The following is a 288,358-nucleotide window of genomic DNA, read 5'->3' as shown; positions in this document are numbered from 1 at the left end:
CTGAGAGGGTGGTGGAGGCAGATTCAATCGTGGCTTTCAAAAGGGAATTGGATAAGCACCTGAAGGAAAAGAAATTGCAGGGCTACGGGGAAAGGGCGGGGGAGTGGGACTAGCTGAAATGTTCTTAGAGAGCCGGCACGGGCTCGACGGGCCGAATGGCCTCCTTCTGTGCTGTAACCATTCTATGATTCTATAAGAAGCAATGATCATATCTCTTCAAATGGAAGAGACCAGAAAGATGACGAGGGGAGGGAGGAGGTGGGATGAGAAGAGAGGTTGCATTTTAAAGCTAGATTGACCATTAGTTGATCAGCTTTATCTTGTTTCCTGTCCAGAAGTGCAAGAGGTGCTTGAAAAGCCCACTCTGATGGGATCAATATTCAAATATTCGTCAGACTTGGGCTTTATAGAGATTCAAAAGCAAGTGTTTGTTACAAAGCAGTTTGAGAAATTTACAGTTTAAGAAGTAACTGAAATGGAGCAGTACAAATGCGCACCAAGGGATAGGGATCAAGTAGAATTGAGGTACAGATCAGCCATGATCTAATTGAATGGCGGAGCAGGCTCGAGGGGCTGAATGGCCTACCTCTGCTCCTAATGTTCTTAAATGGACATCGGAAGAAAGCAGAGATCAAATCTGAATGATTTAGTTTGTTTGCTCTTTGTGTTAACTATTGAAATGGCATCATTTTTCTTTCCTTTCTGATGGCTAGATGCGAGAATACTGTTGGCGTCTAAGAAAGCTGGTCAAAAAGGGGTCGTCTGAGGAGGAACTCTTGGCTGAAAAGGATAATATGATTGAGGAGGTGAGCTTTTTGTTAATAAATGTTGGTAATTCAATATATTTTAGAATTTGCAGTGAATTTAGAGCCCTGTATCCAAGAGCCCAGCATTACAATTAATGTGGCCTTGCTGCTTTAGGCCTGACCTGCAGCAAGCAACATTGCACACCATCCAACGTGCTCGATGCTCTACGGACTGCAGCGGTTCAAGAAGGCGGCTCACCACCACCTTCCCGAGGGCAATTGGGGATGGGCAATAAATGCCGGCCTTGCCAGCGACACCCACGTTCCCGTGAAATAATTTTTAAAAAAAATGACATTCCCCAGCTGAAGGCTCTGTTGTCCACTGCATGCTCCAATTCTGCCACTCCCACAATCCCACCAGTCTCCTTCTCCAGAACTTAATGTCGCGAGAGAGAGAGAGTCAGTTACTTACTAATGGTGGCAGAGCTTACCCATACTGCTAAGTGATTGTGAAACTGCTCTCTAATTTATTAGGACTACTGCGCCACTCGAGATGTACATGAGTAAACTGTATCTAAACATCACATATCCTCAACTACCTATGATATACCTATCTCTTATTTCTGTACCTCTTTAACTGTGCATTTCATCATCTCAATAAAGCACAATAGTAGGTGCATGTCAGTGGGCTGTCAGGTGTTGATTATCTAGCATCTGCAGTTGTCTCTTCTAGCTTTACTTGGGTAATACATGTGGCACTCAATGTAAAATTATGACTTCTTTTCGTGCACACTATAAATGAATAGCTATTTTTCCTAAGAGCATGGGTAAGCATCACCTTTTATCCTAATGTACTGTAGCTCTCCAGTTCATGCCCTGTAACCTACCTTCTGCCCAGTCCTGCTCAGACTTTCCCTTGCTGGCTGTCTTCAGAGAAACTTGAAGGGAATCCGCTGTTTCTTTCTCCAGGACTGTACAATACAATAGTACAATTTGTGTTGTTGTTTGCACTTTTTTTTACCCTGGTCTGTTGTGTGCCCAGTTTGTTGTGTGCAAGTTGGCTGGATTGTGTATCGAACCATGTGAGTAATAAGCAGAAACCTCGGGGGTGAAATTGGATAGCGCTGGCCTCCTGATACAAACTGGGTGTTGGACACGATCCATGCATCGGAGCGGGTAGGCCCGAGGCACATTCAGTACTGGGTATCAAAGTACACTTCCCCCATTTGCTCCCATTTGGGGGGGAAAAAAATCCAATCCACCCTAACAAATGACTTGATGTAGAGAGTTTATAAAACATTCTCACCGTAATATCTCTTTCATCTGATTCCAAAGGTAGATCCAGAGTAATGCTTACTCACTTATTCACATTGGAGCCATTTGATAAACAGAAACTTAATTGTGCTTGACCTAATATGGAATTTTCTGGTACATTCCTGACTGCAATAAGTACAATAATGCTCTGAAGTCAGAACCATTCTTACTTTTCCCTATCAGGACTCCTGGGTCAATATAGTCATATATTAACAGTTTCAGGTAGAAGACCGTGGGTCCATCTAGCCCACCTATCCACAGTATTCCCTCGGTGCGCTTCTGATAACCCTGCATCCCATTGACAAAGACCTGTCTAGTTCCTTCTTGGAAACCCATTAAGGTTTCTTGTTCAACCACCTGTGACCTGTTCCACATATTTACCACCCATTTAGTTTTAAGTTCTTCCTGCATTTCCTACTTTATTTTGTTTTCCTTATTACATAGAATTATATAGAAATGATGACAATGCAGCAACAGGCCATTCGGCCCAACTGATTTATGCTCCACATGAGCCTCCTCCCACCCGGGTTCATCTAAACCTAATAACATATCCTTCTACTCCTTTCTCCCTCATGTACTTACTAGCTTCCCCTTCAGTGTATCTACGCTATTTGCCTCCACTGGTCCCTGTGGTAGTAAGTTCCATATTCTCACCACTCTCTGGGTAAAGAAGTTTCTCCTGAATTCCTCCTTAGATTTATTCGTGGTGTGGAGATGCCGGTGTTGGACTGGGGTGGACAAATGTAAGAAGCCACACAACACCAGGTTATAGTCCAACAGCTTTATTTGAAATCACAAGCTTTCGGAGCGCTGCTCCTTCGTCAGGTGACTTCACCTGATGAAGGAGCAGCGCTCCGAAAGCTTGTGATTTCAAATAAAGCTGTTGGACTATAACCTGGTGTTGTGTGACTTCTTAGATTTATTCGTAACTATCTTGTATTTATGGCCCGCACTTTTGGATTACCCCCCACAAGCAAATGAAATGCGCAAAGTTGAGCTCATTTCTAACTGACCTAATTGGCTGTGCAAAATGCTGCATAATTCTAGATGATTTAATAATGGGAACCTTATAAGGTTGGGGGAAGTGTTATTTTGGGGGAAGCGTGTACTTTCCTTCTCTCGCTGGATCTTTTTGCAAGTTATATTGCACGGTTTTCAGTCAGTCCAAAGTGGTTCTGGCTTTGTGTGGAGACAGAGTGCAGTGTAATCCAGGTGTGAAATCACTCAACACAGACTTGTAGTTTACAATGACTGAGGATGAGCTACTGTACTGGATATGAATTTAGAGCACACAGCCAGCTGAGAACGTAAACACAATCTGGTGACAAATTTGAATAGATGGTACATTTGAGAATAAAACTAGAGTTGATTCAATTAAGTTAGTTATTCTGTACAGACCTGATTTTATAAAACAATCTATTGAGGATTTAAGTATAAAAGTAAAGACGTCTTACTGCAATTATATAGGGCCCTGGTGAGACCACACCTGGAGTATTGTGTACAGTTTTGGTCTCCTTACCTAAGGAAGGATATACTTACCATAGAGGGAGTGCAACAAAGGTTCACCAGACTGGTTCCTGGGATGGGGGGATTGTTCTATGAGGAGAGATTGAGTAGACTAGGCCTATATTCTCTCGAGTTTAGAAGAATTGAGAGGTGATCTCACTGAAACGTACAAAATTCTTACAGGACCTGACAGGGTAGATGCAGGGAGGTTGTTTCCCCTGGCTGGGGAGTCTAGAACCAGGGGTCACAGTCTCAGAATAAGGGTTCGGCCATTTAGGACTGAGATGAGGAGAAATTTCTTCACTCAGAGGGTGGTGAATCTTTGGAATTCTCTACCCCAGAGGGCTGTGGAGGCTCAGTCGTTGAGTATATTCAAGACAGAGATCGATAGATTTTTGGATATTAAGGGAATCAAGTGATATGGGGATAGTGCAGGAAGGTGGAGTTGAGGTAGAAGATCAGCCATGATCTTATTGAATGGCGGAGCAGGCTCGAGGGGCCGAATGACCTACTCCTGCTCCAATTTCTTATGTTCTTAAACAGGTAGTGATCAGCTTTATCTGCTGTAGTTTTCAGAACTAACCAGTAGGGGGCACAGTGAGATTGTGTTCAGTATTACAGATAGTGTACAACCATAGTGAAAGTCTAAATGTGAGACTTCTTATAGGAATGGGGGAAAATATCGTGTAATTATTAGCCCTCTTTCCTGAGTTGTACATCAAGGGTTTTGAGGGATATGGAGCTAAGGTGGGTAAATGGCCTTTAGGTGCAGATCAGCCGTGATTTAATTGAATGGTGGAGAAAGCTCAAGGGGCTGAATGGCCGACTCCTGTTCCTACATCTACATTTTTAACTCCTAGCAGTTCTCTTGGGAAGCTACCCCAGCCTGATATTTACCGTATTGGTGTTATTTGCTGCATCTTGCAAAGCAAATGAGGTCCAACAAGATGAGTGGAAAAAGAATATCGGCCTTGTTGCAGTCAGAATGACCCCTGAAATAACCTGGAATGCCGGAAACACTCAGCAGGTCAGGCAGCATCGAGGAGAGAGAAACAGAGTCGACGTTTCGGGTCGACCTGAAACGTTGTCTCTGTTTCTCTCTCCGCGATGCTGCCTGACCTGCTGAGTGTTTCCAGCATTGTCTGTTGTTAGTTCAGATTTCCAGCATCTGTGGTATTTTGCTATTGTAACCTGGAATCATGGTGGAGTTCTATTGTGCTGAAAGGGAATGGTCAGGACTTCAAAGCAATATAGTGCATGTTTGGGGTTTGCACCTGTACAACTTCATGACCTGCCATGTGTAGCAAAGACTGGCGGAATTCATGTACAGTAGTATGAATGCGTCAACTGAGGTTTATTGGCCCAGATCACTTCCACTGAATGGAATGTTTATATTGTGGTAGCAGTCCACATAATCACGGTTCTCTCCTCCCTTCCATACATCTTACGGATTGAGTTCCAAGTGCTGTTCGTAGTAAACGCCGCTCGGCTGTCTGTTATTTCACCAGTTCTCAGACAGCCCATTACATCGGCATTTTACTATTGGCGGAAAAGTCAGACAGCCTTGACCACCAATCAGTTCTCCTCCAGTGGTTTCATGGAGCAACATTGGCACTAAGGGGGGGGCCTGTGTGCCTCGATGCTTCTATTTTAAACTAAAGGTCCATCATCCAGTAGCAGTTTTGTGTAAAAGATGGGAAACGTAAAAGAAAGGAATTTTGGGGAGCGGGGGGGGGCGGGAAGTGAGTAAAATTTCATCTTGGTGAGAGAATACAACGCCATGGTGGTGTTTGTGGGATATGGTAGCGTAGTGGTTACAGTACTGGACTAGCACCTCAAAGGTCTCCAGTCCAGATCCAAGGTCGTCCCATCCTCTGTCATCAAACTACAGTATGCAGATGACGCTTGCATCTGTGCTCACTCGGAGGTCGAACTCCAAATCATCGTCAACACCTTCACCGAAGCGTATGTGTGCATAGGCCTTACACTGAACATCCGTAAGACAAAGGTCCTCTACCAACCTGCCCCTACCACACGGTGCTGCCCCCCGATTATCAAAATCCACAATGAGGCCTTGGACAACGTGGACCACTTTCCATACCTCGGGAGCCTACTGTCAACAAGGGCGGACGTCGACGACTAAGTCCAACACCGCCTTCAGTGTGCCAGTGCAGCCTTCGGTCGCCTGAGGAAGAGAGTGTTTGAAGACCAGGACCTCAAACCCGGCACTAAGCTCATGGTCTACAGAGCAGCAGTGATACCCGCCCTGCTGTATGCCTCAGAGACATGGACCATGTACAGCAGGTACCTCAAAGCACTGGAGAGGTACCACCAACGCTGCCTCCGCAAGATGCTGCAAATCCATTGGCAGGATAGGCGCACCAACGTCAGTGTTCTTGCTCAGGCCAACATCCCCAGCATCGAAGCTTTGACCACGCTCAATCAGCTCCGATGGACGGGTCACATTGTCCGCATGCCCGATACGAGACCCCCAAAACAAGCGCTCTACTCGGAGCTCCGGCACGGCAAGAGAGCCCCAGGTGGGCAGAGGAAATGCTTCAAGGACACCCTCAAAGCCTCCTTGAAAAAGTGCAACATCCCCACCGACACCTGGGAATCCCTGGCCCAAGACCACACAAAGTGGAGGAGAAGCATCCGGGAAGGCACCGAACACCTCGAGTCACTTCGCCGGGAGCAAGCGGAAGCCAAGCGCAGGCAGCGCAAGGAACGCACGTCAACCCAAGCACCCCACCCACCCGCCCCTTCAACCACCATCTGCCCCACCTGTGACAGAGACTGTAGGTCGCGCATTGGACTCATCAGTCACCTGAGAACTTTTTAATGTGGAAGGAAGTCACCCTTGGTTCCGAGGGACTGCCCAAGAAGAGAAGAGCACCTCAAAGGTCACAAGTTCAAATCCCACCATGGCAAATGTGCAATTAAATTCAATACAGCTGATAATTTTGTGCACTATGAAAGTTGTCATTAAAAATTCAACTGATTCTCTAATACCTGATTTCACCTAATTGTGACCCCAGTCCCGCATGCCATGGTCGACTCTTAATGCTCTCCGAAGTAACCTAATACAGGAAACTTTCGATTTACCGGCATCTAAATAACCGGAAATCTCGGTTAACTGTCAAAATTCAGAAGTAGGTTTTACTTCATATTACTTGCCTTCCTCCATCTGTTGCTGTGCAAGGGTGTGGCTGCAGCTGTTGCTAAGCTACAGAGACGCTTGGAACTTGTGGCCATTGTTCTGCACTTGTTGCTAAGCAACAGGGTTTGTTGCTTTATACGGAGCTCTCAGCTCTCCGTATCTTTTACTATAGCGTTCGGTTATCCGGAATTTTTGATGAACCAGCACCAGGTCGGTCCCGTCGGTGCCGGATTAAAAAAAACTTTCCTGTAAGCTATTCAGTTGTTAAAACAAGCTCACTGCCTTCTCCGGGAAACTGGGAATAGGCTGTGGCAATGTCACCTGCATCCCATGAACAAATAAAGTAAAAGAAAAACAGATGTAAGCTATAATAACTATTAGTGAAGTATTTTGTGCATTACCCAGAGACTGGTGGCAAATATATTTATAGCAATGCATTGATGTGTGAAATTAGTAAATGGCAAATTACAAAAATAAAACTTTAAGCAGACAGAGAATTTCCAAATGACAATGATTGAGCTCCACCTCTGCTGTGTCTTGGGGAGAATGGAAGAAACCTGACACGCTCCATTTAAACCCAAGTGCTGTGCTATTCTGGTTTACGTTTAGTACCCAAAAAAAACAGCTGGTGCTCGGTTTGTTAAAATCCTTTGAATTTTTCTGCTGCATAAAACGCACAGTGACATGAACCTGAAAATAGTAGCACAGGCCCATAGGATGCAGCTCCTTGGCATCACGTTACTCCATGGGGTTGGGGGTAACACACTAGCATGGATAGAGGATTGGCTAACGAACAGAAAACAGAGAGTCTGGGTAAATGGCTCATTTGCTGCAGTTGTACAGGGCCTTGGTGAGACCGCACCTTGAGTATTGTGTGCAATTTTGGTCGCCTTATCTGAGGAAGGATGTTCTTGCCATGGAAGGAGTGCAGCGAAGATTCACCAGGCTGATACCTGGGATGGCAGGGATGACGTATGAGGAGAGATTGGGTCGATTGGGCTTACACTCGCTGGAGTTTAGAAGAATGAGAGGGGATCTCATTGAAACTTATAAAATTCTAACAGGACTAGACAGACTAGATGCAGGAAGGATGTTCCCGATGGCAGGGGAGTCCAGAACCAGGGGTCACAGCCTAAGGATAAGGGGTAAGCCATTTAGGACAGAGATGAGGAGGAATTTCTTCACCCAGAGAGTGGTGAACCTGTGGAATTCTCTACCACAGAAGGCAGTTGAGGCCAATTCATTAAATATATTCAAGAAGGAGTTAGATATATTTCTTAAGGCTAAAGGGATCAAGGGATATGGGAGAAGGCAGGGACAGGGTACTGAATTTGGATGATCAGCCATGATCTCATTGAATGGCGGAGCAGGCTCGAGGGGCCGAATGGCCTACTCCTGCTCCTATCTTCTATGTTTCTATATTTTCCGGTTGGCAGCCGGTAACTAGTGGGGTGCCACAGGGATCAGTGCTAGGGCCTCAACTATTTACGATCTATGTTAATGACTTGGATGGAGGGACCGTGTGTACTGTAGCCAAATTTGCTGACCATACAAAGCTAGGTGGGAAAGCAAGTTGTGAGGAGGATACAAAGGGCAGGATTTTCATTCAGGAGTCGGGTTGGAGGCGGGGCTACAACTTTCGGGGTTGTAGTCCCGCCTCCATCAAGATGCGGCCAATCCACGCGATTTTAACTTGATTGACCTTGTTGAGCCCGCCCAGCGGGCTCAGCAGGCCAATTAAGGGGTTTGACAGATGAAATATCAGTGTTTCACAGCTGTTTGAAGCTGTCAAACACTGACCGTCTTACTTCTAACCTGAGTCCTTCTCCACAGACTCAGTTAGAAATCTCACCGGCACAGAAAGCTGCAGGCTTTCACTTTTGACAGTTCGCAGCCATTCTGCTTTCTGTGTCGGTGAGATGAGGGACTCCCGAGACCTAAAGGAAGGAAGGCTGAAAAGGTATGTAGAACTTATTTAATCACTTTAGACACACCAAACACACTTACCTTTGCACTCATGCACACATCACTCACCTGAACACCGACATCTCGACCCCTCCAAGTCCTTCAACCCGACGGCCCGCCTCCTCTAACTTGGCGTGGTTTGCAGCCATCAGGAATCCCACACTTCAACCTTAAAAATAGGGATTAGGCTAAAAACTGTCTGTTAACTACCTGTTAACAGGCAGTTAATTGGCACTAATCCCTCCCCGCCTCGGGTAGGCGGGTCCCAGTGCGGGGCGGGTACCCGCCTCCTTTGAAACTGACATGGAGGCGAGTTTGGGTGTGGGATGGGGTCGGGACCTCTGATTTTGGGATTTTAACCCCCCCGCACGCCTCCAATCCCGACTCCACGGCCCAATGAAAATCCTGCCCACAGAGTCTGCAAAGGGATATCGATAGGTTAAGTGAGTGGGCAAAAATTTGGCAGATGGAGTATAATGTGGGAAAATGTGAGGTTATCTACTTTGGTAGGAAGAATAAAAAAGCAAATTATTATTTAAATGGAGAGAGAGCAGCACGGTGGCATAGTGGTTAGCACTGTTGCCTCACAGCGCCAGGGACCCGGGTTCGAATCCGGCCTCGGGCGACTGTCTGTGTGGAGTTTGCACATTCTCCCCGTGTTTGCGTGGGTTTTCTCCGGGTGCTCCGGTTTCCTCCCACAGTCCAAAGATGTGCGGGTTAGGTTGATTGGCTATGATAAATTGACCCTTAGTGTTAGGGGGATTAAATACATGGGGGGATAGGGTGGGATATGTGTTGGTGTAGGAGTTATGGGGATCGGGTGGGATATGTGTTGGTGCAGGCTCGATGGACTGAAATGGCCTCTATCTGCACTGTGGGGTTTCTGTGATTCTGTGAATACTGCGGTACAGAGGGATCTGGGAGTCTTCGTACATGAAACACAAAAAGTTAGCATGCAGGTACAGCAAGTAATTAGGAAGGCAAATGGAATGTTGGCCCTTATTGCAAGGGGGATGGAGTATAAAAGTAGGGAAGTCCTGTTATAACTGTACAGTGCGTTGGTGAGACCACACCTGGAGTACTGCGTACAGTTTTGGCCTCCTTATTTAAGGAGGGATATACTTGCATTGGAGGCAGTTCAGAGAAGGTTCGCTAGGTTCCTGAGATGAAGGGGTTGTCTTATGAAGAAAGGTTGAGCAGGCTGGGCCTATACTCATTGGAGTTTAGAAGAATGAGAGGTGATCTTATTGAAACATATAAGATTCTGAGGGGGCTTGACAGGGTAGATGCAGGGAGGGTGTTTCCCCTCCTGGGGGAATCTAGAACTAGGGAGCATAGTTTCAGAATAAGGGGTCTCCCATATAAAACTGAGATGAGGAGGAATTTTTTTTAAATTCGTTTATGGGATGTGGGCGTCGTTGGCAAGACCAGCATTTATTGCCCATCCCTAATTGCCCTTGAGAAGGTGGTGGTGAGCCGCATTCTTGAACCGCTGCAGTCCGTGTGATGAAGGTACTCCCACAGTGCTATTATGGAGGGAGTTCCAGGATTTTGACCCAGTGACGATGAAGGATCGGCGAAATATTTCTAAGTCAGGATGGTGTGTGACTTGGAGGGGATCTTGGAGGTGGTGGTGTTCCCATGCGCCTGCTACCCTTGTTCTTCTAGGTGGAAGAGGTGCTGCCGAAGAAGCCTTGGTGAGTTGCTCTGAGGGTCGTGAATCTTTGGAATTCTCTACCCCAGCGAGCTGTGGAGGTGGAGTCAGTGAATATATTCAAGGCGGAGATTGACAGATATTTGAGCTACAGGGGGGTCAAGGGTTATGGGGAACAGGCAGGAAAGTGGAGTTGAGGCCGAGATCAGATCAGCCATGATCTTATTGAATGGCGGAGCAGGCTCGAGGGGACAAATGGCCGACTCCTGCTCCTGTTTCTTATGTTCTTATGTTGAGTTCACCTCGCACTTGCTGGCCAATTTATTGTAGGCAGGGAAAACATTCTTTTTTATGACGGAACACTTTATAATATAATTTACGGTGTAATGTGATAACATATTGGGGTGAATGAAGCAGCAGCTTTTGCCTTGGAGACCAGACTTGGAACCCAGTTTAGACGGATGGGATGAAAGACTGCTTTTCTATCGTAGTTCTTAAAAAAAAAAAAAAAAAAAAAATTTAAAAAAAAACAACCCAAGTCGAAAGGGCTTTGAATGGGAAATCCAGCACAAAACCACCCATAATTTGACACTAATTGGCCAAGTTTATTCAGAGGGATTTCTACAGATGGCTGGTGTGAGCAGTGGCTGATGCAGCAGGCAGGCAGGCTCCTGTTAATCTGAAATAATGAAAGGCATTTCAGCTTTCAAAATGCTGAGTACTCCATCCTACAGAGTCAGTCGTTTCTTCCACTTTTAACTGATAACTGGAGATGTGTACAGAGCCAAAACATTGCATTATATTTATGGAATAAACCTGAAAAATTATAACCTTTTTTGGCTTTTTTTTGACATTGAAGAAATGTTACTGCAGATGATTAAAGGATTAAATTTGTGTTATTGGTACAGTGCTTTGAACTGTGCTTAACCATGGTTAGTGTACGTTTGATGCTGGCACGATGTGTTATGGTTTGGGCTTTTTCGAACGGCGTCCAGTGACCGTTACCGTAAGCAAACCATTGGCCTCCTTCTATACTGTATCATTCTATGATTCGATGTCTCTTAACTCTAAGATCTGCATCTCTTATTCTCTGCCCTAAGGAGTTAGTGCAGCTCAGGCCTAACGCTTAAATCCAATTCCTCTAAATTGCCTCCTTCAGTTCACTGTGAAAACTTTTGCATGCATTCACCCACTTTGTACAGGCTAAAATCTATTGAGCAAGTTGAATCAATTAGATGATTTACAAATGCAAAGATATAGACTAAATACTGCATAACACAAGCAGTAATTTTCAAAGCTGCAACTCTAAGAATCCGTGGCTCTCCCCATTCCTCTGGCAAACCTTTGAAATGACAGTCTCTTGTAATATGTACATAATTTACTTACAGAATGCTGTGCACTCCTGAATGTGTCGAATGCTAGAATGACTGACCACTGACAAAATTCCTATGTTTTAAGGGAACTTTCCTCCTTGAAGTTGAAAGCAATTTCTCTTAAGATTGACCTTGGTAAACAAGAGTCTTAGCAATGTAACATCTTGGTGGAAGTTGAATAATGGCCTGGGTTCGTCTCATCTCTCGCCTGCAGTTTTCAGGCATCTCAGCCAGAATACTCGCACATGACAGCAATTGGAAATTGCATTAAGGCCATTGTAAAAGTAGCTAGAGGGGGTGCTGGTCTTTTTTTAAATTCGTTTTTATGGGATGTGGGTGTCGCTGGCCAGGCCAGCATTTATTGCCCATCCCTAATTGCCCTTGAGAAGGTTGGTGGTGAGTCGCCTTCTTGAACCGCTGCAGTCCGTGTGGTGAAGGTACTCCCACAGTGCTGTTAGGTAGGGATTTTGATCCATTGCCACATTGAGTACAACCCCAGTATAAACTTGCTGGATTTACTAAGACTGGGCACTGCGAAGACTTGTCTTTACTGTCGTTATACCCGGAGGAATGCATATACAACACTGCAGTCTGTTACTAAACCTTTAAGCTTTCTATGAACAAACCATTAGCTATGATGGGATTCAAAATCTCACACTGCTGAGGGCAATTTATTAATTCATGAGGAGAGTTAACTAATTATGTGAATTTAGTGTTCGGGATCCTTTAAAACACAAACAACCAATCTGTGGAATACTGCAAGAATTTTCTTCATACGTTCGCAATAAGGTAGGGTACATTTCCCAATTTGTGACTGATGAAAGAGACCTCTGAAAAAAATGTTGCCTAAAGACTAGGTTAATGCTGGCCTCCTTTTGAACGGAACAGCCATAGTATGCCATAAACCTGAACATTATGCATGTGTATTATAGTTAGGAAAGTGGTGTTTTAAGTGGAGTTTTATATTGTCTGCTTTTTGGATACTAAGGGATATGGGGATAGCACGGGAAGGTGGAGTTGAGGTAGAAGATCAGCCATGACCTTGCTGAATGGAGGAGCAGACTCGAGGGGCCGACTGGCCTATTCCTGCTCCTGTTTCTTGTATTCTTTATCCAGAGAAGTATTAATAAATCATGGAATGTTCTGGGAAAAAAAATCTACATTTCCACAATCCTTGGGGGCAGTCATTAAACTGCTCAGATGATATCAGTTGGCAGTGGTCAAAGAGGATGTGTGCCAAAGTGAGTTTGCTGGTCATTAGTGCTTGATGGTGGTCATGAACTTTATTTGGCTATATTCTCTTAGTGGCCATTCAAATTGTTGCACATTAAACCTTATCGTTTTTTGGGTCATTTGCACAAAGACAGTCAGGAGCTGCTTTCTATGCCCCTCCCCCAACACTATTAATGCTTCAGAATAGATAGTGGCAGCTATGGTGAGGCAGTCCCCATGGTTACAGCTATGTGCTCGCTGACGGTGAAAAGGAACATATAGCCAATTTATTTTTAACTGCTTATGGAACACATTTGTGAACGGATTGTTATCCATCTTTTGGATGAAACATTGCGCCTGCCCTCTCGGGCGGACATAAAAAACCCCATGGCACTATTCTAAGAGCAAGGGAGTTATCCCCGATGTCTTAGAAACATAGAAGATAGGAGCAGGAGTAGGCCATTCGGCCCCTCGAGCCCGCTCCGCCATTCAATGAGATCATGGCTGATCATCCAAATTCAGTACCCTGTCCCTGCTTTCTCCCCATATCCCTTGATCCCTTTAGCCTTAAGAAATATATCTAACGCCTTCTTGAATATATTTAATGGATTGGCCTGAACTGCATTTTGTGGTAGAGAATTCCACAGGTTCACCACAGGTGAAGAAATTCCTCCTCATCTCTGTCCTAAATGGCTTACCCCTTATCTTTAGACTGTGACCCCTGGTTCTGGACTCCCCTGCCATCGGGAACATCCTTCCTGCATCTAGTCTGTCTAGTCCTGTTAGAATTTTATAAGTTTCAATGAGATCCCCTCTGATTCTTCTAAACTCCAGCGAATGGCAGCACGGTGGCATAGTGGTTAGCACTGTTGCCTCACAGCGCCAGGGACCCGGGTTCGAATCTGGCCTCGGGTGACTGTCTGTGTGGAGTTTGCACATTCTCCCCGTGTTTGCGTGGGTTTCCTCCGGGTGCTCCGGTTTCCTCCCACAGTCCAAAGATGTGCGGGTTAGGTTGATTGGCTATGATAAATTGACCCTTAGTGTTAGGGGGATTAAATACGTGGGGTTACGGGGATAGGGTGGGATATGTGTTGGTGTAGGGGTTACGGGGATCGGGTGGGATATGTGTCGGTGCAGGCTCGATGGGCCGAAATGGCCTCTATCTGCACTGTGAGGTTTCTGTGATTCTGTGAATATAAGCCCAATCGACCCAATCTCTTCTCATACGTCATTCCTGCCATCCCAGGTATCTTGGCCAATATTTATCCTTCAACCAACATCACTAAAACAGACTATCTGGTAATTATCGCATTGCTGTTTGTGGGAAGTTTCTGTGTATAAATTGGCTGCTGCGTTTCCTACATTACAACAGTGACTTCACTTTGAAAGTACTTTGTTGGCTATAAAGTGCTTTGGGACATCCTGAGGTTGTGAAAGGTGCTATAGGAATGTAAGTCTTTCTTTGTTACTATTTCTTATATCACATACATGTATTATATTATTAAGAAGGAAACAATCTCTCCCAGTCAGTATTACCGCTTCAGTAAGTTGATCCATTATAGGAAGGCTAATCCTTTTGCAGTTTTGAATTACAGTAAAACTATGAGGTGATTCCCACTTAATTATTTTTAAATGAGCACATGTTGGATATTAATAAGTTTCCCATTGTCAATTGCTGAACACAAAAGCAAAATACTGCGGATGCTGGAAATCTGAAATAAAAACAGAAAATGCTGGAAATACTCAGCAGGTCAGGCAGCATCTGTGGAGAGAGAGACAGAGTTAACGTTTCAGGTCGATGACCTTTCGTTAGAACTGGAAAAAGTTAGAGATGCAACAGGTTTTAAGCAAGTACAGGGGCAGGGAAAGGGGGGAGAGGAGGAAAGAACAAAGGGGAAGGTCTGTGACAGGATGGAAGGCAGGAGAGATTAGATGAGAAAAGGGATGATAGTAAAAGGTAAACCGAGATGGTAATGGGACAAGTTAAAGAAACAAATGATGGGTCTAGAATTGGTGTAAATGGGTATAGCAGAATCATCAACAGCTACCATCTGAAAAAATAGGGGCAGAGGTTATGGTCTGAAATTGTTGAACTCGATGTCAAGTCCAGAAGGCTGTAAAGTGCCTAATAGAAAGATGAGGTGCTGTTTCTCGAGCTTACGATGAGCTTCGTTGGAACAGTGTAAGAGGCCGAGGACGAAGCGATCAGAGTGGGAGTGGAGTGGAGAATTAGTGACGGGACTGGAAGCTCGGAGTCACGCTTGCAGACTGAATGGAGGTGTTCCGCAAAGCGGTCACCCAATCTGCGTTTGGTCTCCCCACTGTAGAGGAGACCGCATCGTGAGTAGTGAATACAGTATACTAAATTGCAAGAAGTACAAGTAAATCGCTGTTTTACCTGGAAGGGGTGTTTGGGGCCCTGGACGGTGGGAAGGGAGGAGGTAAAAGGGCAGGCGTTGCATCTCCTGCGCTTGCATGGGAAGGTGTCGTGGGGAGGGGAGGGGGTGTTTGGGGTGATAGAGGAGTGGACCAGGGTGTCGTGGAGGGAGTGGTCCCTTCGGAATGCTGGGAGGGGAAGAAGCGTTTGGTGGTGGGATCATGCTGGAGGTGGAGGAAATGGCGGGGGATGATCCGTTGAATGTGGAGGCTGGTGGGGTGAAGGGTGAGGACAAGGGGAACCCTATCATGGTTCTGGGAGGGAGGCGATGGGGTGAGAGCAGAAGTGCGGGAAATGGAACGGACACAGTCAAGGGCCGTGTCAACCACGGTAGAGGGGAATCCTCAGTTGAAGAAAGAGGAAGACATATCGGAAGCACTAGTATGGAAGGTGGCATCGTCAGAACAGATGCGATGGGAGAATGGAATTGAGTCCTTACAGGAAGTGGGGTAGTCCAGGTAGCTGTGGCAATCAGTGGACTTATAGTGGATGTTTGTCGATAGCCTATTCCCAGAAATGGAGACCGAGAAGTCGAGGAAGGGAAGAATCGGAGATGGACCATATGAAGGTGAGAGAAGGGTGGAAATTGGAAGCGAAGTGAATTAAATTTTCTAGTTCAGGGCGAGAGCAGGAAACCGCACCAATACAGTCATCAATGTATCGGAAAAAGAGGTGAGGGAGGGGACCCGAGTAGGACTGGAACAAAGAATGTTCCACATATCCCACGAAAGGGCAGGCATAGCTAGGGCTCATGTGGGTTCCCATAGCAACATCTTTAATTTGGAAGAAGTGAGTGGGATCAAAGGAGAAGTTATTTAATGTGAGAACAAGCTCAGCCAAGTGAAGGAGGGTGGTGGTGGATGGGGACTGGACGGGCCTCTGTTCAAGGAAGAAGCCGAGCGCCCTCAGGCCGCCCTGGTGGGGGATGGAGGTGTAGAGGGATTGGACGTCCATAGTGAAAAGGAGACAGTTGGGGCCAGGAAACTGTTAAAGTGGCGGAGGGTGTCGGAAGATTCCCGGATGTAGGTGGGAAGAGACTGGAGAAGAAGCAAAAATAGAGTCGAGATAAGAAGAAATCAGTTCCGTGGGGCAAGAACAGGCTGAAACAATGGGTCTACCAGGGCAGTCCTTTCAGTGGATCTTGGGAAGGAGGTGGAAACGGGGTTGGTGGCCATGGAGGAAAGATTGCCAGAGGCGATGAGGTCAGTGACAGTCTTGGAAACAGTGGCTTGATGTTCGGTAGTGGTGTCTTGAGAGAGTTGGCGTTCAGCCTCCGCTAGGTAGAGGTCGGTTTGCCAAACGGCAACAGCGCCACCCTTGTCAGCAGGTTTAATGGCAATGTTGGGGTTGGATCTGAGAGAATGGAGTGCTGCAAGTTCAAAGAGAGGTAGGTTGGAGTGACTGATGGGAGCAGAGAAATTGAGACGGCTGATGTCACGTCGGCAGTTCGCAATGAAAAAATCTAGAGAGGGTAAGAGGCCAGAAGGAGGGGTCCAGGTAGAATGAGAAATCTGAAAACAGGAGAAAGGGTCCGATATGGCGGGGGGAGAGGAGTCTGTTTATTTATAAGATAAGATGGCAACAAGGTTGGGATAGACTCCCAAGTCTTGCTCCACAGCACCATCTATTGGCCAGGGCCTGCAGCTACATTGTGACAGGCAACTGTTTATTGGCAGAATTTCCCATTGTAAATGTTCACATAGCCAGATCAAGTTATGATTATCAGAGCGTGAGCAAGTATTATGACAACACAGTAGGAGCGTGCACAAAATTTGCATATGTGAGTGTGAGTGTGAGTGTGAGTGTTAACCTGGCTCAGAGAAAAAAGCAAATGGTGCAGTTCTCCGTGACAACATTCATTCCAAATCTACAACCAGATACTGGCAAGACTTCTTGTATCCAGAGTAGATTTTTCTTTTGTATCTTTAAATCATTCAAGATGCTATGTTGGGAAGATCTATAGGTCTCCATGGGCTAAATGGGCCGAATGGCCTTCCTCATTGTGGTCTTGTGGGAGGTAAATAAAAAAAATAAAAAAAGAATTTGCGTATATTGAACGACCTCCCAACCTCCCAAAGCACTTTAAACTAATGAGTACTTTTTGAAGTGTAGTCACTGTTGTAGGAAATGTGGCAGCCATTTTGAGCACAGCAAGGTCCCAGAGACAGTAATGTGAGAATGACCAGATAATCTGCTTTAGGTGTTGGTTAAGTGCTAAATATTGGCCAGGACACCGAGAGGACTACCCTGCTCCTCTTCGAATAGTGCCGTGGGATCTTTCCCCTCCACTTGAGAGGACAAACGTGGCCTCGGTTTAACATCTCATCCGAGAGACGGCACCTCTGACGGTGCAGCACTCCCTCAGCACTGCACTGGAGTGTCAGCCTAGAATTTTTTTTTTTGTGCACAAGTCCCTGGAGTGGGACTTGAACCCACAGCCTTCTGACTCTGAAGCGAGGGTGCTACCCACTGAGCCACGGCTGACACATGGTTTAAAAAAAAAAACTTTGTACTTTTTCTTATTATTTTCCATGTGGAATTCATGCATAGCTTAATTAGCAAATAACTGCTAGTAGGAAAATATTACAGCAGTACAACTACAAGCTGCTAGCAATTTGCTGGTGGTCGGGGTTAGTTTCTAGGGGTTAATTGACCATTCCATTTGAGATGGTCTCCAGTAACCATGTTGGGGATGTTTAATTAGGGCTGATGCTTTGAGTAGATGGCGGTGAAAGGGGAATGTTTCCATTGTTAGGAGTGAAAAACTAAACCTAAACGGGGAAAATAAAACCCTGCAGGTTGTGATTTCTTTGCGGATGACCTGCAAGCTGTCAGTGTTTGAACAGTGAACTCAGTAAGCACAGCTGGGCTGCAGCTGTCATAGGCATTTGAAATAAAACATCAGAACTTTGTGCTTATGTGGTCCCTTGCATCTTCCTGCTGTGTTCAAGCACTGGCACCTGTGCCCTTCCGAATGTACTTTTGGACTCGCGCACTCTGTACATAGTCTTAAAGTGGGTTTGCACACTAGCCTTTCATCCCAGGGACATGGTTTACAATCCAGTCTGGGACGGCTGGGATGAAAGCTTCTTTGTTTATTGTAAGAGTCCTAAGCAGAATGAGTTTGTTAGTTTCAATTCCGTTTGAGTACAGTTGCGGCCACAGCATAAAGCTGGCTCAAATTGGCAGTTTCACCTCGAGGCGACTGGATGACTAGAGTGGAAAGTGAAAAAGGTCCACCGGTGCAATGGGTCCATGAATGGGAGGTCTTGCCAATCTAATTTACTGGTTTTCTTTACGAGTGTGTCAAAAGAGCTTGATAGTGGTAAGGCAGTGGATGTGGTGTCCTTGGATATCTGTGGAGGCCTTTGATACAGTCCCTCTGGAAAGGTTGGTGCTGAAAATTTAAAAAAACTGATGGAACCCAGAGGGTGGTGGTACAGGATTTGGCATCCGCCTGGGAGAATGTTTCCAGTGGAGTCCACAGAAGTCTGTCTTGGGACCTCTGTTGAGATTCACGTATCTCTGGTAAACAGGATCAAGTACAAACCAATATGGTGGGTATATTGTGTTTAATCAGAGTTTAGGACGGAATATAACACACTAGTTGTCATAAATTGCAACTTCTACAAGAAGTACTACTGAACGGCCAGCTGAGGGCGCCGCCTGAGGAGTATAAATACTCGGGCGTGGGCCCACCTTGGCCAGAGACAGTCTGGAAACAGGAAGCTAGTGACTACTAACTAGACCTCCATGTTTTGTTACAAGTCGATTAAAGCCTTGCTTTACGTACAACCAAGTGCGAAGTGAGTCTTTATTACGTCACTAGTAATACAGCAAAAACATACGACCGTGACAAGCAGCTTGTACCGGACCCGATCAGACAGACGGCTGGCATGCGTGAACATTTCTCTGGCTTCTGGTCTCTCTCTCTTTCTCTCTCTCTCGGGCCTTCGATGGTGAGTATGGGATCACTCTTAAAAGAGCGTTTGACCAGCTGTTCGGCTCTCCCTTCCGCAGTCTGTGTGCAAGCCCTTGGGGTGTCACTTTTTATTTTTTTAGGGGTGGGCCTGAGGCCAAGTTATTGACAAGACCATTTAACCTATAGAGGTTTCTCCAAAACTTCATCAACCAATGACAGCTTAAGTTCTTTGTCTTGGTGTTTGGATGAAAGCCCTCTCCAAAAGAAGGTCTCATTACTTCATCCAATTTATCTTTCTTGTTTTTACATTTTGAAGGTTCCTCCATTGGAATCCATCTTACCTCTTTTTACTCTCTTCCCCCTTTTTCCCAGCAAGTACAAGGCCCGGCCCTGTCCCTCTTAATCATGGCCCCAGCCAGAGCTGTCGCACATTAACCAGTCGCTATCTCACCTTCATCTAGCAAATGGCCCATTCTAAGATGGATATCTTATCCTCTTCAAATTCCTTTCCTTCTATGTCTTTTCCTAATTAACTTTTAATTATCTTCGCAAGCAGTTCTGCTAAACAAACGCCAAATTCTATCTGTGGAGATTATAATATGGAAGAAACATAGGCTGGGCCTTCTCTGGCCAAATTAAAGATACATTAACAAAGTCAAAACCCTAACTTACAAACAACAGATAACTAGCCTGGCAGGACCATCCTATGGGCCCCCGTGTGGAATGTTTATGTTTCACCTAATCTAACTGATTAAAAAGACTGTCTCAAATTCTAATGCAAGCTTCCCAGGAAAACGAAACTTATCATTTAAAAGCCATATACATTTTTAGGCACCCCTAGTTTCTAACACCTCTTTGTTTAATATCATCATAAATGATCTGGGGCTAGGAGTCACGAGCACAGTGGGCTGAACTTGCAGCTGATACAAAGCTAATGAAGGTGGTGGACTGCAAAGCTGAACAGGATAAGCTACAGGAGGATTTGAATATACTTGGGAATTGGGCAGACAGGTGGCAGGTGAAATTCAATGTCCGGAAACACAAAGTGCTTCACATGGGGACAAAACTCCAGAAAGAGACTATTGCTTAAATGGAAAGAAAATAATTAGTATGGAAAATGGAAGAGATATAGGCGACTTGATTGACCATAAGTTGAAGCTATCACCACAGTGCCTGGTGACAGTGAGTAAAGCAAATCAGATGTTGGGACATATTAAAAGGTCAACATTGAGCCGAAATAGTGAGATCGTCCTGCCACTTTATAAATCATTGGTGCATCTGCACTTAGAATACTGGCCGCCACATTACAACAAGGATATTGCAGCTATTGAAAGGATACAGAATGATGGAGGGATTGGATTATGAGGAGCTCTTGTATATGGGCATGTTCTCACTGGAAAAGACAAGGTTGAGAGGTGATATGATCGCTGTTTTTAGGATTATAAAGAGACTAGATAACGTAGATCACGATGAGCTGTTTCACTTTGTCTAGAACAGTAGAACCAGGGGACACAGCCTGCGCTTGAAGCGGGGGGTGGGGGGGTAAATTCAAATCTAATCTGCGGAAGCATTATTTTTGTGAGCGGGTGCTAAATCTATGGAACAGGCTCCCTTGGGAGATGGTGGAAGCAGAGAATGTTAATTCATTCAAATGCAAATTTAGATTTCTTTCAGAAAATAATCCTTTGGAATCCAGCATATGAGCAATTTGAGACATGACATATGGTAAGTGCAGAATGAACCTATGGCTCCCAAAGCTTTCCACCACTGGGGGTTTTCCTTGCCTCCTGTATGGATCGGTGTAGAGTGAATCGATAGATTGTTTACAATGATTTAGTCAACAACTCCATTATTGTTGCTTCATGCGACTACCAGGGTGGTAGAAGGCCAATTAGATGGACTGTGTTCTTTTTTCGTCTATTAATCCCTGTGTAGTAGGTGGGCTGAGGTACGCTCTTGAGGTACATTAGCGGGAAATTTATTCCACACTGGTTCCTGAAGTAGGAAAATGTCCCAGCACCAACGTCAGTCACCTTGATGAGCACAAAATTCAACAAAACAGTCAAGATTTTAGAAATGTGGTTAACTTTAGACAGAATAATCATTATTTGGCTGTAAGAAAACATCTGTTTGGTGTATGATTCCTACTCAGCGAGACCTAATTTGGGCATACCAGCAACATAAGGATATCATGATCAATAGATGGATATAATAGATAAGATCGATAGATAAATAAACAACAGCTGGCACTTTTATAGTGGCTTTAAGAACATAAGAACATAAGAACATAAGAAATAGGAGCAGGAGTAGGCCAATCGGCCCCTCGAGCCTGCTCCACCATTCAATAAGATCATGGCTGATCTGATCCTAACCTCAAATCTTCTATCACTCTGCATCCACCCGAACCCATGTGATCTCCCGGGAGAGGCGAAAAACCAGATAAAGACCCAATCTTTGGCCAATTTGGGAGAAAAAAATCTGGGAAATTCCTCTCCGACCCATCTAGGCGATCGAAATTCTTCCAGGAGATCACTCTGTCCCTATATTTTCTACAGTACTTACCTTCTGTAAAGGCGATCTCCACCCCAGCCAGGAACAGGAATAAAACCATCTCCTGAAATCTAACAGAATTAGAACACAGTAGGAGCAGAACAAGGCTACACGGCCCCTGGGCCCGCTCCACTACCCACAGGGCCATGACCATTCCGAACCCAGACTCATGTCCAATTTCCTGCCCGCTCCCCGTAACCCTTTATTCCCTTTACTTCTAGGAAACTATCTATTTCTGTTTTAAATTTATTTAATGATGTAGCTTCCACAGCTTTCTGGGGCAGCAAATTCCACAAACCTACCACCCTCTGAGTGAAGAAGTTTCTCCTCATCTCAGTTTTGAATGAGCAGCCCCTTATTTTAAGATTATGCCCCCTAGTTCTAGTTTCACCCATCATTGGGAACATCCTCACCGCATCCACCCGATCAAGCCCCTTCACAATCTTATATGTTTCAATAAGATCGCCTCTCATTCTTCTGAACTCCAATGAGTAGAGTCCCAATCTACTCAACCTCTCCTCATATGACCACCCCCTCATCCCCGGGATTAACCGAGTGAACCTTCTTTGTACTGACTCGAGAGCAAGTATGTCTTTTCTTAAGTATGGACACCAAAACTGTATGCAGTATTCCAGGTGCGGCCTCACCAATACCTTGTACAACTGCAGCAATACCTCCCTGTTTTTATATTCCAACCCCCTAGCAATAAAAGCCAACATTCCATTGGCCTTCTTAATCACTTGCTGCACCTGCATACTAACTTTTTGAGTTTCGTGCACCAGGACCCCCAGATCCCTTTGTACTACAGTACTTTCCAGTTTCTTGCCATTAAGATATTAACTTGCTCTATGATTTTTCCTGCCAAAGTGCATAACCTCACACTTTCCAGTATTGTATTCCATCTGCCAAATCTCTGCCCACTTACTTAGCCTGTCTATGTCCCTTTGCAGGTTTTTTATGTCCTCCTCACTCACTACTTTCCCTCCCATCTTTGTATCATCTGCAAACTTTGATATGTTACACTCGGTCCCCTCCTCCAAATCGTTAATATAGATTGTAAAGAGTTGGGGACCCAGCACTGACCCCTGCGGAACACCACTAGTTACTGGTTGCCAATCTGAGAACGAACCATTTATCCCAACTCTCTGCTTTCTGTTAGAGAGCCAATCCTCCACCCACGCCAGAATATTACCCCCAATCCCGTGATTTTTTATCTTGAGCAATAATCTTTTGTGTGGCACCTTGTCAAATGCCTTTTGGAAGTCTAAATACACTACGTCCACTGGTTCCCCTTTATCCACCCTGTATGTTACTTCCTCAAAAAACTCAAGCAAATTTGTTAAACATGACTTCCCCTTCATGAAACCATGCTGAGTTTGCCCTATTAAATTATGTTTATCCAAATGTCCCGTTACTGTCTCCTTTAATAATGGACTCTAACATTTTACCAACCACAGATGTTAGGCTAACAGGTCTATAGTTTCCAGCCTTCTGCCTACTACCCTTTTTAAATAAGGGTGTTACATTAGCAGTTTTCCAATCTGCCGGGACCTTTGCTGAGTCCAGTGAGTTTTGGAAAATTATTACCAATGCATCCACAATCCCTACCGTTACTTCCCTCAAGACCCTGGGATGCAAGCCATCAGGTCCAGGGGATTTATCCGCCTTGAGTCCCATTATTTTACCAAGTACCACTTCCTTAGTGATTTTAATCGTATTTAGTTCCTCCCCCCCTAGAGCCCCCTGTTTGTCCAGTGTTGGGATATTCTTAGTGTCCTCTACTGTAAAGACTGATACAAAATAATTGTTCAGTGTTTTTGCCATCTCCATGTTTCCCACCATTAATTTCCCGGTCTCATCCTCTAAGGGACCAACATTTACTTTAGCCACCCTTTTTCTTTTTATATAACTATAGAAACTTTTACTGTCTGTTTTTATATTTTTTGCTAATTTACTTTCATAATCTATCTTCCCTTTCTTAATCAATCTTTTTGTTATTTTTTGCTGTCTTTTAAAGACTTCCCAATCTTCCATCCTCCCACTAGATTTGGCTACCTTATATGCCCTTGTTTTTAGTCGGATACTATCCTTAATTACTTTACTTAGCCACGGATGGCTATCTTTTCTTTTACACCCTTTTTTCCTCAGTGGAATATATTTTTTTTGGAAGTTGTAAAGTAACTCCTTAAATGTACACCACTGGTCATGTACCGTCTTACCCTTTAATCTATTTTCCCAGTCCACTCTAATTAATTCCGCTCTCATACCTTCATAGTCTCCTTTATTCAAGCTCAGCACGCTTGTTTGAGATCCAACCTTCTCACCCTCTAATTGAATATGGAACTCAACCATGTTATGGTCACTCATTCCAAGGGGATCCTTTACTAGGACATTTTTAATTAATCCTGTCTCATTACACAGGACCAAATCTAAGGTTGCTTGCCCCCTGGTCGGTTCAGTTACATACTGCTCAAGAAACCCATCCCTAATACACTCAATGAACTCTTCCTCAAGGCTGCTCTGCCCAATTTGATTTGTCCAGTTAATATGATAATTAAAATCCCCCATAATTATAGCTGTTCCCTTATTACAAGCCTCAACTATTTCCTGATTAATACTCCGTCCAACAGAGTTGCAACTGTTCGGAGGCCTATAGACTACACCCACTAGTGTTTTTTTCCCCTTATTATTCCTTACCTCCACCCAAACTGTTTCACTATCCTGCTCCTTTGACCCAATATCATTTCTCTGTATTATAGTGATTCCTTCCTTTATTAACATAGCCACCCACCTCCTCTCCCTTCCTGCCTGTCCTTCCTGATTGTTAAATAACCTGGTATGTTTAATTCCCAGTCATGGTCACCCTGCAGCCATGTTTCTGTAATGGCCACAAGATCATACCCATATGTCATTATTTGTGCCGTTAACTCATTCATTTTGTTACGAATGCTACGTGCATTCAGATAAAGAACTTTCAAATATGTTTTGTAACACTTAGTTCCTGTTTTTTCCCTTTTTAGTACTTTACTTTTTACTCCATACCTTCTGTCCCTTCCTGACACATTCTGTTTTTTAATTCCCCCACTGCTACCTAAGTCTATGACCTTCTCTGTTGTCATTTCTATTATTTGCTCTCTAGAAACCTCCCCCCCACTAATTAGTTTAAAGCCCTCTCTACAGCCCTAGTTATATGATTCGCCAGGACTCTAGTCCCAGCACTGGCCAAGTGGAGTCCGTCCCAACAGAACAGCTCCCTCCTGTCCCAGTACTGGTGCCAGTGTCCCAAGAAGCAAAACCCATTTCTCCCACACCAGTCTTTGAGCCACGCATTTAACTCTTTAATTTTATTTATCCTAGCCAAATTCGCTCGTGGCTCAGGTAATAACCCAGAGATTATTACCCTTGAGGTTCTGTTTTTTAATTTGACCCCTAGCTGCTCATACTCCTTTAACAGAACCGTCTTCCTTGTCCTATCTACGTCGTTTGTACCAACATGGACCACGACAACTGGATCCTCCCCCTCCCACTGCAAGTTTCTTTCCAGCCCAGAAGAGATGTCCTTAACCCTGGCACCAGGCAGGCAACACAGCCTTCGGGACTCCCGCTCTTGACTGCAGAGAACCCTATCTATCCCCCTAATGATACTATCCCCTACCACTACAACATTTCTTTTTACTCCCTCCACTTGAATGGCCCCCTGTACCACGGTGCTGTGGCCAGGTTGCTCATCCTCCCTGCAGTCCCCGCTCCCGCCCTCACAGGGAGTAAGAACCTCGATCCTGCTGGACAAGAACAAGGGCTGCGTCTCCTTCAACACTACATCCTGGATCCCTGTACCTTCCTCACTCGTAGTCACACCGTCCTGTCCCTGACCACGGACTACATCTGCAGTAATTAACTTCATAGGTGTGACCATCTCCTGAAACATAGAGTCCAGGAACTTCTCCCCCTCCCTGATGTGTCGCAGTGTCCGAAGCTCGGTCTCAAGCTCCATAACATGGAACTTGAGTTCCTCTAGCAGCAAACACTTGTCGCAGATGTAATCACCATTAGCCTCAATGGGGTTCACCGGCTCCCACATCTCGCAACAGTAACACATCACCTGCTCCATTCTATATAATTAATTAAATTTCTTATTATTAGTTATGAAGACCCTGCCCGGATATATATGATAATATCACACCACTATTCAATAGGACTTACCAACTTAAAGGTATGAAAGAGAAGAGAAGGAAGAAAACCAACCAACCAATTCAGAGAAACAGAAGTGTGGGGAAAACGGAGGCTGAGCCAAACGAGCGGAGATTAGAAAGGGTGAGCAAAAACTCAGCCTGAAAAACCAACGGCCGGCACCTTGGCCACTCCATTGATGCCCAGTGGCTGTCTGATGCAATATTCAGACGGAGCTGTAAATGGGGGAGCAGTCCACACGCCTGAAATGGGCGTACGGCTGTTTAGATATGTGAGTCGGGCTCCTAATTGGGCCCTGATTGCAAAATTTCAGGTACAGGTGGGCGGAGTGCGCATCGTGCATGCTCCACCTTGGGCCAGGCAATGAAGAGGAAAAGCTAAGTGAAAAATTATTTTTGTGCATGTGTCTTCTTCTTGGGCAGTCCCTCGGAACCGAGGATGACTTGCTTCCACATTAAAAATGAGTTCTCAGGTGACTGATGAGTCCAATGCGCGACCTACAGTCTCTGTCACAGGTGGGGCAGACGGTGGTTGAAGGGGCGGGTGGGTGGGGTGCTTGGGTTGACTTGCGCTGCTTGCGCTTGGCTTCCGCTTGCTCCCGGTGAAGAGACTCGAGGTGTTTGGCGCCTTCCCGGATGCTTCTCCTCCACTTTGTGCGGTCTTGGGCCAGGGATTCCCAGGGGTCGGTGGGGATGTTGTACCTTTTCAAGGAGGCTTTGAGGGTGTCCTTGAAGCATTTCCTCTGCCCACCTAGGGCTCTCTTGCCGTGTCTGAGCTCCGAGTAGAGCGCTTGTTTTGGGAGTCTCGTATTGGGCAAGCGTATAGTGCATGTGTATGACTATAATGACTTGAACATCCGTTCAACAGGAGTTACAAAGTTTCTGATTCTACATTATTCTTGCAATTAAATGCCTTTTATTGTCTCTTAAAACTGGAGATGGGAAACGCTACATTTAAAAAGTGATTTTATAATGAATGGACCAAGTAATTTACACTTGAGGAAATGATTAGCCAGAAGGTTAAACCTACTCCGTTGTTCTTCAAAAGCAACGTGTTGAAGATTAGTTGTGTGATGCCATAGAGGCCCTTCAGTGGAACAATCCATCCGCTAAAATTTTGGAATATATGCATGCATTTTCAGTCTACCCAGAATCATTATATATTCAAAGTCACGTACGTAAAGGATATTACAGGAAACTTTTGTTTAACCGGAGGTTAAATGTCCGGAAAGCTCTATCTACCGGCAAAATTCAGGAGCCGTTTCCTATCAGTTTTTTTACTTCTCGTTGCTTTTTTTTCCCAGTCAGGTTCTGCAAGGTCTAGCTGAAGCTGTTGCTTAGCTACAGAGACGCTTTTAAGCTGCGGCCGACTGTTTTGAAGCTGTTGCTAAGCAACAGGGTTTGTTGACTCACACGGAGCTCAAAAGCTCCGTATGTTTTAACATTAGCGCTGGTTTCTGCGGCAGTTTTGATGGTACGGCACCAGCTCGGTCCCGTCAGTGCCGGATACCAGAAAGTTTCCTGTAATTGAAATGTCAATGGCTGGTAATTTGAACTTTTTGTGTATTGATAAACAACCGGTTCTGGCTAACTTTTTTTTTTTCAGTGACTTTTTTTAAAATCAAGTCTTGCAGAGCCAGTAATTAAAAAGCAGGTTTTCTGCTGCTTGAATAAATATTTTTGTTCTGAATTTTAAATGCAGAATGACCTCTGAAAAATAAGATAGTAACTATATTCAAAAATCATTTGGAATTCTAAAGTATTATACTTTATAAAATATCTATCCAGTTTACTCAGTACGAAAGCAGCCAACATTTTTGCAGCAAATACTGTTAACGAAGCTTTTTGAGCCTGGAATACACGGTGAGTGAAAACGACTGACGTTGGAAGCCATGTTTCCAGCTGTATTTGACTACCTCTGAACTGAAGAAAAAGCTGAAAAACTTCCAACATTCTCTTGTTCTTGCACATTATTGCTGAAGATGTTTTAGGCTGCATTTACACTACAGCTGCGGAATCGGTATGAAACTTCACACTAATGTTACAGTTGTGGTGTAAATGCATTTTGGAAGTTTTCTTCCATACATTTATACTTGCAGAGGGCCAATGGGATAAGTTTGACCCATTCTTTAAATGTTTTGTAACTATATAACATAACGTATAAGTGCCTTGCGTTTAATGCAAGGGTACAAGGATTACACGAAAGCAGTGGCCAATCTATGGCGGACTTAAAACCGTTTTTAAATGATGCATTTACATGACAAATGTATCATTCATGTGAAGCAGTTTCACTTCACACCGATGTGCAAATGCAGATAGAACTCGGTACCTGGGCTTAACCTGAACAAGCTGCTTTTGGTTTGGAGTTGGTTCAGGTCTTCACACCCACTTTACACATCCCAGGTTGAGCACCTATGCAAAGCCAAAACTTCTTCACACTGATGCTAAACTTGTACAGGAAACTTTTTTTTTTATCTGGCACCGACAGGACCAGCGTGGTGCCGGTTTATCAAAAAGTCCAGATTACAGAGAGGTATAGTAAAAGGTGCGAGAGCTCCGTACACAGCAACAAATCCAGGCTTCCCTGTTGCTTAGCAACAAGTGCAGGAACCCCGGCTGCAGACCAAGCGTCCCTGTTGCTTAGCAACAAGTGCAGGAGCCCCAGTTACACAGCCACAGAGCCAGGAACGGCCACTAATATGAAGTAAAACTTACCTGAACCTATTCCTGAATTTTGCCGGTTAACAGAGATTTCCGGTTATTTAGGTGCCGGTAAATCGAGAGTTTCCTGTATTTGAATACATGGTAAAACAGGCAAATTTGGAGGTTTGTATAATAACTTAGAGATAAAATAGCCTACTGCACACGATGAGGTACAGAGAGACTCCTTCGAGGTGCTAATTACATTACAAATATCCAAAGTTTTTTTCGAGAGCCACTGTGACTTTCTAATTAGGAATTAATTTGCAATGGCTATCGTAAACAGCTTAATTAATATTACACCTCCCTTTTCAAATTACAGATAGGCACTGAAACTACATGTAAGTGGAACTAAAATGTTACACACCTAAAGTCATGCACGTAGGGTTACAATCCTATAAAACGAATCTACAAGATGTGTTAAATCCAGAAAAATACTGGAAATCTACAGCAGATACATTAATAGGCACAATATGAATTTAGCTTTACTTTTTCCAGTTGGTGATTGACCTAGTTTTTGTTTCAAGCATTTTGTTTGTTTTTCATATTTCCATAGTTGGTAATTTTTTTCCCCCTCTTTCGACCAACAAAATGGGTCTGTTGAATAAAACTCAAAATATAACAATCGACACTTATGTTCATTTAAAGTAGCTTAGTCTAACTGGTCTCATTAGCCCAGTCAGCATCTGTGGAGAGAACAGACAAGTTAATATTTAGGATGCAGTCCATTCTTCAGAACTGTGTTGAAGAAAGGTCCTTATTTAAAACATAAACTCAGTGGCCTAGAAATTGGGTTGGGGCACCAAAGTGGCGCAGAAGTCGGCGGAGCGCAGGATTTAGCGCAGCGATCGGAGTGATACCGATCGCCAGAAATTCAGTTTCAGTGCCCCTCGAGGGACACGGGGCGAGGCTCGAGGCGCTCCGCGTCCCTCTTAGGGCGCTGATACTGATTATCGCAGCGCAATGTGCCGCAGCGCCACATGCTGCGGCACGGCACGCTGCGGTACTGCAGGCCTTCCTCCCACTGTTAAGGGGGAGGTGCCTGCAACAGCACGATCCCCGATCGCGAGTGCCGGCAAATGAGCCCGGCACCAAGGAGAAGTGCCGGGCTCTCGGGAAACAGCCGGCAATGCCGCGGGGGGGGGGGGGGGGGGTTAGGAGGCCGGGGACGGAGGTGCTGGCAGGCGGCCGCCAAAAAAGCGGCCGCTCCGCACCTCCACCTTAACTTGCGCCGCTGCCGGCACAGTAAGGCCCCGTGAACCGGGCGCGGGTAGCGAACGGCGCAACTGCGGCGTTCGCTACCAAATATCGCGAACGGGGCGCTGCGCACATCGATGACGTCATCGGTGGCGGCGCAGCGCAAATGCCTAACGCCACCATTAGCGCCCCTACTGAATATCGCCGGAGACGCAGCCAGTGGCGCTACAGCCACTGACTGCCTCTTTAGACGCTAACAGGTGGCGCTACTCACCCAATTTCTCCCCCAGTCTGTTCTTTAGACACACTAAGGGTTTCTGCTATTTTTGTTTCAGATTTCTAGCATCTGCAGAATTTTGCTTTTTATTGGTTTCCTTATTGTATTGATCTAGTTACCGTAACTCAGACAATCACATCTGCTCTGTACAGTACTAGTCAGACACACCACCCTTTTTGCATGTGTTCTATGATTTTACTGTAATACAATACTGAATGAAGACTGTTACATTCGTTCCTTTTTTTTCTATGTTTGCACAACTGAACTGACAGTAAATGTTGACATTTGACGCAAGCACGGCACGGTCCTATTACTTTCATGATCAGAAGATGAATCTGAGCTCCCCAGTTTATACAATGAGTAACTGAAGTGCACAGGCCAGGAAATTAACGGGATTTATCCCTGGGTTGTGCTGAGTCAGCTGGTCCCAGTCAGATGGTGCTGGCATGCTACAATTGGCCTCTGTAAGAGCGAGATTGATCGCTGCTGGAAATGTGCAGATATTGAGTGAAAACAGGGATCGGTCCTGGTCGTGATGTCCATTGTGATAGAATACTCCCCGTCACGACTTGCATGAAAAATGGACACTTGTGCGAGATGCTGGTGGGGCACCCTAACGAGCTGGGGGGAGAGAAAAATTGAAATAAAAACAGAAAATGCTGGAAATACTCAGCAGGTCAAGGCAGCATCTGTGGAGAGAGAAACAGAGTTAACGTTTCAGGTCGATGACCCTTCGTCAGAACTGGAAAAAGTTGGAGATGTAACAGGTTTTTAAGCAAGTGCGGGGGGAGGGGAGGAAAGAACAAAAGGGAAGGTCTGTGATAGGATGGAAGGCAGGAGAAATTAAGAGACAAAAGGGATGATGGTGCAAGGCAAAAGGAGATGGTAATGGGACAAGTTAAGAAGCAAAAGATGACCCTAAATGAAGTGTAAAAGGGAATGGCTGAATGATCGACAGCTGCCATGTGAGAGAGAGGAAAAAAAATGATAAGGGCAGAGGTTATGGTCTGAAATTATTGAACTCGATGTTAAGTCCAGAAGGCTGTAAAGTGCCTAATAGAAAGATGAGGTGTTGTTCCTCGAGCTTACGTTGAACTTCGTTGGAACAGTGTAAGAGGCCGAGGGCGGAGAGATCAGAGGAAGTGGAGCGGAGAATTAAAGTGACAGGCGACCGGAAGCGCGGGGTCACCCTTATGGACTGAATGGAGGTGTTCCACAAAGCGGTCACCCAATCTACATTTGATCTCCCCATCGTGAGCAGCGAATACAGTATACTGAATTGCAAGAAGTACAAGTAAATCGCTGTTTTACCTGGAAGGAGCCCTGGACAGTGGGAAGGGAGGAGATATAGCACCTCAAGCTTTTCACAGCCAATAAAGTGTTTTTGAAGTGTAGTCGCTGTTGTGTATCAACAATCGTTTAGTCCCTCTACAATGTACTGGTACTAGAATGATTCCCCAGTTTAACTCGCTGTCCGTAAGTGACTCTTAAGCTTCACACGACAGCGCTAAATATTCTTAACCATTTATGTTGCACGCTTGATCCTGGCAGCTTATGCCAGACTTGTCTAAATGATGAGACAAATGTGAACTTTATACTGATGAATACTGGGACATAAAACTGAAACTTGAGAATTTAAGTGAAATTAGCTCAACATTTTAACCAGCAGCCACCTCTGGAGAACACTTGTCTGGCACGTGTGCATTCTGAATTTTTGCACTGATAACTATTCTTGTTTTATAAACTATGCACTCCTAATAATTTGATAAGAATGATCGTGCAATTATTTGTGTACCAGTTATAAACTTGAGTATATATAAAAAAGAGTGTAGGTATACTCTGCCAGCCTTAAATCTTTTCACAAGAATAAAGATGTACAGTAGCATAGCTTCTACCTATTACATCATTTTTCTGACTCAAAGGGTTTTCACAAACGAAGCCTGCAGTACAGTTACTGCTATAAGAAAAAGCTCCGTCAGTGCATGTCCAGCGTACGTTTGAACCAAAGCGTTCTTCATCTTTAGCAGCAGGGGCAGCATGGTGGCATAGTGGTTAGCACTGTTGCCTCACAGCGCCAGGGACCCGGGCTCGAATCCGGCCTCGGGTGACTGTCTGTGTAGAGTTTGCACATTCTCCCCGTGTTTGCGTGGGTTTCCTCCGGGTGCTCCGGTTTCCTCCCACAGTCCAAAGATGTGCGGGTTAGGTTGATTGGCTATGATAAAAATTGACCCTTAGTGTTAGGGGGATTAAATATGTGGGGTTACCGGGATAGGGTGGGATAGGTGTAGGGGTTACGGGGATCGGGTGGGATATGTGTCGGTGCAGGCTCGATGAGCCGAAATGGCCTCTATCTGCATTGTGGGGTTTCTGTGATTTCTGTGAGAAGGAAAAACAGAATTCATTAATAAAATATTCAGCAGCTGTACTCTAGGCACTTGATATGGAACAGCCAAGATATTGACTGTTGAGTTGGCCCACTACCTTGGTCACTGCTTGGCCTCACCTACCTAACAATGTAACTCCGTATGCATCGGTTTTGACTTAGTTAGATTACATCTGCCTAATTATTTAAACATGTTTTCTACCAATGAGTTGGTTGTTGTTAAATTCCCATTTTTTTTTTAATCCACCCCCAATTCATGTTGGGGTAAAGTTCCTTGGGTGCCCTGGCACCTCGCTCAAGTTTCCATTCTTCGTTCAAATTTGAGGCTGGGCATGTTATTCAGCTTTGAGGATGTATGACAGCTGAGCCCGATCCTCCCCTCATTCAATGTCCATACGTGTGCATTCTCCAGCAGCAGTCACTGGACACCGACCAGGTGCAGGAAAGCAGACTGGACTTCCTCACCCAACCCCCCTCCCCAATCACATTGCTCAGGCCATTCGTAGCGCCACTCGGGGCAAGATCAGCTCACTTGACACGGCCCGTGGATTTCGAAGAAGGGTTCTGCATCCGACATAATAACTGGTCTGTTCTCTTCACAGCCGCTGACCTGCCGAGTGTTTCTGCATTTTCTGTGTCTTTTTTTGTTGTTGTGGATCACGGTTCACACTCTGACCTTTCCTAGTTTGTGCAGCTCAGTTCTTCACTAAACTGCATAGTTACTGACTGGGGCCATTGGGGCAGCTCGCCCACCTGTGAGCTTATGTGAATTGGAGCCTTCGCCCATCATCTCAAAAATGTGAAGAGTTTATAAGACTAAAGCCAGTGACGATGCCTTGGGTCTGAATGACCTGTTGTATATCCACTTTTATAGCTGTTGTCATTTCGTAGTCGATGTTTTCCATGCAGAGCCAAAATCGAATTTTTAATCTCACGTACAATTAGATCTCCCTGGATTTGTAATAAATAAAACGAAAGCAGTGAATATTTGAGGATTAAAACGATTAGATTTTGAGTCCGTATTTACGTGGGTGTAAAATGAGTGGGATCAGTGATTTCATGTCAGTATTGGGAATGACATAAACTATTCCAGAGGGTATTCTGGTATCAATTAAACTACTGTATACTTTTCTAAATAGGTTGATGCCATTTGTCAAAACAAGGTTTAGGATGACATTAACAAGACATTAGTTGTTTCGTGTCTCTGGCTGTGCACTCAGACATGAAAGGAGAAGCAGATTTAGCAGTGGATGCTTTTTAAACCTGCGTAACTAGAATGCAGTGGCACAGATTGATAACTAGACAAAGTACAGGTAATCATTATACCTCTTTTTGAAGCATTTTCACAGACTTGTTTTGAATGCATTCTGTACTCCAGTGTTCAACTTTTCTCCGCCGTTGCCTTTAAAGTAAATCTGCAGTTTTCAATCTGCCTATTAGTTATAAACTAGCAGCAAATACTTTATCCACTGCTGTGCAAACTTCAATTCTATTTTTCTGACTTTGTTTTTATTATTCTGATTGTGCCATGCATCTGCCATTGGACGTGCTGACATGAATCAGTCATTCATGAAAGAAAGACTTATGAAATAATACTGAGCGGCCTACGGGTGGCGCTGTCCAGGGAGAGTATAAATACTCGGGCACGGGCCCAGCTTGCGCAGGACATTCTTAACAGGAACTAGTGAAGGACACAACTAGACCTCCATGTTGTAAAACAGTTGATTAAAGCTTTGTTTAACGCTTAGACCAAGTGCCTAGTAGTTTTCTTAACGTCACACGCTATCATCTTCAAAGTGCCATCCCTATGCCAGGTAGCTGAATGGCAAAAGATCACTCGTAACGATGGCACCTCCAGTTTCACAGGTTACAATAGCTGGCGCTAAGTCCAATTTATGTAGTGAGACTTAGGTTTGTGATAATACCGCCAATTGTATCCTCTACTTACAAATGCGGTGAACTGGTTTGTTTTGCCAGACATATTAGCACAATCGGAATCCTCCTGTAAAATTCAGTAGTATATTTTATTTTAAGACAAAGATAAACTCATTTTAATTGCATGTAAAACCAGTTGGAAAGCAGTCCATTGACCCCCTCGATAACTCAAGTGTGTAGTTGAGGCATACAGGAAAGTCGCAGGTTCGATCCTCGATCCTCAATTCTCATCTGGGCCAATGATAAGGGTGCTACAATTGGCCTCTGCACATCTGCTTAGGATGGGTAAAATCGACCAGGCTCCTTGCTCCTGATTCTTATCAGATGATTCTTGCTGGAGCTGTATCTATATGGACAGATTTTTTTTTTTTTAATTCGTTCGTGGAATGTGGGTGTTGCTGGCAAGGCCAGCATTTATTGCTCATCCCTAATACACATAATGTAATCAAAAGTTGGAATAGGTTGCTAGGGTGAGAGGTTGAAGTTGGGGCATTGGACTCAGGATGGTAATCTGGAAGGACGAAATTAAATGGGCTGAAGGATTTTTTTTTCATCTGACCCTATCTTGTGCGGTTTGGTACATACTCACAGAATCACAGAAACCCCACAGTGCAGATAGAGGCCATTTTGGCCCATCGAGCCCGCACCGACACATATCCCACCCGATCCCTGTAACCCCTACACCAACACATATCCCACCCTATCCCCATAACCCCATGTATTTAATCCCCCCAACACTAAGGGTCAATTTATCATAGCCAATCAACCTAACCCGCACATATTGGGGTGGAAGTTTGACTGAACCTGGTTTCAAAAATGAATTTTAGGCCACTTGCCCCTCCGACAGCTGCCCTCGGGTAAATGCCGGGAGGGGGTAGTGTTGAGGACAGTAGTACAGGATCGCCAAAAAAAAAAATTCAGCCTGGACACCTGAAAAATGGCCCGACCGAATATTGTGTCGGATGTTTTTCAAGCCTCCTTAGAGCGCAGGGCGCTGTCCTGCGAAATTGGTCGTTTTTTTGCCCCCATTTTCCATCCAGAAAACTGCCGCCACGGTGACCAATTTCTACCCCATTAAATTCGTACAGGTATAATTTAGATATGTCCCTTCTCTTGCAGCAGAGATTTGAAAACATCATTTATATGGTAGGTAGTGAAATATGATATGATGGCATAAAATACCCAGATAGGATTCCAGTGTGGTAACTGGAAACGTCAAATAAAATCCTTCAAGTTCCCCTTTTGCGTAAGTGAAGGATACTTAAAAACATTGCTTGGTGCCCTTGAGTATCAGAAATGCATATTTGGCTGGTGTCACCTGATGGCATTTACTTCAAGAACAAGCACATTCCTTATTCAACAACTTTGTGCCATTTAATACAAAAACACCACATTTGGCTTGTGCAACTTCATAGCATTTTCCTTAAGAGGGAGCGCATTCCTTCTTCTGTAATTTAAACAAGGAGGTACTGTTCATTAGATATTGTTACTAGGAAATTGCTGCTTTTATTCCTCTATACCACAAGTTCAAAGTTTGAAGCCGTGTAAAGCAGTTACCTTTCCGCAAGCGATGAGAATTGTCAGTTATCCCATTGGGCTTCACGTGAATGACTGGACCAAGTTGGTGACTCGTTATAAATGAAAGACTACAGGGGGAATTTTCCCAGCCCTGGGGAGGCAGGTATGGAGGCAGGACTGCCGGGAAAATGGCAGAAACTGGGAGCGGGTACCGACCCCGCTCCTATCCCACCTCCGTGCCATCTTTCCGGGAGGCGGGTCCCCGAGTTGCGCAGGGACCCATCTCCTCGAGGCGGGAAGAGGATTAGAGCTAATTAACAGGTAGTTAACAGGCAGTTTTGAGGCTTTCCCCCCATTTTACGCCTGCAATTGCGGGCTTCCCGCCGGCTGCGAACCTCGCCAGGGTCAGCGAGATGAGCAGTGGGTCTGTGGGGGTGAGAGGGACTTAAATGTCAGCTGTAGAGGTGAGTAATGGGTGCAAGTGTGGATAGGTAAGTATGAGAGGTGGGTGAAAAGTGATGGAAAAAGTTTCCTTACCGTTGCTTCTTTCTGCAGGCTTCAACCCTTGGGGATCCGGAGGTGCCTCATCTCAAGGGCAGCGATGACAGAATGGCTGCTGCAATCTCAGATGCAGCAGCCATCTGCTTTCTGCTGAGGAGAGAGGTCTTGGTGAGCCTTTATGCAAGGGCTCACCTTAGAACAGAGATCGTCAGTGTTTGACAGCTTCTCAAAGCTGTCAAACGCTGACAATTCATCTGTCAAAAATTTTTCAACAGATGAAGCGTCATACGCTGGCGTCATCTGTCACCGGCTTTCCCTTAATTGGCCGGTAAGCCTGCAGGGTGGGCTTAATGAGGCCAATCAAGGGAAAGTAGCGTGGGTTGGTCAGATGTCGCTGGGGGGCGGGACTGAAACCCGGAAACCAGAAGTCCCGCCTCCAGCACGACGCCATTGACAAAATCCAGCCCTACAAGTCAATGCCAAATCATCAAGCTCAGAGTGGAATTGAGCCATACAGCAAAGGAAGGCCCCTGGTTCAAATCTCAAACAGCGTGAAGCAGGGGCACAACTCGCTGCTCCTGGGCTAGGTGCAAGGAAATAAAATTCAGCCCGCGTTTTCAGTTGACCGCTGCTGGAAAGTGCATGTGGATGAATATCCAATGAGAACACAAATGGGTTGAGCTGTGAACACGTGAAAAGTGATCACTTGGGCAAGGACAGCTTCTTGTTTTAATAGAGGGTTTTCATTAATAAAAGCTGTGATAGCCGAACTTTTATTACAAGAAGGAGAAAACCCTTTCAAATTCTACAGCAGGCAAGAAAAGAGATACTTGGGTGCCCCCTGAGGCTCCAGTGATGGGCATTGTTTGACACTTTCCTCCACGTTTTATGATTTTGGAGTGAGTGACCTCGGGCATGCAGCTTTCAACTAAAAATCCCACATCTACAGTTTGTCCATCTAGTAAAGATGGAACATGGTGCCTAGCAGAGGTCTAAATGTTCCGCATTGACTTTGAGTATTTATGAAGCAATTTAACATTTGAAAATCTACGCCTATAGAAACGATCTTGTTTCAAGCTGCAAAAGTAAAATGCCAGTTATTGAGGATCATTGAGTTTTTTGGATAATTATTCCAACAAAGTTGCTCAAACACCTGAGAACTGTGGAAAGTGTCTCAATGACTTGCACTGGACAAAATATTTTAAAAAGAAAATGTTTCCCAACAGAGGACTTCTCTAGAGCAATTGCATTGTATGCCCTCATATTTATTAATTTTTTTGATTAAAATTAATCCTTTCCTGTCCCTAATGTTTTCCCACCCTCCTTGAACCTCTTCACAGAAATCTCAAGGGGAAGATTCCTAGTTCAAACCAGCTGAAGATCACAGGTCCAAGAACATTGGACCAGATTACATTTAAAAGCCTGTGATAGCAGCTTAATGCGGTAGGCTTTGGGGCCTGGGAGTGCTTTTCTTGCAATCTCCCGAGAAGCCCTTGAGCTATTAAAGACTGGGGTGAAGCTTTCCAAAGATTCACACAACTAACGGGGCCTCGCACGCGGCGGGTGACTATTCGGAGAGTCACTGCAGCATTGCCCACGATTTTCTCTTCAATGTAAAAGCAGCACCCACAATTTTCTGCGAAGTCACCTGCTACGTGTGAGGTCCTGCCAATCCTGCGGAGCCTCAGAAAGCTTCGCCCACCTAAGCTGCTGGAAGGTGATGCTATTGCAGTTCTATGAATTTACAAGAATCTTCCCTCGGCGAATAAGTCTGTAACGTAAAGTATTCCAGCTATATGCCAAGGCTGCAGTTCAAGTGCATTAGATGATTATTGTTAATTGCAACTTCCTGTGAGGGGATTTTTTTTTTATTACCTGTAATTTGCTATGACTTGCGGAATCCCTAGTGGGTTGCTTTGAAGACTGATATCATAAAGCAACCGTGGCAGCGATTCCCTATGCAAAAAGTTTAAAGACCTGGTAAAGAACTGTCTGCTCCTTCTCAGTCTTAAAATGTTAAGTCTAATTGTAGAAAAATGATCTTTATCTCGGGAGATTAGAATAGAAATACTAGAGAGTATCATCTTACCTAAATGCTGTTCACTTGGTTCCAAAGGTACTTGAGAAGACTGATCTATTATAAAATTACTTTCCATTGCTGAGATCGAATCACCCAAGCTATATTGGGCAGTTTATGGGCAATAGCTGAGGCGATTGAAAAGTTAGGGTAGTATAGGATAACAAACTCTTTCTACATCCCCTGTATTCTGAGACTGGCCCCATAGTAGGGAAATTCATTCTTAAAAGGTCATCACTGTTTGTGGGTCCTTGCTGCGTGCTGCCGCGTTTCCTACATGACAACAGTGGCTACGCTTCAAAAGTACTCCATTGGCTGTAAAGCGCTTTGGGACGTCCCGCGGACATGAAAGGCGCTATATAAATACATGTTCTTTCTACGATGACAGTGAAAATGCTCGTCTTTCTACAGAACTATGTATTTAAAAAAAAAAAAAAAAGAGGCGCTTCTGTTTTCATTTTGTCTGCTGAGTTGGGTTAGTTGTTGTTTCGTATGACGGGGAAAGCTTATAATGGGACATAACAACAGAAAATGCTGGAAAAACTCAGCAGGTCAGGCAACATCTGTGGAGAGAAATTGGAGTTGACGTTTCGGGTCGAACCCTTCAAAACTGGAAAGAACAGAAACTAGATCGAAGGCAGGGCTGCGATCGGACAAAAGAATAAAAGAAACAAAAGAAGTAAAAGAGATTAGAAGCTAGACGAGATGGTAATAGGCTGAGATTAGGTGTAAAGTGTACTGGCAGGGCAAAAGATAGCTGCCAGGTGTGAGAGAGAAACAAAAGGAAAGGGGGGGGGGCAGCTATCTTTTGCCCTGCCAGTACACTTTACACCTAATCTCAGCCTATTACCATCTCGTCTAGCTTCTAATCTCTTTTTTACTTCTTTTGTTTCTTTTATTCTTTTGTCCGATCGCAGCCCTGCCTTCGATCTAGTTTCTGTTCTTTCCAGTTTTGAAGAAGGGTTCGACCCGAAACGTCAACTCCAATTTCTCTCCACGGATGTTGCCTGACCTGAGTTTTTCCAGCATTTTCTGTTGTTATTTCGGATTTCCAACATCTGCAGTATTTTGCTATCTTATAATGGGATGTCTGGTTTGGCTATCCATTCGATGGCCTCCTGAGATGCCAAGTGGAGAAACGAGGTGCCTCCTGCGACAGATCTCAGTGGGCAGGCTGATGTGATATGTTCCACTCAGGGACTCATGGCCACAGTCACAGTTCGAGTTGTCCCTCATCTCCCACTGGTGGACTGTCCATGCCCTGTGTGGATTGGGTTGAGCGCTGTCCATGGTCTGCGAGGGAGGTCGAAGCCAGGGACCTCTGCTGTTGGGTTAGTGAAAGAAACCAATAGAGGCAGAGGTCGATGGAGGGTAATCAAATATTATTGTAGGACGTTAGCAGACATCAAGTTGCCTGATGCAGCTGGCCCAGATTTACTGAACACTGCGGGTGAGCGCACTGAGAAAACCAGCACGATCCACTTAACTGCGGTATATTCTAAAAATTATAGGGGAAATTTTTTTTAATTCTTCATCGTACGGGAGTGTTGATTTAGTAATGTTTTGTATCTTGTACCTTAACTAAATTTTGCAGTTGTTGCTGTTTCCTGTGCCGGCATTATTTCAATTCTCCTAGCTTTCCAAAAAGACCAAATTTATTTGCAGGTAAAATACTCGTTCTCAAGTTAATTTTTAAACTTTTCAGTAATTGAAAAACACTGGCTGAACTGTAAGGATAATACTTTCAATTTTTAAGTTATTTAAATTATACTTTCTTTTAGTAGGCTGGATGTATAATGCCCATTGGTTTTACAAAACCGCGCTCTGAGGCAATATAACGAAGGAAGCACAGTGAATCATCTTGTGGGTGGCTTTGTTCCAGAGGTGGAAGACTGCTAAACATAAGAGGTTACCATTACCAGCACTGGACAGGCAGGCAGGTCGGGGGGGGGGGGGGGAATGGTTTTGTTCCAACCAGGAGCCTACCTGTACAATGCAATTTTCACACTACTGGTAGGCACAGATCCTACCCCAACATTGGGAAGGGTATGTGACCAGAATCGTAAAATATAAATGACCTCGGCGCAACCACACGTGCAAATTATCACCTGGTGTTGCTGTAGAGAATCCGATGCATTAGTGAGAGACCCAGTGTCACTGTTAACACTTCAAAATGGAATTGTGAGATTGACCTATCTTTTATTTTTCTAATAAAGGAATCATTATGATTTTTTTTTTTAATTAAATGATTGCGCTCCTATTCCAATTTTTATTTGATTTTTATTTTCTCTATGAATGTGGGCGAAGCTGGTTAAACTGCATTCATTATCCATCTTTACTTGCCTTGAGAAGGTGGTGATGGTGGGATTTCTCACTGAACCACTGCAGTGCTGACTGACGGTGTTCCCATGATAATTGTGAAGCAGAACATCCATAAACGATTACACAATGGAAGCAATTTGAAATGTCTCCAGTGTTTGGTAGTAGTTTGGATACTAAAGCAGCCTTGTTTGTGATGGATCCTGACACTTTTTGTAATCTTACTTCATCTATTTTATAGTTGCAGAATCTGCTTTAGCAGTTGCTGCCAAAGGAAATAGTTCCATTATCTGCCATTGAAGTCGGTGTTTGCTGTCTCTTGTAGGTCTTCAGAATAGTTAATATTTGTCTGGGCACCCCTCCTAAAACTTTTACCTGGGAATTCAGAGACAAAGAAAAGAAGTACCAGAAGATTGGGCCACTAACACCTCTTCAGTTTTACACAGAACATGTGAAGCCACTTTTCAACATGGAAGACAAGGTAGGAGAGGAACTGTGGAGTTGTTGCCGAGAAGTGACATCCTTACTGTTAATGGCTTTACTTTTGCAATATCTTCTCCTGTCAGTGACAGTTGAATACCCAACTCGGTTCTTGACCTACCAGAGCTGATGTTCTGTATTACATAGAATTTACAGCACAGAAACAGGCCATTCGGCCGATCTGGTCTACGCCGGTGTTTATGCTCCACACGAGCCTCCTCCCACCTTACTTCATCTAACTCGGTCAGGATATCCTTCTATTCCTTTCTCCCTCATGTACATATCTAGCTTTTTTCTGTGTTGGATCTGACCAGAAGTAAAATCATTTTAATACGTATTGATTTTCCATTTTCCAAAAATAAGAGATTAAGGAGTAAAAGAGATATACCATGGCAATTCCTGAGCCTTTGGATCTGGTCAGATGAACCACATTGCTATGTTCCTGCTATGATGTGCTTTCAGTGGTGGAATTCTTGCTGCAAATACAATAATGTAAAGAAATACCAGAAAAGGCCAAAAGGCATCTAGTGACAGATATTTAAAATGGCTTTCAACGTTGCCCAAAGCTCCTTAATGCTGACTAATGTTAACCTAAAAAAGATAAAGTTTAATAGTGTTAATGATACCAGGGGTAAATAAGCTAATTTGAAGATGCAGTTTGCGGTCAAAAAGAAACAATCAGTTATGATTGAGATAGTTGCTGTGCTTAATTTACAAGATTTGATTGATTTTGGTGGCAAAATAGTTCTCCAGTACTGACCACCTTACTTAAGAAGGATTTTTGATGTTTGTTTTGGTAGGTGTGCCTGGTTAACGATCCCAGATCCTTCAACCCCTATGGAAAGCTGTACACAGTAGATTTCCTGAATAATATGTTGAAGGCGAGGAAGACTTTATACATCAACCAGCCAATTGAGGTGTTAAAGCAAATGGCCGCTGCTTCCATCAAGGATGGAGAGGTTTGCGTATTCTAAAATTTACCCTTCTTTAATTACAGTTTGTAATGAAATTAATACATTCACCAAAGTACAATGCGGCCCACTTGTGTGTAAATCTATGGGAGCAAACAGCTGGTAGCCAACAGGCAAGCAACTACAAAGTCTGAATTTGCTTCTTAATAATGGTTATAAGGAAATTTTATTATAAGAGAAAATCCCGACGATTGTGCCTCAGTTGCCTATTTGTATTGCACTAATAACTTTCAGGCATGCTGTTCCGAAGAGGCCTTGAGTAGAGACCTGGGACTTTGCGTTTCCGCCCCACACCTCCTGGAGGGGGAGGAAAGGTATAATCATTGGACTGCTCTTGTACCCCTTGTAGTGACTTTCTATGACATGGGCCTCCTCTGGGTGCAGGTCTTCAGCCTGTCCTCTTGACTGCAATAAGTGTACAAGTCAGACTCGAGGTGAGGAGGAGGAGCAGAAGATAAAACTAACAAAAATTAAAAATTCTTCTATATCCAAGTCGATGCTGGAATGATGTCCCATTTGCTTGAAGGTTTATAGCACAAATGAGTCATTGCTTTTTTTTTAAAGAGAAACTGACATCCAAAAATGCGATTTATTTATTTATTTATTTATTTTCCTTTCCTGAAATATTAACCAATAGTTCTGGTGTACACAATGCAAGTGATTTACTGAGAGTGCTGGAGTAAAAGGAGGTCTGTCATTTTTTTACCGGGGATAGGGAATTCATCATGGTTTTGCGGGTGGAAAGGGGGAGGAGCCTGCAGCAGTAGAGACCCAGGTTTTTCCATGCGAGGCCCCGAGGAGGACTCCTGGCCAATGTCCCTGTTGAGCCGCGTGGCCGCGCAGCGATCTGACGGTCCTGTGCCGGACGCTCAACGGCTTTATAATGTAAAAAAACCTCGCACGCGCGATAATTTGAATGGGCCTCGCAGCCCCTTTAAAGGGGCCACGCACCCACAGAAGATTAGTGGGAACATTGCTCCTGGCCGCATAAGTTTAAAACTTAACTTTTTCAGGCTTCTGCTTTTTCCCCGACATCCTTTTACTTGGTCCCTCTTTCCCGCAACTCCATGTGTGAAAATCTCTCATCAGTTGCAACAGCACTGAAACCGCTCTAATCAAAGTCACAAGTGACATCCATAGGAACAGGAGGAGCCCATTGAGCCCCTCGAGCCTGTTCCACCATTCAATGAGATCATGGCTGATCTGCGACCTAACTTCGTATACCCGCCTTGGCCCCATATCCCTTAATACCATTGGTTAACAATAAGCTATCAACCTTAGATTTAAAATTTACAATTGATCTAGCATCAACTGCCGTTTGCAGAAGAGAGTTCCAAACTTCTACCGCCCTCTCTGTGTAGAAGTGTTTCCTAATTTCACTCCTGAAAGGTCTGGCTCTAATTTTTAAACTATGCCCGCTCGTCCTAGAATCCCAAACCAACGGAAATAGTTTCTCTCTATCTACCCTATCTGTTCCCCTTAATATCTTAAAAATTTCAATCAAATCACCCCTTAACCTGCTAGATTCCAGGGAATACAACCCAAATTGTGTAATCTCTCCTCGTAACTTAACCCTTGAAGTCCGGGTATCATTCTGGTAAACCTACGCTGCACTCCCTCCAAGGCCAATATATCCTTCCTAAGGTGTGGTGCCCAGAACTGCTCACAGTACTCCAGGTGTGGTCTAACCAGGGTTTTGTACAGCTGCAGCATAACTTCTACCCCCTTGTATTCTAGTCCTCTCGATATAAGGACCAGCACTCCATTAGCCTTTCTGATTATTTTCTGTACCTGTCCATGACATTTTAATGATCTATGTACCTGGAACCCCCGAGTCTCTTTGGACCTCCACTGTTTTTAGCTTTTCACCATTTAGAAAGTACCCTGTTCGATCCTTTTTAGGTCCAAAGTGGATGACCTCACATTTGCTTACATTGAACTCCATTTGCCACAGTTTTGCCCATTCACTTAATGTATCAAGATCCCTTTGTAATTTTATGCTTTCATCTACACTGCCTACAATGCCGCCTATCTTTGTGTCATCGGCAAATTTGGATACATTACTTTTTATGCCATTATCTAAGTCGTTAATAAATATTATGAATAGTTGAGGCCCCCACACCGATCCCTGCGGGACACCACTAGTCACATCCTGCCAATTAGAGTACCTGCCCATTATCCCTACTGCCTGTCTCCTGCCGCTCAGCCAATTTCCTAACCAGGTCAATAATTTTCCCTTAATTCCATGGGCTTCTACCTTAGATAACGGTCTGTTATGTGGGACTTTATCAAATGCCTTCTGGAAGTCCATATAAATAACATCCATAAACATTCCCCTGTCCACTACTTTAGTCACCTCTTCAAAAAATTCAATCAGGTTTGTCAGGTATGACCTACCTTTCACAAATCCACGCTGGCTCTCTCTGATCAACTGAAAAATTTCAAGCTGTTCAGTCACCCTATCCTTAATTATAGACTCTAGTAATTTCCTGACAACAGATGTTAGGCTAACTGGTCTACAATTCCCTGGTTTCCCCCTCTCGCCATTCTTAAATAGCGGAGTGACATGCGCTATTTCCCAATCTAAAGGAACGGTTCCTGAATCTAGAGAACTTTGGAAGATTTATAATTAGGGCATCTGCAATGTGCTCACCTACTTCCTTTAAAACCCTGGGATGGAAACCATCTGGTCCTGGGGATTTGTCACTCTTTAGTGTCATTATTTTCTTCATTACTGTTATTTTACTTATGTTAATTTTATTGACTCCCTGTCCCCGATTCAATATTAGTTTCCCTGGAATTTTCAGCATGCTATCCTCTTCCTCTACTGTAAATACTAACGCAAAGTAATTATTCAACATGTCCGCCATTTTCCCGTTGTCATTGACAATATCACCACTTTCAGTTTTTAAGGGGCCAACATTGCTCCTGACCACCCATTTTTCCTAATGTAACTAAAAATTCTTCGTATTGATTTTGATATCCCTTGCAGGTTTCTTTTCATACTCCTTTTGTAGCTCTTACCATTTGTTTTGTGACCCTTTGCTGTTCTTTGTATCTTTCCCATTCGCCAGGATCTGTGCTATTTTTTTGTATTTTTGTGTGCTTTTTCTTTTAGTTTTATGCTGTCCCTTACCTCTTTCGTTGTCCATGGCTTTTTTTGGCAAGTTGAGCTCTTGCCCCTCTGACTGCGACCGTGGTGCACTATCCCCCCCTTGTCCTTTCTGCAGTCTTTTACAAGGTCAATCGCACCATCCTCATCTAGTCCCTCCTCTGTTATTATTAACTCAGTGGATAGTTTAACTTACCAATCTGATTGTACCCAGAACATCTCCATCAATGACTTCTCTTCCCAGCCCCACACCATTACCTCAAGTCTCTCCAAAGGAACAATCCTTGGCTCCCTCCTCTCAAATCTACATGCTGCCCCATAGTGACATCCTCCAAAGACGTGGGATTTATCTCTTTAAACCACTATCCCCACCACCACCCGAGAGCACTGGAGCAGTGACAGGCCAGGTTAAGCACTGCTCCATCTTAACAGCTAAACATCACAATCCTACTCCAAGTGCTAGAGTATCTGTGAACAATGCCACATTTCAAGTATGACTAAGCTTCCACTCTTTAGAGTACAAGTTACATGTGAAAACTTGACATCACTCTGAACATATTGTTTTACCATTTCCAAACAACTAGTTCATTTCCCACGGTGTTGCTCAGGGACAGTTTTTTTAAAACAAGTAACTGACCTCATTGTAACCTAACAAAAATTGTGGTAAATTAATTACGGAGTTGCCTTCTGCTCTCACATAACTCGCCAAATCTTAGGGCTCGATTTTGTCATGGGGCGGGCTGGGGTCGTGTCATCTGCTTTTCATGTTATCCACCCGATTCCAAATCGATGTGGGAGAATGATGCGATTTTCACCTAATTGGGCAATTGAGTTCCAGTGTGTGGGAACCCATGGCCCAATTAGATTTTTCAGTCTGAAACTCGCCTCCGATGACGTCATCATTGCTGCTGCATTTAAGGTCTGCAAGAAGCCTTGCTTCTTCTGCAGACTGCCAACCTTTTGGCCTTTGCTGTGCGAGGGACCTGGAGGCAATATGAGCAGCGGGAGGCCTAAGTCTGCTCCCAGATTTGATGACGTTGCCCTGCAAGCTTTGGTGGAGGGAGCAAGAGCTAATAAGGAGGTGCTCTTCCCTTCAGGGAGGAAGAAGCCTCCCCAACAGACGAAGGCTGTGTGGATCCAGGTGGCCCAGGAGGTCAACTCGTTGTCGCTGATCCGGAGAACCTGGCTTCTGTGCATGAAGAGGTTTCATGACCTGCGCACTGGAAAAGTGAGTATGACTTTCCCATCACCCTCAATCTGATCCCCATTGCCTCTCCTCACCAGCACTCAGCTTTAGCAACCTCTTCCTCCACATCCCACTTGACACTGACATCCCTGCACCCTTACCCATTCCCTCTCACTCTATGGACACATTCACCTAACTATTCGACTATGCAGCCCTCACACTCCCTATCACTGTGATGCTATGAAAACAACTTACAAAACACAGGGAGGGCCCTTGGTCTTGCCACCTCACTCCATCTTTGTCTCCTTCTAAGCATCTATGCTATGGATTCTCTACACTCACTCCTTCATTCTCACTCAAACTTGTCTCCCTCATTGCAGGAAAAGAGAGCTCACAATAAGAGGGAAAGAGCGAGGACAGGAGGAGGGCCACCCTCAGTAGGGTCACCCTTGGGAGGAGGCGGTCCTGGAGATCGTGGGACTCGGACAATGCGCAAGTGGGGGACGGACAGACGGGTGCATCAGAGAAAGCTGGTGACAGAATAGTTTTTCATCTCTCATTGACATTTCATAAGTTGCTGATAATGATTCTGAAGCTCTAACAGATGGACTTATGATCATCTGCAATATGCAATGTGCATGTAACCTTGGCCTCACATCTCTGACTCTTTCCTTTACTCTCCCACAGGACCATCGCAAGCACTCGTCCCCACTATCCAGGAGGAACAGCCTGAGCCTCCAGACTCCTCAGAGAAAGCTGCAACCTCTGAGGGCGCAGCGTCAGCAGAATTCAGCCAACCCAGCACCAGCGCAGACACTCACACCTCGGTGGGACCATCGCGAGATAGAGTAGTGTTGTCAGCTGGTGTATTACAGCTCACAAGTGAGCATCAGCAGATTGTGGAGACCGGGACAGCAGTGGAGAGTCCTAGTCGGAGGGCGCAGGACTCTTCCCAGCTCGGCTCAGCTGCATGTCAACCCTCTACCTCTGGGTCCATCCATAAGAACAGCGGTGCTGGAACTCCAGGAACAGCTGCAGGAGTCTCTGGCAGGTTTTGTCTCCAGGGTCGCTGCGAGTGTGGAGCGAATGGAGGAGTCCATAGCGAACATGAGCAGAGCCTTTGTGGAGTCATTGGCGCATGAACGCAGCACCACGGAAAGGATGGCAACCTCCGTGGAAAGGATGGCTACAGTAGACGAGAGGATGGCTAAGGCCATGGAGGAGCTAAGTCGACAGAGTGTTGAAAACATGGTGAGTGTTCATCTCTGGAGAAGCGATGGTCAGCTATTGAACAGAGAAACCAGACCTTCATGGAAGTCCTTCTGAATAGGACTGCCAGTGCAGATACGGATCCCCATGGCCCCCCTGATGTGCAGCAAGGTGCTCTCAAGCCACTTGCAAGCGCTGAGGTGGACCTGACCCATGAGAGGGATGTTGGTGGCAGAGAGCAAGGGAGTGGGGGCTCCTCTCCAAGCGCTCTCACTTCCATGCCACTGCCATGTCCTCGGTCAGAGCCCCACCAGAGTCCCCACCCAACTGAGATCGGTGTCTCAACCCCTGCACAGCTGCAGGAGCAGCAGACTGATGCCGAGCCCTCACAGGTTCGCAATCCCAGAGGACGTCTGCCAAAGGTGTCGAGACACGAGCAGCAAGAAAGTGAGCAAGGGGCCTCCACATCTGCTGATGCCAAGGGGGAACCATCGTGTAGGAGCAGGCGTAAGAGAAAGATACTGCACAAATAGTCACAAGGGTAGTCACTTGGGTGAAATGTGGTGATTAATGTTGAAAAGCCAAAAGTTGGTTATTGTGAATAAAAATTCTGATGGCAACTGTTGCAGTTGTGGCGTGTGTCATTTCGCTAATGGGACTTCCACATTGAAGGCTTAGGATTACTTGCAATTGTCAGTGTGGTGGTCAGAGTGCTAGGAATCTGCAGGTTCTTGGCCATTGTCGATGGTCTGATAAGAAGGTGGGAGACAAAATTGTTTGTGCAGGCTAAGCAAATCTGGCCAAAATGAGTGCGTCCCTTGCATCCCGGGCAGCAACGTGGTCGCGCGCTGGCGCCTTCTGGCCTGTGCAGCTTCAGGTGGGTGAGCAGCAGCTTGGCACTTCTGTTGTTGTTGCTGCTGTTGTTTATGGTTTTGCTGCTGCCACGGCTGGTCTTCGTCCGAATCTGATGTCCAGGAGGAAAGGAAATAAATGGTTCCCATGCTTCTGGTATATACCTCAGTTGAGGAAGCGCTCAGTTAATGTGGCGAGAGGGGTTTCCCAGGAGGTCACACTGGAGATGGGTGTCAGGCTCCAAACTTCCACAGCTATGGTTATGCCTGCTAAAAGTTCCCCCAGACCCGAGATAACAAAGTGCAGCCACCTGCAAATGATGACCGATCAAATCTCCTATTTAATGGTGGAGCTGCAGCTGATAGTCAGCAATCCAGTTGTGCTCCCGCCAGGTTTCACCGTTGTGTTTCAGAGGAGGCGTGCATCACGTTGGAAAAGTGTTAAAATCAGAAAGGCCTCTCAAAATGGGATTATAGAGGCAATTCAGTGGTTGTTAAGGGCCTTTCGTTTAATTGCAAAAAGGCTTCCACGCTGCTTCTCTGTAATGACTGCAATGGGATTTCAGCAGCAAAGTCCATTTTTTTTTCCCCCAAGGAACACTTTTTCTAAAAAAAAGTTTCTTTGGTTCCATGTCGTTTTCTCCGTGTTCACAGTGCCATTGTAGATTCTATATTTTATCTTTTTTTTTAAATTACTTTATTTCCTGTTTATCCTCTGGGTGCTGGGCCCTGCGGTTCTCATTCCCGGCGTTCTCCCTGTCCAGCTCAGTCTATTTGCAGGTGTGCAGACCCGAAGCTGTGGCTCCTGTTCTGGCCCTGACTCGGACCACGACTGTTGTTGTACAGACTGAACTTTTTCTGGACCTACTATGAGTAAAGTCTCTGGCGCAGGGGCAGGGCAGGACCCTGATAACTCTGAGAGATACCATCAGGAGGCCTGCTCCCTGCTAATCCTGTGACTTGATGCCTATAAACAAACTGAATTTTTTTTTCATCAGTATAATAAATTAGTAATGGATCTCTCTCAATACTACAGGAAACTCTTTTTTATCCGGGACCGGTGTGGTGCCGGTTTATCAAAGTCCGGATTACAGAGAGGTCTAGTTAAAAGGTACGAGAGCTCCGTACACAGCAACAAATCCAGGCTTCCCTGTTGCTTAGCAACAGGTGCAAGAAGCCCGGCCACAGATCAAGCGTTCCTGTTGCTTAGCAACAAGTGCAGAAACCCCCGATTACGCAGCCAAGAATCAAGAAACCGCCACTAATATGAAGAAAAACTTAACTGAACCTACTCCTGAATTTTGCCAGTTAACCGAGATTTCCGGTTGTTTGGGTGCCGGTAAATCGAGAGTTTCCTGTAATAGGTGTCCGCCTTGGCTCAGTAGGGAGGGTAGCACTCTCGCCTCTGCGTCACAAAGGTTGTGGGTTAAAGTCTTACTCCAGAGACTTCAGCACAATGTCTAAGCTGACACATCAGTGCAGTACTGAGGGAATAGTGCACTATCGGAAATGCCATCTTTCAGATGAGCTGTTAAACTAAGGCCCCGTCTGCCCTCTCAGGTGGACGTAAAAGATCCCATGACACTATTTCAAAGAAGAGCAGGGGAATTCTCCCTGGTGTCCTGGCCAATATTTATCCCTCATCCAACATCACTAAAACAGATTATCTTATTCTCATATTGCTGTTCGTGGGACCTTGCTGTCCCTGTCCCTAACCCTAACCCTAAATTGACTGCCGTGTTTCCTACATTACAAGAGTGACTTCACTTGAAAAGTACCTCATTGGCTGTAATGCCCTTTGGGATGTCCTGAGGTCATTATGAAAGGCGTTATATAAATGCAATTTCTTTGTTTCTTTCTAATATTGTCCATTATCTTTACCTTTTTAGGCAGTCTGGTTTGGCTGTGATGTAGGGAAACAATTTTACAGCAAGCTGGGAATCAATGATCCCAAAGTGTAAGTACAAAACCATGAAGCAAATGAAGTTGTGGTGTATAGATTCAAAGTAGCACAAACCAATATTTGACGTTACGTTGTCTGGACAATTGGCCTATTTAACACATACCCATTTCAGTTGTCCTAATTCTATGTTGTGCATTTTACTGTTTGCTTTATTGAACAATGAAAGCTTTTGAAATATTTTCGCTTTCTTCATTGGACACCCTCAAGTGAAAAGTGGTTTTACTACAAATTCCTATTGGCCCAGAAATTCGGGTCGGGGGCTTCCCGCGGGTGCAAGCCCCCGATCTGCACTTAGCTTGCGCGCCGGCCGTTGCGCTCTGGGCCCCTGTGGAATTCCGATCCAGGGCCTGGTCCAGCTGCCGGCGCGCAGTGCTTGCTTATCCCAGGGGCGCAGTTAGTTCGATGCGTCTCCTGGGATCACGTGGGCCATGGGGAGCCAATCGGAGCAGGGAATGCTCCATTCACAAGTCTGACAGGAAGTGCTGTCAAGACTTGTAAATACTACGGCCCCAAAATAGCACTAAATCTTCAAATACATTTTTTTTAAATCACTTTTTAAATAAACTATAAATTACATGAAATAACTATTTTAAACAATAATTTAAATTTTTGAAAAAAATAATTTTATTTTCTAAGGGCTTAAAAAAAACTTACCTTGCTTTAAAGTATTTAAAAATAATAAACCTGTGGAAAAATTTTTTAATTTTAATTAATTCACCACTTACCTTGTAAAAAGCAGGCCTTACGCCTGCTTTTTACATTTCTAAATTCTGCAGGCTTACCTTCCCGGGAAAACCTGTATAAATTTTTTTTTTAAAAACCGAAGTTCGATGCGTACGTGCAGCCTCTCCCGCGCACGCGTTCGACCTCTGAACCTCTTTGTTCAGAGGAACGGAAGTGCCGGTTTCCCGCGCATGCAGGAAACTGGCATTTCCATTGGGCCTACGGGTGAGTACCCCGTGCGTACTCGCCCGTGGAGACCCGAATTCCTGGGCCATTATGAATTTTAGACGGTAAATTCGGAGAGATGTGCAACCATAGAATGTTCTGGGCACCAATGTTCCCCGTAAAAAATGTTTGCCGGCTGCGCAGCTTAAAGGGAACTTTGCTGGGTGCCCTACGACCTCTGGGTTTTGGTGCTCCTGTACAGGGGCAGACTCGGCCATCGGGAAACGAGGCAACATGTCGGGCACTGGCTGAGGAGGAGGGGTGGCAAACAATGAGAAGTATGAATGCTTTGAGTGGCGTTCCCTGTTCCATATCCCCTTTCGCCATCATCCCTCTCCTGGGCCAGCGCCACATCACTCCTCTTCTTCTTAGACAGTCCCTCGGAACCGAGGATGACTTGCTTCCACATTAAAAATGAGTTCGCAGGTGACTGAGGAGTCCAATGCGGGATCTACAGTCTCTGTCACAGGTGGGGCAGACGGTGGTTGAAGGGGCGGGTGGGTGGGGTGCTTGGGTTGACGTGCGCTCCTTCCGCTGCCTGCTCTCGGCTTCCGCTTGCTCCCGGCGAAGAGACTCGAGGTGTTCGGCGCCTTCCCGGATGCTTCTCCTCCACTTTGTGCGGTCTTGGGCCAGGGATTCCCAGGTGTCGATGGGGATGTTGCACTTTTTCAAGGAGGCTTTGAGGGTGTCCTTGAAGCATTTCTTCTGCCCACCTGGGGCTCTCTTGCCAAGCCGGAGCTCCGAGTAGCGTGCTTGTCATCACTCCTACCACCCTGCTGGGGAGCAGCTCGGTGGAGATCAGTGACGGGTTGTAAAGCCACGGATAAGGTATCTGTCATCCTGCATGGCTTGCACGCACTCATTTGAGAGCCATGCTTGAAGCTCCACGGAGGTGACCACTGTCTCCATGGCAAGCATTCTCACCATTACCTGTGACACCAATCCACTAATGTTGGAGCTGGACTCCTCCATCCTCTCCGCTATTGTGGAGCGTGTGCATGGCACGTCTGCCAGTACCTTTGAAAATTTGCTGCTGTCCCTCTTATCATTCTCCTTTTCAGCGATGGCCCCCGGGTTCAGCATCTGTGTCCAGCTGAGCAGAACTTGGAGAGGATTGCGCCCTCTCCCCCGACACGGACTCTCCACAGCTGTCTCTGCCACCATAGTCTGCTCGTGCTCACTTGCCAGTTTTGAAAACCCAACTGTCTAACTAGACCCACCGAAGAGCGAGTATTTGCACTGGTGCATGGCTGTACCTCGTAGCTCCCTCAGAAGGAATGAGGTCCTCTGAGGAATCGTCATCAGGCATGTCCACAGACTGTTGCTCTATGCGTGAAGGCCCTGAAAGACAAGAATCGGAGAAGAATTAGTCCTGGCAAAGTAACAATCTTGACAGCATACTCGGGCTTCTCGTAGTTTAGTTGTTGATGAAATAAAGTCAACATGTGTGTCGGAGAGATATTTTTAATTCTGTCACCAGGCATCTGTGAGTTCCCAGTCTCTCCTCCTCTGATTATCAGGGACGCAGAGGTGCCACTTATTCCATGGCCGCCTCCTCAGCATCTGTCAGCTGCACCATTTGTGGTGATCAGCCTCCACTCCTCTCCCTCTCCCATGCATTTTGCGCTCTCTGCTCCTACAAGGGGTGAAAGAGCAGACCCATGAGTGACTGTAAGTCACGTATTCACCTGATGGATGCTGTGCCTTTGGCGAGGGTGACTAAGACAGATGCATCACATTGCATAAGGATTGGGGTGAGTGGCAGTGGCGGAATAAAAAATGGGGAGGTGAGGAAGTGCAGAAAAGGGGAACCCCTCGCTCCTCCAAATTCCCCTTTTCTGCACTTCCTCACCTCCCCATTTTTTATTCCGCCACTGCCACTCACCCCAATCCTTATGCAATGTGATGCATCTGTCTTAGTCACCCTCGCCCACTCAAAACCCGCCTCCGCTTTATTATCCAGGCCAATCTCTCTCGCCATGTTCGGAGCTGCTTCTGCTCTAAATAGAGCTGCAGTGGATTGCACAAAATTGAGGTTTTAGAACACGTGACAAAAGAGAGTGGGTGCTCTCGAAACTTAACTGGGTGTGAGGAATGATGACGTGTCCTTGGCAAGACAGAGTGAGAGGTGGCTTGTTGCACACCACAGGATGTAGGTGAAGCAGCAACGGTACTCCCTTTTCCTGACCTGATTAGGTCATTAAGCTGCTTCCTGCACTGGATCCAAGATTGGGGCACAATGCCACTGCGACTCACCTCCTCAGCCACCGCCAACCACACCTTCTCGGTGAGAACAGGTTTCTTCCTCCCGTTGCTGGGGAAAATTATGTCTCTCCTGCTCCTGCCTGCACCCATCAGGCACTCGAGGGAAACGTCGTTAAATTTTGCTGCCGCCCTCGCTCGTCCTGAATCCATCTTCAATAACTCTCACCGTCTCCTCCCAAACTCCCCCCTCACTCCTCCAGATTCCATTTTGTTGCATTGGCCCTTTAAATAGTTGGAGTTTGGATTGCGTCATTCACGTGCGCATCACACCCGCTCTCGGAGACGCGAGACCCGGAAGTAAAATTCTAATTAGACAGCCATGTTGAAATCGGACATTCCGACCCATTAAAAGTTTCTTCCAGGTTCTGCGCACGCATTTCCATCTTCAATAACTCTCGCCGTCTCCTCCCAAACTCCCCTCGCTCCTCCAAATTCCCCTTTTCTACACTTCCTCACCTCCCCATTTTTTATTCCGCCACTGCCACTCACCCCAATCCTTATGCAATCTGTCTTAGTCACCCTCCCCCCCGCTCAAAACCCGCCTCCGCTTTATTATCCAGGCCAATCTCTCTTGCCATGTTCGGAGCTACTTCTGCTCTAAATAGAGGTGCAGTGGATTGCACAAAATTGAGGTTTTAGAACACGTGACAAAAGAGAGGATTTAATTTTAATCAGGCAAGATCACAGTAATTTTATTTCTTATCAGTATCGTGACTTCTTAAAATCTTTTTTCGATGCAAGCATTTCTGTGGGCACGCACTTTCCCTTTTTTGTAACACCAGTCAAAGGAAGGTTCACGGCTCCCTGCAGATGCAGTATTCACTGCAAAAAGAGGCTGATTTTAAGATTAAGCACTGTGCGTTCCATTCAGGACAAAGGTGCAGTAGATGTATAGTTGTGAGTGGCTAGGTACGGAGAGGATAGATACCTGAATAAATGAGTTGGGGAAATTTTGGCACTGGGAGATGTAAACTACACGGATACAATTGTCTGGTGTATACTATCAGATAAATTCAGTGATCCTTGACTCCCACCATGGAGTGCACTCAAGATAGGGCTACAATACGGCCGCACCAATTCTCCAACCTATGCTTGCTTCAAGCAAGGCACCTTGCTGGGGAGCAGGGGAGATTACTGAAATAACCCTGATTTAGAAAAGACTATATGAAATTCTGTCGCCTGACATGGATTGCCATTATCATAGAGAATCTAAGAAGTAAATCTGATCCTTAGTGCACTTTGATGCGTATCAATAAGTTATAATCTAGTGCCTTGTTATTGGAAGTGCGCATTCAGTACTAGCAAGGAAAATATGGACTGTATAATTTCAAAAGAGACTGTATACACCTGTAATAATTTGAAGGCAGCAAAGTTGGTTTGGTTTAAAGTTATGGTTAGTGTCATTTTTGTGAAATATTAGTAGGCATAAGATTTGGTCGTGTGACTAATATACCAGATTCTAACCACTGTGCACCAGATCTTCGGTCTTCATGTAGAGCACTACTCCATACAGCTGCTAAGAACGCTTGTATTAAACATTTTTGGTCACTGATGTAAGTTCTGATGTGGACTAACACTCCTACCTGTTAGCAGACTGAGCATAAGCAAATAGTTAGATAGCAAAATACTGCAGATGTTGGAAATCCGAAATAACAACAGAAAATGCTGGAAAAACTCAGCAGGTCAGGCAACATCCGTGGAGAGAAATTTGAGTTGACGTTTCGGGTTGGACCCTTCTTCAAAACTGGAAAGAAAAGAAACTAGATCGGAGGCAGGGCTGCGATCGGACAAAAGAATAAAAGAAACAAAAGAAGTAAAAGAGATTAGAAGCTAGACGAGATGGTAATAGGCTAGGATTAGGTGTAAAGTGTACTGGCAGGGCAAAAGATAGCTGCCAGGTGTGAGAGAGAAACAAAAGGAAGGGGGGGGGGGGAAAAGGAGTGGAACAATTACAAGAGAAAATGAAATGGGGGCCGAGCTTATGATCTGAAATTGTTGAACTCGATATTGAGTCCGGAAGGCTGCAGACTGCCTAATCGGAAGATGAGGTGCTGTTCCTCGAGTTTACGTTGAGCTTCCGTGGAACAATACAAGAGGCCAAGGACGGTGAGGTCCGAGTGGGAATGGAGCGGTGAATTAAAATGACAGGCGACCGGAAGCTCGGGGTCACCCTTACGGACTGAACGGAGGTGTTCCGCAAAGCGGTCACCCAATCTGCGTTTGGTCTCCCCAATGTAGAGGAGACCGCATCGTGAGCAGCGAATACAGTATACTAGATTGCGAGAAGTACAAGTAAATCGCTGTTTCACCTGGAAGGGGTGTTTGGGGCCCTGGACAGTGGGAAGGGGGGAGGTATAGGGGCAGGTGTTACATCTCCTCCGCTTGCACGGGAAGCAAATAGTTATTGTTTATTTTTGCGTGGGCTGCACAAGAGTATCTTGTTACAGAGAATGGGGACAAAGGTGCATGGCTACTAAAAGAAAACAAGTAATAGAAACGAGAAATAACAACAGAAAATGCTGGAAAAACTCAGCAGGCCAGGCAACATCCGTGGAGAGAAATTAAGAGTCGACGTTTCGGGTGAACCCTTTTTCAAAATGAGACCCAATGATGGCAAAAGTAAATACTTAAAAAAATAAAAAAATGACTGGCAATTCACAAAAGTTTGTATTTGTTGCAGACTTAACCGAGAGCTGCTGTTTGGAGTTTCTCTGCAGAACTTGGGCAAGGCAGAAAGGCTGATGTACGGCGAATCACAGATGACGCATGCTATGGTTCTGACTGGCTTCTCTGAAAAGGTAACTCGCACTCAGCATTCCCCACCTCCCCCAGGCTTTGTTTACGCAGGTGACTGGATCTGTCCAGAGCCATTTGATTTGTAGTGATATTTTCCAGAGAAAGAGGGAAACAGTGTTGGGCCACTGTTTCATACACAATAGTGCGCATTGTTCTACCAAAAGCTAATACATTGGTTTAGAAGTCTGGACTCGTACACATCTCGGCTGTGTACTTTCAGCTTCACGGAAGGAGGTGCGGTGTCGTGAACTTACAAGCTTTGAATCTGCCCACAGTAAAACTGCATAAACAACAGGCTTACAATTGAACATTCCTCTTTAAATTTAGAGTCTTCTGCTTTTTAAGTTTTACCAGTGTGTAAAAAATTCCTCAACATGTCAGTGTAATTTGCACTTTTTAGTTGTTCGGTTCATTGCCCATTTGTGCTAATTGAATTCAATGCATTTGAAAGCAATAATTTGACCGAATTTTTTTTTTTAATGGACCTCGTTTGCCCCTTTACTATTGTTTACACAAACCAGACGAACTGAGAAGAAACCTTTTGAATCTGTAAACCCCTTAATGCAATATTTAATATTACTCGCTGATGTAAGAATACGCCGCCAAACGGCCGGGATGTAAAGCTCATGCAACCTGGCTCTTGGCAACAGCATTGGAGAGAGGCGAGCAAAGCAGAAACATAAAAGTGTTTTTAAAATAGAAGACCCAGTGAGTCAACAAAATGGCAAATTAAAAAAAGATACTGCTTTCCATTAAATCACTAACATAATTATGAGTACAATAAACTTCAAAGGCCATTCGTAAACCAGACTCAATTAGGAAATTTCAATTTACCATTTGAATAATGGTGGGTATAAAATGCAACTAATGTCCATTTCAATAAGATTTCTTAAAACCCATTGCAAGGTGTGGGGAGTCTGTTGTGCATGTTTGCATTGACGTCTTTCAAACCTTCCTTTATATGGTCTTGGGATGACTTCAGAACTTGAGAATCTGCCTCCTGTTCTCTTCTACAGGTTTTCAACACAAAGTAAAATATTTGCTCCATGTTCCCCACCCAAGCCAATTGCATTGATTTAGATTTTAATTTTGCACTTTTTTTTTCCAAATATCCCCTGATCCTTAATTTTTCTGGAATGATTGAAAACTGGGAGCTGGCTGAACTGATGAGAGCACAAAGCCCACCTTATTTTCAAACTACGTTGCAAACACCACAGCACTTGAAATTGGTTCCTAACTCGTGTGACCGAGTAGAGTCCAGTTTCTTTTCTTCATCTGATGTAGCCACAACTCTCCTTCTTAGGCAGTCTCTCGGAACCGAGGATGACTTGCTTCCACATTAAAAATGAGTTCTCAGGTGGCTGATGAGTCCAATGCGGGACCTACAGTCTCTGTCACAGGTGGGGCAGATGGTGGTTGAAGGGGCGGGTGGGTGGAATGCTTGGATTGACGTGCGCTGCCTGCGCTTGGCTTCCGCTTGCTCCCGGCGAAGAGACTCGAGGTGTTCGGCGCCTTCCCGGGTGCTTCTCCTCCACTTTGTGCGGTCTTTGGCCAGGGATTCCCAGGTGTCGGTGGGGATGTTACACTTTTTCAAGGAGGCTTTGAGGGTGTCCTTGAAGCGTTTCCTCTGCCCACCTGCGGCTCTCTTGCTGTGTCGGAGCTCTGAGTAGAGCGCTTGTTTTGAGAGTCTCGTATCGGGCATGCGGACAATGTGACCTGCCCATCGAAGCTGATCGAGCGTGGTCAGAGCTTCGATGCTAGGGATGTTGGCCTGAGCGAGAACACTGACGTTGGTACGCCTATCCTGCCAATGGATTTGCAGGATCTTGTGGATAAGCCACAACTTAAAAGTACAAATGCACCCAAGCCTTTTCACACCAAACCTGGAGTTGATTTAAGGAGATCCTTGGGTCGAATTGCCTCATCATTGAGTCATCTGTAGGCTCCATTGCAAATGCTTTATAAAAGCACCTTCATGTTTGACACTTCTGTAGATCAGGTTCCAGGAGGATGTCATTCTATGTACTACCTTCCTGTGTTTACATTGCTAAAAACAGGTCTCTATCTCAACGGCAGAATTGTTGACACAGATTTTCATGGATCTGCAGTACTAAAGGGATAAGTGCGTTCCGCTTGTTCACACTTGTATGAGTGCAGCTAACTGAATGAAATCACGTCTGCCCTCCTTCAGTTGCACTATGCGGAAAAGTGCCATAAAAAGTGACACTCCCGCCTGACAGCAGGATCTTGGGAAAAGAACGTGATATTGAAAAGTATATTCAAGTCAATATTTCAGCTCAAGTAGCCAATTCAAAGAAAGAAAGACTTGCATTTATATAGCGCCTTTCACGACCACCGGACGTCCCAAAGCTCTTTACAGTCAATTAAGTACTTTTTGAAGTGGAGTCACTGTTGTAATGTGGGAAACGCGGCAGCCAATTTGCGCACAGCAAGCTCCCACAAACAGCAATGTAATAATGACAAGATAATCTGTTTTTGTTATGTTGGTTGAGGGATAAATATTGGCCAGGATTTCTTCGAAATGGTGCTATGGGATCTTTTACGTCCACCTGTGAGAGCAGACGGGGCCTCAGTTTAACGCCTCATCCGAAAGACAGCATCTCCAACAGTGCAGCACTCCCTCAGCACTGCACTGGAGTGTCAGCCTAGCTTTATGTGCTCAAGTCCCTGGAGTGGGACTTGAACCCACAACCTTCTGACTCAGAGGCGAGACTGCTACCCACTGAGCCACAGCTGACCCAGATATATAAAGATATAAAATAGTTATTCTCACCAGTTTTTTATATCACGAATCAGTGACCAACCAGCTTGTTGTACAGTAAAACCCACACATAGATCGAATGCAGGCCCAGAACATAGAACTGCTTACTTTATTACGTGTATTCTGTTCAGTGACCTTTTAGTATTTGCAGATAGTATCATCATTAATCACATCTCCTTGCGGATTTAGTAGAGAGTGCTAATAGTGGTTACATCACTACAGATCACCGCATGAGATTAGACAACAAAAAAAGCACTTCATGTGAGTAATTAAATAGCGCAATAGATTATGCACTGAAATTTCTGGGCCCTGGCTTCGAATCTGGCCTACACTGATGGGATGAAACTCTGTCTGCTGGCTTTAATGTGAAATGAGTTTGGCAGTCCTAGTCCGCTTCCCAGTGGATCTGGGCCTGCAGCTCAAAAGTGAGGAGAGATTGAGTAGACTAGGCCTATGTTCTCCAGAGTTTAGAAGAATGAAAGGTGACCTCATTGAAACATACTAAATTCTTACAGGGCTTGACAGGGTAGATGCAGGGAGGATGTTTCCCCAGGCTGGGGAGTCTAGAACCAGGGGTCACAGTCTCAGAATAAGGGGTCGGCCATTTAGGACTGAGATGAGGAGAAATTTCTTCACTCAGAGGGTGTTGAATCTTTGGAAATCTCTACCCCAGAGGGCTGTGGAGGCTCAGTGGTTGAGTGTACTCAATACAGAGGTCGATAGATTTTTGAATATTAAGGGAATCGAGGAATATGGGGATAGTGCAGGAAAGTGGAGATGAGGTAGAAGATCAGCCATCTGGGAGTGCTTGATGCTGATACTGGGTGCCTGAAATGAGCAGAGATCCATTTCCTCAGCACTAACACCCCTCACCTTGATGAACGCAAACATTTTAAAATATATATTTTAAAATTACCATTCAATGTAGAGGTGACTGAAGCTATTCTGAATTTGAAGCCTAACTTGTAAAAGTGCAGAATTTTAAAAACTCGGAAGAAATTTGCGCGAACAAAGCAAAGCAGTTCAATTGGGGCGGCCTGTCGTGGCCATCATGTTCCATCTAAAATGGAATTAAACTGATAACAGATAAACATATCCAATTAAAGGGAAGCTGCTTCTTTAATCTTAAGAGTCTGACAGAGCTCTGTCCAAACATTGTTATAAACCATATGAATGGTATCAGAAACTAAATAGATTACATGACCCACTACTGTTAATACTAGTTGAAACTAAAGTTGGTGACTGACTTCCTGAAATTATTTTTCTCTTTAATCACCGTTTGATAACCTTTCATTTGCGTCTGCAGTAAAGAAAGCTGATGTGGCCGTGAGACTTTCTTTTAAAAGAAAGCCCATTTAATAATGATAAATAACTGCTAGGGATTATAGATACTGTGCTTCAGCTGTCGGTGCTCGAGTATGAGCCAGATTTGGATCATTGCTGGATTTCTGTCTGTTTTTCCCCACACTGTGCACCTTGACCTCTAGTTGAGGAACAATTCCGCCATTTTGGTGGGAAATTTTCATTTCCCATCCTCTCTCGCCTCGATCTTTCCACAGTTCATGTTGAGAAACTAGGTGCCAAGTTCATGGGAACAGTATTTTTTTGGACCTGTGTCCAGTGGTCATAGGACCACAAGATAAATCTTGAAGGCCAGGTGACTCTCTCGACTCATCTATAAAACTGATGGATAAGGCTATTGGGATAAATTTTTAATCAGTTTTAAATTTGGATTACAAATGCAAAATACTGCGGATGCTGGAAATCTGAAATAAAAGCAGAAAATGCTGGAAATACTCAGCAGGTCAGGCAGCATCTGTGGAGCGAGAGACAGAGTTAACGTTTCAGGTCGATGACCCTTCGTCAGAACTGGAAAAAGCTGGAGATGGAACAGGTTTTTAAGCAAGTGTAGGGGCAGGGAAAGTGGGGAGAGGAGGAAAGAACAAACGGGAAGGTCTGTGATAGGATGGAAGGCAGGAGAGATTAAATGAAAAAAGGGACGATGGTGCAAGGCAAAAGGAGATGGTAATGGGACAAGTTAAGAAACAAAAGATGGCTCTGGATAGAAACATAGAAGATAGGAGCAGGAGTAGGCCATTCGGCCCCTCGAGCCTGTTCCGCCATTTAATGAGATCATGGCTGATCATCCAAATTCAGTACCCTGTCCCTGCTTTCTCCCCATATCCCTTGATGAAGTGTAAATGGCAATGGCTGAATCATCAACAGCTGCCAAGTGAGAGAGAGAGGAGTAAAAAAGATAGGGACAGAGGTTATGGTCTGAAATTGTTGAACTCGATGTTGAGTCCAGAAGGTTGTAAAGCGCCTAATCGGAAGATGAGGTGCTGTTCCTTGAGCTTCATTGGAACAATGCAAGAGGCTGAGGATGGTGAGATCAGAGTGGGAGTGGAGCGGAGAATTAAAGTGACCCAACGGACTGAACGGAGGTGTTCCGCAAAGCGGTCACCCAATCTGCGTTTGGTCTCCCCAATGTAGAGGAGACCGCATCGTGAGCAGCGAATTCAGTATACTAGATTGCAAGAAGTACAAGTAAATCGCTGTTTCACCTGGAAGGAGTGTTTGGGACCCTGGACAGTGGGAAGGGAGGAGGTAAAAGGGCAGGTGTTGCATCTCCTCCGCTTGCACGGGAAGGTGCCGGGCGAAGGGGAAGGGATGTTGGGGGTGATAAAGGAGTGGACCAGGGTGTCGCGGAGGGAGTGGTCCCTTCTGCTGAAAGGGGAGGTGAGGGGAAGATGTGTTTGGTGGTGGGATCACGCTGGAGGTGGCGGAAATGGCAGAGGAATTTGGAATGTTTTTCTTTAAAGGAGCAGCGTGTCTTGGGTTGCACTTACACACCAACGTTAGAGTTGCAGCAAAGCGATCTTTGCTTCACTGCGACACAACAGTTGGGGTGTAAACCAAGATTCTCATTGACGATTGGACTACAGATCGTACTGAAACATGGGAATTGAGTCCCCCAGAACTGCACATCCCAGACTGCAGTGCAAATGTGGCCACCTGAAGTTTAGGTTCAAAAGTGTACAGTACTTACTGGGAGCATCCATAAAATATTGACATAATGAAGCCAGAACGCCACAAACTGTCTAGACTTTGGCCTTCCACTCGCCACAATACTTCTGCACATCTTCCAGCCACATCTTCGTCTCCACCTTTGAAGCCTTTGTCCCCATTAAAACCCTTACTCTCTCCCACCCTGGCCGTTCCCCTCGGTACGGCCCCCATATTTGCTCCCTTAAGTCCAAGAAATGCAGATTTGAAATTTTATGGCGCACAACTGGTTTAGCCATTCACCGCCAGATCTGGCTGGACCACATTAAGCACTATCGGGTCCTGTTGTCCTCTGTCAAAACTGCCCACTACTCCAGGATCATCCTGGAATACAAAGATAACCCACAGCTTCTTTGCTGCACCATCAACTGTCTTCTGAAGCCCCTCTCCCCTGCCCGCTCCACCCTCGCCTCCAAAAACAAGTGCGACACTAAGATTTGGACTATCCATTCATCTCCCCCTGCTGCATCGCTCCCTTCCCCTTAGCCCACCAAACCTAACATCCCCTCCCCCACACTGGCCCTGAACCCACATCTTTCTCTAGTTTCTCTCCATCTCCCTCCTCGTGCCCCCTCTAAGCTCACCTTGTCCGTGAGACCCACCTCCTGCTCTCCTGATACTATTCCCACTAAACTGCTGTCCGCCCAACTTCTCTTCCGGGTCCCCATACGAGCTAACCACAGTGCTTTAGAAATTACACATGTGTACTAGTGCAGTTTTATGGCGAATGCTCTAGATCTTGCGATTTATATATTCAGCTTGAATGTTCATTAAGTTGTAAAAGTGTCTCTTCAAACCGAAATGGAGTTGCTCCTCCAGTTACGCTGATATTAAGCGACTTCAGGTCCTGTTGTGCCTATATTTTGGGGGGTAAATCTACACCAGCACATTACTAGTGTAAATGCAGGAACCTTGCGCGAGCTGATTTTTCTTTTACACACTGTGGGGGTGGAGCTCTCTACATGAATTTCAGAGGCTTTTGGCAGATGTATCGTGGATGCAGTGGAATTTGCACGTGGCAACGTTTCAGCGTAAAGCCAGTGTAGCTCAGTTAAGCACGAATTTCCTTGGAATAAATGGTGCAACTTGCATAGTTACGCCAACAAGTTCCAGGAAATTCTGGTCCTACATGTCCCTACAACCTCCAGACCCATTCCAACATGGAGTTAATGCAGTTCTTTTATTAGAACGTTAGTTGATACAGCATCAACTGACACTATCAAATCTGTGCGGTAAACGTTTTATAAACAGAACACTAGGGGGGGCGATTTTGCCAGCCCTGGGGATGCGGGTTTGGAGGCGGGACTGCCGGGAAAATAGCAGAATTTGGTGGTGGGTGCCCGACCCACCCCAACCCGCCTCCATGCCATCTTCCTAGGAGGTGGGTAGCCGTCCTGCACCGGGTCCCGTCTCCTTGGAGGCGAGGAGGGATTAAAGCCTATTAACTGCCTGTTAACAGGCAAAAAATAGGATTATCCCGTTTTTGCCCTCACAAGTGCAGGCTTCCCGAAGGCTCCGAAACCCGCCAGGTCAGCGAGGCGAGTACTGGGTCTGCGGAGGTCGGGGGGTGCAAAAGTGTGCTGTGAAGGTAAGTGATGGGTGCAAGAGTGCAGAGGTGAGTATCTGAGGTAAGTGCAAAGTGTTTTTAAAAGTATACTTACCTTTGTTTCTTCCTGCAGGCTTCAGTCAGTTTGTATGCGGAGAGTCTCTGACCTCTGCGTTGGAGATGAGAGATGGCTGTTGCATCCTCAGATGCAACAACCATCTTAAGAAGGTTGATGAGGTCTTGAATGCAAGACCTCATCAAACTGCAGAGAATGTCACTGTTTGACAGCTTCACAAGCTCCCGTACGGGCCACGCAAGTTCCGGGTTTAGGCATCCGAAGCGCGTGCGCTGAAACACTGCACTTGCGATTTGTCAAGAATCCTCTTCACAGATCCTCTGCATCCCCGGGAAAAGGGCCTCTGCGGGTGGAGAGTTGCGCTATTTGCCCAACTTCTGCTCGCTGAAAGGCCGTGAAATTCTTATGTCTGGTAAAAGCAGGTGTAAGGCTTGCTTTTACCAGCATAAGAGCTTTTTTAAAAATAGAAAAATAAAATGTTTTCACTCATTTATACATTAAAAACCCTGTCCAATAAGGTAAGTTTATTTTTAGCCCCGTTAAAACATATACTTTTTCTTTCAAAAATTTAAATTTTTGTTTAAAATATTTAATTAAATGGCATTTTAATTCATTTAAAATATGTAATTAAAAAAAAAAATTATTTAATGTGTTCATGTTTTTAAGTGATCCCCATTCATACTTATAGGAGTTCTGTACGTACGGAACTCCCATAAGTATGAATGGGGATTCTCTTCTTTTATTGGTTGGGCTGGCCCACGTGATCCCAGGGGCGCTTGTGAACCGCCTGCGCCCCCGGGATACGTGGGCCTCTGCCCGCGCGGACCCGGAGAGGCCCAGGATCGCAAGCCTCCGTATCTCCCGGGCCCCCAGGTAAATGCGTAGATATTTTACAGGTCGGAGGCATCCGCCCACAGGAAGCCTCCGATCGCAAATACTGGGCCAATGTGATCTGAAAGGAAAATGATGCTGATATTAAAATAGCGATTTGGGGGGGGAAATCACAATTTTGAGGTGAACATAAATCATACAAAACTAGGTTTGTTTTTAATGCACGGAAACCAAAATCTAAAAAGGTTTTGAAACTCATTCACTCCTGAAATCAAGTTTGATGTCATTGCAGGTGCAGTCGCAGACACCAGATGGTATCAACCCAGAGTAAATGTGGATTGTAGTCATACGGGATTGAATTATACTGCAAAATTCACGCAGTTGAGAGAAATGCACCCCAGAATCTGTTTCCACACGTACAATATCTATGTGTACGTGCGGTGTTGTTTCTGACGGAGCATACTCCACAACTTGTATGCGAGACGACTGCATCACACTATTCCAAAGCTACTTCTTCATTAAATCAATTCACATCGAATAACGTAACTAAAATCTTGTTGATGTTTTGTTCTTGTGTACTTTGGCACACAGGCTGAAAATGAAGCTGAATTTGAAAAGTGGAGAGTGGAAAATTCATGGGGAGAGGAAAGTGGGAACAAAGGTAAGTTTTCAACAAAAAATATATATATATTATATATAAAATTGACTCTCCTCACACAGTTTGAAAGCTGATGAAAGTATAACTATTAAAAGAAATGTTGTGCTTGGATCAGGGTAATCAGAACAAAAACAAAGATTTTGTGCAATTTCGAGAGATTGGAAAGCTATGCTGTAATCAGGAATGTGGTTCTGTAGACTGTTACGTGAAAAGTTTTCAAATTGTTGTTTTTGTGGAATTTATACAGCCATCTCCACAAACCAGATCATGAGCAACGGAAGCAAAGTTCAACAGTGCAAATTAAATCAAGACTCTTGTTTCCATATTGATCTCTTGGAAATTATTATTTTTCCTTAACATAGGAACAGGAGTAGGCCATTCAGCCCCTCGAGCCTGTTCCGCCATTCAGTTAGAACATGGCTGATCTGTATCTTAACTCCATGTACGTGTCCTGGTTCCGTAACCCTTAATACCCATGCCGAACAAAAATCTATCAATCTCAGTTTTGAAATTATCAATTGACCCCCAGCCTCAACAGCCTTTTGGGGGGGTGTTCCAGATTTTCACTACCCTTTGTGTGAAGAAGTGCCTCCTGACATCACCCCTGAATGACCAGCTCTAATTTTAAGCTGGTGTCCCCCTTGTTCTGGACTCCCCCCACCAGAAGAAATATATTCTCTCTATCTACCCTATCAGCGCCTTTAATCATCTTAAACTTCTCAATTAGATAACCCCTTAACCTTCTCTACTCAAGGTCTCATCAGATGGTTTGGCACACATTCAGCATGCAAATCGTAGCTCAATATTTAATTTCTTTCTAAGATTGTTTTGAATTATAGCTAACATTTTGTGGAGATAAATATACATCATGAGCATTTCCAAATGGGATAAGAAATAATTCGGAGTTTTCTGAACAGCTTGAGTTTTGGGATTGTGAGTACAGAATAGTAAGACTTGGAAAATTAATGGTTTAGTTCCATTATATGAAGTTATTAAAATTTGCTTTCATATCCAGTGCTGTCGTACATGACTCCAATATGACACACCTGACTATGGGAGATTGAAACCAAGTCAATCTTCTGTAATCTGATATCTGAGCCAGGGAGATCCGCTGTGCTCCAGGGCACAGTTGATGATTGACCAGCCAGCCTTTATCATTGATGGGACCTCGAGAGGTAACTCAGTCACCGGGGAGGCTGGGATTCTTCATATTCTGGTCCAGATAATCCTGAAAACCAATCCCCTAATGAATAGAGAGGTACTAGTTGAGCAAGTAATGGGAAGCTTACCACTGTTTTGTATTTCAATATGACCCTTGCCCTCCTGGTTAGCACTGTCTGTGAGTTTAACTGATAGGCAACATGTATTCAGCGCTCTGTGCTGGTGAGCTTTGCATTTTGACTAGTACAACTCCAACTGTACTCCTACGTGCATTTAGTGAGTGTAGTTGGGCCCCAAGCCTGGCCGAAAGGAAGTATAATGTGTCTCTACAGGGAGGGAGTGTGCACTATACATCAGGCAAGCTGAAACTCTGGTTATACGGATCTCTTGGTTTAAGCATGTTTTGCACGTGTCAGATACCCAGCTGAACGACAAAAAAAGGTAAGGGCACAATAACCATTGTAAGTTTGTGTAATCATTTTGGGAGAAATTGGATTCATGCTCTGCATCCATTTCAACAACGACGAAAAATGTTAAATGAGTTGTTTGATGGCACTGTGCCTCGAATGATCTGGACTCATCAGGCTTGGCATGATGAAACCCATTAACTAGCAATTTGTTCCGCAATGGCAATTACTGGTGCTCCCTATATAACAGTCTCAATGTACCCATTTGCTCTGCAAATATGCCATGCTGACAGCTTCTCCAACTACCATCAAAGAAAAGGAAGAAACACTTTGTATTTATATAGCACCTTTCACAACCTCAGAACATCCTGAAGTGCTTTGGGTAGGCAACCAATTTGCACACAGCAAGGTCCCACAAACAGCAATGAGATAATGACCGGATAATCTGTTTTAGTGATGTTGGTTGAGGGATAAATATTGGCCAGAACACCGGGGAGAACTCCCCTGCTCTTCTTCGAATAGTGCCGTGGGATCATTAACGTCCAGCTGAGAGGGTAGACGGGGCCATCTGTTTAATGTCTCACCTGAAAGATGGAACCACCGACCGTGCAGAGTTCCCTCAGTACTGCACCGCAGTACTAGCCTAGAATTTGTGCTCAAGTCACTGGAGTGGGACTTGAACCCACAACCTTCTGACTCTGAAGTGAGAGTGCTAACACTGGTGTAATGAGCATGAGATGAAGTAACAAAATTGGGAGCCAGCGGGGGTAATTTATGATATTTGCATAGCTCTTTACTGATGTTAGATATAGAAAAATAAGAGCATTGTTCTGTGGGTGGATACAGCTGGCAGTTCTGGAAGCCTCATTCTTAAGTGTACAGGAAATATGAACAAAGTTGTAAATAAACTGACTGCTCCAGATAAAAATTCCCCTGGTGAATTTAATAAATATTTTCACAAATATCCTTGAATAAATCAAACTTTAGTAAATTGCACCACCACTGTGCTTAGGATTGAAAGGAATAATGGGCAATCCCTGTGTCTAGAACTTCGGGTTTTCCGACATTCAGTTCAAATCAACGGACTGTAGTGGGGATCCCCTTGTGCGAGCTGCTGTGACGTCAACAGGCTGCCTAAGCAGCCAATGAAAATGCAGAATTCTCACAGACAGCGAACAAGGAAGTGAGTAAGCTCTTTAACATTTTAAAAAGTTAGAATTTTGAGAGAACAAAACAAAGATTGGGGCTCTCACGTGGGGAAAAGACATGAAATAAAGATGGACAAACTTTTTTGAAAAAAATAATTTAAATTTTTATTAAAATGGACAAATTTCACACTGCACAAAATTTAAATTAGTTTGCCAGGCCCTTAACATGTGTTTAGCGGTAATAATGCAGTAAAAAACCCCAGTTACACCTAATCCCTTTGGGCCTGAGTTTTAGTGGGGAATTTAACAGCGTGATTACTGCGGAAGAGACAAAGGGCTCGATTTTCCAAGCCCCGAGGAGGCGGGCATGGAGGCGGGACAGCACGTAAAATCGGAGAAATTGGGGGCGGGTGGCAAACCCGCCTCCGTGCCCTTTTGCCAGGAGGCGGGAAGATGTGTAGCTTCGGGTCCCGTCTCCTGGAGGCGGGAAAGGCTTTTAATCCTTTTAACTGCCTGTTAACAGGTAGTTAACAGGCAGAAAAGGGGATTAGTGCCATTTTACCTTCACAGGTGAAGGCTTCCCGACCTCGGAGAACCCCGCCAGGTTGGAGGAGATGTGAAGGAGGTCTGCGGCGGTCGGAGGCACCTGGAAGTAAGGTGTAGAGGTGAGTGATGGGTGCAAGTGTGGAGTGGTAAGTATGCAAGGTGAGTGATAAGTTTAAAAAAGTGTTCACTTACCTTTTTTTACTTCTATAGCCTTTAGCCGTGCTGGATCGGGAGAGCGGACATCCACCTTGTCAATTTCAGGTAATGACTGATGGACCCTCCGATCCATCAGACATCTGAAATTTACTTTTTTACAATGTTTTTTCAGTCCTCGCCACTAAAATGAATCAAACTCAAGAGAATGTCAGTGTTTAACAGCTTCACAGAGCTGTCAAACGCTGTCATTTCTTCTTTCAAGAAGTCTTGACAGATAGCACGTCCGACGTTGACGTGATCTGTAAGTGACTTCTTTCCTAATTGGCTTGCTGAGCTCGCCGGGCGGGCTTAACGAGCTCAATCAGGGGAAATTCCCTCTGAATGGTCAGGCGAGGATGGAGGCGGAACATTGACACGACAAGCAGTAGTCCCGCCTCCAACTCGCCTCCATTGACAAAATCCAGCCCAAAATTTTTGTCAGTTTCCCTGCTTGCACAGATTGCTAGCTCTGTCGGGGGGCGGGGGAGCGGTTGGTGGGGGGCACAGCGTAGCCTGTTTGAGAGCTGTCAAACTCAGACCGCAGCTTCAGGATTTTCGCATGCGCCAAATCCCGAAGTTGCGTTCAGTTTCAAAGGCGGAATGACAGCGAACGCTGCCAGTTCACCATCATCCCGACCGCAAATTCCGGGCCATTATATTTAACATAATTGGATTTACAATTGCTACTTTAAAAGGCGAATGGCTGGGCATATGATTAAAAAATGGTTTTACCTTTTAATTATTTTGACTTGTATTCCTGTTGCCAAATGCTGTGTAGAAAGTAGATTTGTGACCGTGTTAAACAAAAAACCTCTCAAACTGGTAATTTGTGTCTTAATGTGCGCCCTTTCATGTAAAACATCAGCTTTATTTATTTAGTTCCATGGCTTTAATTGCATCTCCTTTGCCTTTATAGAGCAGCACTGGGATTAATGAACTGTGTGTGCACCACATTGCCTTTCACCTACAGTGGTGCATTTTTCCACTGAGTACTTGCTTACACATGAATAAATTTGTACTAATCGCAGGGAGCAACAGGTTTCACCTGAATTGAAACTGTCATTAGATAACCCGAACTATTTGACTAGCTAGAAAAGGGAGCATTATTGTTCAGTATTGGCTTCGGAACAAAATTGGTTTCAGAGTTGCTATGTATTTCTGTTAGCTAATCTGCACACTTGTAGTAATAATAACAAGCGGCATAATTAAGAGGACAAGAACCTTCTGCGTATTACTTTCAAGGTTTGCCAAAAAATTTAAAAAGATAATAACTCGGTCCAGCCTGTGCGAATCAGTTTAATGGAGACATTCTTGCAGGATTTTCCACATCTGAGATCAGCTTTTTTGAGAGTTTATTGCTAATGAAAAGAATGTCTGAATAACAGAACAAAATGGGTTCAAGAATTCTTGCATAAAGTTTTAAAAATCTCTAGATTTTATTTTGTAAAAGAGATATTGGCCCAAAATTTGCTGCCGAGCGAGGGAAGTGGAGATCAATACTCCAGTAATGTTGGGATCGTAGGAAGAATGAAGAGAGGCAATATAAACTCAAGGGTACAATTCTAAAGGGGGTGCAGGAACAGAGAGACCTGGAGGTATATGTGCACAAATCATTGAAGGGGGCGGGGCAGGTTGAGAAAGCATACGGGATACTGGGCTTTATAAATAGAGGCACAGGGCTCGATTTTCCAAGCCCCGAGGAGGCAGGTTTGGAGACGGGAGTGGTGGGAAAATTGCAGAATCGGGGGGCAGGAACCCATCCCGCCCCAACCCACCTCCGTGCCAATGTCCCAGGAGGCGGGTATCCGACCTGTGCTGGGAGCCGCCTCCCCGAGGCGGAAAGGGGATTAGTGCCAATTAACTGCCTGTTAACAGTTTTTTGCCTAATCCCTATTTTTAAGCCCTGAAGTGTGGGCTGCCCGACGGCTCCGAACCACGCCAAGTTAGCGAGGCGGACCGTCGGTCTGCAGGGGTTGGAGGGGTCGAGATGTCCATTATGCAGGTGAGTGATGGGTGCATGTGTGCAGAGGTAAGTGTGTGAGGTAAGTGTAAAGTGTTTTAATAAGTTTTACTTACCTTTACTTTCTCCTGCAGGCTTTCTTCCTTCAGGTCTCGGGAGTCCCTCATCTCACCGGCACAGAAAGCAGAATGGCCGCTGAAATGTCAAAAGCTGCAGCCTCTGCTTTCTGGTCTGGAGAGCTCGCTAACTGAGTCTGAGTAGAAGGACTCAAGTTAGAAGACAGATTGTCCGTGTTTGACAGCTTCACAGAGCTGATTTTTCATCTGTCAAAAGTTCTTGACCGATGAAATGTCAATCGCTGACGTCACCAGTAACCAGGTGTCCCTTAATTGGCCTGCTGAGCCCGCTGGGCGGGCTTAACAAGGTCAATCAAGGGAAAATAGCGTGGGTTGGCCACAAGTCGATGGAGGCGGGACTACAACCCAAAAAGTGTGAGTCCAGCCTCCAAAAGCTCCCCATTGACAAAATCGAGCCCATAGAGTACAAAAGCAAGGAAGTTATGACGAACCTTTATAAAACATTGGTTGAGCTTCAACTGGAGTACTGTGTCCAATTCTGGGCACCGCAGTTTAGGAAGGATGTGAGGCCTTTGAGAGGGTGCAGAAAAGATTTACAAAATGGTTCCAGGGATGAGGGATTTCAGTTACGTGGATAGACTGGAGAAGCTGGAGTTGTTCCCCTTGGAGCAGAGAAGGTTGCGAGGAGATTTGATAGAAGTGTTCAAAATCCTGAGGGGTCTAGACAGAGTAGATAGAGAGAAACTGTTCCCATTGGCGGAAGGGTCGAGAACCCGAGGACACAGATTTAAAGTGGCTGGCAGAAGAACCAAAGGCAACATGAGGGAAAACTTTTTAACGCAGCGAGTAGTTATGATCTGGAATGTATTGCCCGAGAAGGTGGTGGAGGCAGATTCAATCGTAGCTTTCAAAAGGGAATTGGATAAGTACCTGAAGGAAAAAGATTTGTTTGGCTACGGGGAAGGGCACGGAAGTGGGACCAGCTGACGTGCTCTTGCAGAGAGCCAGCATGGGCTCAATGGGCCGAATGGCCTCCTTCTGTGCTGTAACCATTTTATGATTCTATGAGTAAATTGTGGTCAACGTTATTTATGCAGAAATGCCACGGCAACTTTAGGCGATGGGCAAATGCACGATTAAATGCAGAAATCGAAAAGTTGCCATCGGAGATGCGCCACTCCACTGTTAGCTTCACAAAAACGGTATCTTGCTGTCTGGCTCCCCATTCAAATGCATTCAGTGGCGAGAAGTTCCTGGACTTGCATGGCAGGTACGAAGTAAACTCGCACAGAAAGTTAAGTCAAGTCTAAATACCCTTTTAATAACATAAGTGTTAATTACTGGCAGTGAACCTCTCCGGCACTGGAAATTAACTATTACAAGTGTGGAGTCTCATTCTCTCAGGTTTCCATTGTTGTTGGAGATTTGTTAAAAAAATTTTTTTTTTTAATTATTTTACCTTTCTGTCTCTTTTCTCTCTCTCATAATCAAATCTTTCTGTACCTGATTTGACATTGAATTCACCCTCTCTAACTTACACTTCCTTCTCAGTCCATGCGCGCTTAATTTCACAATCCTTCAATCTGATTGGTTAAGGAGATGCACAGTTGCTTGTCCTGTTCATTTAGATCCCAGATGCCCTGTAGAGGGAGCTGCGCTGTTTCCATCTCGCCCCTCCCAGCAACTTGCCACGCAAAATATTGTTGACATTAAACGGGTAAGGGTAGGCCTAACTAACAGAGGGCGTCGTTTGTTGCCCTACCACAGCAAATTTTGGGCCGTTAAAGATTATTTAGGAAAATTAAGTACTGCTTTAATTCATGTTAAACGTTTGGAGTTTTTTTTCCTTCTTCCCTCCCACATGGCAGCTGTCCTTCATTCTGCCAGTGCAATTCACACCCCATCTAGAGCCATCCTTTGTTCCTTAACCTGTCCCATTACCGCCTCCTCTCGCCTTGAGTATCTCTCAATGTCTCTTAATCTCTCCTGCTTTCTATCCTATCACTGACCTTCCCTTTCGTTCTTTCATCCCCCTCCCCCTTTTCCCAGCCCCTAAACTTGCTTTCCATTTCCTGCTTTTTTCCAGTTCTGACGAAAGGCCATCGACCTGAAACGTTAACTCTGTTTCTCTCTCCACGGATGCTGCCCTGGCCTGCTGAGTTTTTCCAGCGTGTTCTGTTGTTATTTTGGAGTTTTTAGGGCTGTTTACTCTCAACAGTCAAACCTGGCTCTGTAAGGGCACTTCGTTGATCCAGAAGCCATACTTTTCAATGCTCTGCCCTCACAGAGCTGCATACGGAAAGATCTAAAATGACACCAGTTGCCGCAATCAACATGGAGTTAACATGGACTTGTGCAACACTACCAAATTCTCTTTCAATCGGCACATATTACCACATAAACCAGGATTTTGCAAACTAAAGCAAATAATATAAATAACATGAAACCCAATAATTGGTACAGTACATGACAAAGTCTGTAACGGGTCAATTAGTCTTTTTAGAGTCATAGAGTCATAGAGTAATACAGCACAGATAGAGGCCCTTCGGCCCATCGTGTCCATGCCGGCCATCAAGCCCTGTCTAATCTAATCCCATATTCCAGCATTTGGCCCGTAGCCTTGTATGCTATGGCATTTCAAATGCTCATCCAAATGCTTCTTAAATGTTGTGAGGGTTTCTGCCTCCACAACCCTTTCAGGCAGTGAGTTCCAGACTCCAACCACCCTCTGGGTGAAAAAGTTCTTTCTCAAATCCCCTCTAAACCTCCCTCCCTTTACCTTGAATCTATGCCCCCTAGTTATTGACCCCTCTACTAAGGGGAAAAGCTCCTCAGCATCCATCCTATCTATGCCCCTCACAATTTTGTACACCTCAATCATGTCCCCCCTCAGCCTCCTCTGCTCCAAGGAAAACAAACCCAATCTGCCCAGTCTCTCTTCATAGCTGAAGCGCTCCAGCCCTGGTAACATCCTGGTGAACCTCCTCTGCACCCTCTCTAACGCGATCACATCTTTCCTGTAGTGTGGCGACCAGAACTGCACACAGTATTCCAGCTGTGGCCTAACCAGTGTTTTATACAGCTCCATCATAACCTCCTTGCTCTTATATTCTATGCCTCGGCTAATGAAGGCAAGTATCCCATATGCCTTTTTTACCACCTTATCCACCTGTTCCGCCGCCTTCAGGGATCTGTGTACCTGCACACCCAGATCCCTCTGACCCTCCGTCTTGCCTAGGGTCTTACCATTCATTGTGTATTCCCTTGCCTTGTTAGACCCCCCAAAGTGCATCACCTCGCACTTTTCCGGGTTAAATTCCATTTGCCACTGTTCCGCCCATCTGACCAACCCATCTATATCGTTCTGCAGACTGAGGCTACCCTCCTCGCTATTTACCACCCTACCAATTTTAGTATCATCCGCGAATTTACTGATCATACCCTTTACATTCATATCCAAGTCATTAATGTAGACCACAAACAGCAAGGGACCCAGCACCGATCCCTGTGGTACCCCACTGGCCACAGGTTTCCAGTCACAAAAACAACCTTCGACCATCACCCTCTGCCTTCTGCCACTAAGCCAGTTTTGTATCCAATGTGCCAAGGCACCCTGGATTCCATGGGCTCTTACCTTCTTGACCAGTCTCCTGTGCGGGACTTTATCGAAGGCCTTACTGAAATCCATGTATACCACATCCACTGCGTTACCCTCATCCACACACCTAGTCACCCCCTCAAAAAATTCAATCAAATTAGTCAGACATGATCTTCCCTTGACAAAGCCATGTTGACTATCCCTGATTAATCCTTGCCTCTCCAAGTGGAGACAAATTTTGTCCCTCAGGATTTTTTCCAGTAATTTTCCTACCACTGATGTTAGGCTCACTGGCCTGTAGTTCCCCGGTTTTTCCCTACTACCCTTCTTGAATAATGGTACTACATTAGCGGTTCTCCAGTCCTCTGGCACATCCCCTGTGGCCAGAGAGGTCCTGAATATATGTGTTAGAGCCCCCGCAATCTCCTCCTTTGCCTCACACAGCAGCCTGGGGTACATTTCATCGGGGCCTGGGGATTTATCCATTTTTAGGCCAGCTAAAACCGCCAATACCTCCTCCCTCTCGATGTTAATATGTTCGAGCATATCACAGTCCCCCCGCCCTATTTCTATGTCTACATCGTCCTTCTCCATAGTGAAAACAGATGCAAAAAATTCATTTAGAACCCCTCCTACATCTTCCGGCTCCACACACAGATTGCCACTTTTGTCCCTAATGGGCCCTATTTTTTCCCTAGTTATCCTTTTACCCTTAATATACTTATAAAACATCTTCGGATTTTCCTTTATTTTGCTCGCCAGCTACTTTTAAGAGTAGCTTCTGGTTGAGTCTTTTGTAAATTGGATGAACTAAGTTCTTGGTTCCATATGGCAAATTCAACCCACTTCATCTTCTCAAAAACCACCTGTACGAGTTCAGCCGTCAAATCTGAACAGGAAATATGAACAAAGTTGTAAATAAACTTGACTGCTCCAGATAAAAATCGCTGGTGAATTTAATCAATATTTTCACAAACATCCTTGAATAAATCAAACTTTAGCCAATTGCACCACCACTGTGCATAGGATTGAAAGGAATAATAGGTTCGGGAAACTTTAATCCTCTTCAGTGATCTGATATACCTTCAAATTTAGGCACAATAGATCCTGGAGGTGCTCATTTTCTGTGGAATGAGTCAAAGATAAAAACATCTTTTCGATATCATTTCTGTAGAATGCACTACAGTAACTAGTGTCTTTGCCACCAACATTTGAGTTTGTGTCTTGAGAGTTTAACACACTCCAAATCCAAAATTATAACATATCCAAATACAGGAAACTTTGTGATATCCGGCACTGATGGGACCGGCGGGTTGCCGATCTATCAAAACTGCCGGACATACAAAGTTAATGTTGAAGCATACGGAGGTTTTCATCTCCGTATCTGACAACAAACACTGTTGCTTAGCAACAGCTTCTAAAGAGTCGGCTGCAGCTGCAAGCGTCTTTAGCTGAAGCTGTTGCTATAGCTACAGACCTTGCAGTGCCTGACTGGGGAAAAAAAAAAGAACGAGAACTAAAAAAAACTTATAGAAAACGGCTCCTGATTTTTGCCATTAGATCGAGTATTCTGGACATACAACCTCTGGATAAACCAAAGTTTCCTGTATTTATTATCAACGACTATAAAAAATTCAGGACATGTGAAGAATTGGTACAAAACCAAATTGGAAGGAGGGAAGTGTTCGGGATGCAAGGTTTTGCTCACTCTGTAAGCTAGAGGTTCAGCTCATGGCCATCTTTAAAAGGATAGTGCAGGAGGGTGAAAAGCGATCCCTGTGTCAAGAACTTTGGGTTTTCCGACATTCAGTTCAAATTAATGGACTGTAGTGGGGATCCCCTTGACAAGCTACTGTGACGTTAACAGCCTGCCTAAGCAGCCAATGAAAATGTAGAATTCTCACAGACCGCGAACAAGGAAGCTCTTAAAATTCTAACTTTTTATAAATGTTGGAGAGAGCAAAACAAAGATTGGGGCTCTCATATGGGGAAAAGGCAAACCTGAAATAAAGATGGACAAACTTTTTTTTAAATGTGGATGCAGGAAATCTGAAATAAAAGCAGAAAATGCTGGAAACACCCTGCAGGTCAGGCAGCATCTGTAGTGAGAGAGGAACAGAGTTAACGTTTCCGGTCGAACGTTAATTCTGTTTCTCTCTCCACAGATGCTGCCTGACCTGCTGAGTGTTTCCAGCATTTTCTGTTTTTACAACAATACTTCATACATGTTCCAAATCTGTTTTTACAACAATACTTCATACATGTTCCAATTACCAAACAGGAACAGATGTCACAAATACAGCGGTGACTGTCCAGGAAAATAGGGAGACTTTGCAGATCTATGCCAACCGTAACCAATCTTCACAATGGAACACACCTGTTCTTGCAGTTGATGGATTAGTGCTAATTAAATCGAGGAAATGAACTAATCCAAACAACCATTTCACACATGCCCGGGTGTCCCTGGAGCACGCGGTGTCCCCCGGCACGCTTGAGGCCTTCCGCGACCGGTGGGCACCGCAGGGACTGGAGTGCATCTTCGCCCCCCCCCCGGCCGGGTTTAGCATTTTAACCTCATTTGTTAAGGTTCCTTTAAACTTTTTTGTTAAGTTACCGTTTTTTATTGGTAGTACCCCTTTAAAAAGGGGGCACATGCTTGACTTTGAATAGGCCTGTAACAAGAAGAGTCCACCATTTCACACTCGGCTATTATAGAATCCTCTTTAATGCATCAGTTCATTAACTGCCTTCATTAATTGCCATGACTCCTTCAATTGCTGTGTACATAAGTGAAGCTTTGGACCATTGTATAAATTGACTTAACCTTTTTACTAAATAGGTTGTAACTAAGCACCTTTTGTGTACTCTCCTGGCACTGGACATTATTGTTGCCTTTTACACTGAAGAAAAATCCTTTGGCATTGAAAAATGTGCTTCCAGCATTTAACCAGCCCCCCTGGTTTCCTGCAAGAAAGACACAGGCTGTTGTGGCTGTAGCACACATTAATTGCAAATGGTATTTTTATCCCGACCAAGAAAGCAAGTGCTTGGATCACCATCTGGGCAAGATTCCCTTTGCCTCAAAATACCACCTGCAATGTAGATTTTTGCTTTAATCTTGGGTAGCTCTCCGTGGCTCAGCAAGCTTACCCAGTCAGTAACAGAGCTGTACAGACCAAACAGTTCCCCAGTTTGTGTTAAATTAGCTTATCTTGACAGAAGTGGCTGTAAGAGTGTTACTGTTGCCCCACCCCCCCCCCCACAGTCCCTGGATTATTGAGGAGGAAACCAGGCGGATTTTCTGATCTCGATAACTTAACCCTGATCACTGCTGGATGTCCACACGTGTGGATTGAACAGGATTGAATTTGGCTGTGAACCCTCTGAAGTCGAACAGTCTGCCGATGTTTGACGCCAAGACTTGGGTGTGAATCATAACCGGTTGGGCAGGGTACCAAAGAGTGACTGTCACGAAGGGAACTGAACCCAAGCAAGGAATCTGTCTTCAGGAGAGGGAAGCAAGGGGAGAAAACTGACAGAGCAAAAAAAATCAATCTAGAGCCTACACAAGTAAAAAGAAATATGATGTGGCAGTTCCAGATGGCGACAAGTGTGTTTGCTTTCCTCGTCTGAATAACACCTATTTGCAGTTAATTTGTTCTGTAGTCACAACAGATTAAAACCTTCTTGAAGGAAATCAGAAGTTCAATGGCTTGTTATCAGTGAGCTGGTAGAATGTTGCAAGAACACATATTCAGTGTGAAAGTCTTGGTGTGTTGATCCTGTTTCCTTGATATTGCCTTTTAAAACCAAAATTCATCTGCCAATTAACTATTTTAAACTCAGATGTCGATTTATTTAGAGAGAGATAGATGCTGGGCTTTCTTGCTGAAGAGTAAGAAAGGGGAAGTAAAGGTACAGAGAATGGATAAACCCAGAATGGGGAGGAATACTTGTATAGTACCTTATCATGACAAATTATCCCAGAGGTCTTCCTGCAATGAGTTGCTTTTTTGCTTTGAGTGGTAAATTGTTGTGAAGGTGAAGACAGTCATTATTCCATGGCAGCAACATCCCACAAGCAGCTACCAGATGAATAATCCGTTTCGTACGTTAGTATTACCAACGTACGAAATTGACCAGCAGGAAGAGACAGCTGGTTCATCAAACCTGCCCCACACCATGCCTTACCTGCCACCCACCCCCATGCCCTGTAGACATGTAGGGCATGGATTATAATAACGGAGGCGGGTTGAGGGCGGGCCCGCTGCTCGGCAGCTTTCGGACCCACACCTGGCTGCCGCCTCCCAGCACTTCCGATTTTTGCTTCATTGGCCTCGTTACGGCCGACGTGCGGGTCCCTCCGGGCAATTGCTTGGAGGATGTCAGTTTCTCACGCCTGATGACGTGTTGTTTGTTTGAAAATTTATACGGGCCATGTCCCCTTTGCATACAAATGTCATTGGGATGGCGCTGTGCTTTATTATCTTAAAAGGGGAGTTGACCGCATCTGTTCTGAGCAAAATTTAATGAATGATATTGCTGGTCATATTATTCCAGAACGAGATTCATGATTTTTTGATATGACTTTATTATCTGACTGAAATGAAAAAGATGCCAGATGTGTTCCAATCATTGGCTTAGTAATATTTAATGCTTTTTTCTCTGAAAGGTGCTGGGAGCTGTAGGAGTGGCAGCCCCAATAACTAAGGCTGCAGCCAGGTTCAATGAGGGCTCCCTCCATGCTCTTGTTGAGGGAGTTAGAGGACGTCAGGAGGTCCTCTTCCCTGGAAACGGAAGGAGGAGGCCTCCTCAGCAAACCAAGGCAGCTTGGCTGCAAATTGCTGAGGAGGTGAGCTTGAGATCTGTGTGCAGGTGCACATGGGTTCAGTGTGGGAAAAGGTTTAATGATCTGCTGCGATCACCTAAAGTGTGGCCTCGTGTTCTGGGAAATGGAAGTTCAAGAGTGAGGGCTCGGGGTTATTTACATGTAGAATGTTGCTGGTGACACTGAGCGCAAACCACCGTTTATTGGACAGATGATGCCTGGGGTTTGAGACTGTCGGACTTATATTCATCTACATGTGCCAGCCACCTGTGGTTGAAGCGTAAGCTTATGCGAATCTGGCATGGCTGAGTGCATCCCTTGCCTGACTGCCATCAATGTGGTTGCCTGCTGCTGGATTGGCCGCATCCGGCCCCGCAAGGCGTCACTCCCCGTCCTCCTACTCATCCTCCTCCTCGTCCTCTTCATCTTCCTCCAAGGAGACTGTGTGCCGAGCCACTTGTTCATCCGGCAGCACTAAGCCGCGCTGCTCTTCCTCCAAATCTGGCGACCAGGATGAGAGGATGTAAATGGTTCCCATCCCATTGTTATAGATTTCAGTTGAGGCAAGAAGCTTGCAAGCGCACACTCAAAGTGGCCTGAAATTATTCCAGTCAGTTCAAACAGCAGACGTGTGTCAGCTTGACCAGTCACAAGGTCAGTAGATTTGCAGAATCTTATCCCAAACATCCAACAACAAAGTTGTTGCATTCGAATGCCAGCCACGTTACAGGAGCGCTTTTAATGTGCTGCACCAATAATGACTACAGATCATGTCCTCCACCAACCCGTCTCCTTGCTGCTGGACTGTTTCTGACAAGACGGGAAACAGGAGCCAGAGGCACGAAAATGGGAAACCTCTGTCAAAATAGGATTATCAAGGCAGTTCACAGGCTCTTAACTACCTGTCCCACCGGTTGGAGTCGGGTCAGTTTGGAAGCAGCTGACCCGACACTCTCAAAAATCACGTGGGGGCGGGATGGAGGCGGGTAGGGTGTCTGAAGCCATTTCTTCCGATTTTCACATCTGACCCGCCTCTTTGGGGCTATTAAAATCGAGCCCCTGATCTCCTTGGAGAGGCAAAAACAGAGATAAAACCCAGGGCCAATAAGGGGAAAAATACTTTCAAAATTTCCTCTCCGACCCCCCTCAGACGATTGTAACCAGTTCAAGAGATCACATGAACTAAGTGTTGTCTATAAAGACACTTGCCTTCTATATGATGAGATCTCTGCCCCAGTCAAGAACCGGTCCAGCTCCCTCTTGAAGGCAGACAGAGAGTCAGCACCCACCGCACCAGCCGGCGGTCAATATATTCCAGGGGCTCAGTTGGTTTAAGGGGAATGTTGGCCACGATACCAGAAAATCTCCCTGCTCTTTAAATAGTGCAATAGGATCTTTAACAACCACCTGACCCATTGGTATAGGCAGATGGACCTTGGTTTAACGTCTCACCTGAAGGACAGTACCTCCCGACAATATAGCATTCTCTCTCATTACTGCACTGGATTATCGGCCCAGCTTGTGTTCCCGAGTTCTGACCCAGAGGCAAGAGTACTACCAACTGAGCAAGGCTTTGACCAGTGACGGAGGAGAAAAAACACAGGTGGTAGAGATATATATATATCTATATATATATATCAAAACAAAGATAGCTTTGTTACCACAAAACATGTCTGTGAATTTGTATGTTTTTTGTTATAATTTCTATGACTTTTGACATTTATGCCATGGCTATCCAGAATTTCCTAGTAATTGATCATGAAATTACAGCTGTTCAGTATCCTCAGGATTTAGGTTAGAGGGAGGATGGACAGCCAATTAAATGCAGCTCTTTCCCCAACCTCCCCCCTCCATGTGCATCTTTAATCCCCCTCCCCTTCTACCTTTGACTCCATGGAGCAGCACAGGCAGCAGCAGTGGAGAGTAACAATGCTGGTGGCATCAAGGTGAATTTCATAAAATATATTGGCTCCTGTAACATATTCTCCCTTGTTGTGGCAATTCTATCTAGCACTAGCCCTAAAACCAATCCGAAGCCTCAGTTAACCAAACTGGGAGCATGGCCATTTGGAGTTTCAGCAAAGCAGGAGTGTTTGGCAGCAAGGTCAATAGGGACAGGAAAAACTTCTTACGTTTTACATAGGATGTACCGCACAGATACAGGCCATTCGGCCCAAACTGGTCCGTGCCGGTGTGTATGCTCCACACGAGCCTCCTCCCACCCTTCTTCCTCTAACATTGACAGGGTAGATGCTGAGAGGTTGTTTCCCCTGGCTGGAGTGTCTAGAACTAGGGGGGCATAGTCTCAGGATAAGGGGTCGGCCATTTTAAGATCTAGATGAGGAGGAATTTCTTCACTCAGAGGGTTGTGAATCTTTGGAATTCTCTGCCCCAGAGGGCTGTGGATGCTGAGTCTTTGGGCTCGATTTTCCAAGCCCCGTGGAGGCGGGAGTGGTGGGAAAATTGCAGAATCGGGGGGCAGGAACCCATCCTGCCCCCAACCCGCCTCCGTGCCAATGTCCCAGGAAGCGGGTACCCGACCTGTGCTGGGAGCCGCCTCCCCGAGGCGGGAAGGGGATTAGTGCCAATTAACTGCCTGTTAACAGGTAATTAACAGGCAGTTTTTTGCCTAATCCCTATTTTTAGCCCTGAAGTGTGGGCTTCCCGACTGCTCCGAACCACGCCAAGTTAGCGAGGCGGACCGTGGGTCTGCAGGGGTTGGAGGAGTCGAGATGTCCGTTGTGCAGGTGAGTGATGGGTGCATGTGTGCAGAGGTAAGCGTGTGAGGTAAGTGTAAAGTGTTTTAATAAGTTTTACTTACCTTCACTTTCTCCTGCAGGCTTCCTTCCTTCAGTTCTCGGCAGTCCCTCAGCTCACCGGCACAGAAAGCAGAATGGCCGCTGAACTGTCAAAAGCTGCAGCCTCTGCTTTCTGGTCTGGAGAGCTCGCTAACTGAGTCTGAGTAGAAGGACTCAAGTTAGAAGACAGATTGTCTGTGTTTGACAGCTTCACAGAGCTGTCAAACGCTGATTTTTCATCTATCAAAAGCTCTTGACAGATGAAATGTCAATCGCTGACGTCACCAGTAACCAGGTGTCCCTTAATTGGCCTGCTGAGCCAGCTGGGCGGACTTAACAAGATCAATCAAGGGAAAATAGCGTGGAATGGCCACAAGTCGATGGAGGCGGGACCACAACTCAAAAAAGTGGGAGTCCCGCCTCCAAAAGCTCCCCATTGACAAAATCCAGTCCATAGAGTATATTCGAGGCTGAGATAGATAGACTTTTGGACTCTAGGGGAATCAACGGATATGGAGATTGGGCTGGAAAGTGGAGTTGAGGTCGATGATCAGCCATGATCTTATTGAATGGCGGAGCAGGCTTGAGGGGCCGTATGGCCTACTCCTGCTCCTATTTCTTATGTTCTTAACCCTATTGCTTGCTGATCATTTAAAAAAAAATGCAGAGGAGGACCATACTCCCCCTGCCCTCCCTCTCCTCCCCACCCCCCCCCCCCCCACTCCCACCCCCAAGACAAACCGGCAAAATAAATATGTTTCACGGTGCCGGCTGGTATCACGGTACCAGTAGTCCAGTAAACTAAATAGTGAAAAGAAAGAGGAGATTTTCAGTCCCCCCCTCCGACCCCACAGCTCTTTACTCATATTTATTTAGGTTAAAGAGATAAACCTACTTGCACTAGTAATGGGAAATGACTAGCCTGACAGTAAGTCCGAAGAATCGAGAATGAAACTGACACCGTCTTTTCCTAAATGTGCAAATTGCAATGGGCAATTATAAAAAGCCAACTTTGTCTCACTGGGTACTTATGAGTACTGTAAATACTCTGAGAGATACACTGAAATGCCTTGCATCATCCTGGCCTACTTTACCCTCACTTGAACAGCAAGAGGTAACCCATCTCTGGACAATATGTGCTCACAGCTGGCAAGCTAAAAACTCAGCCAGTCACTTACACTGGTTTAGAAACAGGATAGATTGACAAAGAATATCAACTGATCAATCCTTTCTTGCATTGGTGCAATCTTTTTATTATTTTGAAGCTTTTCTTTTTAAACCAGGAGTTTTAAACTCGACTGGAAATGGCTTGGTCCAAGAAATGTCAGAGATTGGGAGTTGGATGTGGTGTTTAATCATGACTCTGCCAGACTCTAAAATAGTTTAAGTGTACACAGTCCACTCAGTAGTTATGGCGCACACATCTGCCCTCGACTCCAAAAGATTAGACATTCCTGCCTTAATTCGGCACTAATTGGCAGTCTTACTTAGAAAAGACACAAAGATGCCTGTCTTGGGAGATGGAAATCTTAATTCCACTTCTTAAGTAAACTTTAAAAAAAAGTCATTTTCTCTGGTGCCTCATTGCAGAAAATGTAAGTTGTTTGAAATTTGCAAAAACTATGTAGTACCCAAAGGATTCATTAAAATTAAACAATGGCAAAATACTAATTACAATCATAATGAAGACATTAACTAGTTTATGTCTTCGAGTGGAGAGATGAATTTGGTACGAGCAGCTTAAATGTGACCAACTGTAATTTCTACCCTATATAGACCAGCATTAAGGGATAGCAAAGAGTGGCAAATACAACTGATATAACATGAAACGGCCTCATGCTGAGTTCCTAAAAGCTACTTTAGGCAAGAGAGAAGTAATGGAAATGATCTAGAACAGCATTAGTAATCACTGAATTGCCTTGAAGTGGTTATTCTGCGGGTGGTGAATAGGATTCTGTTTGAGGCATTCCTACCCTCATTGTTCTGGAGTGCACTTGTGACTTCTGTTTGGTCCAATTGATAGCTCATGCCTCTCAAATCAAAAACTTGTGCAATCAAGTCCCATTCCAGGATTTGAGAATGTCATTTAGGCTGAAGCTTCAGTACAGCACTAAGGGGGTGCTGCATAGAGCTGCTGTCATTTTATGAGACCTTGAACCGACATTCCATCTGCCTATTCTAGTTCGATAGCAAAATACTGCCGATGCTGGAAATCCGAAATAACAACAGAAAATGCTGGAAAAACTCAGCAGGCCAGGCAACATCCGTGGAGAGAAAATAGAGTCAACGTTTCGGGTGAACCGTTTTGAAAAAGGGTTCGACCCGAAACGTCGACTCTTTTTTCTCTCCACGGATGTTGCCTGGCCTGCTGAGTTTTTCCAGCATTTTCTGTTGTTATGCCTGTTCTAGTTGTCTGGCTGGATCTTATCGGGTTCCGATGCTACTATTCAATGAGAAACACTGAGTCCTCCTGATGTTTAGCCAATATTTTCCCTCATATTATTTCAACACCTTCTCAATCACGTCGTATTGGTGAGTGAATCATAGAATCTTATAACACAGAAGGAGTGCATTCAGCCTGTCGTGCCTATGCCGGCTCTTTGAACGAGCTGTCCAATTTAGTCCCACACCCCAGCTTCTTCCCCATAACCCTGCAAATTCGTCCTCTTCAAGTACATTACCAATTGCCTTTTGAAAGGTCTTATGAAATCTGATACCACCAACCTTTCAGGTAGTGCATTCCAGATCTTAACAACCCTCTGTGAAGAAATATCTCCTCACTTACCTTCTAGTTCTCTTGCCAATTATTTTGAATCTATGATTCTGGTTACCTTCCCACTTGCCAGAGGAAACAGTTTCTTCCTACTTACTCTATCAAAACCCCTCATCATTTTGAATACCTCTATTAGGCCTCCCCTTAACCTTCTCTGCTCTAAGGAGAACAATCCCAACTTCTCCAATCTCTCGACATAACTGAAGTTCCTCGTCGCTGGTATCATCCTGGTAAACCTCCTCTGTACCCTCTCCAATGCCTCGACATCCTTCCTAAAGTGTGATTCCCAGAATTGTACACAATACTCCAACTGAGGCCTAACCAGTGATTTGTAGAGGTTTAAAATGACTTCCTTGTTTTTGTAGTCAATGCCCCTATTTACAAAGCCAAGTATCCCATTAAGCTGTCATAATCGGTTAATAATTAGGTTGCAGTAACATGATTTGTGATTGATAATAGAACTTGTTTCCAGATAGTTAGGAAGAAAAATTGAGTTGCGGCCGAAATTCATCGGTACCGCCCCAAGAGAGAAGGAGGGCGCTACTGGAAGCGCTCTGCTTCCCTCTTGGGGCGCTGCGTGTGAATATCGCGGCGCTACGTGCCGCGGTAATGCAGGCCTTCCTCCCCTTCTTAAAGGGGCGGGGCCTTGCGCAGAGCGACCCGGGGCCCAGCTGGACCACCAGGAATTGGAACGCCGACAAAAAGCCCGGTGCGCAAGAGAAGGGCCGGGCTCACAGAGCGCAGCCGGCACTCCGCGGAGGGGGGGCTGGTCAGGAGGCCAGGGACGGCAACAGTGGCAGGAGCTGGCAGGCGACCAGCAACAAAAATGACCGCCCAGCACCTCGCCTTTAATTAGTGCCGCCCTAGCCGCAGGTAGACCCCCCTGACCCCGTCGGACATAGCGTCCGGCGGTAAGTCGGGGGGGCGCTACAGAAGATCGCGGCCGGGGCGCTGCGCACGGCGATGACGTCATCTCCGGCGACGCAGCGCCGCGGGAGGCTTAACGGTTACCACTGCCACTAACCTCCCGCTGAATTTCGCGGGAGGCGTTGGCGGCGCCGCACCCGGGCACTAGTTGCTTTGCATCCCGTTAGCGCCCTCTTAGGGCAAACCAAACGAATTTTTCCCCCTTAATATTTTGAAAGATAAAGAATGGATTGTTTCAGATTGGGGCATCGTACAAAGTTCAAAGTTCACCCATTCATAGCAATGGGCAGAAAAATCTAGGCCTTTAATTTAGGCATCAGCAAATTCAACTGATTCTATCAGACGAATTTTTAAAGAGTAGAAATATGTACTGCCTATGGTTTGTTACTCGTTAATGTAGCTCCAGCCCTTTGGGACCAGGAAAAGAGGCGCCTGTCTCCCCATTGGTGGTTTAATTGCAATTTTGGAATCTATTCCTTGTTTCAGTTCCAAAACTGCCTGATTGCTCGCTGGCATCCTGTTTTTTAGGAAAAGGAGGGCATAAGTTCCGCTTAGAAATATAAACATAAAATAGTAAATAACCTTGTAAGCTAAAGGACTTCCTTTTCAGGCCTCGGGACATTTCATGTTGGCAGAACTAGGAGAAAGCCCATCAATCACAATCACTGGCTGGCAGATGCTGGGTTTGGGAGCGCTTCTGTGTCCATTAAGCTTGTGGAGACTAGCGTGCAAGTAGATCTTTATGTTGCATTATGAAACATCTGGATACATCATTTGGAACCTGTTCAAATATGTGTCATGCCACAGGACGATTCAACAGTCTAAAAAAAACAATTGATTGTAATTTTCCAATATAATCAGTTGCCGTTCTGATGGAGCCTAGGGCCTCGAGTGCCCCCCGTCCCACCCTGCCCTTTAAAGCTGTAAGACTTACCAGACCTGCGACTCCCACATGCCACTTGGCCTTCATTGATGGAGCTCTTGGCTGTGGGATATTATCAGAGCTGGAACTCTGCATTGTTTCTCTCTCTTTCTCTTTCTCTCTCTCTCTCTCCGAATATCCAATGCAAGAAAGAAAAGGAATGCTTTTAAGATCTGGGGTTATTTTAGCATCTGAATGGGCTGTATGAAAATTTACAAGACCTATAGTTTTAACTGCCTGTTAACAGGCAGAAAATAGGATTATCCCCTTTTTGCCCTCACAAATGCGGGCTTCCCAAAGGCTCCGAAACCCGCCAGCTCAGCTCAGCGAGTACTGGGTCTGCGGAGGTCGGGGGGTGCAAAAGTGCGCTGTGAAGGTAAGTGATGGGTGCAAGAGTGTAGAGGTGAGTATCTGAAGTAAGTGCAAAGTCTTATTAAAAGTGTACTTACCTTTGTTTCTTCCTGCAGGCTTCAGTTGGTTTGTATGCGGAGAGTCTCGGACCTCCGCGTTGGGATTGACAGGTGGCCGTTGCATTCACAGATGCAACAACCATCTCATTTCTGTAAAAGAAAGAAGTTTGATGGGGTCTTGTATTCTAGACCTCATCAAACTGCAGAGAATATCAGTGTTTGACAGCTTCACAGAGCTGTCAAACGATGACAATTCATCTGTCAAAAGTTTCTGACAGCTGAAACGTCATACATTGACGTGCTCTGCAATCGGCTTTCCCTTAAGTCAATCAAGGGAAAATAGCGTGGGTTGGCCAGAAGTTGATGGAGGCGGGACTGAAACCTGACAAGTGGGAGTCCCGCCTCAAAGCCCCCCATTGGCAAAATCACCCCCACTGTGTCTGTACAAGTACTGGCTCATGTCTCATTACTCCTTGACATAATGTTAGAGCATTCCTGAAAGTGGCTCTTGAGAAAGATGAGTTTTGGTTTGTGGATCTAAAATGTCAGTGAAACACGCTGATCTACCGAGTTAACGTTTTGTCATATTGAAATATTGCAATAGTGAATTTGCATTGTAACTTGTTAACAGAATCTGACAAAATCCTGAGACCCAAGGTACATTCAATTTGGCACGATCAGTAGGGACTAGTTTGTCATTTAATTCCAGCTGGCAATAATGTTGTAACATATATAGTAGGTGCACATGCACAATGAGGAAGGAGACCGAGATCTAGCTCATAATATTGCAGTGTTTTGTAAGAATGTGAAATTTTTGCGTTACCTAACCGCATGGTCTTCAGCCAGTTTTATTGGCCCACCGCTTTTAAGCTGAATATCTCTGAAGATTTACACAGCCCAATGCAATTTGTCCAAATCCCACAGATCTTAATGGAATTGGTTGAGTTTTGCCCCATTGGTGAAGTTTCTTAAAAGAGAGCTTCTTGCCATTGTGCACTGTTTGTAGAGGAGTGGGCAATTACAGTTGCATCACCATTTGTTTTCTTGTACATTTATTAAGAAAAATCAAAATCTATAAACTGTGTAGGAAAAGTTTGCATTGCAGCACATCCTGCTATACCGCAAAAGTATCTCTGTGGCCGATTGTTAGCATCTGATAAATGTTTTTAAAGCAGTTTTGCTGGCTATTCCAGGAATTAAACTTATTCGAAAGCCCCAAGATGCTACATATACTTTTGTTTCAGTCCAGGACTTAGCTTTACTCTCTAATATGCCAGTCAAAAGTCTCTAATGAAAAATAATTAAACAAGTCAACGGAACCCAACATATTTAAACCATGCCTATATCACAGCTAGCCTAACCGGCATGGTGCAAATTTCTTTCATTTATTACTTTCAGTAAAAGGTATTAAATAGCTAGCAAAGTCCTTGCCCACTGTCAACAGTGCAATATGCCATGCTTTGCAGGATGCTAAGTAAATAGGTGTCTGTAACTGGTAGGGGAGATTGAGTTCTGTTTGGGTCACTAATGTTTGGACATTCACTGAATTTGATTTCTGGTATAAACTTGTATTGCAACCACTCTGATTGAAAGTTGTCTTTCACGTGAAGAAGTCAAAGTCTTGTTGTGGCCATGTGGGAAGAGAGTAGGGCCTCGGTTCACACAGCTGGGTAGCTGTTTATCCCTTTACATGAATGCACAGGGGGATCTGAAACCAGTTGGCGGTGGAGATGGCAGGACAATGACATTACTTGGAACGAGCACGATTCAGAACCACTTCACAATGTAGAGCAGTTAAACAAGCCGATTCTCATTTAAGGGTGTGTTTATAATTAACTTTTCGAGTGGTAACAGTTCTTTAAAAGTACAAATGATTTTGGATGCTTTTTCAAATATTTACCATTCTGTAAAATCTCAGATTACCCGTGTGAGCCCTGCTCGTGCGGTACTATAGAAAATTTCACACTAAGACTATAGAATGTTGAACTACATAGCCAAAACAGTAGAATACAAGTCAAAGGAGGTCGTGATCAAACTGAACAGCACTCCGGTTAGACTGAACCGTGAGTACTGTGTGAAGTTCTGGTCACTGAGAAACAAGGAAGATATTCAAGTGCTGGCAGCATTTCGGAGAAGAACCATAAGGCTGATCCCTAATATTAGGGGTCTGAGTTATAAGGGAAAAACAGGAGAGACATGGGCTTTTCACCCTGGATAGTAAGAGTCTGGGAGGTGATCTTGTAGAGGTATATAACAGTAAATACTTTTTTTAAGTTTTTTTATTCGTTTATAGGATGTGGGCATTGCTGGCAAGGCCAGCATTTATTGCCCATCCCTAATTGCCCTTGAGAAGGTGGTGGTGAGTCGCCGCCTTGAACCACAGCAGTCTGTGTGGTGAAGGTACTCCCACAGTGCTGTTAGGGAGGGAGTTCCAGGATTTTGACCCAACGACGATAAAGGATCGATTAAACCGTGGGAGTAAGACAAAGGGACACAGAATCAAACTAGTAACGGTAACTTTAGGACGGATATCAGGAAGCTCTTCATTGTGCAGAGTCAGCCCTTGAAATGGACTTCTGGGCAAAGTGTTAGGGACAAATATCCTAGGATCAGTTAAACAATTAAATGCAGCAATGGGAAGTATATAGGTTCATTATCGGCAGCTGAATTAGGATGAGCCAAATGGCCTTACTCATCCATAAGTATCTTGTGATTTTTGTGAAGGCTAGTCAATCTGCCGTGGCATTGTGCATGGCGATTCAGGACCAAGTGTAGTCTTCAGGTGATAAGAGATTAGAGGGTGGGGATAATTGGGCCAGGGTATGCAGTCATAATTCACTCCCCATTTTAGAGTTACACCTTGTGTCTTTATTATTGTTATATTTCCATTATAAATTACAATGTCCACATTTGTTAACTTGTTGTGCTATAATTTACACCTTCTGCCTTTGGTGGCACTGTAATGCTTCCAATGACAGAGGGTATAATTACAGCATGACAAGTTTACATAGCTAGTTTACATTATAAATATGGACATAGGAATTTATAACGGGAAGTGCATGCAGACATAAAAATTTTAATATACCACTAGTCAGTCTCTCATGGCATTGCGTATCAGGAGTCAGGACCAAGTGCAGTCTTCAGGTAAAGTGGAAAGTGAAGGCGGGGCATTATTAGACCTGGGTGTTCAGACACAATTTAGTTCCCCTTTTAAAGTCATAGGGGGAGAAATTCAGTTGTTAGTGCCAGCCGTTAGCGCCTTAAGAGGGCGATAAGTGGGGCGTGAAGCGGCTAGCGCCCGGGCGCGGCGAGACCTGCGCCTCTCGCGAAATTGAGTGGACATTTAGCGGCGGCGCAAAACCACAACGCCCACTCAGCTGCGCGCGCAGATCCTGACGTCATTTCATGGTGCAACGCCCTTGGGGCGCCCCGAACCGGAACTTCAGTGGCGCCCCCCCTTTCCGTCTGGCGCTCCCAGCGACTGGTTGACTGGAACGGTTCCCAGTCGCTGTGGGGCTGGGGGGGCGTTATTTAAAGGGGGCTCTTCCTGGCTTCTTAGTGGTAGCCATTTTGGACCACTCCTTCTGTGAGAGAGAGAGAGATTTGCAGAGAGACAAAGGGAGAGAGCTTTCTGCATTGAGTCAGCGCTCGCACAGGTACTTCTGGCTTCAGCCCAGAACTTTGCAGTTGGATTGATTTTTCAGTGCCATAGCCTTGAGTAGCCACATATTATGGGGGCTGCAATGGGTGGAAACGTCGGGTTTCTCCATTGCATTGAGAGGGCTCAGAGACGCCGAGAGAGTGCCAATCATGGCCAGACGGAGGAGGGCCAACAGGCGTCGGCACAGGAGACCTTACCCTCCCAGGGTATTCCGCCAGCAGTTCTCCTACCGCAACATGTCTGAGGAGCAGTGTATTCGGAGGCTTCGATTCAGCAGGGAGGTGGTCACCTGAGCTCTGCCACCTGCTTCAGACAGATCTGCAGCCTCAGCTGAGGAGCAGGATGTCTCTGTCGGTGGCAGTGAAGATGACAGTGGCTCTCAACTTCTATGCCACCGGCTCCTTCCAATCCGCTACTGGGGACATTGCCAATGTCTCCCAGTTTGCGGTGCATTGCTGCATCCGCCAAGTCACGAATGCCCTCTTCAAAAGGTGACGTCCGTACATTTCCTTTCCCATGACCCTGGACAAGCAGCAAGAACGCGCAATGGGATTTGCAAGAATAGCGGGCTTCCCCATGGTCCAGGGCGCCATTGACTGCACGCATGTGGCTTTGCGGGCGCCTCGAGAATGCCGAGGATTACCGCAACCGGAAGGGGTTCCATTCGTTGAACGTGCAGTTGGTGTGTGACCACAGACAACTGATACTAGCTGTCAATGCCCGCTTTCCAGGCAGCAGCCACGACGCCTTCATCCTGCGCCAGACTTCTGTGGCAGACCTTTTCGAAGCCCCAGCTCACCCAGGAGGCTGGCTTCTCGGGGACAAGGGCTATCCTCTGTGCACCTGGCTGATGACCCCGCTCCATGCGCCCAGCACCCCTGCTGAAGAACGATACAATGACAGCCATCAAGCGACCAGGAACATCATTGAGCACACAATCAGCGTGCTAAAGCAATGGTTCCGCTGTCTGGACCATTCCGGGGGAGCCCTTTAGTACTCGCCTGAGCGAGTCTCCCATTTCGTTGTAGTGTGCTGCATGCTGCATAACCTGGCTATCCTCAGGACTCAGCCACTGCCAGCAGACATTGGAGCACCAGCAGAGGAGGAGGAGGAGGAGGAGCACCAAGACGGGAGGGAGGCACAAAGTGCAAGGGCCGTCCGTCGGCGGATTATTGCAAGTCAGTTCTAGGCCCCCTCTGAGGGAATGGCTTGTGCCATTGAAAGAACATGAATGGAACCGTTCCGCAAACCCTGAGCCAGTCAAGGCAACAAATAGTTCAAAGAGCAATCATGCACAATCTGAATAAAGACAATTATTTATTTAACAAACTGTGTGCCCTTCCCGCATGACAAAGTAATACAGAGAAACCCCAAAAAAAGCAGTCAGGCACATAACTGGCTCTCACAACCTGGAGACAATGAACAAAAGAGTTAACAAAAAATGACCACGATCCTCGGCCTTCACTAAAAAAATTAACAGCATTTTGCCACACCTCCTACTTTTGGCCTGCGAGGGTGATCTGCTTCGCTTGCGAGATTGGCCCCTTCCCACCCTGCAGCTCCTCCGCAATGGGACCCCAGTGGCTGCAGGAAGGCTGCTGAGTGCCAGAAACTGAGTCGGCAGATGCCCTTGGGGGACGGCCTGGACCAGCTCTGGGCCTGGAGGGCCCGGCTGCTGACTGTTCCAACTCTGCATGGGCGGCAGCAGTCTGTCCTACGGGTGGTGGCAGCTGCAGTGGAGGAGTGACAGTGTTGGCAGCAGGAATGCTGCCATCCTGACACAGGACAGGCACTCCCTGGTCGGACGACACACTGGCACTCCCACGGGGCAGCACTGCAGCATGCGGAGCAATCTGCTGAAGCACAGACTGCTGGCCTTCTGCGGCGTGGCGAGGGCCCCGGCGATTCGTGCCTGATGCAGCGAGGGTGGCAGCAGTCAGTGCTCGTGTGGCCTCAATCTGTGTCTGCATCAGACCAGCCACTGACTGCATGGCACGACTAAGCACTTGCGTGGAAGCCGCCTGTGCTGCACCGAAGTCCTGCAGACTCCTTGCCAGTGCTGCACCGAAGTCCTGGACACTGCTTGCCAGTGACTCAATGGAGTCGGGCATCCTTGCCACTGCAGCCATGAGCTCAGCGTGCCTCTGCTCCGCCTGGACGCCCATTTCAGTAAGGAGCCGCACTTCTTCTGCGCTCACTGTAGCAGGACTGGAGGCCAGAGAAGGTCCCCGCGTTGCTGCAGCCCGCTGGGCCCCGGAGCTTCACCCTCCTCAGACCCTTCCCTTCCCCCCCGCCCCCCCCCGCTCCCCTCCAGGGAAGACGTGTCCCCATTATGGCCATGGGCTGCCTCAGCTGAGGGTGGCACTGATGGTCCGGCTTCCTCTTCCTTCTCGCCTTCCTCTTCCTTCTCGCTTTCAGAATCACTCACAGTGGCAGCTTGAGGGCCCACCTCCTCACCTGGCGATTCACCATCTGAAAGCAGGGAGGTACAAGAGTTGCTTTAGCGTGAGGACAGGGCGGCGGTGAGGGAGGCATGAGTGCTGCAATGCACTGTATTGGTTCGATAGTGGCAAAGGATGCTGGTGTGAGGCACAAGTGGAAGGAGAGAGGTGAAAAGGTGATGACCTTACCATTGCTGTCCAGAACGGGGTCGGCATCTCCAGTGGCGACGGGGCCAATCAGCCGGCCTGCCATAATGCGCTGGACTCGCTGCTCCAGATCGCTGAGGTCTTTAAGGTGAGGCCGGCCACCCCCGGTCCGTTGCTGCTGCCTCCTATTGTGGGCCAGCTTGCCCTGCAAGAGAAAGGACGGGCTCTGAGTACAGTGTGAAGCCCTGATCTTGGCTGCACTGCCTCCCATGGTTGAATAGCCCTTAGTGTGTAAAGTGGTGAATGTGCATGTGAGTTTCATGAAAGCCCCATAAGTGTTGGATGAGGGCTTTCAGGACCCTTTGGCCATAAAGTGAGGTGCACATGCAGGGATGAAGAGGATACTGAAAAGGGTACTCACCCTGACAACCCGAGTGAGGTCGTTGAACTTCTTCCTGCATTGTCCTAGGTACCATGCTGCTGGAGGTCACTCTGTGAGCCACCTCCCTCCAAGCTTTGCGGTAGTCGGTGGGCAGCGGCCTCCTGCTACTGTCTGGAAACAGGATAGATCGCCTGCACTCCACTGCGCCAACCAGAACCTGCAGGGCCCCCTCACTGAACCGCTGTGCTCGCTCCCTGGCCCTCTCCATGGTCCTAGGCGTTAGAATGTGGCAGCAGGTCTGTCCAGGCCGAGAATCAGGGCTCCAATGTGCAGGGCGTGGCTGCAATCCAAATCAACCCTCCCCCTTTAAGAGCTGACCGGCGCCAGCGTGTCTGCCTGCAATCGCTAACTGGCCGCGCCTGCAATCGCTAACTGGCCGCACCTGCACTGTACCTGCCCTCGGTGGTAGCGCCTCGCTTCTCCGGCTTAGCGCCTTAGGACAGTCTTGCAGCGCCTGCTTTAGTGCTCCAAGCACCTCTTGGGGCAAAGCAGGTCAATTTCGCTGAAGGTAGTGATAATTTGCGCCGGGCGCTAAATTTCGCGCCCGCTCGACTATAACGCCCCAAACGTGGCGATACTGAATTTCTAGGCCATAGATTTTGTATGCTTATTATAAAACCTCATGGTCACATTTATAATAGAAACCGCCATGTAAACGTGTCACATAATGATGCCCATCCACCAGTGGTGCTTCTGCAGCACTGAGGGGAGGGTAGAATTGCAGTGTGACAAGTTTAAACAGGCAGTCTCCATTATAAACTAACAACACAAAATGCTGAAAAGTTAACTCTGTTTCTCTCTCCATGGATGTTGCCTGACCTGCTGAGTGTTTCCAGCATTTTCTGTTGTTATTTCAGATTTTCAGCATCTGCAGTATTTTGCTATTGTATTAGTCTCCATTATAAAATGTAGACATAGGAATTCATAATGGTAAAAGTTGTGTGTGCAGATGTAAGATATTGAATATAATATATATATAGATATGTTGCAACTTTCAGGTTGTGCGATGTAATTTTATGACTGGAGATAGGCCAATTGTTTGAATTAGGTGTTAACCGAACAAACGTTTCTCAGAATTCTGGTTTCCTTCTCCTCCTTTTGACAGCAGAAACCTTTTGAGTTCTCGATGATTAAGTGGGTATAAAGATTCCTTTGTAGTACAGGGCTTGCCAAGTACTATATTGGATCTTTATCAAGTTCTCAAACTTGTGAGCAGAATAGTTGCTGGCAAGTGGGGAGGACCAGGGGAACTCATTTGATTTAACGACATAAACCTAGGTCACTGATGTAAGAAAACTACTAGGCACTTGGTCTAAGCGTTAAACAAAGCTTTAATCAACTGTTTTACAACATGGAGGTCTAGTTGTGTCCTTCACTAGTTCCTGTTAAAGAATGTCCTGCACAAGCTGGGCCCATGCCCGAGTATTTATACTCTCCCTGGACAGCGCCACCAGCAGGCCACCCAGTATTACTTCCACATAAATGACAAGATTCATGTCAGTTACAGCGTACTTTTGTGTTAGCAACAAAAAAAATTCAGGTTACATTATACTTCAGTGCTAGTGCATTGCAATCCATGATGGGAAGGTGATGGCTGCCCATGGGATGGAAAGTTTAAAGGGTCTTGTTCAACGGCAAAATAAAAATTCTTCCTCAAATGTTCAGTCATCTTGTGTTAATGAATAAAGAACTTCAGCATCCATAAGAACATAAGAAATAGGAGCAGGAGTCGGCCATTCGGCCCTTCGAGCCTACTCCACCATTCAATAAGATCATGGCTGATCTTTTACCCTATCCACTTTCCTACACTATCCCCATATCCCTTGATTCCCTTAATATTCAAAAATCTATCGATCTCTCGGTCTTGAATATACTCAACGACTGAGCCTCCATAGCCCTCTGGAGTAGAGAATTCTAAAGATTCACCACCCTCGGAGTGAAGAAATTTCTCCTCCTCTCAGTCCTAAATGGCTGACCCTTTATTCTGAAACTAACCCATTGTAGATAAAACTAAGGACTATCCCCAATTCGGACAGTTGTTGGCTTCATCTACCTAAGATGTTGTTATCAAATCCATCAATTAATAGTATTAAGCCAACTATTTATTAGAATGTATCAGTCTGTAAGGGGGACCCCGAGCTTCCGGTCACCTGTCACTTTAATTCACCGCCCCATTCCCACTCAGACCTCGCCGTCCTCGGCCTCTTGCATTGTTCCACGGAAGCTCAGCGTAAGCTCGAGGAACAGCACCTCATCTTTAAATTAGGCACTCTACAGCCCTCTGGACTCAACATAGAGTTCAACAATTTCAGATCATAACCTCGGCCCCTATCACTTTTTTTATCCACATTTTTTGTTTGTGCTTTTTTTTCCCCACATGGCAGCTGTCTTTCACTCTGCCAGTGCAATTCACACAAAACCTAGAGCCATCCTTTGTTTCTTAACCTGTCCCATTACCATCTCCTCTTGCCTTGAATATCTCTTAATGCCTCTTTTCTTCTCCTGCTTTCTATACTATCACAGACCTTCCCTTTTGTTCTTTCATCCCCTCCCCCTTTTCCCAGCCCCTAAACTTGCTTTAAAATCTGTTCCATTTCCTGCTTTTGTCCAGTTCTGACGAAGGGTCTTCGACCTGAAACGTTAACTCTGTTTCTCTCTCCACGGATGCTGCCCTGGCCTGCTGAGTTTTTCCAGCGTTTTCTGTTGTTATATATTAGAATGTGTTTTATTAGATTAATTTTTAGCTGGTTTCTGCTCTATCATCATGGTAATAAAGCAATGCTCACTCTTGTGTTTTAGTTACTTTTTGGGCCTGCACACTAAACAATGCCCTAGACTGTCTACAGTGTAGCACATAAAGTAGCCTACAAGCTTTTACAGAACTATAATATACATCACAGTTGGTAGCACTCTCGCCTCTGAGTCAGAAGGTTGTGGGTTCAAGTCCCACTCCAGGGACTTGAGCACAAAAATCTAGGTTGACACACCAGTGCAGTGCTGAGGCAATGCTGCACTGTCGGAGGTGCCGTCTTTCAGATGAGACGTTAAACCGCGGCCCCGTCTGCGCTCTCAGGCAGACGTAAAAGATCCCATGGCGCTATTGCGAAGAAGAGCAGGAGAGTTATCCCCGGTGTACTGGTCAATATTTATCCCTCAACCAACATCACTAAAAAACAGATTATCTGGTCATTATCACATTGCTGTTTGTGGGAGTTTGCTGTGTGCAAATTGGCTGCTGTGCTTCCTACATTACAACAGTGACTACACTTCAAAAAGTACTTCATTGGCTGTAAAGTATTTTGGAATGTCTGGTGGTCGTGAAAGGCGCTATATAAATGCAAGTCTTTTTTCTTTATTTGACAATGCAAGCTTTTCTAGCTTTGGTACTTCATGTTGGTCACTTTATTATTGAAGCTTCCAACCTCTCTTTGTTGTACTCCTGTGACCATATTAATTTTATATTGGGAGAGAAAATGAATGAATGTAGTTCTGTTGCCGCACACAATTCTCACCCCTCTCGGATATATCTCTAACCTATTGTAATTTACTTATTAATTACAACAATATGACTCCTGTATGACACGTAACTCTTAAAAGGTTCCCCTTCTTTGCCCCATTGTATTTTGGATGATGATATAATCGTTCCTATTATCATTCCTATGTGGAGGCTCAACTACATTCAACCCTTGAGGAAGATCAGTCCATCGTTGATGAACTAATATCCAAAAGTCTTTTTTTTCTGAAAATATCAGAAGTAGTAACAGTGAAAGCTTTTCCTCACTGGCATTGAAGGTATACAAGTTAAACTAACAGGAACCCCTCTAGTTTATCTGTGCAGTGGGACATGGTGGTATTGGCAGCAATGGATGGCGCCACCACGCCAGAGAAAACCATGTTGGTAGCGTCTCTAGTAATGCACTAACACTGTTCCCACTACCCCACACTGGCCTGCGGCAAAGAAAATCTCCAACCCATTATAAGAAAGGTTGAAATATGCCATGCGGTTTGTGTACCCCAAGTTGCTTTGATGTCCAAAATTTTTGCATCACCCCTTAACTGCATAAGCACCCTGATACAATTGTCTACGGTAATGTCATACTGAAAGTAGCAGAACAAATCACAGTTGCGAATTATAAACTAATTTGTCATAGGCTGATGATTTCTTGTTCATTAATTTGCCACATAACAAAGAAGCAAGATCCTAACCAGTGGATAGTCAGATGTTTAGTTTGAGGATTCGTTTATTTGTATGTTGGGGGTACATTGGACAGTAGATAAATGGTTTTACATTAAGATATCTCATTTCAATATGGAGGAAATCCAAATACTGTGGAATTTGTGTAAGAACTCAGCATTCCATAAATACATTTGACAGGATCCTGGTTCAAACTGGAAGCAAAGGAGAAAGTCGAACAGCTATTTCCATCAAGTCTTAGAATTAAATTTGCAGCATGACTTAAAATAGCAACAACCAAATATTTTGTTCCAAGCTATTTCACAAGTTTGAAAGAATATTATAAAATTTCTCGAATATGTGGAAAGTGTCTTAATTGGACACTTTAAACTGAGTGCAGTGGCACTGTAAAGGTAAACAAAGCACAGCTTTTCTCATCCCTTTTGGCATTAGAATATTACAGTATTATGGCTGAGAGTCACTTAAGTGGGGGCAATTTTTTACCCGACTCGCTCAGCAGAAACCGGGTGGGTGGGCAGTTAAAGTCGCCCTGGCTCTTACCTGTCCGAAAGCCGCCATGGTCGCAACATCTGCAATTTTAACCTGCTCTCCTGAGCAGGCAGCAGGGACACGCGCCCGGAGCCAACAGGGTCCTTCTTTACATGTGCATGTTGCGGCCCGATGACCTGATTGAGACCCGACTGTAATTTTAACTCGGGGGGGGGGGCCCGAGCGGGGATGCCACCTGAAGTTAAAATCGGAGCCAGTGTGATACTTCAGGTAACTTTTCCATTTAAAAGGATGCGCTTTTTCTGCTCAAACCTCACGTTTCACCAGTGACAAAAGGCTATTTCATTCATGAAGACCTCTCCATCATATGCCTGATTATTCTACCATGGACTCCCCACATGCATGACCTATTAATCCCCTATTTTAGAGTATACTCCTTTCCTTCTCCAAGTTCCCCTCAATAGATATCAGTCCAGCTCCTTTTCAAAGGTGCCGATTGTTCCTCAATTAACTACCTTCTTCAGGAGTCTATTCTGGATATCCAGGATCCTGTGGGGAGTTTGTTTTCTACCACTCTCTAACCTTGCTCAAGACTGGGTGGGTTCTGAACTATTTTTCACCCCAACAAAATCACAAGCATAAAATGAATGAAAAAGAAATAAGTGACATAATTGAGAAATATGGTTTTACAGTTTTATACAGAGAAGTTATTGTAAAAAATGTTTGAATTAATTAGCAATAAAGGATATATTGAAGCAGATTCTCACCAGGTGCTGTAACAAAGTGTTGAAAATGTATCATCTTGGAAAAGATTCCCTTTGCAGTCAAGTGTATTTCAAATTAACAAAAAAATAGCAAAATACACAAATGTAATTACAGTAATTAAATGGAGTGTGCTGCACAAGCATCATTGAGACTGTTCTGGACACCTTTTGTGGTCCAGTAGTAGCTATGTGTGAATAAACTTGAACGTACTTTCACTTATGACTCAGCTGGAAGGTTTTATTTAACAATATACAATGCATTTTGTTCACATTGCACTGTAAAAGCTGACACCTATTGTCTAATAAGTGTGTGCCGTTTACATAGCTGGAGGATTAATCTGAGGGAACAGATGCAGGAATGCTGGCTTCAGAATCATTATCACAACTTGTCCTGCTTTCAATTCTTGGCAAACATACATAGAAATTGACAATGAAGGCCAACTCCAGATGAAAACTATTTAACTTTTTTTTTAAAAACTCACAAAATGAATTACATTTTCTCTGTAGTGTAGAAATATTGACCCTGCCCTAGTACTAAAATAACAAACAATTAGTCACAGAATGGACTGCAAATATGTTGTGATGTAGACTGTGATAAAAACAATTTTCCTATTTTAAAATGGCTGCTCAGCTAATCATTTGTTTGAATTGATTTTAGAGATATCTCTGCAGAATTGAAAATTATTTTGTTAATTAATAGAAGCTCCTTTTATCAAAATTTTATGTTGTGCACACTTCTGTCAAAATCTGCTAGATTATTTGCTCTAACTTTATGCTTGAGGTACTGAATAAATTATGTAATGTATCTCTGATGTCACACACTATTGTTTATACTTGGGGTTCCTTGTGTCTATTTTTACTGATCAGTTGTGTTGTGTTTTTAGTGGTTTCTGAGTGAGACTTTGAGTTTGAATTTTAGCAATACTTCCAGTGACACTGTTTGTCCTCAAATCCCTGACTGTACCTCATTTGCTGGTGCTGGCATCCCCCTCCTAGTGATGGACCTCTAACTTTACTCACAATCCACCACCTTTAACAGTGTGGCTAACAATTACTGTGCTAAGACACAGTCATCATCCTGCCCCTTTGGATTTAATTTTGTTCCTGCTTAAGTTTAAAAAAAAAGTGTCAATATGCAATTGACAAGTGGCGTGTCAGCTGAAAAAATATATAAATCAAGAAAAAGAATCGGCAATCTGGCAGCAGGAGGCAACGGTAAATGAAAGATTAAAATCCCCCCCCACTATTTTGAAGATTTCAATGCCTTATACATTAAAAAAGAAGAATCAGAATGCAAATTTGTTAAATTTCCTGTCAAATTTATTCATTGCTTAAATGAAGGGAATTGATTATAATTCTAGTTTTATAATCTTACAAGAAAAAAACAGATGGGCTTTATAGTGGTGAAAAATAAATGGAGCTTTGGACTCAGAGTGGATTAATGAACAATCACGATGGTCTACATTTTGAAAAATGCTATCTGGAAAAGGAATGACAGATTTTTCAAGAATCCGCTATAGTCTTTGTTTTTCCATGGCTGTTTCCACAACAGTATTAAAGTCTCAGTTCTTTACTCCTGACAGAGGATTCATTCATTTTTCTTTTTTTTTTTTTAAAAGGTTACCTGGTTTTATCAGATGATTGGTTTGCTGACTATGTCTTTGAAGTGGTTGTGGATAAGAAGTATGTACCAGCGGAGATTCTGCAAGTAATGGAGCAGGAACCCAAAGTGCTACCAGCTTGGGATCCGATGGGCGCCCTGGCATAAACAGTCAAGACTGTCTTCATTTTACAAGGATGGTTTACATTCTACATGCTAGTCTTTTAGTTACAAATAAAAATATATTCATTCTTACATTTAGCTGGAACTTTTTTCTCACTGTTGAACTGCCATTGTAAGATACAAAATTGTGGACTTTTGAAGAGAGAAGTATTCCTGTTTGGTTGCCCTACTGTAGTCAGTCTTTTAGCATCTTTGAAAAGACCCAGCTACTATGCAACCTCTACTAGTTTTCAATGAGTGTACATCAAGTATATTTTTTGCTCATATATGGGTCTGTTATGTTCCTCAAGCCAAAGAATAGGAATGTTACAGAATAAAACACCCTGCATCCAGTGACTGCATGAAGTAATAAAGTCATAGAGTTATACAGCACGGATAGAGGCCCTTCGGCCCATCGTGTCCGCGCCGGCCGTCAAGCCCTGTCTAATCTAATCCCATATTCCAGCATTTGGTCCGTAGCCTTGTATGCTATGGCATTTCAAGTGCTCATCCAAATGCTTCTTAAATGTTGTGAGGGTTCCTGCCTCCACAACCCTTTCAGGCAGTGAGTTCCAGACTCCAACCACCCTCTGGGTGAAAAAGTTCTTTCTCAAATCCCCTCTAAACCTCCCGCCCTTTACCTTGAATCTATGCCCCCTAGTTATTGACCCTTCTACTAAGGGAAAAAGCTCCTCAGCATCCATCCTATCTATGCCCCTCATAATTTTGTACACCTCAATCATGTCCCCCCTCAGCCTCCTCTGCTCCAAGGAAAACAAACCCAATCTGCCCAGTCTCTCTTCATAGCTGAAGCGCTCCAGCCCTGGTAACATCCTGGTGAACCTCCTCTGCACCCTCTCCAACGCGATCACATCCTTCCTGTAGTGTGGCGACCAGAACTGCACACAGTATTCCAGCTGTGGCCTAACCAGTGTTTTATACAGCTCCATCATAACCTCCTTGCTCTTATATTCAATGCCTCGGCTAATGAAGGCAAGTATCCCATATGCCTTTTTTACCACCTTATCCACCTGTTCCGCCGCCTTCAGGGATCTGTGTACTTGCACACCCAGATCCCTCTGACCCTCCGTCTTGCCTAGGGTCTTACCATTCATTGTGTACTCCCTTGCCTTGTTAGTCCCCCCAAAGTGCATCACCTCGCACTTTTCCGGGTTAAATTCCATTTGCCACTGTTCCGCCCATCTGACCAACCCATCTATATCGTCCTGCAGACTGAGGCTACCCTCCTCGCTATTTACCACCCTACCAATTTTTGTATCATCCGCGAACTTACTGATCATACCTTTTACATTCATATCCAAGTCATTAATGTAGACCACAAACAGCAAGGGACCCAGCACCGATCCCTGTGGTACCCCACTGGCCACAGGCTTCCAGTCACAAAAACAACCTTCGACCATCACCTTCTGCCACTAAGCCAGTTTTGTATCCAATGTGCCAAGGCACCCTGGATTCCATGGGCTCTTACCTTCTTGACCAGTCTCCTGTGCGGGACTTTATCGAAGGCCTTACTGAAATCCATGTATACCACATCCACTGCGTTACCCTCATCCACACACCTAGTCAACCCCTCAAAAAAATTCAATCAAATTAGTCAGACATGATCTTCCCTTGACAAAGCCATGTTGACTATCCATGATTAATCCTTGCCTCTCCAAGTGAAGACAAATTTTGTCCCTCAGAATTTTTTCCAATAATTTTCCTACCACTGATGTTAGGCTCACTGGCCTGTAGTTCCCCGGTTTTTCCCTACTTCCCTTCTTGAATAATGGTACTACATTCGCGGTTCTCCAGTCCTCTGGCACATCCCCTGTGGCCAGAGAGGTCCTGAATATATGTGTTAGAGCCCCCGCAATCTCTTCCTTTGCCTCACACAGCAGCCTGGGATACATTTCATCCAGGCCTGGGGATTTATCCATTTTTAGGCCAGCTAAAACCGCCAATACCTCCTCCCTCTCGATGTTAATATGTTCGAGCATATCACAGTCCCCCCACCCTATTTCTATGTCTACATCGTCCTTCTCCATAGTGAAAACAGATGCAAAAAATTCATTTAGAACCCCTCCTACATCTTCCGGCTCCACACACACATTGCCACTTTTGTCCCTAATGGGCCCTATTTTTTCCCTAGTTATCCTCTTACCCTTAATATACTTATAAAACATCTTAGGATTTTCCTTTATTTTGCTCGCCAGTGTTATTTCATGGCCCCTCCTTGATCTCCTAATTTCTTTTTTAAGTATCCCCCTGCACTTTTTGTACTCCTCTAGGGCTTCCTCCGTCTTTAGCCTTTTGTATCTGCCAAAAGCCCTCCTTTTTTTCCTAATCCATTCTCGTATATCCCCTGACATCCAAGGTTCCCTGTGGTTTTTGGAACCACCCTTGACCTTTACGGGAACATGTTGCCATTGTATGATCTCAATCTCCCTTCTGAAAGCCTCCCATTGCTCCGATGCGGATTTTCCTACAAGTAGCTGATCCCAGTCCATTTTGGCCAGATCCTGCCTTATCCTATTAAAATCGGCCTTCCCCCAATTTAGAACCTTTATTTCCGGCCCATCCCTGTCCTTTTCCATGACCACCTTAAATCTCACCATATTATGGTCACTGTCACCAAAGTGCTCACCTACTAGCACTTTTTCCACTTGGCCGGCCACATTCCCTAGAATTAGGTCCAGTACCGCCCCCTCTCTTGTAGGACTTTCTACATGCTGGCTCAAAAAGCTCTCCTGGATGCACTTTAAGAATTCTACACCCTCTGAGCCTTTCACACTCTGACTATCCCAGTTAATATTGGGGAAGTTGAAATCCCCCATTATTATTACCCTATTATTTGCACATTTCTCTGAGATTTGCCTACATATCTGTTCCTCTATCTCCCCCTGACTGTTTGGAGGCCTATAGTACACTCCCAGCAAAGTGCTTGCCCCCTTTTTGTTTTTAAGCTCCACCCATATGGCCTCATTAGAGGAACCTGCTAATATATCATCCCTCCTTACTGCAGTAATTGACTCCTTAATTAATATTGCGACACCCCCTCCTCTTATACCTCCCCCTCTGTCTCGCCTGAAGATTCTGTACCCCGGAATATTGAGCTGCCAGTCTTGCCCCTCCCTCAACCATGTCTCCGTGATAGCAACAATATCATACTCCCATGTGTTTATCAACACCTTCAGTTCATCCACCTTATTTGCAAGACTCCTTGCATTAAAATAGATGCCATCCAGCCTTGCCCTTATATGTTTGCCCTGTCTACCAAGCTGACTTGTTTTTTTCCTCTATAATTGGCAGCACATCACCCCCTATTTCAGCTCCCCTCTGTATCCCATCCCCCTGCCAAGTTAGTTTAAACCCCCCCCAACCGTGCTAGCAAACGTCCCCGCAAGGATATTTGTCCCGCTCTGGTTCAGGTGCAACCCGTCCGACTTGTACAAGTCCCACCTTTCCCAGAAGCAGGCCCAGTTTAGTGTGAGACAGATGCAGTGAGCAACTGCCTCTGTAGGCGGCAGTATGGATCTAAATTATATTCTTTCTACTCTAACCCTTGAGAGAAGTCTACTGAAGGTTAGGTAATGACAACCTGAAATAGTTTCACGCATTCTCCAACTATCAGAGAGGAGACATCTATCCTATTTGCATTAACTGCATTCTAGCACAGATTCCCAGAAGGGAATGTAAGCTCTTTTTCCAACCCACAGCCCATTCAAATTTGTCCCCACTCCCTTAACTCCTGATAGAAGAATTTGTTCAAAGCCCATTAATCAAAAATAAAAAACACCATTTTCTTCCTATTTTCACTGTTCCCTTCACCATGCTTTGTTATTTTTCTCCTCTCTTTCGATCTCCAAGGCCCATACAGCAGTTCCCAACTGCGAGGGAGGGCGGGAGATCTCTTTCCAGCCCTCTGCTAATGCCACAACAAAGCCAGTTACTAACATGTGCACAAATGACCGCGAGTGATGCACCTTTAAATTTCTTACTTGCCTCGACTTGGCATCCTCTTTTTATGGGCGCAACAGGGGCCTGGAACTCACAATGTGGAAATTGCCATGTCCTTTCCATTCACAGCTTAGATTATTTGTTGGCCCAGCGCATTGAGCAACGTCATTCTCTATTTACTTTTAACTAGATTGAAATGAAAGTCAGTTCTGAGAAACTGAACTTGGGAAAACAGGATAGTAAATCAGACAACCAGATTGCTACACTAGCAGGCCTACACTATGCATGCTTGTGTAAATGTTGGTGCAGGCTCTGTGCCCCATTATCTAATCGAATGTGTACAGAACGAGCAGAGAAACATTAAGTCACTGTTGAGGTACTAGAATAAAGATGAATGCAAAGCATTGTAACTTTTTTCTGTTTTTATTGGGGTATTTTGTTACCACCATTTAAACTAGCATGACGTTTTCTAAAACGTTAACTATTCATGAGGGATTTATTTTAATCACCTCTCTTTGCCTTGAACACTGTAAAATGAGGCGTGGAACATAAAATATTATTTCTTCCAATATTCTTCCCACATATTAAGATCATTCAAATGTTTATCAACTGGGGGGAAGGCAAGAATCGCCGGGGATGTAACATTTATCGACCAATGAGGAGACAAGAGCGGAGAACAGACCCACCAGGTCTGAAAAATTCAAATCGTCATTATTAGCCTAACAAACACCAAAGGTGAGTGCTGAGTATTCCGTCACACTCCTGACTTGAGCCTTGTAGGAGTCAGGAGGTTGAGCCACTCATCACATAGTACCAAGCCTCTGCCCTGTTCCTGTAGCTGCTGTGGTGATATGGCTGGTTCAGAAAACTGCGTCAGTGGTGACTTCCAGGATGCTAATATTAGGGGACTCGGCGCACTGTGGCTGCAGCATGTACAATCTACAGGTTTCACTGCAGCAACACACCATAGTTCCGTCCTTCCCTGTGACCTCTACCACAGAGAACTCCAAGAGCAACAATGTCATGGGAATACCGTCCCCTCCAAGTCACACACCATCATAACTGCAACAAATATGGCTGTTGCTTCATCATCTTCTAGGTCAATATCCTGGAATTCCCTACCTAACACCATTGTGGAGCACCATCACCACAAGCACAGCTGTGGTTCAAGAAGAAGGTCTACCACCAACCTCTTATAACCGTTACAGAGAGACAGTAAATACATTCTTGCCAGTGCCACCTACATCCTGAGAATCAATATCTTTTGTAAAAGGAGGAAGGGATCTGTTGGGCCATGAGGTTACAGATTATGATGACAATAGAGATGACCAAACCTGCCCAATTGACTGTTCCAACAAAATTTGATATTCCCTCCCCCTACTATCACACCGTGTGATTATTTTTTAATCCATCTATTGTCTCAAGTGTTTTGTCACTAAATATTTGAGTCTAGGATTGGTGCAACAGCTCCCATTCTACTTGAAAACCACAGATGAAGATGTGACAGTGTCTCAGGATAATCTAATTTAACAGAATAGAATCAATCTCCTCACTGGCGGCCCTTTTTTCAGACAACATGCTAGCATTTCAGCCCTTACGAGTGCTAACAGATAACAGGGAATTTGTCATAAGAACGTAAGAAATAGGAGCAGGAGTCGGCCATTTGGCCCTTCGAGCCTGCTCTGCCATTCAATAAGATCATGGTTGATCTTTTACCTCAACTCCACTTTCCCGCACTATCCCCATATCCCATGATTCCCTTAATATCCAAAAATCTATCGATCTCTGTCTTGAATATACTCAACGACTGAGCCTCCACAGCCCTCTGGGGTAGAGAATTCCAAAGATTCACCACCCTCTGAGTGAAGAAATTTCTCCTCCTCTCAGTCCTAAATGGCCGACCCCTTATTCTGAGACTGTGACCCCTGGTTCTAGGCTCCCCAGCCAGGGGAAACATCTGCCCTGCACCTACCCTGTCAAGCCCAGTAAGAATTTTGTATGTTTCAATGAGATCACCTCTCATTCTTCTAAGCTCTAGAGAATATAGGCCTAGTCTACTCCATCTCTCCTCATGGACAATCCCCCCATCCCAGGAATCAGTCTGGTGAACCTTCGTTGCACTCCCTCTATGGCAAATATATCCTTCCTTAGGTAAGGAGACCAAAACTGTACACAATACTCTGGGTGTGGTCTCACCAGGGCCCTATATAATTGCAGTAAGACGTCTTTACTCTTATACTCAAATCCTCTTGTAATAAGGCCAACATACCATTTGCTTCCCTAATTGCTTGCTGTATCTGTATGTTAACTTTCAGTGATTCGTGTACAGGGACACCCAGGTCCCTCTGAACACCAATATTTCCCAATCTCTTAACATTTAAAAAATACTCTGCTTTTCTATTTTTCCTACCAAAGTGGATAACTTTTCACATTCTCCACATTATATTCCATTTGCCATGTGATATACCTATCAATTCGTCCAATAAAAAGCGACGAGTTAGGAACGTAACTAAAGGTTTTTATTGACTAAATAACAGAGCCCACCCTCGTGGGTGATCGGGTCCAACAAGGAGGAATACCAGCCAGTCGACTACCTTTATACCTGGGCAGGTAGGTGGAGCCATGGGCGGAGTCGGAGGTGGTCAGCCCAGGTATAACAGCGCGACAAGAGGCGACCTCGTATAGTGATACAACAGTGAGAACAGTGATAACAATACAACAGTGATAACTATAGTGTAACGATAGTGAACGATAAAAGTGGTTTACCACATTCACCCCTTGTTTAGATTTAAGTCCGGCGGGGTGAAGTGTACTACCAGTTCTGGTATGTCAGTCTGTCCGGAGGCCTCGTAAGCCTCTCCGATCGTCGCAGCGGCGGTGCTGCATTATCCGGTGTTAATGCTGGTGTCTGCGTGGTCGGCGAAGGCTCGTGGGGTTCCGGCATGCCGTCTACCTGGGCTGGAATTGGGGGGGTGGTGGGGGGGGGTAAAGGTGGTGTCTCCGGAGTGCCTGTGGTAAACCACTGTAGTACACTGTGTTCACTTGTTGTTGTTGTTGTTGTCGTTCACTCTTGTTTAACTGTTATGTCTGACTATGCCTCAGCTGACTCCGCCCTCGGCTACCGAGTATAAGGACGGCCGCATGGCAGCTCCAGGCATTCGGTCATCCACTAGAGGCATAGTCCTGATCTGTCTGAAGTGCAATTCAGTAGTTAATAAAAGCCTGTCGTTCTGAACTCTGCTCAGCCTCTCATTAGAATTGATAGCGCATCAGTGCCCGAGGGTGCGAGGTCTCGTAAGGAGACAGTTTCCTCCCGCCCGTCTGGGTAAGCCACGTAGGCGTACTGGGGGTTGGCGTGCAGGAGGTTCACCCTCTCGACCAGGGGGTCCGTTTTATGGGCCCTCACGTGCTTTCGCAGCAAGACGGGCCCCGGAGAGGTCAGCCAGGTTGGTAGAGTGGTTCCCGTAGTCGACTTCCTGGGGAAAACAAACATTCGTTCATGGGGGGTGGCGTTAACGGCAGTGCAAAGTAGTGACCGGATGGAGTGCAGCGCTGTCGGGAGGACTTCCTGCCAGCGGGAGGTTGGGAGGCCCTTAGACTTTAAGGCTAAGAGGACGGCCTTCCATACCGTCGCGTTCTCTCTTTCCACCTGGCCGTTCCCTCGGGGGTTGTAGCTGGTGGTCCTACTTGCTGCAATACCTCTCGCTAGTAGGAACTGGCGGAGTTCCTCGCTCATGAAGGAGGAGCCCCGGTCACTATGTATATAGTTCGGGAACCCGAACAAGGCGAAGAGGTCGTTCAGGCACTTGATGACCGTGGTACTGGTCATGTCTGGGCAGGGGAAGGCAAAAGGGAAACGGGAGTACTCATCAACGATGTTGAGGAAGTACACATTGCGGTCAGATGACGGTAGAGGCCCCTTAAAGTCGATGCTCAGGCGCTCGAAGGGGCGGGTGGCCTTGATCAGGCTTGCTCTGTCCGGCCTATAGAAGTGCGGTTTGCACTCGGCGCAGGTCTGGCAGTTCCTGGTCATGGTCCTGACCTCCTCGATGGAGTAGGTCAGGTTGCGGGCCTTAATGAAATGGTAAAGTCTGGTGACCCCGGGGTGGCAGAGGTCGTTGTGGAGGGTCTGAAGTCTATCAATATGCGCGCTGGCGCATGTAATTCGTGAAAGAGCATCAGGGGGTTCGTTCAGCTTACCTGGCCGGTACAAGATATCATAATCGTAGGTGGATAGCTCGATTCTCCACCTCAAGATCTTGTCATTCTTGATTTTGCCCCTCAGCTTGTTATTAAACATGAAAGCAACCGAACGTTGGTCGGTGAGGAGGGTAAATCGTTTGCCTGCCAGGTAATGCCTCCAGCGCCGTACCGCCTCCACAATTGCCTGGGCTTCCTTCTCGACCGACGAGTGTCGGATCTCGGGGCCCTGTAGGGTCCTTGAGAAGAAGGCCACCGGCCTCCCCTCCTGGTTAAGGGTAGCGGCTAGGGCGAAGTCGGATGCATCGCTCTCCACTTGGAAGGGGATGGACTCATCCACTGCGTGCATTGTGGCCTTGGCTATGTCTCCCTTGATGAGGGAGAAGGCCGCGCACGCTTCCTCCGTGAGGGGGAAGGATGTGGACTTCATGAGGGGTCTGGCTTTGTCCGCATAATTGGGCACCCATTGGGCATAGTAGGCGAAGAGCCCCAGGGTTCTCTTAAGTGCCTTAGGGCAGTGGGGGAGGGGTAGCTCCATGAGGGGGCGCATTCTTTCGGGGTCGGGGCCGATGAGTCCGTTCTCTACTACACAGCCAAGGATGGCAAGGCGCGAGGTGTTAAACACACATTTCTCCTTATTGTAGGTGAGGTTCAGCCGTTGGGCCGTACGGAGGAATTTCTCCAGATTCACGTCATGGTCCTGCCGGTCGCGGCCGCAGATGGTGACGTTATCTAGATAGGGGAATGTGGCCTGCAGTCCGTTCTGGTCAACCATCCGGTCCATCTCCCTTTGGAAGACCGAGACCCCGTTGGTGACACCGAAGGGGACCCTAAGGAAGTGGTATAGGCGCCCATTCGCCTCGAAGGCGGTGTACTGGCGGTCCTCGGGGTGGATAGGGAGTTGGTGGTAGGCCGACTTAAGGTCGATGGTCGAGAATACGCGGTATTGTGCAATCTGATTGACCATGTCAGATATGCGGGGAAGAGGGTATGCGTCCAGCTGGGTGTATCTGTTTATGGTCTGGCTGTAGTCGATGACCAGGCGATTTTTATCGCCGGTCTTAACGACCACGACCTGGGCACGCCAGGGGCTGTTGCTCCCCTCGATAATGCCCTCTTTCAGGAGGCGCCGCACCTCAGAGCTAATGAAGGCTCTGTCCCCAGCGCTGTACCGCCTGCTCTTGGTAGCGACGGGTTTGCAGTCGGGGGTGAGGTTAGCGAACAGGGGAGGTGGCGGCACCTTGAGGGTGGATAGGCTGCAGGTGTTACGCGGTGGGCGGTTTAACATTCGCTGGTTGTCGACTGTGAGTGGGGGGAGGGGTCCACCGTATGCTAGGGTTACACTTTGGAGGTGGGATTGGAAGTCCAGCCCTAGTAGGACGGCAGCGCAGAGCTGGGGGAGGACGAGGAGTTTAAAATTTTTATACTCCGTACCCTTAACCGACAAGGTCACAACACAGTAGCCGCTAATGTCCGTGGCGTGGGACCTCGATGCCATCGAGATTCGGTTGCGCGTTGGCAGGACAGGGAGGGAGTAGTGGCTCACTGTGTCTGGGTGGATGAAGCTCTCCGTGCTTCCGCTGTCGAACAGGCAGGTCGTGGCGTGGCCGTTTACTTTGATGTCCATCATCGACTTGGACAGGTGGTGTGGGCGGGCTTGATCCAGAGTGACGGAGGCTAGTGTGTAGGTAAGCGAGTCGTTGTCGTCTGCGGGCGAGGCGGTCGTCGGGTCCGGGGGCCCGGTGGCAGTCGGGCGTGGTGGGTAAAATGGCGTCTCCCACGAGGTAGGACAAAATGGCGGAGAAGATGGCTGCCCCCATAACTCACATGAGGCACTATTGGGGTCGGTTGCCTTGATCAAAGATGGCCACCCCCATGACTCACGTGTGGGGATGCTGGCCTCAGTTGCCTTGAAAGAAGATGGCCGCCCCCACAGTTCGCATGAGGCACTGCTGGCCTCTGAAGATCCGCTCCTGCAGGCCTTAGAGAAGTGGCCTTTCTTCCTGCAGGTTGAGCAGGTAGAGTTCCTGGCTGGGCAGCGCGACCTCGGGTGCTTCTCCTGGCCGCAAAAGAAGCAGCCGGCGGCCCGATCGCGGGTGCCCGATGTCGGAGCCGGTACCGGGGGTGGCGGTCCCGGTCGGGTCCGGGACGCCGACGCTGAGGTAGGTCCCGGGGGTGGCGCTGCGAAGGGTATTGCGGTAGGGGTCGGGCCCGAGTCCCAGGGTCGCGAGCAGTACCTGGAAAACGCCTCCTGGTCCTGATGGGCCACCTCTAGGGAGAGAGCGAGGGCTTCAGCTTTGTCCAGGTCGAGGTCTTTAGCTTCAAGCAGTCTTTGCCGTGAGTAGTCGGACCGTAGGCCTTTCACAAAGGCATCGCGGATATCATCTTCCGTATTTTCAACAGCCGTCACCGCTTTAAAGTCACAGTTCCTGCCGAGTGCTCTTAGCGCCCGTAAAAATTCAGCTACAGACTCTCCTGGCTGTTGCGGGCGGGATCTTAGGAGGTGCCTGGTGTACATGTAATTTACTGGGCTCCGGTACTGCTGTTTCAGTAGGTTGATAGCGGCCTCGTATGTAGTCGTGTCCTGGATGAGTGCGTATACTCTCGGGCTCGCTTGGGCGTTCAGAACTCTTAGTTTGGATCTCTGAGGGACGCCGGATTCTTCCAGGTAGGATTCGAAGCAGTCCAGCCAGTGTTTGAAGTTGAGGGCTGAGTTTGCTGCCTGTGGGTTTAGATCCAGGTACGGTGGTTTGAGGGCTTGCAGCCAAGCCGGCTGGTGTGGCTGGTGTGGCCCGGTGTCTGAAAGCTGCTGTGGCTGTGCTTCTGGGAGGGCTTCTGGCTGGCCAGTAGTAGACATCTTTAAAATTTAGTCAATAAAATTGATATACCTATCAATTCGTCCAATAAAAAGCGACGAGTTAGGAACGTAACTAAAGGTTTTTATTGACTAAATAACAGAGCCCACCCTCGTGGGTGATCGGGTCCAACAAGGAGGAATACCAGCCAGTCGACTACCTTTATACCTGGGCAGGTAGGTGGAGCCATGGGCGGAGTCGGAGGTGGTCAGCCCAGGTATAACAGCGCGACAAGAGGCGACCTCGTATAGTGATACAACAGTGAGAACAGTGAGAACAATACAACAGTGATAACTATAGTGTAACGATAGTGAACGATAAAAGTGGTTTACCACACCATGTTCTTGCCTTAGTTTGTCTATATCCCCTTGAAGTCGCTTTGCATCCTCCTCACAACTTACATTCCCACCTTGTATCATCAGCAAACCTGCATATATTACATTTGGTCCACTCATCCAAATCATTGATGTAGATTGTGAATAGCTGAGGCCCAAGCACTGATCCTTGTGGTACCCCACTAGTTACAGCCTGCCAACTCAAAAATGGCCCGTTTATTCCTACTTTCTGTTTTCTGTTTGTTAACCAATCCTCAATCCATGCTAGTATATTACCCCCAATCCCATGAGCCCTAATTTTGTTTAATAACCTCTTGTATGGCACCTTATCGAATGCCTATTGAAAATCCAAATACACCACATCCACTGGTTCCCCCTTATCTATTCTGGTAGCTACAACCTCAAAAAACTCTAACAGATACATCAAACATGATTTCCCTTTCATAAATCCGTGTTGACTCTGTCCACTTCTATTATTATTTTCTAAGTGCCCTGTTACCATGTCCTTAATAATAGATTCTGGCATTTTCCCTACTACTGATGTCAGGCTAACTGATCTGTCGTTTCCCATTTTCTCTCTCACTCCTTTCTTAAATAGTGGGGTTACATTTGCTACCTTCCAATCCACGGGAACCGCTCTAGAATCTATGGAATTTTGGGAAATGATGACCAATTATTGGAGTCAGTCACAAGGTGCCTGATATGTTAACACAAGACAGGCTTTGTTCTAATCAGATTCTGGTGAAGAATCAGGTTGCTTTACAAACATCTTTCAGTTTGATGAAATGAACCTACTTGAGATTCTTTTGCTTAAGCTGCTTAAACTGATTAATTGCAGGTTGGTTAACTTAAGTTTAGAAATGAAGAAATTATCTTTGAAAAGTGATATTAGAACTAACTGCTGTAGGGAAAGGCAATTTTAAAACCCCAAATTAACTAGGTATGTAGGGGAGGTCAACAATGTACATAATCAAATTCCTCAGTTTAAAAAAAATACTACACCTTACCAGGTAAAAGACTATCAAGTAAAAGAATAATACAGCTCACATTTTTGAGTTACTACCTTTGGATGAGATGTTAAACCAATGTCTGCTTTCTCAGGTGGACGTAAAAGATCCCATGGCACTATTTTGAAGAGCAGGGGTGTTATCCCCGGTGTCCTGGGGCCAATATTTATCCCTCAACTAACATCACTAAAACAGATTATCTGGTCATTATCACATTGCTGTTTGTGGGAGCTTGCTGTGCGCAAATTGGCTGCCGCGTTTCCTACATCACAACAGTAACTACACTTCAAAAGTACATCATTGGCTGTAAAGCGCTTTGGGACGTCCTGAGGTTGTGAAAGGTGCTATATAAATGCAAGCCTTTTTTTTTCTTTTTTAATAGTTGGAGGTTGCCAGCTTGCCATGCTTGGAATAAAGGACAACTCCACCCCGCCTATCCATGCCAATATTAAGTCACTTTCGCAGAACCCTCCTGTCAGGAATGAGCTGAGCAAGCACTCCACACAATGTTCAAGACAAGCAGTCAAACTTCAAACTCTTATTTTCTTTACATTTAGAGAAAAAACAAGCAACAATTTGGTTGCTCTTTAAAGTGGCCAATCTGAGTCAAAGCAATAAAAATACAATCTTTGCACTTGTTATTGATCTGCTTTGCTTTTGCACCATGGTACAGGCAGGTACGGTCTGCTGGTGGTTTACAAGCCCGTAAAAAAGGTTGTAAAAACAAAATGAAGAGGCACCCCTTTGTCAAAGAGCTCATTCTCAAAACATTCTTTTCTGCATTGGGGCAGCATGAATGGGAAAAAATGGGAAACTGCTTAAGTGTATTTATTAAAAGCTTGGAAAATCTAGGAATGTTGTTTTTCTTAAATGTTAGGGAAGTGGTTCTTGCCTTTTTCTCTTTACCCTCAATCAAATAGGATATTGTTTACAAGTTGTGTTGGCAAGAAATAGTCATATATATATAGATGTGCATATGGAAAATAATGATTAAGACTTGTTGCTTGTCACACATATTTCCTGCTATCAAGCTTTAGTAACACATCTGTGACATTTTAATACAGGTAATGTCTAAAGTGTAACAGTAACGTCTCCTGCTATTACTTCCAATAGGTAACACTGACACCTGCTTGCCAGTCCTCCCACCATTGATGGCATGATGGCTCGAGTCACCCAGGTTTCTTTTAATTCGTTTATGGGATGTGGACGTCACTGGCAAGGCCAGCATTTATTGCCCATCCCTAATTGCCCTCGAGAAGGTGGTGGTGAGCCACCTTCTTGAACCGCTGCAGTCCGTGTGGTGAGGGTACTCCCACATTGCAGTTAGGGAAGGAGTTCCAGGATTTTGACCCAGCGACAATGAAGGATCGGCGATATATTTCCAAGTCAGGATGGTGTGTGACTTGGAGGGGGACTTGGAGGTGGTGGTGTTCCCTACGCCTGCTGCCCTTGTCCTTTTAGGTGGAAGAGGTCGCGGGTTTGGGAGGTGCTGCCGAAGAAACCTTGGCGAGTTGCTGCAGTGCATCTTGTAGATGGTACACACTGCAGCCACGGTACGCCGGTGGTGGAGCGAGTGAATGTTTAAGGTGGTGGAACGGGTGCTAATCAAACGGGCTGCTTTGTCCTGGATGGTGTCGAGCTTCTTGAGTGTTGTTGGAGCTGCACTCATCCAGGCAAGTGGAGAGTATTCCATCACACTCCTAACTTGTGATTCATCCACTATTTTGACCTGTTACAACAAACTGCTTAAAAAATATGCCATTTCTTCCAACTAGTTGTGTGCAAGGCCATGGGTGATTCATAGATAGATGATATAAATAATATTAAAATATTTTCTAAAGCTGGATCCATAAAGAAAGGATTAATAAAATGTTGTGAGTTTTCTCTTGGTTATAGAAGAGACTTCAACAGGGGATGAATCCAAGGTACGATATGCCAGTTTGTGTAAAACTGATTGCCTTTCATTCCAGTAAATAACAACAGATCTCAGATATGAAAATTAATAAGTTTAAGAAGCTGTTACAAAGCACTTTTATAAAATTTTGCCAAAAACTGTAAATTATAACTCTACCTCTATAGAACTCTTTATAAGATGCAATACTACTTTTCTTTATATCAGTTTTATTTTTATTTCTTTTGTTCTTTGACACCAAATTAAATGAAAAGAGTTATTAAACTCTGAGGTACAGGTTGGTCTACTGCCTTTTCCTCAAAGTCACCATAGCCCAAACATGTCCCTTCCACCATCCACATACGCCCAAGTTGCCTGCCAGCAAGATAAGAACAGACCAACATAGATCAAAGCCACAAGCTAACAAGAATATCCTTCCCTTTGATTGGGATCCTAAAGCATTTTAAATTTGACCTTTTTAAAATCTCCAACAACAATTCAAACCTGAATGAGACTCTACACATGTAAGAGTTAATTTTCAGAGCCAGAGAGGTTGATTGACAGTAATTAAAGTTATCACGTCGTTAAAGGGGTACTTATATAAACATAGAAAACATAGAAGATAGGAGCAGGAGTAGGCCATTCGGCCCCTTGAGCCTGCTCCGCCATTTAATGAGATCATGGCTGATCATCCAAATTCAGTACCCTGTCCCTGCACTCTCCCCATATCCCTTGATCCCTTTAGCCTCAAGAAATATATCCAACTCCTTCTTGAATATATTTAATGAGTTGGCCTCAACAGCCTTCTGTGGTAGAGAATTCTACAGGTTCACCACTCTCTGGGTGAAGAAATTCCTCCTCATCTCAGTCCTAAATGGCTTACCCCTTATTCTTAGACTGTGATCCCTGGTTCTGGACTCCCCTGCCATCAGGAACATCCTTCCTGCATCTGGTTTGTCTAGTCCTGTTAGAATTTTATAAGTTTCAATGAGATCCCCTCTCATTCTTCTAAATTCTAGCTTGAAATGACAAGACTTAACTTTCTGTGGCCAGATAAGTTCATATCTATCACACAAATACAGCAATTTCACACCATTCAATGCATTTCAATGGTGAGACAGACAGCGAAATGCCATTTTTCACAAAGCTAATGGCAGAATGGCGCAACTCAGACAGCAACCTTTGGGTATTGGTAATAAACCGCGCACCTGCCCCTTGCCTGAAGTTTCTGTACCATTTACACTTAAATAACAATGCGTGCCATTAGCCTCACCCTTATTTTAACAGAAAAATCTGGACCATTGTGCCGTGAAATGGTAGCACATGGTTTCTTACATGTGTTTCTCTACTTGGATGTACCATCAAGGGAGATAGCAAATGGAGGCCAGATGCTGCTCTTCCAGAGAGATAGGGAATTTCCAAAAGAGAGGTTGCATAAGAACATAAGAAATAGGAGCAGGAGTAGGCCATTCGGCCCCTCGAACCTGCTCCGCCATTCAATAATATCATGGCTGATCATCGACCTCAACTCCACTTTCCTGCACTATTCCCATATCCCTTGATTCCCTTAATATCCAAAAATCTATCGATCTCTGTCTTGAATATACTCAACAATTGAGCCTACACAGTCCTCTGGGGTAGAGAATAACAAAGATTCACCATCCTCTGAATGAAGAAATTTCTCCTCACTTCAGTCCTAAATGGCCAACCCCTTAAGTTTTGAAAAGTTTGAGAATTAGCGCCAGGTGCTAATGTTTCAGACTGCATGCAAAATTCAGTCTCATTGCACAAAGAAAGGACTGGAGCACTAAATCAAGCGCTAATGGCCTAGCTCAGTGGTGTTAAACTCAAAGTGCTGACCAATATCAGGTGCAGTCTAATCACAAGTCATCATTGCCACCGGCTCTTTCCAGTTCTTTAAGGGGAGGTTCATTGATGCTGCAGAACCTCATTCTCATCATTGCTAGCTGTGCAGCCATCTCAGCCAACAGCAGCAGGTCAAGGAGAAGGAGCCAGACGACTGAAACAGCTGTAATGAAGGCAGACCCATGCCCCAGGGAGAGAGCCCAGATTCTGCAACCATGCATTGGAAACATTGGTCTTCACAGTGGAAAGATGGAGGGTGGTGCTCTACCCGCCAAGTGGCAGGAGGCCCACGCCGCAAGTCTTCCGCACCATGTGGCGGGAGATAGCCCAGCATGTCTCGGGCAGCACTGTCATCGTCAGGACCCACACACAGTGCAGGAAGAAATTTAACGACCTCACTCAGATGGTCAGGGTAAGACACTGCTTCAACAAATGCTACATGCCACCATCTGAACCACAGTCTACAAACATTGCCCAAAGCACCACACCCCCAGCAATCACCCACCAACAATCTCTACCTACCAACACTCACACCCACAACTCACAGCTTGACAGCTATTCAACTACGGCAGGCACATCACCCAAACACTTTGCTCCACACTCACTCACACACTTTCCTTTCACTTGCAGGCCAAGGCGGCTCACAACAGGAGGGAGCAGGAGCGCCCAGCAGAGGACAAGCTGACACCCAACCTCTGTCTGCGCTAGAAACTCGAGTGCTGCAGATTATTGGGTGCCAGGTGGTGGGTCCCTTGGGGATAACAACGGTATGTTCATCCCTACTCCTTCTTCTCACATCCCACTTCCCCCTCACCCCACAACCATTTCGCACTTTCCAGCTAATCATGCTGTATGCATGCATTTCTCCCTTCCTACCCCCCTCCCCTCACCTTAACCCGAATCTTCTGCCTTTATGCTTTCAGATAATGAGCAAGCACCTGAGCAGTCTGTCCATGAGGGTACCGTTGAGAGCGAGGCGGGAGAAGAGGAGGAGGAAGAAAACACTGTGTCACTGCATGTTAACTTTTTAATTAGAATTTTCAGACCAGTGCCAAATGATACAAAATCAAAGACAGACTTATAACTGCAAGTTTCACTTGGTGAAATGTAACAGGAAAGAAATGTGCATAAGGCAACAGAATTAGGGAGTTGTGCTGATCTCTCAATGGAACAAGAGCTGGTCAGCGAGGAAAGCAGTTTATTAACTGAGTATTGATAAGGTATAGGTTCTAAATAGTTTCTCTTTATATGGAGTTGTTGTTACCATTTGCTGTGACTGTGTAATGGGAAAACGTGCTAATTGTTACTTGGAAGTGGTAAGAGAGAAATGTAAGTGACAAATTGTAAAGAGAATTAGGAATTGAAGGATTTGCTCAATATGAATATTGTGTTCAGAACTATTAGCGTCCCCAACCATCTGGTGTGCTTGTATGAAGTACTTTAAGTGTATACTTGTGGTGATTATTCCTTGATTAGTAAAAGTATTGTGATTCGTTGTTTGTTAACTGCTTTGGGATATGTGTTGTAATCTCATTGGTAGTTGATGATCACATGATGTGTTGTGGCTACCTTAAATTCAGTCCTTTTCTAGCTTTAGTTGGGACTGGATGTGGAAAGATATGCTGCTGATTTTAAAGTTAATAAAGCCTAGCTTTGGAAGGCCACTCTATTCTTTATTTCAATTTATTAACTTTATGTTAGAATGGAGCGATATCTTCAACCAGAACGATTCAAGGCTGACCCCAATTCTGCTGGAGTGGATGATAAATGGAAACATTGGTATTGTACATTTAAAAACTTTTTGGGCGTGTTGGATCAAGAGGCTCTAAATAAGCTGAATATGCTGATCAACTACATTGACCCGGATGTATATAAATATATTTTGCACTGTAAAACTTATGAAGAGGCTATTTCTACATTGGAAAAGATTTTTGTTAAACCAAAGAATGAGGTATTTGCACGTCATCTTCTATCTGCCCGTAGGCAGCAGGTGGGAGAATCTTTGGATACTTATTTACAAGCACTTCGGTGCCTTAGTGTTGACTGTAATTATAAGGCTGTGACGGCTGAAGAATATAAGGACGAATCGGTACGGGATGCTTTTATTAATGGATTACTGTCTAGATCAATTCATCAGCGGTTGTTAGAAAATAAGACTCTGGATCTTAAAAGTGCTTTTGAGCAAGCTTCTACATTGGATGTGGCTCAGAGAAGTTCGGATTCTTATGCTCTTTTTAATCGGCCTGCGACTATGGTTTCAGCAGTTTCGGATGAAAAGGAATTATGTGGACTTAATGGGAGTGGTTTACTAGATTTTGAAACAGTTTCTACTTCGACGGCCGTTGCCTCTAGGATTCAGAAGTGTTATTTTTGTGGGAATATCCGGCACCCTCGTCTGAAGTGTCCTGCTCGGGAGGCTGTGTGTAGTAAATGCGGCAAGAAAGGTCATTATGCGCGTGTGTGCAAATCATCAGGTTCAATTACCTTCCCTTCTCCTGGTGTGGGAGGGTCTTCCTCCACTACCTCTTCTGTGACTATTCAGCCTTTAGATAGGGCATTTATTGCATCAATTTCTGCTGCATTTGCTCATGGCCTAAACAAAGCTATAGTTACAGCTCAAGTTAATGGGTTGGAAGTGAAGGCCCTTATAGATACGGGCAGTACTGAGAGTTTTATAAGTCTTCAGTTTGCGAAGGAGAAGCATTTGAAAATTTTGCCTGTTACGTATCAGGTGTGTATGGCTCAGACGACCCTTACTTCACAAATAGCTGGTTGTTGCTTTGTGAAAATGGTTCTTCTAGGTAATACGTATACTGATATACGCCTATCTGTTTTGCCTAATCTCTGTGCGGATATTTTGATTGGACATGATGTGCTTCAGTTACACGAGTCTCTTAGTCTTTCATTTGGAGGGACTAAGCCACCTTTATCTATTTGTGGATTAACCTCTTTATCTATTCCTCCATTATCACTTTTTTCCAATTTGATGTCGGATTGTAAGCCAATTGCTACCAAGCCAAGAAGATATAGTAGTCAGGATAGAGAATTTATTAATTCTGAAGTTCAACGTCTCTTATTGGAAGGAATCATTGAACCTAGTTGTTCGCCTTGGCGAGCACAGGTAGTTGTCACGACTAATGAGAGACACAAGAAACGAATGGTGATAGACTATTCCCAAACTATTAATAGGTATACTCAATTAGACGCGTACCCTTTGCCTAAGATTGATGAGCTTATCAATAAAGTATCTCAGTATAAAGTTTTTAGCACTATTGATTTAAAGAGTGCTTATCATCAGATTCCTATTGTTAAGAAGGATCAACCATATACGGCCTTTGAGGCTGGTGGAAAGCTGTATCAGTTTTGCCGAATACCATTTGGTGTTACTAATGGTGTTGCTTGTTTTCAACGGGCAATGGATGCTTTTATAAGTGATAACTCCCTCTCTGACACCTTTTCATACTTAGATGACATCACAGTGTGTGGCAAATCAAGGGTGGAGCATGATTCTAATTTAAAAAGATTCCTTCAAGCTGCGGAAAAAGTTGGTTTAACTTTTAACAAAGAGAAATGTATCTTTTCGACTACTGAGGTAAATCTATTGGGGTATATTATTTCGGGAAATAAGATTAAACCAGATCCAGAACATCTGCGACCATTGATCGATTTACCTTGTCCTACTAATTCTAAGGCTTTGCAACGAGTTGTTGGACTGTTTTCTTATTATTCTAATTGGATTGCAAATTTTTCACGGAAGATCCGGCCTCTTATTCGGGTTACGACATATCCTCTATCATGGGAGGCCAGGACATGTTTTGAGAATTTTAAAAAGGATATTTTAGGAGCAGTTGTGCATTCCATTGATGAGCAGGTTCCCTTTGTGATTGAGACGGATGCTTCGGATTTTGCAATTGGGGCTACTTTGAACCAAAATGGAAGACCTGTGGCCTTTTTCTCACGTACTTTGAATAATAGTGAAAAAAGACATTCCTCAATAGAAAAAGAGGCATATGCAATAGTAGAAGCATTGCGTAAATGGAGACATTATTTATCGGGGCGACATTTCACGTTGGTAACTGATCAAAAATCTGTGTCCTTTATGTTTGATGTTAAACATTTTGGAAAGATTAAAAATGATAAAATAATGAGATGGAGGATTGAGTTGGCATGTTACCATTTTGACATAGTTTATCGTCCGGGGAAGGATAATGTTGCTGCTGATGCACTGTCGAGGGCTTATTGTTCTGTGATTCACGGAGATACGCTTATTAATCTTCACAATGCCTTATGTCATCCTGGGGTTACGAGGATGATACACTTTGTACGCAGTAAGAACTTGCCTTTTTCAGTTGAAGACGTCAAGCGGATGACTTCATCATGTTCTATCTGTGCTCGGTGTAAACTGAATTTCTTTAAGCCTCAACGAGCTCATCTTATAAAGGCTACTTCTCCTTTTGAACGTTTGAGTGTCGATTTTAAGGGACCTCTTCCTTCAACTACTCAAAACCGATATATATTTACTGTTGTGGATGAGTTTTCAAGGTTCCCTTTTGCTTTTCCTTGTGCAGATGTATCAGCTGCTACAGTTATTAAATGTTTGACTCAACTTTTTGTCATCTTTGGGATGCCTGCGTATATCCATTCAGATCAGGGAAGTTCTTTTATGTCTTCCCAGTTGAAGGAATACCTTCAGAGTCGGGGAATTTCTACTAGTAGAACTACCCCGTATAATCCCCAGGGTAATGGACAGTGTGAACGATACAATGGGGTGATCTGGAAGGCAGTTATGTTGGCGTTGACATCCCGGAACCTTAAGAATACACAGTGGGAAATGGTGCTGCCTGATGCCCTGCATTCCATTAGATCATTGCTTTCAACGGCTACTAATGTGACCCCCCATGAAAGGCTCTTTAACTATCCGCGGAGATCTACTACGGGATATTCGGTACCTTCATGGCTTACTATGCAGGGACCTGTGTTGCTTCGACGCCATGTTAGATTGTCAAAATATGACCCCTTGGTGGAGGAGGTGGAGCTGTTGGAGGCAAATTCCCAATATGCTCATATTCGATTCCAAGATGGGAAAGAAAGTACTGTTTCAATTAAAGACTTGGCTCCTTGTGGGGGCCAGCCCTCTTCTGAGGATATTAATAATGATCATGATTCGGATAATGTGGATGCTGTTACAGATACTATGAATATTTCCAATCCGATTGCAGATAATCATACTTCTATTAGTCAGCCTTTGATAGATGTTTATGACCGTCCCAGTTCATCTTCTGATGGGATTTCTAATCCGGAAACCGTTGAGAATCGGGATATGGATAGCCTTCCTGTTGAAGATACTTCTGTGCCTTCTGGCGTGGGAGGGCAAGGAATTTCACCAAGGTTAAGAAGGTCGACACGAACAAGATATCCGGTCGACCGATTGAAAATGGACTTTTAAATTGATAGTAATGTTTTAAAAATTGTTGAAATATTATAGTATATTGTTTTAGTTGAGAGATACTTAATACTTATGCGTAATGTTATTATTTGTTGTTGTTCATTTAGTATTGTGTTATGTAAATAGTTTTATTCTCGTGCATAGTTTAGTTGTAAATAATTAATTGTAAATTGTAAAAGTTATTAGGTTGGAGTATATTTTAAAAGGAGGGGTGAATGTGGTGATTATTCCTTGATTAGTAAAAGTATTGTGATTCGTTGTTTGTTAACTGCCTTGGGATATGTGTTGTAATCTCATTGGTAGTTGATGATCACATGATGTGTTGTGGCTACCTTAAATTCAGTCCTTTTCTAGCTTTAGTTGGGACTGGATGTGGAAAGATATGCTGCTGATTTTAAAGTTAATAAAGCCTAGCTTTGGAAGGCCACTCTATTCTTTATTTCAATACTTCAGTACTATTGCATGTACTATATACTTAATAAATCTATGAATGCTTGACTTCAATGTTTCCAGAACCTTATTAATTCTGAGGAATAGAAAGAACATCTAATCATAATAGAAAAATCATCCTCTAACAAATTGTTTTTAGAATTTAAATTACCCCGCTCTGTTTTCACACTAAACTAAAGCCATAACACAACAAACCTATTTTTTCTCATAACTCTAATTTGATTATTAATCGTTATTGTTTCAATCGGTTATGAGTAAATTGATGTACATGTACCTCAAAAACATTTCAAGCCCATCTACTCAGAGGAATATCAGCAAGTCTTGGATCTCACTGTACCTGTATCTCGCTGCATGTCCCGTTAGTTAGAATTTTTCCCTGACCCATCAGCTCAAAATGTTTTTTGCCCTGGAAGTTACTGGAAGTGCGAGCTAATAATGGCACAATGAGGGCAATGGGGCATCTGTGACCTTGGCGAATGACGGGGCCAACAGCCTATCTCCTACCCAGTGAGATTTAAGGATTGAGAAAGAAACAGAGGAACAACGGAGAAGGAAATAGGGTGAATTAGAGTCAAATCAGTTACAAAAAGAGATATAAGAGATGGAAAGAAAGATTGGATTACGAGAGAGAGAAAAAAAGAGGCAGAAAGGAAAAGTAAGAAAACAAATTAGAAAATTTAAAATTTCAATTTTTTAAAATATCTCACAACAATTTACTACCTGCGGGAAGGAGACTCCACAGTTTCAATTGTTCCTTTTCTGGGCTGGAGAAGTTCAGTGGCATTGCAGGAACATAAATTTTGTCATTAATTAGGTACTTACACTGTTAGGAACAGGAGTAGGCCATTCAGCCCCTCGAGCCCATCCGCCATTCAATGAGATCATGGCTGATCTGTGACCTAACTCCATAATCCCGCCTTTGGCCCATATCCCTTAATACCTTTGGTTAACAAAAAGCTATCAATCTCAGATTTAAAATTAACAATTGACCCAGCATCAATTGCTATTTGTGGAAGAGAGTTCCAAATTTCTACCACCCTTTGTGTGTAGAAGTGTTTCCTAATTTCACTCCTGAAAGGTCTGACTCTAATTTTTAGACTCTGCCCCCTAGTCCTAGAATCCCCAACCAGCGGAAATAGTTTCTCTCTATCGACCCTATCAGTTCCCCTTAATATCTTAAAAACTTCGATCAGATCACCCCTTAACCTTCTAAATTCTAGGGAATACAACCCTAATTTGTGTAATCTCTCCTCATAACTTAACCCTTGAAGTCCGGGTATCATTCTGGTAAACCTACGCTGCACTCCCTCCAAGGCCAATATCTCCTTCCTAAGGTGTGGTGCCCAGAACTGCTCACAGTGCTCCAGGTGTGGTCTAACCTGGGTTTTGTACAGCTGCAGCATAACTTCTACCCCCTTGTACTCTAGTCCTCGAGATATAAAGGCCAGCGTTCCATTAGCCTTTTTGATTATTTTCTGTACCTGTTCATGTCATTTTAATGATCTATTTACCTGAACCCACAAGTCTCTTTGGACCTCCACTGTTTTTAACTTTTCACCATTTAGAAAGTACCCTGTTCTATCCTTTTTAGGTCCAAAGTGGATGACCTCACATTTGCTTATTGCTGTTAAGTACTAGCCCTCACTTTCTGCGGCAATTAATGTGCAAATGCAGCAATTTCTTGAAACTCACGGGGAAGTTGAAGGCGAGCTGCCGTTTTCGTGAGGCTAATGGAGGAGCGGTGCAAATCATCCAGCAACTTGTGGCGATTCGCAATTCACGGGGTATCTCTTCCCTCGCCCCACCTCCATTCAAGGAAATCCACCCGCAGCTCCAGATGGCGAATGTGCCATCACTTCAGCTCTTGGATGGGGGCTGAGTGCCTGATTCGCCGTTGTGCTCGCTGGACGTATTCTAGTTGGAAAACCAGCGGAATTGGAAGCAAGTTAGCAACAGTGAGATCGGTGGGCTAGACGGCGAGATTTACGGTGCACGTCGCTAATCTCGTCGTTGTGGGAAATTCTGGGCCAATATTGCAATGCTACATCTATATTTAATGAGGTAAAGCCAAGCCTACATAGAATTTACAGCATAGGAACTGGCCATTTGGCCCAACTGATCTATTCTGGTGTATATGCTCCACATGAGCCACCTCCCACCTTACTTCATCTCATCCTATTAACATATCCTTCTATTCCTTTCTCCCTCATGTACTTATCTAACTTCCCCTTAAATGCCTCTATGCTATTCGGCTCAACTACTCCATGTCAAATCAAATCAAATCAACTTTTATTGTCATTGTTAGTGCACAAGTGCAGTACAACGAAATGTAGGCTTGCGGCTCCCGAGAGTGTACAATTTGGATTAGGACACTTAAACATTTCAACATACATTTGTACATATATATTAGCATAAATATGACCATAATAAAGTGCATCGGCAGATGTGCAGGCTTTAGTGTTTATTTGTGGAGTTCAGTAGGATGACAGCCCTGGGAAAGAAGCTGTTCCTAAATCTGGTCGTACGGGTGCGAATGCATCTGTAGCGTCTTCCAGATGGTAGGAGGGCGAACAGACTGTGGCTGGGGTGGGTAGGGTCTTTGATGATGGACCGTGCCCTCCGTAGGCAGCGTTTCTGATATATATGTTCTATGGTCGGTAGCCGGGTGCCGGTAATGCGTTGGGCAGTTTTGACTACCCGCTGCAGGGCTTTCCGGTCATGGGAGCTACAGCTGGTTCCACTTTCTAACCACACTCTGGATAAAGAACTTTCCTCTGAATTCCCTACTGGATTTATTGGTCACTATCTTATATTTATGGCCCCTAGTTTTGGACTCCCCACAAGTGGAAACATCTTCTCTACATCTACCCTATTGAACCCCTTCATAATTTTAAAGACTTCTATCAGGTCACCTCTCAGTCTTCTTGTTTCTCGAGCTTCTTATAGCACTGTTCAAGAATATAAAAAGATCCACTTGAAACAGTATTTTCCTTTGTCCCTTTAATGCATCAACTGTGGCTTGTAAAACTGGGCTTCCAAGCCTTTAAAACCGCTACTAAGAACTAAAGACTAGAAGTGCCGTGGTGTCAAGTATGTATCCAATATTTTGCTTTCTATTCCCCCCACCCCCCTTCCTCCTCACCTCTCCATGGCGACTTACTTGGCCTCTACTAACTGCATCCCAAAATGACACTGCTGGGATGAGGATGAATGTGGGGATTCATTGACACAAGTACTTAGATTTTATAATACCAACCAAATAAAAAGGCAGCAAGAAAGCAGAATACCAAAAAAAATGATCTGCTTGCCTATTATTTCTACTGGCAGAAGAATGACTATGCTGAATGTAACAAACAAGCAGACTTTTAGCATCACATTAACGGCAACTTTTTGCCCTGATCAAATAAGATACTGCTGTTTAATTTTGAGAACAGTTTGGATGCAGTTAAGAGCTACATCGTTGTTCAAATGGAGTTGAAAATTGAGGTTTGACATGCACAAAGAGCTATCCCAAGAATGTTCTTGACTATTTTATGGTCAAGTATTACACACATAGCCATCTGGCAGTTGGTTTATCCACCTAAGAATGATTTCCTGTAAAGAAAATTGAAAGCAAAAATGTGTTTATCTGTGGCAACGTGAAGGCTTTGCTAAAGCTCTGCACTACCAGAGCGGATTCATTTGATCTCAGTACGACAAGGCACTAGATTACGGCCTTCAGTTTTTAAAACATTTTTTAAACACAAGTTTGCCTAAAAACATGTTAGATCAGACTTCATGGGAGAGGGGCCGGGACACACACCTGCTGAGATCTTGAAGAAAGTATCAAAGTCCAACGGGGAGTCGGGGACTGCACAATGGCCCGGAATTTGCGGTCGGGATGATGGTGAACTGGCAGCGTTCGCTGTCATTCCGCCTTTGAAACTGACCGCAACTTCGGGATTTGGCGCATGCGGAAATCCTGAAGTTGTGGTCTGTCATTGACAGCTCCGAAACAGGCTGCTCTGTGCACCTCATCCTCCTCTCCACAAAGCCGACAATCGGTGTAATCAGCCAAAAAATTGAAACTGATGAAAACTTTGGCTCTTCCGCAGTAATACCGCTGTTAAATTCCCTATTAATGGTTAGACCCAAAGGGATTAGGTGTAACTGGGGGTTTGACAGCGTTATTACTGCTCAACAAATGTTAAGGGCCTGGGAAACTAATTTTAATTTTGTGCAGTGTGGAATGTGTCCATTTTAATAAAAATTTAAATTTTTAAGAAAGTTTAAAAAATGTTTTAAATTTTTTTGAAGTATTTCCATCTTTATTTCAGGTTTGCCCTTTCCCCGTGTGAGAGTCCCAATCTTTGTTTTGCTCCCTCCAACATTTTTAAAAAGTTAGAATTTTAAGAGATTACTCCCTTCCTTGTTCGCTGTCTGTGAGAATTCTGCATTTTGATTGGCTGCTCGGACAGCTTGTTGACGTCACAGCAGCTCGCACATGGGGCTCCCCACTATACTCCATTGATTTGAATTGAATGTCAAAAAACCCGAGATTCTCGACACTGAGATCGTGAGATCCTTGTGCCAAGCGTACTTCGGGGGCCAGCGGTGAACGCCTTCGCTTCGCTGCTGACTGCAAATGCTGGGCCAATGTGTCTATTTTTTAAAAGGTCTGGATCGCCCTTGAGCCAGCAAGCTGCAACTTTATTATAGTCTTTTGTTAGTGAAAAATTTTTATTGTTCCTAAGTATGCCTTGTTTAAAAAATCTACACTTCATGGCGAAACCGTTCATGTTGGAGTTGTGGGAGATAAAGAATAAAACGTGAGTTCTAAGCACTTGAGCCTTTTCAAATATCCTATCAAAGTTACGTACCAAGACTCTGAACCTGTGGGGTATTATCAAGCATAAAAGCCTAACCTAGCCCATTTCTGATCAAGGGCACCAACCGTTTCTTTCATTCCACACAGCTTTTTGATGGAAATGCCTCCCCTGAACTTCAAATGCAATCTTGGCTTTTTAACTCAGCAATGACATGCATCAGTGGAAGGAATAGCTTGAAAGCTGAAGGTGGCTTATAAAACTGTCTTTCATTGGATGACAGGCCTGATATAACTGAACGTCAACTTTAACATCTTCATTTCTGACCACAAATTTGTTGCCTGTGTTAAAATTCAATTCTGGATGTTTTAAAGCATTTATTTCACTACAAGAATCATTCTTTACATCTTAGAAAAACATTTGTAATGCACTTGCACCGAAAATGGATTGAAAAAGATTCTAAGGAACAGTATTAAACAAAATTCCCAGGCAGTTGAAGAGGTTAAATTAGAATTATACAATTCCATTGTAATCAAGGGAAAAACAGAATTTAACCTAAATTTGGAAGATCTGGAAACTGTTAGTACTTACGAGGCATACTTTTGGAAAGTATTATGAGTGCACTGTATATGGAAAGATAAATAACCACAAATAGAGCCATGATCGCAATCTGTGGCAATGTGCTGAATTCAGTCATGTGTATTGTACAATATTGACTCTGGAGTTTGGTGTATGTTTGACAAATTTGTAACTTGTTATACTGTAGCATTTCTTTGCTTGCTTAGTTCATTCATCAGCAAAAAAAAAATCATAGTTTTAAGCACATTGTGTAAGATAGTGTATCATGAAATATAGTCTAGAAATTGCTGTTCACGATAATAGCGTACAAATGCTTGATGCATTTAAATGACATTCCACTGTCTGCTATTTTAACAGAGTTGTCAATCCATTTACAGGAAACTTTCTTTTATCCGGCATGGACGGGACCGACGTGGTGCTGGTTCATCAAAAATTCCGGATAACCGAACGCTATAGTAAAAGATACGGAGCTGAGAGCTCCATATAAAGCAACAAACCCTGTTCAGCTTCAGAACAATGGGCACAAGTTGCAAGCGCCTCTGTAGCTTAGCAACAGCTGCAGCCACACCCTTGCACAGCAACAAATGGAGTAAAAAAAATAATAAAAGTTACCTGAACCTACTCCTGAATTTTGCCGGTTAACCGAGATTTCTGGTTATTTAGGTACTGGTAAATCGAAAGTTTCCTGTATATCGAATCTAAATGCAGCCATTCTAGTAGCCCACAGAGGATCACCATGTGAACATGTAATGGCTGACCCATTATTCTTGCCAACTTTAATTTCTAGCCTTAGATGTGAACAAAATCATAACCCTGAGCTGGGGAACTGTGGAGTGTTGCTCAAGGAACTTCAAATTTCAAGCATCCATGAAACTAGATCAATGTAAGTCATTTGGTCCCTATTTTGTTTTCTCCATTGAATGACTATGTTAGGAGTGGAATTTTGTTAGCATGCTAATTAGCATCAGTCACTTTCAGGCCAAGTATAACTTCAGACAGGTGCAAAGGAATGCCTGAGAGGGTCAGAGAGGAATTTTCTAAAGTGTTTTTTTCCCTTATTGGCCCTGGGTTTTTCGCCTTATTTTTGCCTCTCCCAGGAGGTTACATGGCTTTGAGGGGTGGGGTTAGGAAGTGACTAGTCATGATGCTCCAGCCATCATGGGCAGGATTTTCATTGGGCCGTGGAGGTGGGATTGGAGGCGTGCGGGGGGTTAAAATTGCAAAAACTGGCGGGCGGGCCCAAGTCCGCCTCCATCCCGCCGCCAAGCAATTTTCATTAATTTGTGTCTAGTGGTCCCGTCTCCGTCCCGCCTCCAAGAGGCGGGATAGGCCGTTAAGGCCCTTAACAAGCACTAAATTGCCTCTATAATGCCATTTTTAAAGGCCTTTGTGATTTTAACCCTTTTCCCACATGAAACACGCCTGTTCTGAAACACGACAGTGAAACCTGGCGGGAGCACAATTGGATTGCTGACTATCAGCTGCAGCTCAACCATTAAATAGGAGATTTGATCAGTCATCATTTGCAGGTGGCAGGTTTTTTTTTGTCTCAGGTCTGGGGGAACTTTTAGAAGGCATAACCACAGCTGTGGAAGTTTGGAGCCTGACACCCATCTCCAGTGTGACCTCCTGGGAAACCCCTCTCGCCACCTTCACTGAGCGCTTCCTCAACTGAGGTATATACCAGAAGCATGGGAGGCATTTATTTCCTTCCCTTCTGGGCATTAGATGAGGACGAAGACCAGCCGCAGCACCAGCAGAACCAGGAACAACAGCAGCAGCACCAGCAGGAGCGCCAAGCTGCTGCTCACCCACCTGAAGCTGCACAGGCCAGCGCATGGAAGCCCGTCGGCATAGGAGATACCCCCCAAACAGGGTCTACAGACACAGGGTCAGCTACCTCAACATGTCTGAGCAGCAGTGCCAAAGGCAGCTCTGACTTTCGCGAGAGGTAGTGGGTGACATCTGCGCAATGCTGCAACAATACCTGCAGCCCAGAGGACCAGGTGGACAACCCTTACCAGTGGCCGTCAAAGTCACCACCGCACTCAACTTTTTTGCCTCAGGCTCCTTCCAGGGATCAGCAGCAGACATCAGCGGCATCTCCCAGGCGGCCGCACACAAATGCATTACGCAGGTAACCAATGCCCTCTTTGCCATCGCGCACAATCACATCCATTTCACCAAGGCTCAAGCAAGTGTCACAGCGCGTGCGGTTGGATTAGCTAATCTGGCAGGCTTTCCAAGGGTGCAGGGTGTTGTTGACTGCACACATGTGGCCCTTAAGGCACCCCATCATAATCCAGGTATTTTTGTCATCCGCAAGGGCTTCCACTCCCTCAACATACAGCTGGTGTGTAACCACAAGAAGGAAATTTTGCATGTTTGCGCCAAGTACCCTGGCAGTTGCCATGACTCGTTCATCCTGCGGCAGTCTAGTGTGCCTCCACTCTTCAGTCCACCAGACTGACTTAACGGATGGCTACTTGGAGACAAGGGCTATCCCCTGAGGACGTGGCTAATGACGCCGTTGAGGAGGCCATCCAATGAAGCTGAGGAGCGCTACAACTCCAGCCACATTTCGACCAGATCCATTATCGAGCAAAGCATCAGTTTGCTGAAGATGCGCTTCAGATGCCTGGATAGATCAGGTGGAGCCGTGCAGTACTCAGCAGCCAGGGTCTCCAGAATTGTCATGGTTTGCTTTGCACTTCACAACATGGCACAGCGTCGTGGCATGCAGATTCCTGAGGACCAAGTGGCTCCTCACATATCCTCCTCAGATGAGGAGGAGGAGAGCGAAAACAAACATCTTGCAGAGGCCTATCAACCAGCGGCAGCAGTACGTGAGAACATAGCTGCCCGGGATGCAAGGAACGCACTCATCTTGGCCAGATTTGCTTAGCCTAGCCACTCAAGCACTTTTGCCTCGCATCTTCTTACCTGAGCATCGACAATGGCCAAGAACCAGCTGACTCCTAGCAATTTGACCACCATACTGACAATTGCAAGTAATCCTAAGCCCTCAATGTGAAAGTCCCATTGGCAAAATGACACACGCCACAACTACAGCAGTAGCCATCAGATTTTTTATTTACATTATTCATCTGATGGCTTTTCCACATAAAACGTCAAATTTCACCCAAGTGACTACCCTTGTGACTATTTGTGCAGTATCTTTCTCTTACGCGTGCTCCTACATGGTGCTTCCCCTGTGGCTTCAGCAGATGTGGAGGCCCCTTGCTCACTTTCCTGCTGCTCCTGTCTCGACACCTTTGGCGGGCGTCCTCTGGGGTTGCAAACCTGTGAAGGCTCGTCAACAGTCTGCTGCTCCTGTGGCTGTGCAGGGGTTGAGACACCGATCTCAGTTGGGTGTGGACTCTGGTGGGGCTCTGACTGAGGGCTCTGCAGTGGCATGGAGAGGAGCCCCCACTTCCTTGATATCTGCCATCAACTTCCCTCTCATGGGTCAGGTCCCCCTCAGTGCTTGCAAGTGGCTGGAGAGCACCTTGCTGCACATCAGGGGGGCCATGGGGACCCGTATCTGCACTGGCACTCCTACTCAGAAGGACTTCCATGAAGGTCTGGTTTCTCTGTTCAATAGATGACCATCACTCCTCCAGAGATGTCATTCTATTTTGAACACTCACCATGTTTTCTGCACTCTGGCGACTTATCACCTCCATGGAGGTTGCCAACCTTTCCATGGTGATGCGTTCATGCGCCAATGACTCCACAAAGGCTCTGCTCATGTTCGCTATGAATTCTTCCATTCGCTCCACACTCGCAGTGACCCTGGAGACAAAACCTGCCAGAGACTCCTGCATCTGTTCCTGGAGTTCCAGCACCGCTGATCTTATGGATGGACCCAGAGGCAAAGGGTCGACATGCAGCTGAGCCAAGCTGGCAGAGTCCTGCACCCTCTGACTAGGACTCTCCACTGCTGTCCCTGTCTCCACAATCTGCTGATGCTCACTTGTGAGCTGTGATACACCAGGTGACAACACTACTCTATGTCCCGAAGGTCCCACCGAGGTGTGAGTATCTGCGCTGGTGTTGGGTGCGCTGAATTCTGCTGACGCTGCGCCCTCAGAGGTTGCAGCTTCCTCTGAGGAGTCTTGATGTTCAGGCTCTTCCTCCTGGCTAGTGGGGACGGGTGCTGTCGATGGTCCTGTGGGGGAGTAAAGGAAAGAGTCAGAGATGTGATGCCAAGGTTACATGCACATTGCATATTGCAGATGATCATAAATCCATCTGTTAGAGCTTCAGAATCATTATCAGTGACTCATGCAATGTCAATGCGAGAGATGTAAAACTATTCTGTCACCAGCTTGCTGTGATGCACCCGTCTGTCCGTCCCCCACTTGCGCATCTTCCTCCACTCCGACGATCTCCAGGACGGCCTCCTCCCAGGGGGTGAGGTGGGCTACTGAGGGTGGCCCTCCTCCTGTCCTCGCTCTTTCTCGCTTATTGTGAGCTCTCTTTTCCTGCAATGAGGGAGACAAGTGGAGGCTAAGTGAGAATGAAGGAGTGAGTGTAGAGAATCCGTAGCATAGATGCTTAGAAGGAGACAAAGATGGAGTGAGGTGGCAAGACCAAGGGCCCTCTCTGTGTGTTGTCAGTTGTTTTCATAGCATCACAGTGATAGCAAGTGTGAGGGCTGCATAGTCGAATAGTTAGGTGAATGTGAACATAGAGAGAGAGGGAATGGGTAAGGGTGCATGGATGTCAGTGTCAAGTGGGATGTGGAGGAAGAGATTGCTGAAGCTGAGTGCTGGTGAGGAAAGGCAATGGGCATCAGATTGAGGGTAATGGGAAATTCATACTCACTTTTCCAGTGCGCAGAAGGTCATGAAATCTTTTCCTGCACTGAATCCATGTTCTGCGGGTTACCGATAAGGAATTGACCTCCTCTGCCATTTGCAGCCACACAGCCTTGGTCTGCTGGGGAGGCTTCTTCCTCCCTGAAGAAGGGAAGAGCACCTCCTTATGAGCTCTTGCTCCCTCAACCAGAGCCTGCAGGGCAACGTCGTCAAATCTTGGGGCAGACCTAAGTCTTCCACTGGCCATTCTGCCTCCAGGTCCCTGTAGCATTAAAGACCAAAAGGTTGGCAGCCTGCAGAAGAAGCAAGGCTTGTTGCAGACCTTAAATGCAGCAGCAATGATGGCATCATCAGATGCGACTTTCAGACTGGAAAAACTCATTGGCCATGGGTTCCCACACGTTGGAACTCAATTGGACAATTAAGTTAAAATCGCATCAATCTCCCACATCGATTTAGATACGTGTGGATAACACAAAATGCGGATTACACAACCCCAACCCGCCCCTGAATTAAAATCCAGCCCCATGAGTGTGGGGCAGGCTTGATGGAACAGCTGATCTTTTCCTGCCCATCATTTTCGTAGGTTGATAATTGTTCATCTGCACTGGCTAAATGTTCATCAGCATTGTCCTCAGAATCCATATGCATTCTCTATATATGGATCGTAAATTTATACAGCATTACAGAAATATTCAGAACTTTCAGGACAGGCTATTATCTCTCACAGATGTAACTACTGACAATCCTGGAATAAAAAATAACTATAAATTGTTCTTAAAGGACCATGTAGGGGCACTGCTATCATTTTCTGTTGGGTTTGGTTAGGTCGCTCTATATTTTAAGCAGTGGAAAGCTCCTACAGGCGGGTCTTAGATTTTAAAAATACTTGCATTCATTTAGCCCCTTATTATGTCAAAATGTCTTAAAGTGTGTCACACAATGAATGTCTTTGGCAACAAGTACTACTCAATTAAAGGAAGATCATTTCGGTAACAGTTTACTGTTCTCCATGCATTGATGTCTGTCAGATACTATTGACTGAATTTAAATATTTACCCTAAGATACACCATTTTCCTGATCAGGAACTTCAAATGCCACTCTGAGAATTGGCTAGCTAATAAAAAGTTTACCACGCGAAGGTGGAACATATCTTCATGTCCTCATCCAGCTTATCTGCTTTGGCGGTAATGGCAACTTGCAGCTAAAATTGACTAAAATGATAAACCAACTAAAAATAAAACACCAAACATGTGGCAATTATGACCTTAGTCTATATCCAACATTTTATTTGTCCCTTATAAGGAATACTAAGTGTGTAGGAATCTACGGATTCCTATCTAAATCACTGAGGTCGAGTCAGTTCAGTAAATTAACCGAATTTAATTAAACTGATGAACAAAACAAAATATGCAGGAGAAATCACAAACAGGCCTGTACAGTAGCTAGTTCCACGAGGACTGAACTTAGAACCGCCCACCTCTGACGTCATGACGTCATCACGTTTCCCGCCACTCGGGGCACCACGTGACCAATGTGATGACGTTGTGTTGGGGAAACACTGTGTGTATGTAGATAAACCTGTATAATCCCCTTTTAACTGCTGTATTCCCCTCCCCCCGCAAGACAGTTGCAAGCTGAGAGGAATAAGGCACGTTCAGACTTGCCTGCTGCTGAGAGAAGGAAAACCAATCAGGTTCCAGCAGGTGACCAATCCGTGAGTCATCACAGGTTCGCGGGCTTCACGAATTCAGTACTGTATTGTGAGAGTTGGGGTAAAGACCTATTTCTTGTAGCTCGCTGTGTTGCCTATTTCTTTACGCGGGAGACCGTAGTCCCCCACAACGTCATCGCGTTATTTCAGGGTTTTTACAGAAAACTTGTTTACTCTCAGCAAACGGACCTAGGTGCTGTAACATTGCTTTAAAGACAGTTATTCACTTGTACAGGAGTTCCTTGGTGGTTTTACCACAAGTGCACATTTTTCTGTGTGACAGGGTCGACTGAAATGCTCTCAAGTAACATGTTGCTATCTGGGACTGGCACCCCAACTACCAGTCAAAGGCCCAGATCAAGAACCTCATTTTGATTAATGCAGCGTGCCTCATCCCATCCATGCAGCTATGTGTTGGCATGGGTTCGTGGCCCTGGTTTAACGAAAGGTGCACTTCACAACTGGCAGGGTATGGCCCCGTGTGCTATGTCTGAATATGAGGAGACACTATAATCCGATCGCCAGGGGTACAAGTCTGAGAGTAACTACACACTTTCAGACAGGTTCCAAGGGCTAGTGGAAGATTAGTTAAATCAGGCTCCACTATCCTATTTGTTAAAAAGGATGGCGCTAAATGTTAAAATCCAGAAAAAAAAAATTCTATTAACCAATCTATTTTTCAAACTTTCTAAAGATTAAAATTTCTTATGTCTAGTGTGTATCTGTCACATCGCAACTTTCAAATGTGTCACACTTCAAGGTATCAAACTTGAATGTGTCTCACAGAATCACCAGTGCAGATAGAGGCCATTTTGGCCCACTGAGCCTGCACCGACACATATCCCACCCTATCCCTGTAACCCCACGTATTTAATCCCCTAACACTAAGGGTCAATTTATCATAGCCAAATCAACCTAACCTGCACATCTTTGGACTGTGGGAGAAAACCGGAGCAAACCCACGCAGACACAGGGAGAATGTGCAAACTCCACACAGACAGTCGCCCAAGGCCAGATTTGAACCCGGGTCCCTGGCACTGTGAGGCAACAGTGCCAACCACTATGCCACTGTGCCCCCCTCTGTAAGGCAAAAAACAGTGATTGCTAATTTAACAGATCAGTCCTCAACACACAAATATCCAACTGGCTAAACATGACTTAAGAAAAAGCAGTTCAATTCAGTCATGTGATTTATTATTTACAGTCCATAAGAAAACAGCATCTAAACTAACTCATTATCATCTTAACTACCAACCAAACCAGACCCACTTTTTTCACTTACAGGAATATGTTATGGAGTTGAATTTACACAGAGGTCGGGCCGATCGCCCACCATAACTTCGGCGGAAGATCTGTGGCAACCCCCAGAGAAACTGCCCTCCTGTAAACTTTCCCTCCATATAAACTCAGCTACGCATGTTCATGGACACCCCTTTCACCGTGCCATCTCACGCGTCCTCTCCAATCCCGTGGTCTCGATCACAGCCAAGGCCATCTTTGACCACTTCCATGTATCCCTCACCACCCACATCCCCTACCTCCTTCCAATTCACTTCCCGGTCCCCAATATTCAGCGTAAACTTTGCAGAAATGTATTTACAGCAACTAATGCCTAAATTAAAGATATAAAGGATCTGAGCATTTCAGGTCACAACTGTTTCTTTTTAATGTCTTCAGAGGGAAAGGAATTCTCCTCAATCTTACTTATGCAGTAGTTGCAAATGTAAGACCATTCGGTAGCCATTAACCGTTATTTACTGCTCATGTTGGTCTTTCATTTACTCAGCTCCAACTTTTTTCAATTACTACTACATCTCCCATGGCATTGCTCATGGTATGTCAGTGAATATAATATTCAGAGGAGCTACAGCACCACTTAGTAGCCCCAGCCTTCAGCTATAGCGCCATCAGGATCAGTTTACATAGCAAATTCCTGTTAAAGGAGGGTGGTAGGTAGTGATTAGCAGGGGGGTTTTCCTTGGCCTTGTTTGACCTGAAGCCATGACGCTCCATGGGGTCCTGAATCAATGTTGAGGACTTCCAAAGAGAGGTCCACCCAACTGTAGACTGATGCATATGGCGGTGGGACAGGACATACTCAGGAATGGTGATACAAAAGTCTGGGATCTTGGCTGCTCCATATGACTCTGTAAGTAGGACTCTGTTGGACTGTTGCTTGACTAGTCTGTAAGACTACCCTCCCAACTTGGGTACCAATCACCTGGTGGATTATGCAGGGTCGAGTCTGCTTGGATGGCGTGAGTCTTATCCTGATCTGTTCTGATGCCTGGTTCATTGCTAATTGTGTTTTGTAGTAGTATTTTCAGAGGGCATTAAGAGTCTACCATGTAGTGTAGGACTGGAGTCACATGTAGGCCAGAGCATTCAGGGTAGCAGGTTCTCTTCCCTATAAGGCATTAGTGAATCAGCTAGATTTAAACTCACAACCATTAAGTTGCTGGTCCAGTACTTTAACCATTGGTGGTACCATACCCAATAATGGCCTTATCAAGCAAAAGATAAACATACTGTTTAAACTCACTTTTCACTAATGTTAATCCATTGTTGAAAACATCTTCAGATCAGTACTGAAGCTGCATGAATTGCTCATACAACCAACATTCCACTCACTCCTTTTTACTCACATACACTTTTTTTTAACTAAAATTAGCAAGGAGAAGGAAATACATTAGCTGGTCAGCAATGGACTGCCATCTATATTTTATATTCATTCATGGGATGTGGGCGTCGCTGGCAAGGCCAGCATTTATTGCCCATCCCTAATTGCCCTTGAGAAGGTGGTGGTGAGCCACCTCCTTGAACCGCTGCAGTCCGTGTGGTGAAGGTACTCCCACAGTGATGTTAAGGAGGGAGTTCCAGGATTTTGACCCAGCGACGATGAAGGAACAGCGATCTTTTTCCAAGTCAGGATGGTGTATGACTTAGAGGGGAACTTGGAGGTGGTGGTGTTCCCATGCGCCTGCTGCCCTTGTCCTTCTAGGTGGAAGAGGTCGCGGGTTTGGGAGGTGCTGCCGAAGAAGCCTTGGTGAGTTGCTGTGGTGCACCTTGTAGATGGTACACACTGCAGCCATGGTACGCTGGTGGTGGAGGGAGTGAATGTTTAAGGTGGTGGATGGGGTGCCGATCAAGTGGGCTGCTTTGTCCTGGATGGTGTCGAGTGTTGTTGGAGCTGCACTCATCCAGGCAAGTGGAGAGTATTCCATCACACTCCTTACTTGTGCCTTGTAGGTGGTGGAAAGGCTTTGGGGAGTCAGGAGGTGAGTCACTTGCCGCAGAATACCTCGCCTCTGACCCGCTCTTGTAGCCACTGTATTTATGTCCTTTAGTTTGATAGGTTGATTTCTTTTGCCCAGGAAATCAGTTTAAATTTAATCAGAATAAAAATTTAATTTACTCTCATGCTGTATGTCTTTAAATGAGATCATAACCTTAAGTTTATTTACTTGTAAGAGATAAATAGGCAATCAAATATTGTACAGAAACTGTCAGATTAGTTATCTATTTATATTAAATGCAGAGATTCTGTATATTTCAAATAGGATGTTAATGGTTAAAAGATGAGGATACAGTGGTCTATCATTGCCCGAGATTCATAATAAACCTTCCACCTGATTTATCAGAGACCAGCTAGCTAACTTGAAAGAGTGCTCAGACTTGTTTAACAATTAAATTACTCATATTTAATACCCAATACGGAGAACTGAGAGCCATAATATAAAAACAAATAGAGGATATTGGATGTCTGGCAGGGGATTACACAGTAATACCAAGTTGTTGGGTTTGGACAATGTTACAAACCACAAGAGAAAAGCTTGAATGTTTTTTTTTCTACAGCTGAACAGCAAGATTAGATTACTGCCTGTGGCCCTCTGTTCGAGACCTAATGCGGTTTAGATTATATGGAATTAAAAAATAATAATGGTAGCTGATTTTTTTTTGATATTGCAGGCAAGTACCGAGCGACAAAGGACATCCCAGGGTATTTGGCTAATTTGGATGATGGAATACCAGAGAATTCACTACCTTCCACATATTTTATTTATAGTCAGTACAAACCTCAACTATGCAACTTTAGAAAGTCATTTTATTTGAAATTGCTGTGTGAATCTATTGGATGTCATTTGATATTCCAGGGTGGACCACAGTGATGTATTAAAGTCAGGATAATTTATTCATTGTAAAGTTTAATTCAAAGTTATGTGGATGCCTTACTCTTGCACGTTATCCTAAGAAGTTACTGATTAGTTCAACATTGTAGGTTTAAAGAGACTATGGTATCCAACAGATAGCAGAGGTCCTGAGGAGGAGATGAAAAGGTAAGTTTGTGTTTATCATTGCGGGGCCGGGAGCAGCAGGAGTGCACAAAACCACTCTCAGCTGCTGCCGTTCTGGGTCCTCCATTGCAACCACAGCCAATAAGAAAGAAAGACTTGTGCCTTTCACAACCTCAGGATGTCTCAAAACACGTTACAGCCAATGAAGTATTTTGGAAGCGTAGTCATTGCTGTGATGTAGGAAACGCAGCAGCCAATTTGAACACAGCTTCTTCTTCTTCTTCTTAGGCAGTCCCTTGGAGCCGAGGATGACTTGCTTCCACACTAAAAATGAGTTCTCAGGTGACTGATGAGTCCAATGCGGGACCTACAGTCTCTCTCACAGGTGGGGCAGACGGTGGTTGAAGGGGCGGGTGGGTGGGGTGCTTGGGTTGACGTGCGCTCCTTGCGCTGCCTGCGCTTGGCTTCCGCTTGCTCCCGGCGAAGAGACTCGAGGTGTTTGGCGCCTTCCCGGGTGCTTCTCCTCCACTTTGTGCGGTCATGGGCCAGGGATTCCCAGGTGTCGGTGGGGATGTTGCACTTTTTCAAGGAGGCTTTGAGGGTGTCCTTGAAGTGTTTCCTCTGCCCACCTGGGGCTCTCTTGCTGTGTTGAAGCTCCAAGTAGAGCGCTTGTTTTGGGAGTCTCGTATTGGGCATGCGGACGATGTGACCCATCCATCGGAGCTGATCGAGCGTGGTCAGAGCTTCAATGCTGAAGCTCCCACAAACAGCAATGAGATAATGTCCAGGCAGTCTATTTTTTTTTTAGTGATGTTGCCAGAGGCATAAATGTTGGCCAGGACACTGGGGAGAACTCTTCTTCAAAATAGTGTCTCTGCGATCATTTACATCCATCTGAGAGAGCAGATGGAGCCTTGGTTTGAAGTACTCATCCGAAAGACAGCGCCCACTCAGTGCTATAATGGAGTGTAAGCCTAGATTTTGTGTTGAAGTCTCTGGAGTGGGATTTTGAACACACAACCTTGTGGCTCTGAGGCACAAGTGCTACCACTGAGCCACAGCTGACACCTAATAACGGAACAAGTGCAGTAACAGAGGTGATTGGATGAACTGACAATTTGTAAAGGGATTTATAAATTTAATCTCATCCCTTAGTAGGACCACTTTTCTTATCCTGCTTTGAAGGCTTCTGCATATGATTATATATGAGGGATTTCAGATAATAATTTCAGCCTGATAAGCCTGCTTCTCCAGAGCAGCAAGAGCTGTGGAATCGTATGCAGCACGATTTATGCCATTAATTCTTATGCGGTTAGACCATGTATGCCACAACATTGAAATGACCTTGACTTCAGTGGTCAGAACTGTGCAACAAAGCCTCAAGAAAAATGTCAGTGGTTATACTTATGATAAACTGGGTATCGGATAAACTATTGACTTTATATATTTTTGCACATGTGCATCCCATCAAAGGCATGATGACTGGAACACTCATCTCAACGGGCCTGAGATTGAGTGTATGAGGTAGGCTTGTGCACCTTAAAGGCCAGTTAAAACACACATTTTGTATCAAATGAAGCAGTTGCACAAATTAAACTTAGTCAGGCAGTGGAAAACTACCTCAAGGGGATAGTCCCACACAACTTCGGCTCCATATCCGTAACTGACTCAAAATTTCAGTAAGTTCTCGGAAGTCCAACCGAATGCCTAGGGGCCTAGGAATTTTCAAAACATCATTTTTCATTTTTTGAATGTTAGCAGAGAGCTGAATACCTCATCACTTCTTTGTTAATATTAAAATATAACTGCCATTTACAAACTAGTGAACACAAACTGGTCCAAACATGGACAAATGAGCTGAATTGCAGAGATGATGCGCGAGTGACTGCCCTTGACATCAAAACAGAATTTGATCGAGTGTGGCACCAAGGAGCCCTAGTGAAGCTGAAGTCAATGGGGCTCAAGGGGCAATATTCTCGAGTGGTTAGAGTCATACCTGGCACAAAGGAAGATGGTTGTGGTCGTTGGAGGCCGATCATCTCAGCCCCAGGACATCGCTGCAGGAGTTCCTCAGGGCAGTGTCCTAGGCCCAACCATCTTCAGCTGCTTCATCAATTACCTTCCCTCCATCATAAGGTCAGAGTGGGGATGTTCGCTGATGGCTGCACAGTGTTTATATCCATTTGCAGTTTCTCAGGTAATGAAGCAGTCCATGCCCGCATGCAGCAAGACCTGGACAGCGTCCAGGCTTGAGCTGATAAGTGGCACATAATGTTTGTGGCACACAAGTATCAGGCAATTACCCTCTCCAATAAGAGAGAGAGAGATAATAACAACTTCCCCATGACATTCAATAGCATGACCATCACCAAGCCCTCCACTATCAACATCCTGTAAATCATTATTGAACAGAAACTGAACTGGACCAGCCACGTACATATCTTGGCTACTAGAGTAGGTCAAAGGCTGGGTATTCTGCAGTGAATGGCTCACCTCCTGACTCCCCAAAGTCTCTATTCACAAGTCAGGTGTGTGATGGCATCTCATCCAATGACTTAAACATTCACTCCCTCCACCACCGGCGCACCGTGGCTGCAGTGTGTACCAGCTACAGGGTGCACTGCAGCAACTCGCCAAGGCTTCTTCAGCAGCACCTCCCAAACCCGCAGCCTCTACCACCTAGAAGGACAAGGGCAGCAGGCGCATGGGAACACTATCACCTCCAAATTCCCCTCCAAGTCACACACCATCCTGACTTGGACATATATCGACATTCCTTCACTGTTTGCTGGGTCAAAGTCCTGGAACTCCCTACCTAACAGCACTGTGGGAGCACCTTCACTAAACATACTGCAGCGGTCCAAGAAGGCCCATCACCACCTTCTCAAGGGCAGCTAGCGATGAACAATAAAGGCCAGCCTTTCCAGTGGTACCCACATCCTGAGAATGAATTATAAACATAGGCAAAGTGATTTTTGTTTTTTAAGCAACGCTTTGAATAGGCCATATTTAATCCAAATATACAACAACAACAACTTGTATTTATATAGCGCCTTTAACATAGTAAAACGTCCCAAGGCGCTTCACAGCAGTATTATAAGACAAAAAAATCCAAATATATATTCTGACACCTGTGCTACCATTATATTTAAAGAGAGGCCACAACCTTGTGGTTTCCAAGAATGTTCCCACTGCTCCCTTAGGCAGCTTTAACACATTGGGAGTGCTGCCTACTCCAATTGTACATTCAACTTTCCTGGGGCGCATTGAGGTTCAACACGTGCAAATCATTTGAACAAGTGCTGCAAAACGAAGGCATCTGTTTTGTCCAAAGTTCATTCGAAGGTCAAATTCGCAGAAAACACACACACACACATGGATAAATATATAAACGTTGTATTGCACCCCCACCAATGGTTTGAACGCTTTCTCCGGCCGTGGCATCGCGGAAAGGTTTCATATGAAAGCGCAGTCGTTTCAAGTGTTTGTAATACCCTCAATCTCTAAAGGGTGGCGCCACTTGTACAGTAAATAATTGAAGGACTGACTAACAGAGTGATCGTGCCATTGACAAGTTTCACATTCCGGGAACTACAGCACATTTTAAATGAATTGTCATCGTGTCACTCCCTCGGTATCCGGTGCAGATATTCAGACTGGAGTAATATTTGAGAACTCTTTAGTTAAAATTCCTATTGAAAACTAAATTGTGCTGCATATCTCGCTGCCCAATTGTTCCATAAAGAAAGACTTGCATTTCTATAGCGCCTTTCACGACCACCGGACGTCTCAAAGCGCTTTACAGCCAATGAAGTCATTTTTGAAGTTGTAATGTGGGGAACGTGGCAGCTAATTTTTGCACAGCAAGCTCCCACAAACAGCAATGTGAGAATGCCCAGATAATCTGTTTTTGTTATGTTAGTTGAAGGATAAATATTGGCCAGGACACCAGGGATAACTCCCCTGCTCTTCTTCGAAATAGTGCCATGGGATCTGTTATGTCCACCTGAGAGGGCAGACGGGGTTTCGGTTTAACGTCTCATCCCAAAGACGGCACCTCCGACAGTGCAGCACTCCCTCAGCGCAGCACTGCACTGTCTGCAAAGCTACATAGAAACCGCTGTTCACTTAAATATTGTTCAGTGAATAGAGAGCGGGTGTTGGATGTTGCATGGTTGATGTATAAGAAGTAATCTATTATGAACTGGCATTGCCCCTGCTTTATTAACAGTTAAATAGAGAAGTCCAACTAAAGCCATTCACAATCACAACTCAGTTATGTCTATGCAGGCTTCGCCAAACCGTCAAATCTTTATGTGATTCAGAACATGCAGACACGTTTTGTTAAAATATGTTTGTATTACAGCACTCCCTGTGTAAACATATCGATCAGTGGCCAATTTTAATCTTAACTTCACTGCTGGTTTGTAAGCCAAAGGCTCGCTGTTGGCTGGCGGCAGATAAGCATGGATTCCCTCTTATCCAATTCACAGAGAGAGAGAAACAAATCAACGACCGTCCTCGTTTGCCAAAGTGTGGAGTACCGGGTGTAAAACATAAATTTTGCCTGAGCTAATGTGACGTGAATAACGCGCTAAAGAGCTCTTTGGCAGCCAGATTATCTGAACATCAAACCATGTGAGAGAGCTTGTCTACAAAAAGCGCTGAAATATATTGGATTACCCATATTTCCTGGGAGGTGTTGACTGACCGAAGTCAGGTTACCAACAGCCTGAAAACGGCACAACGCCGGGAGCAAGTTTCCACTGTCATTCACACCCAGTGACCAGCGAGCCGGTGAGAGGTAATGTGCTCGAGGTTAGGGGGGGGAAACAGGAACAGGCTCTGCTATTTGAACGGCGCTTTGCCAGGTGCTTTGAAAAGCGTAGTAAATAACAAGTCTGCTGCTTACTATTAATGCAACAGAGAGAGAGAGCGCGGGTCCTGTTACTGTGTCATTGAAGGGGAGCCTGTTACAAGTGGAAGGAGGCGAGTCTTCACAGTAAAGGTGGCCTCGCTGCAAATATAATGCATGCTGCTTGTCTTTTGCTTAACAGTGGAATGTTTTTGAGGTGAGTGCGTTACTTTAAGTGCAAGGCAATAGAAAGCTGCTTTCTTTTTGCATGCAACGCTGGGTGACTGTCGTTCAATGCAATATAGTTAATGGAGTGCATTAAATAAATGCAATTCAAAGGAGGATGTGTTGCTACTTTACAACAGTGATTATACTTCAAAAAGTACTTCGTTGGCTGTAAAGTGCTCAGAGACGTCCAGACTGAGGTGGTGGAAGGCGCTATATATTTTATATATATGTAAATCAAGTATTTCTTTAAAATATATATAAATCAAGTATTTCTTTAAAATGTAACTGATGGCAGCTGTCCTGGGTGAGTGAGAATGCAAAGTTCACCGCCAGTGACTTGAGATGGTTCTAATAATCAACTCAAGTACAACAGGAAGCCAACGCGGTGCTTTCGAAGCGGAATGAAGAGCTAAGGCTGTTTTATTTAAACTTTTCTTACGTGCAATGGGTAAGCAGGGTACTAACACCATATAAACCAGGTGATTATCGACTGCAGTAACTGAGGAATATTACTCTCCCCTTTTAGTTTTGAAGGGAGCTGACTGGAGCCACTTGTTACATTTTCGGGTCAGTTTATCAGCAAGTTTTTGTTAAACCTTATTCCATGACGCGTCGCCAAAGTGGAAACCCCAATTTTAAAACACAGCCGCGGCTGTACCTGAGTTTACAGTGCCCGTGAGATTATCGTTGACGTCTTTGCGTTTCTAATTTCACTTTTTGTTGATGGCATATTGAAAGGGAAAGTTTGTTTAATCGCCCTTTGCAATGTCTCGTGTTTGTTTTAAAACGCTTTGTTTCCACTCTGACTCCCGTAGTTTATGTACATTGTTAAGAAATCCGCATTAAAGCTGAATACTTTTTTTTAAAGCACGATTATTGTATCTGAGCTAACAAGTTAGAGAGAGAGAGTTCTGTTTATTACAATCTGCAACTCCCGTAATTTGATAATATTTCACGAGTAGGTTCCAGGACACAACACAGATTCATCTTGTAACCTATGATTTCACTTTAATACATTTATAATAAGCGTTTGTAAGAGACTAGCCAACAAGAGAGGAGGGGAGGGGTGGGGTTAATGTTAGGTCATTGTCTCTATAATCCAAATCTAACCCAGACACATATTATTTAAAACCTCTCGCAATCGACCTAAATGAATGGACCCGAGCCGCCAATACATTCGCCGAGTATTGTTTTAAGATTATAGGAGCGGTCTTGTAAACAAGGAATATACTTTAAGGTTCGCCCAGTGCTATCTGCACTTGCCTTGGTATGAAGTATCGCACAGGGCAATGGTGCCACTGTACATTTAGGACCCACAGGTTGACAACGATTACATTTCCAAACAGTCGGGTGTTTGTCGAGTTTGCAGTTGTAAATATTACTGGGAAAAGCGGGATCTTTAAAATGAAACGACAGCTGTCGCAGTTAGAGCGGTGCTCCCATCCCTTTAAACTCCCCAACACCCTCTTCGATTAATGTTTGGGGGGGGGGGGGGGGGGGAAACCAAGGCTTATGTAGTGCTTATTTATTCTCTTTTATCCAGGCGGGCTTCTGTTGGTCATTACAACGGAGACCTTCCTATAAAACACTTGCAATATTCACTCATCTTTCATAAGAGGCCAGCAGTGGATACAAGTTAGATATTTTTGAACACGTTAATTCCTGGGACCACAGAGGCGCTTTAAGGGTGTTTAAAACGATCGCCTTCAAGAGGTTTTAAATGGCTCGAGAAATAAACATCTAGGTTATATATGGATTGTTTCCATGTCTAGTTGAACGTTTAGTTACAATATTTGATCGTTAATCTCAACGTTAATACGGTTGTCAGTTTCAGCAGATGACAAGGAGGGGGAATTTCAGAGGGAGCCGGACAAAATAAATTCAATTTAGATAGACAAAGCAAACAGTTTTTAAGGAGATTGGCCAGCAATAACCGGTTACCATGTCCCGCACAAGTAACCAAAGACCTGACATGTACTGGTCGAATTTTATTTCAAAGACAAATACATAAAATCATCCACAGGGAAAGGACTGGAATTGGAGCGCAAAAAAAGTATATAAACTTTTGGGGAAAATAGGGTTTTAGAACAAACTTTATTAATTATTTCCAAATTCCTCTATAATCTACATATTATCTTGCCATACGCGTGTTGCTCAATCTTGTTATACTGGAAACGCCGTATCTGTCTGTACTTATTTAATTCATATTAATCTCTGTGTGTGTGTGTAACCTATAGGAAAATCCGGCGCTCTTGAGGAGTATCTGTGAGGAGCAGTCAGCAATTTTCCACCGAGAGGTTTCACCAGAGCGGATCCAGGTGTCACCCAGTAGCTCTTGCTACAGATGGACATCAAAGCAGTCCCATAAACCAGCGGAATGGAAGTGATTCTTCCCTTAAACAACGAGTTCTCCCCTCTCGGCTCCGATAAAGAGGCATCGGAAAGCATCAAGGACGGCGAGGAGTGCATAGAGAACGGGGTTTTGATTAAGGACTCCAGGTCGACCCGCAAGGTCTCGGAGGAAGGCAGCAAGTCGCCCCCCAGCCCGTGCGAGAAGGGGGAATCCGGCCGCATCTCCAACGGTTACTCGGCTGTCCAGAGTCCGGTTGGGTGTAATGGGAACGGCGATGGAGATGACGGGGCTTGTCCTCTGCCATCGGCCGCTTGCGAACTGCAGGAGCTGGACAAGTCGACGCCAGCTGGCCGCGAAACCTGGAGCAAAAAAGGCGACTTTTTGCTCTCGGTCATAGGGTATGCGGTGGACCTGGGCAACGTCTGGCGTTTTCCCTACATCTGCTACCAAAACGGAGGCGGTAAGTGGTCGGTAACACCCCGATGCAAGCTAATCCTGCAATGATGCTGCACCGCCTCGTACTCTTAGAATTATAGAATCACAGAATGATACAGCACAGAAGGAGGCCATTCGGCCCAACAAGCCTGTGCCGGCTCTTTGAAAGAGCTCTCCAATTACTCCCACTCTCCTGCTCTTTCCCCATAGCTCTCCAATTTTTTCCCTTTCAAGTATTTATCCAATTCCCTTTGAAAGTTACTATTGAATCTGCTTCCACTGCCCTTTCAGGCAGCGCGTTCCAGATCACAACAACTCGCTGCTAAAGAAGATTCTCCTCATCTCTGGTTCTTTTGCCGATCACCTTAAATCGGTGTCCTCTGGTTACTGACCTGAACGGTCACCCAGTCTACTTCTTAGACTCACTCAGCTGGGGAGGGAGAAGAGTTGAACAGCTCGGCATCATTTTCATCACTGTAATGTTTTCAACGTTTCAACGTGTCTTGTGGTGTTCGGCTACAGTTCAGCACGCGTGAAAAAAGGCTTTTGCAAACATAAAGGCAGTGACTCCCTTCCTTCAAAAAAAGGCCCTGATGCTTTAAAAAGTAACTTTAATCAAACACAGAATTATCGGCCATACATTTTTGTGAAATGATAAATAGATTAAACACGCTTTTCTTGTCAAAGGCCTCCCGCTGTATATAAAAGAGGGTGCATGTACATCCAAATTCACACGTCTGAGTATATCTGACATTACTGTAAAGTCTTGATTTCTGCTACACTGGTATTGTTTTTCCTGTACTATCCAACAACTGACTCTTTAGCGATAGCAAAATACTGCAGATGTTGGAAATCCGAAATAACAACAGAAAATGCTGGAAAAACGATGCCACCTTCCACACCAGTGCTTCAGACATGTCTTCCTTTTTCCGCAACCGAGGATTCCCCTCTACCGTGGTTGACACTGCCCTCGACTGTGTCAGTTCTATCTCCCGCACTTCTGCCCTCACCCCTGCCCCTCCCTCCCGGAACCACGATAGGGTTCCCCTTGTCCTCACCTTTCACCCCACCAGCCTCCACATTCAACGGATCATCCTCCGGCATTTCCGCTACCTCCAAAGTGATCCCACCACCAAACGTATCTTCCCCTCCCCTCCCCTTTCAGCATTCCGCAGGGACCACTCCCTCCGAGACACTCTAGTCCACTTCTCTATCACCCCAAACAGCCCTTCCCCTGGCACCTTCCCGTGCAAGCGGAGGAGATGTAACACCTGCCCCTATACCTCCCCCCTTCCCACTGTCCAGGGCCCCAAACACCCCTTCCAGGTGAAACAGCGATTTACTTGTACTTCTCGCAATCGCTGCTCACGATGCGGTCTCCTCTACATTGGGGAGACCAAACGCAGATTGGGTGACCGCTTTGCGGAACACCTCCGTTCAGTCCGTAAGGGTGACCCCGAGCTTCCGGTCGCCTGTCATTTTAATTCACCGCCCCATTCCCACTTGGACCTCACCATCCTCGGCCTCTTGTATTGTTCCACGGAAGCTCAACGTAAACTCAAGGAACAGCACCTCCTCTTTCGATTAGGCACTCTGCAGGCTTCCGGACTCAATATCGAGTTCAACAATTTCAGATCATAAGCTCGGCCCCCATTTCATTTTTTCTTGTAATTGTTCCACTCCTTTCCGCCCCCCCCCCGCCTTTCCTTTTGTTTCTCTCTCACACCTGGCAGCTATCTTTTGCCCTGCCAGTACACTTTACACCTAATCCCAGCCTATTACCATCTCATCTAGCTTCTAATCTCTTACTACTTTTGTTTCTTTTGTCCGATCGCAGCCCTGCCTTCGATCTAGTTCCTTTTCTTTCCAGTTTTGAAGAAGGGTCCGACCCGAAACGTCAACTCAAATTTCTCTCCACGGATGTTGCCTGACCTGCTGAGTTTTTCCAGCATTTTCTGTTGTTATAACTGACTCTTTAGTCTGCCCTTAGCCTACCTTATGAATGATATAGTGCATTTAGCAATATCAATACCTATATGAATATTATCTAAACAGAAGTGCACAGTATGGAGTGGAATCATTCTCGCACCTTAACCGGATAACCAGCCAGTAACTTTCCCATACTAATGTAAATGCCACCTTTCCACTCCCAGTTTTTAATAGATATTGGTGATACTGTTCCCAGTGCTAGAATTCTAGGCAAAAGTTAAACATGACAACTCACTTAGTGTTCACTTGGCTTTCTACATTCTGGGAAACATTATCAGCAGTACTCTGGAAGTGACTAGACTGCCAAAGCTGTTGCAGTGATTCAGTGGGTAAATACGCTGCCCTGCATGGTGCTGAACCAGACTGACCACAAAGGTTCAAGGCCAATCCCTCATCCACTTAAAATTAGCTCATCTCAGCAGAGGCATAACGGTTGTTTTTTTTCCCCTGCCTCCAGGCTGGAGAAGAGGGAACCGCATCTTGTCAATATTTCCACTTTTAATTGTTATCCAGTGATTCCTACTGAGAGATGTGGTGAAGACAAGATCAGGCTTGACTGTGATAATGTCTCTATCACTAATCTCCTCAGTAGTAGATTCGCTCTGTGTATGCCCACTGTCTGGCCTCTCATTAAGAATGGTCATCTGGGTGAGGTTCTGGAGAGCATCCAGTGCCCATAGGGCTGTACCCCAGAATCAATCAACCCCTTTCAATGTGGAGAGAAAGCTGAATGAACTACCCGCAGAATATCCCTTCCAATCTTCATGCATAACTCATTCCAAACTTTTTTGTGACCTGTGTGTTTCTGACTCTCCTGAAACATTAACTTTATCATTAACCCAGACTAAACACACCATTTGGCAAGAAATGCTACATTTGGATCAGAATTATGCTGAGGATCAGAATTATGCTGAGGATCAGACATTATATAAATCGCAGATTTAAAAAAAAAGCAAATCAAGCCGTTTAAATCATACACTCAGCAATTTACACAGCATAAAACAGAAATAAGAAAAATAACAAAAAGATACATTTTATACTGTTGGACTGCTAAAATCGACAACTGCCTTGATGAAATTTAGCAACAAATTGATTACACTTGGTTCAGCATTAAATTAGGACATAATGCTTGTTTCAGGATTTTGTATTATATTTGGATAAAGATTTTTTTTTTGTACAATCAGAGGAGGTTCCAGATTTATATCAGAAAATTAGCATTTTTATTAGTTCCTGGGATATGGGTGTCGCTGGCAAGGCCAGCATTTATTGTCCATACCTAATTGCCCTTGAAAAGGTGGTGGTGAGTTGCCTTTTGAACCGCTGCAGTCCCTATGGTGAAGGTACTCCCACAGTGCTGTTAGGGAGGGAGTTCCAGGATTTTGATCCAGCGACGATGAAGGATCGGCAATATATTTCCAAGTCAGGACGGTGTGTAATTTGGAGGGGAACTTGCAGGTGATGGTGTTCACATGTGCCTGTAGGTGGTAGAGGTTGCGAGTTTGGGGGGTGCTGCTGAAGAAGCCTTGGTGAGTTGCTGCAGTGCATCTTGTAGATGGTACACACTGCAGCCACGGTACGCTGGTGGTGGAGGGAGTGAATGTTTAAGGTGGTGGATGGGGTGCCAATCAAGCAGGCTGCTTTGTCCTGGATGGTGTCGAGCTTCTTGAGTGTTGTTGGAGCTGCACTCATCCAGGCAAGTGGAGAGTATTCCATCACACTCCTGACTTGTGCCTTGTAGATGGTGGAAAGGCTTTGGGGAGTCAGGAGGTGAGACACTCCTGAGGTGAGACACATTGATTGTAATAGATTGTCTCTGCCACAATATACTATATACAGGTTACAATATTAAAGATAAACTGCTGAAGATAGTTTTCTTTGAAGATAATAAGTGTCCTTTTCTCTTCCGGCACCACAAATGAGGTAACCATTGTGCCATTTACCCACATACAAATTTAAGAGGAAGTAGCAAAACAGGAAAACTGAAATCCAGATTTTTTTTTGCTATGTCTCAATTGATCCTATAGAAACTAATTAATGATCAAACATAGCCAAAATTTACAAGCATCAAATAAATACTGTTTATCATAGAATCATACAACATAGAAGGAGGCCATTTGGCCCATCGTGCCTGTACCGGCTCTTTGAAAGCGCTATCCAATTAGTCTCACTCCCCTGCTCTTTCCCCACAGCACTGCAAACTTTTCTTTTTCAAGTATCTATCCAATTACCTTTTGAAAGTTTCTATTGAATCTGCTTCCAACACCCTTTCAGGCAATGCATTCCAGATCACAAGAACTCGCTGCATAAAAAGAATTCTCCTCATCTCCCCTCTGGTTCTTTTGCCGATTACTTTAGATCTGTGTCCTCTGGTTACCAACCCTCCTGCCAGTGGAAACAGTTTGCACCAGTTCATTATTTATTTTCATTATATTAATTACCCACTCCCTACAGGTGTATCTGAAGGTTTAAGTCATTAATTGATCTTGTGACCATCTGAAGTGAGTCATGTAGAGAATGTATGACATTTCCATTAAGGATTTCAGAATAGTGTTTATTTTCCATTGTGCCACATGGTTGTAAAATTCTTCTATTCACATCAGAAACAGCATCTCATTAGGGGTCAAAATGTAGAATGTTTTCCTCTTGAGTATTATGTCTCGACCTCCTAGACCTTTATATACCAATAAAGGAGTTATGAGTAGTCACTGGGGGGGGGGGGGGGGGGGGAAAACACTTTCCAAAGTTGTTACACTTATGCCGTTACAAAATGAAAAACACAATGATGTGCTCAGTCTATGAAGTAAGCTTTTGTGCTCTGAATGGTTAAGGTTTGGATCCTAGTTTTAGATTATGTAAATATTGTCTCAAGGATTCATGGAACCATACTGTGATGCAAGTGTTTGAGATCAGTCTTTGAGCGATAGAAAGCATTCCCGCCACCACCCCTCCCCACCACCACCATCATTTCAAAGCTATCTTGAGGAGGCACCAACTGGAAGCCAGATATTTGTTCTACAAGGAAGGTGGAAATGATAGTTAATCATTCTGTACATCTTAATAGCCAGCTATAGACTGACACAACAGGCACTTGAGACAGCTTACCTTGCGGGGAAGGCTCGAAAAGGGAAAGTAAAGGAATTTTTTAAAGTAAAAAGCAGAATCCATCCATGGAGTGGATTTTTGCTACCTGTATATCCCCATTTGCATGAGGATTTTATTGAAAATGACAGAACTTTGAATGCAATTAAACTGAGTTAAAAAGATACCCTCGAACCCCTGAATTCATATGGATTGAAATTGGTATCTGTGAAGTAAACACCATCACACTGAATGTGATTACTATGGTCTGATACAAATTCAAGATTTGCAATAAAACTAAATTGAACTATGTATAACATATTGAGGAGGTTTAATTTTGGCTCATTACCAGTTTTGAAGTACAGCCCTACGTATGTCATGAAATCGGCAAGAAGGAATCTTTAAGCCAGGGATTGTGAATATTCTTTATTTTATAATCAAAAAATGCTGTTTTCTCAGCAAACTTATTGTAACTGGGTCAAACATGAACTGAGTGCAAAATCAAGGAGAGTCATGAAAACCGATCAGGATAACGTCAAAGCTGATTTTTTGCCAATATGATTTTGATGCAGGATTATTACAGTATTGAAGTGAGCACTACACTAAAATGCACAGCAAGTTTCCAAGCCGAATAATAGCAAACATCTTTTTTTCTTTATTGATGTTTCTATCTGTTAATCATTTTTCCTCCATGTATCGACTCTGCAGCCAACTGTAATCAAGCTTTCTCTGTCACTGCTACTTGTAGCTGTAATTTGAATTTGAGTTCTTTATTTTGAGGTTCTGTGCTTTGCTATAAGAACTACTGAGTCGTTACAATTAACACTTGAAACCTGATCATTTTTCATTTGCTGTTTGTGGAGCCTTGCTGTGCAGAAATTGGCTGCTATATTTTCCTATGTAACAGAAGTCATTACATATCAAAAGTATTCCATTGGCTTGTAAAGCCCTTTGGGATGTCCTCATGATATAAATGCAAGTTCTTTCTTTCTCGACCTTCTTCATGATCTGCTTTTCGTTCCCCTTTTTCATTCCCCTTTTCGCATCTTCATTTCTTCCTCCTTTTGCAGCACTTCATGTCACAGACCGTTCGCCTACTGGAGGATAGGCAAGCACCTACTCCTAGGTCTCAGTAAATGCTACTATATATTTAAAAAAAACACCAGGAAGTGTATGAATCCAGCTTAGGTTGACTTGTCCTCCAATTCTCCTGCCCTCCCTGTAACAAAAAGCGTTGCTCATACTTGGTGTCTCTTCCTGACAGTTCAGCTGCATTGTAGGTATAAAGTCATGCACTACCATTGTAGGGTACACCAGAGTTTCCTACTGTATCAAAATTTATATGACACTCTGCATGATATTCTTAAATTATGGGGGGATTTTTACCAGCCCTGGGGAGGTGGGTATGGAGGCGGGACTGCTGGGAAAATGGCAGAAACTGGGGGCGGGTAGCGAACCCGCCCCCAACCTGCCTCCATGCCATTTTTCCAGGAGGCGGGTCCCCGACTCGCGCTTGGACCCGTCTCCTCGAGGCGGGAAGGGGTTTACAGCCACTTAACTGCCTGTTAACAACAGGTAGTTAACAGGCAGTTAGGAAGCTTATTCCCATTTTCAATCAAGGGAAAATAGCGTGGGTTGGCCGGACATCGTTGGGGGCGGGACTGAAACCAAACAAGCAGCAGTCCCGCCCCCAACGCGCCCCCATTGATAAAATTCCCCCCCTATGAATGGGCATGTTAGAGTTTTTAAAAATTCGTTCTCGGGATGTGGGCATCGCCAGCAAGGCTGACATTTATTGCCCATCTGTTGTCCAAAGCAGTTTGAGGGCAGTTAAGAGTCAACCACAGAAAACGCTGGAAAAACTCAGCAGGCCAGGCAACATCCGTGGAGAGAGAAACAGAGTCAATGTTTCAGGTCGAAACCCTTCGTCAGAACTGAGAAAGCAGGAAATGAAACAGATTGAAAGGCCAGTTTGGAGGCTGGGAAATGGGGGAGGGGATGAAAGAACAAAAGGGAAGGTCAGTGAGAGGTGAAGAGACATTAAGAGATATTCAAGGCGAGACGAGATGGTAATAGGACAGGTAAAGAGACAAAGGATGGCTCTAGATGAAGTGTGAAATGCGCTGGCAGAGTGAGAGACAGCTGCCATGTGGGAGAGGGAAAAAAAGGAAAAGGCACAAACCAAAAGTGTGGATAAAAAATATATAAAAATATAATAGGGGCCGAGGTTATGATCTGAAATTGTTGAACTCGATATTGAGTCCAGAAGGCTGTAAAGTGCCTAATCGGAAGATGAGGTGCTGTTCCTCGAGCTTACGCTGAGCTTCCGTGGAACAATGCAAGAGGCCGAGGACAGTGAGGTCCGAGTGGGAATGGGGCGGTGAATTAAAATGGACAGGCGACCGGAAGCTCGGGGTCACCCTTGCGGACTGAACGGAGGTGTTCTGCAAAGCGGTCACCCAATCTGTGTTTGGTTTCCCCAATGTAGAGGAGACCACATCGTGAGCAGTGAATACAGTATACCAGATTGCAAGAAGTACAAGTAAATCGCTGTTTCACCTGGAAGGGGTGTTTGGGGCCCTGGACAGTGGGAAGGGGGGAGGTACAGGGACAGGTGTTGCATCTCCTGCGCTTGCATGGGAAGGTGCCGGGTGAAGGGGAAGGGGTGCTGGGGGTGATAGAGGAGTGGACTAGGGTGTCTCGGAGGGAGTGGCCCCTACGGAATGCTGAAAGGGGAAGATGCGTTTGGTGGTGGGATCACGTTGGAAATGGCGGAGGATGATCCGTTGAATATGGAGGCTGGTGGGGTGAAAGGTGAAGACAAGGGGAACCCTATCGTGGTTCCGGGAGGGAGGGGCAGGGGTGAGGGCAGAAGTGCGGGAGATAGAACGGACACGGTCGAGGGCCGTGTCAACCACGGTAGAGGGGAATCCTCGGTTGAGGAAAAAGGAAGACATGCCGGAAGCACTGGTGTGGAAGGTGGCATCGTCGGAGCAGATGCGGCGGAGACGGAGAAACTGGGAGAATGGAATAGAGTCCTTACAGGAGGCGGGGTGGGAGGAAGTGTAGTCCAGGTAGCTGTGGGAGTCAGTGTGCTTGTAGTGAATGTTGGTCAATAACCTATCCCCAGAGATGGAGATGGAGAAGTCGAGGAAGGGAAGAGTCAGAGATGGACCATGTGAAGGTGAGGGAAGGGTGGAAATTGGAGGCAAAGTGAATGAAATTGTGTAGTTCAGGGTGGGAGCAGGAAACGGCACCGATACAGTCATCAATGTACCTGAAAAAGAGGTGAGGGAGGGGACCCGAGTAGGACTGGAACAAAGAGTGTTCCACATATCCCACGAAAAGGCAGGCATAGCTAGGACCCATGCGGGTACCCATAGCAACACATTTAATTTGGAAAATGAGTGGAGTCAAAGGAGAAGTTGTTCAATGTGAGAACAAATTCAGCCAGGCGGAGGAGGAGGGTGGTGGTGGATGGGGACTGGTTGGGCCTCTGTTCAAGGAAGAAGCGGAGCGCCCTCAGGCCGTCCTGGTGGGGGATGGAGCTGTAGAGGGATTGTACGTCCATGGTGAAAAGGAGGCGGTTGGGGCCAGGAAACTGGAAACTGTTAAAGTGGCGGAGGGCGTCAGAAGAGTCGCGGATGTAGGTGGGAAGCGACTGAACAAGGGGAGAAAAGATAGAGTCGAGATAGGAAGAGATAAGTTCTGTGGGGCAAGAACAGGCTGAAATGATGGGTCTACCAGGGCAGTCGTGTTTGTGGATCTTGGGAAGGAGGTAGAAGCAGGCTGTGCGGGGTTGGGGAACTATGAGGTTGGTGGCCGTGGGGGGGGGAAGATCTCCAGAGGAGATGAGGTCAGTGACAGTCTTGGAAACGGTGGTTTGATGTTCGGTAGTGGGGTCATGGTCCAGTTGGAGGTAGGAGGAGGTGTCGGAGAGTTGGCGTTCAGCTTCCGTTAGGTAGAGGTCGGTTTGCCAAACAACAACAGCACCACCCTTGTCAGCAGGTTTATTGACAATGTCGGGGTTGGATCTTGGTTTGTGCCTTTTCCTTTTTTTCCCTCCCACGTGGCAGCTGTCTCTCATCCTGCCAGCGCATTTCACACTCCATCTAGAGCCATCCTTTGTCTCTTTTTTGTCTCTTTACCTGTCCTATTACCATCTCGTCTCGCCTTGAATATCTCTTAATGTCTCTTCACCTCTCAGACCTTCCCTTTTGTTCTTTGATTCCCTCCCCCATTTCCCCGCCCCCAAACTGGCCTTTCGATCTGTTTCATTTCCTGCCTTTTTCTCAGTTCTGAAGAAGGGTTTCGACCTGAAACATTAACACTGTTTCTCTCTCTCCACGGATGTTGCCTGGCCTGCTGAGTTTTTCCAGCGTGTTCTGTTGTTATTTCGGATTTCCAGCATCCGCAGTATTTTGCTATCGTAAGAGTCAACCATGTTGGTGTGGGTCTGGGGTCACCTATAGGCCAGACTAGGTAAGGACAGCGGGTTTCCTTCCCTAAAGGACATTAGTGAACCAGTTGGGTTTTTACGATAATCCGTCAGCTTCATTGTCACTTTTACTGGTACCAGCTTTTTGTTATTTTCAGTTAGTGTAAATGATTTCAGATTCTCAAACTGCTGTGGTGGGATCTGAACTCACTTTCTTTGGATTATTAGTCCAGGCCTCTGGATTATTGGTGCAGTAATGTAACATAACTACACTATAACTGTTGGGTGCAATCTAATGTATTGATTCCAATGACCATCTAAACATTAGAAAAACAATTAAAAAAACATTGATAGCGGTCAGATTTGTGTAAACCATTTTAATACATAATCTAAAAGTCAGAGTTAAATCACCAGGTCTTTGAGTTGATTCTTTGTCCTTGTAATACTCATGGTGTCTTCAAATTTTATAAATTCCAGGTGCTTTCCTCATCCCATATCTCCTGATGGCTGTGTTTGGAGGTATCCCACTCTTTTATATGGAGTTGGCACTGGGACAGTACCACAGAAGTGGAGCAATTTCTATATGGAGTAAAATATGTCCAATTTTCAAAGGTAAGGGTATTTCTCTTCGTGGCACTGAAGAACTATTCATGCTTGCTTCAACCTTTTGCTTTTGGTAGGTGGCATTTTAAGGAAAAAAATAATTTGATCATCAAAGCTCAAGAGCTGATCTTGGGAGGACCGGGGGAATCAGATCATACTGTGCAATAGTTGCACAAAGTAAAAGGTGGAAGATTATAATTAAAAAGGAGGTTCATACTTTAATCATCAAAGACCCAACACACAGATGCTAAACTTCATATAAACTGTGTAAACATTAGCTCATCCAAAACTCTGCCCATATCCTATCTTGAACCAAGTCCCACTCATCCATCACCTCTGTCCTCACTAATCTATATTGGCTCCCAGTCCCCCAACAACTCGAATGCAAAATTGTTATCCTTGGATTTAAATCCCTTCATGATTTCACCCCTCCATATCCCTGTAACATCCTCTAGTACTACAACCTCCCACAGAATTCTCCATTCCTCCGACTCAACCTCTTGTGCTTCCCCCCTCCCTTTGCCTCATCATTGGTGGTCGTGCCTTCAGCCATCTCGGACCCACACTCTGTAATTCCCTCCACAATCCTCTCTGTCTCTCCACCTCCCTCTCCTCCTTTAAGACTCCTTAAAATCCACCTCTTTGACCAAGCTTTTGGTCACCCTTCCTAATATCTCCTCCTTTGGCTTGATGTCCATTTATTTTGCAATTGTGCCTCTGCGAAGTGCCTTGGGATATTTTTCTATGTTAAAAGCACTTCCTAAATGCAAGTTGTTGTTTTAGAGTGGCGCATTAACGCAGAGCAGCATCAGTGGGCTGGTGGGGACTCATTTGTGCTCGTGATTCCTCGTGGCAAGTTACTGATCTCAGCAACATAATCACAGGAAAATAGGGAGGCAAGGTAGTGACTAAATTGAAAACAATCTTTTATGTTGTTATTATTAAGGATTAAAAATAATGGCCATTCATAAAATAGAAACAGTGATAAGCAAGTCTTGCTACAATTGTACAGGGCCTTGGTGGGTCCACACCTGGAGTACTGTGGACAGCTTTGGTCTCCTCATAGAAACATAGAAGATAGGAGCAGGAGTAGGCCATTCGGCCCCTCGAGCCTGCTCCGCCATTCAATGAGATCATGGCTGATCATCCAAATTCAGTACCCTGTCCCTGCTTTCTCCCCATATCCCTTGATCCCTTTAGCCTTAAGAAATATATCTAACTCCTTGAATATATTTAATGAATTGGCCTCAACTGCCTTTTGTGGTAGAGAATTCCACAGGTTCACCACTCTCTGGGTGAAGAAATTCCTCCTCATCTGTGTCCTAAATGGCTTACCCCTTATCCTTAGACTGTGACCCCTGGTTCTGGACTCCCCCGCCATTGGGAACATCCTTCCTGCATCTAGTCTGTCTAGTCCTGTTAGAATTTTATAAGTTTCAATGAGATCCCCTCATTCTTCTAAACTCCCGCGAATATAAGCCCAGTCGACCCAATCTCTCCTCATACGTCATTCCTGCCATCCCAGGTATCAGCCTGGTGAATCTTCGCTGCACTCCTTCCATGGCAAGAACATCCTTCCTCAGATAAGGCGACCAAAACTGCACACAATACTCAAGGTGTGGTCTCACCAAGACCCTGTACAACTGCAGCAAGACATCCTTGCTCCTGTACTCGAATCCTCTCGCTATGAAGGCCAACATACCATTTGCCTTCTTAACCACCTGCTGCACCTGCATGCTTACCTTCAGCGACTGGTGCACAAGGACACCCAGGTCTCTCTGCACTTCCCCTTCTCCCAATTTATTGCCGTTCAGATAATAATCTGCCTTCCTGTTTTTGCCACCAAAGTGGATAACCTCGCATTTATCCACATTATACTGCATCTGCCATGCATCTGCCCAATCGCCCAACCTGTCCAAATCATACTGGAGTTTCTCAGCATCCTCCTCACAGCACACACGCCCACCCAGCTTTGTATCTAAGGAAGGATATACTTGCCTTGGAGGCGGTGCAACGAAGGTTCACGAGATTGATTCCTGGGATGAGAGGGCTGTCCTATGATGAGAGATTGTGTAGAATGGGCCGATACTCCCTGGAGCTTAGAAGAATGAGAGGTGATCTCATTGAAACATACAAGATTCTGAAGGGGATTGACAGGGTAGATGCTGAGAAGTTATTTCCCCTGGCTGGAGTGTCTAGAACTAGGGGTCACAGTCTCAGGATAAGGGGTCAGCCATTTAAGACTGAGAGGAGGAGGAATTACTTCACTCGGAGGGTTGTGAATCTTTTGAATTCTCTGCCCCAGAGGGCTGTGAATGCTGAGTCTTTGAGTATATTCAAGGCTGAGATAGACAGATGTTTGGGCTCTGGGGGAATCGAGGGATATGGAGATCAGGCGGGAAAGTGGAGTTGAGGTCGGTGATCAGCCGTGATCTTATTGAATGGCGGAGCAGGCTCAAGGGGCCGTATGGCCTACTCCTGCTCTTATTTCTCAATACAAGCCTCAAAAGATAATGGAGAAGAGGAAACAGTGAAAAAATGAGGAATGAGAAGTAAAAATGTAACCCCCCCCCTCCGCTCCTCAAAGTAGGAGTAAAAACAAAATATATCATTTTTTCCATTTGCATTAATAGAGCAAACTATTACACAGATGGCAGTGAAATCTGGATTTTGTTACAGTTAAGGCATGCAGCTAACCCCCTTTTATATCACAGAGGCCCCATCAGAAGGAAATTCAGGGTGTCATCCTCCTGCTGTTAAAACTGCCTATTTATAGTGTAGAAAGCTTTCTCAAGCAGGAAGATTAAAAGCAGAAACCAAAAGTCATGACCACCATCAACCCGAGTGGCTGAAGCCTCCTCTTTCCTTTCTGGTCACGCTATACCATCACTTATGTGTCCTGCTATGGAGCTTCTCCAATAGTTCAAGAAGCTATTAGTGTTTTTTTTTTTAACTTCATAGACCTGCACAAGAATATGTGAATGTCGCAGAGGTGCAGTTTAATTTGAATTAAAAAAAAAAAAAGAAAGATTATTTTGTTCAACAGTTTCCCACACTGCCGGAGGAGCACTGTGCAAGTGAAGCTGTTTCACAACTGGTGGTGGAGGGGGAGTAGGAGAGCTTTGGTCACTAAGATTGGCAGTGGCACTCATGTTTTGGCTCCCACAGTCTTTGCTGTCAGAACTGCCACAGTTTATGCATTGCTGGGAAATGTCAAGGACGTATAAGATCCTTTCAATATGTAATCCAAAGAGAAGGCCATTCTGCGTATCCAAACTCATCCGGCAGAAAGAATGTTTAGACCTCCCATCACTGCATCCAACTGTCTCTTAAATTATTCATTGCTGAAACTCTGATACCAATTCACAAGGTACCCCACTGAATACCTCTCCTCGGCCTCACCCCAAAAAGTTTATTTTCGTTCAGCCAATTTCTTATCCATTTCCACATTTGATCTTGAATTCCCCCAAATGTTTATGCAACAGCTTTTCATCTGCAACTTCATCCAAACCTTTCTGGAAATCATTAAGTGTGTTTAAAAAAAAAAAAAAAAAACCACTTACACATTCTGAGGGGTGTCACTTCCTCAAAGAGTCTAGCAGGTTGGTCAGTCGTGATCTTCCTCTTCTGAGCCAAGCTGTGCCAGGTTATTATTGTGCAGGTAAATGCTTAAAGTTGCATCTGGTCATCAATTCCATTATTATACTCATTACTGATGTACGGCTAATGTCTGGCTCTAGTTTGTCACCGTAATATGAAACTCTGTTATTCATAGCCAAAGTTAACCTATAAATCTGCTTTGCATTTTTGACTCTGAATAGCACAGTTTCATATTATGGTGACAAACTAGAACCAGACATTAGCTGTAAATACTGTAAATGGGGTGTAAGTTATGATAACTCGCTTAGGCCTTCAGCAATCCCAGTGGCTATTATAAATTACATTATCATCATGTATCAAAAAAAGCATTGCTAGCAGCATGGGTCACACTTTAACATTACAAACATATTTGGTGTGAATCTCATTCAGGAACATTTGCTTCTCATAGAAAACAGCATTAAAGCACAGTATTAAATACAACCTAAACCCAGCTTCACTAGAACAATATAACCTTTTTATTTTTTGCACCTTGACCACTGGGACTGGTAAGATAGTCACGCGAGCAGGCAGCAGTTCCGTTGTGACCCTAAATGTGTTCAAATAAATAAGACCTTGATGATTGATTTTGATAAGTGGAATATTTAACTGTTGCAATGATTCTTCAGTGTTTGGATAAATACTTCTGGAATAAAATGTCAATTTTAGGCGTGTTTCAAAAATTATCCCCTTTCGTTCTCTGCAGGGATTGGATATGCAATCTGTATAATAGACCTATTTCTTGCCTTTTACTACAATACCATTATGGCCTGGGCTCTGTACTACCTCTACTCATCATTCACTTCTGAGCTCCCATGGACCAACTGTAACAATGCATGGAACACTCTCAACTGTACCAACTACTTTGCAAAAGATAACATCACCTGGACAAAGCACTCCACCTCTCCTGCGGAAGAATTTTATACGTAAGTGCATGTAAGTGGATGCAACGTTTGGGGCAAGAAAACTCAGCCAAGTTACGAATCTGTCTTACAAATCATTTCCAAGGAGCAGGAGTGTGCATTGTAACAACACTTCTGATTTCATTCATGCAATGACTCGTGGCAGTGGTACCCTTAATCATCGTCACTTTAAAAGCAAAACAGCGGGATCTTTTTTATCACAGCTTGACCAAGGTACACTCCGTCAATAGATTAAGATTTCCATTGTTGCTGGCACGGGCACGATGGGCTGAATTGGTCCCCTTCTGTGGCATAAGGTTCTAGAGATAGAATATAGCACTTGTAGAAGGGTTTGTGGTGGTATTTATTGATCGTAGTGCGTTTTGGGAGACTAGCTATTGCCTCCATCAATCTAGGAACAGCAGGCCCAATATCGTGGAATGTGTTCTGTCAGATTATCTTGTATGCACATTTTATAATTATACACTGCACTACAGGTCATCACAGCTAATTCTTACTAATCTGCTTCCCGCTCCTTCAGAAATCCTGGGTATATTGCTCACTAATTGTGATATACTATTATGACGTGTTTCATAGGGGTATTCTACTCCTGAAATCCAGAAGGTTCTGCAGGGCAAATGGGGAAATCCTATAAAATCATCATTGAAGGATTGAATGCTTCAGGACAATTCTATCAATTTATTTTTTGTTGAGGATTAATTGTCTAGAAACACTTGGAAACAGTTGCATTACTATGCCGTTTTGGCTCTTGTCCAGCTGTAATCTTTATTTTGTTTTTCAGGCTGTTGTCATAGCAGGTGCCTGCCTTGGGCACTGTTTTGGCTCATCCGATTACAGCTCTTTGACATACAATAGTAAAGTTGTTTACTGATTTTCTAGTCTCTCTTGCGAATAGTTGTACATATATCTGTGTTGCAGTCAGCAGGGCAAGTTTCTCCCCCTCCCTTCTCCTAACAATCCTGCAGAGATAGAGTTATACAGCACAGAAAGAGGCCCTTCGGCCCATCATGTCTGCGCCGGCCATCAAGCCCTGTCTATTCTAATCCCATTTTCCAGCACTTGGTCCGTAGCCTTGTATGCTATGGCGTTTCAAGTGCTCATCTAAATGCTTCCTGAATGTTGTGAGGGTTCCTGCCTCTACCACCCTTTCAGGCAGTGAGTTCCAGATTCCAACCACCCTCTGGGTGAAAAAGTTTTTCCTCAAATCCCCTCTAAACCTCCTGCCCCTTACCTTGAAAACTATGCCCCCTGGTTATTGACCCCTCTACTAAGGGGAAAAGTTCCTTTCTATCTACCCTATCTATGCCCCTCATAATTTTGTACACCTCCATCAGGTCCCCCCTCCACCTTCTCTGCTCTAAGGAAAACAACCCCAGCCTGTCCAGTCTCTTTTCATAGCTGAAACGCTCCAGCCCAGGTAACATTCTGGTGAATCTCCTCTGCACCCTCTCCAATGCAATCACATCCCTCCTATAGTGTGGTGACCAGAACTGCACACAGTATGCCAGCTGTGGCCTAACTAGCGTTTTGTACAGCTCCATCATAACCTCCCTGCTTTATATCCTATGCCTCAGCTAATGAAGGTAAGCATCCCATATGACTTTTTAACCACCTTAGATCCCTGAAGGCAGCAGGACAGGTAGATATGTACATGCACACCAAGGTTCCTCTGTCCTTCCTAGGGTCCTATCATTCATTGTGTATTCCCTTGCCTTGTTAGTCCTCCTAAAATGCATCACCTCACACTTTTCAGGGTTAAATTCCATTTGCCACTGTTCTGCCCATCTAACCAACCCGTCTATATCGTCTTGTAGCCTGAGGCTTCCCTCCTCGCTATTGACCACTCCACCAATTTTCGTGTCATCTGCAAACTTACTGATCATACCACCTACATTCATATCTAAATCATTAATGTACACTACAAACAGCAAAGGACCCAGCACCGATCCCTGCAGTACACCACTGGACACAGGCTTCCAGTCACAAAAACAACCTTCGACCATCACCCTCTGCCTCCTGCCACTAAGCCAACTTTGGATCCAATGTGCCAAATTGACCTGGATCCCATGGGCTCTTACCTTCATGACCAGTCTCCCATGTGGGACTTTATCAAAAGCCTTACTGAAGTCCATGTAGACTACATCAACTGCACTACCCTCATCCACACACCTAGTCACCCCCTCGAAAAATTCAATCAAATTGGTTAGACATGATCTCCCCCTGACAAAGCCATGCTGACTATTCTTGATTAATCCTTGCCTCGCCAAGTGGAGACTAATTCTGTCCCTCAGAACTTTTTCCAATAATTTCCCTACCACTGATGTTAGGCTCACTGGCCTGTAATTCCCTGGTTTATCCCTACTACCCTTCTTGAATAATGGTACTACGTTAGCTGTTCTCCAGTCCTCTGGCACCTCCCCTGTGGCCAGAGAGGTTCTGAAAATTTGTGTCAGATCTTACTCCTGTTTGTATTCCAAAACTGACAGCTTAACTAAAATTATATTTCCATCCTCTAAAGTTGAGAAAACAGGCAACTGCTCCAATACAAATTAGATTCTGGTTGTGAAAAGATGTAGATGTAATTCCTCCAGTCAGATTCTCATACAGCTGTAAAAATGTTATTTGCGAAAATGCGCGATAAATCTTAACACAAGCGCTGGTTCTGTACAGCCATTATATTTGCATATATTAAAATACTCAGGGCCAAATGAAGATTGAAATTTTTTTTTAAGCCAACTATCAAATCAACAGTGGAGCAAAGAGAGGAAGCAATACATAGAAGGCCAGAATCAGAACAACCTGAGCTGGGACATAGGGCTGGAGAGGGATGCAGAGGATGAGATAAGGCCCTGGAAATATTTCAAAACAAGAAGAATTTTGAAAGCAATTGACTGGAGGATGGAGAGTCAGTGGAGGTTGTCGAGGACAGAATGATGGGTGGGTGGGTCTTAGTGCAGGATGGGATGTGGCTGTGGAGTTTTGGATGATTTCCAAATCTCCAAATAACTCCTGCATTGTTACCTCTGGGGTCGCCCAAGAATCTATCCTTGGCCCCCCTCCTATTTCTCATCTATATGCGGCCCCTTGGCGACATCATCTGAAAACACAGCGTCAGTTTCCACATGTACGCTGACAACACCCAGCTCTACCTCACCACCACTTCTCTCGACTAAATTGACGCACTGCTTGTCCGACAGCCAGTACTGGATGAGCAGAAATTTTCTCCAATTAAATATTGGGAAGACCAAAGCCATTGTTTCCGGTCCCCGCCACAAACTCCGCTCCCTAGCCACTGACTCCACCCCTCTCCCTAACATCTGTCTGAGGCTGAACCACACGGTTCGCAACCTTGGTGTCATATTTGACCCTGAAATGAGCTTCCGACCACATATCTGCGGCATAACTAAGACCGCCTATTTCTACCTCTGTAACATCGCCCATCTCCGCCCCCGCCTCAGCTCATCCGCTGCTGAAACCCTCATCCATGCCTTTGTTACCTCTAGACTTGACTATTCCAACGCACTCCTGGCTGGCCTCCCATGTTCTACCCTATGTAAACTTGAGGTTATCCAAAACTCGGCTGCCCGTGTCCTAACTCGCACCAAGTCCCGTTCGCCCATCACCCCTGTGCTCGCTGACTTACATTGGCTCCCGGTTAAGCTTCGCCTCCATTTCAAAATTCTCTTCCTTGTTTTCAAATCCCTCCATGGCCTCGCCCCTTCCTGTCTCTGTAATCTCCTTCAGCCCCACAACCCCCTGAGATATCTGCGCTCCTCTAATTCTGCCCTCTTGAGCATCCCTGATTATAATCGCTCAACCTTTGGTGGCCGTGCCTTCTGTTGCCTGGGCCCTAAGCTCTGGAACTCCCTCCCTAAACCTCTCCGCCTCTCTACCTCTCTCGCCTCCTTTAAGATGCTCTTTAAAACCTACCTCTTTGACCAAGCTGTTGGTCACCTGCCCTATTTCTTATGTGGCTCGGTGTCAATTTTTTGTCTTATAATACTCCTGTGAAGCGCCTTGGGACATTTTACTACATTAAAGGCGCTATATAAATAAAAGTTGTTGTTGATTTAGAGTTTATATAGGCTGAAGGTTGGCAAGGAGCGTGTTTAAGAGAAGCTGAGCTTGGAAGTGACGAATAAAAATTCTGCCCCTAATTTCCCCTTTGCAAACTTGAAACGTTTCGGGCATAATAGAACTAATTGTAATCTGTAGTTAAAAAAAAAACTTGGCAGGAAAAGCAGGAGATATACTTGTTAAGAGTGCAGCAAAAAGCTGTCAGCTGAAAGAGGTGACATTTTTCTTGGGCAGTAGTGCAAAGCGGGCTATAGCAAATCCGAAACCCGTTTTACGCTCCGCCCGATTCCCTTTCCCAACAATGTAAATGAAAATCGGGCGGTATGTACAACGGGCTGCTGATTCACTATCACCCATTTTCCGCTACCACCCCAGGCAAGCTTCAGTTTGAAACAGAAAATAGTGGGAACCAACGCTATATTTGGTTGGGAGGAGAATTGTGTGGAGTACTAACACCAGCACAGACTAGTTGGCCGAATAGCCTGTTTCTGTGCTGTATATTCTATGTAATATTTACGAATTATAGCACTTATTGCATTTTAGGATTTTTTTTTACCCTTTTTTCTTTTTACTTTTACTATATGGCTGCCGTATTTCATATTATTCTTACAGGTGAGCTTCATCAGATAAACTTATCCTCAAAGACTCCGGGTCAAAGTGCCTTGATTTTAAAGAGGCAGGCTGAAAATCCTGCTGAAACTGTAATCAGAGCCAAGTCGAATTTTAATAATTGGCTGTTAAAATGGTAGAAGTTGCCAATCAGACACATATTTGAACAAATCACACAGCTTGTCTTGGCTCCTCCCTCAAGCAAAGTGCCTGAACAATACTCACAACTTTGTAGTTAGTTAAGATTGATCATGATTTCTGTGAGTCAGGCAGGTTTTTAACAATTGCTAAAGCAACTTGGACGTTGCCTGAACTATTAAGCTTCTCATGATCCTGCAATACAATAGCAAAATACTGCGGATGCTGGAAATCTGAAATAACAACAGAAAACGCTGGAAAAACTCAGCAGGCCAGGCAGCATCAGTGGAGAGAGAAACAGAGTTAACGTTTCAGGCCGAAGACCTTTCGTCAGAACTGGAAAAAAGCAGGAAATGGAAAGCAAGTTTAGGGGCTGGGAAAAGGGGGAGGGGATGAAAGAACAAAAGGGAAGGTCAGTGATTGGATAGAAAGCAGGAGAGATTGAGAGATATTCAAGGCGAGAGGCGGTGGTAATGGGACAGGTTAAGGAACAAAGGATGGCTCTAGATGGGGTGTGAATTGCGCTGGCAGAATGAAGGACAGCTGCCATTTGGGAGGGAAGAAAAAAAGGTCAAACAAAAAGTGTGGATTAAAAAAAGAAAATATATATATGTGATAGGGGCCGAGGTTATGATCTGAAATTGTTGAACTCTGTGTTGAGTCCAGAGGGCTGTGGAGTGCCTAATCGAAAGATGAGGTGCTGTTCCTGCAATGCTAGATTGAGCAATTTTCTCAACAATGAACCCATAGCACGAAAGTTCATTTAGGCTTGAATTCAGAAGAATGAGGGGATCTCATTAAAACATACAAAATTATTACAGAGCTTGATAAGATGGATGCTGGGAGAATGTTTCCCTTGGCTGGGGAGTCTAGAACCAGGGGCCACAGTTTCAGGATAAAGGGTAGGCCATTCAGGACTGAGATGAGAAGACATTTCTTCACACAGAGGGTGGTGAATCTTTGGAATTCTCTACCACAGAGGGCTGTGGAGGCTCAGTCATTGGGTATATTCAAAATAGAAGTCAATAGATATCTGACTAGTAAAGGCATCAAGGGATATGGCGATAGGGCCGGTGAATGGAGTTGAGGCAGAAGATCAGCCATGATCTCATTGAATGGCGGAGCAGGCTCGAGGGGCCAAATGGCCGACTCCTGCTCCTATTTCTTATGTTCTTATGTTCTTAGAATGGTGTTTTGAAGTGTTAGTTAATTATCTAGAGCTAGGATTACGTACCATCTCAAATATTTTAAGCTATTGTAAGATTACTCCTAGCAACGCCTGAGAGTACAGGATTTGCTTTATTCCATTTTTCAGAGGGGCTTACTTATGCAGAAGCTGACACATCGAAGGATAGGCTTTCATCTCTGGGTTGTAACTGTGATTGGTAGCTCCGCAGGCTGAGCCCCCAGTTCATTGATTTAAGAGGGAAGTTCGCAGAGCTCGCACATCCAAGCATTTGCGCTCTCTCTCTACTCTCGCTCTCCCTCTCTCTCTCTCTCTCTCACAAACAGAGAGACACACACATGAATATAGCACACATACAGCTACAGAGGGCGAACTATGTTCTCATGGTAGTAATAAGAAACTTGCTATGTTTTAAAAGTATTGTCCTGCTTAGCTTAAGAGGCTTATCTAGAGAAGATGAGCTAATGTGCAAAGAAGTACTAAGTTGCATTTTTATTATTTTTCATAACCGATAGGGAAATTGAGTGTATTCATTATTAAAAGTTTATACTTGTTCCCTCATATTTCATATAAATAAACCACTTCATTGTTTGGTGCTCTTTCTTGTCTCAGTAAAATACTATTTCAGACTGCTCTTAATAAGGGGAGGATTCATATGGTGACGCATGTTATATTTTAGTAGCTAGTATGCAGAGCAAAGGTTTTCTGTTATGATCCCTGAATTGTATTATTGATTAACTAGATATTAGACAGAAAAGGTGCACTGCAGATTATTGGGGACGTGAGCACCATTTATGGGCGTGACCATTAGTGCTGAACTCCAGAAATTACCTTGCGTAAAAAAAAAAAAAAAAAAAAAAATTCTGGCGGGTGTTATGTAAGCAAAAATTTAGACAAAATTCTTCAGTTGACAGTCTGTACCTGAACGTTAAACCATCTCTTCACGTTACAGCGACCTGCTTTGTATTTTTTAGCATTTTCTATTTTTTAAATCAATAGAATCTCGAACCAACAATCCTTTTACTGGCTTAAAGGCCTTTTGGAATTGTGAACTCCAGGTGAGTGAGGAGATGAAATGAGGAAATACCATTTGAATTGGCAGGATGCTAGACACACTGGGCTCGATTTTCATTTAGGAGGCGGGACTACAACTTTCGGGGTTGTAGTCCCACCTCCATCGAGTTGTAGCCAACCCATGTGATTTTGACTTGATTGACCTTGTTGAGCCCGCCCAGCGGGCTCAGCAGGCCAATTAAGGGCCACCCGGCAACAGGTGACGTCACAGATTGATATTTCATCTCTCAAGACCTTTTGACAGATGAAATATCAGCGTTTCACAGCTGTTTGAAGCTGTCAAACAATGACAATCTGTACTCCAAGTTAATTCCTTCCTCTCAGGATGATTTAGAGATCTCTCCAGAACAGAAAGCTGAATGCTGCAATTTTTGACAGATCGCGGCCATTCTGCTTTCTATGCCGGTGAGATGAGGGACTCCCGAGACCTGAAGGAAGGAAGGCTGTAAAAGTAAGTAAAACTTCTTTAAACACACCAAACACACTTACCTCTGTACTCATGCACCCATCACTCACCTGAACACCGGACATCTCGACCCCTCCAAGCCCTTCAGCCCGACAGCCTGCCTCACTAACTTGCCGTGGTTTGGAGCCGTCAGGAATCCCACACTTCAAGAATGAAAATAGGGATTAGGCTAAAAACTGCCTGTTAACTACCTGTTAACAGGCAGTTAATTGCCACTAATCCCCTTCCCGCCTTGGGGAGGCGGGTCCCAGTGCGGGTCGGGTATCCGCCTCCTTTGAAACTGGCATGGAGGTGGGTTGGGGGCGGGATGGGTTCGTGTCCCCGATTTCGGGATTTTAACCCCCCCCCCCCCACACGCCTCCAATCCTGCCTCCACGGCCCAATGAAAATCGAGCCCACTCAGTCTGAACCACAATGCAGAGATTTCAAGCCCAAATAAATTAATTTATCTCAAATGGGTGAGCTTCAACTGTGAGTCAGCCTATTGGATGGAATGTGTGTGATATCTCTTCTTGGAGGAGAAAGGATGGGAGGAGAAAAATACTAACACTGCTTGGCCCACAATACTTACTGGTGGTCATTCAGTTAATGGCATTAATTAATGACCCAAAGGCCCAGATAATCCTGTCCTTGAATTCAGCTAGAGGAGTATGTTAAATAGTGAGCACCTTGTGGAGGAGGGTGAATGGGAGATTGTACTACCATGGGAACCTTGGCCCTGAAAGACACCACTGATGCATTTTGCTGCAAATTTACGTTTGAAAATATTATTGTAATTGGTGCCATTTATTTTTATTTGCAGTCGCCAAGTACTTCAGGTTCACAAATCGCACGGACTAGGGGACCTGGGTGGTGTCAGCTGGCAGTTAGCACTTTGCCTGCTCTTTATATTTGCTGTGGTGTATTTCAGTATTTGGAAAGGCGTAAAGACTTCTGGAAAGGTAGGTCGAGCTAAATCGTGTGGAAAAAGAGAATGTTGGCTTGTGCTTGTCAATACTGTGTCATGAGTTTCCTATTGTCCGGGCAATAAATGGCATACCTATACTACCTTGGTAAATTAAATATAGAGTAGTACACTGAATAATTGGACACAGGGTTAGCAAGCAAAGAAGATCAGTGTTGCTTTTTGAACATTCCTTTTACGGGCCTGGGTAAAGGTATTTAGGCTGCTCTACTAATTTACTTTGGTAAAATTTGGCGCATTTAGAAGTTACACGTTTACTTTTTAATCCTCACTAATTGCTGTTCTCGCAGCCCATGTAGCTATGGAAACCCTAAGTCGTGTAGATTCTCCGTAAAGAATATCTAAGAAGTCATTAATTTTGTTCAGTGAAGCAAATCAAAAGAAATCTACCAAGAGCAGATACCTTCGCCCCATGAAATCATCTCCAAACACGAGACAGAAAATAGTGTTACTTTTTTTCAATAAACTCAGCACATTTATATAAACTGATTCAGATTAACATAGAAGATAGGAGCAGGAGTAGGCCATTCGGCCCTTCGAGTCTGCTCCGCCATTCAATGAGATCATGGCTGATCATCCAAATTCAGTACCCTGTCCCTGCCTTCTCCCCATATCCCTTTAGCCTTAAGAAATATATCCAACTCCTTCTTGAATATACTTAATGAACTGGCCTCCACCGCCCTCTGGCAGAGAATTCCACAGGTTCACCACTCTCTGGGTGAAGAAATTCCTCCTCATTTCAGTCCTAAATGGCTTACCCCTTATTCTTAGACTATGACCCCTGGTTCCACAGAAATCCACAGAAATCCCACAGTGCAGATGATGGGCCGAAATGGCCTCTAAGCCTGCACCGACACATATCCCACCCGATCCCCGTAACCCCTACACCAACACATATCCCACCCTATCCCCGTAACCCCACGTATTTAATCCCCCTAACACTAAGGGTCAATTTATCATAGCCAATCAACCTAACCCGCACATCTTTGGACTGTGGGAGGAAACCGGAGCACCCGGAGAAAACCCACGCAAACACGGGGAGAATGTGCAAACTCCACACAGACAGTCACCCGAGGCCGGATTCGAACCTGGGTCTCTGGCGCTGTGAGGCAACAGTGCTAACCACTATGCCACCGTTCTGGACTCCCCGGCCATCGGAAACATCCTTCCTGCATCTAGTCTGTCCAGGCCTGACAGAATTTTATAGGTTTCGATGAGATCCCCTCTCAATCTTCTAAACTCCAGTGAGTATAAGCCCAATCGACACAATCTCTCCTCATACATCATTCCTGCCATCCCAGGTATCAGTCTGGTGAATCTTTGCTGCACTCCTTCCGTGGCAAGAACGTCCTTCCTCAGATAAGGCGACCAAAACTGCACACAATACTCAAGGTGCGGTCTCACCAAGGCCCTGTACAACTGCAGCAAGACATCCTTGTTCCTGTACTCGAACCCTCTTGCTACGAAGGCCACCATACCATTTGCCTTCTTAACTGCCTGCTGCACCTGCATGCTTACCTTCCGCGACTGGTGCACAAGAACACCCAGGTCTCGTTGCACTTCCCCTTCTCCCAATCTATTGCCATTCAAATAATAATCTGCCTTCCTGTTTTTGCCACCACAGTGGATAACCTCACATTTATCCACATTATAGTGCATTTGCCATGTTTCTGCTCAATCATCCAACCTGTCCAAATCGTACTGGAGTTTCACGACATCCTCCTCACAGCATACCCTCCCACCCAGCTTTGTGTCATCTGCAAATTTGGAGATATTACATCCAATTCCCTCGTCCAGATCATTAATGTATATTGTGAACAGCTGAGGTCCTAGGACCGATCCTTACGGTACCCCACTAGTCACTGCCTGCCACTCGGAAAATGACCCGTTTATTCCAACACTCTGCTTTCTATCCGCCAACCAGTTCTCTATCCAAGTCAATACCTTGCCCCCAATCCCATGTGCCTTAATTTTGCACGCTAATCTCTTAACAGCCCTATAAAAAGAATACCTTCTTTTCTCTGGAGGCTGGAACTCTCATGTTTTCATACTTCCTTTAATACCACCTCAGTGGCATAATCTCTTGGACTCAATCAGGGTTGATGTAATCAGCAGAGACTTTAAGTTGTTGGAACATCAACATTCCCCAATGTCTAATTCTAAGTGTACGATTTCAACAGAGAGATCTCCCTGGCAGACGACCAGAGCTCAGTATTAGTGGTCACTTTTTTTTATTAATTCACGTTGCCAGCAATAATTACCCATCCCTAATTGCTCTTGGGAAGGTGGTGGTGAGCTGCCTTCTTGCAGTTAAGAATCAACCACATTGCTGTGGATCTGGCATATCGGCCAGACCGGGTAAGGACGGCAGATTTCCTTCCACTAAAGGACATTAGTGAACCAGATGGGTTTTTCTAACAATCTGGTAGTTTCATGGTCACCATTACTGATACTAGTTTTTTAATTCCAGATTGATTTAATTGAATTTAAGTTCCACCAGCTGCCATAGTGGGATTTGAACTCATGTCTCTGGATCATTAGTTCATACCGCTGGATTACTAATCCAATAACATAACCACTACCATACCCATAGTGCAGATGCTCAGACTGTTTTGTAGGGACCAGCTCTTCTGTTGATTCACGGACAATTCCAGTCTTTATTTGTCACTGGATAAAATATGTGCGAATCGAGTGTTACAACATATTTGACCACGTCCGTTGTGCTGACCAGGCCTCCAGTAAATTAATGTCCTAATTACGAATGACCATGGAATTTGGCTCATCAGAACAATACTTTAATTTGGCTCGGCCAAAACAATCTTGGTTCAAGCTCAAGTAACCTCATTTATCTCTTTGAAATTGCCATTTTTGGCCCAAGACATGTCTTTTATTTCCAGAAAAGCAAAACCTTTGTGGAAACTGTATGAAAATGATGCCACGGGATTTGCAAGTTATTCACATGGAGGCAGTTCATCTGTTGACATTCTTGGACTCATTTTATCTCTCCTGATCTGAGATGGAACTTTCACTTCTCTTCCATTGCCAAAGTTTGGTTTCTCTCTTTCTGCCTAAGACTTATTTTTCATTCTTAACTCTATATAAAATCGGCCCAAAAACTTGTTCTGATTTCTGGGGGTGAAGCTCTCCTAACATCTTGCTGATACTGTCGGACAGGATACAAGAAAAAGCTTGTTGCATGACCGGCAGTTCCTCTCTCCCCTCTAAATTATCTCCTGCACAACCTTTCTTGTGTCAATTTTATTGTCTATTTTATCCATATTATTATTCTCGTTTATTTTCTGAACTTGTCCTCTTCCTCATAAGCAATGTACCAATCAGTATGCTGTTCCTCCTCCCTGTACCCTCACTGTGTTGAAATTGCAACTCTCTCCATTGTCTCCTTATGTCACACATTGTTCTCACATTTTCAGAACTATGGAACTCCTACCCCTCCCTTCTTGCTATATGTCCAGGCTTTTAAAACCTAGCCTTGGGGTTGCCTAATCACTGCTTCTTGATTTACCTCCTCTGTCAGTGTTTTGAACCTTGGTAGCATAACAAAAACCGCCTACTTCCACCTCTGTAACATCGCCTGCCTCCGCCCTTGCCTCAGCTCATCCGCTGCTGAAACCCTCATCCATACCTTTGTTACCTCTAGATTTGACTATTCCAACGCACTCCTGGCTGGCCTCCCACATTCTACCCTACGTAAGCTTGAGGTCATCCAAAACTCGGCTGCTCGTGTCCTAACTCGCACCAAGTCCCGTTCACCCATCACCCCTGTGCTCGCTGACCTACATTGGCTCCCAGTTAAACAGCGCCTCAATTTCAAAATTCTCATCCTTGTTTTCAAATCCCTCCAATACCTCACCCCTTCCTATCTCTGTAATCTCCTTCAGCCCCCCTCTTTCCCCCCCCCCCGAGATAACTGCACTCCTCTAATTCTGCCCCCTTGAGCATCCCTGATTATAGTTGCTCAACCTTCGGTGGCCGTGCCTTCTGTTGCCTAGGCCCTAAACTCTGGAATTCCCGGCCTAAACCTCTCCGCCTCGCTACCTCTTTCCTCCTTTAAGACGCTCCTTAAAACCTACCTCTTTGACCAAACTTTTGGTCACCTGCCCTAATTTATCCTTATGTGGATCGGTGTCCAATTTTTTGTCTTTAAATACTCCTGTGCAGCACCTTGGGACGTTTTACTACGTTAAAGGCGCTATATGAGTACAAGTTGTTGTTGTTGGTAGTGTATGGGCCATTGTCCTTTAGCTAGGCTTCTCAATTTAGAAGGAAAAGTTTGAAGTCTTCAATCAATTCCTTTCATGGCGCCTAGCTTAAATCTTATCCTCAGTGTTCCATAACAGCTGTTAACAAAAAGAAAATTACTTTATTAATACTTATACATTTACATGGTCAATTAAAATTTAACAATATAATCCAACTGTATTATGTGTTCACAATTCACGGATGTTTGAAATTGATTTGCAACGTGAGAACATATTTGAAACACAAAACATTTAGCACAGTTACACATCCTTTAAAAGTATTCTGTAGCCAGATACTGAGGCTTGATGCTCGGTCTCTGGGGGAGGTGGGGTTGGGGGGGAGGTGGGATCAGGGGGGAGGTGGGGGTCTGCTCTTTGCGGCTCTCTTTCTGCCGAACCAGCTTTTTAATTCTAATGAACAATTATGGAGAACCCTCTTCTGTTGACACTTACGATGCTTTCATTCGCCCCAGACCTGAAATAGATCTTTGTTCGTCCCATGGCAAACAGGTCTGTATCTCCTGCGGCAGAAAAGAGGCTGAATTATTTTACAGTTCCGACAGTACTGCTTCTCTGGAAATTGTGCAAGGAAACGAGGTCTTTTCACACTTCAGTGTGCTGATTTACTGCTTTCTCCAATTGACCAAAATTCCTCTAACTCGCCTGATTAACAACTGTTTTAATACCAAACTTCTAAATCTTTATAATTCTGTTTTAAATATGTTTAAAATGTCCATTTTTAATTTGCTCCCGTAAATTTCTCCATTTCCAATAAGTTCTGTTAAAAAAAAATTCTCCCAATCTATACACACAAATGTCTCCAGTGTAAAGCTATTAAGCAGAAGCACACTGTAGGTAATCCAACTTTTATTGGAACTTGAATAATCGCACACCTGGATGGGTGACAAAGAGGGAAACCTCTCATTTATGTAGTGTCTTTCATGACCTGAGCAAGCTCTAAAGTGCAGAAGTGCCGCAAAATAGTGCAAACCCAGTATCTTGTCCTGGAGTTTGGCCTTGAGGGGGCAAAGCCTCTGCTTGCACCAAACAAGACCATTGGAACAGGAGGGGGCAGAGCCGGGGGCAGTTATTTCCTACATCTGGAGATCTCATGTCCCTGGCCTCTGAAGGACCTGGTGGTGAAACCAGGCATAGAGGCTGCTGAATGGTGGATGTGGCCAGGGACGTGAAGGCACACCTTTTCCAATAGAAAATGTATAGGTGGCCCCCTTACAAAAAGGTCCATGGGGCCAGCTGTGATCTTTCAGGGGTTTGGGGGGGGGGGGTGACGGGACGGTGGGGGTAGGGACCCAGTCTTCCCCCCTCTGACCTGCCAGCCTTGGGCCATAGCTTCTGACAAAGCCAGCATGGTGGGTGCCCTAGATGCTCCCCTAGTACATGGGCACCCACCATTCCATTGGTAATAAGCGAACAACTCCCTGATTTGAGAGGGTGTGCTGGGGTCAGCGGTGGAGGTTCCCGATGAGACTGATGCCAACATAGGTGCTGGGATTGTTGTCCCACAGATTTGTGGCCCTACTGTCTTTTGCAAGACACAGGTTGTAGAGAATGGTGAATTATTTGCAATCCCAATACCCTAGGCACACATTTAATTTTGAGTTATATTATCTACTGGTGTACAGAAAATGAAATGCTTTCAAAATTAAAGAGTCACAAAATAGGGTTGTGGGGCACCATGTTGGAGCACCAATGTGTATCACGTCTGGTGAGATTGGGGGGTGGGGTTAAAAGAGGAAACCAATTTAATCTCCATGTCACTAAGTTCCTGATCTCCACTCCATGCTATGGATAGTCACCCTTACATTGGTGGAGGAAAAATAAGTCAAAAGAGTCATCCCAGGCCATTTGCAGGCATTATATCAGATAGTAAATGATAATATAAAGGTCAATCCGGAATACTATTTTAATTAAACCAGAACAAGGAGACACAGATTCAAATCAGCATTAGGCAACTTTAGGACTGATCTTATCAGGTCTTCTTCACACTTGGAATGGATGTCTGGGAGACATAAAACCCTGAAATCATTTAAGAAACAAATAGATGCTACAATGAGGGGGGAGGGTAGGGTTGTTCTGGATGGACACATTAAGGTGGACCAATTGGCCTTTCCTCTTCCATAGGTACCTTGTCATCATGGCCTCCTGGTAGCCAGCTCAGGGTGGCACGAGCAGCGTCCCGGAGCAGGATGTGCTGTCTTGCCCGAAGCTGGTGTCCCCAACGATGTTCTGACCTTGACTCTAGTGGTGCAAATGAGTCCTCTTCCAAGAGATGGCCATAATCAAACTTTTATTGGTGCTGGCTGCAGCAGAACAAGATTCAAGAGGTCACGCACGGCTAACAATTAACTTGCGTCCTGCAATGCTGCTCTGTTCTTCTACTGATCTGAGGCAGCATGAATTACAGATTACAGTCTGTGTCTGCACTGAAACATGCCTTCGCAGAATTCTGCTTCCCTAGGACCCCCGCTTCCCCAGCAGTACGAAGCACTGCTCACACCAGTACGGTATTTAAACAGTCCTGCACCAGCTTGGACAATATAATCAAGCTATAAATGATTCTGTTCAGCTTGGAAGTTTCACAGCAGTTAGTCTGTTCAGTATAAATATTTCTGGCACCCACAAAATGCATGTCGCCTTTCTTATTTTTATAACTGCCTCAATTTTTATTGCTTCTGCAGGTTGTATGGGTAACAGCCACTTTCCCCTATGTTGTACTGTTTATTCTCCTGGTGCGGGGTGCCACCCTGCCTGGGGCCTGGCGAGGAGTCCTCTTCTATCTAAAGCCTGAATGGAGCAAACTGCTTACCACCCAGGTGAGTCAACCATAGTCAGCTTGGCCCTAACTTTCACGCTGCTGATTTACTACATTTCATATCCTCTGTGTCCTACCAGGCAGCCGTGGTATATCACTGCGTAATCTCTGTGGTTCAATGTCCTAAAGTCTGTCAAAACATTTTAAAATAAACTATGTGGAACAATACAGTAGATTCCATGTATAATGCTGTCTTTGGGACCATGACACTGACAGGGCGTTGTATAAAGGTTCTTTTAGTGAAAGAGACATAAGCAATGTGCACTGTTGTGGTACAAGAACGTAAGAAATAGGAGCAGGAGTCGGTCATTTGGCCCTTCGAGCCTGCTCCGCCATTCAATAAGATCATGGCTGATCTTCTACCTCATCTCCACTTTCCTGCACTATCCCCATATCCCTTGATTCCCTTAATATTCAAAAATCTATCGATCTCTGTCTTGAATATACTCAACAACTGAGCCTCCACAGTTCTCTGGGGTAGAGAATTCCAAAGATTCACCACTCTCTGAGTGAAGAAATTCCTCCTCATCTCAGTCCTAAATGGCCGACCCCTTATTGTCATAGAATGCCCCAGTAAGGGGATAAGGTAACATCTCGCACTCTCTCAAAACTTCTTTCCCTCTTCAACCTCTCCCTCTGTATATTCTTCTCTCCTGAAGGAGTTGTTTTATGCTGGGGTGTAGTTCCCCAGCACCAGCTGCCCCTTCTCCACCCCTGGTACCTCACCCAAATGGTCAATCTCCATATGTGATGCTGGAGACTGAGGTGCCTTGACTGTGGAGAATAACACCACTGAGCTAGAAGGACGTGGGTTTGAGCCCTGCTACGGGACTTGAGGGCAAACTCTAGGCTGACATGTTGGTGTGGTAAAAAAGGAAATGTTGTCTTTCTGGAGGTGTCTTTTTTTTGAAGGAGACATTAACCTGAGACGTCGACTGCTTGTTCAGCTAGCCTCGATGAAGTGCCTAGGAACATTTTTCTAGTGTCCTCCTCAAAATTTACCCCCTTATTGGCTTTGCTAATTTGCATTGTTACTGCCCATTCTGCCCACATTAGCAAAGGTCTCCTCAATCTCTACATGTGTATCGGTCTGTAAAAAATTTGAAAACAAATTTGGGAAATTGAGGAAATATTGGCGTTTAGTTTCACTGAAACAAATGTATTGAATTCTCCAGCCATTGTTCAGTCTACACCACAGAACTGAGTACTTTGAAAAACAAGCCTCGAATCAATGCCAGATATTAATTCAGTGGGCTGGATTTTGCGGTAGAAGTAACGGTCAGGCTAACAGCACTCACCGTTCTTTATGTGGAACTCGGACAGCAACATCTGGTGTCCGCACATGTGCAGTTAAAAGCAGAAATCAGGAAGTTGTTGTCCGAGGTACCCTGCTCCTCCAGAAGCTGCACGATAACGGCATCTCACCGTCTGACTCGCCATTCAAATACATTGAACGGTGTGAAGTTGCTGTACTTGCATGATAGATACCCACTAAACTCACCAGAAAAAATTAGGAATAAAAACAGAAAATGCTGGAGATACTCAGCAGGTCAGGCAGCATCTGTCAAGAGAGAAACAGGGTTAACGTTTCAGGTCGATGACCTTTCATCAGAACTGGAAAAAAGCAGGAAATGGAGCAGATTTTTAAGCAAGTGAAGAGGCTGGGAAAGGGGGGAGGGGGTGAAAGAACAAAAGGGAAGGTCTGTGATAGGATAGAAGGCGGAAGAGGTTAAGAGACATTAAGAGATATTCAAGGCAAGAGGAGATGGTAATGGGACAGGTTAAGAAACAAAGGATGGCTCGAGATGAAGTGTGAATTGTGCTGGCAGAATGAAAGACAGCTGCCCTGTGGGAGAGAAGAAAAAAGACAAGAGTGTGGATAAAAAATATATATATATATATGATCGGGGCTGAGGTTATGATCTGAAATTGTTGAACTTTATGCTGAGTCCAGAAGGCTGTAAAGTGCCTAATCGAAAGATGAGGTGCTGTTCCTCGAAAAAATTAGGACTTGTCCATTTCAGTGAAAGAACCCTTTTAACGTCATGGTAAGCCTTAATTACGGCCTCTCTGTCACTGAAAATTAACTTTTACAAGTGTGGCATCTCATTCCTTCAGATTTTAATTATTGTTGGAGATTTTTTTTTAAATAGAATTTTTTTTTTACACTTTTTTTTCTTTCTGTCTCTCTTTTCTCTCTCTCTTAATCCAATCTTTCTTTCCCTCTCTTTATTTTGCTTTCTGTACCTGATTTGGCATTGAATTAAATATTTGAACTTTCATTTCCTGATTCAGACTCCGTGCTGATCGTTAATAATTCTTCAATCTGATTGGTTAAGGAGATACACAGTTGCTTTCCCTGTTCACACAGGTCCCAGATTGCCTGTAAAGGATGCTGTGCTTTTTCGATCGCTAATTTACAGTAAGTTCCAGTGCAAAGCCCCATTGATTCCTGGGATGGCGGGACTGTCGTATGAGAAGAGATTGAGTAAACTAGGCCTGTATTCTCTTGAATTCAGAAGAAGGAGAGGGGATCTCATTGAAGCATACAAAATTATTACAGGGCTTGATAGGGTGGATGCTGGGAGAATGTTTCCCTTGGCTGGGAAGTCTAGAACCAGGGGCCACAGCCTCCGGATAAAGGGTAGGCCATTCAGGACTGAGATGAGAAGAAATTTCTTCACAGAGGGTGGTGAATCTTTGGAATTCTCTACCCCAGAGGGCGGTGGAGGCTCAGTCATTGGGTATATTCAAAACAGAAGTCGATAGATTTCTGACTAGTAAGGGCATCAAGGGATATGGCGATAGGGCCGGTGAATGGAGTTGAGGCAGAAGATCAGCCATGATCTCATTGAATGGCGGAGCAGGCTTGAAGGGCCGAATGGCCTACTCCTGCTCCTATTTGTTATGTTCTTAAGCTCAAATTAAATCAGACTCAAGCTGTGTTAAGTAGGCAGTAACTGTCCAAGTAAACATGTAATAGAAACATTACCATGAAAGCTATGTTAGGCATCAGCATGTACATCAGGAGCCAATTCCAAATTAATTGCAAAATATAAACTGCACACAGATCTAATTTAACACAGGAAAAGAAAAATGTGTGTTGGTCAGGAAAGAGCATTTAGCGTTAATTATGTACATGCCTTACCACAGTAGTTGAAAGAAGCACCTAGTGAAAAAGGAATAGAATGTTTGCTTACTCTTTAGATCTTTGCCAGCCCACCTTTTAGAAAAAAAACAAACATTAATAAGGGAGATGGCTGGCTGCAGAATTGAAGCATGTAAAGATTGGCTCAATCCATGTAAGTGAATATACAAAGATCTCCAAAACACAAGGGAGCCAGGGAATGTGCACCACATGCGCACGCATACACACACATGATGCCTGCTCAGAAAAGCACTAGGGAGGATCAGACAGCAACTTCCAGCGGCCGCACATGCGCAGTTAAACGCGGAAATCAGGGCGTTGTCCGAGGTCCCCTGCTCCTCCAAAAGTTGCGGGATGCCAGTATCGCACCATTCAAATATCAGACAGCCCTCACTGGACCATTAGATTGAAATTATTTCTAAGATTTTACGCAACATCCAAATACAACCGTATGCATTGTAGTGTTATTGATCAGCGTGCTTTTCAATACATCTTCTGTCCTCCAATTAGCTGCAAACTATAGGGTACTCTTTTTGTTTGTACCAAAAAAAAACCAAATTGGACTGTAAACAAAAGTTCAACTAAAACTTAACAAATCAAATAAAAATTTGGTTTTCCGGGTTGATGATGCACTCCAGTCCCCGCGGCGCCCACCGGTCACGGAAATACTCAAGCGCACCGGCGGACAAACTATAGGGTAGAGTTCCCGCTCGGTTGCGCTCGTTTTTTTCAGCGCCATTCGGCCAGAATCGGCCGAACCCGCGCAAAAGATCACGGAATTTTTTTTAGCATAAATCGATTTTCCGCAACCTTTGCAACAGTTTTTTTTTTTAAATATCATGCTAGAAGCCGGCCCCGTCCACAAAACTGGCCGCACATCCAGGACGAATTAACCACCATTGCGAGTTTCACCTTGCGAGATTCTACTAATTGAGCCCATCTGCGGGACTTTGAGGAGGCTCTTAAAAAATTAAGCTGGATCTTTTGGGCGCAAGGACATTAATAAGCACGTTTTCAAAGCTTTTAAAGGTTATTTTTTAATTTACTAAGAAACTGACCAATGTAACTAGGAAATAGTTCTCTTTTTTAAAAGTCATTTAAAATCGGCTTACCCACAGGTGGTGGATTGACATGGTGATTAAAAATGCTTTTTTTTTGTGATAAACCCGTTTTCAACTGTATTAATCAAGCTGCACCGAGTTACCACTCTTAACTATATCAAGGAATATTATTTAAAGCAAAATTTTAAGAGTTACATTTTAAAACACTGCCCGATTGCGCTGGTCTGTGGCAGGTTTTGCGTTTGGCGATATGCAAATGATGTTGAGCGGAAACTCGAGAGAGAAAAAAGCGCTTCTCAAAACGGGCGCAATTTGCGTCCAGATCACCGATTGCACCCAAAGCGGAAACTCTACCCCCATATATCTAGAAAGTGCAGTGAGTTTCAACCTTTCCCTCTTAATCACTTTTTTAGGGTAAGTAAATAAATGGATGGAATTTAGACCAAAAACGAATAAAAGTAAAAGCTTGGCTGATTTTGCGAGAACAACATTGTAATCAGTAGTTTCTTCCTCTGTTTACCGCAGCATCTTTTTCTAGCTATTTGTATTCCGGGACTTCTGTACTGAGTTACAGAAAAGGTCACATCTTCTGCAAGAAGTTTAGCACTATCAAAAGAATGAATAGAAGAAAATGTTCAATCTGTCTTTGTCGGCTACTATTGTGTATCAACCGTTAAAGAAAGAAAGAGGTTATTATATTTATATAGCGTCTTTCTCATCCCCAGGATGTCACAATGCACTTCACAGCCAATGAATTACTTATGCATTGCAGTTACTGTTATATAGACAGACGCAGCAGCCATTTTGCTCGCAGCAAGGTCCCACCTGATGCTGTGAGGGCTAAATGTTTGTGAGGACTCTTGCTTTCCTTTAATGAAATCTTTATGTCCACCTGAACAAACAATCTGTCTTGGTTTGGTGACTCGGCTGAAAAATGACATCTCCAGCAACATAGGACTCCCTCAGCACCACACTGAAGAGTCAGCCTAGATAACCTGCTCAACTCCTAGAGTGAGGCTTGACTCTGATTTAGATGTGAGAGCACGACCATTAAGCCAAGCTATCACTTGGTTTGTACACTAAACCACTTGCATAACTGGATGAAACTATCAACATTTATGACTTTTGTGCTAGTTTATTACACAACTGCCAATGATTATCTGTAATTAAACAAAATCTTTCAGTTGGATAACCTCAGTTTGTTATCATCTACACAAGGCTGATCGTTCATCTTCTTTAAAGCTTTTAAATATAGTGTGAAGCACTCAACTAGTTTTATTGATGTGAATAGTCACCGTCCTGACTGCTGTATCTCCGACCCAAAAGGCATCGTTCGAGTCCTAACTGACGCCTGGAATTAGGATGCTCCAAATGGGTTTCTCTGGTTTTGGGTCAGTCGTCAGGAGCAGGGGCAAGAAATATAGTCTGGGAATTCTCACGCTGCAGAAGCCCATCTTCTGGCGCATGAAGCAAGCAACAGAGCCACAGAGAGGGGCAGGCTGTTACAACAATGACTTGTATTTATATAGCGCCTTTAATGTAGTAAAACATCCCAAGGTGCTGCACAGGATTATTATAAGACACAAAATTTGACACCGAGCCACATAAGGAGAAATTAGGGCAGGTGACCAAAAGCTTGGTCAAAGAGATAGGTTTTAGGGAGCGTCTTAAAGGAGGAGAGAGAGGTCAAGAAGCAGAGAGGCTTAGGGAGGGAATTCCAGAGCTTAGGGCCTCGGCAACAGAAGGCACGGCCACCAGTGGTTGAGCGATTATAATCAGGGATGCTCAAGAGGGCAGAATTAGAGGAGCGCAGATACCTCGGAGGGTTGTGGGGCTGAAGGAGATTACAGAGATAGGGAGGGGCGAGGCCAAGGAGGGATTTGAAAATGAGGATGAGAATTTTGAAATTGAGGCGTTGCTTGACTGGGAGCCAATGTAGGTCAGTGAGCACAGGGGGGGGGTGGGCGAACGGGACTTGGTGCGAGTTAGGACACGGGCAGCCGAGTTTTAGATGACCTCAAGTTTACGTAGGGTAGAATGTGGGAGGCCAGCCAGGAGTGCGTTGGAATAGTCAAGTCTAGAGGTAACAAAGGCATGGATGAGGGTTTCAGCAGCGGATGAGCTGAGGCAGGGGCGGAGGCGGGCGATGTTACGGAGGTGGAAATAGGTGGTCTTGTTATGCTGCGGATATGTGGTTGGAAGCTTATTTCAGGGTCAAGTATGACAGCAAAGTTGCAAACAGTGTGGTTCTGCCTCAGACAGATGTTAGGGAGAGGGATGGAGTCGGTGGCTAGGAAACGGAGTTTGTGGCGGGGACCGAAAACAATGGCTTCGGTCTTCCCAATATTTAATTGGAGAAAATTTCTGCTCATCCAGAACAAAAGGCAAAATCGGACTACACTAACACCCATAAGAATATTGACCCAAAGTAACAACACCTCTAGAGATAGGATAGCCTCTCTGCCTCCCTGTCCCAGTGGCCGATGATAAAACATCTAGTTGGGGTTTTACTCGTCAGCGTTTTGGCAGTGCATATTGGAAGGTTCTGCACCCCATCCTGTTATTATCTGACAATTCATTTTAATTCATTCATTGTTGGCCTTCGTAGCGAGCGGGTTTGAGTACAGGAACAAGGATGTCTTGCTGCAGTTGTACAGGGCCTTGGTGAGACCACATCTTGAGTATTGTGTGCAGTTTTGGTCGCCTTATCTGAGGAAGGATGTTCTTGCCATGGAAGGAGTGCAGCGAAGATTCACCAGGCTGATACCTGGGATGGCAGGAATGACGTATGAGGAGAGATTGGGTCGATTGGGCTTGTACTCACTGGAGTTTAGAAGAATGAGCAGGGATCTCATCAAAACTTATAAAATTCTAACAGGACTAGACAGACTAGATGCTGGAATGCTGTTCCCGATGGCCGGGGAGTCCAGAACCAGGGGTCACAGTCTAAGGATAAGGGGGAAGCCATTTAGGACAGAGATGAGGAGGAATTTCTTCACCCAGAGAGTGGTGAACCTGTGGAATTCTCTGCCAAAGAAGGCAGTAGAGGCCAATTCATTAAATATATTCAAGAAGGAGCTGGATATATTTCTTAAGGCTAAAGGGATCAAGGGATATGGGGAGAAGGCAGGGACAGGGTACTGAATTTGGATGATCAGCCATGATCTTATTGAATGGCGGAGCAGGCTCGAGGGGCCGAATGGCCTACTCCTGCTCCTATCTTCTATGTTTCTAAGTGTTAGCCTTTGCACTCTTGCCTCTGAGTCAGAAGGTCAGTGGGTTTGAGCCCGACTCTAAAGACTTTAACTTGTAATTCTGAGACTTCAGTGCAGTATGAGGGAAGTGCTGCACTGTCAGAGATGCCATCTTTTTTTAAACCAAGGCCCTGTCTAATTACTCAGTTGGATGTAAAAGGTCCCATAGCATTATTCAAAGAGGAGCAAGGGAGTTCACCGTGTCCTGGCCAGCATTTCCCCCCCAACCAACACCACTTAAAACAAATGATCTCATTGTTGTGTGCAGAACCTTACTGTGTGCAAACTGGCTGCTGTGTTTGCCTGCAAAAAAACAATGACTACATTTTAAAAGAACTTAATTGCTTCTGAAGCACTTTGTGATGTCCTGTGGTCACAAAAGGCGTTATATATTTATCCCTCAACCAACATCACTAAAAACAGATTAACTAGGGATTATCTCATTGCTGTTTGTGGGACCTTGCTGTGTGCAAAATGGCTTCCGTGTTTCCCCACATTAAAACAGTGACTACACTCCAAAGGTACTTCATTGGCTGCAAAGAGCTTTGGGATGTCCTGAAGTTGTGATGGAAGTTCTTTTTTTCTAACGGTCGGATAATCATGGGCTGCAGGTATGGAATTTCAGTGCCAGAAGCACGGGAAAATAAATCCAGGTCTCTGTTTCTGAAGTGTGTAACGCTAGATCACATCTATGTGAAAAGACTGATTGTATCAATGTGTACTCCTGTAAATCACGTGCTAGCAAAGTGTACAACTGCACTGTGACAACTCTTGGAAGAGGGGAAGGGAAGCCTATAAGGATGACTACAAAGTAGACCATTCGCAACCAAAGGTGCCAATACTAACACAGTTCCCACCACTTACAGTGCCCACGCTTCTCTCAGGTAGTTGCCTGTGGTGGGCAAACGGTGCTCGCTAAACATTTGCCATTTCCACTGAAGTCAATCAAAAAGGCGCCGCTTATAACACATTAAGCACGCCAGCTTTATCAGGCAGCTCAATTAAGCTTTTCCCTCCTCGTTATCATACTGTATTTGTATTTAAATCCCTCCATGGATCATCCTGGATCTGTGGTGTATCTTCAGGACTTGGTGCGTTTTATTGAGTTAGATTGGGTGGTTGTCGGTGTTGTTGAGTATTCAAAAGCAGAAGTTGAGTATTGTTTTATTTTAAAGTAATTTATCTGACCTAAACTAAAGCTAAATAATGGCTCTTGGTTCACTATAGAAACTTTACCAAATGTACTGCGCTCAGAATTGCGCCCAGTGTTTGAGCAGTCAAGAATTTTCTTCACAGTCTCAGGTTTGTGTCTGCTGGACAGTTGTAGCACATCATGAAATTTTTCTGAAATGATCATTAGTTAACAAGGATAAAGTTAAAGTAAAGGCCTTGATCTTAATAACACCCTCCTCACACCTGGCGGAAAGCAGGCGGGAGGAAGGGGGTGGCAGTTAAAATGGAACGGGGGTCTTAACCACTCTTTTCCTGCCCCGATATGACTGGCTGCCATTTTAAATTGAAGGCGGCATGGACAGCCGCCCCAAGCCGCCGGGGTCCTCTTTAAATTTGCAGGTTGGGCTCTGATGACCTCATCGGGACCCGGTCTGCAATTTTAACTTGAGGCCTGAGTGGAGGAGCAGTGGTGGTTCCTCCTCTAGGCCAAAGCTGCCAGGAGCTGGATCGAGGGCCAGAGGTGGCCCAGGCAGGTAAATGTTTTGTTTTATTAAGTCCCCGGCCAAATTCCCGCTCCGGCTCACCGGCCAGGCGGTGATTCCTGCCGGGTTTGAGCGGGAGTCCGAGCCTGAATGTGGCCTGGGAGTCAAAATTTCCCCAGGGCCTCTGCATGCGAGCTTGTCGCTCACCCTGGTCCCTCGCGTGCACTGATCGTGCTCCGACTTAAAATTGAGGCCAAAGAGTTCGAGCTTAACTCTGTCTCCTCCCAGACAAAGCTGCTCCATCTCCATACTGTGGAAAGTGACAGACTATTACTTAGTTCATTATGTCACCAATCCTGATTACAAAACAACTGATGTTGGGATGTTTTTTTTTGTGTGTGTATATAAGCTAATTTGTAAAAAGTGCTGTTGCTAGGCAACTGTTGGCCTTCCTTGTGTGTGAAATCCTTCCTTGTGATTTTGACTTAGTTTGACAGTAGGTATCCTTTAGAATCAAAACACTCTCTGAGACAGCATCCCAGACAGGAAATGGAAATATGGCCATAAAATTATCATCCTACTGTGCTACTTGGAAATGCATAAAAGCTTTGGGTGGCGGTTATTTGAAGATTTAATCCGCGCTTTAATTAAATGGGACTTGTCCAGCTTTTGTTCAATATAATTATAAAGGACATTAAGTATTGACTTGGCAGGCAAACAAGGTACAGTACCATTTATCACTGGTGTAAATATGTCAACTCTCCAGAAGTCCTAGTTTGCAGAGTATTACGCTTCAATGATTACTCTTGGTTTTACCTGGAACCATTATCTGTCTCCAGGGGGTGAAGTGGTCATCGAATCCACATGAAGACAGAAAACAAGGATTATAGAGGACAGATAATTGAAATGATCACATCTGATTGGCTGTTCAGCTTGCATTAAAATAGAACAATAAGCATCTTGGATTGCACTGCAGTTACATTACCGAGTAAAAAGAAGAAAGAACTTGCATTTATATAGCGCCTTTCACAATCTCAGGATGTCCCAAAGCGCTTTACAGCCAATGAAGTACTTTCGAACCATAGTCACTGTTGGTAGAGTAGTTTTAAGTACTGCTGGCAAGGCTGCTCACTGCCTGGTACAAATGGATGGATCGTGTGGGGTGGCCAAGGTCCCCCACCAGCACCCCCCCTCGCTGATTTTCAACTGGTGACTTCCCGTTTTTCAGGTGAGAAATGGGCAGCCAGTGATTGAAAATCACCCCGCATATTCCATCAGGGATTGGTTTCACACAATGCAAGATACATTGGGGCCAAAATTGGGTTACGCCCCTTTGGGGCGCTACCTTCACCGGGGCACTACTTTTAACGCCTCGAAAAAGTTAGTGCCCCCGTGCCCGAAATTCACTGGTAGCACCCTAAGAGGGAGGCGGGGCGCTACTGGAAGCGCCCCGCCTCCCTCTTGGGGCGCTGCGAGTGAATATCGCGGCGCTATGTGCCACAGCGCCACACTCTGCGGCATGTCTCACCACTGTACTGCAGGCCTTCCTCCCCTCATTAAAGAGGAGGGGCCTAGTGCAGCGCAACCTGGGGCCCAGGTGGGCTACCAGAGATCAGAGGAGGGGCCTCACAGTCGGCCGCAGGCAGGTGCTGGCAGACAGCCAGCAACAAAAATGGCGGCCTGGCACCTCCCCATTAATTTGTGCTGCCCCGGCCGCATGTACGCCCCCCTCACCCTGTCGGACAAATCACCGACGATAAGTCAGGGGGCGCTACCGAAGATTGCGGCTGGGGCGTGAGCGGGGCGCTGCGCACGGCGATGACGTCATCACTGGAGGCGCAGCGCCACGGGGCGCTAATGGTTACTGCCGCCACTAAACTCCCGCTGAATTTAACGGGAGGCATTAGCGGTGCAGCGCCCGGGCGCTAGTTGCTTTGCGCCCCGTTGACACCCTCTTACGGCACTAACGGGAGGCACAAATCAACCAAATTTTCCCCCCATTACCTATATTGCATTGCTTAGACACTTCTCAGCACATCCATTCAACAATAGTAACTAATGTTGAACAAAAAATGTTTTCTGTATTTAGAAAACAGCTGGAACGGAGTAAAGTTCTGTAATTCAAATCCAAAGCTGGGCCATACAGTGGGTTGGAACCTGCTTTCACCTTTGGGTCCACAGTCAGGAAGGATTCTTCTTCTTCTCTCTCTCTCTCTCTCTCTCTCGTTACAAAGCTGAAGAGAGTTTGAGCAATCTGAACCATCATTTGGGATATGGGGATAGTGCAGGAAAGTGGAGGTGAGGTCGATGATCAGCCATGATCTTATTGAATGGCGGAGCAGTCTCAAAGGGCCAAATGGCCGACTGCTGCTCTTATTTCTTATGTTCTCATGTTATCATCTTCAGGGACATTCGATAGAACAAAACTGACCCATGATTTGCCATGAATGAGTTGGCAATCTCATTCAAAGAGGTGATAAGGAGGGCTGGTGGGGAAGTGGAAAGGTACACAATGGGGTGTTGTCCAGAAGTTTGGATTAAGGCTGACTGATGGAGATAGGATAAAGAGAACTTTATTCTTCAACTGAAACTGGGTGACAAAAGTGAAGACCGTTATCTCTCACCTACAATTTGGTACAGGTAGACTATCCTTTATCCGAAAACCTCGGGACCAGCCATGTTTCGGTTTTCGGAAAATTTCGGATTTCGGAAGGTATTTTATAAGACTGGGAAATTTGGCGGGGGGTCGGGGTCGGCGGGGGTCGGGTCGGCTGGGGGTCGGCGGGGGTCGGGTCGGTGGGGGGGGTCGGGGTGGGGGTCGGGTCGGCGGGGGGGTCGGCGGGGGTCGGGGTCGTGCGCATGACTTACGCTGAATGAAAACGCTTTTGGTTTTCAGAGGATTTCGGTTTTCGGAAGTGCGGATAAAGGATACACTATCCCTTATCCGAAAGGGCGGGGGGTCGGGGGGGGGAGAAAAGAATATCGGACAGGCCGCTGCAGCTATCGGACGGGCCGCTGTATTGTTGGGTTCACTCTCCCGGTATACCTCCTTCACACTGCCCGGCTCGGCCTGCAATCTCCTACCCAGGAGGGAACTCGGTGACCCTCTGCCCTGCTCAGCGTAAGTCGTGCGCACGACTTAGCTGAACGAAAAAACCTTCGGTTTTTAGAGGGTTTCGGTTTTCGGAAGTTCGGATAAAGGGTAGTCTACCTGTACTAACTTAGCCTATCAGAGCTGCTAATATATAACACTGGTGCTCATCTGTGGTTTAGGTTAAACTGCACATCATTGGTCGATCTGAACTGCAAAAGCTCAGGTGGGAGTACTTGATGGAAGAAGTGGAATAATACCCCCTTACAGCATTGAAATGCCTCACATAGGATTACACAGGATATACGGCACAGAAACTGACCATTCGGCCCAACCAGTCCATGCCGGCGCAAAATGATTCAGTCTGTGAATGTTGAGCATTACTTCAATGGTTTGACATCCTCAGACCCACTCAGTTTGAATTATATCCTTGCTAGGGATTAACCACCTTTTCAAGTAACCTCCCACTCAAGCCAACAATTTTTGATTCCACCATTCAACTTCCACTCTTTCCTTGCCACCAGCATGCTATAGCACTTGGATGGTCATCTCTGGAGCAGCGATTGTGTTGTAAAAGTCACTGAAACCTTCTGATGTTTTAGTAGCAGAAGAGTTGGGTTTTTTTTGCAGTGCGTTGCCAGCATGGTTACTACGTGCTGCCCTTGTTCAGTGACGAGTGTCCTTATTGGGATGAGTTGGAAGGTGCTCAGGCAGTTTTGTAAGCGCAAGTGTGCACTAGTGACATGACCACCTCACCAATCATATGTACACCCACATATTTCAGCAATGTTAAAATACGTAAACCCACACACGCACCAGTTCAAACTTCAGACTGCAGCATATGTACCATCTCCTGGACCAATAACTATGATGGCCAGTTACCAGTGGTGCCCACAGGGATCGGTGTTCGGATCTTTGCACTTTACTATTTTCATTAATAAGAACATAAGAAATAAGAGCAGGAGTCTGCCATTTGGCCCTTCGCGCCTGCTCCACCATTCAATAGGATCATGGCTGATCTTCTACCTCAACTCCACTTTCCCGCACTATCCCCATATCCCTTGATTCCCTTAGTTCCCAAAAGTTTATCGACCTCTGTCTTGAATATACTCAATGACTGAGCCTCCACAGCTCTCTGGGGTAGAGAATTCCAAAGATTCACCACCCTTTGAGTGAGGAAATATCTTCTCATCTCAGTCCTAAATGGCCGAGCCCTTATTCTGAGACTGTGACCCTGTGTTCCAGATTCCGCAGCCAGGGGAAACATTTTCTCAGCATTAACCCTGTCAAGCCCCTTAAGAATTTTATGGGCTGGATTTTACCAAGCTTGGCGGGTTCGCGGCAGGCAACGTTGGTGGCAGGTCCCGGCCTTGCTGCTGGCTCCAGCCTGCTGTCCAAAATGATTTTCCCCTGATTGGGCTTGTTAAGCCCGCCCAGCGCGTTTGCCGGCCAATTGACGGAAGCAGGTCTGATGATGTCATTTGATGATCATCAGCTGGTTTCCTTAAAGGGACCATGCGCAAATTTATTTTGACAGTTGTGCTGTCCGTGTTCTACAGCATTGAGGTGCTGCAAACACTGACAAGCACTGCACAGAGGTGCACAGCTGCATCCAGGCTCTCCCATGACTCCCTCCATATGCTTATGGAGGGAGTCACAGCACGCAGGAATGTTCTCTTCCCTTCCAATGGGCGGAAGAGACCTCCCCATGAGATCAACGCAGCCTGGTTGTACATTGCACAGGAGGACACAAGCAGGGTTGTCGTCAGGAGGACCAGACTGCACTGGCGCAAACCTTTCAATGATCTCAGTAGATCACGAAACATTAGTACAAAGCCACACTGAACCTCATCCTGCTGTGCAACTCATCTCATCCTCATTACTCTGCCTTCCCTACCCTACTCCTGTACATCCTTACTCACACCAACTTACCTTGCACCTCCACCCAGCCCCCTCTATCTATATTATCACTTCCCCATCTCACTAGTCACCCCTCACACACACCCTCATCCTAGTGCCAGCATACCAACTAACAACACACAAAGATAGGCACTTAGGTGTTTTATGCAATGTTCATGTAAAGATTCTGTTAATGTGGTGTCAAACATTGAAATCTTTATTTTCAACACTTTGCGTTCTTGGACAGATTTTTGTGCACCTTTGGAAGTGGCTTAGTGAGTTGCAGTGAATGGTGAGACATAACGGTACCCCCCGCAATGGTGATGAGTGTGAAAGGAATGGCTTGGGCATTGTAGAAATGCTTTATGATGTGGGGTGGTGCCAACCTGACACATCATGTGGCAGCCAGGGTGTACAGCATCACCTGGCCTCCCGGGCAGCAATATGGTCGGGTGCTGATGCCCTCTGTCCTGTGCACCATCAGTTGATTGCGGAGAAGGTTGGTGGTGTTGGTGCTGCTGGTGTGCCTGGTGCTGCTGGTGTTGAGGCTGATCGTGGTGGGATTCTGAGGACCAAGGTGAGACAGTATAAATCGTACCCATTCTGACATAATAGATGGCAGGTGAACTTGAGATGACAGAAGCAATCTGTCAATGGTGAGAGAAGTTGTTTCAATGAGGTGACACTGGATAGAGAGTTTGCTCCAAACACTTGCAACCTGCATAAAGCTCAATCTGTCTTCCAAATGCAGTAAGCAACAGCTTCTGACCTTGGAAAGTGAACAGCTGTGAGATGGGAGCTTTTATAGCACATTTGCAGCTGTCAAGTAATGAGATGATTCCATGGCCATTCAACTTCTGCCCTGCTTACTTGACGTGATCTCTGAACAGCGTGGACCCTGTGGGTGACCTGGTGAACTCTGAAAATAGTTCTTAATGTTCTGTTAACAAGGTCATAATGACCTTAATTGCCTCCCCCACTGCTGCGTGTCGGTTCTGCTCAGCGCTGACAAACCCAACATTTGGGAAAGGCGCATGGTGGCGGGTTGACAGCGGCGTCCCACCCACTGTCCAAAAAAAAAAAAAAAACAATTTCCCACCTGACCCGCCACCAATTGCCACCGCTGACCGCCCCCCCCCCCCCGGAACATTCCTCCCTATATGTTTCAATTAGATCACACCTCATTCTTCTAAACTCTAGGGAATATAGGCCTAGTCTACTCAATCTCTCCTCATAGGGCAATCCCCTCATCCCAGGAACCAGTCTAGTGAACCTTCGCTGCACTCCCTCTAAGGCAAGTATGTCTTTCCTCAGGTAAGGAGACCAGGACTGTACACAGTACTCCAGGTGTGGCCTCACCAATGCCCTGTATAATTGTACTAAGACTTCTTTACTCTTATACTCTAATCCCTTTGTAACAAAAGCGAACATACCATTTGCTTTCCTAATTGCTTGCTGTACCTGCATGTTAACTTTCTATGATTCACGTACAAGGACACCCAGGTCCCTCTGAGTGCAAACATTTCCCAGTCTCTCACCATTCAAAAAATACTCTGCTTTTTTGTTTTTCCTACCAAAGTGGATAACTTCACACTTCCCCACATTGTATTCCATTTGCCATGTTCTTGCCCACTCAGTCATCCTGTCTAGATCTCTCTGCAGCCTCTTTGTGTCCTCCTGACAGCTTACTTTCCCACCTAACTTTGTATCATCAGCAAACTTGAATACGTTACACTCAGACCCTTCATCTAAGTCATTAATATAGATTATAAATAGCTGAGGCCCAAGCACTGATCCTTGCGGTACTCCACTAGTTACAGCCTGCCAACCTGGAAAAGTCCCATTTATTCTTACTCTCTGTTTTCTGTCCATTAACCAATCCTCAATCCATGCTAATATATTACCCCCAATCCCATGAGTCCTAATTTTGTGTGGCACCTTATCGAATGCTTTTTGAAAATTCAAATACACCACATCCACTGGTTCCCCATCCTACTACTTACATCTTCATAAAACTAACAGATTTGTCAAACACTATTTCCCTTTCATAGATCCATGTTGATTCTGCCTAATCATATTACAATTTTATAAGTGCCCTGTTACCACGTTCCTAACAATAGATTCTCACATTTTGCCTACTACTGAAGTCAGGCTAACTGGCCTATAGTTCCCTGTTTTTTCTCTTCCTCCTTTCTTACATAGTGGGGTTATGTTTGCTACCTTCCAATCCTTGGAGACTGTTCTAGAATCTAGGGAATTCTGGAAGATTAATACCAGTGCATCCATTATCTCTGCTGCCACCTCTTTTAAAACCCTAGGATGCAGGTCAACAGGTCCAGGGGATTTGTTGCCAATTAGTCCCATTAATTTCAGGACAGGTTGGACAGGTTGGGTGATTGGGCAGTTGCAGTATAATGTGGATAAATGTGAGGTTATCCACTTTGGTGGCAAAAACAGGAAGGCAGATTATTATCTGAACGGCAATAGATTGGGAAAAGGGGAAGTGCAACGAGACCTGGGTATCCTTGTGCACCAGTCGCTGAAGGTAAGCATGCAGGTGCAGCAGGCGGTTAAGAAGGCAAATGGTATGTTGGCCTTCATAGCGAGAGGATTCGAGTACAGGAGCAAGGATGTCTTGCTGCAGTTGTACAGGGCCTTGGTGAGACCACCCCTTGAGTATTGTGTGCAGTTTTGGTCGCCTTATCTGAGGAAGGATGTTCTTGCCATGGAGGGAGTGCAACGAAGATTCACCAGACTGATACCTGGGATGGCAGGAATGATGTAGGAAGAGAGATTGGGTCGATTAGGCTTATATTCGCTAGAGTTTAGAAGAATGAGAGGGGATCTCATTGAAACTTATAAAATTCTAACAGGACTAGACAGACTAGATGCAGGAATGCTGTTCCTGATGGCGGGGGCGTCCAGAACCAGGGGTCACAGTCTAAGGATAAGGGGTACGCCATTTAGGACTGAGATGAGGAGGAATTTCTTCGCCCAGAGCGTGGCAAACCTGTGGAATTCTCTACCACAAAAGACAGTTGAGGCCAATTCATTAAATATATTCAAGAAGGAGTTAGATATATTTCTTAAGGCTAAGGGGATCAAGGGATATGGGGAGAAAGCAGGGACCGGGTACTGAATTTGGATGATCAGTCATGATCGCATTGAATGGCGGAGCAGGCTCGAGGGGCCGAATGGCCTACTCCTGCTCCTATCTTCTAGTTTTCTATATTTCTCCAGCACTATGTCTTTACTGATACTGATTTCTTTAAGTTCCTCATTCTCTCTAGACCCTTGGTTCCCCATTATCTCCAGAATGTTTTTGTGTCTTCTATCTACCGTGAAGACAGATACAAAGTATTTGTTTGATGTCTCTGCCATTTCCTTATTGCCCATTATTTTGCCTGTCTCTGCCTCTAATGGGTCCATGTTTACTTTCACTAACCTCTTCCTATTTACATACCTACAGAAATGTTTACAATCTGTTTTTATGTCTCTTGCTAATTTACTCTCAGGCCTAGAAATTCAGTGGGCCTTGCGCCCACTTAGCGCCTAAAGAGGTCTTTTGCGCCGGCGGGGTGTTAGCGCGGAAATTGAGTGCAACGGTATTGGCGGCGGTAGCCGTTAGCGCTGCGCCGGGACCGATGACGGCATCGGTGTGCGCGGTGGCCCGTAACGCCCCGAAACCGCGCCGATCCCCATATTTATTTGCGCCCGCCTCCTCCGAAGCGGGCGCAAACAGCGAACAGAAAACGGGGCCGTCCTGCTGCCATAGTGGGGCGCTTTAAAGCTGAAGGTGCGGCCGGCCGCTTTTTCGGCGGCCGCCTGCCCGCACCTCCTTCCCCCGGCCTCCTCCACCTCCCCCCCCCAACCCCCCCCCCCCCCCGCGGCATTGCCGGCTGGTTTCCGTGGAGCCCGGCACTTCTCCGTTGTGCCGGGCTCTTTTGCCGGCACTCGCGATCGGGGCTCCGGCCGTTGCAGGCACCTCCCCCTTAAGAGAAGGAGGAGGCCTGCAGTACCGCAGCCTGCCGCACCGCATCGGGTGGCGCTGTGGCAACTAGCGCGCCAATATTCAGTTGCAGCGCCCCAAACGGAGGCAGGCACACCCTGGTATAGCGCCCGCTTCAGAATTGGGGCGCAGAAGACGAATATACGGCGTGCGCTAATGCCTCCCCGCCCAGCGCTAACTTTTGGGCGCGAGTGAGCTGCCCGCGCCCAAGTGAATTTCTAGGCCTCAATCTTTTTTCTCTTTCCTTATCAATTTCCTGGTCCTCCTTTGCTGAATTCTAAAATCCTCCCAATCCTCAGGCTAATAGATAGATCTAATACTATCTTTAACTTCTCTCGTTAGCCACGGTTGGACCACTTTTCCTGTAGGTTTTTTGTGCCTTAAAGGAATGTATATTTGTTGTAAATTATGTATTAATTCTTTAAATGCTAGCCATTGCTTGTCTACTGTCAGACCATTTAATGTAGTTTCACAATCTACCTTAGCCAACTCGCCCTCATACCTACGTAGTTTGCTTTGTTTAGATTTAAGACCCTAGTTTTGGACTTAACTGAATCACTTTCATGACCGAGATGTAGGTGTTGCGAACATTACCAAGATGTGTGCGAGCAGTAGGACTGTAGATGATGCTCAACTACTGCAAGCAGATTTGTTAGGGAAATGGGCCCGTGTTGGGCAAATTATGTTTAATTTAGAATTGTGTGGTGTTCTACACGTGAGCAATTCTAAAGCTAAATATACATATACCCTGCAGTGATCCGAATTAAACCCATTGGTGAAAGAAAGAGGTCTGGGTGTTATATTAAATCAATCTCTGAAGGTTCATGCCCAAGGCTGTGAGGCTATAGCTAAAGCCAACCGGGTTCTAGGTTGTATTGACAGAACAATTCACGATAAAACAAACTGTCCTTTTACAAGAACTTGGCTAGGCCTCAGTTAGAATACTGTGTCCAGTTTTGCTCTCCTCACATGGTGGGGGATATTGAGGCTTTGGAAATGGTGCAGAAGAGGGCCACAAGAGTAATTCCCAGTTTAAAACCCCTTAGTTACCCAGATAGCTGGGTCTGTATACTTTAGAAAAGCAGAGACTCGGGGTGATTTGAACAAGGTTTATACAATGTGAAGGGAATAGATTGTATTTATGTGGACCAATTATTTCAACTGGATAGGTTAAGGAGGTCCAGGTGTCATGCTTAAAAGTTCTGTGACGGAGTAACAAGGTTGGACATTAGGTGGTGGTTCTTTTCCCAGAGAATAGTGGATGTGGAACAGGTTTCCGGCTCATGAGATGAGTGTTGATTTGCTGTATTCCTTCAAGTGAGAGCTGGATCTGCTTCTGGCTGGGGCGGAGATTACTTTGTAGGTGCCCTGTAATATAAATCAGGGTCAGTATGATCTCCTGGACTAGTTTCGATCACCTAGAACGATCAGAGAGGAATGTTCCAGTTTTCCCCCCAATTGGTCTGGGTTTTACCTGGTTTTTCACCTCTCCTAGGAGATTACATGGCATTGGGTGAGTAGGGAGTGTCTGTATTGTAATGCATTGGGTATTACAACTATATGGGACAGGCTAGGTGGACCACTGGGTCTTTTCCTGTCTGTCACTTTTGTAAGTTTGTATTATTTATGTGTGAGGCTTCGACAGCGAGTGCCGGCAGGCTGTCCGATTGTGGAGGCCATGACAGTCAAGCCTATTCGGGTTCTTACCCGACATCCACACAGATGAGGTCACTAACATAATCCCTTTAATCCTGTTCTTAAAGGGACTGAGCACCTACATATCTATACTGGCCAGAGTGCAAGAACAAATAAATTCTGTCCTGGAACAGGAGACTGCAAGCAAATTAAAGCCTCGGCTATCACTTTGTGCTTTAATCGGCTCTCTGTCCTCCTGTTCTGTCACAGAACGGACAATACAACTCCAGCTCTGCTGCAATCCATTATGGACCTTCATGAAAATATTTGCATCAGATCTGCCTGCTTGCTTTTTTATTTATCTTGCACAAAGCAGTCGATCGGAAGCCTCAAAGAGCTGGAAGTCTTTGGAATGGAAGGGATGGGAACCCTGAGGTGGAAAACCGTTCATTACTTCTGTTTACAATGTTTGTGATAACAGACTTTTGCTTTCGCAAACAATTCATCCTCTTTGCTGTCTCTCGATATATTGACTGTAATAATGTACAGAAATACAGCTGTAAACTTCTTTTGAATAACTTCTTTTCTTTTGTTTCCAGTTGTGGATAGATGCCGCAGCACAGATTTTCTTTTCGCTGGGCCCGGGATTTGGTGTCCTCTTGGCATTTGCCAGCTACAACAAATTCAACAACAACTGTTACAAGTCAGTCTCATAAACAGTGTGTGAATTACTTTTCAGCAAGTTAATCTTGTTTAGGCTTGCGACTATTATTAGAATTATTTCCAATGTTCTATTTTTGCTGGTGCCCACTAGGACCGAGCTCGTCCACGCAGGGAAATTAAAAAGCATTTCCACTTATGGCACCCAGTGTCGGGATCAAAACCAGTTACAACAAGGGCCGGCTACAGGGTGAAGCTCCGCCCCAATACTATTCCCTATCCTTAAAGGTGCAGCCCTTAACTGCACCAGTTTTGTGCTGAATTGAGTGTGTTTACATACAGTGGACACATGCCCACTAAGACCTTGGTTAAAAGGCCAGCACATTTTCATTCCATCAGTTTTGAGCTGGATTTGAACGAACTCCCACAAGTGGGCAGCACGGTGGCATAGTGGTTAGCACTGTTGCCTCACAGCGCCAGGGACCCGGGTTCAAATCCGGCCTCGGGTGACTGACTGTGTGGAGTTTGCACATTCTCCCCGTGTTTGCGTGGGTTTCCTCCGAGTGCTCCGGTTTCCTCCCACAGTCCAAAGATGTGCGGGTTAGGTTGATTGGCCATGATAAAAAATTGACCCTTAGTGTTAGGGGGGATTAAATACGTGGGGTTACGGGGATAGGGCTTGGGTGGGATGGCTGTCGGTGTAGGGACCGGGTGCTAGGGTTTGGATGATCAGCCATGATCTCGTTGAATGGCGGAGCAGGCTCGAATGGCCTACTCCTGCTCCTAGTTTCTATAAGTGATGGGATGATGCTAATTCACGGCACCCGTCAATCGGGAAATCATTATGATTTTGATACACAGTGTCGCAGCGTCATTAGAAAACATCCCGCTGAATTCCAAAATTCAGTACGCTCTTTTTTTGGATGGGCACTAAAACAAAAGCAAAATACTGCGGATGCTGGAAGCCTGAAATAAAAAACAGAAAATGCTGGAATTGCTCAGCAGGCCAGGCAGCAACTGTGGAAAGAGAAGCAGAGTTAATGTTTCAGGTCGTTGACCTTTCATCATTGACCTGAAACGTTAACTCTGTTTCTCGCTCCACAGATGCTGCCTGCCCCTCCGAGTATTTCCAGCATTTTCTGTTTTCATTTTTGAATGGGTAGGTGTTTTGCGAAAAAGTTGTTAAGCCGTTCCTTCTGTTCGTGTCTAATGACATTGTCTTCTCACTAACTGCCCACATTGGGATTATATTATCAATATGCTTTGCTCAGACAAAAGGGAGGGGAGTAAATACTTTAGAAAATGTTGCTCTCCGGAGTGATAAATGATGGCTACCCAGGAACTGCGCCCACTCCAGACATTGTAGAAAAGCCAATCCCAGTTAACCGCCATCAAGCAAGAGTACACACGTGTGGTATCGAAGAATTGTACGGTGCAGTCTATGCGACATGCCAGGTGTACCTTTTATCCAATGGCTCCTATTAAGCAAACACTGTAGAATGTGTAACGCTGTGGTACCTCATGAAATTTCCCTTTAGATTAACATAATACAGTGCGCTGACTTATATTCAACATTGCATTGTTTTCATTTTTAAAAATCATCTCCGTGCTTTACCACCGGAAGGACCTTTAATAACCCTGAAAATGGTACTTGCATCTGCCACCTGCCCCCAGATCCCCATTGCAATGGCCTCCTATTATACAACAGCCTATATTATAATGCAGCTGAATTTAACAGCTGCATTTTATTGTGTCGTGGGACATTGAATAGAGCTCACAACCCCGTTTTACTGTGCAAACTGCAGAACAGCCGAGCGCAATTAATGAGGTGCGAATGCATTAACCTGGCGCAGTAAATATTCGATCTACTGATTAGAATGATTTTGTAACAAAACTCAGAGAAAGTTCGCTCATCCGTAGTCTGTGAGAAATTACAATGTGATCATCTAAATTGAATTCAGGCAATGGACTATTTCTTGTTTCCTTGCTTTAGGGATGCTTTGATCACCAGCACTGTGAACTGTTTGACCAGTTTCTTGTCTGGCTGTGTTATGTTTACTGTCCTTGGCTACATGGCAGAAAAGAGGAATGAAACCGTGGCAGACGTGGCCAAAGACTCCGGTAGGATGACATTGCAATAATAACATGCAAACTTCCAACAATTTGAAAAGTTAATATCCAGTGACAATGGTGCATTTTCCCAAAAGTATTATTAGAATCACTCTGTCATTTTTTTTTTAATTGAACAAGCAGTTTTTTGACAGATTGAGAGTTCTGGTGAGAAAGCAGTTTGTGATGGGCTTGCCTGGAACTAATGACCTGTTCCTGTACCTAAAAACTCTTGTGTTCTTTAAGGAATAGCATAAAGGCAACTTGTTGGGTATCCTGAACAAGACAAATGGAGTTACAGTAAGTTGATAGTTAGGGCTGGGAGGTATTTTGAGGGGCTTGTGATTCCTGGGGCCCTCAACACTCTTACAGTTGACAGTTATATGTAAAAAATAATACAAGTTAATTTGCTTTAATATTTCTGAGGTCCCATCTTAAAAAAAAAAAATACCAACATGTGCATTATTGGAAACAGCCAATTATCCCTGACACAACTCCTGAAAGGAGCATAAAGACAAATGAGCCATTTCATGAACTATTACATTTTATGTATTTACTTGAATAATTTGCAGAATAATACAATATGGTACCTGAAAATTAAATCTTAAATTTCAAATGAGGTTACAAGAAGTAAATATAGAACCAGATCTATAACTGTCCGTGAAAGCATTGATTATCTCACTCGAATATCTGACATAAAACAAACAATAAATAGCTGGGGGAGTGATTTACAAGACTGTGTAATTTAATTTAATTTAATTTAATTTAATTGAATCAATATATATATTACACAAATTGTCACTGATGAATAAGTAAAAGATGATTGACTTGGGTTTGCTCCTATTACCAGAATTTCTGGCAGGGCCCCTGAAAAGCTCTTGAAACAGGCAGTAAAGTGAAAATAAGAAAAAAAAACAGATTAAGTGGAGCAATAGTCACTAAAAAAAATAAGAGAAGAGGTAGCTATTCAGTTTAAAGAATTGCAGTACTCCGAAGCGCTTGCCATGACAGTTGCAGAATTTGCTCTTTAGTCATGACCCTAAGCCCAACATCTGTTCATTAGAGGAGAAATGAGAGAGATTATATTTGTTGAAAACTTGCCCTATAGTAATGGCGACTCCATGGCGTACACCACTATTCTGGTACAGACATTCCAGGAAACTATGGCGTGAGTGACTTATGCCAGTGCATCCATAGTGCACCATAGTTTCCTGGGACCTTTGCACTGCTCCACAGAGCCGAGAGGTTGAACAGCTAATTATCATAGCTCCGCCCCTCCATTAAAATCAATGACGAGATTGAATTTGCTGAATTAAAGCCACTGTGATCGCCACAGCCACTTAAACCACTGCAGAATGGCACTGGTGGGCTCAGTATGTTGGGCGCAATCTCAGGAATCGTAGTTTACTGCTAAAGTTAAGAAAATATCATATTGCCCTCATTAGGTGCATTTTGGTATTATTTAGTGCGGCAATTCTGACAGTGCCTAGGGTCACTGGTGCAAAGTGCGAAGCAACAGAAATTATATATATCTGGCAGGAGCTGGTTGCTGGTTTCCAGCCTTAAACTACCATCCGAATGTGACTTTTTTTCTATATGTAATACAAATCATTAATCTTATGTGTTGTGAATGGGTCGTTAGTGATCACAATGTGCTCATATATACCTTATTAAAATCCAAGTAGCGAATCAGAAATAGCACAGGGATTACAGATTGCAACTGAAGACTTATAGCCTCTGCTTTCCATGTTGTTCATACTACCTCAATGGGAAGGGGGTGGTGGGGGGGGGGGCTAGTGGGGAGGGGTCATTTTTCCATCTAATGAACTAACCAGACAGATATAAAAACAGTCCTTTAAGGCGAATCAGCTCTCTCTAATTTGAATTTATGCATGCTTCTGCCCATCAGTTCAACCTTTAAACATCTATTTTAAACAAATCCGGGGACCGGGTAGCTTCACATTTAATAGGTTTTTACTTTGGCCATAGGCCGTGCTGCTCCCGATTCTCCGCATTGCTCGCTGCGGTGTATTCTAATTATCTTGCCAGCAAATTGTGGTGTAAATTGCCCACTGGGGAAACCGACCATCTACCGCCTAACTTATGGCGTTTGTCACTAATATCACCGTTGCAGCGAATTCCGGGCTATTGTTTCTGAAATGTGAAACGAGGTAGATGTAGATCAGCAGAGGCAGTAAAGTCCAGCTGGACAAAGGGTCTTAATAACAACACTGACAATGAGACCTGAAGGTACACAGGGTGGTGTCACAATAGCTATAGTATTAGAGGAAACTTTCTGGTATCCGGCACGGACGGGACCGACGTGGTGCCGGTTCATCAACAATTCCGGATAACCGAACGCTATAGTAAAAGATACGGAGCTCAGAGCTCCGTATAAAGCAACAAACCCTGTTGCGCTTCAAAACAATCGGCACAAGTTGCAAGCATCTCTGTAGCTTAGCAACAGCTTCAGCTACACCCTTGCACAGCAACAAATGGAGTAAAAAAAGTAATAAAAGTAAAAAAAGTTACCTGAACCGACTCCTGAATTTTGCCGGTGGATAGAGCGTTCTGGTTATTTAGGGGCTGGTTAATCGAAAGTTTCCTGTACAAAGAATTTTTGTGCTAATATAACAATTGTATGCCTCCTTCTCTAAATTTGAAAACAGAGAGGGAGAAAAAATTCTGAAGTGTATTCAGGAGAACTTTCTTGATCAGTGCGTTTCCGGCCCAACGCGAAAGGAGGTATTGCCGGTTCTGGGGAATGAGGTGGGTCAAGTGGAGCAAGTGTCAGTAGGGGAACATTTAGGGAACAGTGATCATAGTATCATAAGGTTTACATTAGCTATGGAAAATGTAATATGGATCAAATGCAATATATCCAAGTTTTTGCTGATGATACAAAGTTGGGTGGGAATGTAAGTTGTGAGGAGGATGCAAAGAGGCTTCAAGGGGATATAGACAAGCTAAGTGAGTGGGCAAGAACATGGCAAATGGAATATAATGTGGAGAAATTGAAGTTATCCACTTTGGTAGGGAAAATAGAAAGGCAGAGTATTTTTTAAATGGTGAGAGATTGGGAAATGTTGGTGTTCAGAGGGACCTGAGTGTCCATGTACACGAATCACTGAAAGTTAACATGCAGGTACAGCAAGCAATTAGGAAAGCAAATGGTATGTTGACCTTTATTACAAGAGGATTTGTGTATAAGAGTAAAGGCGTCTTACTGCAATTATATAGGGCCCTGGTGAGACCACACCTGGAGTAGTGTGTACAGCTTTGGTCTCCTTACCTAAGGAAGGATATACTTGCCATAGAGGGAGTGCAATGAAGGTTCACCAGACTAATTCCTGGGATGGGGGGATTGTCCTATGAGGAGAGATTGAGTAGACTAGGCCTATATTCTCTAGAGTTTAGAAGAATGAGAGGTGATCTCATTGAAACATACAAAATTCTTACAGGGCTTGACAGGGTAGATGCAGGGAGGATGTTTCCCCTGGCTGGGGAGTCTAGAACCAGGGGTCACAGTCTCAGAATAAGGGATCGGCCATTTAGGACTGAGATGAGGAGAAATTTCTTCACTCAGAGGGTGGTGAATCTTTGGAATTCTCGACCCCAGAGGGCTGTGGAGGCTCAGTCGTTAGTATATTCAAGACAGAGACCAATAGATTTTTGGATATTAAGGGAATCAAGGGATCTGAGGATAGTGCAGGAAAGTGGAGTTGAGGTAGAAGATCAGCCAGCAGGCTCGAGGGGCCAAATGGCCTACTCCAGCTCCTATTTCTTATGATTTTATGTTCTTAAAAGGACAGGGAGAAATCTAGAGTAAAAATACTTAATAAGAGGAAGGCCAATTTCAGTGGGTTGCGAATGGATCTGGCCCGGGTAAATTGGAATCAAAGATTGGCAGGCAAAATGGGCTGCCTTTAAAGAGGAAATGGTTCGGGTACAGTCGAGGTACATTCCTACCAGGGGGAAAGGTAGGGCAACCAAAGTCGGAGCTCCCTGGTTGACAGAAAGAGATAGAGAGTAAGATGAAGCAGAAAAAGAGCGCGTATGACAGATGTCAGGTCGAGAATACAAGTGAGAATCAGGCTGAATATAGAAAGTTCAGAGGAGAAGTGAAAAAGAAAATAAGAGGGGCAAAGAGAGAGTATGAGAATAGATTGGCAGCTAACATAAAAGAGAATTCAAAAGTCTTCTATAGGCATATAAATAGTAAGCGGGTAGTCAGGAGGGGTGGGGCTGATTAGGGATCAAAAAGGAGACCTACGCATCGAGGCAGAGGACATGACTGAGGTACTAAATGAGTACTTAGCATCTGTTTTCACCAAGGAAGAAGATGCTGCCAAAGTCACAGTGAAAGAGGAGGTAGTGGAGATACTGGATGGGATAAAAACTGATAAAGAGGAGGTACTAGAAAGGCTGGCTGTACTTAAAGTAGATAAGTCACTAGGACCAGATAGGATGCATCCTAGGATGCTGAGGGAAGTGAAGGTGGAAATCGCGGAGGTACTGGCCATAATCTTCCAATCCTCCTCGGATACGGGGGTGGTGCCAGAGGTCTGGAGAATTGCAAATGTTATACCCTTGTTCAAAAAGATGTAAAGATAAACCCAGCAATTACAGGCAGTTTAACCTCAGTAGTGGGGAAGCTTTTAGAAACAATAATCAGGGACAAAATTAGCAATCACTTTGACAAGTGTGATTAATTAAGGAAAGCCAGTGCAGATTTGTTAAAGGCAAATCATGTTTAACTAACTTGATCGAGTTTTTTGATGAGGTAACAGAGAGGGTTGATGAGGGCAGTGCGGTTAACATGGTGTACATGGACTTCCAAAAGGCGTTCGATAAAGTGCCACATAATAGGCTTGCCAACAAAGTTGAAGCCATGGAATAAAAGGGACAGTGGCAGCATGGATACAAAATTGTCTAAGTGACAGGAAAGAGAGAGTAGTGGTGAATGGTTGTTTTTCAGACTAGAGGAAGGTATATAGTGGTGTTCCCTAGGGGTCGGTACTAGGATCACTGCTTTTCTTGATATATATTAATGACTTAGACTTGGGTGTACAGGGCACAAATTCAAAATTTGCAGATGACACACAACTTGGAAGTATAGTGATAGATTTCAAGAAGATATAGACAGGCTGGTGAAATGGGCGGACACGTGGTAGATGAAATTTAATGCAGAAAAGTGCGAAGTGATACATTTTGGTAGGAAGAACGAGGAGAGGCAATATAAACTAAAGTGTACAATTCTAAAGGGGGTGCATGAACAGAGAGACCTGGGGGTATATGTGCACAAATCGTTGAAGGTGGCTGGGCAGGTTGAGAAAGTGGTTAAAAAAAAAAGCATCCGGGATCCTGGGCTTCATAAATAGAGGCATAGAGTCCAAAAGCAAGGAAGTCACGATGAACCCGTATAAAACACTGGTTCAGCCTCAACTGGAGCATTGTGTCCAATTCTGGGCACTGTACTTTAGGAAGGATGTGAGGCCTTAGCGTGCAGAAAAGATTTACAAGAATGCTTCCAGGGATGAGGGACTTCAGTTACGTGGATATACTGGAGAAGCTGGGGTTGTTCTCCTTAGAGCAGAGAAGGTTGAGAGGAGATTTGATGGAGGTGTTCAAAATCATGAGTGGTCTAGACAGAGTAGATGGAGAGAAACTGTTCCCATTGGTGGAAGGGTCGAGAACCAGAGGACACAGATTTAAGGTGATTGACGAACCAAAAGCAACATGGGGAAAAACTTTTTTATGCAGCGAGTGGTTAGGATCTGGAATGCACTGCCTGAGAGGGTGGTGGAGGCAGATTCAATCGTGGTGTTCAGAAGGGAATTGGATAAGTAGTTGAAGGAAAAAAATTTGCAGGGCTACGGGGAAAGGGCGGGGGAGTGGGACTAGCTGGAGTGCTCTTGCAGAGAGCCGGCACGGGCTCGACGGGCTGAATGGCCTCCTTCTGTGCTATAACCATTCTATGATTCTATACTTTATGGAAGGCTCCCCAAGAGCTACAAGTGTGAAAATTAGTTTGGCAACACAATATTTAGGGTTCCTATTTTACACCTTGTAGTTTATGATTCCAGCCGTGACTGTTTAAATATGCCAGCCAAATACATAGACATCATTTTGTTGGGTTTCTGACAGTGACTGGGTGAATATTACTCAGTCATTTCTGACTACCTAGTCCAATGTTAAAGTCCCACCTGCTGACTTATGAGTCATATTAATAATAATGGAAGCTATGTGCGAGTACGCAATCTACTTACCTCATTCTCGCACTGCAGAAAGATACAACCCAAGCAAGAAGCTAGAATGCAGGCGGATTAAAGGAAGAAAGTATTAACAGTATATTATTCTGACCGGTTTGTAATCTGCTCCTGTCCTTTACCCCTCAGGGCCCAGTCTACTTTTCATCACTTATGCAGAGGCAATAGCCAATATGCCTGCGTCCACATTTTTCGCCATAATATTTTTCCTAATGTTGATTACGTTGGGTTTGGACAGTACGGTAAGCACAACAATTAGACCGTCTGCTGCAATTCTTTATGGCTCAATAGTTCTGATTGTTTTCATAGTTCAACACTTGAGCAGGAAGTTGTAAAGGATTAGAAGTATTTAATATTCTTATGTGAACTTCTGTTTGCTTAATGGGTTTGCTCTGAGGTTTTATGAAAGAAGCACCTATACCTTATTGAAAGAATGTGTTCAGAGATACCTACATCCACCCTGCACTGAGTCTATTCAGCAATCTTTCTATCTGTGTATATTTTCATAATGCTTTTCCAGATTTGAAAAGGGCTGCAAACGTGCTTTTGAAGACACCATCTGGGGAATGTTAATCGAATATTTGCAATAGAAGTAATCATATGTGGGTTGTATTGTGCTCGGCTGACACTGTTGAATCACGATCATTACACATGGTTGCATTAGTTTTATTTCACTTTGGACTGGTGATCTATACAATAGAACTCCAGACTAAAGAACACAACTGTCAGGCAGTCAGCAAAAAGGCAGTGCCATTGAATTGCATCAGCACATTGATAGAAAGGTCAGACATTTTGTGCCTTGTCTTAGAGCACCAATATGCTGTATTTTAGGATGGGAGGTTTGCATCCAATATTACCCACCTCGAGAGTTCTTGAATACAACAGAGAAACTGAACAGGAGTCAACCATTTCCCCACAGGAAGGGAAATACTGGAGAACAATTCTCACATGCCTAGTGGGCAGCACGGTGGCATACTGGTTAGCACTGTTGCCTCACAGCGCCAGGGACCCGGGTTCAAATCCAGCCTCGGGTGACTGTCTGTGTGGAGTTTGCACATTCTCCCCGTGTTTGTGTGGGTTTCCTCCGGGTGCTCCGGTTTCCTCCCACAGTCCAAAGATGTGCGGGTTAGGTTGATTTGGCTATGATAAAATTGACCCTTAGTGTTAGGGGGATTAAATACGTGGGGTTACGGGGATAGGGTGGGATATGTGTTGGTGTAGGGGTTACGGGGATCGGGTGGGATATGTGTCGGTGCAGGCTCGATGGGCCGAAATGGCCTCTATCTGCACTGTGGGGTTTCTGTGATTTCTGTGATATTAGAACATACATAAGAACTAGGAGCAGGAATAGGCCACTTGGCCCCTCGAGCCTGCGCCGCCATTCAATAAGATCAGGGCTGATCTTGGGATCAAAGCTACTTCCCTGCCCGCTCCTCAGAACCCTTCACTCCCTTATCTTGCAAAAATCTGTCTATCTCCACCTTAAATGTATTTAATGACCCAGCCTCCACGGCTCTCTGGGGCAGAGAATTCCACAGATTTACGACCCTCTGAGAGAAGAAGTTCCTCCTCATCTCAGTTCTAAAAGGGCGACCCTTTATTCTGAAACTATGCCCCCGAGTTCTAGATTTCCCCACGAGGGGAAACATCCTCTCTGCATCTACCTTGCCGAGCCCCCTCAGTATCTTATGTTTCAATATTTGTTGTCTTAGGAGCAGTATTAGCAGACACCTTGGACCTTGTCCATTGAGCTGTTTGTACCTGATACATTGTGTAGTGATGGGTATCTATCCATATTCCCTGGTAGGATTACGTCTCTGAATAGGAAGTAAACATTGGAAGCGCTCATTGGGCGAGCAGGGAAACTGCTGCACCAGGGCTTTGGTTTCCCAAGATCTAAAGGCTTTTGATAGATAGCCATTTAAAAACTGCATTCTCTCCCTTCCAACCCACACTGGCCTTTTCACTCTTTTTTATAAACCATATATAAGATAGTTTTACAGTAAAGACAATATATTCAGAATTAATACTAATAGAAACAGTGACAACAAATGATTGGGTGCTGTTCTGCTTTATAATTCATTGTGGTAAAGGTCTTCATGTAAAATAGGAATGCCTATCATTTCGGTAAGATTTTTTGTTTTTTATTCCTAGTTTGCAGGCCTGGAAGGAGTGATAACAGCAGTACTAGATGAATATTCAGTGTTACTTAGAAAACGCCGTGAATGGTTTGTGCTTGGCCTGGTGATAATCTGCTATTTGGGAGCTTTGAGCACCCTGACATATGTAAGTGCAAAGGTTTCATTTTAATCATGGTAAACTACAGGTGGTTTCTCTCTCCCTTCTAATTACACTAGAGCAACTTGTCAGCTTAATATTGAAATATATTTACTTTGGTGCCAGCATTTTTCTAAATTCAAGTTAAGTAAACATAGTTTGTACTTTGCCTTATCACAGTTTACTTTTTGCAAAAATACGAACACTGGAGGCGATCCCTTATTTTAGAACATTGTGTCTGTTTAATATTTCATATCTTTGTTTTAGCTTCATCAATCTTATGAATTTCTGTTAACTAAATATGTTTGCTGGAAAACTGAAAGCTTTTCATAAATGTCATGCCTCATACAATCAAACATTTGAAGCAGAAGAAGATAAAGAGCTACGAGGAGGGAACAGGGCAGGGGATTAGCTTTCACTTGCTGTAGAAAAGAGCCCGCACAGATAACATGAGCAACACAATGTTATTTGGGCAAACAGCAAAATAAAGCTTTGCATTAACAGCAGCAAGTACAGGAGCAATGATGTCTCACTACAGTTATACAGGGCCTTGGTGAGACCACACCTGGAGTACTGTGTGCAGTTTTGGTCTCCTTACCTAAGAAAGGATATACTTGCCATAGAGGGAGTGCAGCGAAGGTTCACCAGACTGATTCCTGGGATGGCAGGACTGTCGTATGAGGAGAGATTGGGTTGACTAGGCCTGTATTCACTAGAGTTTAGAAGAATGAGAGGGGATCTCATTGAAACGTATACAATTCTGACAGGGCTAGACAGACTGGATGCAGGGAGGATGTTTCCCCTGGCTGGGGGGGTCTAGAACGAGGGGTCACAGTCTCAGGATACGGGATAGGACATTTAGGACTGAGATGAGGAGAAATTTCTTCACTCGGAGGGTGGTGAACCTGTGGAATTCTCTACCACAGAAGGCTGTGGAGGCCAAGTCACTGAATATATTTAAGGAGATAGATTTCTAGACACAAAAGGCATCAAGGGGTATGGGGAGAGAGCGGGAATATGGTATTGAGATAGAGGATCAGCCATGATCATATTGAATGGCGGAACAGGCTCGAAGGGCCGAATGGCCTACTCCTGCTCTTTTTCTATGTTTCCAAGTAACCGAAATGTGGAAAGTGTTTTTTATTTTGTAGATGTACGTAAATTCAAACTGATTCTTTCAAACAGTTAGCTATGTAGTTCATTCCTGTCGCTAAGTTTGTCCTCGCCACAGCTCCAGGTTATTTTCCTTGATTTAAGAGAGCAGGAGAGCTCAGCCTGCAGACTTCTCCATGGACACAACCACTCCTATCATTAGCAGATGTATTGGAGCAGTAACATTTGTGCAGGACAAGATTCAAATCCTTGCCAGTTTTCTTCACCCTTGTTCCCTCTCGCTCTCCTGCACCCCACCCCCTCAAACATCTCAAATGTTCTTTCAGGAGACGTGTTACCCAACTGTTTATGTTCAAGTTGTGAGGCAAATGCTTTAGTTATTTACTGTAACTGCTGTGATGCAAATACCTAACAGTTGAGCTAACACAGTATTTGGTTGCTTATCTTTTTGGCTCATTGCTCCCTGGCATGGCCAGAGGACGACTTCAACATCACAATGAATGAAGGTTATCCCTATAGAATAACTGGGTTACAATGGCTGAACCAGACTGCCATATGTTGGCATGTGTACAATACTATCCACATTTTATCAGCACAGTGTAAGATTATCCTGTTTGTAGATATCAGTAACACAATTTTGAAAAAAAGATTAAAACCTTCCCAGAGTTGCTGATAAATTTATAGAATGCACTGAGTCGAAAAACCTTACAAGCTCACTTTTTGAGGACCTCGTGGTTCACCTATCAAATAAAAAGGTGATTAAAAATGAACTTGTCCGTCCTGTAACCTATCATTTTCTCCACTCATTCATGCACTGGCAGCACAGCCCTGAGTATTAAGACCCAACAATGTATTCACATTCTTCTCATTAGTACTATAATAACAGTTCAACCATCTTCTGTGACCATTACACCTACGTGTCAATAATCACTGCATCAATTTTGTTTCGAACTCTTGTTTTTAATGGTTCTCTACACTGGATTTTTCACATTGTATAAAAGGGATCTGATAACCCTGCAAGTGTCCCGGCCAATATTTATCCCTCAACCAACATCACTAAAACAGATCATTTGGTCATTACCTCCTTGTGGGACCTTGCTATGCTCAAATTGGCTGCCATGCTTTCCTACATTCCAACACTGACTGCATTTCAAAAGTACTTCATTGGCTGAAAAGTACCTCGGGGCATTCTGTGGTCCCGATAGATGCTACATAAAAAATATTTCTTTAACTTATTGTGAAAGTCTCTTGCACATTTATTTAATCATATTGCTGTGACAGATATAAACAGTCAGACTTTCATATTATAAAGAAGTTAATGCAACAGTTTGTGGTAGGACCAACATAACAAAAAAACAGATTACCTGGTCATAATCACATTGCTGTTTGTGGGAGCTTGCTGTGCGCAAATTGGCTGCCACGTTTCCCACATTACAACAGTGACTACACTTCAAAAGTACTTCATTGACTGTAAAGCGCTTTGAGATGTCCGCTGGTCGTGAAAGGCACTATATAAATGCAAGTCTTTTTTTTTTAGGACTATTGACTATCTTGTTGTAAGGCTGAGGTGAATAACAGAATAAGATCTAGATCCTAAGACCAGAGATTAATGTAAAAAAAACACACAAGTGCTGGAATTCTGACATAAAAACAGGAAATGCTGTTCTGATGAAAGGCCACACCCAAAATGCTAATCTGCCTTTCTTTTTCAGTCGCTAACTATTGTGCATTTCCAATTTTTAATTTGGGTGCTAAGACTAAACACGTACTCTCTTCTTCAGCCTTGTCATCACAGAATCACAGAAACCCCACAGTGCAGATAGAGGCCATTTCGGCCCATCGAGCCTGCACCGACATATATCCCACCCGATCCCCGTAACCCCTACATATCCCACCCTATCCCTGTAACCCCACGTATTTAATTCCCCTAACACTAAGGGTCAATTTATCATAGCCAATCAACCTAACCCGCACATCTTTGGACTGTGGGAGGAAACCGGAGCACCCGGAGAAAACCCACGCAAACACAGGGAGAATGTGCAAACTCCACACAGACAGTCGCCCGAGGCCAGATTCGAACCCGGGTCTACTGGCGCTGTGAGGCAACAGTGCTAACCACTATGCCACCGTGCTGGGATATAGGCTGTCTGAATTTTAAAAATGCTTGTGATGCATCTTGTGATTTTGAACAATTGCTGCTGTCTGGCTAAGCAGTAAGACAGTGGCCGCGACATATTCTGATACCACTCCGTCTGCTCTAACCTGTCTTCCTATTCCCGAGATGGACTTCTATAATGCCAGCTTTGTCTGCTCCCCCTTTCATCTTAAAATGCGTCTCCCTCACTTTGCACCTTGTTCTTATGCTGCCCATAATGTTCTCCTCCAGATTCATGAATTGGCTGGAGGTTTTTATTGTGGTGTACCATAGAAACATAGAAGATAGGAGCAGGAGTAGGCCATTCGGCCCCTCGAGCCTGCTCCGCCATTCAATGAGAGCATAGCTGATCATCCAAATTCAGTACCCTGTCCCTGCCATCTCCCCATATCCCTTGATCCCTTTAGCCTTAAGAAATATATCTAACTTCTTCTTGAATATATTTAATGATCGAGATATTTAATGATAGAGATAATCAGTTATGAGTTGGTAGCATCACTTGACATGGATTTTGTACGAGGAGGAAAAAAAAGTTAGAGCAGTTGAATGACTCCACTGATCAGTTCATTCTTAGCTGTCTTAGCCACCACAGACGACAGTAGGCCATTAAAATTGCTGCGGGATCCCATCTGAGCGATAGGACCTTTATTTGCGTATATTTATGAGGCATCTGCCTGAGTCAGGCAGACACCTCAACCGTTCAAACAGATATAGGGCAGTGTCCAAGCAGCAAGAAGTACCGCACAGTTTTAAATCCCATTCCACCTGCTTTCCGTTGGGCAGAGGGAGTTAAAATCCCCCCTTCTGTTTTGCTTTCCAAAACTCTGATATTTTTACCAATAAAATACAGTGCGTACAAAACAAATGCAGTTCCATAAGTATTTAACAAACCTACTGAAGGACAAAAAAAGTCAAATGAAGATCATTGTAAGTTTTTAATGTAAACACAATGTTCCTCTCCTGTGCAGTGCATTCAATTCAATTCAATTTTATTTGCCATATGTAACTAGTACAATGGAATGCTTACTCCCCGTGGGGACACGTCAGCTATTCTTACAGCGCCGTGTTCAGAAAGTCAATTCTTTGGCATCCAGTGGCAGTGGGAGCACGATGTCCCTCAGCCGCTCCGTCCTCCTCGTCACCGCGGCCTCCTCCTCAATGTTGCCGGCTCGGCTCCACGTGTGGTGGCCTGCTTCTTCCGTTCACCCTCTGGCCACCATTCCCAGCTCCCCTCCTCCCAGTCGGACTGCGAGTCATCGTGGCTGCTGCTGCTCGCTGCGCTGCCTCCGCCCGACTCGCCGAACACATCCTCCGGTCGCCGCGGCCTCCACCTCACCGTCTCCACGGTCCGACGGCCCGGGGCCTGCTTCTCCCGCTTCCGGTCCGGTCTCTGGCCGCCATGCTCGTTAGATGCAGAGTAAAGCTCTGGTAAAGGTTATATGTATCTGTCATTTCAGGGTGGGGCGTATGTGGTGAAATTCTTTGAAGAATATGCTACAGGAGCTGCTGTTATTGCTGTAGTGTTTCTGGAATCAATAGCAGTGTCTTGGTTTTACGGTAAGTTACTTTATGCAAAAGAAAATATGCAAAAGAAATGCACAACATTGGGGATATTTGAATTCAACATTGGGGATATTTGAATTCAACATTGGGGATATTTGAATCCAACATTGGGGATATTTGAATCCAACATTGGGGATATTTGAATACAACATTGGGGATATTTGATGGAGATAGAATTGTGAAACATGTTCCAAATCACTCCATACTCGAGGAGCACAAGAAGCTCAGAACTTAAAGGGTTTTAAGGAATTGTCCTTTTGAAAAACGCCTTCTTTCATATTTGTCTACTGATTTCTCCTGATGAGGTTTGACAATGTACTGATCAGACCACGCTTCAAATGTTCAGTTTGTTAACTGTGCCACCAAAAAGATACTTGCATTATAAAGAATGAAACAAAAAGACCCATAAGATTGATTCCCAACTGTAAAGGTGAAGAGATAGGAAGAAAGATTATGGAAGACGTAGAGAAGATGTTTCCACTTATGTGGAGTCCAAAACTAGGGATCATAAATATAAGATAATCACTAATAAATCTAGTAAGGAATTCAGGAGAAACTTCTTTACCCAGAGAGTGGTTAGAATGTGGAATTTGCTACCACAGGGAGTAGTTGAGGCAAATTGCATTTAAGGGGAAGCTAGATAAGTATGTGAGGGAGAAAGGAATCGAAGAATATGTTGATAGGGTGAGATGAAGTCGAGTGGGAGGAGGCTGGTGTGGAGCAGTTGGGCCGAATGGCCTGTTGCTGTCGCTGTAAATTCTATGTACGTTTGAGCTTCACAGTCTGGAAAGAAGCCAGTTAAAGGGCGGGGACTTCATTACAGCATACAAAATAACGAATGCTATAGATGAGGTAAACTTGGGTTATTTAAAATAAGTCAGGAAAGTAGGACAAGAGGACATAAATGGAAATTGGTGCAAAATAAAATTTGCAACGTGTATCAGGAAAAATGTAATTACTCAAAGTATTACGTGATCCACCAACCAAAGTGATATGGACCTCTGCAATACCTTCTCTTCCTCTAAGACCCTCCTTAAAACCCACCTCTTCGACCAAAGTTTTGGTGACCCCTCCTAATATTGCCTTTGGGTCAGAGTCCATTTTTGTTTGATGACACCTCTGTGAAGTTGGGACGTTTTTCTGTGTTAAAGGCACTATAATAATACAAGTAGTTTTGCTAATTAACTATGAATAATAATATAAAATCAAAGTTGTGTGACTTTAAATTGGCAGCTGAATTACATTTGCACAGCTTGCTCGAATACTCCCCCATCCGCTGACTTTCATAGAATTATAGAAAGTTACAGCACAGAAGGAGGCCATTTCGGCCCATCGTGTCCGCGCCGGCCAACAAAGAGCTATCCAGCCTAATCCCACTTCCGAGCCCTTGGTCCGTAGCCCTGCAGGTTAGAGCATCCCAAGTGCACATCCAAGTACTTTTTAAATGTGGTTAGGGTTCCTGCCTCTACCACCCTTTCAGACAGTGAGTTCCAGACCTCCACAACTCTCTGGGTGAAGAAATTTCTCCTCAAATCTCCTCTAAACCTTCCACCAATTACTTTAAATCTGTGCCCCCTAGTTTTTGACCTCTCTGCTAAGGGAAATAGGTCCTTTCTATCCACTTTATCTATGCCCCTCATAATTTTATACACCCCAATAAGGTCTCCCCTCAGCTTCCTCTGTTCCAAGGAAAACAGACCCAGCCTATCCAGTCTTTCCTCCTAGCTAACATTCTCTACTCCTGGCAAACTCTTTGTAAATCTCCTCTGTACCCTCTTTAGTGCAATCACATCTTTCCTGTAATGTGGTGACCAGAACTGCACGCAGTACTCTAGCTGAGGCCTAACTAGTGTTTTATACAGTTGAGACATAATCCCCCTGCTCTTGTATTCTATGCCACGGCTAATAAAGGCAAGCATTCCGTATGCCTTCTTACCCACCTTATCTACCTGGCCTGCTACCATCAGGGATCTGTGGACATGCACTCCAAGGTCCCTTTGTTCCTCTATACTACTCAATGTCCTACCATTTAATGTGTATTCCCTTTCCTTGTTAGCCCTCCCCAAATGCATTACCTCACACTTCTCCGGATTGAATTCCATTTGCCACTGTTCTGCCCACCTGACCAATTTATTGATATCTCCTTGCAGTCTACAGCTTCCTTCTTCAGTATCAACCACATAGCCGATTTTAGTATCATCTGCAAACTTCTTAATTATACCCCCTATATTCAAGTCTAGATCGTTGATATATACCACAAAAAGCAAGGGACCTAGTACTGAGCCCTGCGGAACCCCACTGCAAATAGCCTTCCAGTCACAAAAACACCCATCATAGAAACATAGAAACATAGAAGATAGAAGCAGGAGTAGGCCATTCGGCCCCTCGAGCTTGCTCCGCCATTCAATGCGATCATGGCTGATCATCCAATTTCAGTACCCGGTCCCTGCTTTCTCCCCATACCCCTTGATCCCTTTAGCCTTAAGAAATATATCCAACTCCTTCTTGAATATATTTAATGAATTGGCCTCTACTGCCTTCTGTGGTAGAGAATTCCACAGGTTCACCACTCTCTGGGTGAAGAAATTCCTCCTCATTTCTGTCCTAAATGGCCTACCCCTTATCCTTAGACTGTGACCCCTGGTTCTGGACTCCCTGACCATCGGGAACATCCTTCCTGCATCTAGTCTGTCCAGTCCTGTCAGAATTTTATAAATTTCAATGAGATCCCCTCACATTCTTCTAAACTCCAGCGAGTACAAGCCCAATCGTCCCAATCTCTCCTCATACATCATTCCTGCCATCCCAGGTATCAGCCTGGTGAATCTTCACTGAACTCCTTCCATGGCAAGAACCATTACCCTCTGCTTCCTGTCTCCGAGCCAGTTTTGAATCCAACTTGACACTTTGCCCTGGGTCCCATGGGCTTTTAACTTCGTGACCAGTCTGCCATGTGGAACCTTATCAAAAGCCTTGCTAAAATGCATATACACTACATCAAACGCACTACCCTCATCTACCCTCCTTGTTACCTCCTCAAAAAATTCAATCACGTTTGTCAGACACGACCTTCCCTTATCAAATCTGTGCTGACTATCCTTGATTAATCCATATCTTTCTAAATGAAGATTTATCCTGTCCTTCAGAATTCTTTCCAATAATTTTCCCACCACCAAGGTTAGGCTGACTGGTCTGTAATTACTCGGTCTATCCTTTTCTCCATTTTTAAACAAGGGTACCACATTAGCAGTCCTCCGGCACCACACCTGAAGCCAGTGAGGATTGAAAAATGATGGCCAGGGCCTCTGCTATTTCCTCTCTTGCTTCGCTTAACAGCCTGGGATACATTTCATCCGAGCCTGGGATTTATCCACTTTTAAAGCTGCTAAACCCCTTAATACTTCCTCTCTCACTGGTTATTTCATCTAATATTTCACACTCCTCCCCCCTCCCCCGATAGCAATGTCTGCTTCACCCCTCTCCTTTGTGAAAACAGACGCAAAGTATCCATTAAGAACCCTACCGGCGTCTCCCGACTCCACACACAGATTACCCTCGTGATCTCTAATAGGCCCTACCCTTTCTTTAGTTATCCTCTAACTCTTAATATATTTATAAAACATCTGTGTTTTCCTTGATTTTACTTGCCAAGAATTTTTCATGCGCTCTCTTTACTTTCCTAATATCATTTTTAATTGCACCCCTGCACTTTCTGTACTCCTCTAAAGATTCTGGAGTATTTAGCCCTTGGTATCTGTCACACGCCTCCCTTTTTTTCTTTATCCTACCCTGTATGTCCCTAGACATCCAGGGGGCTCTAGATTTGTTAGTCCCACCTTTTTTCTTTAAGGGCACATATTTAATTTGAACCCTCTGGATCTCCTCCTTGAATGCCTCCCACTGCTCTGACACTGATTTACCTTCAAGTAGCTGTTTCCAGTCCACTATGGCTCAATCCCCTCTGAGCTTAGCAAAATTTGCTTTTCCCCAATTTAGAATTTTTATTCCTGGTCCATCCTTGTCCTTTTCCATAACTACCTTAAATCTAACAGAATTATGGTCACGAGCACCAAAATGCTCCCCCACTGATGTGCCTTCTACCTGCCCAGCTTCATTCCCTAAAACTATGTCCAGAACCGCCCCCTCCCTTGTTGGGTTTGCTACATACTGGCTTAAAAAAGTTCTCCTGGATGCATTTTAGGAATTCCGCACCCTCTATACCCTTCACACTAATTTTATCCCAGTTAATATTGGGGTAGTTGTAATCCCCTACTATTACTGCCCTATAGTTTTTGCACTTCTCAGAAATTTGTGTACAGATTTGTTCTTCTATCTCCCTCTCAGTGTTTGGGGGTCTGTAGTACACTCCCAGCAGTGTGATCGCCCCTTTTTGTTTTTCAATTTGACCCATATGGCCTCGTTTGATGATCCCTCCAAGATATCATCCCTCCTCACAGCTGTAATAGTTCCTTTAATCAATACCGCAACCCCCCCCTCCCTTTTTACCTCCCTCTCTATCCTGTCTGAAAATCCTGTAACCAGGAATGTTGAGCTGCCATACCTGCCCCTCTTTCAGCCATGTCTCTGTAATAGCTATAATGTCATAGTCCCAAGTATCTACCTGTGCCCTCAGCTCATTTGCCTTGTTCGCTATACTCCTTGCATTGAAGTATATACCACTTAGTACAGGCAAACCTCCTTGTTGACTACTATCTAGCCCTTGATTCCTCTGTCCTTCCAATTTACTTTCTATGTTTTTGTTTTCCAATTCCAGTTTTTCTTCCCTCCCTATTGACTCTATACTTAGGTTCCCATCTCCCTGCCAAGCTAGTTTAAACCCTCCCCAACAGCACTAGCAAACCCTCCCGCGAGGATATTGGTCCCGTTCCCGTTGAGGCGCAACCCGTCTGGCTTGTAGAGGTCCCACCTCCCCCAGAAATTGTTCCAATTCCTCAGGAATCTAAAGCCCTCCCTCCTACACCATCTCTCCAGCCACGCATTCATCTGCCCTATCTCCCTATTTCTGTACTCACTAACATGTGGCACTGGTAGTAATCCGGAGATTACTACCTTTTGAGGTCCTGCTTTTTAACCTCTTTCCTAGCTCCCTAAACTCTGCCTGCAGGACCTTATCCCTCTTCCTACCTATGTCGTTAGTACTGATATGGACCATGAGCTCTGGTTGTTCACCCTCCCCCCTCAGAATGCCATGCAGCCGTTCAGTGACATCCTTGACCCTGGAACCAGGGAGGCAACATACCATCCTGGAGTCATGTCTGCGGCCGCAGAAACACCTGTCTGTTCCCCTAACTATTGAATCCCCTATCACTATTGCTCTCCCTCTCCCCTTCCCCCTGCCTGTGCAGCTGAGCCTTCCATGGTGCTGTGGACTTGGCTCTGGCTGCACTCCCCAGAGGAACCATTGCCCTCACCAGTACTCAGCATCGAATACTGGTTGGTGAGCAAGATGGGCTCAGAGGACTCCTGCACTACCTGCCTGGTGGTCCTCTTCTGTCTGACGGTCACCCATTCCCTCTCTGCCTGCACGCTCTTAAGCTGCGGGGTGACCACCTCCCGAAACGTGTTATCCTCGTAGCTCTCAGCCTCGCGGATGCACAGCAGTGACTACACCCGCTGCTCAAGCTCCAGTACCCGGTGCTCGAGCTGCTGTAGCTGGCGACACTTCCCGCACATGTGGTCGTCCAGACCACAGGAGGTGTCCAGGACTTCCCACATGGCACAGGATGTACATTCCACAGGTGTGAGCTGCCCTGCCATACCTCTAATTAACAGACTATTTACTAGCCTAGCTGGAATAAACTTAAAAACTTTAAGAAAGCCAAGTAAAAACACTTACCAGATACTCATCAATCAGCTCCCTCTTTTTGAACGTTTAGTTTTTAATCCCGGCTCTTAATTTAAACCAATGCCCAAGATAAAGAGAGAAATATTGATCAACCAATCACTACCCTGCTTTCCTGTGACGTCACTCCTTGTTTTTGTTGTCGGGTTCGCTACCTCCGCTCTCGGGCCTCGCTCTGCCGCGCTCTTTATATCCTCAGGCTCCGCTCTCGCTCCCTCTCAGGTCCACTTAGTTTTGACTCCCTGTATATAATGTCACAGCAGATGGACTCGGTATCAGAAAATCTCTCAGTAAAACTTCAAATATTTTAAGTAGGTCGTTGTACTCTCGTACAGAATTATCAGGAGGGATTATGTAAATAAAGAGCTGCTGTAAATAGAACTTTGATCTGTTTGTCTTGATTCATGTTCACTTTCTTTTCTGTTCTTACTACTTTAGGAATGAAGCGTTTCTGCAGGGACATTAAAGAAATGCTTGGCTTCAGCCCCGGCTGGTACTGGCAGATATGCTGGGTTGCTATTAGCCCAATTTTCCTTCTGGTAAGATTGACCTTTGAGGACAATACTTGGTTGGCAGGTTACTGATCCCTCTTTTGTGTTATTTAGTACTTAGTAAGATGAGGCACTTGTGTCAGGGTATGGGAAACTGACAGCACATCTTGTCCAGGTGTAACAAGGGTCAGATGCAACATTTCCTCCAGTATTGAAACAATACTGCTAATTCCCAGTCTCAACAAGGTGCTCCGTACTGGGTCAGTGTGATCTTTCTGCTTTCACATGCTTTGCATTTCTGGGCACTATGACCAAACACTCCCATTCATGCCAAACGTGAAACCAGATGTATGCTGTAGATTTGTATCCAATGGAAATTGGATTGAAACGATTCATTTCATGTAAGATCTATAACAGCTGTTGGGAAAGGGGCCTTTCATCTCCTTTGTCTGGACCCAAAGGTGAAACGTCAGTGTTCTTGAATGTACTTCAGTGCACAGTCCCTGCGTTTAACCAAACAGCACTGGGTAATGAAGTGTTTCGAGAGACTGGTCTTAGCCCACATCAAAGCCAGTGTTCCTGCCTCCCTTGACCAACACCAGTTTGCCTATCGTGCAAACAGATCAACGGAGGATGCAATCACAACTGCTCTACACTCGGCACTGAATCACCTAGATGGTAAGGAGACCTACATCAGAATGCTGTTCATAGGCTACAGCTCAGCATTCAACACTATCGTCCCCAACAAGCTGGCCTCCAAACTCTTGACCTGAACACTTCCCTCTGCAACTGAACCCTGGACTTCCTAACAAACAGACCCCAGTCTGTCAAATTAGGTAACCACACCTCCCCCCCCCCCCCCCCGACCCTGAACACGGGGGCCCCACAAGGATGTGTGCTGAGCCCCCTCCTCTACTCCCTCTTCACCCACGACTGTGTGGCTGTTAAGGGTTCCAACACCATCATCAAGTTTGCGGATGACACCACGGTAGTAGGCCAGATCACCAACAACGATGAGTCAGCCTACAGGGAGGAGGTCCAGCATCTCGTGAAGTGGTGCGCCGATAACAACCTGGCCCTTAACACCAAGAAAACAAAAGAAATCATTGTGGACTTCAGGAAGTCCAAAGGCGGAAGTCACACCCCCATCCACATCAATGGGGCTGTGGTGGAAAGGGTGGACAGCTTTAAGTTCCTCGGAGTCCACATCACGGAAGACCTCTCCTGGTCCCTCAACACCTCCTCTCTGGTGAAGAAGGCCCAGCAGCGCCTATATTTCCTAAGGAGGCTGAAGGGATGTAATCTGTCACCCCTGATCCTCTCTAACTTTTACCGCTGCACTATAGAGAGCATCCTGACAAACTGTATCACAGTATGGTATGGCAGCTGTAGCTACTATGACCGGAAAGCCCTGCAGCGGGTAGTCAAAACTGCCCAACGCATTACCGGCACCCGGCTACCAACCATAGAGCACATATACCAGAAACGCTGTCTACGGAGGTCACGGTCCATCATCAAAGACCCTACCCACCCAGCCACAGTCTGTTCGCCCTCCTGCCATCTGGGAGACGCTACAGATGCATTCGCACCTGTACGACCAGATTTAGGAACAGCTTCTTTCCCAGGGCTGTCATCCTACTGAACTCCACAAATAAACTCTAAAGCCTGCACATCTGCCAATGCACTTTATTATGGTTATATTTATGTTAATATACTACAAGCCAAATGTATGTTGAAATGTTTAAGTGTCCTAATCCAAATTGTACACACTCGGGAGCCGCAAGCCTACATTTCGTTGTACTGCACTTGTGCACTAACAATGACAATAAAAGTTGATTTGATTGATTTGATGGTATCTTAAGTGCTCAAGTATAAAACACTTTTGTAGCAGACCTTAAGTGTTTTCTTTCTCTTCCCCTGTCAATTAAAGCTATCTTAGGTAAAGCAATTAATTACAACCAATGTTCCCTCTAAGCTGCGTGGCTGCATGACCGGTCCCGTGCAGCCCGGGACCAGCTTTTCCAATATGAAATTTCGCGCATGCGCCTAACTTCGAATAGGTCGCGCAGTCCGTTAAAGGGGCCGGGCACCCAAAAATAATTTGGGGGCACATTGATTACAACATATCTTAATCTTTATAATGATGGCCGTGGTATTACAGCTTTTCCTTACACCTCTGATGTGCCTCGGGACAGTTTTTCTATGTTGAGTGTCAGCCTTGAGTTAGTGATAGGATGCTTGCCTCTGAGTCAGAAGTGTTATAGGTTAAAAACCTACTCTGAAGACTTGAGAACATAATTTAAGCTGCCACCCTTGTTCAGGTGGACATAAAAGATCCCATGGTACTTTTCAGAGAAGAGCAGGGGAGTTTCTCTAACTGTCTTTATCCCTTAACGAACACCACCAAATAAACAGGTTTGCTGGTCATTTATCTCATTGCTGTTGTGGGACCTTGTATAAGCTTCCTGTGTTTCACTACAAATACAATTTGGAGATAACTGAAGGTGATAAATATTGAACACGGGAATTAAATATATTGTTACACTGCTTTGGCAAAGGATCTTCTGAACTTGGAGTTAAAGGTACAATTTGGAAGGGTTTTGGGTAACTCTGAATTATATCTAACCCATGTTTATCTGATCTGGGAGCGTTCAAAATAAATGAAATGCCAATATCCAATGCTTACACATTAAAATGGCTGATTTTTGCCAAACCCTAATTGTGTGAACGCTTAATGGCACCATCAAACTGATCAATAAATTGAATGTTGGCATCACTGATTATAAGGAGGGGAAATACTAAGTGTTGTAAATCTGTTTGGATTTGATTGTTTCTCTCTTTCCATTAACAGTTGTCCTATTTTTCAACAGTTCATCATTGGCAGTTTCCTGTCAACTCCTCCAGAACTTAAGCTCTTTAACTATACATACCCTTATTGGACTGCAGTTGTTGGTTACTGCATTGGTACTTCATCGTTTATCTGTGTTCCGTCCTACATGGTTTACAAAATTATAATTACTCCAGGAACATTTAAACAGGTATGTGGCAGATGTTCAAGTAAATGTTCCTATTCAGTTTTACTAACTAGTGGGGAAAGGAACATGGAGCCAGAACAGAATGTTCAGATTACTCCAAGAGAACTGTGCAAGAGACAACAGATTGACTGACTATTTAAAATGTTCATTTGCTTATTCACATTGTGCATTTTCTTAGGTGTGTTTGATATTCTACTCATTGTTTAGATGTAGAAAGGATTTATATGCTTGCTTCCTGCTCCTTTTCAGCCAATTTTCTCCCCCTCCTCCACTGAAGGTGTTGTCTCCTTGCTGGCACAGACATCAAACACTCATTGGTCATTCTTCACAGTCCTAAAATTGCGGTATGGAGCCTTGGACAATGGGAGCGCTCAATTCTCCAGTCTGCTGTCCTGTCTCAGGACAGCAGACTGGAGAATTGAGTGCTCCCATTGTCCAAGACTCCATACCGCAATTTCAGGACTCGTGTGTGTGAACCTAGACAGTCTCAGTGGTTGAGAAACAAAGGTAAAAGGTCAAGACCACAGTGCAGCACATCACCAAGATTATAGACAGCAAATGAGGAGGCAAATCTGTTAGATCCGTGTGTTAATGGAGTCACGGAATGCAGGAGTTGATTTAACAAGTGTTTACTGAACAAAGTCTGGAGGTGAACTAACTACACAAGACGCTACACAGACTTATATACCCGAGTGGTCACTACTGGTACTACAGTATACAGGGGCTTCAAAAACATAGTTCCTCTTAAAGGTACATACACTACAATTCCTCCCCTTTTAGATAAATAGTACATAACATTTTAAGTAATCATTAAATAATATTTTTACAAGAACAATAATATACACATTTGCTGAAGTTAATCAATTACAAATTCAGTCTCTCTGGAGGCTTCCTGACTCGGTCCGGATAACGCCTCGGTGGTGTAGTAGGTTCTTTTGGCAAGGTCGATTTGGCTTCAATGCCAGTGTCGGGTTCATCTGGTTCCAGTATCACCGGATCGGAGGTAGATACTATGGGTATCTCTGCTTCATCACTAGGCGTATAGAGTTGTGGTGTAGGTTGTCCTTTTTCGGATGACTCTATGATCTGGTCAGCATGGCGCCTTATTATGCTTTCTCCAATGTCCACGGTATACATCAGCGGTCCTAGTTGTGTGCAAATAGTTCCAGGCTGCCATTTCTCGGTACGGTAGTCCCGGGCCAAAACTGGTTGACCTATCTGGAAGGTTCTAGTTGGCCTTTCATTCATGCTTTGAAATTGCCGGTTCTCTACGTCCCTTCTGACGTTTGGCTTGACCAAATCCAGCCGGCATCTTAGGCTTCTATTGAAAAACATCATGGCGGGGGTTTGGTTTGTAACCACATGTGTTGCATTCCTGTACGCAAACAAGAAGTTATCTACCTTATGTTGTAGATTTATGTCTTCATTACCCATGGCCTTTATGGCCTTCTTGAAGGTCTGGGCAAACCTTTCAGCCAATCCATTGGTGGCGGGATGGTATGGGGCGGACGTGTAGTGCTTAACCCCATTGTTTTTTAAGAACTTCCTGAATTCTTCGGATACAAATTGCGGTCCATTATCAGAACAGATCTGTTCAGGCAGCCCATTCCTGGCGAATATGGTCCTTAATACTGTGATGGTTTTTTCCGTGGTGGTGGAGGACATCTTTATTACCTCCGGCCACTTGGAGTGTGCATCCACCGCGATTAAGAACATTGAGTCCATAAATGGACCAGCAAAGTCGATATGTACCCTTTGCCATGGAGATGAGGGCCACTCCCATGGATGTAGAGGGGCTTGTGGGGCGTTTTGGACCTTCTGGCATCCTAGACAGCTCTTGGTCATTTCTTCGATGTCTCCATCGATACCTGGCCACCACACAAACGCTCTGGCTAAGTTCTTCATTTTCACTCCACCCAGATGCCCCTCGTGAAGCTCCTTTAGCACTTTATCCTGGAGTTTGGGTGGAATCACCACTCTGGATCCACACATCAAGGTTCCTCGGCACACTGACAGCTGTTCTCTTCTTTGCGAGAATGCTGGCAACAGTGGTTCGCCATGTGCTGGCCATCCCTTCACCATTAAATTGTAGACTCGTGAGAGTCGGGTCATTTCGCATTTCCTTTTCAATGGTAGAATTTGTCACCGGTAGACATTCCACTATGGTCGAGTGGAACATCTCCACTGTGTCCACTGTAGGCACCTCTTCCACCGTTGGCAACGGTAGGCGCAATAACCCGTCAGCATTCCCATGCTGTTTTGTTCCTTTGTATTCTATGTCATATTGGTGTGCCCCTAGGAAAAAGGACCACCTCTGTAGCCTTTGCGCTGTCATAATGGGAACGCCCTTTTTAGGGTTGAATATGGAGACGAGGGGTTGATGGTCAGTCAACAAGGTAAATTTTTGTCCGTGTAGGTAATGGTTGAATTTCTTCACCCCCCCACACCAGGCTGAGTGCCTCCCTGTCGATCTGGGCATAGTTACGCTCAGCTGAGTTCAATGAGCGTGACGCAAAAGCTATCGGCCGCTCCGAGCCATCAGGGAATCTATGCGATAATACTGCTCCCACGCCGTTAGGGGATGCATCGCATGCCAGTCTGATTGGCAGTGATGGGTTGTAATGAGCCAACACTTCCCTGGACGTGATCAAGCCTTTGCATTTATGGAAGGCACGTTTACAGTCTTCGCTCCATTTCTAAACTACTCCTGTTTGTAGCAGTGCGTTAAGAGGGTGCAGAACCGTTGACAAGTTTGGTAAAAATTTATGATAGTAATTTACTAATCCCAGGAACGACCTTAATTGTGAGACATTTTCAGGTGCTGGGGCCTTTACGACCGCTTCAATTTTTTCAGGTGACTTATGCAACCCTTCTTCGTTAATGACATGGCCACAATATGATATTTGTTTCTGGAAAAATTCGCACTTGGGGCGATTTGCTCGTAGGCCCCGTTCTCTCAGCCTCGTGAGCACCTGCTCCAAGTTGGCAAGGTGCTCGTTGTCGTTTTCTCCTGTTACAAGGATGTCGTCTAGGTAGCATTGAGTCCCCGGAATCCCTTGCAGGACTTGCTCCATAGCTCTTTGCCAGATAGCTGGAGCTGATGCCACTCTGAAAACCAGGCATGAAATGATCAAACATGAGGAGATAAAAGAGCACAAACAGACCTTTTCCCTTTGTTCCCTAATGGTAGTGTTTGGTAGAACCTTGATTGACCCTCTGACCTGGTCTTGAAACAGTCATTAGTAGACTTGGGTCATACTGCTGGCTCAAATTAAAACCCGAAACAGCAGCGGAAACTCTTTTCAAATTATCTTTCATTTAAAAAAAAAAGGATATTCTTTTCCAATAGAGATATGATGCACATTCTGTGCATTAATGGCTGTACTGCACAAAGAAAAGACTTGCATATTAAAAGTTCTGCACTTCAAGCAGCAGACAAAGTGACGTCATTAACTAGTGGCAAAGACCTGCTAGCAACCTCTCCAAATCCTCTGATAACTGTCGCTAGGTAAATTGGACACCTCTATTTTTTCACTCTGCAGATGAAATGATAAACTGAGTGTCAGGTGTTAGATATTGCATGAGTGCATCATATGGCAAAAGGTGTTATCACCATTGGTTGCAGAGTCTTCAGTCACGTTGGCCCTACTGTCTGGAACTCCCTCCCTGATCACCTTTACCTCTCCGAAAACCAGTCCATTGTACTGGTACAGGCCTTTGTGTGTGTTTATCGTGAGATACTTTTTAGAGGCCTCCTCAACCTCCATCTGTAGATATGCCTGTGCTAAGTCAATTTTGGTGAAACGTTTCCCTCCGGATAGTGAGGCGAAAATATCTTCTATCCTCGGAAGAGGATACTGTACCGTGTGAAGAACCGGGTTTACAGTCACCTTGAAGTCCCCACAGATGCGAACTTTTCTCTGTTCTTCAGATTTATCATTATTCAACGTTTTCTTCATGACCGGGACGATGGGTGTTGCCCACTCGCTCCAATCTACCTTGGATAACACGCCCGCTTTTTCCAAATTCTCCAGCTCTGCCTCGACGGCTGGACGAATTGCGTATGGCACCGGCCTTGCCTTAAAAAACTTGGGAATTGCCGCATCTTCCACTTTTATTGAGGCGGTGGCGCCTTTCAGGGTTCCTAGTTCCTGTTGAAACACTTCTTTGGCGTTAGCCAAGATTTCTTTTAATCGTCCAGGTATGACGTCATCATCGTTTTTTTTCTTACTGGTCACCGTCAGTGCCTGAATGGAGTGCCAGTCTAAACGTATCTTTCTGATCCATTCACGTCCCAACAACGGTGGACCACCATCTTGCAGAACGTATAAATACAACTTCTGTATTTCCTTGCCGTTGTATACAACAGGCACCCTTATTTTCCCTCTGGGGTATACTTTCTGCCCCGTATATGTCTTCAAGATAATGGATGTGTCTTTCAAAGGTATATGCGGAAATAGCCGCTCGTAATCCCGTCGACTTATGACGGTCAGAGCTGACCCTGTATCTAGCTCCATTTTAACTGGGGACCCCGCTATCGTGAGGGTAACCCAAATGGTCTGGTAATCTTCTTTGGCAATTACATTATGTAATTTGAGACAGCTTAGCCTCTTGTTTCCGGAGTCGCTATCGCTCTTCTGGTCTTCGGAGCTACTGTCCGTCATCATTTGTACCTTTCTGTACTTTTCCTTATTGACCTTTTTACTGTCAGCGGATTTCTTTCCAGATCTGCATACACGTGCAATGTGTCCCATCTTTCCGCATTGCCTGCATGCTTTGTCCTTGAACCAGCAGTCCTTCTGGTCATGGGTGGATCTGCCGCAGCGATAACATCTCTCGAAACCCCGTGTCATTTCATGGGTGCCGAAGTCCTGTGGCTTTTGCTGTATCTCTGCAGCTCCTCTTGCTGCTGCTTCATATGATACAGCCACACTGAAAGCCTTGTCCAGTGTCAAATCTTTCTCAGAAAGTAGTCTTTTCTGTGTTCCTTCGCTTAGGAGACCGCAGACGAATTTGTCTCAGAGAATCTGCCAGTCCTGCCCCGAATTGGCAGTGCTTTGACAGCTTTCGTAATTCGGTGAGGTAATCAGCGTTACTTTCATTCTTGTGCTGATTCCTCCTGAAGAATTTGAATGGTTCCGCTATCAGCAGCGGTGTTGGGTTTAAGTGCTCCTATAAGGTATCAACAATCTCCTTAAAATTCTTGTCCATCGGTTTGGCTGGAGTGATCAAGTTTCGTAACAGCCCGTATGTCCTTGCGCCCATCAGATTTAAAAGTACCGATGCCTTTTTATCATCCGCTACTTCATTCGCCTTGCAATATACCTCCACTCTTTCCACATATGTGGTCCAATCTTCTATATCACTATCGAAAGCAGTAATATTGCCAGTCTTCGGCATCTTGAAAATCTAAAATGGCGCTTCCCGCACTTTTCCTCCGTCCCCGATGGATCAAAATGGCGCCTCCCACGCTTTTCTTTCTTCCCCGCCGAGTTAAGATGGCGCCTCCCGCGCTTTCCCGCCGCTGCTGCCAATGCTGTTCTCCGCGGTTCCCGTTGCGACCTGCAGCTTTTCACGGTATTTCTATTTTTTAATATATCGCTTCAATAGTTTCTCCGTTACTTGGAGAACCGTTCCCGTCGTGGAGCGGACCCTCTGGGACTTTCCCCTCCCTCTGCTCGGTCCGAACGCCGACCTGCTTTGCAGCACCGGCCGCGCCCTGAGTGCTCCACCCTCCCTCTCTCTCTTTGCTTCTGCTTCCCGACTCGCTGCCCGGCCCCGTTGCAGAGCCACCCGATTGAGCTCTAACCCGCCGCAGCCCAGGAAGGATCAGTGCACTACCTGCCACCAGCCCGTTTAGCTGGTGAAACCACAGTTTTTTTTTTTCTTTTCTTGCTTCTGGCTTCGACCTTTTGTCTGAGGAATCGATCCCCTTGAGGTGCTGCCGAATTGCAGGTAAGTTTGTTTCTAACTCGTCGCCACTGTTCGATCCATGTGTTAATGGAGACACGGAATGCAGGAGTTGATTGAACAAGTGTTTACTGAACAAAGTTGAGGTGAACTAACAACACAAGACGCTACACAGACTTATATACCCGAGTGGTCACTACTGGTACTACAGTATACAGGGGCTTCAAAAACATAGTTCCTCTTAAAGGTACATACACTACAAAATCTACTGAACCGCAAATGGCAGCACAACTGAACCTAATCTTGTCCTCACACAAATTATCTACATATTCTTCCGGCAAGAGTTGCCAGAAAGCATTAAGAACATAGGCTGATTTCCCCAACCCAGGACCAAGTTGTAGTGCGATCAGTTGACTCAGCATAGACCAAGTACTGAATCTGAGAAAATCTTGGTCTGTATTGCTCCGCTATTCACTTGTCTTGGGTGTTGTTTTGGTTCAGTTGGTAGCACTCTTGCTTTTGAGTCAGTTGATTGTAGGGTCCAGGCCCATTAACACACAATCTAGTTTGGTAATTTTTGATTTTTCTCCCTCAATCAAAAACAGATCAATTGGTTATTTATCTCAACAGATAAAACACAATCACACCAGTTGTTTGATATTTACCCCTAAAGGGAACCCAACTTCACAGCCGATAAATGATCATGTCATGAAGTAGTTAAACACCTTTAGGAAGGCGTTTGACAAAGTACCACATAGAAGGCTGGTTAACAAAATTGAGGCTCATGGAATAGGTGGGTCAGTGGCAGCTTGGATAAGGAATTGGCTTAAGGACAGAAAACAGCGAGTTGTGGTAAATGGCTGTTTTTTCAGACTGGAGGATGGTAGACAGTGGTGTTCCCCAAGGGTCAGTGCAGGGGCCACTGCTTTTTTAGATATATATAAATGATCTGGATATTGGAATACAGAGTATACAGATTTTTGCATGATAAGGGAGTGAAGGGTTATGGGGAGCGGGCAGAGAAATGGCTTTGAGCCCAAGATCAGCCATGAGCTTATTGAATGGCGGAGCAGGCTCGAGGGGCCAAGTGGCCTATTCCTGCTCCTATTTCTTATGTAATTTCTAAATTTGCTGATGACACCAAACTTGGGGGTGTGGCAAACAGTGAGGATGATACCAATCGACTGCAACAGGACATAGAAAGGCTAGCAGAATGGGCAGACAAGTGGCAGATGGAATTTAATACAGAGAAGTGTGAGGTGATGCATTTTGGCAGAAGGAACAGGGAGAGGCAATATACACTTAATGGCACAGTTTTAAAGAGTGTGCAGGGACAGAGGGACCTGGGAGTTAATGTGCATAGCTCCCTGAAGGTGGCGGGACATATTGTGAGAGTAGTTAACAAAGCATATGGTATCATGGGCTTCATAAACAGAGGTATTGAGTACAAAGGTCGAGAAGTTATGCTGAACCTTTATAAAGCGCTGGTTAGGCCACAACTGGAGTATTGCGTCCAGTTCTGGTCACCACACTTTAGGAAGGATGTGAAGGCATTTGAGACGGTGCAGAGGAGATTTACCAGAATGGTTCCAGGGATGGGGAATCTTGGCTACAAGGACAGGTTGGAGAAGCTGGATTTGTTTTCATTAGAGCAAAGGAGGTTGAGGGGTGATTTGATAGAGATGTACAAGATTATGATGGGTTTGGATAGGCTAGACGGGGAAAGGCTGTTCCCACTAGTTGATGGTACAAGGACTGGGGGACACAGATTTAAGGTTTTGGGCAAGAGATACAGGGGGGCCGTGAGGAACAACTTTTTTTACGCAGTGAGTGGTGAGGACTGGGAACTCGCTGCCAATGGAAGTGGTGGAAGCGGAGACACTCGGTGTTTTCAAGGGGAAACTAGATAGTCACTTGAGGGAAATAAACTTGCAGGGCTATGGGGATAGGGCGGGGGAATGAGACCTACTGGATTGCTCTACAGAGAGCCGGCATGGACTCAAATGGGCCAAATGGCCTCCTTCTGTGCCGTTATGACTCGTTATGTCAGTTCTATTAATATATTATAAATATTGTAAACTACTGTTGCAAGTTTACATGGGCTATTGATAGCACTTCCTTCCCTCCAGTATTCAGTCTTTACTCTTCTTCTCCTGAAGGAGGCAGTGCATATCAGAATAATGTTCTAAAAGTGGTGACCCCCAGATATCACACCCAGGTGGCCATTTTTTCATGTCTGAGCTGAGATAAAGTGCGAGTGGTCTATTCAGTTCTGTCCTCAACCAATGTCAGCAGTCCTCTCCCCCCCCCACATACCTACTGCTACTGGATAGCTATCGTGAGTGATTTTCTTTCCTCCCCCATGCCCGGGGCTGCCACAGCCAATTGAAGTAGCTTGCTGCTGCCCAGCTGCTTCACCATAGAAGGATGAAGCCTTGGACCTTCCTGACCTGTGGGGCTCATTTCTCCACTGTTGGGAGAGTTGGTGTGTATTATGTTTAAGATGATTAAAAGTTGCCTAATGATCATTTCAGGTTGTATTTTTAAAACAATAGAACGTTAACTTTTGCTGCAAGAGTTGTAGTTTCTAGAGAGCTTAAGCAATTTGACAAAGGACTATGAAGCAAACAGCACCAATCTGTAACTGTGGTTTGTGACGAGTAGATAAGGTGTTGGTCTACGAACAACATGGCAAACACAGTACGGGATGTGTTGGGTTTAATGATGCAGAGTGGTTGTTATGCATTTATCAGGCTGAAGTTTAGCAAACTGCTCTGTAAATTTGAAGCAGTGTTGTTATACAGCTTGTGTTACAACATCAGTACACACTGCCTGCATGGTACACTAGTAAACCCAATACCAGAGACATTTCTCTTTTCTATATTGTTTTAGGTTATAAAATAAGTCTGAATCAATCATTTATGTATTTTGTAGTATGTTGATTCTAGGGGCATTTAATTTTTATTGTTATATTCAAAGAAATGATATACCGTAACTTGCTTATAATTTGCCTTTTTATGTTTTCTTTAACAGCGGATTTTGAAAAGCATAACTCCAGAAGTTGAAGAAAATAAAACTAATTCTGGTGTCCACCTGGCTGCTGTTTGATTCAGCTGTAGTGAGTGTCCTTAACTTCTTGGACTGACTGCTCAGATCACCCAGTGGTATTAAGAGGTCAAAAATCGTTCCCTGAGTGATAGACACAAGGAGACAGAGCGATCCTCAAACTGCAGCTCAGTCAGTATTCCCTTCAAATTCTTTAGATTTTTGTTATATTGTACTGGAGTCCATTAAATAACATACACAAAGACACACACACATATATATGTAAAAACACAATGATAAAAGTCAGAAACATGTACTAATTTCTTTTTACTGCCCACAGGGCATTATGCTAAACATTTGTTTTTATAAAGAATGAATACCCGTGACTGCAGACTGTTGCTATGTCCGATAATGTATTTTGTGTATTTTACTGAGCAATTGGTATTTGTATTTAAAGGTAAGCAATTTATTGGTGAATTACAACGTCAGAATTTTTTTATGACCAAGTCTCAAACAACATTTCAAAAGTGAATTATAAATTTGATTTTAACGTAAGCTGGATTGTTGTTGGGTTGTTAAAGGTTCATTGTAATTGGCTTGTGTATTCGCTTAAAATTGTGAATTGTCCAAGTGTAGTCATGAACCTGACTTTTGGTTGAGTTTGCTGGAGTACTTCACATCTACGTTCAGGGTGCCTTATTCCTTATAGTCCTCGTTTCCATATTAGGTCATTGCTTTTTTTAACAAGTGCAGGTAAATGGGAAACATTCACAGGTCATCCAAAGGAAGAGATAACTGGAAAAATAAACATTCTTTTTGTACATAAATAATTTTCTGTTTTAAATGTATTAAAGGAAATGAATATAATTTTTACAAAACATCCCAATACATGCTTTTTAAATTTTAAACAAGTTTCAAGACAGGCTTCAAAGTGAATGTGATGGCTATGCTGGATTTTCTAGTCAAATAACATCACCAGTTCAATGTGTAAAAAGGTGAAAGTCAATTGATAAAAAACAGCAACATCCACTGACTTGCTATAATCCAAATTACATTATTTTACAACCAGATAGTAACGTGATCCTTAGACTTTGCATATCTGAATGACTGAGCTGTTCAAAAAGTAATTAAATCGGTGTGGAGTTTGCATTCTATTTATTGATTTTGGTTCAGGCCCATGGTGCTGCAAATGCTGTCCTGGAGGTTACAAAGTGGCCAATGGTATTATCTCACATGCATGCCTGGTCCAAATTGTGATGGAAATGCTCGTTCTGCTTAACAACCATTGTAAAAGGTAGAGGGGCAAATTCCATGATGCAAAAACAATCTTCCCTCTTGACATGAAAAAGTTTAATTCTGTATTGGGTGTAATCAAGAGATTCCTGTTGCAAATAAAAGGACAACTACAGTAACATTAAGTTGCAGTTATTACTTTACATTATATAGTGAGTTGAAATGTGTTGTATCTAGACACCTTAAAAGGCATCATCACTCATTCATGTAACTGTTCTGGCAACATTCCATAACTACGTCATTAACAGCAGTTACTTCTACCTGATTCAGTCAATTAACAGGACCTTAATTGTGTACTCTTGTGGACAAAGCTCATGTCTTTATATTCTATGTGATTCTGTCTGCTCAAGTTTCAAGTGGGATGCGTAGTATGGAGTTATTTTTCTACAAATATGAAGTGGTGGCACAGTTTACATAAGCACTAGGCAATATAGATTAAGTTTCTTCTAATCAAAGCACCATTCACAGGCGTATGTTAAGGTCATCAGTCTTACTTTGTTCAAAACATTAATTTTTTTTTTTTTTAAATGGCTAGACCAAATGACATGGCTCTGAAGCAGTCAAAGTGAAACATGTGATTTATTTCCCCACCGGGGCCCTCTTTCTCTTCCTGCAGCACCCAGCAGAATGTTTCTTTGACTTTTTCTTCTCCGCTTAGCCACTTACTACTTTTTTTGTATAGCTAGGGAGAATTAGATGAATTGGCTGCAGTCGCCCCTGCCGTTACTGTTGCATGTGCCAACAGAAAACAGCTTGCAGCACAGTGAGAGGAAAAGTATTTTAATAAAATTTACAAAAAAACATTTAATAAAAAGAATGTAAAAACACCCCTGCAGCAAACAAAACACTCAAAGGTGGCCCATATTAAACATTTCTGAACTAGAAACAATTAATACAGGTGAAATTGTTCCCTTAACATAAATGTTCCTGTCGAGGGGCTTCTGCCATTCAGTGTATTCACTGTATTTTATTTTTATTTTTGTGTTGGGATCAGCAGCATTAGAATGTAACTGTCAGTAAAATCAATTTAAAAGTTAATTACGGAGACCCAGCAGGTGAAGGGATCCAGCTCATTAAAAGGGCTGTGCAAATATTGCAAAAAAAGTCAGCAAGATTGAGATATATATTGGAAAGATTTCAAATATACAGTGCAGTAAAACACTCCATCTAGTGGCCTACGAATTGATTAACTTTAGCACAGAGATTAACCTCTTAAATACTTGGACTAGCCACACACTATTTTGTTAGTGGTGAAACATTATTTCCCCCCAAAAAAGCTAAATGATCAATTCATGTTGGGATTTTTTTCCCCCCCAAGTGATAAAAATGAGATACATTGCTACAGTTTATTTCCCAAATTTGCCTCTGGCCCACCTGCAAGCACATCATCACTGCCATTCCTTGTTTGATCACTAGGAAGTACGGTGGTGGAGCAGGTGTGTCCCTTTCCACCCCCTTTCTCCTTCAGTCGAGATTGCAGCTCATCATCCATTAGAAAGCTATGTTAGGAGGTCAGTAGAGGCCAGGATTTGAACCTGTGATAGAAGGCTGCAGTACAACTCACAACTGTTTTGCATCGTTGTAATAAATAACCTCTGGTTCAGCAGTGGCAAAATGAATTTCTTTGAGATGTGATGTTCCCTCAGGCTTAATTACAAGTGGTCTTTTTGCTGGTTGTATATTTAGAAATATTTTTTCTGACAATTCTTTTGCTCTGCAAACTAATTCTGTATGATTTCAGCAGGAAAGGGATTCCACCAAATCAGACAAAGTCCCTCAACAGTAACCTATATACTTATAATTTAAGTAAGCATTTGGTAACAAGAAGTTAAAAAAAAAAGCTATGAAAATCTCTTGATTTAGGTAATTGTACAAACTCCATAGTAAAATACTAAGATGAAGGAATTAAAGGGAAAGTACGCTCCAGTAAATGACCCCATAATCCTACACTGATCGGTATCTCTCGGTCACCTCATGCTACTGTTTAGTGAGAGGCAGCATGGCCGCAGACATTTTGTGTAGAACTGCTCCATCTGTGATGTCATTAGGTTCCACCCATTGATGACATCATTGAGCAATTCCAGGGCATAAAAAAGGTGGTTCCTTTTAGAATATTTAGGATTATGGGATAATTCAGTCAAGCACATTTTGTCTTTAATTTTAAAGAAAGGGGTGTTAAAATGGTATAATAAAGGATGCAGAAAGTGGCCATAAATCATGACAGTAGCTGCCTTTAAATTCTTTGTTGCCATTAGATTAGACTGTTTTCGCTTGTTATCTACATAAACGCACTTCCATTAGCAATCAATCAGGAATGGGAATGCTGATCAATTGTTCCTTTCCTCAACCCAGGGATAAGTGCCTGTAGTTGAATAGTTGGCCCAACAGTCCAAATGTTCCTAATGGACAATGATTTAAAATCTTGCTTCATATTGGTTATCAATCAAACTTGCTACAATGTAAACATAACACACATACAAAAACTGAGTGTAAATAGTCTGGATAAAGTTGTCACATTGAATGGCTGACAGGCTCATGCACTATAACATTATCTCAAGAGTTGATTAAGAATCTAGAGTTCCAGTCATATAAAAAGTACCTGTTGGAATTTGCTGCATATTGAAAAGATCATTAACTGCTCATTAGTGTGTACACAGCTTTACTCACCTTTTGTTTTTAAAGTACAGTATTTCTATATTTGTGAGGTTGCTCATGCAGCTGCTAATGTATCAAGCCATTTTTGTATGTCTACTGTATTTGTTGCTCAATTCTGTTTATTGAAACTACTGTTAAGTATTACTGTCAAATGTCTTTGTCCAGCTTTTGTATGTATGCAAATTATATTTCTAAATTGTTGTAGTAATTAGATCATGCAAATGTGCCTAGTTATTGATATTATTTTACATGGTTATTAAATAAAGTTTATCATTTCCATGAGCTAGAGTGAATACTTTTGACGATTTAACAAATTTGTATATAACCAGGCAAACATCATATGAACTTCTCATTGCTTCATGCCCATCTACCATAGTTCACCTGGGCTATTCATTTACAGGATCTTCAGTTTCAGTGAAATGGCAATTTTCCTTTCTTCTGTATGCTTTTGAAAAGTAATATTTTAAATATCTTATTTTAAAACAACTTTTAAAGGAAAGTTTATTTTCCCCGTGAAATAAGTGAGGAGTTTTTGAAATCATTGAGTTAATTTACTTTTCTTTTTTCCACACAAAAAGAGTCTTGATATACTGACAAGCTGATAGTGGAGAGAGAACAAAGTGCTGTTGCTAAGTCAAAGATAAAGAGATAACAATTAAACTGCCCTATTAATTTAAAATAAATTGCTTAATCTGCAATGTATTTGAGGTTGCAAGGCTTCCAACAGAAGCAGACAAGAAAAAAATAAAGTCTTGCACCAGACGTCCCAAAGCACTTTACAGCCAATGATGTACTTTGTGAAGTGTAGTCACTGTTGTAATGTAGGAACGGTTTTGTTCCCTATTGTGTTCCGTAGAAGATCATCCCTATAGGGCAAAAAAAAGCCTGCTATTTTGGGGAGCTGGTTTCACTTTTTAGACTGCAGTTCCACAAGAATGGTGCCGCACGCTATATTCACATTTGAAAATTAATTGCTCCCTTTTGCAAGGGTCTGTCGAAAACAGAAAATTTCAAGTTGCATTGTGATGAATTCCCTAACATACTCCAGTCACATTCAGGTGGTCCCTGCCAGAATAGCATTAATTAGACTGATTGCTATATTAATTTATCAATTTGGAATTTACATAGTTCAGTCTGCATAAAAAGCTATGATTGAAAAAAAATCACAAACCAAAGTGCTAATTGTTTCATTTAGCTTTGTGAAAGTTAGTTTGTAATGAGTAAATTTAGAATTATGGTTTGGTTTGTTGATGCAGTGGTATGCATTTGGGTGGTATTGTGTTGAGGTAGTTTGTTAGCTAAGACTGGGAAAGGATGGTCAGATGGGGGCGGTGGGGGGAGTGAGTACACCATTTCAGCTGGGAAGTGCATTTAATGTTACGCTGCCATCAACTGGAGATTTAGGTGATGTGCTTCACTCTTGGTGTGTCATTGATGCTGGCCAGCGCACTGCTTGTGGGGAGGGGGAAGGGGTGGCACCAAGACAGTGAGGGTGGTAAATTGGCCCATACGAATCTCCAACAGGCCCAGATTGCCTCATCTTTCTCCAATTTTTAGAATTCAATGAATATCAGGCGCTCTGATTGACATACATCTCATTGATAGTTTACCCAGACTCTGGGGATGCATGCTCTTGCTGCTAGAAATGGAAACAGTGCCACCCAACATCCGAGAGATGACTTTTTTCCGTGGGAGGCTGAACAGAGGGTTGGAGTGGGGGGGGGGAGGCACAGAAATTGTAACACCAGTCTGAAGGCCCCGATCGGCGGAAGGGGGACATTATGTTTTTCTAATTAACCCAGCAGCATCTCTTCTGATGCTCCTAGACTTGTCATTCTTTTCTTCTTTTTCAGATTATACTGTTAGTCAGGACAAAAGCCCCGAAGTTTGAGATTTTGAATGAATTTAGCAGTCGTAACAATGGCCAGGATTTTGTGGTAAGAATGACAGTGAGGCTCTCGGCGCTCACCACTATTAAAGGTATAAATCGGACAGCAACTTCCGACGACTGCACATGCGCAATTAAATGCGGAAATCAGGAAGTTGCTGTCCGAATTGCCCTGCTCCTATAGAAGCTTCACTATACCAGTATCTCGCCAAGGGACTCGCCCTTGAAACACATGGAAGGGCTTGGAGTTGCAGCACTTATGTGATACCTACTCAACTCAGCAGAAAAGTTGGGGCTTGTCCATTTAATTTTGTGATTTTTTTTTTTAAATGGTGAGATAAGTATAAATTAATGCCAAATAACCTGGCACTGAAATTAACTTTTGCAGGTGTGGAGTCTCATTCCTTCAGATCTTAATTATTGTTGAGATTTTTTTTAAATTAAAAAATGTTTTTAACTTTTTCTTTGTCTCTTACCTCTTTCCCGGAGTGGGCCTTTGGTGTAGCGGTAGCATCCCCGCCGGGCCAGAAGGCGTAGAGTTTCGAACCCCGCTCCAGACAGTCCCGGCAAGTGGAGTCGGAGATCCGGCTCTAAATTCTGGGTTGACATCCAGCGGGATACTTGTGGGTGTGGGTGTGGGTGCCCCCCCCCCCCCCCCCTCGTATGGGTTGTGGGAGCCCGTAAAACCCTCCCGCCATAAGACTAACCACCCTAATGGCTGGTACGAAGATGGTTACGGTCACGGAAGGAGCGTTAATCACGGCCAGAAATCCTTCCACCACTTCATACAGTTCCCCAAAGGGAACAGTGTGAAGACACATACAACGACGACCTCTTTCCCATCTTTTGTCCCCCCCCCCCTCATTATTTCACTTTCTGTACATGATTTGGCATCGAATTAACTATTCTAACTTACACTTCCTGGTTCAGACTGTGCGTGCCTCAGCAAGGATTCTTTCATCTGATTGGTTAAGGAGACACACAGTTCCCAGATCCCCTGGAAAGGGCATCGCGCTGTTTTGGATTTCTAATTACCGCAACTTCCAGTGCGAAATCCCATAGAAAGTCTGTGGGCAATGAACGGCTGGTGCCGTTCGGTCGGCGCTGACTGTAAAATCCGGGCCGTTAACTTTTAGCAAGGTTATTATTTCATGACGAATTTGAAAATGCTTCAGCTCAAATATCTTTTGAGGCAAATAACTTGCCTGCTGTTAGTTGGGCTTTACGTACACTGAACACTCCCCTCCTGAATGCTCTGACTCCTTGTTGGTGTGCAGTTCCACAGGGTACAGCTGGGCATCCAGTACCCCATCCAAGTAGTTATTCTGCAAGTGAATGCTGGATAGCTAACAAGAGTCAGCAGGTCACTGGGCCATAGCTAAGCCTGATACTGTCTTCACCAAGCACGTACTTCCGAGCAGGCATCCTTAGATAGAGATCAAGGGCAGGAACCATGAATCTAATACTCAGTACATTTAACCCACAACGCAATACCATGTTAAATATTTGGCATATGCAGGTGTTTATTTAGTGTAGAATTGACTATTTCTTGTAATTGTCTTTCCAAGAAGTGTTGGATAGTCAATCTTGTTGAAATATCTAAAAGGTGAAATTGAAAGAGACTTGGCAGCATTTTAGATTTGGCAATGTGTCAAATCACTGCAGAGCTGCAATAAATGAAACAAGTAGAATGCTGAACTGTCTTGCTAGATCAGAGGCTGCCATGCTAAAACTGTACAGTACTGGTCAGACAGCACCTTAATCACCTTGTTTTAATAACCAAAAAAAACAAAAAACATCTAGTCGTAGAAGCTGTGCAGAGAAGACTCATGTGGTTGGTGTCTGGTGTCAAAGGGATGTTACAAAAAGACTGGAGAAACTGGGACTCTGGCCTTGATGGAGGGGACTTAAGAGGTGAAAACCTTGGATTTGTTCAGATGAGGTGCTGGGTAAGGAAAGAGTTTTTATGGGGGGGGGGGGATGGATGAGCTAAGATGGGCCAAATGGCCTCTCCCTCATCTTTAGGTTGCAATAACTTGACTCTCAGCAGTGTGTTTCGATAATCCTGTTCTCGAGAGACAGAGGACAAAAGCAGCTATTTCCTCACTCTCATGGTCAAATCAGCCAGCACCCAGCTGCTCAAATTTCCTTGAGACCTGCCTCCTTGCAGGCAGCTCACCTATTCAGCAAACTCAACATTTCCTGGTAGATGGAAATATGGTTAAACCACATAATCCATTTGTTCTGTCTGAGCAATATTACCTTGGTGTTGCACTGAATGCAAACTGTGCTGTTTGAAAATACCCCTTATAGAAGAGAATTTATCAAATCAAGTATTTTCAGTATGCTTCCCTTAAATATTTCATTCAGAAATGCTACCATATTTGTTGGACTGTTAAAGGTCATTTCTGGAATGGCAAAACACTACATTTAAGTCACACAGATAACAAATGGTTGTGAGGAACAGGCAGATATGTGGGGCGGGGGGGGGGGGTAAGCATCCAAAAACCATCACCTAGCCTTTTGAGACAGGTGGACCCTCCTCTTAGACTCATGAACACCCTCTTCCAAAATGCTGGGTGCAAGATTAATCCTGCATATAAACACAGATATCAGCAATGATGTCTGCAGCATTTTTCAAAATTGAAACAAACTTTTACTATGGCAGCTTCAATAAAAAAAGATTGTAATTATTTCAGTAGCTTGAAAATATTCCTTTCTGAAACAGAACCATCACAAGTGCAAACAAAAGAGGTCCCACTTTCATTGAAAAACATTAAACCAACCTTATGGTGCATTTAAAGGCTTGCTAACAGAAAGCAAGCAGTTAAAACTTTGCAAAGACCTTCTGAGTTTCTGCCTTTTCCATTGCAGTCATGAAATACCAGCTCACAAAAGTCTCCCTAATTAAAGAATGGTAAGTTGACGTTTCAGCTACAACAGATTATTCCCACAAGTTTAGTTTAGCAAGGCATTTAAAGCTATGACCTATCTACAATAGTCTGCAACATCTTTGATAGTTCTACCATAAAGAAAAAATGCTATAAGTTAATAATTAAAATATCAAATTTAGCAGAACATTGTTTAAAATACTCTTAAACCCCAAAGTATTTATTTTTGTAGTTACTGGGGAAAATAAAAGGTGACTGGCCTGCCTTAAAATACCTATATATACACCTATGCCAGAATGCGGATTCAAAAGTGATGTGTTGCACCATTCATTTCCATTCACCATGTCACAATTATCTTGGCTTACTACTAAGGGGTTAGGAGGTGAAGAATTGTTTTTAATAGTTATTATGGTTTCATACAAGACTTCACAAAAACCTTCAAAGATTATTTTATACATTTAAATTTGAATTTTTGTAGACATTAATCCCAATAAAACTACTCATTTTCCTCTGGCTCAATATATGACTTTGCTGAAGCCCTGTTCATCTGCCTTGCAAGATATCGCTCTTTTGCAGATGTAATAGTCTCCAGATTGCTGCGCTTGACAAATTTACTGAGTTGCTGGGTGTGTACAGTCCCATTTGTTTCTTTTTCTGGATCATCTTTTGGTTTTTGCTCACACAGCAAATTCAGATTCTTGTCCTCAACTTCATTATTTCTGGTTTCTACACTGCGTTCTTCATCACTTCCTTTTTCTTCAGATCTGGATCTCTTGTGATCACATTTTCTGGGTTTCTCTTTTTCCGAGGTATTGCTGGAGCTATCTTCCCTTATATCACTGCTTCCATATTTCTTATCAGGTCTTTCACAGGGCTCTCCTTCCTTTTCCCTTTCACGGGCCTCCTCGTCTTGGTTTCCCTCTTCTTGGTCTTGCTCTCTGTACTTTTCTTCCTTTCTTCTGTCATCTTTCTTTGTATACTTTTCTACTTTGTCTTGCTCTCGCTCCTTGAGTTTCTCATTTCTCGCTTGTTCATCTCTTTCTTTCTGCCTCTCGTCCCGTCCACTGTTGTAGTCTTTATGTTTAGATTTTTCCTCCTTGATTCTCTTCTGATCTTTGCTATCCTTATATCTTTCTCGTTCTCTCTCTTTTCTACCATGATCTCTTTCTCTATGCTTTTCCTTCTCACGTTTGTGCTCCTTATGGCTGGAACTTTCCCCACTTCTGCAGCTCTTTTCCTGATCTCTGTAACTCTTTGAGTGGCTCTTGCTTTTCTTACTTCTGCCTTCTTTGGTCGAATGGCCCATACGTTGATGGTGACTTTGCTCTTCCTCGCTAGATGACTCTACATGCCTTCTGTATTGACGGCTTCTTGCCTTCTCTTCGTTAATCTCCGAGCTCTCATCGTCTTGTCTCGTTTTGGAAGACAATTTTTTTTGGCCATTTTTAGCTTTGTTGTCATCACCACTGTCAACTTCAGAGTCACTGTCTGCATCTAGGACTTGGTTGAGTTTATCCAGAGATAGGACATCAGGATTTTTACACTCAATTTCATCAGGATAGTTTCTGGATTGTTCTTCTTTCACGCTGAGGAAACAAATATACGACGTTAACTCCGACTAACAAAATGAAGTAAAATACAAGTTTCTGTTTAAAATTTAGATTGATAAACTGAGTGATAGAATTACCAGGGCCCTAAATGCTACTAAAATTTCTGTTTGATAAACACTTTCATTTACTGATGAAGTAAATTAACTAATGGACAGATTTCAAGAAACCTTATGGAAGACAAAAGCTCTTTCCGAAATTTTGATACAGGTTCAAATTTTCAGTTTTATTTATTAAATTGTCAACATCGCTAGAAATATTCCTATTTAAAAATTGATTTAAACAAGACAAGGCAATATACTTTTCTCTTTCAAGAATTATACTCAAATTCAGACAAGCTGTATCACAGGAAACAAAATCAAAAATTCAAAAAGAAGTTACTCTGGTGCCATTTAGATTTTACTCGGTGAATTATTGGGTGTTCAAGATACAGAATGTTAACGCTGAGAAATGGATCATGTTTTAACTTTCCGACCTCCCGAACTTGATTTCATTTAGTCAAGTACCAAATTAAAGCACATCCACTCCCTAAAGCCAGCTTTAGATCCCATTACAGGGGAACATTACTACAAGGAACAGTACTTCAAATGTTAAATATTCCTCTCATTTACTTAATGCACAAAAGTCACAAGATCTTTCTTACCAGATGGGAAAAATCCATCTATGGACTGGCTTGGTGTAGCCTCATGGGTACCTGACATTTCTTTTGGTCAGGCACATGCCCACCATCATGTTTAAGAGTCTCCAAAAGAAACGACTGTCTAAATAGTGTCCTTTTACCTGATTAGTTCCCTCTAAAGGGGCCCATTCCACCTATCCAAGCCCAAACAACATAGGCGCAGGTTGGCAAGGGCCAAGGCTCTGGGACCCCCATGGTGTGTGCAGAGGTACAGCTGGAGTTTAACTGCTTGACTGGCCAGTTAATAGTGCCTTAGAGTACTGCTAAACTGCCTGTCTCAGGTATCATATTACTAAGTAACCATCCAGTTCCAATCTTCTATTGCCAGTCATGTCACCTTGGAGCCGGCTTGATCCCAAAAAGATCTTGCTTACCTACTTCCCCCCTCCCCCGGAGGATAGTCATTAGACAATTGTGGGCCTGAGCCTTGCCAGGCAGACAGCAGAAACCAGGAACTTCTCCTGAACAGCAGTGAGAAGCACAAAGCATTTTAGGACTGAGATGAGGAGGAATTTCTTCACCCAGAGAGTGGTGAACCTGTGGAATTCTCTACCACACAAGGTAGTTGAGGCCAATTCAATAAATATATTCAAGAAGGAGTTAGATATATTTCTTAAGGCTAAAGGGATCAAGGGATTTGAGGAGAAAGCAGGGGCAGGGTACTGAATTTGGATGATCAGCCATGATCTCATTAAATGGCGAAACAGGCTCGAGGGGCCGAATGGCCTACTCCTATCTTCTATGTTTCTATATAGTTCATGAATGCACTTCAACCACCCTCCTGACTACAGCACGAGCGCACATCTACCCCATCCAACAGTGGCTCCAGCAGCCACTGTTTGCTTCCATACAACCTAATCAAGGTAGGCACTAAATCCTGGATATTTGAACATGGTCCCATGCCTGGCTTCTGAAGTCCCATGCCTCAGTTTTGTCAGCTGTTTGACAAACACCTGCCTGAACCATGGTAGAATGATCTAGCAGGACAGTGCCTTGCTAGCTACTTCAATGGTCTACACACACAAGTTCAATGCTACGTAAAGGCTTATTCCTCACTAATTGCTTAATCCGGGTCCTCATACAAGAACACTGATGAATGGACTTCCCATCCAGATGCTGGGCAACAGTGTAGGTCAGAACCCTCCCTGCCTGCCATTTTTGGTTTAATGGTCGAGAAATAGTTGCTCTGCCAATCTTAACAAAAAGTCAGTCATTCAGTGACAATCAGCATTCTTTTCCATTCTGGATGCCAATACCGAACCACCAATTTTAAAAAAAGTCAGTGCTAGCCAAGTATTGCTGTTGAAAAGATTTCACATGACTCTGGTATATCAATTAAGCAGGGGGGGGGGGGGGGGGAGTATATTAATTAAGCAGGAGGGGGGGGGGGGGGGAGTATATTAATTAAGCAGGGGGCGGAGTATATTAATTAAGCAGGGAGAGTATTTTACATGAAGTACACGCTCCTTTTAAGACTTTCCCCTTCAATGCTTACAGCCCCATAGTGGCCACATCAGAATAGACCAGAGTGTTTCATTCTGAATGAAATGAATAAAGGTTTATAGTTCCAGATGGTCTAATTCAGTTCATTTGCCAGGAGGTACTACATTCCCTGCTCGAAACATGTAGAGATTTTCTTCTTGGCAAAAAAGGCACGAGGTTCACATCGGGCTGTTTATTTCAACCCAATGCAAATCTCTTCCTTCAAAGAAGAGGCCAATTCTGAGGTCAGGTGGTGAGTCTTTAATCTGTATTACCATCTGAGTGAACATCTCTGCACACTCGGACTGCTGCAATTCAGCTGTAAATTGACAATCATAAATTTTCAACTCTAATATAAACAGCTTTAATAGCATTCACAACGTTAACACTTATTAAACTATATGTAACTTTAAAGTTTCACACTGAACCTCAGGGGGATAGAGCATTCTAGTCAGATCAGTTACATTAAACTCCTAATTGGATCTCGGGAACAAAGCAGTTTGAGCAAACTTGCGCATATGATATTTTTTCCAGAATAATTTTTGAGAAATACAGACCTGCACTGAGCAATACACTTTGCAGGATTATGGTCATTGGCAGTCATTTAATGAAACAAATAAATTACATAAGGACATAAGAAATAGGAGCAGGAGTAGGCCAATCGGCCCCTCGAGCCTGCTCCGCCATTCAATAAGATCATGGCTGATCTGATCATAACCGCCAATCCACTATCACAGAACCATCTCCTGAATCTAACAGAATTAGACACACGAAATAGGAGCAGGATCAGGCTACACGGCCCCTGGGCCCGCTCCGCTACCCACAGGGCCATGACCGATCCGAACCTAGACTGATGTCCAAATTCCTGCCCGCTCCCCGTAACCCTTAATTCCCTTTACTTCTAGGAAACTGTCTATTTCTGTTTTAAATTTATGTAATGATGTAGCTTCTACAGCTTTTTGGGGCAGCATATTCCATGGACCTACCACCCTCTGAGTGAAGTAGTTCCTCCTCATCTCAGTTTTGAAAGAGCAGCCCCTTATTCTAAGACTATGCCCCCTAGTTCTAGTTTCACCCATCATCGGGAACATCCTCCCTGCATCCACCCGATCCAACCCCTTCACAATCTTATATGTTTCAATAAGATCGCCTCTCATTCTTCTGAACTCCCAATGAGTAGAGTGCCAATCTACTCAACCTCTCCTCATATGTCCATCCCCTCATCCCCGGGATTAACCGAGTGAACCTTCTTTGTACTGACTCGAGAGCAAGTATATCCTTTCTTAAGTATGGACACCAAAACTGTATGCAGTATTCCAGGTGCGGTCTCACCAATACCTTGTACAACTGAAGCAATACCTCCCTATTTTTATATTCTATCCCCCTAGCATCTATACTTAAAATGTTTTTTTTTTTTTTTAATATCAACGTCTCCCCATCTTTCTCTCAAGCCATGCACTAACTGCTTCCAGGCCTCCGCCAATACCAATAAAAGACAACCAATTTGAGGCCGGAGGATGATTTTCCTGCCAATATTCATTCTTGTTGATGAAAGCACCTTTCAGTCCCCCTTCTGTAACTGGAAGCCTGAAATCAGGAACTCAGTAGAGACCAGAAGCCAAATCTGCTTTCCACCATTCTGTCCACACTTTTTAAATAAGATATTTTATTCAATTTTTCTCCTTTTCTCCATTACCGGGTATCTCCATGCCATGAGTTGCCCGCGGTTGAGAGGGTAGGAAGGTGATCTGCTCTTGGGCATTACTTATGCCACCCCTTGACCAGCTGCAAGGTAATGTTCAAAAGCAAACCAGGATAACTCTGATCCTATTTTCTCTTTCTTCTATTTTTAGCTCCTTGTAACAACGTGGGTCAGATTAGCACTCAATGTGGGGATTTGTGGATAGAATTATACTGAATGGTTGTTTTGCTTGATTTGATTAAACAAATCCATTTGATAAACATATATTATCAAGATATTCTACTTATTCCTTTACCATTAACATCCCATAAAGTGACAGTTATACACACCTGTATATGCATAATTAAATCAATGTTCACAATGATTATCCTTTAATTGTTCTTTACCAACAGCATTCACAGAAGTTTTGATTAGGGAAGGTTTATTGAACACTTTTGTTAAAGTGATTCTCAGTTTTATTAAACGTTAATTGGTGCTTAGGTCATGGTGTCTAACTTGGTTGAACACATCACCCGATGAATGATGGAGAATTATCTGCAGGATGCAGTTGCCAGTGGCCACTAAAGTCAGTCTCAGATTGGTGAAAAACCCATTGTTTGTGTAGAAAATGGAAATATCACTCTAGTGCAGTTGGGCTTTTGGGGCTGCGGTCTGTCTTCCATCTCTTCCCCAATATACCCATTCTGGGAGCTTTGTTTGGAACAACTAACAGTGGATATCTGCAGCATTGTTCTCATCAGAAAGCATTACACAGAATCGCAAACTATCAGCACACTTTTATGCCAATTTACTAAGTAAACAAAAATAAACAAGGCAAACCCAGGTTTCATTGATGGCTGGAGTCAAATCAAGCGCCATTTGTAGTTGTATTCCTGTACTGTACCCTGCAAACTATTCTAAGCTGGTGAAATAGACAGCTGCCTTTTTAACATTTATCACATAACGTTATGGATGGCTTGGAAAGGCGTTAAGAAAGAAAGACTTGCATTTATATACAACCAACGGATGTCTCAAAGCGCTTTACAGCCAATGAAGTAGAGTCACTGTTGTAATGTGGGAAACGCGGCAGCCAATTTGCGCACAGCAAGCTCCCACAAACAGCAATCTGTTTTTGTTATGTTGGTTGAGGGATAAATATTGGTCAGGACACGGGGGAGAACTCCCCTACTCTTCTTCGAAATAGTGTCATGGGATCTTTTACGTCCACCTGAGAGAGCAGATGGGGCCTTGGTTTAACGTCTCATCTGAAAGGCAGCACTCCCTCAGCACTGCACTGGAGTGTCAGCCTAGTTTTATGTGCTCAAGTCCCTGGTGTGGGACTTGAACCCACAACCTTCTGACTCAGAGGCGAGTGTGCTGCCCACTGAGCCACAGCTGACACAGCTTACAGCATTCATTCATCATGATGTGTCTTTGGAAATGGTTCTGACAGCTAGTAAATATTAAATACAACCTAAATTGCATGCTTGGCTCTGGTTATATACAGACAAATATTTTGTGCAAGCCCTACATTGTCAATTTGCTAGTACGATAGCAAAATACTGCAGATGTTGGAAATCCGAAATAACAACAGAAAATGCTGGAAAAACTCAGCAGGTCAGGCAACATCCGTGGAGAGAAATTTGAGTTGACGTTTCGGGTCGAACCCTTCTTCAAAACTGGAAAGAAAAGAAAATAGATCGAAGGCAGGGCTGCGATCGGACAAAAGAAGTGAAAGAAACAAAAGAAGTAAAAGAGACAATAAAAGGTATTAGAAGCTAGGCGAGATCTCCACGGATGTTGCCTGACTTGCTGAGTTTTTCCAGCATTTCCTGTTGTTTTTTGTCAATTTGCTAGTTTTAGTTACCGATGTACACATTTCACTTGTAAATCACATTATCTGTTTGCAGGCACCAATACTGCAGTACAACTATGCATCTTACCCTTTGGTTCCACGAATGCTGCATTCTGGAATCACCTCTTCACCCACTTTCTGATTCAAAAAGTGCCGGTAGAAACCGCTGAGGTCCTTCTGTTTAGTTACATCCAAAGAAGCTAACAAGAACAAAAAAAGCATCAGCAGTAAAAGACGTGCTTTATAATGAACTAGTGAATCTCCAGTCATATTGCTCCTGGGATGACCGATGATGCACTGGTTTTATAATTAGGATGGCAGTGCTGTGCCACATAATGCACCAAGTATTATTCTGCTGCTAAGGTGGACCAGCATCCCTTAAGGCCACAAAGTCCAACTGCTCTAAAATAAGGTCTTGGGTCAATCACAGTCTGTTTGGTCAGAGTAATTTTTCAGCTAAGGATGTGTTTGTATGTTTCAGGCTCCAAGTTTAATCTGGAACAGAAGAGTCTGACAGATGCATTCTAGACACAACTTTTTATATATAGAAGATAGATATGTAGAGTTCGTTCCTTACTTGTTTCTTTCAAAAGAAAAATAATGAAACCAAAAAAAGTCCTGCCTTTCTTTAAACACTTTTTAAGCCAGCAATCCAAATGTAATCTTTAGTGTCCACATTTCCTTACAATAAAGCATGCAGGATAGGGCCAAGGAAAGCCAAGTCCTGAAAGCAGTTTGCTTTACTGCTTGGACATATTTACATTTATACTTTATAACTTTCAAAACAGTGGATTAATCAGATCAGTTTGTAATATCCTCCCCCTCACACATTAAATCTTTGTGTGTCAAGCGGCTCCAATCCTTTCCAATTTATGAAAGGATGATTAGTATTAAATCCATTAAAACATTTTCAAGTGATTGATAACTACATACGAGTAATCAACGATTTTGATGAGAATTATGTACTTCTATGAAGCAGAATATTGCTGACGGCCAATAATTTTTGCAGCCGAACAGCCTTTAAAAAAAATCTACGCTTTCTCACTGACGAATATGCAGAATGACATTACATCACTCAGAAGACTCATTTCCTTGGGCCTGCTAGTATTCTAAGGGTAGAAACAATCACCTACAAGCTTGCAATTCATAGAAAAGTGTGTTACATTGATGGCATTGTAGAATCCAATCCAAAATGACACTGCATTTGTATAATCTACTGCACATTTTTCCTCATATATTCCCATTTTGAAAACTGTCATTCTTCAGCAGCCTAATCAACTTCAGGCCTGGGTTACGTGGTGTGCATGAATAACTTTGCAGCGGTCGGTACAAGGCACAGTAATTGTATATGCCACTTCCTTGGCAGTGCACAATTCTTTTCCAGTACGTCTGATTGGTTGCACCATTCTGCATCTTTGGAATCCGAAGGCTGAATTACGGCACTGGGTTTCAGTGTAAAAATACGCAACAAATAAAAATCCCTATTTATATTCAGAGCTACGATGATAATCAGTGACCAGCATTCAAATTGGCTGCTTCTAATCGGCATACGGCAGTTCTTGTGTCCTTCAGTGCTACCTCTGTGTCGGCAAAGTAAAGCAAATTTGGAGTATGTGCAAAATTGAATTCATAAGCTTGAATTAAATCTTAACACATCTTTAGAAAGGCTCTGAAGTAGAGGGTTGGAGCATGGATGGCCTTTTTAGTTTTGTGCCAAGTGTTATATGCTGCAGCTCACCTGCAAGTCTATACTGTCCAGATTCTATGCATCTCTCAAGAGGTCCAAGATCAGCACCATCTCTTCAGTTGCACCTTGCTGATCTACAGCCTGCTCAAATCTTTTGCAGAAACTAATGGGAAATAACAAATTTTGGCCAATTCATACTCCTGTTTACTATTATAGGTGAGTTAGCAAAAAAGGGAGATTTTAATAAACTTTCGGTACAAATTGAGGTGTTCATCGTCTGTTTTACATGGAGCCATGGCTTTAGTGTGGGGGGAGAGGGAACGCCCTCCACCATATCTCCTTTGAATTTGTAACCCCTTCGGAGCATACAACATTAAGACAGAACCCACCACGCCAAATGGATATTTTAACAAGGTGATATTCCTACGCAAAACAAATTGCAACCTTGAGTATGCCCTGAATTCTGACGACATCCTGTTGTTTGAAATAACCTAGATTACTAAAGTCGAGTACAGGGTTTCGGTGCATTATTCATGCACAGATACATGATAACTCACCCTCCAATTCCGCTTCTCTGCGCACTTGCTCTTTCTCCTCAGCTTGTTCTTGGAGCTTCTTTTTATAGGCAGCAGTGACGAATGCATCTTTGTCCACATACTTCTCTCCTTCAGCCTCTCGTTCCTTTTGGATTTTTCGTTCCATCCTTCTGTCTTGCTCCTTTTTGCGCTCCCCTACAGCTTTCAGTAGGCTCTCAATGTACTTGGGCTTGAAAAGATACAGGGGGGGTGAAAACTGGTAACTTAGTCTTCAACTAAAATCAGTTTTTAAACTTACCAATATGAACATAGCCTACAAAGCATGGAATGAGAAAAGGCCATTACGTTATTAGACCCTTGAAGCACATTCCTCCCAACTGACCACATATTACATAGGATATACGGCACAGGCCAATCAGCCCAACCAGTCCATACCGGCGTTTATGCTCAACACGAGCCTCCTCCCGTCTTTCCTCATCTAAATCTATCAGCATATCCCTCTATTCCCTTCTCTCGCATATGCCTGTTCAGCCTCCCCTTAAATACATCTACACTATTCGCTTCAACCACTCCCTGTGGTAGCGAGTTCTACATTCTCACCACTCTCTGGGTAAAGAAGTTTCTTCTGAGTTCCCTATTGGATTTTTTGGTGACTATCTTATATTGATGGCCTCTAGTTATGCTCTTCCCCATAAGTGGAAACATTCTCTCTGTATCCACTCTATCAAAACCTTTTATAATTTTAAAGACCTCTATTAGGTCACCCCTCAGCCTTCTTTTTTCAAGAGAAAAGAGACCCAGCCTGTTCATCCTTTCCTGATATGTATACCCTCACATTTCTGGTATCATCCTTGTAAATCTTCTCTGCACCCTCTCCAGTGCCTCTATATCCTTTTTATAATATGGCAACCAGAACTGTACGCAGTTCTCCAAGTGTGGTCTAACCAAGGTTCGATACAGGTTTAGCATAACTTCCTTACTTTTCAATTCTATCCCTCTAGAAATAAACCCTAGTGCTTGGTTTGCTTTTTTTATGGCCTATTTGTACTCCAAGATCCCTTTGTTCCTCTATCCCACCTAGACTCGCACTCTCCAAGTAATAAGTGACCTCCTTATTCTTCCTACCAAAATGTAATACCTCATATTTATCTGTGTTGAACTTCATTTGCCAATTATATGCCCATTCTGCAAGTTTATTAATGTCCTCCTGTAATTCGTTGCAATCCTTCTCAGTATTGACTATCCCCCCCAATTTGGTGTCATCCGCAAATTTAGAAATTGTGTTTTTGATTCCAAAGTCTAAATTGTTAATTATAAATTGTAAACAACAGTGGTCCCAGCACTGATCCTTGTGGAACACCACAACCCACCTTCTGCCACTGTGAATAGCTACCCTTTACTCCCTACTTTCTGTCTTGAAGCCAGCTAGCTATCCATTTTGCTACATGTCCCCTGACTCCGCATTCTCTGACCTTGTTCATCAGTCTATTATGGGGTACCTTATTGAAGGCCTTTTGAAAATCTAGATAAATTACATCTACTGCATTACCATTGTCTATTCTCTCTGTTACCTCTTCAAAAAATTCAATGAGGTTGGTCAAGCAAGATTTTCCCTTTTGAAATCCTTGCTGACTATTTCTTATTATATTTCTGGTTTTTAGGTGTTCTTCTATTTTCTCCTTTAGTAGGGATGCCATTATTTTTCCTACCACCATCATGGTCTATCCCCAATTTACACGATCCCCTAATGAAGATTTATAATTATTAGTAACACTTCCTCAAGGGAGGACTCTTGAAATTCCTTCCTAACCTGAAAAGATAGTCGAGTGAAAAACTGTCCAGGATATCAAATGAATATTACCTCAATCTGTTGCATTCTATAATGGACATTTTTATGGTAAGGACAATGACTGAAGCCATAGATTTGTGAAGGGTGAACTTTTCCTTTCAAAACTGTGCTTGCTTCCCAACTATGATTTTTTTTTTTTGAATACTGATAATGGTCTCCGGTACGTTCTCCAATGTTAGACAAATTGGGGAATAATTTCCCCGATACCGATACCTTACTCCATTTCTTATCAGGATTGCAGGAGTGCTTGAAAATATTACCCAGAGGCTTGCCTATTTTCTGACTCAGTTCCTTGAGGATGCTAGAGTGTTTCCCTTTTGTTTCTAGGCACCCTGTAGACATACAGACCTAGACTTTTTGATTGTAACCAATTAATTTTAAGTGGACTAGCATCAATATTACAACTGAAAAATCTGAGCCAAAAAGAGAGGTTAGTTTTGCATAATTGACCTTTATAACAAACATTTATTTTAATTGAGTAAACATACAAAAAGGACAAGATTTGTTGACTTCAATTTAAATACCAATTTCAATTATTAAAAAAATTAAACTGCGGTGAATAGATATGAAAGGAACGCATCATAAAGAGGAATGAAAACTTCGTAACTCATAAAAACAATATACATCATTATCACTTTCTATCTATTATGAACATCCCAAACAAAAATAATTACTGAGCAATAGAAGTTTTAATTACTATTTAACCTGGTCCACTATTCTTTATTTCTAACATGCTCCATCCTGAAGGAATCTCTTTATTGCCAAAGCTTGAGTGGCCTTTCAGTCTATTTATCACCAATTAAAAGCATTTGCAAAATGCTTTGGATTAGCAATTAATTAGCTAAAAAATTAATTATCTGGCTGACAGCATGATAGTTTAGTGGCACAATAGGACATGGGTTTATATATTCAATCCTCAAGCTTCCTCCCCAAGGAATTATCAAACATTAAATAAAACAGAAAATGCTGGGAACACTCAGCTGGTCAGGCAGCATCTGTGGAGAGAGAAGCAGGTCGGTGACCTTTCCTGATGAACGGTCATCGATCTGAAATGTTAAACGTTGTTCTCTCCACAGATGCTGCCTGACCTGCTGAGTACTTCCAGCATTTTCTGGTTTTATTTCAGATTTTCAGCAGCAACAGTATTTTGCTTAAGTACCAAACACTGGCCAGGTCAGAGGGATAAAATGAGAGAGTGCAACACCGCAAGTTAATTTTATGCACCGCCTGATGGGTGGTTTCAGACCAGTGCTGGCAGAGGACTAGGACTATATTAACTGAATGCTCTCTTGGCCAGAGAGGGCCCTTGCTGTGGAAAGTCCCAAAAAAGGGCAGTGGTGGGGAGATTTTTTTTCTTTAGAAGAGGGAATCTCAGCTGTGCAAAATTAAAATAATTTCTCAATTAGTACATCTACCTGTTTATTTGTACCAGACAGTAACTTTGCGTTGCTTTCCGTCTTCTTCTGTTGAAGCTCATCATAAACACTGTCATATTCATAGACTGTGGCATCTTCCTCCAGTGCCTTCTGTATTTCTAACTTAGTCTGTTCAAAAAAAAAATACTAGATATTGATCAAATGCTCAAACTTGAGGTTTGGTAATTCATCGTGGAAGAAGACAACTTCGTCCATAAAACAGGAAAGATCATAAAAATAAACCAGTACTACTACAAGCATTTATCTAGTGCCGCAAATACAGAAAAACGTCCAAAGCAATTCACAGAGGTCTAATCCAAAAAAAATGGATGCAGAGTCAAAGGAAATATTAGCTTGTTCAAGGAGGTAGGTGGAGAGGCAAAGGGGTTTAGGAAGGTGTTACCAGAGTATGAGGTCTAGGCAGCTGAGGGCATGACTACCAATGGTGGGGCAAAGGGAGGGGGCGGAGATACACAAAAAGCCATTGTCAAGAGAAATGGAGAATTCCAGGGGTGGATAGTATGGCGTTACAGAGATAGGGAGGGGAAAGGCCATGGAAGAATTTAGGAAAGAGTGAAACCAAGTCAGGGCTATCCCACCAAGATGGACAATGGAGGCGAGGTGTTGGAAGAGGATGGTGCAGTCAACGGAGTCAAAAGCTGCAGCAAGGTCAAGGAAGGATAATGCACCACAATCACAATTCAGTGCAGTACCAAGGGTGTGCTCCGTTGTTGGAGGTTCCAGCCTTTGGGTGAGACAGTAAACCAACACTCCATTCTGGTGGCTCAGGTGGATGTTAAGATCTCTTGGCAATATTAAAGAAAGGAGTTCTCCTGGTATCCTAGCCAACATTCATCCTTCAACCACCATCACCAAAACAGATTAACTGGTCATTTGCTGCTTGTAGCACCTTACTGCGTGCAATCTGGCTGACACATGTGCCTACAAAACAACAATGACTAAGGTTCAAAAAGTAATTTGTTGACTGTGCTTTGGGGCAACCTGGAGACATGAAAGTTGCTATAAAAATACAACTTAAAGTGGCTGCTACATTCAACAGTGACTGCTCCACAAAGTAATTAATTATATGTGAATAGTTTTGAGATGTTAGGAGAAATAAGGTATTACATAAATAAATGATATTTCCTTCTTTGTTTAGCAGTAAAAGAGCTACTTGTCATCATGTGTTATCCATGCAGTAACCTGGGAATGAGAAAGACAGAATGACACTACATATCCCAAACTATTTTTATAGATGTCCACGATACATGTGTACTGATCATCCAGCTGACATGACTGAATCAAATCAGTGTTTTCCATACAGTTTGGATATTTCATGTCCAAGTGTAACTGGATTTTCTCTCTGGTTCTATTGATTCAGGAGATCATCTTTTTTATTCTCATTGAGCAATACTAATTATAACTTAATATCAAACGACCTTGAAATATAAAATAGCTTGCAAAAGATGCATTAAGATTTGGTTTGTAAATGTGCTTGATTTGGGATGGCAAAGAGTGTGCTCAAGTTCTGAATTCCAAGGAAGAGAGTTTCCCACAAAGCCATATTTAGTCACTTAACTACAGATCCAGTTTTAACCACAAATAGATGTCTAAATTAAAAGTATTTGGAGTTAGTGGGCATAACTGTGTGACGTAATTTAGCAAGCATGCTAAACCCATACAGACCTCACAGTGATTCATCTTTAATACTTCAGTGATACATTTCAAGTCACCCGTCGAAATATTAAACTATCCATTCAAGTGGAAGTTGTTTGGTACTGTATGTACCTACAGCTTTTAACTAAGAAATAATGTTAGAGTTAAAAGTAGCAGACATATATACCAGAATGAGTGTGAAAAATCTGAAAATCAGCAGCAGATAATAACCCGAATCCCAAAATGTCTGGTAGTACAAAGTGGTGTTCGTATGGTCATTATAGCTAACAGAGTTTAATATACGCTCAATCTAGTTAACATCTTGGCCATTTACTACTATGGTTTGATGGCCATTTGAGATTGGCCACCACCATGTCCATAGAAGCTTCTGATTCTACCAATGTGTATACTGCAAATGTGTGACAAATGAATCCCCTTTCAAACTGTGTGGTTACATTTTAATTTAAGTTTTGCTATAATTGTTGATTGTTTTCCCCTCCTTTATTCCCTACCCTTTCCCCTCCATGCTACATCTCCTCAGTTGAGGAGACTGCCGTAACCAATACAACCACACATGAAACTCATTTTCTTGCGGAATATTTGAATTTCTATGATGATTTTACAACAGTCGCATTGAAGTTTTACTGTGGTATTTACTGAAGTAATGAGAATTCATCACTGATGAATTCATTTAAAATTTACACACACACACATTTGCTTGTAAGCTAAAAATTATGGTTTGTAAAGTTTAAACAGAAATGTACCTGTTTCATCATTTTTTTCTTCAGCGACTCCTTCTGAAGACTCTCGTTGACCGAAGTCTGCAAGCAGAAAATAAATGTGATCAACAGTCAAACTTAGTCTGAGGTCTTGCAATTAATTGTTCCATATATTTAGCCAACAATACAAAATTTAATATGAATTACACTGACCATTTCTTCTTAAATCTTTTTCAAATTTTTACCCATTGCGACTGTGTGTGTGAGAGTGTGAGAAAGAAAAGAATATTTGAATAGTTGTTTTCTTGGAAAATATTTTTTCTCTGCCTTTACACGTAAAATTATCAACAGAGTTCAATTGCTGGAGGTAGTGATTGACTGCAAAGGTAACCACGTGTATGAGAGAGTGCCTGAAAGAACCAATAATAGTCAGATTCTAAGCACAGGGCTAATTTACAATCACCAAAAGGAATTTCATATTTGCCAATACACTTTTCCTCTCATTTTTATCAAAATAATATCCATATTATGTGGAATAACTGTTATTTTAAGATTAATGATTAATGCAGCACTTACAATTTTTTTTAAATCAATCACAAAAGCCAATGGAGACACATTAATATTCAAAGTAGTATTTAAAATGAGTTACAGAACTAAGTGATAGTCAGTCATTAAACTTAGCAAATGGAGTCGAGAAATTGTGCTGTATATTAGAATACTTGAAATATTTGTATGAAATTATTAGAATGGATTAATGCCTCTGTTAAAACATCCAATAGTTTCATATGAATACATTAAGCATTTGTACAGTAATATTGCAGCATTATATCGAGGCTATAGCGTGGAGTACAGTTGTGGACAGTCAATTTTAAACCTGCTATCAATACTGCAAGTGATTTATTATGTAAACTGAATATTGTGCTTTAATAAAATATGCAATATAAAAAAGGAGGAAGGGCCTATAGTTTTATCAAAACTGTTTCAGTAATAGATTCAATTCTTTCCAGGAAAAAAACTCCTCACAACACAAAACACGCACCAAAGGTGGCTCACTCGCCATAAAATAGCACAGCACATCATTAGCCATGGGAACAGGCAACAAATTATGCAAATGCTCAAAGAGCACCTCAATTTACACTCATAACTTCATGGGGGATATGAATCCTATTTTATTAACCCTCAGTCCACTTGATCTTCCCAGGCCGCACAATGAGTCATTTCAGAGGTGAAAAAATAGGAGTCGTGCTCCAAGTCCTCAGCTAGTGTTTGAAACTGCTTACTATGGAGGTAGACGAGAGTGGCCCGAGATGATTCACCTTCACATGCAAGAGGTGCCACATTGCTGCGCAGTGTCATCTCACAGCAATGCAGCTAACAATGGAAAAAATCAGTGAAGTCGGGTGAACTGAATGCTTATTTCACCACTTAGTAGCATTTGTGGCTTCTTTCAGTTTGGGTAAGATTATGGGTGGGAGGGGTCGCCAGTGTTAAATTCACAGAATCACGTACTCTCAACTTAATTTCCTGATGGGGGGTTCACACCTGTGGTTATTCACACTAACAAATAAAGCTTTGAAATTCCACCCGGATCCTAAATGGCAATCAATCAAAAGCCAGTAGGATAAATTAATCAAATACATTTGACTCTTGATCTCTTGCATGCCATAGACAACATCGCTTTCACAACAGGACTGGGATTAATTATTCCTGTAATCTCCAGACCACTACATATCTCACATATTTGACCAGCTTATTTTTTTTTTAAAAGAAACTAATCGGCATCTCATTTACTATCTTTGATGGAAGCCTTTCCAAAACCAAATGCTCTAATTCACAATGAAATCTTAAATCAAGGGGGAGTTTTAAAACAGGCTGGGAAAGAGGCATTGATCAGAGCAAAACTTCAAAAGGAGAATTTAATGCTTCAGAGCCTTATAGAATGGACAGAACATTCCTGTACCTGAACAAATTACAAAGCAATGCCAATGTGCTTCTAAAATGCGCGTTGCAGCGACTGCCCCACTAAAGCAAGTAAGTCTGTGTCAGTTACATGGATTGCTTTATAAAGTGCCATTAATGAAACTGCACACTGATATACACTGCAGATTATACTGTAGTGCAGGCTCCAGGGACTGAGCAGTCAATCACTCTACAGTAGAGTGTCCACACGCAGGAGGCATACACAGAACGTCTATAAACTAAACTTACTTCATACGGAAGCCCCCCCCCCCCCCCCCCAAGCATCATGAGCTGAAGTGGTGTTTAACTGTTTATACTTCAACCATAATCTAACAAGTATTTTGCACAACGTTTGGATGTCGACAGTTTTAAGCCATTTTTTGAAAGCTATTTTTTTATTAGACTTTGGCAAACTTGGCACAGCTCCCCCAACGGCCGAGTGTTTTTTTTTACCCAGTTCTCATTGCCCTGCAGTACCCACAAGTCATGGAAAGGCCAAAACAACAACAGAAAAAGCTGGAAAAACTCAGCAGGCCAGGCAACATCCGTGGAGAGAGAAACCGAGTTAATGTTTCAGGTCGAAACCCTTCTTCAGAACTGAAAGGCCACCCAGGCACACACTAGGGCTCAGAGCAGCTGCAAGCAGTTGGAGAAAGCCGCCCTGGCCAATCTGCTAACTGACCTCGTTCCCCATTAATGATCTCAAACCCATCATTTTAAAGTCTATGCACTGGATTAATATACTATCAAATTTCAGAAATCTATACAAGTTAGGATTAATGTTCCTTAGATAAAATAAAATTTCTATGAATAGTGAGAAAATTGGACAGCAAGGCAGTGTACTGTAGCAAATAATGAAGAACTGTGTCTAAAGCTAAATCCCAGAATAAATTCTAATATTCACTTGCGTGTGCTCTTTTTAAAAAAAACTTCAAATAAAATAAAATGCAAATTCAACCACACCAGCAATTTACTATAATCATTTCCCAAGCCCGCTGACTGATAGGTATTTCCTGTTTTGCTAGATGCCTGCGAGATACAATCAAATCTTTATTAAATGTTCTGCTTCAAAGCGCCGGTAATCCCAGTCATTTTTAAAATTATTGTTATATTAATAATACAGCATTTGGAAAAATACTAATACTTCATTTGTCAGAGGTTCTTAAAAAAACCCACAAGCTACCAAATGAACAGAAGCTGGCCAGCGCAGTGTGTTCTTTTTTAAATCCTTCAAATATAAATCTTTTACACTTGTAAAAATATTAGCATTAAGATTCTTTGAGAAAGATATTGTAGCAGTGAAAAAGATGGGCAGTTCTGTACAACTGGAACTACACATTAAATGCATTTTAATATAGAAAGAACCAAAACAGAAGCATTTAAACTTATTCAAATGCCTTCAGGCTGAGATTTGTGGCATGGGGTCATCGTGCCATGTGCGGTTATTAAAATGGGATCAGCCATATTTCTATGGTGGCTCAGGTTTCAATTAAAATATTCAAGTCCTGGGGCAATTCAGTACAAGAGATAGTGCGGGAGAGAGAACAGGGAGACATCCTTTGTAAACAAACTTTTCACAAAACAATTACTCACATTCAAAAAAAGAAATAGGAATGTATAATAGGATTGAACCTAAACCAAGGGAGCTGCTTGGGGTTTCTCAGCAACAATTTGGTTTGATGAGTTTATGAGATGACAAGACTGACATAAGTGCAACAGAAACCAGTAGATAGATAAACTTTGATAAGTACTATAAAATCTAATCCCATTACTAGAACTATAAAATCAGGTCATAACCACCACTCCCAGCTTTTCGGACTGCAGCTGTTGGTAATGATTCTGCTGTTGCCATTTACACCTCCTCTCGACCCATCTTTGGTTTCTTTATTTGCCCCATTGCCATCCCCTTTTGCCATTTAAATTACACACCTTGGCCTAGAAATTTGTCTCAGGCCATGGCACAAAACAGGCGGCATCGGATCGGCCGCCCGTTATACACCGCGCCCGATATTCAGTTTCATTGCAGTCAATGCACCTGAATACCAGCCGCTGCGTGTAACGGGCGGCCGATTCGATACCGCCCGTTATGTGCCACCACCCAATGGATTTGTAGGCCCTTCCCTTCTGTTCTTGCCTCCTCCCCTCTACAACTGGAACTCCACATTAAATGCATTTTAACATAGAAAGAACTAAAGCAGAAGCATTTAAACTTAGTCGAACGCCTTCAGGCTGAGATTTGTGGCTTGGGGTCATCGTGCCATGTGCGGTTATTAAAATGGGATCAGCCATATTTCTATGCTGGCTCAGGTTTCAATTAAAATATTCAAGTCCTGGGGTAATTCAGTACAAGAAAGAGATAGTGCGGGAGAGAGAACAGGAAGACATCCTTTGTAAACAAACTTTTCACAAAACAATTACATTCAAAAAAGTAAGAAATAGGAATGTATAATAGGATTGAACCTCAACCAAGGAAACTGCTTGGGGTTTCTCAGCAACAATTTGGTTTGATGAGTTTATGAGATGACAAGACTGACCTGTACTTGCTTAAAACCCGTTACATCTGCAACATTTTCCAGTTCTAACGAAAGGTCATCGACCTGAAACGTTAACTCTGTTTCTCTCTCCACAGATGCTGCCTGACCTGCTGAGTATTTCCAGCATTTTCTGTTTATATTTCAGATTTCCAGCATCCGCAGTATTTTGCCTTTTGTAAAAAAATTGAATCCACTGGTTCTCATCAGTCTAAAAAAAATCGGACCCGCCTAGGCCAGTAAAATCCTTAAATTGTACCCGTTAATAAGGAACACCTTCAAGTCACACATTAAAAATAATATGCATAATGTCATTACCTGTACAGTGGATCCTCAGTATCCAAGACACAGAAACAGCTGCCATATTGTAGCACAGTCCCCTGTATGTTATGCTGCAGTTATACTACACTACCGGTCAGAGACATACAACTTCACTGCTGACAAGACCCAAAATATACTGTGAGCTGCAACTCTAACTTTGCCTGCCAGGACAGAACTCTGCACATGGGTGTAAGCATACATGTCTTCTCACCAGTGACAGTAGTGCCTACTTTCTCAAAATCTCTCTAAAAAAAAAAAGTCAATCCTGAATTTAAGAAGGACCCAAAAGATCTGGCACAGCACCAAGAATTTTTAAAACTCAACTTTGCAGCAAGTGGAGATGTAATCCTAACCTCCCCCGCCCACGTGGATGCGAAGCCCCAAATGACACGAGGCAACCTCGTGGAGGGTCTTTCACAGCACTTGTCTTCAGTGCACTGGAAGTCAGACTGGAATCTGACTCGAGTTATACTGTCAACATCGAGTAATGTAACCCCAAAACCAGTTTGCATTAACACCAAAATGGCTGCATAACTACGGCCATCATGTTACAGTGAGAGATATGACCCAACTAGATCATGTTTATATCTCTTAAAATTACAAACAAAACCTGTAACTGGGATGGATTTGAACTGTTTGAGCTTGTATAGAAAGACTGCCTACATTAAACCAGACAATCAAACTACACCCGTTATTGAGCTGGAGATGGATAGCAAATATGTAATTTCCTGTAATTTTAGCCATTTTAATCATGATTCCTTTCTCCCAAGGTGTAATGACGGCAAAAAACAGATACTACTGCCATTCCCAGCCACAATATAAATTGTGTTTATGAAAGCTAATACCTTGTGCTCCAAATTTTATACTAAAATCTACCTCATCTTGTCTCTGCTCTTTCATTTCCTTCCCTGCCCCCAACAGTAAAATGTAATGCTATAATGACAAACATAAACAAGTGTACAGTAAAGTTTTTGCAGCACACTGAGCCAGGTTTGAAATATCAAAAGTGACATGCAGCTTCAGACCTCACAGGAAATGAGATTCCCTACCTACCATGATTTTTACTTATCTACATCATTCGCAATTTATTACTAAACTAATGAAGTAATTTTAGTCAGAAGAACACACATCTTATCTCCACAAGATACAATCAAACCAAAGGCAATGTTTTATTGCTTTTCGGGCACTTTGAGCCACATCAAGCATCGCTGCAATAAAAAGCAAGTTTCTTATTAGACTTATATACAAATTATTAGTTTCTGTTTGTTCAAATTGCTTCGAGAGAGTTATTTCAAATGAATGCAAGCTGCAAAGAGGATTCCTTGTTCCATTAAGAAGTAAACATTTTTACATAAAAATGTAACAATACAGTACTTGGTTTAGTTTATTTATTAAATAGTCATTTTTTCTCCTCCTTTGTATTGGATTATTATTGAAACAGGTCAGGGCTGAGAAGAAAAAGGACTTGGATGACAGAACAATACGTTAAATGGTCTCTTCTTGCTCCTATATCCTTAGATTGTGTACACACTTACATAGAACAGGGAATAGATATTTTGTTAAGGCAGAGTCAAGTTTAAATGTTATTACCACATTGTTAATTCTGTCTAATGTACAGCTTTACAGAAATTATTTAACCGATTAAAGTGAGCTAATTCAAGTCTTAAAAGATTAAATTAGAATTACAGATTGGGATTGTACATTATTTTGAAATAAAATTTACATGTAATGTAATAGGTGGGGGGGGGGGGGGGGGTATCAATGAGCTTATACGACGAGTCCATCCAATGAGTAGTTGAGCCACAGGAAAAAGAAGATCCCGTATTTGATACGCAGTCGTTGTTCTTCGCTGGGGTAGCTCAACAACTGGCCTCAGCATTCCCGAGTTGGGGACAGGGAAGAAGGGGGAAAAAAACGACTTGTTTCTAGTACCCACAAAATTACACCTCAGCAAGAACAAAAAGAGAAAAGGCAAAAAAAAACTGGAGACAAAAATAGGAATAATGCAGTGAATCAATTTATTTATTGTTTCAAAGATTGTGAAGAAGTTTGTTGAAGAATAGTCTACACGCATACTTTCAAAATTGAATTTTAGTCCATGGTTTCTCTTCTTTTTCCTTAGTACAGGAAACTTTGTTATCCGGAGGCTAAATATCCGGCAAGCTCGAGCCACCGGCAAAAATCAGGAGCCGTTTTGTTAGGTTTTTTTTCTTTTCGTGGCTTTTTTTTTTCCAACAGCTCTGCAAAGTCTCTGTAGCTTAGCAACAAGCTTCAGAGAGAGGCTTCCAAGGTACGGGCCGACTGTTTAGAAGCTGTTGCTAAGCAACAGTGTTTGTTGTCAGATACGGAGATGAAAAGCTCCGTATGCTTCAACATTAACGCTGTGTCCGGCAGTTTTGAGGGAACGGCAACAGCTCGGTCCCGTCGGTGCCGGATAGCACAAAGTTTCCTGTAGCTTTAAACACCACTCTCAAAAAGGTGGGGTTGCACCTTCCTTAAAATTCAGCATGCCTGCTTAGTGATGAGATGTCTGCTTTACTGCCACAGTACCTCTTTGAAGAGGACAAAATATTCTGATATGCTAATGTCTTGATTGCAAAGTTGCTAAGAGATGATATACCACAAGAAGACTTCCTGTAATTCCATCAGAACTAACAGGAGGAAGACAAATGCTTGCTTTTCATCCAAAGAAATCTAATTAAACTATGCTTTGAGCCAATGTGAAAGGAATGTGTCTAACCTCTATTGCGGCCTGAAACTGTGCCAAAGTGCCCAAACCCAGGTGAGGTACACTTGGAGAGACCTCAACACCCCACGTGGTCATCATCATGCCTTTGATTCTATACAGGAAACTCTCGATTTACCGGCACCAAAACAACCGGAAATCTCAGTTAACCGGCAAAATTCAGGAGTAGGTTCAGTTAAGTTTTTCTTCATATTAGTGGCCGTTTCTTGATTCTTGGCTGTGTAATCGGGGGTTTCTGCACTTGTTGCTAAGCAACAGGGACGCTTGGTCTGTGGCCGGGGTTCTTGCAGCTGTTGCTAAGCAACAGGGAAGCCTGGATTTGTTGCTGTGTGCGGAGCTCTCGTACCTTTTAATTATAACTCTCTGTAATACGGACTTTTTGATAAACCGGCACCACGCCGGTCCCGGTTAAAAAAGAGTTTCCTGTACCTTGTAATTGGCTAAAGGGTAGAAAACAACAAGTAGTCAATAGAGGAAATATGTCAGGATTGGGGGTGGGGGAGCCGAGCCTGGTGCCCAGGACTCGCTGTTGGAACCACTACTGTTTCTAATTTACATAAATGGTTTGGGTTCAGTTAACTCAATGCAACGTGGTGACACTTGAAGCAGATACCAAACTAGGAGGGGCAATGGAGGAGGCAGCTCAGAAATTACAGAATGAGCTTGATAAAATATGTAGGTGGGCAGAGCAAAGGCAGGTGAAGTTTAATACAGACAAATGTAAAATACTGCACATGGGAAGAATAAATAAAAGATACACATGCTCCACGAATGGTATTGAAAGTTAAGGATGAAGCCAAGCGAGACCTAGGTGTCTTAGTATACTTGAAGCTCACCACATCCAACAAATGCAGAGTAGCAATCAACAAAGCTAATGGAATGTTTAACTACATAGTCAAAACAATAGAATACAAGTCAAAGGAAGTTGTGACTAAAACTATAACACATTCTGGTCAGACAACACCTTGAATGCAGCATCCAGTTCTGATTGCTGAGACATAAGGGAAGTAATCAAGCACTGGAGGCAGTACAGAAAAAAGCCACCTGGCTGATCCCTAATGCCAATAGTCTAAGTTATGAAGACTGGAGAAAGTTGGGCTTTTCAGTCTGGAAAGGAGGCGTCAGAGAGATGACCTTATAAAGCTACACTAGATAGTTAAGGAATAGAAACGGTAAAAACGGAACACGATTGCAAATTAAATTGAGAGATTAGGACAAGAGGAAATAGATTCAAACTAGTAAACGTAATTCAGGACTGATGTCAGGAAATTCTTCTGTACATAAAAAGAGTGGTCAACATATGGAACGCACTTCCAGGAAGAGTAGTGGAGACAGAAGCCCGAGACCTTAAACAAAAATTAATATTGAAATAGGGAACTTGAGGATCTTTCTCAATGGATGAAGGATGAGTGGAATGACCTTCCTCATTATAATTATCTTGTATAAATATTGTTGGTATTGTTCAACGAATCATCTTAATCTGACAAGAGTGTTTTTCAAAGTAAGCGCACGTTCTTTAAAGGAATTAGGAGTATAAAGAAAGCACACCTCACCTATCGGCAGCTATTGTTTTATTTTTTAACGGAGAAAAGAGATCACTTAAGCTTCATAAACTTGCACTTACATAATGTTAGAAAGAATATTCTGTTTTCACCAAGGAACAAGATTGTATATTTCTTTCAGAAACCTACTTCAACTCAAGCTCTAAAGGAGTATTCTCTGACAGCTTATTTCGAGTGACTTTAAGTACTGTTCAATATCTCGCCTATACTACTTGCTTTGGCATATACCATTGGGTGAATAAAGCCATTTAATAGTTAAGCTTGTAACAAAGTGTCTTGCTTGGATGATAACCTCCATCTTCTGAAATTTCACCTGATATAGTGAAATCCGATGTACTATCTAGTAGCAACTTTAGAATAAAAAGGGAGAATTGTTTGCCCTGCTGCATGCTATATTTCATACACTATGCACACAAGATGAAGTTTCAAATCATAGGGAGCATGGACTTGCGTACAGAAGCCCTTTGTGACAAGGGCAAGGGAAATATATTGGGAGCAAGCACAAACTGCAACACTGCCAAAGATGTTTGCAACATCTAAAATAGTGTTTTCACTTTTTACAATGATTTTCAAATTAAAACCCAACAACTCTAGCCCAAAAAAAACTATATTTGAACTAACTTTTAACTTGTTAATTTGATTCATTTGATGTTTGAAACATCACTACCTTGTGCATCATGTTGCATTAGGATATGGGAAATCAGAAGATAATGAAATACCTGCTAAAATCAAAACATGTAACTTACTTCATCATCTGAGTCATCAAAAATAGAGGGTTTGGCCAACATGACAACATTCTGCTTTGGCTTAGACAAAATAAGACCATATCTGTGGAGAGAGAAAGAAAACAATTATTGTAAATGAATAAAAAAAGAGCAATAGGTTTGGTACGATGGATTATTACGCCCCAAAATCACAGCATTGCCCAACATTGAGCAACTGAATCTCTATCAAGTGCCATAGATTTAGCCATTAAGTAATTCACCCTAATTCTGGGGAATACAGTTGTGGGTGGCATAATTTGTTCACTTCTGATTGTTCCTAATTATTTTAAAGCCTCCTACTCCTGAACCTGCTTCAAAGTTCAAAGCCAGGAGATTCAAAACCAAATTGTGGATTTCCTGCAGTGCTGCTCACAGGTGACCCTGAAGGCATGGTTTGAAATGTTTGCTGTGTCTTTGCTTTCGAGCCCCCCGTAATTCCCATTTCCCCCGAAATAGCACTCCTGCTATCGAACTGATTCAAACGTCAGCAACTCTCCCCCAGAGTGGTTCCTGGACTCTCAGCTGAGGAGGAAGGAGACACCTAACCCAACCGGGGGCGGAGGGGGGGGGAAAGAGAAAAGTTCGGAGAGAAAGATTGCTGGACATTCACAACAAACAATAAAGCCTGGACTGAAGCAACACTCCATCTAGTGCTGAGCCCAAGCAGAGCAAGGCGAGCTCTCCGAGGGGGTTTTTGAGGTATTCTGGAGTGACATCAGGACCTGACTTCAGAGTTATACAGGCACTTTTGCTTCGGTGCTCTGCTGAAATACTTTGCCTCAATGCAAAAGTAGCAGTATAAGCATAGCCTTAAAATTGTCTTTTCAGTCTATTGAAAGAAAAGAAAGACTTGCATTTATATAGTGCCTTTCATGACCTCAGGATGTCCCAAAGCGCTTTACAGCCAATGGAGTACAACAACAACAATGACAAGTGTTTATATAGTGCCTTTTAACATAGTAAAACGTCCCAAGGCACTTCACAAGAGTGTTATAAGACAAAAAAATTGACATCGAGCCATGTAAGGAATTAGGGCAGAAGAGGTAGGTTTTAAGGAGCATCTTAAAGGAGGAAAGAGAGGTAGAGTACTTTTGAAATGTAGTCACTGTTGTAATGTAGGAAACTCGCTTCTCCTATCATTCTTGTTTCCTACTTCGCTGATTTTTTTGACTTTATATTTTCAGTAATCTAACCGTCACCAGACGGGGAGGAGAATTAAAATGAGGGTGAAAAATGTCTAATTTTCTAAAAATTCTCACATTTTTGATAGTGAAATGCACTGTGTTTGAGAACGTTTAAGTACTACAGTATATTTTTTGGTTCGTTGCTTTTTAGTGAATGTGAAATTTACTCCAATGCTTCACAGCTTACAGATACATCAGCCAAAAAAATATTGCCAGGACAGCATCAACTCACAAATGGTAAGCTTTCTTAAAACTGGCAACTAAAATGTCACTAAACATTGACCCACAGTAAATCTATAATGTTGATTTCTCTGTCCTCTCCATAGATACTGCCTGACCTGCAAATATTCAGCAGGTCAAGGGTGAGCTGGTGAGTCATGGCGAGAACAGTCCCTTCCAAAAGCAAATAAGTTATGCTAAACCTTTATAAATCACTGGTTAGGCCTCAGCTGGAGTACTGTGCCCAATTCTGGGCACCACACTTTAGGAAGGACATCAGGCCTTGGAGAGGGTGCAGAGGAGATTTACCATACCGATACCAGGAATGAGGGGCTTCAGTTACGTGGAGAGACTAGAGAAGCTGGGATTGTGCTCCTTTAAGCAGAGAAGGTTAAGGGGAGATATAATAGGTCTTCAAAATTATGAGGGGTTTTGATAGAGTAAATGAGGAGAAACTGTTTCCACTGGCGAGAGGGTCGGTAACCAGAGGACACAGATTTAAGATAATTGGCAAAAGAACCAGAGGGGAGATGAGGAGAAATGTTTTTATGCAGTGAGTTGTTACGATCTGCCTGCAAGGGATGGTGGAAGCAGATTCAATAGTAACTTTCAAATGGAAATTTGATATATATTTGAAAAGGAAAGGTTTGCAGGGCTATGGGGAAATAGTGGGGGTGTGGGACAATTTGGTTAGTTCTTTCAAAGAGCTGGTGCAGGCATAATGGGCCGAATGGTCTTCTAATGTGCTGTAAGATTCTATGATTCATGGTCTTGTACAGAAGAGCTTTTCACTCAGTATGATGAACCTGTGATAGAGTTACAACACTAAAGCTCGATATACAGATAAAGTGAAAAATGTGCAGAGAAAATACAGCCTAAAATCAATCCCAAATTTACTAAAAACGAAAATAGAAAATGCTGGAAACACTTCAGGGAGTATCTGTGGAGAGAACAGACAAATCCACATTTTGGCTATACGGATCCCTTGTCAAGAGTGATCGGGTATCACGGAGAGAATGGTCCTTTCCAATAGCGAGGAAAGGAGGGGGATGATGTGTTTGGAGGTGGCGGAAATGATAAAAGATGATCCATCGAAAGCGGAGGCCAGTGGTGTGAAAAGCGAGGACATGGGGGAAGCTCTGCTAACTGGTTTGTAGACAGTCGCAGACCTTGACAAAGGTATCCAAGGTATTGTTCGATGATTCACCAAAGTGTTCAAGTGCAGAGTTTCAGAAATAGATTTCAGAAAGTATTGGACAACAAAAGTGAGCAGAAAACTAAAAAGCTACGGCATGGATTGCCTCAGCACCGAACACTAGGGTCTGTGTGTGTGACTGATCTGATTCATATTAAACATAGACTCATCCAAAAATCATGCAAGACCACATCACCTCCACAGGGTTGTGTGAAAAATGGAAAAGAGTGACAAATTCCTGTGGAGCGGGCTTATTATAGATCCTAATGAACTGAAAATAGTCGATTTTGCTGTAAAGTATTCTGAGCAAGAGGCAGCACCATTAACCCGTTCACCAGCCTGATAACTCACTACTAGTAAAGCAACAGGTATATTCTGGTCCGGCAAGCGAGGGCAAGGAGGCTTTCTTCACATATTTAGGCTGTGTTTATTTCTTAATCAAAACTTTAGCGAAAATTTTACCCCAAAATAAACATTTTGTTTTAGGATTAAATCAAAGAAAACCTATAATCTGCAGTGAAAGAATCCGACATTTAGGTAATGATTAGGGTTTCCCAATTTGATTAGCCTTGCACTATAGTTTTGTATTGTTCAGCAATTTTTTCCTCACCTTTTGTCACTAACTCTGCAGATGTAGATTTTCCTTTTGATTCTTTCTTCCCCTTTAAGGTACAATGCCTGCTCTCTGCTGCCACCAAGCAACAACATTAATGGAGCAAAAATAGAACATAAGAAATAGGAGCTGGAGTAGGCCAATCAGCCCCTCGAGCCTGCTCCGCTATTCAATAAGATCATGGCTGATCTGATCCTAACCGCCAATCCACGATCACAGAACCATCTCCTGAATCTAACAGAATTAGACACACGAAATAGGAGCAGGATCAGGCTACACGGCCCCTGGGCCCGCTCCGCTACCCACAGGGCCATGACCGATCCGAACCTAGACTGATGTCCAAATTCCTGCCCGCTCCCCGTAACCCTTAATTCCCTTTACTTCTAGGAAACTGTCTATTTCTGTTTTAAATTTATGTAATGATGTAGCTTCTACAGCTTTTTGGGGCAGCATATTCCATGGACCTACCACCCTCTGAGTGAAGTAGTTCCTCCTCATCTCAGTTTTGAAAGAGCAGCCCCTTATTCTAAGACTATGCCCCCTAGTTCTAGTTTCACCCATCATCGGGAACATCCTCCCCGCATCCACCCGACCCAACCCCTTCACAATCTTATATGTTTCAATAAGATCGCCTCTCATTCTTCTGAACTCCAATGAGTAGAGTCCCAATCTACTCAACCTCTCCTCATATGTCCATCCCCTCATCCCCGGGATTAACCGAGTGAACCTTCTTTGTACTGACTCGAGAGCAAGTATGTCCTTTCTTAAGTATGGACACCAAAACTGTACGCCGTATTCCAGGTGCGGTCTCACCAATACCTTGTACAACTGAAGCAATACCTCCCTATTTTTATATTCTATCCCCCTAGCAATGAAAGCCAACATTCCATTGGCCTTCTTAATCACTTGCTGCACCTGCATACTAACCTTTTGAGTTTCGTGCACCAGGACCCCCAGATCCCTTTGTACTTCAGTACTTTCCAGTTTCTTGCCATTAAGATAATAACTTGCTCTATGATTTTTCCTGCCAAAGTGCATAACCTCACACTTTCCAGCATTGTATTCCATCTGCCAAATCTCTGCCCACTTACTTAGCCTGTCTATGTCCCCTTGCAGGTTTTTTATGTCCTCCTCACTCACTACTTTCCCTCCCATCTTAGTATCATCTGCAAACTTTGATATGTTACACTCGGTCCCCTCCTCCAAATCGTTAATATAGATTGTAAAGAGTTGGGGACCCAGCACTGACCCCTGCGGAACACCACTAGTTACTGATTGCCAGTCTGAGAATGAACCATTTATCCCAACTCTCTGCCTTCTGTTAGATAGCCAATCCTCTATCCATGCCAGAATATTACCCCCAATCCCGTGATTTTTTATCTTAAGCAATAATCTTTTGTGTGGCACCTTGTCAAATGCCTTTTGGAAGTCTAAATACACTACGTCCACTGGTTCCCCTTTATCCACCCTATATGTTACTTCCTCAAAGAACTCCAGCAAATTTGTCAAACATGACTTCCCCTTCATAAAACCATGCTGACTTTGTCCTATTAAATTATGATTATCCAAATGTCCTGTTACTGTCTCCTTAATAATGGACTCCAAAATTTTACCTACCACAGATGTTAGGCTAACCGGTCTATAGTTTCCAGCCTTCTGTCTACTGCCCTTTTTAAATAAGGGTGTTACATTAGCAGTTTTCCAGTCTGCCGGGACCTTTGCCGAGTCCAGGGAGTTTTGGAAAATTATTACCAATGCATCCACAATCCCTACCGCCACTTCCCTCAAGACCCTAGGATGTAAGCCATCAGGTCCAGGTGATTTATCCGCCTTGAGTCCCATTATTTTACCGAGTACCACTTCCTTAGTGATTTTGATCGTGTTTAGCTCCTCCCCCCCCTTTAGCCCCCTGTTTGTCCAGTGTTGGGATATTCTTAGTGTCTTCTACTGTAAAGACTGATATAAAATATTCATTCAGTGTTTTTGCCATCTCCATATTTCCCACCATTAATTTCCCGGTCTCATCCTCTAAGGGACCAACATTTACTTTAGCCACCCTTTTTCTTTTTATATAACTATAAAAACTCTTACTATCTGTTTTTATATTTTTTGCTCATTTACTTTCATAATCTATCTTCCCTTTCTTAATCAATCTTTTTGTTATTTTTTGCTGTCTTTTAAGTTTTCCCAATCCTCTATCCTCCCACTAGATTTGGCTACCTTATATGCCCTTGTTTTTAGTCGAATACTATCCTTAATTTCTTTACTTAGCCACGGATGGCTGTCTTTTCTTTTACACCCTTTTCTTCTCAGTGGAATATATATTTTTTGGAAGTTGTAAAATAACTCCTTAAATGTACACCACTGATCATGTATCGTCTTACCCTTTAATCTATTTTCCCAATCCACTCTACTCAATTCCGCTCTCATACCTTCATAGTCTCCTTTATTCAAGCTTAGCACGCTTGTTTGAGATCCAACCTTCTCACCCTCTAATTGAATATGGAATTCAACCATGTTATGGTCACTCATTCCAAGGGGATCCTTTACTAGGACATTTTTAATTAATCCTGTCTCGTTACACAGGACCAGATCTAAGGTTGCTCGCCCCCTGGTCGGTTCAGTTACATACTGCTCAAGAAACCCATCCCTAATACACTCAATGAACTCATCCTCAAGGCAGCCCTGCCCAATTTGATTTGTCCAATTAATATGATAGTTAAAATCCCCCATAATTATAGATGTTCCCTTATTACAAGCCTCAACTATTTCCTGATTGATACTCTGTCCAACAGAGTTGCAACTGTTCGGAGGCCTATAGACTACGCCCACTAGTGTTTTTTTCCCCTTATTATTCCTTACCTCCACCCAAACTGTTTCATTATCCTGATCTTTTGACCCAATATCATTTCTCTGTATTACAGTGATTCCTTCCTTTATTAACATAGCCACCCCACCTCCCCTTCCTTCCTGCCTGTCCTTCCTGATCGTTAAATAACCTGGTATGTTTAATTCCCAGGCATTGTCACCCTGCAGCCATGTTTCTGTAATGGCCACAAGATCATACCCATATGTAGTTATTTGTGCCATTAACTCGTCTATTTTGTTACGAATGCTACGTGCATTCAGATAGAGAACTTTCAAAGATGTTTTGTGACACTTAGTTCCTGCTTTTGCCCTTTTTAGGATGCTCAACAGTGCACCGAAAAAAACCCAGTAGGATGCAGGTGTTAAAATTTGGGCTTTTACCAAACACTTTGCTCTTAGGTTCCACGAGCAAAAAAAAAAGTCTCATGAACCGAAACCTGCACTTTTACATAGAAACATAGAAGATAGGAGCAGGAGTAGGCCATTCGGCCCTTCGAGCCTGCTCCGCCATTCAATGAGATCATGGCTGATCATCCAAATTCAGTACCCTGTCCCCGCCTTCTCCCCATATCCCTTGATCCCTTTAGCCTCAAGAAATATATCCAACTCTTTCTTGAATATATTTAATGAACTGGCCTCCACCACCCTCTGTGGCAGAGAATTCCACAGGTTCACCACTCTCTGGGTGAAGAAATTCCTCCTCATTTCAGTCCTAAATGGCTTACCCCTTATCCTTAGACTATGACCCCTGGTTCTGGACTCCCCGGCCATCAGAAACATCCTTCCTGCATCTAGTCTGTCCAGACCTGACAGAATTTTATAGGTTTCGATGAGATCCCCTCTCAATCTTCTAAACTCCAGTGAGTATAAGCCCAATTGACACAATCTCTCCTCGTATGTCATTCCTGCCATCCCAGGTATCAGCCTGGTGAATCTTCGCTGCACTCCCTCCATGGCAAGAACGTCCTTCCTCAGGTAAGGTGACCAAAACTGCACACAATACTCAAGGTGCGGTCTCACCAAGGCCCTGTACAACTGCAGCAAGACATCCTTGTTCTTGTACTCGAACCCTCTTGCTACGAAGGCCAACATACCATTTGCCTTCTTAACCGCCTGCTGCACCTGCATGCTTACCTTCAGCGACTGGTGCACAAGAACACCCAGGTAAATGGTGTTGTGCATAGGTCAGCATGCTGAGGTTTAACAATTAATCCCCAATTGAAGTATATTGTTCACTGGAGAATCTGTGGTATACTCAGACTCACCATGCTCCCCAAGCCCTTTCAAAAGGCACAAAATGACAGGCTAATACTATTTGTCGGATTTATTTACAAGTTAAATACAACATGCATTTATATAGCACCTAGTAAAACCGCCCAAGGCTCTTCATAGGAGCAATTATCAAACAAAATTTGACACCAAGCACAGAGATATTAGGACAGTAGTTTTTTTTTAAATTCGTTCATGGGAGGTGGGCGTCACTGGCAAAGCCAGCATTTATTGCCCATCCCTAATTGCCCTTGAGAAGGCGCCTTCTTGAACCGCTGCAGTCCATGTGGTGAAGGTGCTCCCACAGTGCTGTTAGGGAGGGAGTTCCAGGATTTTGACCCAGCGACGATGAAGGAATGGCGATATATTTCCAAATCAGGATGGTGTGTGACTTGGAGGGGAACTTGGAGGTGGTGGTGTTTCCATGCGCCTTCTACCCTTGTCTTTCTAGGTGGTAGAAGTTGCGGGTTTGGGAGGTGCTGCCGAAGAAGCCTTGGCGAGTTGCTGCAGTGCACCTTGTAGATGGTGCACACTGCAGCCACGGTGTGCCGACTTTTAAGGAGCGTCTTAAAAGAAGCAGCGAGAGGTAGCAAGGAGGAGAGGTTTAGGGAGGGAATTCCACAGCTTCGGGCCTTGGCAGCTGAAGGCACGGCCGCCAATGGTGGAGCAAAGAAAATCGGGGATGCGCAAGAGGTCAGAATTGGAGGAGCGCAGAGATCTCGGAGGGTTGTAGGGCTGGAGAAGGTTACAAAGATAGGGAGGGGGCGAGGCCATGGAAGGATTTGAAAACAAGGATGAAAATTTTAAAAATTGAGGCATTGCCAGACTAGGAGCCAATGTAGGTCAGCGAGCACCGTGGTGATGGGTGAACGGGACTTGGTACGAGTTAGGACACGGGCAGCAGAATTTTGGATGAGCTCAAGTTCACGGAGGGTGTAAGGTACTTCATAGAAGCCAAAAGGCTACAAGTGCAATAACCAGTGCATTAACTAATTGAGAACACAACATTCAAAATATTCAACCCTTTTCAGCAACATCTTACAGTTTCTGATGGTTCCAGAGGAAGTGACCCAAATGAAGCCCCGGGTTATGTATTGATGACCAGCCAAGCTGTGAACTGGAGCCGTGAGCCTGGCCCTGAAACAGGAGGGCTCTTTTGGTGTAAAAGGAGATCCATTTGATACTCAAATGATTTTATTCCCCTCAAATGGTCAGACAACCAAAATGTTAACCATTTTAACACTTGGGTGGACAAAGAGTAAACGGAATTTCTCGGACATCTGATAGTTTGTTTTTGACACCCGAGAGCAATTAAAGCCTGAACTCTATTTGGATGTTTGAAAGGGATTCACCATATGAACTAGCCTTTGCCTTTCAAAGAACTTATAATCTGAATAACTTGGGAACAAAAGCTACTCTCTACAGCTGCCAATACAAATTCCGAGAACACATCTGGGGATGTTACACATATATACACACACACACCTTACAGAATGGAAATGCTGCTTCCACCATAACAGGGTCATGTCCACAATTCTCTACAAGGCAAGTCTGTTGCCTCAGTCTTCCAAGAAGGGGAGACAAATCGCAAGCACCAAGAAATTTCTCAGAGGGAGAGGGAAAGAAAGTTAAAGGGCAAGTTATTCCTGGCCATTCTCATTTACCTCTTAAATGGCCAGCTAAAGAACAGCAATGGCACAACCAAAGCAAACATTTAAGGATTATTGAGCATTCTCAGCCCTTTAAATAATTATACTTATCTAAATGTTGTAACTTTTATTCCTATTCTGCAGAAAGACTTCACAAGAGGTTTACACAAGGGAGCGCAAATAGGTTGCGGTGTGAAGAAAACACACCAGGTGAATCTGAAAAGCAGCTCCCACCTCACGCAATATAACCTTATTTAATCTGACTGCAATTTCCTCCTTATCAAAGCATTTGCTGAAGTACCAAAGCAGTAGCTTTACCCATTATCAAATTTAATTACATGAAAATCTTTAAGATCTGTTGATGCTACAACATATCTTGCAAATACTGCAGCAAAGCAAAAGGAAATACGATGACATAGTTTAAATAGGCCTAATGTAAACAGTCACATCGAGACATATGCAGTTTCCACACAAGATCACAATTTTTACCCCATTTTTCTCCCTAAAATTCCAGCTTATTGTACAATATAAATACTATGGAAGCGTGAGCATCTAGATCACAGAACCCCCAGCGTTGAATAGCAGTCACTGGTCACTTTAAATTATAGCTTATCATTTTTAAGTTAGAGAAATTTTATTTTTCCTCTCCAACTTCCTTCTTCAGTTCCCGCGGGAGCAACCGGCCACCAATTATCTCACTCAAATGTGAGCACCACACACAGTGCATGCCAGCAGGATATTCGAGGGTTTCACAGCCGAGTCCAATCCTGTTCTCACGTTCTATCTGTGCGTATGCATTTCCAGTAGGGGATGCTGTCCGTGAATCAAAGGTCATTTTTCCATGCCTAGCCTGGAGTCCTGAGGCCAATAGTCATCCCAGCTAGGATTAGCTAGCTAGCGTATCAGAGATCGTCCCTGAAACCTAGCTGGTTTGGAGAGCAAATATTATTAAGTTTCTTTCTTTTATGCAGTTGGAACAGTGGAGGTGGCGCAATGAAGGTGCAATAGTCATCAAGGCAAGGGTAATTTTTAAGCTATTATGGGATCACATGACCAGGAATACATACACCACTTCTCATCAACAACATATTTTATAACAGACACCTGGGAGTACATTAAAAGCAAATTCAATTGCATGGTCCAAAGCCCATCAACAAACTACAAGTACGAACCTTATGGCATTTAACCTCACTACAGGGTATTTGCATCGGCTTAATCTATTACAGAACACTTGTCATTTGCACCTTGTTTTGGACTGAGGTGATAAGACCCAGAAGGGTTCGAGCCCCAATCTCATTTAACAGCACTCAGCACATACTCTGATGGGAAAAGGACGTTCTGGGAACGTCATTTTTCGGTAATTGTCTCAGCATTTCAAATTATTTGCACAAATGGGAACTTGACTTTTGTACCCACAGTATTAGGCGTGGAAAAAAAAACCATTCATCAGTGTGTTAGCGTTTGTGTGTAGGTCCTGCAGCTACAGAGGTCGGAACACCCAAGTAATTCTGAGAAAGAGTGTAACTGGAAGCATCAGAGGACTACGCCCGTTCCGAGAAAGGATGACCATCTCTCTTTTTATATAAAAAGAAAGTTCTGAAAAGAAAGTCAATCGAATGAACTCAACCGATGGATTGATATATTTAACCTTTTCAGGAACCTGTTCAAAATTGTTGTTATTTGTACCAACTTCAACAACTCACTGTTACTGCTTCCTCCTGTAAATTACTATCTGCAGATAACACAGGTTCATATTTAAGTCTGTTACATAAATACCTGGCATGACATATTGATGACCTTCTGAAGTGACGGGAGCACAGAGCGGAAATCCTACGAGTAATCTACAGCCAGTAGTACAAGGCATGTTATTACAGATTACTTTCCGTGGGACATTTGATGATGTCAAAAGCACTATATAAATGCTAGTTGCAGTTGCACTTTGAGGTAAAGTATTTACAATCTATACTAATGACTTAGATGAGGGGACCAAATGTAATGTCTCCAAGTTTGCGGACGATACAAAGCTAGGTGAGAAAGTAAGTTGTGGGGAGGACGCAAAGAGGCTGCAAAGGGATCTAGACCTGTTAAGTGGGTGAGCAAGAATATGGCAGATGGAATATAATGTGGAGAAATGTGAAGTGATCCACTTTTGGTAGGAAAAAAGAGAGTATTTTTTTTAAATGGCGAGTGATTGGGAAATGTTGGTGTTCAGAGGGACCTGGATGTCCTTGTGCACGAATCACAGAAAGTTAATATGCAGGTACAGCGAGCAATTAGGAAAGCAAATGGTATGTTAGCCTTTATTACAAAAGGACTGGAGTAAAGAAGAAGAACAAAGTCTTACTGCAATTATATAGGGCCTTGGCGAGACCACACCTGGAGTACTGTGAACAATTTTGGTCTCCTTACCTAAGGAAGGATATACTTGTCATAGAGGGAGTGCAACAAAGGTTCACCAGACTGATTCCTGGGATTGGGGGTGGGGGGAGATTGTCCTATGAGGAGAGGTTGAGAAGACTAGGCCTATATTCCCTAGAGTTTAGAAGAATGAGAGATGATCTCATTGAAACATATAAAATTCTTAAGGGGCTTGACAGGGTAGATGCTGGGAGGATGGTCCCCTGGCTGGGGAGTCTAGAACCAGGAGTCAGTCTCAGAATAAGGGGTCGACCATTCAGGATTGAGAGGAGGAGAAATTTCTTCACTCAAAGGGTGGTGAATCTTTGGAATTCTCTACCCCAGAGGGCTGTAGATGCTCAGTCGTTGAGTATATTCAAGACAGAGATCGATAGATTTTTGGATACTAAGGGAATCAAGGGATATGGGGATAGGGCGGGAAGGGGGAGTTGAGGTAGAAGATCAGCCATGATCCTATTGAATGGCGGAGCAGGCTCGAAGGGCCTACTCCTGCTCCTATTTCTCATGTTCTTAGAAATGCAAGTTATAGTTGCACTTTGAGCTAAAGTGTCATCTTGTGCGCAAAGAAAGTGAACGCACAGGCCTACAGGGCCCATGGCCAAGGGCCCCAGCTTACTATGCGGCTCCCAGGAAACATACCATAACACAGAAAAACTGCATACAACTGCTGGATCAGTTTCATTTAAGCCAAGTATATCGTGATATGATTTTCTTTATTATTAAATGTGACATAAATGTAAACATTCTATGGGCCTATTTCCTCATGCATTTTACAACACGTTTTGTGTTTCAATGGATCGGGAGTGGAGTGGGGGGGGGGGGTGGAGGCGAGTGTTCTTGATACCTAGGACGCCAAGAATTCTTAATACGGCTCTGCCAACACCACCAAATTCACCATTTGCAGCAGCCATAGATTGCTGCCCTTCAACTGATCCAAAATGCTGCAGCCCACATTCTAACCCACATTAAGTCCCACATACCCATCACTCACATTGTCTCTAAGCTCTACTGTGGGGGCAATTTCAAATTTCTCATCCTAAGAACGAACGAACAAACTTGCATTTATATAGCAACTTTCACAACCTCAGGACATCCAGGCTCTTTACAGCCAATTAAATACTTTTAAGTGTAGTCACTGTTATAATGTTGGAAACGCAGCAGCTAATTTGCGCACAGTAGGTCCCACGAACAGAAATGATAAAGAGAATCATAGAATCTTGCAGCACAGGAGGCCATTCGGCCTGTCATGCCTGTGCCAGCTCTTTGAACGAGCTATCTAATTTAGTTTCACAACCCTGCAAATTAGTTCTCTTCTAGTCCAGTTGCATTTTGAAAGGTCCCATGGAATCAGATTCCACCACCCTTTCAGCTAGTGCGTTCCAGATCTTAACAACCCTGTGTGAAGAAATTTCTCCTCATTTGCCCTCTAGTTCTTTTGCCAATTATTTTAAATCTATGACCTGTGGTTACTGACCCACTTGACAGAGGAAACTTTTTCTACTTGCTCTATCAAAACCCTTCATAATTTTGAATACCTCTAATAAGTCTCCTCTGCTCCAAGGAGAACAATCCCAGCTTCTCCAACCTCTCCACATAACTGAAGTCCTTCATCCCTGGTATCATCCTGGCAAACCTCCTCTGTAACCCTCCCCAAGGCCTTGACATCCTTCCTAAAATGTGGTGCCCAAACTTGTACACAATGCTTTGTGAATATGCAACCCCAGCTCCCTCTGTTCTTGCACCCCACCCTCAAAATAGCACCATTTCGATTATACTGCCTCTCCATGTTGTAATTCCCAAAGTGCATCATTTCACACTTATCCACATTAAATTGCATCTGCCATATGTCTGCCCATTTCACCAGTCTATCTATGACCTCCTGAAGTCAGCTACTATCGCCCTCGTTATTTACGATGTTGCCAAGTTTTGTATCGTCCGCAAACTTTGAAATTGTACTCACTACACCAAAGTCCAGGTCATTTATATATAACAAAGAAAGGCAATGGTCTCAATACCGATCCCTGGGTGAGTCCACTGCCTACTTCTCTCCAATGGTCCTTGTAAGCTGCACAATCACGCAGTGTTCCAGGGAACCCTTGCAGCCGGCTTTTCAATGTAAAAACCACATATGCTCGGTATTTTGAATGGCCCGAGCAGCCCTTTAAAGGGGCAGCGCAGGGCCAAAAAAAATTACAGGGAACGTTGCTTCTCTCCAGTTGGATAAACATCTGTTCCCCGCTACTCTCTGCTTCCTGTCCCTTAGCCAATTACTTACCCAAGTTACCGCCGTACCTTTAATCCCATGTGCTTCTATTTTCCAAATAAGTCTGTTATGTGGTACTTTATCAAATGACCAGATGATCTGTTTTTTAGTGATAATGGTTGAGAGATAAATATTGGCCAAGAAACAGGGAACTCCTCTGCTCTTCCTGGAATAGTGCCATAGGACATTTTACACCCAGAGAGAGCAGGCAGGCATCAGTTTAATATCTCATCTGCAAGAGAGCATCTCCGACAGTGCAGCACTCCTTCAGTTCTGCACTGAAGGGTCAGCCCAGATTGTGTGCTCAAGTCTCTGGAGTAGGACTTGAACACATAACCTTCTGACTGAGGGGCGAGCGTGCTACCCACTTGAGCCAAGGCTGACACCTGCTTTCACCTTGTTTTCAAATTTCTTGGTGACCTCCTCCTACCCTACCTTAATTATCTCCTGCTGCTTTACATCGCTGCACACACTTTCCTATGAGGAGAGATTGAGTAGATTGGACCGATACTCTCTGAAGTTTAGAAGAATGAGAAGTGATCTCATTGAAACGTATAAGATTCTGAGGGGGATTGACAGGGTAGATGCTGAGAGGTTGTTTCCCCTGGCTGGAGAGTCTAGAACTAGGGGGCATAGTCTCAAATTAAGGGGTCAGCCATTTAAGACTGAGATGAGGAGGAATTTCTTCACTCAGAGGGTTGTGAATCTTTGGAATTCTCTACCCCAGAGGGCTGTGGAAGCTCGGTCGTGGAGTATATTCAAGGCTGAGATCGATAGATTTTTGGACTCTAGGGAAATCAAGGGATATGGGGATAGTGCAGGAAGGTGGAGTTGAGGTCGAAGATCAGCCATGATCTTATTGAATGGTGGAGCAGGCTCGAGGGGCCGTATGGCCTACTCTGCTCCTAGTTCTTATGTTCCACTTTCCTAACATCAGACTTTTCTTCAACCCTCTCTACCTCCGCTTCAACTTCAGCAACCATTTGTTTAGCCATTACACTCGTGCCGTCCCTCTAGACGTCTCTCTAGACGTCTCTATTTAGTCCCTCCTATTTTTCAACTTCCTTCATGCTGCCAAAGATTTCCTTGCTGTTTTGAGCTCCTCATCCTTGCCTCTCCATTGGTTTCCAGTTTCCCATGCTCAGCATTAACCATATTTCGTTCCACTATCGTAAAGTGCTCAACAGTCATCTTCTGTATATGAGGAGCATTATATAAATACAGTTTTTTTGTTGTTTCTGCCTAACCAGTGCCAGTCTGTAACCTACTGTAAAGAATTACCCAACATTAGCACCCAGTAACACCCTTCGATTGTCCCTCCTTGGTTCAACCTGCCATACCACCACACCAAGCATTAAGCTACACATGGGATATTAAAAAAACTTTTAAAAAGTGTTTATTTGCTTTCAACTGAATCACATAACCACAAGTCCAAAGGGTGAGGGGAATCAAGGTCAGGGTGGGAAAGGGGAAATAAACAATCTAAAAAGAGAACCTGCAGAGTTATTTATCTGATTTACATCATTCATCTGTGTTAAGTGTTATTAAAGGTGACCCTGGTGGTCTCATCAATAAAGTGACAATAAATGTTGTAAAAGAAAGACGTGCCTTTCACGACCGCCGGACATCCCAAAGTGCTTTACAGCCGGTGAAGTACTTTTTTTAAATTTTTTAAGTGTAGTCACTGTTGTAACGTGGGAAACGCGGCAGGCAATTGCGCACAGCAAGCTCCCACAAACAGCAATGGGATAATGACCAGATCATGTTTTTTTTAAGACGTCGAGAGCGCGATAAATATTGGGATAACTGATAACTCCCCTGCTCTTCTTCGGAATAGTACCGTGGGATCTTTTACGTCCGCCTGAGAGAGCAGGGGAGGGGGGCGGGGAAAGCCCCCCTCGGGTTTGAAGTCTCATCCGAAAGACAGCACCTCCGACAGTGCGGCACTCCCTCAGTACAGCACCTCCGACAGTGCGCCACTCCCTCAGTACAGCACCTCCGACAGTGCGCCACTCCCTCAGTAAAGCACCTCCGACAGTGCGGCACTCCCTCAGTACAGCACCTCCGACAGTGCGGCACTCCCTCAGTACAGCACCTCCGACAGTGCGGCACTCCCTCAGTACAGCACCTCCGACAGTGCGGCACTCCCTCAGTACAGCACCTCCGACAGTGCGGCACTCCCTCAGCTGGCACTGGGAGTGTCAACCTAGATTTTTGTGCTCAAGTCTCTGTAGTGGGAGACTTGAATCTTCTGACCCTGAGGCAAGGGTGCTGCCCACTGAGGACAAAAAAAAGAGATAAAATGTGGGATTTTTGCAGTACAGGAGGAGGCCGCCGCTGGGCCTGAGTGTGAGGAGTGAAGACAGGCCGAGGCCAGAGGAGGAGAGGGAGAGAGAGAAGGCCGCGCTGGGCCCGGCCCGGCCTGACTCGGCTTCACACACACACACCCTGCCGCCTCTATCCACAGGCCCGGCCGCCACTGCAGAAAGCAGCCCGAGGCCGCAGGCTTCCAATCAGCACAAATCCCACGGGCCCGGGGTTACTGGAAACGGGACCGAGCCTGCGTGGAGAGAGTAACCCGACTCCCCCGCGGGGCGCTTCAACTTACTGTCTGACAGGAGCCGCCATCTTCCTCCTCCGCCGCCGCCGCCGCCGCTCCTCCCTCCGCAGTCAGTCAGTCAATCCGCCCAGGAGGCTCCGGCCCGCCTCCTCCTCCCGTCACAACATCGAAATATCCCCACAACAGATGTCGACGCCGCCGCCGCCGCCGGTGAGAAGCTTTCCCTCCCCGAGTACCGCTTCTCACTGTCAGCCGTGGCTCAGTGGGCAGCACACTCGCTTCCGAGTCAGAAGGTTGTGGGTTCAAATCCCACTCCAGGGACTTGAACATATAAAGCTAGGCTGACTTGAGGAACAGCACCGAAACACCCTAGTCCACTTCTCCATCACCCGCCTTCGCCCGGCACCTTCCCGTGCAAGCGCTGGAAATGTAATACTTGCTCCTCTATCTCCTCTCTTCCCACTGTCCAGGGCCCCAAACACCCCTTCCAGGTGAAACAGCGATTTACTTGTACTTCTTGTAATCTAGTATACTGTATTCGCTGCTCACGATGCGGTCTCCTCTACATTGGGGAGACCAAATGCAGATTGGGTGACTGCTTTGTGGAACACGTCCATAAGGGTGACCCCGAGCTGCCTGTCGATTTAATTCACCGCTCCATTCCCACTCGGACCTCACCGTCCTTGGCCTCTTGCACTGTTCCACGGAAGCTCAACGTAAACTCGAGGAACAGCACCTCATCTTCCGATTAGGCACTTTGCAGCCTTCCGGACTCAATATCAAGTTCAACAATTTCAAATCATAACCTCGGCCCCTATTACATTTTTACTTACATTTTTTTTCCACCCCTTTGTTTTGGGTCTTCCTTCCCTCCCCCCCCTTTCCTTTTTTTTTCTCTCTCCCACATGGCAGCTGTTTCTCATCCTGCCAGTACACTTCACACCTAATCTCAGCCGTCTTTTGTCTCCACTGTCCTATTACCATCTCGTCTGGTTTTGAAAACCTCTTAATGTCTCTTTACTGCTTTTGTTCTATCGCAGCCCTGCCTTCGATCTATTTTATTTCCTTTCCAGTTTTGAAAAAGGGTTCACCCGAAACGTCGACTCTAATTTCTCTCCACGGATGTTGCCTGGCCTGCTGAGTTTTTCCAGCATTTTCTGTTGTTATTTCGGATTTCCAGCATCTGCAGTATTTTGCTATCAAGCTAGGCTGACGCTCCAGTGCAGTGCGGAGGGAGTGCTGCACTGTCGGAGGTGCCATCTTTCAGATGCCACGTCAAACCCGAGGCTCTCTCAGGGGATGTAAAAGATCCCATGGCACTATTTCGAACAGCAGGGGAGTTATTCACTGTGTCCTGGCCAATATTTATCCCTTAATAAAAACAGGTTATCTGGTTATTATCATATTGCTGTTTGTGGGAGCTTGCTGTGTGCAAATTGGCTGCTGCATTTCACTTCACTCCACTGACTATACACTTCAAAAGTACTTTGTTGGTTGTACAGCACTTTGAGACATCCGGTGGTCGTGAAAGGCGCTATATAAATGCAAGTCTTTTCTGTAGAAGGGTTTCGACCCGAAACGTTGACTCTATTTCTCTCTTCACGGATGTTGCCTGGCCTGCTGAGTTTTTCCAGCATTTTCTGTTGTTATTTCAAGTCTTTTTAACGCTGCTCTAATGCCACTTTAACGCCAATACCACCGCCCCCCCCCCCTTCCGCCTCCCCCACAGCAGCACGCAACATGCTGCAGGAAGGATACAGACAATAACCTCTCACTGCATTCTTGTGATTCTCTCCACTTCTGTTAGCTGTGGACCAGAGAATAAATCGACAATTTACACCACCTATGTCCCTTAGGATGTGTGGAACAAGCTTCTTTTTCATAGATAATTACATTTTAATATTATTTCTGCCACTGTTGCTCCAGACAGTCAGTTCTGCACAGCACACAAAAACGGGCGGTGTGATTAAATGTGGAAAAGACGGTCAGGAATTTTAAGGGGGGGGACATCGGTTAGTAAATTGGGTGGGTTGATGTCTGATGACATTTAATGTGGAGAAATGTGAGTTGCTATGTTTTGGGAAGAAATATACAAAAATAAAAACTTGCATTTATATAGCGCCTTTCACAGCCTCAGGATGTCCCAACACACTTTACAGCCAATGAAGTACTTTTTGAAGTATAGTCACTGTTGTAGTGTAGGAAATGGTAAATCATTAGAAGGAGTAGAAAAGCAGAGAGACTTAGGGTTTGCATCTTTATCAATGTGAGGACAAGTTGGTGAAGCTGTTAAAAAAACATATGGGAACTTAAGTTTTATAAATAGGATCCTAGAGTAAAGAAGAAAGAACTTGCATTTTTATAGCACCTTATTGCATACTCTGGACATCCCAAGGCACTTTACAACCAGTGGATTACTTCTGAAGCAAAAGCAAAATACTGCAGATGCTGGAAATCTGAAATAAAAACAGGGAATGCTGGAAATACTCAGCAGGTCAGGCAGCATCTGTGGGGAGAGAAACAGAGTTAACGTTTCAGGTCGATGACCTTTCATCAGAACTGGAAAAAGTTAGAGATGGAACAGGTTTTAAACAAGTTCAGAGGAAAGGGCAGAGACAAGAAAACAAAAGGGAAGATCTGTGATAGGGTGGAAGGCAGGGAAATTAAACGACAAAAGGAATGATGATGCGAGGCAAAAGGGGACGGTAGTGGCATAAGTAAAAAGTAAAGAAACAGAAGATGGGTCTAAGAGGAGGTGTAAATGGGAATGGCAGAATCATTACCAACAGCTGCTGTCCAAAACAAATGGGAGCGGTGGTTATGATCTGAAGTTGTTGAATTCAATGTTGAGTCCGGAAGGCTGTGAAGCGCCTCATCGAAAGATCGCTGTACCTCGAGCTTCATTAGAACAGTGTAGGAAGGACAGAGGACCCAATATCAATTTTAATGTTTAGCATTTACAAAAATATAGAATTCACAAATGGTACACCGTTAAATCAAGTTAGCAAAAGCACAGAAATGTGAAGTAAGAATGAGGAAAGGAAGTACACTTTAAACGCTAAGATTTTAAATGGTGTAGAAGATCAGAAGGTGTATTAACAGGTCATTAACAGTAGAAGAGCAGGTAGATAAGACCATAAAAAAGACAAACACAATCTTTAGTTTTATATCTAGAGGCACAGAATACAATGTTTTGAACTGTACAAGCTTAGTTAGGCTGCAGTTAGAATATTGTGTAGAGTTTGGACATCCCATTGAAGAAAGGATATAAAAGCAATAGAAAGTATGCTGTGTAGTTTCACTATGTTGTTACCAAGAAAGAGGTGTTCCAATTATCAAGAGAGACTTGAGAAATTAGCGCTTTTTTTACTGGATCTGACCAGGTCAAGAGAAGACATTGTCATAGAGGTCTTCAAGATTAAGACGGGGTGAATAGTAATAGATTATTTTCACTAGTCAGAGAGATGGTAACGAGCAGCACAAATTTAGGATAATCACAATAAGAATTAAAGGGGAGGTTAATTTTCTTTTGCACCGTGGGTGGTTAGAATGTGGAATTTTCTGTCATAATCTGTTGTTGAAGTAAATGTCCATAAATTGTTTTTAAAGGGAATTAGGCAGTTACTAGAAAAAGAATATCAAAAGTTATGGGGAGCAAGCAGGAGAGTGGGATCAAATTAGGTGAAACATAGAACCATAGAAGATAGGAGCAGGAGTAGGCCATTCGGCCCCTCGAGCCTGCTCCACCATTCAATGAGATCATGGCTGATCATCCAAACTCAGTACCCTGTCCCTGCCTTCTCCCCGTATCCCTTGATCCCTTTAGCCTTAAGAAATATATCTAACTCCTTCTTGAATATATTTAATGAATTGGCCTCAACTGCTTTCTGTGGTAGAGAATTCCACAGGTTCACCACTATCTGGGTGAAGAAATTCCTCCTCATCTCTGTCCTAAATGGCATACCCCTTATCCTTAGACTGTGACCCCTGGTTCTGGACTCCTCCGCCATCGGGAACATCCTTCCTGCATCTAGTCTGTCTAGTCCTGTTAGAATTTTATAAGTTTCAATGAGATCCCCTCTCATTCTTCTAAACTCCAGCGAGTATAAGCCCAATCGACCCAATCTCTCCTCATACGTCATTCCTGCCATCCCAGGTATCAGAAGGAAACACCAGTGCAGACTTGATGGGCTGAATGGCCTGTTTCTGTGCTATAGCATGCAGTTCCATGATTCTAAGAGCCATTTTAACTGCTGGCTCTCAATTACTAGCTGTTGTCATTTTTAACCACTTCACAATCAAAGAGAGTCTAGTATTTGATAATTCTGACAATTTAACAGATTATTAAAGCATTTACAAACTATTCTTTTTCTCTCTATTTCAGGACTAATTATCGGCATCGTTCTGGTCCGATTATAATAATCACCTTTACTGCCTTTGTTTATAGACCCTTTAGATCCTGCCGCAGATAATGAAGGAAAACTAGAACACGTATCGGTGATCATGGCTTTTTGGCCAATAAACCAATGGGCATTCATGACAAAGATATTTTATTCCGCATTATCTAATCTACAATCTGATTTATTGTATGATTTGTATCTCTTGAGGGACTTAACCACTTGAATCAATTTTAAAGGTGTTTGGCTCATTTAATGCTTACATTTTATGCCTATTTCCAAGCAAGAAAATGTCATACCTTACAAATGTTCTATGTTGAAAATACATAGCCCTTAATGCATTTAAAGTCAAACCAATAATGGAACTTCTAGTTAATATTATGAAGAGATTAACTAAAATAGTTTAAAATTTAACATCAAGGTATTCAATGGAAACTAACAGTTGACTGATTTTATTATTGTTTTCCCCTCTCATTCCTCCTTTACTCTTTCTCTGTTGAAAGCCACAAATCATGCTGGCCAATAACTCCCAGATGGTAAGCCTCATTGAAGTGGACATTCTTCATGAATGCGCCTGGACAGCGAGTATCAGTGGACTTTTCAACCATCAGGCATCCCTTCATAGTTCAGTTGGTAAATACATTCCCTGAAATTGGGCTATACGGGCCAGTAAGGCCCCAGGTTCTATGGCTGATCTGTGCTGAGTGAACTAAACTCAGCTATGTTCTCCTGATGTACAGATGAGAAAACTTATCCAGGATTCTGATTGCTGTCCCGTGACTATTGGAAAGTGCGCATGTGTGGATTTTGTGAGTGAACAGAATTGGGCTGGTTTGTGATACCTCCGTCCAAGGTTGATTGACTTGCCAACAATCGCTGTCCAGGTTGACTCATGAAGATAGGTCACTTGGCTGTGGTACAGGAGGGTGGCTGAGCAAGAGTTAGCACCTTCAGGATAACAGGGGAGGAAATTGGAGGGAGTAAAGTAAATAAAAGCCCTTACTCAGTACCAGGTATCCACATATGTGAACTTCCAGGAATAGTTGCTGGATGGTTGCCAAATCTTTTTTTTCTTCTCTGTAGCCTGGAAAGACTGAAGTCACTTGTAAAAATCTCACAGCCAGAATAGTTCAACAAAAACTAGAGACTGAAATGAGACTTTCTTGGTATGAATGGCTCAATGCCACACTACATGAGTTGTGGGCGGGGGGGCGTGGTGGGGGCGGGTCTTTGTGCTTTACTTGTTTTATCTACCAGTTCTATTAAAGAACATGAGGGGGAAAATTCGGTATTGCTCATTTTGGGGCGCTAATATCGGCTGGGCGCAAAGTTTAGCGCCCGGCGCTAATTATTGCCTCTGACTGCAAAATTTGCCTCTATCGCCCCTGGAGGTGATTTGAGTGTTAAATCAGGCGCTACACACCTCTCTTAAGGCGCATCCGACAGGGAGCGAGGCGCTACCTCAGAACGCTACCGAAGCTCAGGCGATATCCGTTACCATGGAAGCCAGACATACTGGCGCCGTCCAGTTCTTAAAGGGGAGGGGCCATCTTGCTGGCCAGCCGCTCCCTGCTCATTGCAGCCTTGAATCTCGGCCTGGAGAGACCTCAAAAGCAATTGTGTTGGAAGCACTAATGGATAGGCCCAGAGAAAGAGCTCGGCGCTTAGGAACCTCAAAAGTGGTGCTGAGGGCCAAAACTCCTTAGGACAGCGTTAAAACCAAAAGTTTTGCCGACAAGAAAAGGCAGGAAGCGCCCGCCTTTAAATAGCACTCCCCCAGCCCCTTCCCGACTTGTAAACGTTCCCCTCTACCTTTCGTTCCTAGCGGCAGGCACTAAGGCAGGGGGCGTGACTCAATATCCGGTCCGGGGTGTTGCACGCTTGACTGACATCACGATCTGCGGGCGCAGGAAATCGTGGCGGTAGTGTTTAGCGCTGCTGCAAAATGACTGGTCAATTTCGCGAGCGGCATTAAAATCGCCGCACTCAGGCACTAAGTTCCTAGTG

At 44.1% G+C, this 288,358-nt stretch overlaps 3 protein-coding genes and 1 long non-coding RNA gene across 7 annotated transcripts in view; 2 read left to right on the top strand and 2 right to left on the bottom strand.

Moving 5' to 3' along the window:
- The window catches only part of blmh (bleomycin hydrolase), a 128,117-nt gene extending 26,697 nt beyond the window's left edge, over positions 1–101,420 (top strand). For both annotated transcript variants that reach the window (XM_085964984.1, XM_085964985.1), the window contains 7 exons: positions 714–806; positions 41,262–41,417; positions 42,217–42,375; positions 50,635–50,702; positions 56,602–56,719; positions 65,610–65,679; positions 101,185–101,420. In XM_085964984.1, the coding sequence (XP_085821110.1) occupies positions 714–806; positions 41,262–41,417; positions 42,217–42,375; positions 50,635–50,702; positions 56,602–56,719; positions 65,610–65,679; positions 101,185–101,333 (813 nt within the window). In that variant the 3' untranslated portion in view covers positions 101,334–101,420. The remainder of the gene's footprint in view (positions 1–713; positions 807–41,261; positions 41,418–42,216; positions 42,376–50,634; positions 50,703–56,601; positions 56,720–65,609; positions 65,680–101,184) is intronic.
- A 42,736-nt stretch (positions 101,421–144,156) lies between these two features.
- LOC147102486 (sodium-dependent serotonin transporter-like) lies at positions 144,157–236,170 on the top strand. 2 transcript variants are annotated; one of them, XM_085964981.1, is made up of 14 exons: positions 144,157–144,358; positions 146,875–147,450; positions 157,408–157,542; positions 161,876–162,095; positions 170,445–170,583; positions 177,565–177,699; positions 198,050–198,153; positions 200,104–200,231; positions 206,618–206,730; positions 208,643–208,774; positions 213,491–213,590; positions 219,898–219,998; positions 222,821–222,988; positions 231,929–236,170. In XM_085964981.1, the coding sequence occupies exons 2-14, from the start codon at positions 147,015–147,017 to the stop codon at positions 232,001–232,003; spliced, it is 1,986 nt and encodes a 661-aa protein (XP_085821107.1). In that variant the 5' UTR covers positions 144,157–144,358; positions 146,875–147,014; the 3' UTR covers positions 232,004–236,170. The 2 variants fall into 2 exon arrangements, with proteins under 2 accessions (XP_085821107.1, XP_085821108.1); XM_085964982.1 differs by lacking the exon at positions 144,157–144,358 and adding an exon at positions 144,368–144,626.
- Positions 174,974–238,682, bottom strand: LOC147102485 (uncharacterized). 2 transcript variants are annotated; one of them, XR_015073272.1, is made up of 3 exons: positions 238,253–238,682; positions 177,012–177,186; positions 174,974–175,386 (listed from the first exon to the last, which is right to left on the bottom strand). It is a non-coding gene; the product is annotated as an uncharacterized LOC147102485 (long non-coding RNA). The 2 variants fall into 2 exon arrangements; XR_015073273.1 differs by lacking the exon at positions 238,253–238,682 and adding an exon at positions 219,454–219,706.
- Positions 238,683–241,042: 2,360 nt separating this feature from the next.
- nsrp1 (nuclear speckle splicing regulatory protein 1) lies at positions 241,043–282,445 on the bottom strand. Its single transcript, XM_085964980.1, has 7 exons — positions 282,003–282,445; positions 265,699–265,780; positions 255,879–255,935; positions 253,459–253,587; positions 250,216–250,423; positions 248,060–248,171; positions 241,043–242,253 (listed from the first exon to the last, which is right to left on the bottom strand). The coding sequence occupies exons 1-7, from the start codon at positions 282,020–282,022 to the stop codon at positions 241,164–241,166; spliced, it is 1,698 nt and encodes a 565-aa protein (XP_085821106.1). The 5' UTR covers positions 282,023–282,445; the 3' UTR covers positions 241,043–241,163.
- Positions 282,446–288,358: the final 5,913 nt, after the last annotated feature.

The sequence above is a fragment of the Somniosus microcephalus genome, chromosome 22 (assembly GCF_052327205.1).
Source record: "Somniosus microcephalus isolate GS21.2 chromosome 22, FLI_Smic_1.0, whole genome shotgun sequence".
In the NCBI taxonomy this organism is placed as follows: domain Eukaryota; kingdom Metazoa; phylum Chordata; class Chondrichthyes; order Squaliformes; family Somniosidae; genus Somniosus; species Somniosus microcephalus.
This window is presented reverse-complemented; position numbering and strand designations above follow the sequence as displayed.

What these genes read in the sequence shown, in the direction of transcription:
- nsrp1 (XM_085964980.1), bottom strand. Translation starts at nt 282,022, where the DNA reads ATGGCGGCTCCTGTCAGACA. An exon ending in TTGATGACTCAGATGATGAA is followed by an intron (nt 255,936 to 265,698) that starts GTAAGTTACATG and finishes TTCTGCTTGCAG; the next exon opens with ACTTCGGTCAACGAGAGTCT. An exon ending in AGCATTCGTGGAACCAAAGG is followed by an intron (nt 242,254 to 248,059) that starts GTAAGATGCATA and finishes TTGTTTCCTCAG; the next exon opens with CGTGAAAGAAGAACAATCCA.
- LOC147102486 (XM_085964981.1), top strand. Translation starts at nt 147,015, where the DNA reads ATGGAAGTGATTCTTCCCTTAAACAACGAGTTCTCCCCTCTCGGCTCC. An exon ending in CCTGCGGAAGAATTTTATAC is followed by an intron (nt 162,096 to 170,444) that starts GTAAGTGCATGT and finishes TTTTATTTGCAG; the next exon opens with TCGCCAAGTACTTCAGGTTC. An exon ending in CTCCAGGAACATTTAAACAG is followed by an intron (nt 222,989 to 231,928) that starts GTATGTGGCAGA and finishes TTTCTTTAACAG; the next exon opens with CGGATTTTGAAAAGCATAAC.